Raw genomic sequence first — 288,358 nt, forward strand, 5'->3', positions numbered from 1 at the left:
TTTTACCTGGTACATTCACAGTCATTTTAACTAAGTTGTGCATAGTGTATCTCTGATTCAATATATTACCCCTAAAACAAGATTCCCTTTTGACAACCAGATCATTCAAATATTAATTTATCAGTATATAACACCCATCAATGTTTCACTGTCTCAATATCTCTATATTCTTTTGAAATAGGAATGGAAATTCAGTTAATAGTGTGCGTCCATTTTCTTCTTTCTTTGGTCTTCTCCTGCAAATCTAGTAGACGTCACTATTAGTCTGTTTTTCTTTTAATTTTTTTCTATGTCCCATGTTTACATTCCTTTCTTCCTCAGTTATCTCTTCCTTCCCTCTGATTCTTCTGCCTCCTACAGCCAAAGTAAAATAGTCCACAAATTCCCCAAACATAATGAGTTAGTTACATTTCCAGAGCCTTGTCTCAGCAATTTATTTATTTGTTTGTTTGTTTGTTTGTTTGTTTGTTTGTTTGTTTGTTTGTTTGTTTGTTTGTTTATTTAATACCCTGCCTATCTGGTCATTGTGACCACTCTAGGCGGCTTCCAGACATATAAAGAATAACATATACATATACCAAAATAAAAATTATAAAAGAACAAACAATAAACAGATGCTTCAAGATGGAAAGATAGCAAAAGATAAGTGAAGAAAAGAAGTTAAGTATTAACTGGAGGGAAGGCCTGCTTAAACATCCAAGTTTTTAGTTTGGTCTTAAAAATACCCAGTGACGTGGCCACGCGAATCGCTGGAGGGAGGTTATTCCAGAGGAGCCACCGCCAAGAAGGCCCGATTCCTTGTTTTTTTTCTTTCGGGCCTCCCTCGGCATCAGGTTCCTCAGCCTCACCTCCTAACTTGAACGAGTGACGCGGGTAGATCTTGGTGGGAGTAGGTGTTCCGTCAAATATCGAGGCCCTAAACTGTTTAGGGCTTATACGTAAGCATCAACACTTTGAAGTCAGTACGGAAGCAGATGGGCAGCCAATGCAGTGCAGCCAGAGTAGGAGAGATATGATGGTATTTTCTCACTCCACTAAGGAGTCTGGCCGCCACATTCTGCACCACTTGGAGTTTCCGCATCAACCTCAAAAGTAGCCCCACGTAGAGCGCTTTACAGTGGTCTAATCTTGAGATTATGAGCACATGAACTAAGATAGTGAGTGCCCCAACATCGAGATAGGGTCACAGCTGGGCTATCTGCCAAAGGTGAAAGAAGGGGGTATAGATCACCGACGCCACCTGGGTTTCCATAGTGAGCGTTGGGTCCAGATGTATCCCCAAGCTGAAAAACCCACTCTTGGCGGCAAGAGTCACCCCTCAAAGAGAGAGAGTTTCCCAAACCACTTACTGTGGGGGTGCCCACCCACAGAACCTCTGTCTTGTTCGGGTTCAGCCACAGCCTATTTTCCTGCATCCATTTTAATACAGCCTCTAGGCAGCACTGAAGGGACAGACTGGCATCTCCTGCAGTTGGTGCAAAGGAGATGTAGAGCTGGGTATCATCAGCATGCTGATGACACTATGCCCCACACCCCCTGATGACCCTGCCCAGTGGCCTCATATAGATGTTAAACAACATTGAGGAGATAATCGACCCCTGTGGAACCTCACAACTGAGACTCCATGGGGCCGAAACACTCTCCCCAAGCTGTACTCTCTGGGGTTGGTCCTCCAAGAAGGAACGGAGCCAGGCAAATGCCAAGCCACCAATTCCCAACTCAGAGAGCCTCCCTAGGAGGATACCGTGGTCAACGGAATCAAAGGCCACTGAGATGTCGAGGACCAACAGAGACACTTTGCCCCTGTCAGCCTTCCTCAGCAGGTCATTGTACAGGGCGACCAATGCCATTTCTGTACCATGGCACGGCCTGAAGCGTGACTGAAATTGATCCAGAAAATGTGTTTCATCCAAATGCGCCTGAAGCTGGTCACCCACCACCCTCTCAACCACTTTGCTAATGAAAGAAACATTGGCGATGGGCCTATAATTGCCAGTTTCATCCGCCGCCAAACTAGGTTTCTTCCTTATGGGCCTAATGAGTGTCTCCTTGTGGGCAGAAGGAACTCTGCCCTCAAGGAAACACCTATTAATTATTGCTGTGGCCCATTCCGTTGTTATAGGCCTGGCTGCTTTGATTAGCCAGGCTGGGCAAGGGTCAAGGGAGGAGGTGGTGGCACGACAGCCATCAAATGCCTTGTCCACAGTATCAGGCTGAAAGCAATTGAGAGTCACTGGGCAAGACAGAGCGCTGGACATCTCAGCTCGACTCACTGTATTTTAAAAAGGAGAGAGATCCCGGCGGATGGCTTCCACTTTAGATTTTAAAAATGCTGCAAATTGGTCCGGTGAAAAGCTAGGGGGAGGCCCATCACTCAGACCAATTCCAGATACGTCACGCACCATACTGTATAACTCTGCCTGCTGATTGGATGCTTCGCTTCTCTGGTTAGCGAAGTATGCATGACTGGCAGCCTTTACCTTAGCCAGGTAGAGGTTAGTCACGACCCTGACAGCTATCCAATTATAATCCATCGGGTTCTTCCTCCACATGTGCTCTAGCCTTCTCCTAAGCTGCTTCATTGCTCGTAGATCTGGTTAAGCCAGGGCGCAGGCCGAGCTCTGTGTTGGAGAGGGCTTTAGGTGCGATCATGTCTACAGCCCTGGTGGCAGCAGTAAACCAATGATCAAACAGAGCCTCAACAGGAGTGCCAGCCAGGTCAGCTGTGACACCTTCTCATGGCATTCTGGAATCCAGCTGGATCCAGTAGCCTTTGAGGGTGGACCATATAAATAGGCCCCTGCTCCCTGCGAGGGGGGAGAACCACTACGAGGTTACATTTTATTAGGTGGTGATCTGACCATGACAAGGGGACCGACACAAGGTCAGCCACCATCAGACCACACTCACTCCAATTGGTGGGGAAAAACAGGTCTAGCATGTGACTACCCATGTGGGGGGGGTGTTCACATGTTGGGACATGTTCAAGGAATCCATGGTTTGCAAGAACTCAAGAGCTGGCACAGAAATCTCTGCCCCCACATGCACGTTGAAATCACTCAAGACCAACAGCTTTGGGGATCTCAGCAATGCTGCGGAGACAAAGTCCATCAGGTCCGGTAGGGAAATGGCTGGGTCGCAAGAAGTGCGGTAACCCAGCAAAATCCCAATACCATCCCTGGCCCCAATTGATATGTGGAGAGCCTCCAGACCCAGCTTTACCATCACGGAGTGCCTAGTAACCTCCAATGTGTGTTTATATATAATGGCTACTCCCCTCACCCCTGGTGCTGGATAGCATAACCGGGCGGACAGGCAAGTGCTGGGGGAGGACCCCCTGTCGCCTATCCATGTTTTGGTTATGCATGCCAGGTCTGCATCCTCCTCCAGGATAAGGTTGTAAATCACCTCGGCCTTATTGGACACAGACCTGGCATTCAACAGCACCAGTTTTAGAGTGGAGAGCTGACTGGTCTGACTGCCTCGATACTGATGAATAATCACAGTCTCGGAACAATGATGGTTGCAACCCATCACTTGTGTCATGCCTCTTAATTCCATGACAATGTTGTTATGCCTGCTCTGCCAAATTCAGACTGGAAAACTATGTTCCAGTTTTATATCTCTACCTTTGATTTAAGTAAGGTGAGGAAAAGAGGCTGTATTGGACCAAAACCTCTACAGATATGTTGTACGCAGGTTTTCCAAAATATGTATGTTTCTTTGTATGTTTCCAAAATGTGTTTCTTTGCTCTTTGATAAAAAGGAAAAATAAGAGTTTGAAATGAAGAATGTCACTAGAAATCAAAGTCAAAATCATGCCTATCATGTGAAAGGAAGATAGTGAAGAAAGACAGGGACAAAAATTAAATCATTTGAAATGTGGTGTTGGTAGAGATTCTAAAGACAGCCAGAAAAACAGAAAAGTGGGTGCTCAACCAAGTTAAGTCTGAACTCTCACTCAAGCAAAAACGGGTAACCCGAGTCTATCGTACCATGCACATATAATAGAAATGTGAACATTCTAACTGATTGAAATATTTTTATAGCATAGAATAGCATTCTGACCAATCAGAATGTATCTGGAGTCATGATTTCTTCTTTAACCTATGAGCAGAAATTGACCTACAAGTGGACAGTGGTTTAGGAATCATCATAGTTAAAAATCATGTGGATCCATGAGGATCTGTACATCAGATCCATGTTTTGCACCATAGAAAAACCATGTGCTGAGGACCCATGTTTTCTGTGGTGCAGTCTGTGGGCACAGAGGGACTGTACAATGAGATAGTGGTTTGGGGATGATCCTATGTAAAAATCATGTGGATATAAGAACTGCTGGATACCTCTGTGGTTTAGGTCTCTGGTTGTCAAATCAGAGGTTGGAAATTCAATTTCCCATGGTGCCTTCTAGTCAGGGATTGGACTTGATGATCCATAGAGACTCTTTCAGTTCTGCAGTTCTAAGGTGGTTACTGCTATTGCTATTGTCCATAACTTGGATCAGTGTTTCTGCACCACTGCAAAGCCATGCTCTCAGGATTCCATGATTTCTGTGGGCAGAGATGGGATCTATGATTGGACCATAGTTTGGGGATGATCTTGTAGAAAACCATGTGGATCCATGACCATTTCTGATGGGTGTATTGCATGACTGCAAAGCCATGCCCTGAGGGACCCATAATTTCTGTGTTTTAGTGTGTGGGCAGAGATAGAATCTATGATTGGACAGTGGTTTGGGGATGATCCTACATCCAAATCATATGTGTTTGTGGGGATCCATGCATCAGATCCATGTTTTTGCACCAGTGCAAAGCCATTACTCATGATTTTTGTGGTGAAGTCTGTGGGTGCAAATAGGATCTATGATCTGACATTAGTTTTGGGAGGATAACATCTAAAATCAGATGAAATCATATGGATTCATAAACACATGAGTAAACTGGGTAGACTCCCTCCCACAGGAGGTAAGACTGGCTTTCTGCAAGCAGGCAAAGACCTTTCTCTTCAGCCTTCCCTAGGTAACTAGCTACCTCTGTGTGATTTTTAGATGAATTGTTATGCATTATTGCTTTGATGGCATTTCTAATATTACTTATGTTTTCCATTTTTCTGTTTCCCATTTCTCACTGTGGCACTGTTTTTTTTAATTGTATGCTCACTATTCTTAGCTTTAATATTGCCTGTTAATAATGTAAGATGCTTCATTCTTAGCTTTCAATATTGTCTTTTAATGATGTTAATCACTATTGTATTCTCATTGTTTTCTACTTTAAATATTGTGTTTCAGTGTTGTAATCTGTCTTGGGTCCTTTTCAAGGAGAAAAGTGGTGTAATTTTTTAACAAAATAAACAATAAATAAATAAACGTACTCATGAGTAACCTCGGTAAAATGTAATTTGAGATTATTCAAAGCCACAAAGGGGGAAAAATAGTATTTTCACAGCTTAAATGAGTATATTTTTATCTATATACTGCTGTATATTTTTATCTATTTTTCAAAATAGCTTTAAAACTATTTCCACAGTCAGAGCTAAGAATGTGTGGCCAGAAAGGACTTAAATGCTTTCTTTCATAGAGTTAGAAGTGACAGACACATACCCTATGACTGACTGGAGACACATTCTGATTGGCCAGAATGCTATGCTATAGAAATATGTCCTTAGGAATTCTCAAAAATTATATTAAAAAGTAGCTATTTCAGAAGATTTTTCTCCCCTACAGGTATATAAATTTTGTCTTATCTACATTTTAAATTTCTTTTATTTTAGCTGATTAAATGGTCGCTTGGTTCTGCATGGCTATTTTTTTTTTAAAAAAAACACAGCTCAAAATTCCTTTGCCCAGACATCCCCAAATCTGGCACAGAGCAAGAGCAGCCTTTCTGCTACATCCATGCCAAATATTTGCTTATCTGAGGATCAGTTTCATAGTTATAATTTTTTGTTTGTGACCCTAATTATTGTGCTTACACAAAATTGATGTTGCAGGGTTTTAAATTTTGGGTGAAAACCACTTGCAGAAATGCAGGTATGCATGAAAGATAATTAGCTTCACATCTCCCAGAACAGACCACCCCGTTGTTCCCATTAACTGGTACCAAGAGTTTCAAAAACTCACTCTGAGACATTGGCAGAGAAAGAACAAAAGGATTTCATTTACTCACAATTCTGAATAGATCAACAATAGCATACTGTAAAAAAAAGTTCACTCTGCCAGGCATGCTGCCATGATGACTCTTTGCCCACCTGGAGAATGGCCTCACAGAGTGATGATGCTGCTCTCAGGGAGGAGAGGAGGGGCAGAGCCTTTAAGAGGTGGTGTCCCTCTTGCCCAGCTTCTTCTTCCATCACCCGAGCAAGAGGAATGTGGAGCAGTTTCATTTTCCCCACACGTGGTGGCCTGGAGATCCTGCGGGTCTTGCTTGGGTGAAGGGAGAAGATTAGGTGAGCCCTCCTCTGGCATGGAAAATTAAATTAGAGCTTTTGGATTTTTTTTCCCCAAAAAAAGAAAAAAGAGGAAGAAAGGGTCTTGAACAGGAAGACAGAAGGGGTTGAATTTTATGAATATTATAATTAGGATTGGGTTTAGGGAGTTAACGAAGGGGAAGCAAAGTTAATGGTTGTTTAAAGGATAAATTGGAGGTGGAAGAGAATTTTTTTAAAAAGGGGGAGAAGACCTAAATAAATAAATAAATACAAATAAGAAAGAGATTAAATAAATAAGAACAACAGTGGATTTTTTTAAAAAAAGGAAGTAAGTAAGCATTCTGGGTTGGGTGCTACATACCGAATTAGGCTCAGCCTATTGGTTGTTGCCCAGCATATTATATATGTGTGTGTGTGTGTAAATAAATAAATAAATAAATAAATAAATAAATAAATAAATAAATAAATAAATAAATAAATAAATAAATAAATAAATAAGAAGAGGGGGGTATGAGTTTAAAAACCTATTGTATTTTTTTTTAAAAAAGTAGTCAGCATGGGGCCAAAAAAGGGAGAAGGTTCCAAAAAAGGCAAGCAGCCTGCAAAACATAAGGCCCCAGCCAGACCTCCTCCAGTAATTTGTTCATCTGAGGATGAGGAGTGGCCTAATTATAGATAGTGCCATACTGGCAAAGTTGAGTGAACTGGAAAGGAAGAGGACCATGGCTAAGAATGTGGCTAATATGGCCCCCAAGGTGGTCTCATAGAAAATCCAAGGTGCGCAGGATGTCTGAGTTGATGAAGTGCATTTGGGAGCTGATTCCAGGTCCAATCTGATGCTGCTGGGTCAACAGGATACGGCATTTATTTTAGGTGCCAATGGTGTGCCGGCCTATGGCCAATGGAGAGGCATAACTCCAAAGTCACCCGGGACCTTACATTCTTGGAGTTTTTTTCCCAATATTGGGAGCCCTATGGCTATGGGTTGACATTTGGGCCAATTCTGCCATCAGATTCTGGTATGACAACAGGGCTGTGGTCCATGTGGTGAATACTCTCACATCAAAATCTCAGAGGGTTATAGATATAAAATTGAGATATAAAATTGTGTTCCAAGCTTGCCATGTGCCTGGCATAAATAATGAGCTGGCTGACACCCCGTCCCGCCAACAGATTGACTGTTTCAGGATGTTGGCTTTGGGAGCTCAGGCTCAACCAGAAATATTGCCACAAGTGGTATGAAGAATTGGAGGAGTTGAAGCCAACAGGGCAATCAGTTTAGCAATCGCTCCCAGTACCAGGCACAGCTATGAAGCTGCTTGTAAGGAATTTTTTGGATTTTGCAGTGGAGAAGGCCTGGGTAGACCATGGCCTATAACAGTGGATCATTTACAGCAGTACGGAGTCTATCTCCATAGAAAAAGGTTTGGCTCACCGCACAATTCAGGGGATGATGTCAGCTCTGGCACTTTACAACAAGGCACAGGGCTGTTCTGATCTGGCAAGTGAGTTCTGGATTAAAAAAATGATTGACAGTTGGAACACTATTTTACTATATTGCTTTTATGCTATTTTTTATTGTTAGCTGCCCAGAGTAGACTTGGGTCTAAATGGGCGGGGTATAAATTTAATAAATAAATAAAATAAAATAAACAGGGAAAGAGGTCAGCAGGAAGGTAGGTGTACCTCTATGTCCCCCAAAATCCCATTTCAACGGGGTCAAGTTTCAGACAACATTTTCAATGACCATTACAAGGTCAAATTATTTAAAGCAGCAATGATTTGTGCAGTTTTGGGGGACGTTTAGAATTAGTGAGTTGGTAAGGGCATCAAAAGCAGACATTTCAAAGATGGTGTTACAGATGGACAACTTACTGGTCTCTGAAGACAGAGTTTTATTCTATCTTCACCAGTCTAAGACAGATCAATTAGGAAAAGGCCAAGTTATAAGTTTAGGGCATTGTTCAGTTGAAGAACTATGTCCAGTTAGGGTCATTTCTGACTATGCTGAGCTGAGAGGGATTTAAGCAGGGGATTTATTTTGCCATAAAGATGGCTGGCCCCTCACAAGATACCAGCTTTGGACAGTCACTTCCCATGGGTTTCAAGAAGCAGGCATAGTGGGGTGGAAATTTGTCACCCACTATTTTCGCATAGGTGCAGCATCCACAGCAGCAGCTTTAGGATATAGGAAGGAGCAGATAAAGAAAGTACGAAGATGGTCTTCGTACAGGTTTAGAACTTATGTACATTCTCTTCCACAATAGATGCTGGTGTTTGTTTTTCTCTTTCAGGCTTCGAGTTGGTTACCCCCCCCCCCAGTTGCCAGTTGTTTTGTATGGCCACAGTTATATACATTGGGCAGTGAAGTACACTTTGCAGACCAGTTGGGGCCATAATTTAGGCCTTGGGATGCAGGCCACATTGGAATGGAGGGGACAGAGAGGTATGCTCTGGGGTGATTTCTTCAAACTGGCATCCCAGAATACTCCAGATGCACCCATGGATATATTGGTTTTTCACCTGGGAGGAAATGACTTAGCTCAAAGAACATGCAAGTCATTGATATTACAGGTGATTGATGATTTGCAGACCATAAAGGCCAAGTTTCCTGCGGCAGAGTTATTATGGTCAAACATGATACCAGGAATGGTATGGAGGGCCGACTGCAACCCTAGATGCATTGACCATACACGGCGTGGTGTGAATCAGGAAGTAAGCAGAGCGATGAAGGCTGGACTAGGGTCAGTGATAAGACATCCTGACATAAGAGTTTGCCAGCAAGAATTGTACAGAAGTAATGGAGTTCACTTGTCTGATGCTGGCATGGGCCTTTTTTTGAGGGACCTACAATGGGGCCTTAGGGCTGGAATTTTTAGCTGTGATGGTGGGTTTGGGTCATATAAATAGCCTCATGCTGTGGTGGGTAGTGTGAGGGGAAGAGTTTGGGTGAATTTCTGGAAGATACATGGTTCAAAAAACATTCCACGAGATACAAACAGACATACAGTGTCAGATCACTAGTAAGCATAAATAATAATTTCCAACCCCTAAGCATATGGGGCTGCACGGTAAAAGAAGCAGAGGGAGGAGATAGGGAAGACTGACAGCTAGTGGGGGAAAGTTTGTGTGTACACATATGCATATTGTTGTACCACAAAGAAAAAGAAAAAAAAACCTCACAGGAAACACTAGAACCTTTAAAAGAGAAGCAGAGGATAAGTAAATGTACTAACTTTCCTCAATTATAGCTTGGTTGCCTGTCTGAGTAATTTTATGGATGGAATGGAGTTTTCACCATCTGTTTCCACTTGATCTGGATCTTCTTTCCCATATTCTTTTTCTTCCAGTGCTAATGAAACTAATACAAGGGTATGCCTGTCTTTTCTTATAACAATGATCTCTACTAATGGCTATTTTCTCATAGAGATATACACTAACAGTCTTCAGTTTGAAGCTTTACATATGGAATCTGCATGGAACTGGCTAAAATAGATTTTGATGTAAACTGACAACCCTCCCAGAAATCCATCATCTTCCCTTGGACATCTGCTGCCTCAACAACTTCACTTCCTCCCTCAAATCCTCCTCTTCTACTAGTCAACTCCTTCAGTTATATCAGAAACAATCCAATTGTGTTTCTGGAGTGGAAGGATTAGGCAACAGCTTGCTGTTGTAGCCTAGGGGATGCTCAAATGTGCTCACAGTCCTCATGTTCTTTGAGGAGGCTCCTTCTACCCATGACTAAGATCCAAGACGAAGTTCAATGGAAAGAAGCCAGAAAGTTAGTATAACTATTTGATTGATAAAGAACAGCAGTAAATCATATATATTTATATTCATAATAGTTAAATATAGACTCTTGTTTTCTTGCTTGCCATAGGTTAAAGAATCCACTGACACCAAAATGGCCCTTGCACCCTTCTATGGGCTTATAAAATCATGAGACTCTCAGGAATGACTAGAGGAGATAAAAGACCAAATTGTATGGAATTGCTCAGCCCCTGGTTCAGTAAGTCAGTAAGTCATTTCTAGTCTTTACCACAGAGTGACAGTTCTTTCTTTATAGTGCTGACATCTAGAAGTATGGAAATGACTGGATACATTTTCTTGCCTGAGTCAAAGCGCAGGAGCCCCACATGGCCCATAGACAGAAGTGAGCAAAGGTGTCAGCTGACATTTATTTGAATGTTGACAATGAACTGTGTCCTCCAGCAAGACAACAGGCTAGATTAAGGAGTACAGTTAAAGTTGTATGGTACACATAATTCTGTCATCATCCAACAGAGAAGAATGGTCTGGGGCTGCAGGAGATATCACCTAATGGTAATTCTTGCCCTATGGAAGTAGCTCATTTTGCCCTTCTCCTGACTGAATCATACAATACAGAGATGTAAGATTTTACTTCCCCAACCTTCTGCTTTATGGGAGATGCCCAGGACTGAGACTGAGATATGCATATCATTTGTTCGTTCGTTTAGTCGTTTAGTCGTGTCCGACTCTTCGTGACCCCATGGACCACAGCACGCCAGGCCCTCCTATCTCCCACTGCTTCCCGTAGTTGTGTCAATTTCATGTTGGTTGCTTCGCAGACACTGTCCAGCCATCTCATCCTCTGTCGACCCCTTCTCCTCTTGCCGTCACACTTTCCTAACATCAAAGTCTTTTCCAAGGAGTCTTTTCTTCTCATCAGATGGCCAAAGTGCTGGAGCCTCAGCTTCAGGATCTGTCCTTCCAGTGAGCACTCAGGGTTGATTTCCTTTAGAATTGATAGGTTTGTTCTCCTTGCAGTCCAGGGGACTCTCAAGAGCCTCCTCCAGCACCACAGTTCAAAGGCATCAATTCTTCGGTGGTCTGCTTTCTTTATGGTCCAGCTCTCACTACCATACATCACGACAGGAAAAACCATAGCTTTGACTGTTCGGACTTTTGTTGGCAAGGTGATGTCTCTGCTTTTTAAGATGCTGTCGAGGTTTGTCATCGCTTTCCTCCCAAGAAGCATGAGTCTTCTAATTTCGTGGCTGCTGTCTCCATCTGCAGTGATCATGGAGCTCAAGAAAGTAAAATCTGTCACTGTCTCCAGATCTGCCCCTTCAATTTCCCAGGAGGTGATGGGACCAGTGGCCATGATCTTAGTTTTTTTGATGTTGAGTTTCAGGCCATTTTTTGCACTCTCCTCCTTCACCCTCATTACAAGTTTCCTTAATTCCTCCTCACTTTCTGCCATCAGAGTAGTATCATCTGCATATCGGAGGTTGTTGATATTTCTTCCGGCAGTCTTAATTCCAGTTTGGGATTCCTCCAGTCCAGCCTTCCGCATGATGTATTCTGCATATAAGTTAAATAAGCCAGGGGACAATATACAGCCTTGTCATACTCCTTTCCCAATTTTGAACCAATCAGTTGTTCCATATCCAGTTCTAACTGTTGCTTCCTGTCCCACATATAGGTGTCTCAGGAGATAGACAAGGTGGTCAGGCACTCCCATTTCTTTAAGGACTTGCCCTAGTTGGTTGTGGTCCACCCAGCCAAAGGCTTTTGCTTAGTCAATGAAGCAGAAGTAGATGTTTTTCTGGAACTCTCTGGCTTTCTCTATAATCCAGTGCATGTTTGCAATTTGGTCTCTAGTTTCTCTGCCCCTTCGGAATCCAGCTTTCACTTCTGGGAGTTCTCGGTCCACATACTGCTGAAGCCTACCTTGTAGGATTTTGAGCATAACCTTGCTAGCATGTGAAATGAGTGCAATTGTACGGTAGTTGGAGCATTCTTTGGCACTGCCCTTCTTTGGGATTGGGATGTAGACTGATCTTTTCCAGTCCTCTGGCCACTGTTGAGTTTTCCAAACTTGCTGGCATATTGAATGTAGCACCGTAACAACATCATCTTTTAAGATTTTAAATAGTTCAACTGGAATGTCACCACCTCCACTGGCCTTCTTGTTAGCCAGGCTTTCTAAGGCCCACTTGACTTCACTCTCCAGGATGTCTGGCTCAAGGTCAGCAACTACATTGTCTGGGTTGTAGTTTATCCAAATCTTTCTGATATAATTCCTCTGTGTATTCTTGCCACCTCTTCTTGATGTCTTCTGCTTCTGTTAGGTCCCTCCCATTTTTGTCCTTTATCATGTTCATCTTTGCACAAAATGTTCCTCTAATATCTCCAATTTTCCTGAACAGATCTCTGGTTTTTCCTTTTGTGTTATTTTCCTTTATTTCTTTGCATTGTTCATTTAAGAAGATCCTCTTGTCTCTCCTTGCTATTCTTTGGAAGTCTGCGTTCAATTTTCTGTAGCTTTCCCTATCTCCCTTGCATTTAGCTTCCCTTCTCCTCTCTGCTATTTCTAAGGCCTCATTGGACAGCCACTTTGCTTTCTTGCATTTCCTTTTCTTTGGGATGGTTTTTGTTGCTGCCTCCTGGACAATGTTATGAGCCTCTATCCAAAGTTCTTTAGGCACTCTGTCCACCAAATCGAGTTCCTTAAATCTGTTCTTTACTTCCACTGTGTATTCATAAGGGATTTGGTTTAGATTATACCTGAGTAGCCCAGTGGTTTTTCCTACTCTCTTCAGTTTAAGCGTGAATTTTGCTATGAGAAGCTGATGATCAGAGTTGCAATCAGCTCCAGGTCTTGTTTTTGCTGACTGTATAGAGCTTCTCCATCTTTGGCTGCAGAGAATATAATCAATCTGATTTCGATATTGCCCATCTGGTGATTTCCATGTATAGAGTCGCCTCTTGTGTTGTTGGAAAAGAGTGTTTGTGATGACCAGCTTGTTCTCTTGACAAAACTCTATTAGCCTTTGCCCTGCTTTGTTCTGAACTCCAAGGCCAAACTCCCCTGTTGTTCCTTTTATCTCTTGGCTCCCTACTTTAGCATTCCAGTCCCCTAGAATGAGAAGAACATCTTTCTTTGGTGTCAGTTCTAGAAGGTGTTGTAAATCTTCATAAAACTGTTCAGTTTCAGTCTCCTCAGCAATGGTGGTTCGTGCATAAACTTGGATTATTGTGATGTTGAAAAGTCTGTCTTGGATTCATATTGACATCATTCTATCATTTTTTACATTGTATCCCATTACAGCTTTTCCCACTCTTTTGTTGACTATGAAGGCTACTCCATTCCTTCTACAGGATTCTTGCCCACAATAGTAGATATGATAATCATCTGAGCTGAATTTGCCCATTCCTGTCCATTTTAGTTCACTGATGCCCAGGATGTCGATGTTTATTCTTGCCATCTCCATTTTGACCACATCCAGCTTCCCGAGGTTCATAGATCTTACATTCCAGGTTCCTATGTAGTATTTTTCTTTGCAGCATTGGACTTTCCTTTCACTTCCAGGCACGTCCACAGCTGAGCGTCCTTTCGGCTTTGGCCCAACCACTTCATTAGCTCTAGAGCTACTTGTACTTCTCCTCCACTCTTCCTCAGTAACATGTTGGATGCCTTCCGACCTGAGGGGCCCATCTTCCAACGTCATGTCTTTTAGCCTTTTGTTTCTGATCATGGGGCATTCTTGGCAAAGATACTGGAGTGGCATTGCCATTTCCTACTCCAGGTGGATTGCGTTTAGTCGGAACTCTCCACTATGTCCTGTCTGTCTTGGGTGTCCCTGCACAGCATAGCCCATAGCTTCTCTGAGTTACTCAAACCCCTTCACCATGACAAGGCAGCAATCCATGAAGGGGCGATATGCATATCAGCTATCACAAAATCTAAATGCCATTCTGCACAATTGTACTCCTCTGCAAAATACCCAATTGTCCTTCACTCATATATTCAGATTATACCAGAGACACTGCCATGTATGTATTGTATTGTAAAAGAAGTCATTGGGATCTAGAAGACTGTAGTATCAGATTCAAAGTAGCTATAACAAGCACAGTAAGGTAAAAAAGAAAGGTGTTATTACAAGGACTCAGTATTGACATGCAAACATAAGAGATTTTCCTTGTTAATTCTAAACTTTCACAAAAGATGCAGTAAATGAATCGTACAAAGATCACTGTAAAGAGATGGATTGAGAAATGTTCCCATAAGGTAACACAGCATTTCCTGTCAAGAAGCCAATGTATCTTTTTCTTTCTATCTCCCCAGGTGCATTTCGTATGCGTAAGACTAAATGAAATTCTTTGCCTTGATCCATGTATGTTTAACCACAAGGCAAAATCAATCTTTCAGGAATTATTAACAGAACTGGTGTTTTCAGGAGTCCTATTATTTCTGGCTTTAAAGAGGATGTGTCACATTTTGATACATCTTGTCAAGTTTCATCAATCATATTGAAATCTGTCTCACATGATTCAATTTTGCATTATTAACATTAGTTGATCTGACAAACTGCCATGTAGGGTTGAAGGTCAAATTCAAAATGGAAACAAAAGAAGCAAAGTAGCAAAGTGTGCTGGATTCAGACAAATCACAAATTCTGAATCGAATGAGGCTTATTCGGACCAATTTGTATGAGGTAGAGACTGAAAGTGAGTAGTCAGATGTGGTTCTGAAGTGCAGCAAAGCAAATTTGCAAATCAGTCTGGATCACGCGAGAGGTGCCTAGTTCATACCCCCAAAGCTGAAGTTTGGCAGATCTAACCTCTTAGAGTCTATCACATGTCCATAAAAAACAAAGGCAACCTGCCCCCTCAAATATCCATTTTCATTTTATAATGTGTGGACATTATAAGTCAAATTATATGGGGCACAGATCATTCTATACTAAATCAGGATATATTCCAAAACCCCAAAATGACTTCAAAAATGTATCAAGGCTGTCAATTGAACTAAAGTGAGCTAAATTGAACTCTGCAATTTTATCTTCCATGGGACAAATTAACACAGGACATATTCTGCTAATGTGCTTGCATCCTTGAGTCAATATGGTAACTTCAGTTCAGAATTCTGTCATTGGGAATAAAAACACCTACAGGTGAATATGAATTTTAAAAGGATTTGTGACCATTATAAAGATCTGTGCCTTGTTTTATAATGTCATATGTAGAAATATGTTCTGATAAATTGCAAAAGGTCCAAGGAGGAAGTCTGCTCCTTTGAACTGTGTGCTCTTTAAGTAATGTTTCCACTGAAGAGTGAACAAAATTAAGACAGAAGCAAAGAGAAGTGAAAATATGAAGGCAGGCCAGATTCTGTCCCCCAACGCCTCCCAAAAGATCCTATCAAAGCTGTCTAGGAGCTCTTCACCAGTAGGAACATGAGTCTTACAAATATTCTCTTTTTTCTCCTTGCAGCATAATTTATCTGTGCGAGTATTCCTCCCCCTCCCTCCTCCACATAATAAATTTCACAAAAATTTTCAGAAGAGTTAAGGTGATTCCCTCTCCCCCAAAAAGTGGTACCAAGCTGCAGAGGATTGTTGCAATTCCTGTAAAAGTGGCAATTTTCCTTCCTCAGGATTGATGAGAAAGGGCAACTAAGCAAATTCAAGACAAGGTTTATCTGATTAACTGCCTTTTCCTATCTTAGAGGAGGAAAGAGTTACTTGTATATGCATTGGTGGCTTGTTGTGCAAAGGAGTCCAAAGGTTGAGATGCGGTCCCTCCTTGGGCTGGCATTTTCGGTTTGGCTGCATTTTTTTCTTTTGTTTACTCTGGGGGTAAGGGAGGATCTTGAAACTTGACAATATCTAAAATGCAGGTCCATTCCACATTCTTCTGAATACAGTATACTAGAAAGAGAAAAATAAATACAATCTTTCCCTGAAAATAAGACAGGGTCTTATATTAATTTTCCCTCCAAAAATACGCATTAAGGCTTATTTTGTGGGGATGTTTATTTTTTTCATGTACAACAATCTACAGTCATATCTTCTTCTGGTTGCTGCCCAATGGTGGAGGGCAGGATTTAACTGTGGCTTATTTTGAGGGTAGGGCTTATATTACGAGGATCCTGAAATATCATACTAGGGCTTGTTTTCAGGTTAGGTCTTATTTTTGGGGAAACAGTATAAAATGGAAACTATTAAAAGAATCAAGGAAAAAATAAATATGAATATGGAAACTATTTTTTTAAAAAAATCAAATGATTCCATTCATAAAATTAAGTTAACAAGGTGCCATGGACTTTAAGGCTTTAGGAGCTCACTCCAGGGACATTACTCATGGTCAAATGCTCTCATTATTTCACAGAAGCTGTGGGATATGGAGGAAGATGAATAATCAAACTTCCATATCCTGGATGGTACATCAATACATTCCTAAAAGTTCAATACAATAATGCTGATAACAATTTTTTAAAATTCCATGTTAATGATACATTGAACCATTGTTATGTGCAAGTCAACAGAGTGGTAATAATTATTGGCTGCATGGATAGCAGAATGTTTTGCAGTCACCACTTCCTAAATGCCAGTGTGTTCTTATGTGTAGGTGGTGTCTGCTGCCCTTCCTTCTGAGAATGTCTCTTTAATATTTGTGGCCCCATAAATTGATATTTGGGTGAACTTATGCCTACATTTTAGACAGATGATATCCACACAGCTTGACACTTCTCAAAACAGAAAACCCCATAGACTTATATTGATGTACTGATAAATAATATATATATATTTTAAATTGAAGAGATAAATGGGCCCTTGAGGATAAACAGAAAATAAACTGGCACTATGGTGTAGCCAGCCATAACAATTCAAATCAGAGGAAATAAATCACTGCCACTAAAAGTAGCATATCTAAAATCTTTACAATGTTTTGTGGGTATCCTTCTCCCAGAAGATCCTGAGGTCACAAACAAACAAATGCAGCATGAGAAAAACTAAACTAAAATAGTAGATTAAGGAGCCAAAATGGGAGCCAGTAGAAAGTCTAGCTCTTTCCTCTGACCCATCCCTGCAGCATATCTCCCCTGTCCACATTGTAGCACAGCTTAGATTTGGTTATGCCATTGAGGGATATGGCCAAACATTTTCACATGTCCAACTTTACTTCATATGTGTGTGGGTCACAGGACTGCATGGATTGATTCTCCCTGATGCAGACAGCCTTACCAGCCATCCACTCACTGGAAGCACATTCAGCATGTGTGTTTAGCAACATACAGAGTCCAATAAGGATTTCTGGATCAACTATGTTGAATGAACTGTTGTCCTGTATGCTTCTATTTATTTTATAATCTATGCAGAGTTTTGGCAGGTGATGCTGTTTTTTTTTCTGTGAGTTTCTATTGAAACATTACAGAGAAATTAGCACTTAAATTTTAACTGATGTTGCTGCTATATATTATCAAACTATTCAGCAACCTTTCTAACTTTCAACAGTATCTCTCTGGTGTTTCCTTTGTTATTGATATACCGTATTTTTGCTCCATAAGACGTACTTCCCCCCCAAAAAAATGTCTCATGGAGCAAAGCTGGCGATATCGCCCCCACTAGCCCTGTGGGGGGAACCTCGCAATGGTCTGAGTGAGCCTTCCAGGACCCTTGCGAGGCCCCCTCCACCCCCACGGGGCCAGCGGGGGTGAAAGTGCCAGCTTCTAGGACCTTTTCTGAGGCTTTAAAGTCTCAGAAAAGGTCCTGGAAGCTGGTGATTTTGCCCCCGCTGGCCCCGTGGGGGTGTGGGGGGAGCCTCACAAGGGTCCTGGAATAGACCCTAGGACCCTTTGGAGGCTCACCCTGCCCCCCCCTGTGGGGCCAGAGGAGGTGAAATCGCCACCTTCTGGGACTCTTTTGAGGCTTGGGAAGCTTCAGAAGAGTCCCTGAAGGTGGCAACTTCACCCCCTCTGGCCCCAGGAGGACAGGGTGAGCCTCCAAAGGGTCCTAGGGTGTGTTCCATAAGACGGACCTCTCCATAAGGCTCACCAAATTTTTAGGAAAAGAAAACAGATTATTTTCTTGTTTTCTTCTCCTAAAAATTTGGTGCATCTTATGGAGAGGTGTGTCTTATGGAGCAATAAATACGGTATAAGCTTTTCTGAACATTTTTCTAGCTGCAGAAAAATTATTTCTAGCATGAATAATTAAAAAAGAAGTCCCTTCTGCTTTGTATGTTGTGAGCCACTGCATGTCTTTTTCTTTTTTCTTTTTTGATAGAAAAGAAACAAACTATAGTCTAATCTATTTGAGTTCAAGCATTGTATAAGTCTAAAATGAGGATTATGATGACAGTGATGTAGAGTTGATAAAGATGATACATCTTTGTATAAAATAGACCTATTTTTGTATTAAATTGTCATGACGTCAGATGATATTCTTGCCTTTTCTGCCAATGATGTGAAGCTAACTAAACAGAACAGTGAATTCTATAAAGAGAAGGGGAATATTGTCCTATGAAGACACCTGGCACACAATGACTTGGGCTCCCGAGAAATTCACCTAGTTTCACTTGGCTTGCTGCTCTCTTGTCAACATTTATTAATTATTGATACTCTAGGGTGGTGAGCAGTGCACAAGTGAAATCCTGTGGCCATGTTAGATTTGTACTGTCTGAATCAATATACAAAAATGTTCAGTCATCTGAGAAAAGCTGTAAAATATTTCATAGAGACCATTGATTCGAGTTTGGCATTGCAACTGTGCATTGTGTCCAGTCAGAACTCATCCTTAGGGAACATGCCAGGCACTCATGGTGCAGCAGACCAATGTATATCTAAAATATAAACACAGCTATAGGTAAGGTTTGACAGTGACCTACAAAGAGCTCTCCACTGGTTGCCTTTTACTACAATAGGACCCTGAATAAATATTAGAATCTATAATTTTTTCCCCTAAAGTGTTGCAGAGTGACATTACAAGGGGATTGTGCAGCCAGCACTGGTCAGAGCACTAGCCAATGCAAAGCAATAGAGAAGTATGCCAGTGAATTTGGTTCAGGGTTTGAACAGTCACAACAAATTAGCAATACAAGAAGGGTTGCTGTTTTTTTTTTTTAAAAAAAAAACTAAACTAAACTATATTAAACTTATTTTAGTTTACCATTTTATTAAATTATGGGAGAAGCAAGAAGTGAGGATCTTGGCTGTCAAAAGATGGACTTTTGGGTGATTCCAGAGGCAGCCATCCTTCCTCTTTCATAAAATGCTAAAGACAGTCTACACTATAATATCATTGAGTTGAAACCTTCCTGTGTAAAAGTAGATTGTGAGACTATAACGGTGAGACCAGGCTGGAACGCCCCAACATCAAGGTAGGACCGCAGCTGGGCTATCCACCTGAGATGAAAAAAGGCAGTACGGACCACTATAAGCGCCAGGTCCAGATGGATCCCCAAGCTGCGGACCGCATCCTTGGTGGGCAGAGTCACCCCCCTGAAAGAGAGGGAGTTCCCCAAATCCCCAACTGTAGGGGTGCCCACCCTCAGTACCTCCCTCTTGTCCAGGTTCAGCCTTAACACATTCTCCTGCATCCACTCCAGTATGGTCCCCAGGCAGCACTGAAGGGACAGAATGGCATTTCCTGCAGTTGGTGAAAAGGAGATGTAGAGCTGAGTGTCATCAGCATACTGATGACACAAGGCTTCACACCCCCTGATGACCCTACCCAGCAGCCTCATATAAATGTTAAACAGCACTGGGGAGATAATCGACACCTGTGGAACCCCACAATTGAGACTCCACGGGCCTGAGACACTCTGCCCAAGCTGCACTCTCTAGGGACGGTCCTCCAAGAAGGAATGGAGTCAGGCCAATGCCAGGCCACCTATTCCCAACTCAGAGCCTCCTCAGGAGGATACCGTGGCCGCTGAGATGTTGAGGAGGACCAGCAGAGACACTTTGCCCCTGTTGATCTCCCTCAATAGGTCATCACACAGGGCGACCAATGGCGTTTCTGTGCCGTGGCGCGGCCTGAAGCCCGACTGAAATGGATCCAGGGCATCTGTTTCATCCAGGAGCGCCTGGAGCTGATCGGCCACCACCTTCTCGACTACCTTGCTTAAGAAAGAAACATTCGCGACGGGCCTATAGTTGCCAATTTCGTCCACCGCCAAACTGGGTTTCTTCCTAATGGGCCTAATGAGTGTGTCCTTGAGGGCAGATGGAAATCTGCCCTCAAGGAAAGACCCATTAATTATTACAGTGGCCCATTCCGTTGTTGAAGGCCTGGCTGCCTTGATTAGCCAGGCTGGGCAAGGGTCCAGGGAGGAGGTGGTGGCACGGCAGCGATCAAGCGCCCTGGCCACAGTATCAGGCGTGACAGGCTGAAAGGAGTCAAAAATCACTGGGCAAGACAGAGCGCTGGAAATCTCTGCTTGACTCACTGTATTCAAAAAAGGAGAGAGGTCCCGGTGGATGGCCTCCACTTTTGATTTTTAAAATGCTGCAAATTGGTCCAGTTAAAAAACTAGGGTGAAGCCCATCACTCTGACCAATTCCGGATAGGTCGCGTACTATACGGAATAGTTCCGCCTGCTCATTGGATGCTTCACTTATCCAGTTAGCGAGGTATGCTCAACTGGCAGCCTTTACCTTAGCCAGGTAAAGGTTAGTAGCGACCTTGACAGCTATACAATTAAAATCCGTTGGGTCCTTTCTCCATTTGCGCTCTAGCCGTCTCCTGACCTGCTTCAACGCCCGAAGATCCTGGTTAAACCAGGGTGCCAGGCAGTCTCTGCGACAGAGAGGGCGTTTAGGAGCGATCATGTCTACAGCCCTAGCCAGAGCATCGACAGGAGCACCAGCCAGGTCAGCCATAACCCCTCTCATGGCTTCCTGAAATCCAGCCGGATCCAATAGCATTCAAGGGCGGACCATGACAATAGGTCCCTGCTCCCTGCGAGGGGGGAGAGCCATTTTGAGGGTGCATTTTATTAGGTGGTGATCCGACCATGACAAGGGTACCGACTCGAGGTCAGTCACCATCGGACCACTCTCGCTCCCATTGGTGGAAAAAAACAGATCTAGTGTGTGGCCACCCACGTGTTTGGGGCCGTTGACATGTTGGGACATGTTCAAGAAGGCCATGGTCTCCAAGAACTCAAGAGCTGGCCCAGAAGTCTCTGCCCTCGCATGCACGTTGAAGTCCCCCAAAACCAATAGCTTCGGGGAACCCAACAGTGCCACGGAGACAAATTCCACCAGCTCCGGTAGGGAAATGGCTGGGTTGCGGGGAGCATGGTAACCCAGCAAGATCCCAATACCGTCCCTGGCCCCAATCAACACGTGGAGAGCCTCAAGACCCAGCTTTACCACCGAGGAGCACCTAGCAACCTCCAAGATGGATTTATAAACAATGGCTACTCCTCCTGACCCTCCAGTCTACCCTGGTGTTGGACAGCATAACCGGGTGGACAGATGAGTGCTGGGTGGGACCCCCCTCTCCGCCAATCCATGTTTCAGTTATGCATGCTGGGTCTGCATCCTCCTCCAGGATAAGGTCGTAGATTATCTGGTCCTTGTTGGATACAGACCTGGCATTTAACAACACCAGGAGTAGAGTGGAGGGTCGACTGGTCTGGCTACCTTGGTACTGGGGGTTGGTCACCATCTCAGTACAATGAACAGCCTTTAAGCATATGTCCATCATTCTTCTCACATGAGCAGGGACCGTGCCAACACCATATCTCCCCCTACCCGTGATCACAGAGATGTTTTGGGGCCCCTCGCTGTGAGGGCAGGCCTTCCATTCCATGATGAAAAGGGAGGGGGAGGAAAGAAAGGGAGGGAAGAGAGAAAGGAAAAGGGGGAAAGGAAAACAAATAACTTAATATAAACAAAGCAAATAACAAAGAAAAATATAATCAAATATACAATATGGCAAAGTAAAAATAAAATACATCAAGTGAGCAAACATAAAACAGGTACAGTGTTATAACAATAAAAAAAACTAATTACAAAGTCCCACAATAGCTATCCCCCACATATATTCCAAAGCTGACTTTCTCCACCCTGTAGCCTTGTCCTTAATGATGTCAATAGTAGCACTGATTTACAGTCTTCATTCAAGAGGTAGAACTCACAGTTCTCAATTATTAGCTCTGAGCTCACGATGTTATACACAAGTAGGATCAGAAACACCAAAAGCCAAGTTGGAAAAAGCTCAGTCTCTACCATTCTCGACCCTTGGGGGTTGGTTAGGGAAACGTCCTTGCTGGATGGTAGACAGCAAGCGGGGAAAAGGAGGACAGGAGAGAGAACCACCAACATGGCGCTGGCACGCTGGCACTCTGGCATTCCACCGATCTCACGGCTCCCTCTGGATCTTGCAGCAATGCTGTGCTTTCCTGGCTCTGGCTGGTTCCAATCCCGACTTTCCGTCCGCCCGTCTGGGGATCCCGCCAGCCTCCAGTCACCAGCCACCAAGTCCCCCACAAAGAAAACTACACCAAAAGTACCCCCAGGGCCAAGCAGGAACCTCCGAGCTGCAACGCACAGTCCGCTGCACAGTCCACAAGCAACCCCAGTGCCCCAAGCTCCGGCTCTGTACATCTCCGTCCACTCTGCCTGCTCCAACCCTGACTCTGCAGCTCGGGGTCAAGAGCTCTTTCTTTCCAGGCACACCCCAGTGCCAGCTTCCCGAAGGCAGCACGACAGGGCTTCCAAGCTCCCGGACCCCAGCGACAAGCCAGCTGTGATCTTCCGCGGCTCCGCGTTTTGAGCCGCCAGCAGCTCCGTGCCTCTGCACCTCGGCGTCGCAGCAGCTCCGCATTCCAAAGCCCTACCTGGCACAGCCCAGCACTCCATGTCTCGCCCAGTAAGTTGGGCACCAGGCAATCAGGGGAAGAAGGGAAAAAGAGAAAAAAAAGAAAGAGAGAAGAGAGAAAAAACCCAAGAGGCAGGCTGGAGCAGCAGAGAAAAATGCTACCTGCCCGGCACCAGCACCATCTGGCCGCCGCACTGACCCAGGTGACAAGGGCAATTAAAGGGAAAATGGGGGAGGGAATAAACCCAAAGGCACAATACTATGGCACTTGAAATGCTGGCACATTTGTTCCAGTGTGAGCATTTTAAATCAAAATCTGTTTCTTCAGGCACATGGAATAGTTATAAGTAGGTCCTTTGTAGTTACACATACCCTTATAAAGAGTTATGGTGAGGCCATGACTTTTGATGGGAACATATATAAATACAGACAATAGACAAAGTCACAATTCAGCACTGAAACAGGAATGGGACTGGGGAGTCCATCCAGGTCATGAATATTAATGGGCTATCTGCATGTACCAATGAGAATGCTGTAGAAGTGGAGTCACCAGAAATAAGAGTCTATGCAGGAGGGGGAAGAAAGGGAGGTTTAGTGAATTTGTAGTTTGGGAGTGGAGAGAGAGGGTTGGTGGTTGAGGGTGGATGAAGTAGGATGTTTTGTTAAGAGTTAGTGACATTGGTTGTACCTTCATAACCTGTAATAATAAAGAACTTCTATTTGGTTCTTTATAAAATGACACATTGCCTGGATCTCTATCATTAATAATACACACTGTTGATGTAATCAACTGGTGGTAACAATACGACATGTGGCTTGTGCCCTTTGCTTAGCGAAACAACCAAGGGACAGGCTGGAACATGACGGGGCTATCAAGAAAGTAATTACTTAAAGTTGCATGTGGTTGTAGATATCATAGAAATGCTAAAATATGGCTCTGGAGCAGAGTGTAAATGTGTGTAATGGTAGTGTGAATTAGCTCAGTGGTTTAGGTCTCTGGCTGTGGAGTCAGAGGTTGGGAGTTCAGTTCCATAACAGGCCTCCTTGACAGAGGCTGGATTCAATGATCTATAGGGTTCCTTGCTTGGCGCAGTATGTATGCTGTTCCTAATATTGCCAGTTTTTGGAGCTCTGATGGTGTGATTTCTGAGATTTGCAACTGCTTATAGTATTTTGTGAAATTTCTTGATATTGTTCCCAAAGCCCCAATGATTACGGGAACCACTGTGTTTCCTCTAGAAGTGAGATTTTTCAATTGCTAGGTCTCTTTAATTTGTTAGTTTTTTCAATTCTTTATTTTCAACTCTGGCAACTCCTAGAATTGCAATGTCAATTATCCGGACATTTCTTTGTTCTATTACTACTATGACTGATGTATTATATTCAAAGTATCTATCCGTTTGGATCTGGAAATCCCATACAATCTTGACTTCCTCATTTTCTGACACCTTCTCTACCTGATGTCCCCATGGGTTTTTGGAGTCCGGCAAGTTATATGTTTTTGCATAATGACCAGTGCACTAACCTTGCCACTCTAATTTGTCTAATTTTGTAATCAGTTTGTGCAGTCTTTGGACATTCACAGATGAGGTGTGACATAGTTTCAACTTTTTCTTGGCAGAGTTGACATTTGTTGTTAGCACTACTTCCTTGGATCTTAGCTTTCATCACATTGGTTTAGAGTCCTTGTTTTTGTGCAGCAAAAAATGAAGCCTTTGGCTTCTTTCTTAAGGGTGCCCAGTTTTAGCTATGTCCATGTTGAAATATGATCATCCTTTCCATCACTATTTCTCAAGTGTTGTCCATATAGTAATTTATTTTTCCAGTTGTTTAATTTATTTTCAAATTCTTGCTTCTAATATTGAGTCTTTGTTTCAATTGTTTTATAATTATTCTCCATTTTGACTGCTTTCATTAATTTTTCTCTGCGTTTACTGATATAATCATTTAGGATTCTTTTTCCTTCCTCTACTACCTCCTGTATTCGCAGTATTCCACGGCCGCTGACTTTTCGTGGTAAATAGAATATGTCCACATCACTTTTTGGATGTAATGTGTGATACATGTTCATTAGTTTTCATGTTTCTAGATCCAAATCTTCTAATTCGTTTTGAGTCCAATCTACTATTCCAGCTGGGTATCTAATTACTTGAATGGCCTATTTGTTTATTGCTTTGATTGTATTTCCTCCATTTAATTTTGATTTTAAGATTTTCCACAGTCTTCTGATATATTCCCTTTCTGTCAGTTCTTTAACTTTTTTGTGCAGGATGTTATCTGCTTCTAGTATTCCAAGGTATCTATAATTTTCATCATTTGCTAGTGATTTTATAATATTGCCATTTTTAATTCTATTCCATCTATTTTTTTGGATATTGCCACATTGTGTAGACAGAGCTGCAGATTTGTCAATTCCAAATTTCATTTGGATATATTCACTAAATATTTTCACTGTGTTTAGCAGTGATTCTATCTCCGTGGAACTTTTTGCATATAGTTTTAAGTCATCCATGTATAAAAGATTATTGATTTGTCCTGCTTGTTCTGAAATATGGCTGCCCAATCCAATTTTACTTAGTGAGATGCTAAACAGCAGCGATGACAAAGAATCCCCTTGAAATATTCCTCTTTTGATGCTAACTTGCCCAATTTCTTTGCCATGGCCATTAAGAGAGTTTCCCATTTTTCCATGTTTTTCTTGAGGAACTTCTGAATGTTTTTTACTAATTCCAAAAAAGTTAGGCAGCTGTTAATCCAGCTATGTGGCAATGAGTCAAATGCCTTTTTATAGTCTATCCAGGCCATGTTAAGGTTTGTTTTTTGTCTTTATGAATTCTTCAGGATTATTTTATCAATAAGCAGATAATCTTTTATGCCTCTTGACTTTTTAAAGTTCCCTTTCTGTTCAGTGGGATATAGGGAGTATTCAGTTAAGCAATTATTTATAGATCTTGCCAGTACTCCTGTGAGGAACTTGAACATTGTTGGAAGGTATCTAATTGGTCAATAATTACTGGGCTCATTGCCCTTTTGATGATCTTTTATTATCAGAAATGTGCAGCCTGTTGTCATCCAGTCTTCAGTTGTAGAATTCTGAAGTAAGTTATTAAATTGCACTGCTATACATCGATGGAGACTTGTTAGATGCTTTAACCAAAAGTCATGTAGCTCATCTGGACCAGGTGCACTCCATTTTTTACTGCCTTTACTTGCCTCTTAATTATTCCAGTTCTTATTATAATATCACCCATTTGTTTTCCTTGGGTTTCTTTACGAATGTCTTTAATCCATTAGGTGTTTTTGTTATATCCCAGTGGGCTTTTTCTCATTTCTTTCCAAAATTCTAGAGTATCATATTTATATGGGCCTAATTTCTTTTGCTCTGTATTTTCTCTTAGAGATATATAAAATAATCATTGATTATTTCAAATTACATGTTTTCTCTATATTGTTTCTAATGTCCATCATATATTTCAATTTTCTTTGCTGCACCTGACCTGCTGTTTCAATTCTTCCATAGTTTCAACAGTTGTTTTCCTTTCTAGGTTATATATTTGCATAGTCTGGCTTTTACTTTTTCATTTTTAAGTTTTGAATCTTTCAGGCATTTTAAATTGGGTAATTTTACAGCCAGTGATCACCTCCCATTAACTATGGCCATGATTCTGGGACCCAGCACAATAAATATATCCTCAGGCTCAAATAATGCTTCAGTTGCCACAATGAAAATAGCTTGGAACAATCTAGTACTTCATAAGTTCCAATATCTGCTATTAAGGGACAAGTGTAAGGACCTTCAGATATCCATCACAAAATCCATTGAACCACTTGATAAAATTAAAGCACTTGATAAATTAATGGAACATCTTCACTGTGAATTAGCACAAGCTCCTTCAGCCCAAAGGTGCAGCAATCCATCAAAGCAAAGAACTTGGTTTGACCCTGACTATAGGGATCTGAAAGTAAAAATCCGCTATTCATATAGGGAATATAGGAAGACTGACTCTGCCCAAGATCGGCACAACTATGTCTCTCTAAAAACTCAATGAAGGAATTGTATAAAAGAAAAAAAAAAGAGAGAAATTTATTCTGGAGCAATGAAGCAAGCTCCAACAGGCAGTGACCCAGAAAAATAATAAACTATTTTGGGCTATTGTGGCTGTCTCCTCCATGCTGGAAGTATAAGACCCTGCCATAATATCTCCACAAAGATGGGTCCAATATTTTTCAGACCTTCTTTTTGACAAAGATATACCTGTTAAATCGTCTACACTCTGCGCTTTGTGATCTTCCTATTTGGGAAGAGACCAAAGATCTAATTTCTCAATTAAAAGCTGGAAAAGCAGCTGGCCCCAATGCCATCCCACTGGACTTATTGAAATGTGATCCGGACTGGTGGGCTTCACTTTTTGCTTCCCTTTTCATAGCTATAGATAATACTAGGATCTTGCCAAAATTCAGGACCAATGCAATTCTTGCCCCCATTTATAAAAAAGGGGACCTCCACCTCCCAGAAAACTTTAGACCAAACAGTTTGTTATCAGTAATTGGTAAACTCTATGCAAAACATCTACTAATTAAACTTAATTCCTGGATTAATAATCAGGCATTGCTTGGCTCTTGAGCAGGCTTGTTTCAGGAAAGGAAAGGCCACAGTAGATAACTGCTTAATACTTTTGCATCTTATTAAAAAAATACTTAAGCATGAAAATTCTAAATTGTATGTGGCTTTCCTTGACTTAAAGGCAGCTTTCAATTCAGTACATAGAGAGTTTCTTTGGGAAAAACTTGAAAATGTGGGCATAGAAAAAAGATTCCTTTCCCTCATAAGAATTTTATACTCAGGCTCAACATGTCAAGTACGTGCGTCTTCGAAAGGTGAGTTAACTAATCAGTTTCCAACCAACAAGGGAGTGAAGCAAGGCTACATTCTTGCTTCCTCCCTATTCAACCTATGAATGACCTTGCCACCTTTCTAGTGAGTGTGGAGGGTCATCCACCAAAACTGGGATGCATCATGTCCCGTTATTGCTTTATGCGAATGATGCTGTTATTATCTCACACTCCTGTCCAGGTTTGAAATGTTTAATTAACAGAACTGTGGAATATCTGGACAAAAACAAAATGTAACTGAATTATAATAAATCCAAAATTTTGGTTTTCTCAAAGTCATGGAACCAACTTTAATGGAATCTGAACTGCAATGGAATCTGAATGGACTTCAATGGAATCTGAATGGATATAAAATTGAACAGGTTAAAGCAGGGATCAGGGAACTTTTTACCTTTTATCCCCCAAAAAAATTATATACGCCGACATTACCTCCTTGATTTGAAAGGAAGGAAATCATACATTATTTGAATTCAAAATATTATTGAATCTACACAGGCTGTGTACTGAACTAGCAGGATATATCATCAGTATCAATGGCTGCCACGCTATGTACCAAACTAGCAGAATGCACCAAATTTAATAAAGATGTGCATTATTTTTGCTGGAACACATTGCACTCCAGCCATGGGGTGGTATAGAAAGTCCAATGTGCCTAGCAAGTTCAATTAAATTTTTGCTAGCTCGCAGAGGATTCAGTCATCATCAATGGCTGCCAGAGTGGTGCTAGCAATGACATGCTTGCTAGAGACAGCCAATGCAGAGTTGTGTGGTGTGCAATGCAGAGTTGCACACCACACACCATTCTGTGTGTGGTGTGCAAAAAGGAACAAACCAGGCTAAAGGTCATGTCTGTGAGCAAAGCCAGTTTCCTGAGAAACTGTTCTGCTACAGGACAGATAGGATTCTGAGTGAATGACTCCTTAAACAGGCAAAACTGGGTCCAACAATTTTACCCTAGGGCAGCACCTTCGCTCATGCACCAAGTCTGACCCATTTTCTTTGAGAACCAAGATATACACATGAGTTCTAGGGAATCTAATTCTCCTAGTACTCAGGAATATTATGGACCCAAGGTAGCATTACTTTTCCGTGGCCTTGTAAAGAATAACCATTTAGGTAAACCAAATAACCAATTGTAGCACTTGTTCTATTCAAGAAGCCAAACTCCAGATCTTAAGCATATTTCGTTTTATTAGAAAAATAAAGTTCTGAAAGAATAAAGTTTATGCAAAGCAAGGCATCTATGTACATTTCCATCTCATCCAGTTAGACAAGAAACTGGACTCCTCTAAAAGAAACAAACATAACAAACTTACTAACTAATGAAATTGGGAAAGGCAAGCTCCCCCTCTATTTCAGTAAAAATCTACATCTTAAAATATTACTGTAAATCCCATTGTCCATAGTCCAATCAAGAACATACCAATCTTCTGGAAAATCCACAATCCATCAGTCCATTAGGAAAAATCATCGGCTAAAATCCATCAAACAGAAAATAAGTCCCTTCTGTGTCTTTCAACCGTCATCCATGTTCACTTTCTCTCTCCTTCTGCAACTTACTCCCGCCTTCTTCACAGCTAACAACCAATCAGGTGTAAGGTAAAAAGTAACTTGTCCCGCCCCATCTTCTCATGAGACTACAGATGTTCTTATTACAAGCTCCTAGAATGTTATGTCTTTGCTCTCTCTGTATTAGGCCACCGTTACTAGGTAATGAGATAACAGGTCAGCCTGACCAATTTCTGTGAAGCAAAGCTGCCTTTTGGAATTTTCCACTTTCAAGCACACAGAGACCAAAATGGATTCTTTTAGGCTAACTTCATAACCACATAATCCATCAATAAATCACTCTCTAGCTTTCATAACCAAATTCATCACATGCCACCACCAGGATTAACAAAATCCAGAATGATTAGCATTCTTATTTTGATAACTACTTAAAATAACTATTGGTTATGAAAGATAACTACTAATGTTTAACCTGAATACATGTAAAATTGCACTTGTCTAGCAAAGCATCATGGTATAAACATACTAATAACAGCAATTGAATACACTCTTATGGTTAAGCACATACTCTGTTGAAAATACAGAAAAGAAAACAAGTTAGTTAGTACCAAAACAGTAATTCAGAGTAACAATGCATTCTGACAGTGCTTCAATGGTCAGTTATATTTTGTTCAACCACTCTCACCAAATTGTGTGTGTGTGTGTGTGTGTGTGTGTGTGTGTGTGTGTGTGTGTGTGTGTGTGTGTGTGTGTAAGAGAGATAGGGAGACACAGAGTGATAGCCACAAGAAGGACTCGCTGATATACGAAAATTATTATGCTACTTTGATATTACATAGAGAAAGCTAACTAAGGGTAGAAAGAATTAATGGAGCCTTGAAATGTTCTTTCGTCAAGAATTTTGAATGTCTCACAAGATGTCATGCCTCATACTGGAATGAGAAAAAGGGCTGTTCCAGCCCCACATGTTTCTACTTTTCATCATTCTAATAAATAGAACATGCATGTCCACGTGCACGCACATATGCACACACAGAGTATCACTGAAGGACCAGCTGTTCGTTAACATTGATACTAAGTATCCACCTACTGTTTAAAATCTTCAATAGAATGGCAAAGTCATACCAGATTGGGCAAAGCACAGCTGCACCTAGTATATAGTTTTGTACCAAAAGGCAAATTTTTGTGTAAAAATCCATTCATTTTTTAAAAGAAAATTGTTCTCAATGACAAGAATATTAGGAAAATTTCTCCCATTTTTTCATTAAAAAGAACATAATACTTCATCCTCCTTTCTGAAAATGAGATAAACAATGGTTTGCACCCTCAAAATGAATGCACAGCCCACAGTTAGTACATTCATTTATGAGAGAGCACAGCAAATGGCTTAGTTCTTATTTGAATCAAGAAATTTGAACTGTTTCTAAAGTTGCAAAACATCCATGATAGTTCCACACAATCAGACATTTGCTACACAGACAGTGAAAGATACACTTGACATATCAGACAAAAGAACATTGAGACATCTAACCAGCCAAACACATTTCTGTGAATGCTATTTCACAAAGAAAAGAGTCTTTTTGATTATGCCCTCTAACTATGGAATGTATTCCTGATGATGTTGTGACTATTGCCAATACAGCAATTGTGCAAATTCTTTCGATATCCAAGCATTCTACATGCTTTGCTCTATATATTAGGGAACATTGTGTGTAAACACGATTGTATTATTGGGAGTTTTGTGCAAAATGCATGTGGAAATTAATGTTTGTGTGCAGTTGTTTTTAAATTTGAAACTGATAAGAAAAATCAGAGGGGATGAATTTATGACTAAGTACATTCAAAGCTAACATGGATCACCAGTCCTTAGTAGTTGAAATTCCAGTTATATGCCCCATATGATTTCATATAGGTACTGTATTAAACTGCATGCACCTCTCTCTGTGTGTGTTGGACACCAGAAACTGATGGACAAGAAGTTGGGTAGCAGTTCCACAAAACCTTCTTACTGAAATCTGTCAGGCAGCAAAACTAGATCCACCACAAAATGGTGTTATGTTATCCTTTCCCAATAAGGTAAATCAGAATGATGCTGTGGTCAATGGCATTGAGGACCATGGAGAGCTACAGTTGAAGCAGCAGAGACAAAGCCTGTCCAGTTCATGACTATCAGCATCCACCAAAGTAAACAAATAAAGTCTTCCTAAATCTACTGCTCATAAATTGCAGCAAATGAATCTTAACTGTCAGAGGAAAGGACAAACTTCATATGATTCATCAAGTGCTATTGTTAGTTATGCCACCTTCCATATAATTGAGTAGCAGGATGTAAGATGTCTTTTAGTAACACTCTGGTAAGCTTTTTTCTTCAGATTTTGAGAACTTTCTCAGAGAAGGAAAGATATCACTTGGAGAGATTTTGGTGAAGATCTTACAAATGTTGGCAGTGATGATATTCACAAACTGACCTTGCACGGTATCGATTTTACATCAAAAACACATCAACGTCCCTTCATTGCAGATTCCCTACATATATAGCAAAAAAAGAGTCCAATTGTTCCCCGTCTTTAATGTGTGTTCAAAAGCATTTGTATTGTGCCCTTCAAAATATGTAAGGAATTCAGCTAAAATGATAATTTTGACCATAGTCTGGCTATAACACAGTCACAATACAGTCTAAACAGAAGAAATAAAACATGAACATTTTAAATTGTCTTTAAAGCACAGTTCTGCGGTTCTTGCTATATCCTTGCTATTCCCTCAGCTACATTTGTGCCTTAGGATGTACACCAGACATCCTGTGAATAAGGAGCCCCATGGTGCTATCTATGTAGTACACAAGATTTGTCTCCAGGGAAAAAGTTCAGATATAAAATGCAAAATGAGTAAATGACAGCAAGTGCAGCTTTGTTAAATGTAAGCGGTAAAACATAAAGGTTGTCAAAGGCCATTGTTTTGAAGATTGAGTTTGGTTCCCTGCTATTCAGTCTAGGCCTCTGCTTATCAAGACAGTTTCTTTTTTTATTACCACACAATTCACCAAGCACAAGTAATTCCCACATAAATTCTTTTCTGCAATGGCAACATAAATACACACATTCTGAAGGAAAGGACTTGCCTCATTTTATTGACTGTTCATGCTTCTATAGTTAAAGTTGTGTCAGCAGTTCTATTAAACCCTTGTTTTTTCGAGTTTACAGCTGGCAGCAAGTAGTCAACAGAAGCCTACCAACATTTTGGAAAAGCATATATGGCCACAACACACATTAACCTTGAAGAAACTTAACCAATTGAGACAGAATATAATGTACATGTAATGGGGTATAGGGCTAGTGTGTACATAACTTTTACCCTACAATAGCCAGAAGAAATATAGAGAACTATCTTATCTCTAAATGATCAAAGTCCTGGTGAGGCAAATGTATGTAGAAAAGTCATATTTGCATCTATTCTTACTGCTGTACAATGATGAGAATTTTGAAATACATCCTTTCCCCTGGAGTGGTATGTTAGGACTTGACAAACAGTTTTATGTATTCATCCTCTATTACAGCTTCATTTTCTTCTTCTATAAATCATTCCCCTCAGCAAAAAAATTCTATCCGACATTGATTGTGATGACTTCTGTCATTGCTGTTACATATCACTTCCATGCCAAAGATCGGTGGGATTAAAGTAAAAATATACACTTGACATGCTGAAGCCTGCCATAAAGAAGACTTGCCTGAAAAATAGAACTATGGCTTTTTGTTCACTTATCACCTTGAAAGTATGTTCATGCTTGGGAATTTGAAATTATAATGACTTCCTCTTCTTCTTTTGTCCAGGTGTTGTTAGGTCAGTTAAACTGGCTGTTTGGTCAGTCCTTTCCAGTTCACCAGTGCTATGACTTTGTAGCTGAATTCCCATTGCCTACTCTTGTAGCAAACTATGGCAAGTCCTTAAAGAAATGGGAGTGCCTGACTGTTACATACAGCACTGATGTTACCTGTCTGTCATGGGTTTGGAGGGAAAGTTCCATCCTATGGGGAGTGGAAGGCGGGACATCAGGAGGAGGGGCTGTACTGTATATATATGTGAAGCCTGTGTGGTGAAGTTAAGAAGACGCTGGGATGTGAAGAAGCAGCAGCTGGGAAGAAGAAGCTGGTGTGGGAGTCTGTGTGTCAGACAGGGTACTACTGTGTGTCAGAGTACCAACCTGATAGGTTCAGGTGTCTGTTGGTTAGCCAGAACTGATAGGTTCAGGGTCTGTGCTTCAAGTTAAGGGTTCTGTGTGAACCAAACTGTATGCATGTATGAATGAGACTAAGCCACGTTACTATATCTTATTCACCTGATCATTTTATTTTCCCTGTGTGTTGTTTTAAATAAACCTTATTCTTTTATTTGTTGAAAATCCATCCCTGGTCTGTGTGACTTCTTATAGGGAATGGTTGGTGGCAGCTTAGTTAACGTGTGGCAGATCCCAGTAGGTCTGGGTTTGTCACATTGATTGGTGTCCAGCGGGTGGGATACGACTGGTCCAGTTGTCCAGTGGTCCAGCAAAGCCTTGGCAAGTGTGCCCAGAGCAAGGGGGGTCTAGTCAGGGAAAATCTGAGTGCGCGTAGGTAATCTTCTAGGCTTACCTCACGGGGAGGTACGCTAGTGGAAGAACGTGCCAACTCAGATTGGGGACTAGATTAGGGAGCTCTGAGGCAACCCGTTTTGGCGGGAAAGAGCTGAGGCAAAGCTGTGTGAAGTAACAGTGATCTAGCCTGTCTGCTGAGAGGCCTAGCAGAGGGGGGTGAATTCTGCCTGGCAACAGTTGCAAGTTGGTGCTGAAGGAACAGCAGCAATCTATAGAAGGCTGTTTCTGAGGCAAAAGGAAAAAAGTCGTCGCTTTATTTTGAGGCTTGACTTTTGAAGGCAGCCTGTTCTGGGGGGGGATTATGCCCTTGACTCGAAGCCAAATGGCAGAAATGGGTGAAGTGAGAGAACCACAGGTAGACCAAGGTTCTGAGGAGGAATTTGGCTCAGTGCAGGAGGAGAGCACGGGAGAACAGACCTTAGAACTCAGAAAAATGCTCCTAGCCCAACAGCATGAATTTAGAATGAGACAATTGGAAAGGGAGGCCAGAGAAAGAGCTGAAATCAGTCAGGCAGAGGCAGATGCCAAGAAAAGGGGAATGGCCATGAGGATAGAAGGGATGGAACTGAAACACAGAATTAGAATGGCACAATTAGAATTAACATTCCTAAATAAGAGAAATAACAATTTATCAGTTGAAGAAATTTCGGAAAGAGAAAAGTATGAGGCTCAGGCCAGACAAAGTGAGCAAGATCTTGAAAAATATAATCAGCAAAAAGACATTAAATTAAAAGAAATCAGAGATAAGACTGAAGAAAAAGTAAAAGAGATAAAAGCTAGGGCTGAGGAAGAAATTTTACAGATCAGGGCTGAGTTTGAGGCTAAGCAAAAGGAGCTGGATTTGAGAATAAAAGAGAAGAAATTGCAGCTAGAAAAGAAACCAAAAGAAGGCACACAGGTTAAGGCACAACATCAAAACCTGAATTATTCTGAAGAAAACATGAGGGAAACATGGGACCCTAAGTACTCCAAAGGGTTAGTTCAGAGCCCGCCAAAAATGGGCGGCCATTTTGTTGATAAAACTTCTGGGCAGAGCCAGTCCAGGAACCAGATTTTGGAGGGAAAACCAAAACCAGATGAGAAAGACTCCAAGTACAGCAGAAAATGTTATTTCTGTCAGGGAAAGGGCCATCTAATCTCAGAGTGTGAGAAATGGAAGCAGCTAAAGGGAAATTTGCCTCATGATTTGAGTGGAACCAAGCCAAAAGCTGTGTTCTGTGTCCAGAAAGAGCAAAGCTCCTTGCCACTGAGGGAGCCTGTTGCCATGGCAACTCACTCTGAACCAGTTACATCTGCTGATCAGGCTGGGGAAAATGGTCCTCTTGTGGAGGTCAAGCGCTGCTTACTAGTGAGGACAGATTCGCAATTGTTTGAGACCGCAGGGGTGGACGTAGGAATACTTGACCATCAGTATAGGGGGCTAAGGGATACTTGTTCCCAGGTGACCCTGTGCCATCCAGATATTATTCCCAGGGAGTATGTAATCCCAAATGAGAGCATGAAGGTGGCAGGGATTGAGGGACAGGTGATTTCGCTGCCAGTCGCGGAGGTACCTGTGAACTTTCAAGGCTGGAGGGGGGGGTTTGGCGGCTAGCGATTTCATCGACTCTGCCAGCAGCCGTGCTCGTGGGAAATGACCTGGCTGAACATGTGAAACGAGTGCTAGTGATTACACGTTCACAAGCCACCACGGGGACAGTTCAGGGGGGTAATGATGAGCCAGAGACGGAAGCAGAGGGGAGTTCAGAAGCTGTGGTGGAAACCTTAACCACAGACAGCCGATTTGGCCAGGAGCAAAAGGCAGACGCCACTCTCCAAAAGTGTTTTGAACAGGTGACTGACGCCCAGCTAACACCTGAAACCCCAGTGAGATTTCTAGAGAAAAAGGGGATTTTGTATAGAGAGACCCTGAGGAATATCTCAAAAGGGGGAGATGGGATCAGAAGTCAGCTAGTGGTACCTGAAAAGTATCGCCCCATGATCTTACAAAGGGGGCACTCTGACATGTTTGCTGCACACTTAGGGGTGAACAAAACACAGGAGAGAATCACACAGAATTTTTACTGGCCTGACATAGGGAAGCAGATCAGGGAGTTCTGTAAACAATGTGATGTGTGTCAAAGGCAGGGGAATAGCTGCGACAGGACCAAAGCAAAGTTGTGCCCTTTGCCTGTGATTGACACTCCGTTCAAATGCATAGGGGTGGATATTGTGGGACCTTTGCCCAAGGCCACAAAGAGGGGGAACAGGTTCATTCTCACCATTGTGGACCATGCCACGAGGTACCCTGAAGCCATACCCTTGACTAACATTGAAACTAACACAGTGGCAGATGCCTTGGTGGGGTATATGTCCAGGATGGGATTTGCCTCAGAAATAATCACAGATTTGGGCGCATCGTTCACATCAAAGCTCATGAAACGGTTATGGCAAATCTGTGGAATTAAGCACAAGGAAACCACTGCCTATCATCCTGAAAGTAATGGGTTAACTGAGAAGTTCAATGGGACTCTATTGCGCATGATTAGGGCTTACTTGGCAGAGAATCCAAACAATTGGGACCAGAAGCTGCAATCCCTTTTGTTTGCTTATCGATCAGTGCCACAAGCCAGTACCGGGTTCAGTCCATTTGAACTTTTATTTGGGAGGAGGGTGAAAGGGCCCCTTGATTTGATCAAACAAAATTGGGAGCAGATCACCCAGGATGACCCACAGGACGGTGTGACATATATAGACACCTTAAGGAGTGACCTAAAGAGAAACCTAGAGCTAGCAGCAGAGACCCTGCAAGCTCAAAAGGTCAGAAAGAAAGCTTGGGATGACCAGGAAGGCAGGGAGAGGCACTTAAACCCAGGGGAGGAAGTGCTTTGGCCTAGGCCTTGTAGAGGGAACAAACTGCAGCTGGGTAGCCCAGAAGTAAAGTGCTTGGGTCACATGGTAGGGGGAGGAATGATAAAACCCCTGGAGGCCAAAATAGAAGCAGTTCGTGATTGGCCCAGACCCAACACCAAGAAAAAAGTCAAATCATTTCTTGGGTTGGTGGGCTACTACAGAAAGTTCATCCCGAGGTTTAGCGAGATTGCGGCTCCGCTGACCGATCTGACGAGGAAGAAGGCTGATGACCGCATCCCGTGGACCAGCGACTGTGAGGAGGCGTTCCAGAGGTTGAAGCAGGCGCTAATCAACTATCCAGTGCTGCGTGCTCCAGACTTCGACCGGGAGTTCATCATCTACACCGATGCGTCTAACAGCGGGGTAGGAGCAGTTCTGTGCCAGGAGGATGAGAATGGTGACCAGCATCCAGTGTCCTACCTGAGTAGGAAACTTCAAAAAGGTGAGAGACATTTGGCAACCGTGGAGAAGGAGTGTTTGGCCATAGTCTACGCGATCCAGAAGGCCAAGCCTTACATCTGGGGAAGACATTTTGTTCTGTGCACTGACCATTCACCACTGCAGTGGTTAAAGACAATGAAAACCCACAATAGCAAACTTATGAGGTGGGCTTTAAACCTACAGGACTATGACTTTGAAGTGAAGGTGGTCAGAGGGTCAGTGAACTGTGTTGCTGACGCCTTGTCAAGAAGACCTGAAGAATGAAGACGGCGAAAGAAACATGGACTATGTATATATATTGATGACAAAAAGTTAAATGTACCTGTTTTTGGAACTTGGTTTGTATGAATAAAGGTAAAGTGATGTAATGTATATGGTAAATGTTTAAATGCCTAATTGCTATGGTTAACTTAGAATGTAAGTATAAGTAAGTATGATATGGTATGTATAACTGTTGTTGTGTGTTTTATCCAGGTTGTTTTTTTGGGAAAAAGCACCTTAGCTTTCCCCCTACAAAACAACTTATAAAGAGGGGAGGTGTTACATACAGCACTGATGTTACCTGTCTGTCATGGGTTTGGAGGGAAAGTTCCATCCTATGGGGAGTGGAAGGCGGGACATCAGGAGGAGGGGCTGTACTGTATATATATGTGAAGCCTGTGTGGTGAAGTTAAGAAGACGCTGGGATGTGAAGAAGCAGCAGCTGGGAAGAAGAAGCTGGTGTGGGAGTCTGTGTGTCAGACAGGGTACTACTGTGTGTCAGAGTACCAACCTGATAGGTTCAGGTGTCTGTTGGTTAGCCAGAACTGATAGGTTCAGGGTCTGTGCTTCAAGTTAAGGGTTCTGTGTGAACCAAACTGTATGCATGTATGAATGAGACTAAGCCACGTTACTATATCTTATTCACCTGATCATTTTATTTTCCCTGTGTGTTGTTTTAAATAAACCTTATTCTTTTATTTGTTGAAAATCCATCCCTGGTCTGTGTGACTTCTTATAGGGAATGGTTGGTGGCAGCTTAGTTAACGTGTGGCAGATCCCAGTAGGTCTGGGTTTGTCACACTGACCACCTTAGCAATCTCCTGAGAAACCTATATGTGGGACAGGAAGCAACAGTTAGAACTGGATATGGAACAACTGATTGGTTCAAAATTGGGAAAGGAGTACGACAAGGCTGTATATTGTCCCCCGGCTTATTTAACTTATATGAAGAATCCATCATGCGGAAGGCTGGACTGGAGGAATCCCAAGCCAGAATTAAGACTGCCGGAAGAAATATCAACAATCTCAGATATACAGATGATATCACTCTGATGGCAGAAAGTGAGGAGGAATTAAAGAACCTTGTAATGAGAGTGAAAGAGGAGAGTGCAAAAAACGTCCTGAAACTCAACATCAAAAAAACTAAGATCATGGCCACTGGTCCCATCACCTCATGGCAAATAGAAGGGGAAGATATGGAGGCAGTGACAGATTTTACTTTCTTGGGCTCCATGATCACTGCAGATGGAGACAGCAGCCACGAAATTAAAAGACGCCTGCTTCTGGGGAGGAAAGCGATGACAAACCTCGACAGCATCTTAAAAAGCAGAGACATCACCTTGCCAACAAAAGTCCGAATAGTCAAAGCTATGGTTTTTCCTGTCATGATGTATGGATGTGAGAGCTGGAGCATAAAGAAAGCAGACTGCCGAAGAATTGATGCCTTTGAATTGTGGTGCTGGAGGAGGCTCTTGAGAGTCCCCTGGACTGCAAGGAGAACAAACCGATCCATTCTAAAGGAAATCAACCCTGAGTGCTCACTGGAAGGACAGATGCTGAAGCTGAGGCTCCAGTACTTTGGCCATCTGATGAGAAGAAAAGACTCCTTGGAAAAGACCTTGATGTTAGGAAAGTGTGACGGCAAGAGGAGAAGGGGGCGACAGAGGATGAGATGGCTGGACAGTGTCTGCAAAGCAACCAACATGAAATTTACAGAACTCCGGGAGGGAGTCGTAGATAGGAGGGCCTGGCGTGCTCTGGTCTATGGGGTCACGAAGAGTCGGACACGACTAAATGATTAAACAACAATGACTGTTGTAAATCTCATTAGACCAGGCTCACTGAATCAGTAGGGATTGAGTTAAACCCTCCATAAGCTCAATAGATTCAATGGGCCTACTCTAATGTGAGTTACAATGCCAAGGAACAGGATTTCAGCCTCTGATTCTATGACTACAGTGTATTATTAAGATATTCTTACTATAATCCATTCCTCTGAAATTTTTATCTGTAACTGTAGGAGATATCAAAGAGCATAAGAACAATAACAAAGTAGTAACATTAGTAATAACCATAACATTAATAAAATTTTCAGAGAATTAGCCATGCTATCCTGTTTCAGCATGTATAACAAGAACAAAAGAAAAAGAAAAATATCGTAGACACCTTTAAAACCAACTAATGTATTTCATTGTGAGTTTTGTGAATTACAACACACTTCCTCAGACACAGGGGCAGAAACATTTAGGTCTAAATATAAACCTGTGGCATGAATATTATAAAATAGGGCTACTTGGATAAAGGACAAATTTTCTGTGACTCTGGAGAAATTCAATCACTGCAACATTTGAGTGCATGCATTTAATGTCCCAACATGTGTACAAAATAAGATCGAGAAAATGACTAAGATAACATTATTGTTGTAGTCTGCTTCTGGTAAAAATAGTCTAATTGTTTTAACATTTTAATTTGATTTAGTTTTACCTATATTTCATATATCCATACTTTTAAATTTTACAACAATCCGATACGAAGAAAGAAATAAAAGGGAGATGCTATATCCATTGTTGCAATACTCCGAAAGTTCCATGTTCCTCTAAAATTCCAGAGTTCCTCTGAAATTCAGAATGAATGAAACGTATTTCATTTTGGACAGCTTTGGAGGATTCCCACTTCACTTTGAACCAAAGCCAACTCTGTCTGAAGTACATGTGAACCCTACACTAACATTTCTGTAAAACACAGAACTGCTGGATAGCTCAGTGGTTTAGGTATCTGGCTGTGGAGCCAGAAGTTGGGTGTTTGATTCCCCCACTGAGCCTTCTTGACAGGGGATGGACTTAGTGATCATTGGGTCCCTTCCTTCTAAGGTGGCAATGATGACAATGATCTGTTTTCAGTAGAAAGGACTGGTTTATGTGGCCTGAACCATCATGTTAAAAAATTGATGTGAATTTTTGTTTATTTATGAAGTTGCCTAGGTTCTTCATTATTCTCCTGCATCTGTCATGCCAGTGTAGCAATGTTTGTCAAGTCTAATAGAAGCCATTGGGCCATTAACAAACTAAATGATGATTTCATTGTTATATCCTTTCTGCTTGGCTGGAGTCTTGCTTTCTTTTCTACAATACACATGTTTTGATCAAATTAATTTGTATATCCTTAGGATCTTTCCAATTCTCTAGTAGGAAAATGTGCTTTTCAATGACTCTGCTAGGCTCAGAAATATATGTAATTGCCCCAAAGCCACCACCATCAAAGTGTTAGAGTCAATTAGCTAGTTTTCTTGAACAATCAAACATTAAACAACTATTTATTTAAAGTGCATGTCTCCATAAACATTTCAGTGCCTAAAGCTCACATGAGAAAAAAATGCATCTGAATGTGTATAAAATCATAAAATATGGCTCAAGGGAAGGGATGATATACCAAATGAGACATACTGAGTGCATTTAATCTTTGCTTTTTATATTTATATGAACATTATGGGCCATATTTTCTTTTTTAAGAAACAACAAGAAAATATCCAAAGAGCAGTAGGAGACTGTTATTAGTGAGTACAATGTATTTGTGAATTATCTAGATTTTTACCTTCAAGTTCCAACTGTGTCTTCAGTGAATAGAGACAACATTTGTGGCCTTGGGCAAGCTGCACAGTCCCAGGGTGTGCCGAGAAGAAGGGAATGGAAAACCACTTCTGAGTCTTCTTTACCTAGAACACCCTGTAAGAGGATAACATAAATCAGAATTGACTTGAGAGCACAGAATTATCTATCTATCTATCTATCTATCTATCTATCTATCTATCTATCTATCTATCTATCTATCTATCTATCTATCTATCTATCTATCTATCTATCTATCTATCTATCTATCTATCTATCTATCTATCTGTCTGTCTGTCTGTCTGTCTGTCTGTCTGTCTGTCTGTCTGTCTGTCTATTGTGTCTCCCAGATGTGAGGACCCAAGATTAAAAAAGAGCACATTAAAACTTGTACAGCTGCGTTGCTCGATGCTTGACTTAACTGATTACTCCATTCTTCACAAAACCTCTGGAATATTGTGCTTCTGTACAATTCACAAAAGGGCCCAAAGTAAGGGATAATCCCAGAAGCTGACTCCTTTTTTTCACTAATTAACCATTTCTCACCCAAACACAAAGCAATAGTCACAGCTGTTTTTCAACAAGTGTGAATGGTAGTGAGCAGAAGAGGGTATCCTGTGGAGCATCTTGAGTGCTGCCATTGGTGTTGTCAACATTCAGCTTGTCCTTTGGTATGTAAAGCTTTGCATCCTTTTGCATCCTTTTTCCTTCTGGCAATATGGACATGATATTGTTTTGCAGTACTGGGCCATAGCCTGGCTTTTTGAATCTTGGGAATTTTTTTTAAGAATTGATTTTATAAAACAGAATTTTAAGTATACATATGCTACACTAGGAATGTGGTGGTGCTGCGGGTTAAACCACAGAAACTTCTGTGCTGCAAGGTCAGAAGACCAGCAGTTGTAAGACTGAATCCATGTGACTGAATGAGCTCCCACCCCTTGTCCCAGCTCCTGCCAACACAGCAGTTCAAAAGCATGTAAATGCGTGTCACATACAGCACTGATGGTACCTGTCTGTCATAGGGTTTGGAGGGAAAGTTCCATCCTATGGGGAGTGGAAGGCGGGACATCAGGGGGAGGAGCTGTACTGTATATATATTTGGAGCTTGTGTGAAGAGTGGGGAGTGGGAGTCTGTGTGTCAGACTGAGTACAACTGTGTGTCAGTTAGTACATACCTGATAGGTTCAGGTTTCTTTATAGGTAGCCAGAACTGATAGGTTCAGGGTCTGTGCTTTACTTTAAAGTGTTCTGTGTGAACCAAACTGTTGTATGTATGATTGAGACTAAGCCACGTTACAGTATCTTATTTACTTGATCTTTTTATTTGCCCTGTTTGTTATTTAAATAAACCTTGTTCTTTTGTTTGTTAAAAATCCATTCCTGGTCTGTGTGACTCCTTATAGGGAATGGTTGGTGGCAGCATATTTATAGTGTGGCATACTCCGGTAGGTCTGGGGTTGTCACAATGCGAGTAGATAAATAGGTACCACCTCGGTGGGGAGGTAACAGCATTCCATGTCTAGTCATGCTGGTGACGTGACCACGGAAACTGTCTATGGACAAACGCTGGTTCTACGGCTTGGAGAAGGGGTGAGCACCATGCCCTAGAGTTGCAGACAACTGAACTAAATGTCAAGGGGAACCTTTACCTTTACCTTTATGCTACACTACAAACATTCCAACAAATTTCCCTCATGTAGAATTACCTAGTGATAGGAGGATTATAGAAGATGAGCACATGATCTGTACTATGGTTCCTGGAAGAAGACAGAAACAAGAACAGCTGGGATATGGTCATAGTCCCTTCTGTGCCAAAATATTTTGAAGGCCTGTTTTGGACTTAATGGAATGGTGAAGCAAAGATGTGAATAAGTGCAGCACATAAAATGAAGAAACATACATACCTTTAAACATTTTGGGTAAACTAATTTTTCCAAATCCTTTTCTTGGGATAGACAACGTGACGAAGAAACACTATATTGAGCCAAAAGGTCTAAGTGCATGTTCTGTGTATGTGTTCCAAAAGCTGTTCCCTAACCTTATGAAACAATAATAATAAAAAGGAGAGCTTGGAGTTAGGAAAGATTGTCACTATAAACCAAAGTCAAAATCACTTTTTAGTGAAAGAAAGACAGGGACAAAAATCAACTCATATAAAATGTAGCATTTAAGGAGAGCTGTAGAGATACCACACACAGGCAAAAAGGCAAAAAAAGTGGGTGCTCAACCAAGTCAAGCCTGAACTCTTAGTAGAGCAAAAATGAATAAACTGAGGCTATCCTACTATGCACATGGAATGAAAATACAGAACTGACCAGAAAAGACACTGAGTAAGACCACCTCCAGAATCAAAGCAAAAAAGAGTAATTTCACAGCTTCAATGAATGAGCTTCTGAGATCTCTAGTTTTTTAAAATAACTTTTTACATATTTTTATAACCAGATACAGAATCAGCACCTGTGTCGGGAAGGAATTTAAAACCTCTCTTAGTAGGAATCAGCTAACTAGGTGCTGAATGACAGGATCAAAAAGTCAGATTGCCCCAGACCTTGAACTGATTTCAGGTTTGAAAACTTGTGTAATGATCTTAGTCTTAGAAATCCTGAGAAAATGTTCATTGAAAATGCAACTACTCCTTGCTTTTGTAGTGCAGAAATACTTTGACGATGGCTTACAAAATTGTATGCCAATTCTCTGGAGACACATGGCTAAACATCTCTTTCTGGAGCATTGTCATTTTATCAATTTCTTTATAGCAAGCCTGTTGCTTTTTGTCTCTTCAAAGAAAACCTGTCTTTTGACTGTTTCTGTGGTCTTCCATTGCCTTTCAAACATCTTCCTTCCTGGGTCATGAAGCTGCAACAGTGCATCTGTTTTGGAATGGTCTTGGGAGTAAGTCTGATTCATGCATGCTCAGTTTAGAAAAAAAAAGTCACTGTTTTATCCTTTTGAAAGGCCTTTTTTTATGATTAGTGTTTTAGCCCCTCTATCCTGGATTTGTTCCAAAAGAAAAGTGTGGGAAGGGCAATCATTTTCTTTCAAGATAAGCAAGAGTTGTCTTTTATATTTATTTGATCAGTTTTAAACCGGAGGACCCGTTACAAAGAATAGAACATTTGAAAGAAATATTAGAGGAGTATAGTCAATAAACAGGTTTAAAAATTAATTTCCAAAAATCTAAATTATTATGTTTAAATATCCCTATTAGGGAACAAAATGAAATTAGAAAAGCATCTCAATTAGAGTTATGTTATTCAAGTTTTAAATACTTAGGAATATGGGTAACGAAAAATCTTAATCAATTAATCTACAGAAATTATAAAAATCTATTTAAATTGGCAAAAGAAAAAATGACAAAATGGGTCAATTTGAACTTATCAATGCTGGGGAGAATTGCTCTGATTAAATCTTATATATTACCATAATTTCAATTTCTATTCCAAAATATCCCATTACAGCCAGATACAAAAAAAGTTAAACTATGGCAAGGAAAGCTAGAAAATTTTATTGCAGGAAAGGGAAAGAAAATAAGATTTATAAATAGCTTCAAATACAGACAGGGACAAAAGGGAGGATTAGGGATACCACAGCTCCAAAAATATTATGAAGCTTTGCAAATAAACCACATTATTAAATTTATACAAACTGACGAGACTTGTAAAAATTCTGACTGGGTCAAAATGGAAAGTGAAATGAAAACGGACATAGTAAACAAGTATATTTATACTACAAAAACAATTGGAAAAGGAGAACAAATACAGAACCCATTCATTTCTGAAACATTAAGGATATGGAGAAAACATAGTAAAACATTGCCCCCCCCCCCAGTATCCCCTTTATGTCCCCTTATGGATCACCCAGATTTTAAGTCTAAAGAAAAATATGCACAATTTAAGGAATGGAAGCAAATTGGAATATATAGAATTAATGACTTATTTGAGTCAGGGAAACCACTTACTATCAGGCAAATAGAAGAGAAAACAAAGCAAATAAAAAGCAATTGGCTACAAATAAAACAAATAAGAAGTTTCGCTACTCACTTACAACAAAAAACTGGCCTTCTAAGAACATTAACTGAATTCAAACAATATTGTTTACAAAAAGATAAAAATAAAAAGAGAGGATTAACCTCACTAATATATAAAAGCATTATTGAAAAAGAATATGGTAAAGGTGGAGGATCTAAAACAGTGTGGGAAACAAATTTAAATATTAATATACCTGAAGAAATTTGGACAGGAATCTGGAAAAAATACCCATATAAATCTATTTCAGCAAGTGCAAAAGAAACGGTTCTAAAGGTAGTGCACCATTGGCATCTATGCCCTACAAAACTACACAGAATTAATAAAGATATATCTGATAAATGTTGGAGGAACTGCGGACAAAAGGGAACTCTGGAACATATGTGGATCTCTTGCCCCAAAATAGAAACTTTTTGGCTGGAGGTAATTAAATGGATAGAAACACTGACTAATTAAAAAATAGAAATTAATGAAACATTATTGTTATTTTCATTATTCACAGAGGGAAATGAGAATCTACAATATAAAGAATTAATTGCAAATCTCATAGGTACCACAAGATCTGAAATAGCTAAAAATTGGAAAAAAGCCCAAGATCTCTCACTGCAAGCATTCACAAGTAAAATATGGCATACATTGTTGATGGAAAAAATGACGAATAAAGTTAGAGTACATAGAGGGGAAATAAGCCATAGTAAATTCACGGAAAACTGGAAGCCATTATTAAAATATGCCGATAAAATAGAGACATGTGGTTTGAAAAGAGACTTAGATTGTTGGTCAATTTTTCTTTAAAAGGTGATGAGGAAAGGTATATATGTGATTTGGAGAAATGTGGGGAATAGTTTTGTATTTAATATTTGTAAAATGGTCGATTGTCTCTTCATTCTTTAGAAATAATTTTTTTAAAAAAAAAATTGATCAGTTTTAAACCGGGGGACATTTACAGTTGTTAGCTTCAGCATGGGGTGTTAAAACAGTTTTATTTTATTTTTTTTAAAAATGTAATATGAACATTCTTTGCCCAAACCTCCCTATATTTGACACAGAGCAAGAGCAGACTGCATGCTAACAGTTTCAACTGTTATTCAGTTTCAATGTTATCATTTTTTTGTTTGGGCTGCCCCATTTTTAAAATTGCCTTATAGAATGATGGCCTCTTTGCCCTCCCCACCCGTAATAGCCATTCATGTCCCAGTGATTGGGGTGGGGGGGAAGGAGCACCTTATTTAACAAGCACTCCTCCCCTAGCTGGCCTCTTTTGAAGAATGAAACCCACATGCCCACCCCTCAGTGCTAGTGTGAGCTTTGCTGGTCGCCTCTGGGCTGGATAGGAATGTTTGACTCACTTTCTGATTGGCTGCTGAGTGCTGGGATTTTTCACCTATCCCACACTGATGAAGAGGTTCAGGGCCATTTTTACAGGGTGTGGTTGTTTTAGGTCACATAGCTAGGTAGTGCAGAATGAAGATGGATTGTGGAGCACAGGGGAGGTATTTCACATCCAAACCTTCAGAGCCATGGATAATGAGATTACGGTGTGTGGGGGGGAGGATATATTGGAGCCATCTCCGGCCAAAGACTGCCAATAGCAAAGGAGCTCGAGGCCCGGGGGTTGGTCAGACTATTGCCAGTCTTCAGGACTGTGTGACCTCAGGGCATTAGACTTGCTCATTGTCATGAAGAATGAGTCCTCTGAGACTTCCACTACCAGCACCATTCCACACTACAGCAGGCCCCTCTCTTATTCTGACTTGGGCTACAGGTTGAATAAGGTCAATGGTTAATAAAATGTAGCCCTGTTTCATCCCATCATCTGAGTCTTGCCTCTTTATTCCAGAGTAAGAAGGCAATGATGATTTGCTCTGCCAACACAATAATGGCGAGAGAACGACTATATAGTAGTATTAGTTCCTTTAGTTAGCCTTTACCTGTAACAGTTGATTGATGCCCATTATTCTTTCTTGATCTGTATTTTATACCTCTAGAATGACACCAGTATGTGGACATGAACAGAAATGCATAAAATCTTTCTGAGAAATGTAATTGTCCTTATTCTATAGCTGTGAAGATTCGTTGTTAATCTCTCATACCCCATGTCAGAGTAGGACTCAGGAAACCGTGGGCTTCAATCCTCACTTGGCAATGGAAACTCACTCAGTGTAGAATTGATAAAACTACTGAAATATCTCTCATATCTTAGAAACCTTGATAGTGTCACAATAATTCATAAATAACTTATTGGAACATAGAACTACACCCAAAGTCAAAAGTCAGTACTGAGTATCTGTTGTTGGGATCCATGCACATACACATATTAATAAAATATATTTAAATGCAGCTGTAGTCTTTTCCCCTCACAATCCCCCTCTTTCTCACACACACAAAAATGCATGTACATATATATGCACATGCAGCTGACACTGCCTTCCTGCAATGTTCATTGGAATGAGGGTACAGCAGAAAGAAAAAACTATGCATCCTCTCTCTATTTTCAATAATCTTCCCCAAATCACTCCATGCTGCAATAATTATTTAATAGCTTCAATTATCTCCTAGTTCTGCGGTTCGGCAATATGGGGAATGATACATATTCAGCCTTTAGACAATTACTTCCCCATGCATTTGTTCTTTAGTCATTTAGTTGTGTCTGACTCTTCGTGACCCCATGGATCAGATCACACCAGGCCCTCCCGGAGTTGGGTCAAATTCATGTTGGTAGCTTCAGTGACACTGTCCAACCATCTCATCCTCTGTCGTCTCCTTCTCCTCTTGCCTTCACACTTTGGGAGTCTTCTCTTTGCATGAGATGGCCAAAGTATTGGAGCCTCAGTTTCAGGATCTGTCATTCCAGTGAGCACTCAGGATTGATTTCCTTTAAAATGGATAGGTTTGTTCTCCTTGCAGTCCAGGGGACTCTTAAGAGCCTCCCCCAGCACTACAATTCAAAAGCATCAATTCTGCGATGGTCACTCTACTTTATGGTCCAGCTCTCACTTCCATACATCACTACAGGAAAAACCATAGCTTTGACTATGCGGACCTTTGTCGGCAAGGTGACGTCTTTGCTTTTTAAGATGCTGTCTAGGTTTGTCATCGCTTTCCTCCCAAAAAACAGGTGTCTTTTAATTTCGTGGCTGCTGTCACCATCTGCAGTGATCATGGAACCCAAGAAGGTAAACTCCGTCACTGCCTCCATAACTTCCCCTTCTGTTTGCCAAGAGGTGATGGGACCAGTGGCCATGATCTTAGTTTTTTGATGTGTAGCTTCAGACCATTTTTTGCACTCTCCTCTTTCTTACTCATGAGTAGACCCACACCAGGGATGGGCAGAGAATGCACCGGCTTCCTGCACCCGGCAGCAATCCAGAACTGCCCCTGCCTCTCCTTCCTCCTCTTGCCCCGCAGGAGTAAAAAAAAGTTCCCTGACCCCCTGCTCTAACTGTTGGGGTGAAAGGGCTACAAAGAAGAAGCCTCTTCACTACCAATGGTTTGAATTTCCTGCCTTTTTCCCTGCCTTTTTTTGTTCTTACCTCGAAGCTCCACTCACAAGTTGAAGCAAAATTTTGCAAGCAGATCTGTTCATAAGTTGTAATGTTTGTAGGTTGGGGCATTCATAAGTTGAGGTACCACTGTATATCCATACTTTTAGATAATTTCTCCATAAATTTATTTGATCATCAATAATAATAAAATATTCAAAAATCATTTCTAGTGTCTGAATCATAATACTTAAGAAGTGTCATGAATAAGAGTAGTCCTCCTTGCAGGAAATAGTTTTCTTTTTGTTTTGTTTCATTCTTATTTATCTTTGAGTGATATATGCAAATATTTGTAACTAGCTTTATCATTATATTTGTGAATTTCTAATGATAAAAGTGTGTCAGTTTTCCAACTTTCAACCAATATAGCTGTAATGAGGTGACAAACTACTGTCCTTTTCATTGTTCTTCTTCCCATGAAGATATTCAGAATCACATGTTACATTACCATCCATGCATATAATGAAAGGAAATAATTGTTGTATCCCAAAGGCTTTTACTGACGTTCTAACTATATTAGCAGTATCAGTCATGGAGTATGCTCTTTTATAGGTTTTCAGGACCATTGCCTACCATAGCTGCAAGTGTGGTTTGAAGATCAGAATTTGAGCTTTTATTTTGGTGAGAGTACAAATGTAACCCTCCTGTGTTAAAGTTGCCTGATCAACTTATCTTCTGTAGAGTTGTTCTGTATAGTTGTAGCATTGCCCCCCCCCACAATCCCTAATGGGAATTCAATTCCAGTTGAATTTTTCCACCACATGCTCAACATTTGATGACTAATAGTTTAATGTGAGACTGTTAAAGCAGTCTCATAGGAATGTTTTATCAATAATATTTTATTTCTGACAGTTCATTGTCACATATGGTTCACTGTTTTGCACTGGCTGTTGGTCACAGAACTGCTTAAACATACCTATAGAGCTGTTGGTCATACAATTATATCATAAAATGATGAACACTGATGATCCAGCTCTTAAAACGCTGTTCCATGAGCTCAAAGATTTCATAACACTCTCTGTCCATGTGACAAATTCATGAAACTAGAGCCTGGAGTTCAGATGTAACTAGGTACAAATAATTAGTTGCTTAATCCATTTTTCAGTATAAAGATTGTAAATTACAAGAGAAACTTTATTTCTTTTCATGTTGCAAATGTAATGCTTAGTTGATTATATTATACACGGAGGCATAAACTTATTCAAAGCTGGAAGAGAAATATTATAAGGTACACATACTGGTTCATGTTGCTGCTGCAAGCAGTATTATGATGAAACAGTGACAAGAAAAAAGTATGAAATCTGCCACAGGCCAGTGTATCATCCATTCAAAAATGTCTAAAAGATAACTATTTTAATTACTTCTGAGAAATGGGGGGATAATAGGGCTCCATTGCTACATTGTGGGGGCCTAGATGCAGCCCCAGTTTATGCTCAAAAAACTGTCCAAAATGTGGTCATTAAAAATAATCTTTATTTTTGAAGGAGTAAAATTTTGGAGCTGTTCATGTAAGTTCTGAAGTCGGTTGAAAGAATAAAAAAGAGAAAAGAGAATTTTAACTGTCTATTCAAAATGAAGGGTATACATAATAGAGTAGAAACAAAATGAAATATTAATGCCTGGTTGCCTTTTTTGTCAAAACAACATTAAGGGGATGTTATTTTTAAAGCATCAGCAATGAAAAGTTGTATTCTGTTGTTTTTAACTAAAACTTTTTCTATTAGAGAGCTGAGAAATGATTTCTGGTAGTCATTTAGCATTAATTTCCCTTCTGTAATTGTGTGAACTGATTAGGTTAATATTGTCATCTTAGTATATTTTTAAGATGCCAGAAATAATTCTGCAGTGCAAGGAAATCCTTGATCCAATGTATTTTTAAAAGTAACAGCAAATCTCTTGCAAATTGACATCGGATTTGTCACCTGAGAAGCTCAAATATGAAATCAGAGGGAACAGATGAAATATGCAATGAAAAATATTTCATGTACCTTAAGGGCATCTCACTTAAAAATATTTTGCAAATAATCCTCTTTGTTTACTTCATCCATAATATAGTGGTGCCTCGCATAACGAGTGCACCGCTTAATGACGAATTCGCATAGCGATCCGTTTTTTGGGATCACTAATGCGATCGCATACCGATGCCTAGATAGGCAAAAACTTGCTTTGCAACGATCGGTAAGCGTTTCGCTTACCGATCTTCGCATAGCTTTTTTTAAAAAATCAGCTGATCGGCAGTTCCAAAATGGCTACCGGAAGACCCAAAATGGCCACGCGCAGCGTTTTCGCGCCCTGCCCTCGCTTACCGAGGGTGTGAAAATGCCTGCGCTATGGAGGAACATCACAATCCGGTGAGTTTTGGGCCCATTTGCAATGGGCTTTTTTGTACCATATAGCGATGTTTCCCCATAGCGATGGTTAATCTGGAATGGATTAACCTTGCTATGCGGGGCACCACTGTATAGGCATAAGGATTTGGGGCTACATACAGTTCTCCAAGTACATGGTGTGATCCCCTTCACTCTTGAATATCCCTAGCCAACCCACACCTCCCAAAATTTAAAAATTAAAATTAAAAACATATATAAAATACTGCTGTAGTAATAGTCAATGATGGAATGACAGAACAGATTGCTAGAGGCCGAGGCACTAGACAATGTTGCCCTCTTTCTCCAGTTCTGTTTTGTTTGATTATTGAAATGTTAGCAAACGTAATAAGGAATGATGACACAATAAAAGGTATGAGTGAAAATAATAAAATAAAGATTAATCTATTTGCTGATGATTCCTTATTGACAGTGATAAACCCGTTAGAAAGTATAGATTGAATTAAAATTCATTTGGAAAAATTTGGAAAAATAACTGGATTATGTGTAAACTGGCAAAAATCTCAACTAATGTTTAATCATAATAAATTAGAACAAGAAAGGTTTGCTGAGAAATATGATCTTAGAATATGGAAACCAGTTAAATATTTGGGTATAGATTTACAAAAAACATACAAAATGAAGGAAAATATTTATAATAAATTAAAGGAAGTAATGAAAAAGAAATTACAGGAATATAATAATTTTAAATTTTCTTGGTTTGGAAGGATCACATTGATAAAAATGAAAATCTTACCAAAAATTAATTTTCTTTTTAGAATGTTACCAGTACAGTTAATAGAGGAAGATTTGAAATTTTGGCAAGATATGATTAAGAAATACTGTAATGAAGGGAAGAAAGGCAGAATAAATAAAAAGTATTGGTATAGAACAACAACAACAACAACAAAGGATGGCATAGGTTTACCAATTATAAAAAATAATATTTTTGGCTAATCAGTTGAGGTTTATTGGAGAAATTATATATAAACCAGAAAGGTTAATTGGGTGGAAAATGGAATCATCAGAAATACAGGGAGATATTGAAAAATATTTACTTGGTATGGTTAAGAAGTATAAAATAAGTGAAATTAAAAACCTGTTTTTAAAGACAATGTTAAACATATGCTATATATGAATTTTATGCTCATCTAACTCTCCATTTGGATTAGTGACAGAAATAGAGAATTTTCCTGTTAATATGAAAGTATATGTGGAATTATTTAGAGGAAAAAAGCGATTAGATTGAAAGATTGGTTGTACAAAATGAGATCAATAGAGCAAATGAAACAAATTCTTCAGAGTAAGAATATCTCATGGTTGAGCTATATACAGTTAGAAAGATGAACTAATGAATGGGTAAAGAAATATAACAAAAGTAGAGAATACATGAAGTACGAACAATTTCTATTATCATCTGAAAACATTCAGATGATTGATTCAGTAAAGGGCACAGTGAGTAAAACTTATGGATTCCTACTCAATTTAGAAGAAAGCAATAAAGAAGGGGTGAAGCTAGTGTGGGAACAAGACCTTGGAAAAAGGATAAACAAGGAAGAATGGAGGAAGATGTGGAATATGAGGGTTTTAAGATTTATGTCAGTGAGAATAAGGGAAAAAATTAAACTGTGTCTAAGATGGTATTTAACACCAACAAAATTAAATAAAATTAATGCTAGTTATCTGAATGTATGTTGGAAATGTGAGAAGGAAATTGGTACATTCATATATGGTGGGAATGTGGAAAAGTACAAAGATTTTGGAAACAAATTTTTAAAGAATTAAGTAATATATGTGGAAAAGACATAGAACTGAATCCTGAGATCACTTTGTTATCAATATTTGAGAATGTGGAATATGATAAGATGGTTAAAGAATTGATAACTAATTTATTAACTGCAGTGAGATTAATAATAGCTAGGCAATGGAAATCAAAATCTGAATTTCAAATGGATGAATGGTACAATGAAATATGGAATATAGCTATAAATGATAAATTAACTTGTAATCTAAAGGTTAAGAAAGGAGAATTGAAAAAGAATATTTTTTATGAAATATGGGGCAGATTCTTGGAATGTGTATTAACAAGAGGAAAGGGGGAAGCTCCAAATCAAGAATCAATGCAGTTCTGGAGAAGAGAATGTAGCGAACAGCCCTGCCCTCACCTGTCCGTCACTGAGCAGTGGAGAAGGAGCCAATGAGTGGACGGAAGGCGGTGCCAAGGGGGGGTTGGATATAAAGGCTGGTGTGTGGAGTATGAGAGAGTTCAGTGAGTGAGTGAGTGAGATTCTGTGAGTGAGAGAGATTCTGGTATTGAGAGACTGTGTGAAACTTAAGAGTGAACTAAGAGTGATTGGGAGATCTGTGAGAACGCTGAATGGTAGTACTGATTCAGATTCAAGTGATTATTAACCTGTGATTTACTTATCAAATATTAATCAGTTGTTAACCTTCCTGATCAAATAAATAACTTAAGTTTTACAATCACACGTGTCTCCTTGATTAAGTGGTATTAAAACAGTGATACCTGGTGGCAGCGAAGAAGGAAGAAGGCGAGAACCTTGTGAAGGCCTGGGGAATAGGGGCTTCAGAGGAGACCGCCACAGAGAACAATAAAAGAAGAGGAAGAATATAGATAGAGGAAGAAGATTATTGCAAGAAGTCCTGTCTACAGTGGTGGAGAACACAGTTAAATTGTATTTTGATTTGTGTATTTTATGTTTATGTTTTAGTTAATAAAAAATTTAAAATATTAAAAATATATTTTTGAATCAAGGAGTCTTTGTATGCCCTTTATGGGAACAATTTTGTATTCATTTGGGGGCCATCAACTTTTATAGGCTGAGGTAGGGACCATTTTTCAAGAGAAGTTACTTTGAATAGCTCAGGGATCATAATGCCACATAAATGCTGTATCTAGTGGATTGACGTTTTACATTATGACAATATTTTTAGACTGGGTTTTATTGGTTTTATTGGTTTTTAATGGTTTTAATGGTTTTAATGGTTTTAAGGTAATTAATGGCTTTAATGGTTTTAAGGTGATTACCTGCTTTATTTGGATTTTATATGCTACAGTAGAAACAATATTGTAAAGGTCTAGGGCCAGAAACAATAAAGTTTATATGTATGTATGTAAAATAAACAAACCTGCAACTATTCCTTTGCGGGTCTCCAGGCTCTCCGTGGATATGGGGACAACAAAGGGACACATACAGGAGAGCAACTGGTGCATATAATACAGTGGTGCCTCGCCTAACAAGTGCACTGTTTAACGACGAATCCGCATAGCGATGTCGCTTTTGCGATCGCAAAATTGATCACATTGCGATGTTTACATAGGCAAAAACTCGCATTGCGATGTTTTTTTAAACAGCTGATCGATGGTTCCAAAATGGCCGCCAGGTGCCCAAAATGGCCACTGCAAGTGTTTTCACGCCCTGCCCTCGCTTACCGAGGGTGTGAAAATGGCGGTGCTATGGAGGAACTTCGCTGAACGGTGAGTTTGGGCCCCATAGGAATGCATTAAACCAAGTTTAATGCGTTCCTATGTTTTTTTTCAATCTGTTTAGCGATGTTTCTGCATAGCAACGATTAATCTGGAACGGATTAACATCGTTATGCGGGGCACCACTGTATGATCTTTATTTTTGAGCTTCATACAGATGGCTTTCTGGCCTTCACTGAATTCTTCCCCTGTGTGCCTTCAACTTCCCCTGTTGTTCTCTGTTCTGGCAGGTGGTTTGGTTTCACTCCCAGTTGTTTCAGTCAAAATCCATGGGGCACTTGCCACCATCCCCAGTCTTTCAGATCCTTACCCCTTTCTGTTGTTCTTCTTTGGCATGGAGATCCCACTGTAGCTGTCACAGCCTTTGAATTATTCATGCTGTCAGCAATGTACTTGTGTTGGAGTGAAGTTGGCACAAGTGGGGTTAGGCTAAGCACTTCCAGAATGGGCCCAGTCTGCCCTACCATGGGTTCAGCCTTGAGAAATCTAGAAGGCCTTGCTCTCAGCCACAGCACATCTATAGGGCACTGGGTCCCAGAGAAGGACAGTCTTTGTTAAGGTCAATATGTCAGATTAGCTTAACTAACACATGACACACACCCCTCCTTACCAGGAGTCCTACAAGATTTCATAGACATCTGGGGAAAGATCAAAAACCTATATTCATCACAGTTAGCATTATCGCAATAAAAGGTTAATTCCAGAATGAAACCAAACAGAGACAATCATAATTTAAAAAATCATCTGAGTGTCAAAGTATGTCTCTCTATTATTACAATAATTTCAGACAATATCAGCTTGTTTAAATCTACAAACTTTATTTATCTACATTGCTTTTATATTCTGTATCTACAAAATTATTTCAGAGTTGTAAAAGTCTTAGAGCTATCAAGAGAACTCTAGAAATAAAGACTTAAAATCCTTCCTTGCAACTTGTAAAAAGTGCAATTTGCATCCTAATAACTTTACAACTATGAGAAACTGCAGGCATTCAAATACAAAACTTAAGTTTCAGAGTAAAAAAAAATCATGTTTGAATTTTGAATAGCTTAATAGCCTAAAAAGGTGCACGTGTGTGTACACACACACACACACACACCACAAACACACATCTCCAAAACACATCATTTAAAACTAAAAGGAGTTATAATTTTGGCCCTAAAGCATATTTAAAAATACCAAAGGCGTGACAATAAAAATATATTAAAGAAAATAGCTTTCTCAGTCTCTAAGCATATTTGGACACACACAGAAAAACTGTTAAATAATGTTCTCACCCAGCGAAAGTCAGTTAAAATCTATGCATGTTGTGATGAATGCCTTTGTTTGTGTGTATCTTATCTCTTCACATTGTAACTCTTAACAATTATTTGCTTTTTCTTCTTACTATAAACAATTTCTTACCTGCTTCATAGGAAACTACTTAGTGTGCTCCTATCATATAAAATCTCATAGACTTTGCATTCATTCAAATTCCTGGGCTAGGAATAAAGATTTTGGCATTCATCTATGTTTTGACTGTTCTTACTACCTTAGGAGGTTTTCTACCTGATGTTTTTGCTATGTTAGTCATCTATACTTCATGGATTTACATTTTTGAAAAGATAGTGCAATAAGTTTGACAGGTACATCTGTGATATGAGAGGACCTTCAGCCACCATGGGCTTTCAAACCACTCTAGGGCATCACTCTAGATGTTTTCTCTTCCTCACCACTCTCCTCCCTCTTTGCTACTGGCTCCTTTGCCTTTACACCTTTTCATCCCAAAGGTTTTTTTCACTTCTCTGCTTTTGGGCACTTCTGATTCCTATGCAGACATCAATAAGAAACCAAATGAGGATTTGGCATACCCTGGCTGGAGCTCTGATCAGGAATGTCATATATATCTTTCCTTTTGACAGGTGTTCTGAGGGTTGTAGAAGGTGCCAATCTCCATCCTTGCTCTGCGCCAATGTCTGCCATTTTGCATCCTTGCTCTGGATGTTTCCCACTCCTGGCATAAGAACTGAAGGCTAAAACAGATTGTACATTATTCATAGACAGAACAACTGCCTAACAATTTTGAAGTAATTATTAGTCATGAAGGAAGTACTAGTAGGGAGTGGGACTGTGCCATGCAGGGAATTGGGGGGGGGAACTTCAACATATGCTCTCTGACATGGTCTTCTGTGTTAACCCACCAATTCCTGTCATGGGACCATTGGAATCTTCAACCTCAAAGCAAGTAATAGCTGTCAGGGGATAAAACTCCTTTCCCTTGGCCATGGTTTTGATCTTGATTAAATATTCCACAGTTGCTATCAACTTTCTGTATGTCTTATACTGACTCATTTCATATCCACCCTTGAAATCTGAGAGTTCTTTTCTTCTTTATGTTGAGGCAAATTCCATATTTATTGCTGGCCTGCCAATTGGGAGCAATAGTTGATGGGAAAGTATATATAAAATCTAATCCAAACAAGATTAGATACAAGCTTGTAATTATGAATGACACATCCAAACTTTTAAACTTATTATCTGTATTTCTTCTAATGCCTCTTATATCACTGACAAAAGCACTCCTCAACTGATACTGAAAGCATGTAGGTGGCAAACCCTAAATCTTAGCAGCAGCATTCCAAAATCTTGAGATGTATAAAAATTAGTGCTCATAAAAATTAATGCCAACTAAGATTTCCCTTCAAATCCAGATCCCCTAGGAATGCATCTGTCATGGCTTCAAATGATACAAACTTTTAAGTTCTGTACAAAGTTCTCTCTATCTAATTTATTACAACCACCACTCTACTTCTCATATGTTAGTGAAGATTGCACTCATTTTCCCTCCTCCAAGCTGCATATCTGATGCATAGATCCACATAGATTCTCCCCCTGCATTCATATCTTAACATGATGAGGGGTTTTGAGTATCTCAGGGGACAAGAGAACAGGACCATGTACTATTGACCACTTCCAGTTTCATCCTTTGAGAGGAGAGGTTGGCTGACTGCCTAGGATCATTGAGAAATAAATTCCTTTTGAAACCACACTTTTGAAAATCATTCTCCACTTTAACACTGTCCTATGGTTCTAAGACCAGCAAGAACTGTTTGGTATTACACCACCATGCTTAAAACTGCTAAAAGCAGAGAAATTGGGGGCAGGGGAGCCCAATAGGTTAGGCAGTCCGCCAGAGAAAGGACTGTTTCCTATGATACGAGGGCCCAATGACTGTGTTTGGTCTTTGCATCACTGCAACAGAAACTGGGAATGGGGAGGAGAAAGCCAAAACTTATATTGCAATCATCCACAGTCACTTATACACCCAATCCTAATAGTGTGAAAATAAAATGTTGTTCAGTAAACTTTAATAGACTAGGTGGAGTTCCAGAATGCAGTCTGTTCAAATAGCAACACAAGTAAAATTATCCCAGATTTTCTGTTTCCCCTTCCTTCATTTTATCTTCATCGCTGTGGACAATCTTTTCCTTTTCCTCCACTTTAGACATGTATGTACTTGAAGGGGAGTTCCCACCAACCACCACACTGCTTTGCACAGGGGAGATTTGCTGGGAATGAGGGCTGGGGATAAACTCTTCCTGGAATAGGATGGCGCTACATGCTATGGATATGGAAGATAATGTCTAGTGCTCTTCATAAATCTTTTTGTTGTTGTTATTTAGTCATTAAGTCGTGTCCAACTCTTTGTGACCCCATGGACCAGAGCACACCAGGCCCTCCTGTCTTCCATTGCCTCCCAGAGTTAGGTCAAAGATACATCTTTTACCCAACCACAAAAGCAACAGAACTGCTGCTGCCCAAGCTGAGAGTGTTAGTCTGATTGCTGATCCCATCCTTCTCTGGTGCACTCAGCTGTTTGGCGAAAAAGTGCCTTCTTCACCATCTTTTTGGACCCTTGTCCTGGCTGCCACAGTTGGATTTTACAAAGACATAACTTGAACATGTCTGAGTTTTTTCCCCGATCAGCCCCACTTAAAACATAGGCCTAGCCTTCCCTCTCTGCCTATGGCCTGCCCGCTCTGCATATGGGCCCACGGAACAGCTGATTGGCAGGCCTATAAGCAGACAGGGCAGGATCCACTGCCCTAAAGGAACCTGCAACTGCTATCTTTGAAAAGATGACAGCAGCGGCAGTGACAGAGGCCACAGAGGAAGATGCCATGACAGTGCGAGTGGCAGCGGCATGTGTGATAGCAGCTGAGGTGGAGTCAGAAAAAGTAAGGAGGCCACTAGGACAGTGGGTAGGGGCAGAGGGCAAGCTGTGGGGGTGGTGGTAACTGAGTTAATTTGCCTTTGGTAGAGGTCTCATCTGTCTCTAGACTGATGACTGGGGATAGAAAATTAGATGGTGGTTCCAAATTAGATGGATCAGGAGATAAAAGATCTGTAATTACAGTCCGCAAATTGAGGTCCTCAGCTGCTGGGGGAAATAGGGGACACATGGTGCTTCAGTTGCTTACTCTGTAACTTTGGAGACTTTGCCCTCCCAGCCTGGAAATAACGAGGTGAGACACAGATTGCTGGGTTAAAAACTTGGGCCACAAGTTTATTAGCTATTGAAACTGCATCCCCCAAAATACAAGGGGGCTACCGTAGTGCGATATTCTTTAATGTCTGGATAATCCAAGGTCTACGGACACTTCCTTTAGCAGGGCAAGCTCCTATTACTGAATTGTGCTGCATGCTGAACAGCATGCCTTCAGTTGCTCTGTGAAATGGTACCCCCCCACCAGCTCTTCCCACTGAGCCTCATGACCCTAAATGGGCACTGGCAGGGAGGTCCTTCCATATAAGACACCTCTCATTTGATAGCCAATAGGCTTGACCTGCCAGGAAAATATCCTAATTTTGGCACCCCGTGCCAACCATGAACTCACACCTACTTTTTAAATTGCACTACCCAACAAGTGAACACTGTCACTCCTGTAAAGCCCAGGCCGGTGATGCCCAATCTTGGGATGTGAAATCACAGACCCCCAACCCTGACCTCATTGCTCAGCCAATTTCGCGATTTATACTGCGCCTTGACCTATCAATCTTATTAGGCTTGCAGCCAGCTTGCTATGCCTGATGTGGAATAATATTAGACCATGTCAGCTTCATTGAAGAAAACTTATCCTTCAGTACCTGGAGGTCCTGGATGACCTGTAATATCAATGACTTGCCAGTTCTCTTTGTCAGGTCATAACCACCCAAATGAATAGCAAAAATATCAGGGGGTGCAACCTTGATGGTTGGGACTGCAAGCTCCAAGAGCTCGTGCCACAGCATCCCCTTTTTTTTCTTTCTATTCAAGGGCAGCTGAAGCCCCCCAAACCTAAATTACACCCCCATCTGGTCAGCAAGGCATGTTTCACTGCCCAGTGAATATAGCTGTGACCATACACGGCCACTTGCAGCAGTGAAAAAGTAGCCCTGGGTTCTGCAAAAGAAAAAACAGAATCACATCTATTGAAGGGGGAACGAACGTATGTCTTTAACCTATGAGACGACCACCTCCCCAATGTCTTTATTTGATCCTCACCATATCCCAGAGCTGCTGCCGTGGATGCTGCTCCTATACTAAAGCAATGGGTACCAAATTTCCATCCCAAAATGCCAGCTTCCTGCAGCTCTCAGGAAGTTACAGTCCAAAACTGGTACCATGTAAAGGATGAACCATCTTTGCAGCAGAATAAATCTCCTCCTGCATCCCTCCTCAATTGAACAAATTTGGTAATAGCTTTAACGGGGCAGAACAAGGCCCTAAATCTATAACCTGCCGCCTCCCAAACTGATCTGTTTTAGATTGGCAGAAATGAAAGAAAATCCTGTCTTCGGAGACCAATAGGTCATCCATCTGCAATGCCATGAGGGAATTATCAAGTTTGGATGCTCTCACCAACTCACTAATATGAAAAGCCCCCCAAAATGGTCATAGGATAGCTGCCTTAAACAACTTAACCTCATACTGAACAATGCAAACAGCTTCCCAAACATGACCCGACTGAACCAAAAATGTGTATCCACTTGCTGACCACTTTTCCTTGCTCCACCCCTATATCATTTTTCTGACCTGGAAGTCACCGGCCAGATCAGGGCACCCATGGGCCTTAGCATAAAATGCCAGCACAGACGTTCTCCCTTGAATGGTGCGAGGGGCCACACCTTTAAAATGAAAATGAACTGCATGTTGCTGCAAATGGTCCACTGTTATAGTGAAGTGTATATTGCTGCAAATGGTCCACTGTCTGCCATTGCCTCCACATGTACAAAAAGTAAAAAATGCTTTGCATGCTGCTGCATAGCTGTGCCTGGTGCTCGGAGCAATTGCCAAACTTATCGCTCTGTTGGCTTTAATCCTCCAATGCTCCATACCTCTTGAGGCAATATCTGTGGATGACCTTGATCTTCTGGGGCCAACTCTCTGAACCTGCCAATGTGTTGACGGGACAGGGCATCAGCCAGCGTGTTCTTTACATCAGGAACATGACAAGCCTGGAACACAATATTGTGTTCCAAACAATGCAGTGAGATGACTCACATGAGTCTCATCACCCCCACAGATTTAGATGTGAGGTTATTCACTATGGGGACTAGCACCATATTGTCACACCAAAAAGTGACTGCTGAGTTGGCCCAAATGTCTGCCCAAAGCCATAAGGCCTCAAGAATTGGGAAAATATTCAAAAACATGAGGTCTCGGGTGACTTCGGAGTCAGACCAAGCCTCAGGCCATAGTCCCACACACCATCAGCTTCTGAAATATATACCATATCCAAATGACTCCACTGTGTCAGAGTGTACCTGGAACTCAGCTCTCAGATGCAGCTTGTCTCTCCAAAATTAAATGCCATTGAAACCTGTGATGAAGTATATTTTTCTAATTAGAGATGGGTTATGTAGTCATGTCTTAACCATAGAGAAATCCATTTTGAGTCTGACACAGGCTAAGTTCTGGAAAATTACTAGTAATTATTTTCAGCTTCATGTCGCCAACCTTATCGCTGCAGCTGGAGAGAAAAACACAGCAGAGTCAAAATATCTCTAACCTGAATTATAAACAATTCTTTGGTGTTGGTGGGAAAGTAGGGCGTACCCTATGCTAATTCTTTCCTTCGTGATTGGTCAAATATGTCAGGAAGGGGCAGGTTGGAGAAATTTACAGGAGGTTGGAAAAAGGAACTCTGAGAGGGAGAGAAGGGAAGAAGAGAGTTTTGGGTATCTGAAAACATGGCGTTGAATATCTTTGATCCAGACAAAGGAACCTGATTTAACAATATGGACTGCGTAAGAATATCGTTTGTTTTCCTTAGTTTATAGTTTAGATTTTGTTTTGTTCAATAGTTAATTTTTATAGAAGGTGCTGAAACGTTATGCTGTTGCTTAGAAATGAAACTGTAGAGAAATGTTTTCTTTGTTCACTTAAACTCATGTTGTTTAATAATTGGCCTTTCTAGTCCTTTGAACAGAACAGTTTCCCTATAGATAACGAATTTGGCCTTACGTTACCAAAATTGAGTCATTGAACAGTAAAGATACGGTATTAAGTGGTTTCTTTTTAGTAAAATTGAAACAGACTTAAATGCAGGTTTTCCAAGAGTTCATGTCCCGGAACTGTGTTTGACTCAAGCAGTTAACTTCAATCGGGAGTGAAGGAAGCCTGGATTTTCCTGTTTCGTGGTTTTTGCTCTCATTTATGAGACCAATAACTGACAAAACCATCCAGGAACTGCAACCAGGTACACAAATCACCTTTCATGCCTGTTGACATTTTTCTCCGATGATGTGGCTTCTTCCACTCATGGCTCTGCAAAGCCTTCTCAGAAAAGCTGTGTCGGGGGCAATGACTTTACATGCAAAATTGAGGTGACCCACCACCTCCCGGAGCTCTTTCACAGTAACACATTGCCGCTGCAACAGGCTCTGGATTTGGATCTGAAGATCAAAAAGTTTACTAACAGGTAACCTACTGGATTGCTGGATGGTATCCAATTCAGTCCCTAAAAAGGTAAGAGAAGTAGATGAGCCCTCAGATTTCTACTTTGCCAATGGAACATCTAGGTCCCTTGTGAGGAACTGAAACATTCTCATAATAAACCCGCATGTCCAGATCCAGGCATCCCACAAAATAAAAAAATCATCCAAATAATGGACGATTTCTTCAGAGTTGATAGGTTTGTTCTCCTTGCAGTCCAGGGGACTCTTTGCAGTCCCTTCTGCTTCCTCCTTCTGAATCTTTCTCCTAACTACATCTTTCATACCCTTAACAGATTTCAAATTGGATGTCAAAGTGGCACTCCTAACACCTTGAAATTGAATCTTAAAACCAACCTTGAAAACATTCAACAAATAGCCCACTGCCTCTTTGTTGGGTTATTGCAGCAACCGCTCAGCCAGTACCATCAATTTAATTTGACTTGGGGCCTTTCGCAGGGTTGACCACTTCCACTGCAGGTCTCTTTGGCCCACCATTATCTCTACTCCCACCAGGTCCCAGCCGACCTCAGAAGCATGATGTCTCACTATAGCCCCCACATAGGGAACACTGCATGGTTTACAGTTGCCGAAACATTTTGAATTGAATTGAATTCCCAGCAAACCAGGTGGGGTTGAACCCCCCTGGCCCACTGCAGTGTGGGAAGCAGTAACTGAATTGGCTTTTTGCATCACATGTCTACTATCCAAACACTCACCCAACAAGGGGCAAGATGGGGTCATGAGCTGCAGCCACTGCCTAGGATGATGAACATCCCAGCGCATCTGGGGCTTTATCACTGCCCTCATACATAACCCCTGGTCATAAAGCAACCATGAGGGGCCTGAAAAATCCACATAGGCCCTATAAATGAGTTCAATATATTGCAGTAATGTGAGGGCCCTTAGACGGGTAAGCCTTTACAACTGTACCCGCATAAATAAAAAAACCTGGTAACCAATTCACCCAACACTAATCTGCCGCCTTTGTCCTAAATTTATCCTTGTCTTTTTGTCTTCCTTACTACCCTTTTTCCATTTTTCTGTTCAGGAAGTCAAAAACGTCCACATATTTGCCACGTCAGATTTTTTTCAATCGTGGCCGGCAGCAAGTGGTCTCCCAATGGTAATGACTTATCGCCTGATGGGAGGGCACTGTGAGAAACCAAATTGTAGCCTGTGTTTGGAATTGCAGGGTAACCACTTGTCTGTCAACTCTCAGCAAAACTGGGCATCTGACTGGGAGATGATCACTGTGGCTACAGTGCCATCTATGGCTTTGAAGCTGAAAGAGGGCCAACCAGAGTGGACGGTTTAGGTCGTACACTAAGAGGCAGCACACTAGGATCAGGTGGGAAGATACTCAGAGGCATGACCTCACCCCAAGGCCAAACCCCTGCTGGGTGATGTGTATGTTGTGTAGATGCACACTCACCTTGCACAACAGCTGCCTGAACAGTCAGGATGGCAGAAGGCAGCGCAAACAGCTGCTGGCTGGTACCCAGAACAACCTCCTTGAGGCTCTGCTGCGTGTTGATCAGAACTCTCATTCCTGAGCCAGTAGCCTCACTTGTCAGTTGGCCCTGGGACGGGTCTGGTGTCATCACCCTAGCTTCCTGAAAACCTTCCTCCTGCATTCCAATGGCAATGTCTGAAGAGCCACCTGCTAAAGAAGTCACCTCCAATGACCCTGGAGTTGAAGAACATCCCTTTCTAAGAGAGTGATGCGGGACATCATTACATCACCTAATTGGTTGAACTCAGCCATCTTATGCACTTTAGATTCCCTGCTTGATCTCCTGGGTAGCAGCTCTAGAAGCCTCCCTGGCAAGTGCCCATTTCCTCTCAACCTTGCTCAACTTGGCCAAAACAGCGCTATAGTCAAGCCAGAAGAATTGGTAGGCGTCGCTCTGGCTGGAGACTTGTGTTTTGTAGGCTGCTTGCCTTTCTTCATGCCTTGTCCTTTTTTGGGTGCCATAATAGTCGGGTTGGCTATTGAATTGTAGAGAAATGAACTCCAAATGAATCAGCCTAAAAATATTTACCCCTTTCTTTCTTTCTTTCTTTCTTTCTTTCTTTCTTTCTTTCTTTCTTTCTTTCTTTCTTTCTTTCTTTCTTTCTTTCTTTCTTTCTTTCTTTCTTTCTTTCTTTCTTTCTTTCTTTCTTTCTTTCTTTCTTTCTTTCTTTCTTTCTTTCTTTCTTTCTTGTCAAATTAAGTCTATTTCAAGTGATGTATCCTTCTGCACTGTCCTGCTTTTCTATTTCTTCCTTTTTAACAAAATATAATTAATGCAGCATAATTCACAAATACTGACCCTTAGAAGCAATATAGCAAGAAGGAAGCAATACATAAAATAAACCAGCCCCAATATAAAAAGGAAGGGGAGGGGGATATGGTGGGATTTATTTGCTATCTCACCACCCCCTCTGTCAATAAATGCCCCAAATAAATAATAATGGATATTAAACACCCCTCCTATCTCACCAAAGTCCTATATATATTATATTCTTAATTCTTAATTATATTCTTAATTATTTTTAAATATTATTTTAAATAATACTCCAAGAAAAAACAACAAAAGGCACAAAGTAACAAATAATAAGAACACAATGCACAACCCCCCAAGCTGCAAAGCCAGTGGGGGGTAAAACAAAAATGCACCCCCCTGTTGCGTTCAAAAGCTAAGAAAACAATTGTGGGAAACTTCTCCTTAAAGGTTGTAGCTGCATTCTGTTCCAGTGACATGCATACACTCCTAGCAGGAAGTGGTAGCTGCTAGCAGGTGGGATAACCCCTTCTTCTGCCCTTTCGCTTAGAGGTAGAGCATAAGATCAAAGAGTTATTTCAGCCAATCCTAGTTGTGATTAGGTAACTAGTATCCTATCTGAATTCTAACAACATACTATGTAACTCATGCTAAGTCAATAAAAAGAGCTCTCAGGGAGTTGCCTGTAGGCTCCACTGGCTAGGACATCTGCTGTCGACTCCCTTGTTCTTTCTCTAAGGTAATTAGCCTTCCTTTGTTTTTAAATTTGTTGCTTAGTACCTGAAACATTCTGTAAGAGAATTTGTAATGTGTTTTCAAATAAAATATTTTTGTATCCCCCTTACATCGAGGCAGACTGAATTGAGGGAGGTCTTGGGTGTCAGCTGGGTGGTCTGAGGGTCCCTATATTCAAATGCAACCAGGCATTCCTCCTTTTGGGACACGTCTATTTCACTACTGAAGTCCTCTAACTGGCATTTATCTTAATCAAGAATCCTAGGGTCTACTGGTTAAATAAGCTGGTCTTTGACATAATACTTTAAGATTCACTAGTACGTGTTCCTATTCTGGAGCTGCAGGTCTTGATTTAGAAAAAAAGATGTTATGAGGCTGAGTTTTTAACAGGTGTTGCAGAAATGTGGGAGAAAGACACAGTTCTTTATAGTTTCTCCTTGTCTGCACTATTTCACCTCCTCTCTCTCTCTCTCTCTCTTTAAAGAAAAGCCCCAAACCAGCAGAAATATGATGCTGCGATGATACTACTAAACCAGCAGCTGTGGCATCTCACATCCACTCTCCTGCTTCTTATCTCATAAGCAGAGTCTATGCACTCTGTAGTCCTGAGTATGTCCTCAGTTCCTGCCTTAATCAGCTAGCCAGATCTTGTAAAAGTTACCTACAGCAGTGAAAATAAATTATTTATTCCAGTGTGGGAGCTACTCCTTTTCTTCTGCTTTTAACAGCTCTGATACAGCAAAGTCTCTGGTGAAGCAGGACAGCTCTATGTATCATCAGAGGATGAAGGAAAAGCATGGCAAAGCAGAGCAGAGATCCCATCATTGAATTTAAGTTGTTTGCACAGCCAATACAGCACAGCTGGCAAGCACTACAAGTGATGTCCAGAAAAGTCTTTTTGTATGAAATAAAACAGAGTTAAAATCTTGGGCTAATGCCTATCAAACAAGCATTCTGGGTTAAAATGATAAATTTGAAGATTTTGTGATAGAAAGCAGCAGCAAAAGCAACAGCAATGAAAATTCCAATGCCTCATGAGCAAACGAGGGGTTGACAACTTGAAAAGAAAAGTCCAGCATGCAAATAACTTTTTACTTTTCAGGTCGAGCAAGGAATAATCAGGGAGCAGTTCAATTTAGTCCAGAGTAGCAGGCAAAGGTGCAAAAAAAGAAAAAAAATAACTAGCAAGTTGTTCTGCTTTCATGTTTATCCACCCACCCCAAATCTTCTGTCTCAATCTGTAAAAGGCTGCTCTTGTTGGAGAAATTTGGTAAAACCTGACCAAGAAAACAAGAACACAAATACACATGCAGTCATCTCAAATATGCTTTGATCCTGCATATTTGAGATGACTGCATAAATTTTCCCCAAAGACTTCAGTTATTTCTAGAAAGGAGTCTTATTAAACAATGTCATAATACCCTTTTAAGTGTCAAGTCTGGGGGAAAGTGTCTACTCGACGCCCCGAGTAGACATTGTCTAGAGGGGCAGGGTAAAAATCTAATAAATAAAATAAAGTGACTGAAGGCAATAAGGTGATATGGAGACAATTCTCCAATCTTTCTACTATATTTAATACTGTTACTAAACATTAGAACAACTCTATACTTTTCCTGATGCTAGGAGCACTTTGTCTTCTAAAATACTTTAATAATGTATTATTTATAGACCTTTGGAAAGAGTAGTGAAATGGCTCTAGTTTTTCCTCTTGGATAGTGTGTCTTTCACAATTACAGCATGATCTCTTCCAATACTGAGAAGTTTTTATGCATCCCATTTCAAGCTGTCACTTCATATTTTTCCAAATAAATGTGTCGAGTGATTTAAAGCAACATGACACAACACAGAAGGTCAGAACAACAGAGCTCCCATCACCTTTTAAAATTTCTCTCCCTCTTTTTTCATTAAAACAAAGTGCACTCTGGGGTGATTAAATTTTATTAAATCTCTGCCACAATAACAAGGAAATTACATATATGGAGAATTTAGGCAAATTGAAAAAGAACATTTCCAGGAATACTTGCACATCAAAATATTCTACATAATCTTTAGCTATGCAAAACAATGGTGCAAAAATAGACGATGATTTATGGAAAAGAATAAGCAGCAATGTTACTGTCTGAGGTGAAAAAAAAATTATTTTTCAGTATGTAAAGGTCTTATTGTAAAGAATCCTTGGTATTTGGTGTCTATAAGCTGGCAAACGGGTCTCAGAGTTCAATGTCTAGAAATCTTCCAAGAAAACGAGAGAAACTGCAGCTAGCTGCCTGAGCATGGGGATACTTCCAAATATAGGTAGGTGGTCTGGTTTGAACTCTCACAGTACTTTAAAAAACAGTACTCTCTTTGAGTTCTTGTCTGCTCTCCCATGTACCCAGATATTATATAAGCCATCTTGAGTTGCCATTGTTTTCACCTACAAGACAAAGGATTTTGTAAAAAAGGCCATTAACTTCACTCGAGACACAGTAGTATCTCTCCCAAGGATAAGAACCATGAAACAATAACAGACAAGCTCACCTTGAAGATATACCAAACAAGGGATACGTTTTGCTGAAAAAATGGCATATCCCATCTCAGAGTAAAGATATATAATACTGGAAGCCACTCCAATTATTCTGGTAACTAAGACAGAAATTCTCAAAAGCACCTTCCTGCCAATGAAACACAAAACAATAAATTACATAGCTAATTATTTATTACCTTTTGATGAAACCCCAATTCAGTTGCCAAAGAAGGTCTTTACACTATGCCTTACGATGGGGCAGGCTATGCTGGTGCTATGGTGATCTTAGTTACTGAAGTCTACTTACATCTTCTTATTTCCCTCACTTGCCCTGTTCAACTCCAACCTTCTTCTGACTTTTTGCCTGCATGCTAGATGATGATGGACTATGCACAGGAACTGACTTTTCCATATATACATCATAATCATATAGGTGACTTGTCATTGGCTAGCAACAACCCTTGCTTGGCCCATAAGCACACATGGAAAATCATTAATGTGAGACATTACTCACTTTAATCCAGGAAAGGGAGAGAGAGAGAGAGAAGACATATGACCCAACTGTAGAAACAAAGTTCTCATCTGGGTAACACATTTTTTTGAAGACTGATTTCAGTTGACTTGAGGGCCAAATGTTTGTCCCAGATCTAACTGCAGTCCAAAAACAGCTGAAAATAGCCATTTTCCATTTTTAAAAAGGCATTTCCTTTTCTGTATTGGGTGTTTTTAGCAGGTAATGGAGTGCTGGGGGATTTTTTTTAAACAGGGAATGTTTAAACTTGGAGACTCTGCTCTGGCCTTGGGAGGCCTGAAAAACCCTGGGATCACTCTTGCTTTTTTAAATCACAAAAATAGTTATAAACAAGGCAGGCTTGTTTCAACTGAAACTCCTCTTCAGACAAATATGAAATCAGGTGTAGGGGAGACATAAAATAGACCAAAAAAAAAAAAAAAAAGACTTGATGGTATACCCATTTTTTTGCTGGCGAGGCAAGTTGGAACTTTGAGGTTTACACTCTCTTCCTTGCATGCAGACAAAGACTTGCCTTGGACCCACTGTGGATCTTTTCTTTTTTTTTTTGGAGAATGGGATATGTGCACAGTACTCTTTAATGAGACTGTGAGATAGTAATCCTTTATTCTTGACCCTAATGCTATGCTGAAATATGTCTTCAAGATTTTTTAAAAATATTCTCCCTCTTCCCTTCCTGCCCCCAGCCCAGGGCTTTTTTCCTGCCTCCTCAGTCTCCAAGCATTTTAAAGTGTATTTTTTTTTTAAAAAAAATCAATTGGCAGTGTTTCATATTGCAATTATCATCATGCAGTGATTGGGGTTGCTGTGTGTCTTTCCCCCCCCTTTTTTTTTATTACACACCTTCTCACTTCATTCTGCAGTTCTCTCAGTTACTCATTCACGCTGTCTCAAGACCTATGCATAAACAATACACATTTAAAAGCTGAGAATGAGCTGAGGTTAGCAAGAAATGCTAAAAGCAACAAGAAAACATTATTCAGGTACATGTATGGCAAGAGACAGTGGCTTAGTTACTCAATGTGGATGGGAAAATAAGAGATGACAAAGAAGAGGTGGATGTGCTCAATTCTTACTTCAGCTTGATCTTCTCCCAAAAAAGACAATCTATACTCCTTCAGGCAAATGTGAAATACAGGTGGAGGGGACAGGATAGCAGCTTGAGATTGATAAAACAAATTGGTAAGTAATACTTTATTACTTTGAATGAGTTCAAATCTCCAGGGCCCAATGAACTGCATACTGAAAGAACTGGATAAGGAACTCTCAGAACCACTGTTTATTATTTTCTTGAAACCATCAAAGATTGGTGAAGTGTTGATGATTGGAGGCAGACTAATGTTTTTCATATCTTCAAAAAAAGAGGAACCTGGAAACTACAGACCAATCAGCCTAACATCAATCTCATAGAAATTTTTGGAGCAGGTTATAAAGTGGTAATTTTTAAGCACCTTGAAAATGAGGCAGTAATAGGTAAAAAAAAGGTAAAGGTTCCCCCTAACAATTTGTCCAGTCATATCCGACTCTAGAGGGAGGTGCTCATCTCTGTTTCCAACCCATAGAGCTAGCGTTTGTCTGAAGACAATCTGCGGTCACATGGTCAGCGCAACTAGACACGGAACGCCATTACCTTCACACCGAGGTGGTACCTATTTATCTATTCGCATTTTGCATTTTGCATACTTTTGAACTGCTAGGTTGGCGGGAGCTGGGACAAGCAATGGGGGCTCACTCCAAAGCATGGATTCGATCTTATGACTGCAGGTCATCTGACCTTGCAGCACAGAGCCTTCTGCAGTTTAACCCACAGTGCCACCACATCCCATGAGACAGTAATAACCAGAAGTCAATAACAAATCTTGCCAGACTTATATCTCATTTTTTATCAGGTAATTGCCTTGGTGGATAGTAGAAATGCTGTAGTGGTAATATATTCTGACTTCAGCAAAGTGTTTGACAAAGACCCCTATGATACTCTGATTAGGGAGCTAACTAGGAGTGAGTTAGATAGAAGAACTGTCAGGTGGATAAACAGTTGGTGCAGGAAATGCTTATCAGATTGGTAGATGAAACAAAAATTGGGTGGAATAGCTAATATCCTGGAAGAAAGAAACAACATTCAAAAATATATTGATAGGTTTGAGCACTGTGGTGAAAACAACAGAATAACATTTAACAGGGATAAGTGCAAAGTAAACATGAGCATGGATCAGAAAAATGGAGATTTATTTTGATTCATGATTCATCAAGGTCAACAAATCATGAATTATGAATTTATTATTTTTTCTGATGAATCAATGAATCAATTTGTCAATTCATTTTTAAATTTGAAACCCTATAAAACACCCCCCCAAAGCACCTAGAGACACCAATATCACAGAGATTCCTCTGATGTTCCTCTACAAGCCCTGCACTTTTGTCGAAGTTTGAATTTTGGATTTCTGATTTATACACCCAAAAGAAGGCCACTCCATAAAAGTTCCCTCCAGGCACCTAAAGACACCAAAATCACAGAGAGGCTTCCTTTGGCTCTCCTCTACAGTCTCTCCAGGATTGATAACGATTTGGTTTCAGACATCCAAGTTATATACCCACAAAGTGCATCCCTACAGGAAAGTGCCCGTTAGCAGCTGGCTTGGGGAAACTCAATCTTCACCAAACTTGGAGAGATTGTAAAAGAGAGCCATGGGAAGCTACTCTGTGATTTTGGTGTCTCTAGGTGTCGAGGGGTGTGCTTTCTTGGAGGGCCTCCTTGTGGGTGTCTAACTCTAAATCTAAATTCCCAATATCACCAAACTTGCTGATGTTGTAGAGGAGAATCAGGGGACACCTTCCTGTGAAATCAGTGTCTCTGGGTGCTTTGGGGGCAATTTTATAGCCAAATGAATCAACAAATAAAAAAATCATTATAATTCATTGATTTGTGTTTGTCGAGAGCATTGATTCATACAAATATTAATCAGCAAATTAGTGATTTTTGAATGAATATGGTGATTCATTCTTTTATTTGTGTCCTTCTGTAGTGCAAAGTCCCATATCTGGGTAGAAAAAAACAAACACACATTGCTTCTCCTACCCTGGAATAATGATGAAAGAAAAGTATTATGGGATAAACATGGGCCACACTTTATTGAATATTCATTATAGCCCACCGTAAAAGGGGGGATCCTGCATTAGTGTGGAATCAGGTTTTGTATAGGGGTCTCACCTGACCCCTAACCGAACACATAGGTGAATCCCTTGCCCTGAGGTCTCATGGTCCTGAAGACAGCGAGAGCCTGGCCAGCCCAAATTTGACCACCCCAACCCTGAGCCACCTTCCCCTTGGTAATCATTGGTCCTGGTGTGGCCCCAGCTCATCTCCCCCCTCAAACACTGTAATCGAATGTTCCGGAGCAGTGAGAGGTCAGATGAGCTATACATTACCTGTGATTGCAAGGGGACTCACTAAAACCTGTTCCATCCACACTACCCACCATAGCATAGGGACTAGCAATACTAATGCCTGCCAACCATCCTATCCAGCTCCAGAAGCTGGCTCCCCTGGATGTCCTTAAGGAATATCCCCAAGCCTCTGAGAGGTGCACTCCATCACTCCAAAAGAGCTCAGGCCTATCTATGTGGATCTCTTGGTGACCGATCACTGATCCAAGGCCATTGCATACTGCCTGACACATTTCTGTGTTAACATTCCTCCCTGCTGTGTTAAGTTGCTGTGCTTGGCAGCCTGCTGTCCACAGAAGCCGAGGGATAATCATGGACTACACAATCCGCATCGCCGGGTATGCTGCCCTCAGCTATCTGGGGTCACGTGTTATGTCCAATATCAAGGCCTTGTCACCATACTTGGCCAGATCATTCCCTTCAAGATGTATTAGCAACACATCTGGAGGCCATGAGCCAAATGCAGTCGCCCTGCAAAATTGGCCCCGTATCATTCCTTGAAGCCCTTTCCATTTGAGCTGGGCTCTGGCTCCAAGGCCCAGATTGCTTCCCCAAGCTGAATTTGCAGCATAAAGCGCTGCCCAAAAATATAACTATGGCCAATTACTAGGATGTGCAGCCACCTCATTGCCACTGCCATGCCTGCAAGGAGAGAAAAGAACAAGGCACCTGCCTAGATGTGAGGAAGGGTTCGTACATATCTATGGTAAGTGTTTGATGACCATCATCTGGACCTCTTAATATCCTCAGGATGGTAGCCTAGGACAGTTGCCATTGAAGCCACACCTAAATGAATGTGTGTCGAACCTTAAGCCTTGTATTCCCACCTTTTGCAATGCCAGGCTTGTCAGTTTCCAGAACTGGCATTTTGTCAAGGGGGAACCATCCTTGTGCACAAAAAAGTAGCCTTCTCCCTGTCCCCTAACTCAGTGGTCCTCAACCTTGGGCCTCCAGATGTTCTTGGACTTCAACTCCCAGAAATCCTGGCCAGCAGAGGTGGTGGTGAAGGCTTCTGGGAGTTGTAGTCCAAGAACATCTGGAGGCCCAAGGTTGAGGACCATTGCCCTAACTCCCAAGTAGCTTTCAACTGCTTTTACTGGGCATAAATCCCCTGTTGAGCATGGGGTTAATGTGATGTCAACTCCTCTGCCACACTGATCGGCCTTGAAGCTGCGAATATGATTCTTAATTTTATTATCATCTAACTTAATATCATGCCTCTGTAAGGCTACCATAGACAGGTCACCTTTTCCCGTTGCCACCACTTTGCTTACCCCCAAAGCTCCAAAAAATGTCAGTAACAATGCTGTCCTAACTAATGTTACCTCATACTCATCCTTACAAAAAAAAAAAAACATGATAGTTGGCAATTTTTTTCCAGCAATGCTGGGGAGATGGGTCCCCTTGTGTCTTTAACCCGGCCCCTTTCTTTACTCCAACCCTCAATCATCTTCTGAATGTGGAAGTCAGAGGTATGATCCTGATATCCCTGAACATTGGCAAGAAAGGCTAACGTGGTCATCCTGCCCTGGATGGAGCCAGGTGACAGCCCTTTCCTGTGCAGATAAATTATGAACTGCTGCAGTTGTTCAACTGGAGCAAACCATGTGAGCTCCAAACCTACTAGGTTTCTAAGCTCCCAGAATTCTCTACTCACTGCTGCATATCCCCTCCACATCCTTGGGACCAAGGCCAAACCTATCACTCTTTCTGCATCATCCTGCCAATTTGCCAAACCTCTGGGGAAGTGTCTCTGGATATTCGTTGGCTCCCAGATCTAACTCCCTAAACCAATTTATCTGTTGGTGGGATAGGGTATCTGCTAAGCTGTTGTCAAGGCCAGGGATGTGCTTTGCTTGAATAGAACGTTGAATCTTAAAAATGTGCAATGTAAACATATGCACTAGTGTCATCACACATCCAGAATGCAAAGTGAGGTTGTTTATGATGTAGACCAGTGGTTCTTAACGTGGGCGATAATGCCCCCCAGGGGGCGATTTCATTTTTCAGGGGGGCGGTAGAACGAAAAGGGGTGGCGTAGGGGCGCTGGAGCAGAAGGGGGGCGGTAGGGGGACGCTGGAGCAAGCCAAACCTGTGAAGATGGCTGCAGCCTTTTTACAGTGTGCATGAATATATATTTTCCTCCAATTTTAATTTAGTTTCAGACTTTTTGTCTTGAAATTTTTAGTTCCTGCATTTGTTTTAATGCCCTTTTTATATTTCTTTTTGTGTCTTAAAATTCACTTGCAACTAAATCATTAAATGTTACTTTTTGGGGGGCATTTCATTTTCTTGGAATTTAATTGTGTTTTCAGGGGTCATTGGATTTAAGTGTCTTAAAAATAAAATAAAAATAAATAAATAAATAAATAAATAAATAAATAAATAAATAAATAAATAAATAAATAAATAAATAAATAAATAAGATATCATCACCGCGGGGAGGGGGGCGATGATAACTTCCTCAATGGCTCAAGGGGGCGTTTCTTTCAAAAAGGTTAAGAACCACTGATGTAGACCCCTGCCAGGTTGTCACAACAGAAGTGCACTACTGAGTTAGCCCATTTGTGCACCTACAACCACAATGCACTTACTATAGGGAAGAATTCCAGGAACGTTACATCCTGGGTGATCCCTTCCTGGTGCCATTCCTCTGGCCATACGTCTGTGCACCACCTACCCATAAAATAGATTCTAAAGCTCAATGAGCCTGTTGCATCAGTCTGGACCTGGACATTATCCCTGACATTCATCTCAGATCTCCAAAAGGAGACTCCATTAAATCCCTCCAATAACTGGGTCCAAACCTGCAAATCCTGCTTCGTGTCTAAAGTCAACCGAGTCTTTTTTTTTTGAGCCTTATACCAATATCTTTTATTTATTCTAGATTTTTTGCCTTGATTACAAAATAGATTAATTAATCCCTGCCAATACTTAAAATCCTCTTCTTCTATTTGTATTGGGAGCATCCTAAATAAAAAAGTAATCTTCGGTAATATTTTCATTTTAATTATAGCAATTCTCCCAAACCATGATAGTTTCAATTTGGCATACTCTTGCAATTTATCTTTAGTTTCATTTTTTTATTTATTAAAATTTTTCTCCTTTAAGTTTTGAGTTGTTCTAACTATGTTTATACCTAAATATTTGAGATGATTGCACATTTTAACACTATATTTATTCACAAACGTTTCTTGTTCCTGTATATTATAGTTAAACATCATCATTTGTGATTTTTGCCAATTAACCATTAAACCTGTTCTTTCCCCAAATTTTTCTAAATGGTTTTTGATGTTTTCCATACTCTCTAGTGGATTTTTAATAGTCAGTAAGGAATCATCAGCAAACAAATTAATTTTAATTATATCATTTTTACCTGTTCTTTTAATTGATTTATTATTTCTTATTGCATTAGCTAATAATTCTATAACTATGCAAAACAATATTGGTGAAAGTGGGCAGCCTTGTCTAGTACCTCGGCCTAGAAAGATCTTTTCCGTTAGACCATCATTAACTATTATTTCTGAAGTATTACAGTGGGGTCTCGACTTACGAACTTAATCCATATTGGAAGGCAGTTCTCAGGTCGAAAAGTTCGTAAGTCGAATCTTCATTTCCCATAGGAATGCATTGAAAACCATTTAATCCGTATCTGCTCTTTTCGTCCATAGAAACTAATGGGAAGCTACTATTCCGTCTTCTGCCACTAGAGGGGGATATTTTTCTTTTTTCCTTTTAACCTAAGATGACTTAGCTTTTAAAAAAAGGGAAAAAAAGAGTTCGTAACTCGAATCTAAGTTCGCAAGTCAAGTCCATATATTCCTATGAGAGCGGTTCGTAAGTCGAAACGTTCGTATGTCGAGCCGTTCGTAAGTTGAGACCCCACTGTATCTAAATATAATTGATCTATCACCCCTCTAAACTTTTTTTTAAGAAGGAGGCTTAGGTATGCCTAATGTTAAAAATTATTATATAGCAAATCAATTAAGAGTTATAGGAGATATTATATACAATAAAGAAAAATTAATTTGGTGGGAGATGGAATCTTCAGAAATAAATGGAAATGCTGAAGGATACTTGTTTAATATGGTAAAGAGAAGTTCAATAAATCAGATGAAAACCCCTTTTTTAAGAAACCTGTTAAATATTTGGAATAAATATAAAGAGAAGTTTTGTCCCTCAACTTCACCATTAAAATTAGTAACTGAGATAGAAAGTTTTCCTACAAATTTAAAGGATTTAGTAGAACTGTTTAAGAATAAAAGAGTTGCAACATTGAAGGACTGGATGTGTAAAATGAGATCAAAGGAGTTGATTATGTCTAAACTTCAAACTAATAAACTATCATGGTATAATCTTATTCGGTTAGACACCTGGACAAAGGATTGGTTGAAAATTAATGGCAAATGTAGAGAACATACTAAGTACGAACAATTTCTGTCATCACATGAAGATATGCAAGATACAATTTTGAAAGGAATAGTAAGTAAAATATATAATATAATTTTGGAACAAGAGGAAAAAGAATGGGAAATAGAAGGTTTGAAATTAATTTGGGAAAATGATTTAAAAATAGAAATTAAAATAGAGGATTGGACAAAAATGTGGAGGATGAGAGTCTTAAGATTAATGTCAGCAAGAATAAAGGGAAAAAATTAAAATCTGCTTAAGGTGGTATTTGACTCCTGTAAAATTAAATATAATAAATCCAGCATACCCCAAAGCATGTTGGAAATGTGATGAGGAAATTGGTACGTATTTTCATATGTGGTGGGAATGTAAAGTGGTAAAGAAATTTTGGGAATTGATTTTTAAGGAAATGTGTGATATATTTGGTAAAAATATTGATCTTAATGCTAAAATCGTTTTATTTTCAATTTTTGATAATGCAGATTTGCACTATTACTCAAAAGAATTAATCACCAATTTTATGACAAGTGTGAGAATATTAATAGCTAGATTTTGGAAAGACAAGAATGATATTAAAATAGAAGACTGGTATTGTGAAGTATGGGACATTGCATTAAAGGACAAATTGACTATGGAACTTAAAATAAAAAGAGGGGAAATAAGTTCTAACAATTTTTATGATATTTGCGGTAAATTTGTGGAATTTGTGTTAGTGAAAGGAAGGGGGAAAGCCTCTAAAGAATACTCAATACAATTTTGGAGAGGTAATCAGTAATAAAACATTATTAAATAGAGTCCCGTGGGTATGGGCCACACATCAGAATTTAGTTTATAATAAGCACTATTATTTGTATTTTTTCTGTATTTTTGTTGTTATGTATTTTTTTTTTGGTGTTTTTTATTATAAAATAAAAAAATTATTTAAAAAAATCACCTGAGTCCTGTGGAATGGGTGACAGAGCCCCCTCATGGCATCACATAATCTTCTCAAGAAAACATGGCCAGGCACTACTACCCTACATGCAAAGTTCAAGTGTCCTACAATTTCCTGCAACTCCTTGAGTGACAATTTTTTCTTCCCTAACAGATGACTGAGCCGAAACATGAGCTCGTTCAGTTTTTTGTCTGGTAATCTGGAAGCCTGCATATTTGTGTTGAGTTCTTTCCCCAGAAACGTGAGGGAAGTGGATGGACATTTGGCATTTTCCTCTGCTAAAGGGCACCCCAGCTCACCTGCCATTGATTGAAATTATCCTAATGTGAATATACATCGCCCAGTGCTGCTTTCTCCACAAATAATGGGCTGTGCTCTTCAGTCTTACCCTACATCTGAGTTTCAACTCAAAAAACAACCTGAAATGCTCAAAAGTGGTGCAGGAGATGGAACAACCCATAGGCAGGGCCCTATCTATGTAGGAAAAGCCTTGAAAATAAAAACCCAATAAATCAAAATCCTGTGGATGAACTGGAAGAATATGAAATGCCTATTTAATGTCACATTTTGCAAGCTCCACCCCTATGCCACACTTATGAACCATGCACACTGCCTCATCAAATGAGGTATAGTTCAACTGTGTCTAATTCATGGGGGATGACATCATTTACTGATTCACCCAAAGCCCTGGCTTACCGATGAAGCCTATTTTAGTTTTATTTTACAGCGAACCGATGAGAATTCTCTTAATATACTTGGCAAATTTTTGTTGGATATAATTAAAACTAATACAGCCCGAGATGCCAATTTAAAGTTTTAGTGTTTTAGGGGCTGTTTCCATAAGCTGTACTCTGTACCCTTTTGTATGCTTGTATGTATTTATTATGCCAATAAAGGTATCTATTATTATTACTGACTCACCCTCTAGATATGACAAATGGTGGATAAGCCTAAATTCACCTTGATTCTTTTTGGGTACCATTTCCAGTGGTGAAACCCACAAATTGTCCATCAGGGTGTGTGGAAAATGACCCAGCACTCAGTCCTCCATAACCTCCTTCTTAATTTTTTCTTTAACTATATCTTCCATCCCTCTTACTGACCTTAGCTTCTGGGCAAAGAATCCCTTATGCTCCCCAACAGCTGGGATCTTAAAGCTTCTGTGACGTTCACCTCCTTGAGGCGTCTACGTTTTGTGCCCTCACAAAGGTTCCAGTCGTTTTTCCTTTCACTGCCACCAGTGGATTACCTCCATCCACAAAATAAATGACGTTTGACCAGACACTTGTATGGTGAATGCAAACAAAACGTATTTATTAAAGTGAAGTCAATTTAATAATCATAGAAGTTATTCAGATGTACATACTATTCTCTTGCCATATAATTTCCACCTTCTCTATCTACTTATCTTGACCAGTATCTAACTCAATATCTATCTCTTCTGCCTCTGACTGACTAACTCACTGACTCTCTCTCCTGACTGACTCTCTTACTCTGACTAACTTACTCTCACTCTGCCTCCCTCCTTCTCTCAGGTACCACCTTTTAACCTCTCTCTTGGCTCCGCCTCTCCACCACATTTGCATAGTACATGAGCAATACATGACTTACACCTAACAAAGGGTGAACGCTACACCGTCTAACAGGTAAGCCACATCAGCTTGTATTGGATAATCCTGCCGCCATGCCTCCAGCACATGGATCTTAATTGGGCTGGGTCCCTTTAGGAGGGTGGCTGCCAACATCATTTGCCTTCCTGTTACCATTGGCCTCTTTGTTACCAGTACTCTGTGTCCTGGCTCTAAAACACATTATGCTGGGGTGCTGACCCCAGGCTGGGCCTTTACTATTTCCCCAAAACAAATTAGAAAGTCTGGGATGTCAGAATATAAAATTTACAGGCCTGAGCAGAAGAAATGTCCTAATGAGCAGCCATGATGTTCAGGTGTGTCAAAATGCTGAGTCACTGTGGCTGAGGTGGGGCTTTGTTGTGATGCTGCCAGTAGCTCCAGGGAAGAGCTCTCTGGAAAAACTGGAACTGTCTGGTCTGGGATCCCCCTTTTGAAATGGGGGATCGAAGGAGAGTCTAGGAAAATTCTCTCTGAAGCAGTTGGTGGCAGCAGAAGGAGAAGAATGTGATGCAAACCCGGACTTCTTCCCTCTGAAGAAACCACCAAGCACAGATCGGAGGCGGGGAGCCATATTGATGCTGAGCCATGAGTAACCCTTTACCAGAGGAGAGGAGGACAACCAATATAAGCTTAAAATATATAACAACTAAGTAAGCTGAAGCCTTTGATTTATGAAACAGCCCCATTAAGCTGAAAATAAGAATGAAAATATTTGGCTGAAAGAAGAAAAGAAGCAAAGAACCTATCTTATCAGTCTGCTTCAAAAGTGAAACTAACTCTTAATACAGCAGGCTGGTTTCAAAGCCAAGAAAGTGAGACAGAAAAATAAATCTTGTGTTTCTGGAAAAAAAATCCCAGATGGTAATACCACTAGACAGGATTCAAGAGACTTGAGTTCTGTGAATGCAGTTTGGCTTGGAGGTATTTTTCTTTTCCTTTTCCTGGACTCTGTGAACTTTTGATAATAGAATCTGGTGGTTTTCTGGAGAAGAAAGAAGGAGCTGACATGGTTGAGTGGACTGAGGAGTATCAACGGGTTAATGGAAAGATCATAAGACAGGCTTCAAGGACAACTACTGGAGAGTCTGACACTCTGATTATTCTTTGGTTTGTTGGACTGCATGTGATTCTGATCATAACAGCTTGCTAGATTTGGGAGAAGAAGAAATAACTGAGCCACAGTTCTATTTGAATTTGAATTTACTGGGCTAAAAGTTGATTTTTATATTATAATATTTGGATAAAGATTTGAGGGAGATCTAAGGGGAGGTTTATGATTATGGGTTTGGATTGTTGATAAAATTGTGGAAACTGATGGAGGATATTTATGGGGCAATCATTGTAGTTAAGGACATAGTATCATCTATACAAACCCCACTCATTGGAAAGCCTGAGATGGCCTCCAAAAATTTAAGACATCAAATGGAGACTTGGTCTGTTCAATCTCAAAGTTTTGGAATAGTTGTACAAGAAATATAAATGGAATGGCAGATTACTATGCAAAAGACAATAATAATAGGGTTTCAGCAAGTGTATGAAGGTCTTAGCAAAATAGATGATCTGATGAAAGAGGGGACATTATATGCCAAACAACAGTTAAATGAAGTTGCACAAACTCTAGAACCGTCTTTATTGGGCATGACACCAGGTAACATAGATGGGATAAAGAGTTATCCAGTGACCTATGCAGCTTACAGAATTAAAAAGCATTATGTTACAAATCTTAAGAAAGCAGAGATACTGAAACAAGAGAAACTTATTGTGAAAATATGGGAAGTGGCAAAAATGGATATCCTGTCAGATGGGCTGAAAGACTGTTCAATTCAAAAGGAAACTGAATGATGGGATTTATTGTATAAATGGCTGCAGTTACCAGATAGTGTTGGAGTAACATAGAATTAAACTAAAATTAAATTATAAGGTGAAAGCAGGAGGGTAATCAAACTGTGAAAAAGCAAAAAGTTGATTTGTTATTGTAATTTGAATTGATCAGATGATTGTATACTCCATGTTCTCCTATCCCCCTAATCCTTTTTCCTTTTCCCTATTCCCCCTTACTTCTTTTACACCCTACCCTGTCCTTAAATAAATACTATAAAAAAATAAAAAATATATAAAATAATACTGAGTCACTGTGACTCAGGAGGGCTGGCTCAAAGATGACGCAACATCTCTGCTGATTGTACACAGCCAGATGCATAAGTGTATATATGTGGACTGTGCAGAGAAGATGTATTCCTGCTATTCTGATGAATTCATGGTGTCATGCTGTTGCTCTGTATACTTGTAAATATCCTGTAAATACATGTCTAGTGGTGGAAGAAGCTGATTGTGTCTGTGTGAGTCATTTTACCACAAGGACCTTGAAGTTACTCTCCTAATTTTCTAGGTGTTCACATTCTAACAAGGGGTTATGGGCCCAGTGATGTGCCCTGTGAAAACCGCCTTGTGCAAAGAACATTGGTGAGTATCAGTGGGTGCTGCTACAGCAGATGGAGGAAGAGTTGGAGGTCCTGGAAGGTGGGAGTTCTGATGTTGAGAGCCCAGGAGGGGAAAGAAAACACAGGACAAAAAGCAGAGCCACCAGCATGCTGGCGTGTGGGGGAACTAGCTTGGTAGTTTTTCCCCTGACAAGATTAAATGAGAGAAATTACCAGACATGGTCCGTCAAAGCTGAAATGCTATTAAGGAGGGAGGATCTGTGGCAGATCGTTAACAATCCCCCAGCAAGGCTCAATGAAGAGCAAGAACGGCTTAATGAGAGAGCTCTGAGCACATTAATCCTTTGCTTAGAAGACAGCCAATTAGTGCATATGCGTGCCTTAACTTCGGCAAAAGCAAGTTGGGACATTTTAAGGAAAATTTATGTTAGGGACACGGCAAGAACCAAGGTGTCTCTAACTAGAAAGCTGTACAGATGTAGACTACAGCCCAGTGAAAGCATGTCTGAACATTTGTAGAAAATGAAAAACCTCTTTAATGAGCTAGAACGAAGAAATATGGAATTTCCAGAAAACCATAAAGTGTCTGTCATCCTGAGCAGGTTATCAGAAGACTATGATGTCTTATTTACCAGTTTGGAGTCAATGGACAAAGATGATCAGACGTTGGAGTACCTGACAGGCAGACTGATAGAGAAGGAGCAGTAAAGGAGTGAGAGGTTTGACAATAGAATGAAACATGACAGACTGCGATGAAAGAACCAGGACGACTGGAAACAGAAACCAGATAACAGCACACACCAGAGGGAAGCTGCTTCCAGGAGGGGAGAGCACAATACTCAAGCGATGACTATGAAACACTGTTTTTGCTGCGGATCAAACCAACATCTGCTGAAAGACTGCAGTAGAAGCGACAAAAGGAGAAAAGGGAGGATTTTTCTTGTTCCGGGCATCAAGAGATAAATCCAAGGTCGTCACAGAGGCCAGCTGGATAATTGACAGTGGGGCTGTTTCACATTTGACTAACAAGAAAGATTTATTTTCTTCCCTAGGTGCATCGGAACAGAATTGTGTGAGCCTGGCAAATGGAGAGAAATCAGCCATCACTGGAGAAGGGACTATTGTTTTACCAGGTCGGGAAAGGAACTTAAAAATGGACTGGACTTGAGTAATTCAGAGAAGCCCAAAGCTTCTCTAAATTACTCAAGCCCCTTCACCATGACGAGGCAGCAATCCATGAAGGGGCCTGTGCACAAGCATCCAAATGTACGTTTTCCAATATATATGTTTTAAAGGGGGTTTAAATGTAGTAGGTAATGTGCCAGTATCACAGTGCCAATTTTGTTCTTGGACTTAATTTAATTGTTTGTTCAACTATACTGGAAATTATAAAAACATTGGTATATTAATACTGAGTTACACAATTGCAATGTTGTAAACACAACCTTTTGGACACAAACGTTTTCTTTTGGGAATATCAGTTTAAAGTTTAAAGCTAAGGGAGATTGAGCTGATCCTCAAAATGACAGATTTGTCTTATGCAACAAAAGTGAATACTATTTGTAACCCTTCTTTGTGGTGAAGAAAATCTGCAGTGGAGATTTAACTGTGCTTTAGTGACTGCAGTGGCATTCCTTTTGTAGTCAGGAATCTTGATAAGGATGAAAGGATATTTAATCACAATTACTTAAGTCTGGCCTGCATACTCTACACCTCATCCTTTTTTGTGTGTCTGTGCAGGTGGTAGTGGTGGAATCTTGATATTTTGGAAGTGCAAAAACAATCTCTGCCCCATATTTTTAGAAAAAATAAGGCACCAACTATGGAGTGACTTTTTTCATAAGAGGTAAGGTAGTTTAAAATAGTTCACCCTATATCCTTCATCTCACTAATTATTTCAGCAATCTGTTGCATACTATTTTTCATCATTTCTTTTTTTATTTTTGCCTCGATGAAATGTAATGAGATCAGGAATGAAACTTTTCCATTATATTCGGTAGGTGTTGCACTAAAGATTAAAAATAAAAAGGCATTGAAATCTACTTTAAATGTCAGCTGTAAATAAAGCATGTCTATATTTTTCTCTCACCATCTACCAAACATGGAGCAGACACCTTCTTGAGTAAGCCTTTAAAGTGTTTTTTTCTTTCTCTCCCCAAATCAGAATGGGCTTGTTTATGGATTCATTGCAAAAGAACCTGCCACCATCTGCTGTAAATTATCCTCAGATTCCAACAATGTGTTAATGTTTCCATTTGTAGCTTAATTAATAGCTTATTTGTGGATAACAGACAGTATGATCAAACAGTGGTATCTTGCAGATTAACATCAGCTGCTTGGGTGATAAGAAGGATGGGTGAAAAAAGAAAGAAAACCATCTCTTGAATCTGTTATTTTACTCTTCTACAGGGGAAAAAGCAGTGCATGCTTTTGTCCATCCAAATGAAATGTATCACAAAACCAAGGACATCAAATGTTTGGCTAAATTTAGTATTTTGCTGCCCAAACACAATAAAACCCATGGAAAGGATCTGCAAGAGGCTTTTATCAACAATAAACATAGGCAGTGATGCAACACTAAAGGATATTGCCTTGTGATACGATTTTCATGATATATTGCCTCTAGTCTCAACAGCAGCATTTGTTCAATGTGGGAATTATTTTTGTACAATAAGGTTTTGGAGATGGATAATAAAGGAAAACAAAGCACACCTGCTGCTTCTCTCGTCCAGCTTAAAAGAGAGAAACATCAGGAGAGGAATATGGTATAAAAATAGCAAGAAATAAAGTGCAAGAACGAAAGCTCTAGCCCCCCAACCTAATATGGGCCATGGAAGTTCCTGCTCTGGCCTGCAGAGTCCTTGAAGAGTTCTTCTCTATCCCCCAAATGTAACTTATTCTGTCTGTCCTATTTTAATGGCCTTTCTCCTTGGGGCAAAAGAGGTAGCTGGGAGTGCTTGGCTTTTGTCTCCAATCACTGTTTAGTTATAATAGCAGAGAATACTCCTAATGTTTTGCTCGCCGCACAGACTGTCAGATGTAAGAATATACAGGGTTAGTGTAACACTTCAAGGGAGGGACTGTGTGTAGTACTGCTCCTGCACCATGTGCTCTGATTTCTGTGGAGAGTCTCTGTTATCAAGGTAAGGTTACCTGTAAGTTGAGTCATGGCAACTGGACTTTTTTCTTACTAGATTGAAACATTTTGCTACTCATCCAAGTAGCTTCTTCAGTCTGAGGACAGTTGATAGGAGCCCCCTGAGATATCCTCCACATTGGTTTCATGTCACCCTAGTTTGAATAGGCTTATTAGATGGAAAAAGGATGGGGAGGTGAGTGAAAATCTCACTCCTGCAGTCATTCTCTACCCATTGTCATGGGTCATTAACAGGCCTTAACAGAGGTCTTTCTCGTGGGTGTGGTCCTGATCTTTCTGGGGATGAATGAAAGGGCAGCATGATAAATAGGAGACATATTGTATCTCAGGCCTCCACTCCTGTTGAGTGAGGGATTTTTCTGTATGAACAGAAAAGAGAGGGGTCAGGGAGGCCATACATGTGCATATAGAAAATCCCTCATTCTACAGGGGTGGAGCTCTTAGATACAATCTGTCTCCTATTTGTCCTGCTGCCCTTTCATCAATTGCCATGTGTGTGAATGGTCTTATTGCAACATTTTTTGAACTACTGTTACTGCATGTACCGTATTTTTCCATTTACAAGACGATCCAGAGTATAAGACAAACCCCGTTTTTCTAACCCCAAATTTAAAAAAGCAGGGATCAAAGGGCTCCCTTTTTGCTAAGCCCCGTGCCTTGGCAAAAGGCAAAGAAAGAGGCTGTCAAAGTGACTGCAGCTTTTCCTTGCCTTTTGAGAAGTTTAGTTTCTCAAAAGGCGAGGGCACACTGGGTTTAGCAAAAAAGGAAGAGAAGCCTTTGCTCCCTTTCCTTTGCTAACGAGGCAGGAAGAGGAACCCCTCAGTCTCGCTGGAGGTGGTGGTTGGGTGGGTGGTTGGGTGTGTGGGAGGCATCAAGAGGCACTGGAGCGCATGTGAATGCTCCTTTGCTTCCGTCTCTGCCTCCTGCTGCTGCTGCTGCCTCAGCCACGGAGGGGACAAGTCGTGAGCTCTGAAAGAGGCAATTGGGTGACAGCAGCAGCAGCAAGAGGCATCCGAGCATGCATGTGTCACTGCTTCCTTACGTTTATAAGATGACCCTCAATTTTTCCTCCAATTTTTTAAAGGAAAAAGTATCATCTTGTAAATGGAAAAATATGGTACTCTTAAACAGTTTTCAATTTTCTTTATATTTTTCTGCAGCATTTGTGTTGGTTGACTTCTGTCAAACTGTGTCAACGAGGTCTAGGTGCTTATTGAATTGGAAGGAAATGATTTAGTAACCCAAAAGAGAATTCTGGAATAAATACCACCTAACAGCAAAGCATGACAGGAATGCTGTGAAAAGGGGAGGGGGACATTTTGATGGTGTGATAGCAGCCTCAGTCAGCCCCTTAAAACATTTCATTATACATATTTTTGCATCTTGGTGATTTAATCCCTTCTCCAATCTCCTAGCCATTTGTAGCACAAATTCCACGTATTAAAGTATTCTGAATCTCCTTTCTCTCCCAGTCTCAGTGTGAGTCTATCCATTTCGGCACAATCTAAAATCTTCTTAATTATCTGTTCTTCTGTTGGTATTTCTTTGTTTTTCCAAAGTTGTGCAAATACAATCCTAGGTGCTGTCACAATATGCAGTATTAGGTAAACCGATTGTTTATCAAAATCCTCTGGTAAAATACATAATAAAAACAGTTCTGGTTTAAAAAATATACCTTTTAAAAGCATTTTAATCAACCATGTATGTATTTTAGTCCATTTTTTTTTTTTTTTGCTTTTTCACATGTCCACCATACATGATAATAGGTACCTGTAACGTTTACCCTCATGGCCCCTGCTTATTATTCCCTCACAAAGGCGCACATCGCGTTCTCTTTACACTGCCACCAGTAGATTACTTCAATACTTTTATATTGTGATTAATCCACAATATAAAATGGCATAGGTCAGAACACTTGTCTTGTGAGCAGAAACAGAACTTATTTATTGAAGTGAAGCAGAATGAGTAATTACAGAAGTATGTCAGATATTCAGTATACATAAGCAATTCATCAACACTTCCCTCAGTACATAGTTATTTTTGCTTGCAATTTAATTACCACCCTCACTACCTATATCTGTAACTAGCTCTATATCTCTCTGACTAACCAGCCCTATCTGACTCCTTCTCCAGCCAAGCCTCATGTAGATGCTGACTCTGCCTCTCCAGCCGTTCATGCAAATCAGCCTATTAATATGAATGACATAAGTGATGTGGGTGGTAGCCATAGTACCTACTTTTTGTTCACATTTCCAACATTTACTAGACACATTTGCAATTCTGGCAGGTGGTAAGTGCGATCTATAAAACATTATAAAGATTTTCTTCATACAAAGTCACCATTGTTGTTTCACAATTTCTATTCCATAATTTCTGCCCTTTCTCCAATTAAATATTGTGCCCAAAATGTTTAGCCCATTGTACCATTGTTTCTTTCACCTGTTCATCTTCCATTTTCCAATTCAAAAGCAGTTTCTATAGTTACTTAATTAGTTTATTGTCTGAGGTTAACAATATTTGTTCAAGTGGTATTTGTTCTTTATAAAAGCCATCTTTAACATCTTTATTGTATCTAGATTCAGTTTCCATTAATGACAAGCTTAATCTCTGAGCAATAAGATCTTGTTTGGGTTTTAATTTCCCTTCTGTATCTAGTATATCTTTATAGTATAAAATTTCCTCAAAGTTCCTGAGATTTGGGTGCACAAAGCTTCCATAGGTAAAAACCACATAGGCATTTGAATGTACATTTTCTTCTTTATCTTTTCCCATATTATCAGTAGTGAGTTTCTAATATAATGATTTTGAAATTATCTGTAGATTTTGGCTTTCTCATACCATAAAAAGGCATGCCAGCCCAACTGTAGATCATGTCCTTCTAGATAGAGCAATCCTCAAAATGATCCATTCTTTAAGCCAGATTAAATACATTCTTGGTATTATCGGTCCCAGTCTGGTAGTCCGAATCCTCCTTTTTCTTTAGATTCTTGTAGCATTTTCAGTTGAATTCTTGCCTTCTTCCCTTGCCAAATAAACTTTAAAATCCTCTTGTTTAAATCCTCAAAGTCTTTATTTTCTATTTTAATTGGTACTCTTTGGAACAAAAAAAGTAGTCTTGATAAGATACACATTTTAAATTTTGCTATCCTTCCTAACAGTGATAAATGTAAGTTCTTCCATTTTTTCAAGTCTGTTTTTATTTGTTTAAGTAATTTTATGTAGTTGTCTTCTTTGATGGTTGCACATCTTGTTGTTAGATATACAGTATTTGCAAATATTTAACCTTTTAAACTATTTGTAACTTCGACATTTCTGGCAGTTGGGTTTTGTTTTGTTTTGTTTTTGCTTTTCTGATAGATTTTTTGTGATAATTTTTTTTTTGATTTTCAGTCCTGATACTTCTCCATATTCCTCAATCTTTTCTATTAATTTTGGTGCTGATTCCAGTGGATCTTCTAAAATAAATACCAAATTGCCTGCAAATGCTTGTAGCTTTCACCTTATTTTTGCTCCTTTAATTTACGGATCCTGTCTCACATTTCTATTGAGCACTTCCAGGGTCAATATAAACATCAGAGGGGAGAGAGGGCATCCTTGTTTAGTGCCTTTTTTAATCTTAATGTATACAGTCCATTCACCGTTAATGATTATTTTCACATTTGATTCTTATATATTGTCTTAACTACATTTATAAACTTCTCTCCCAGGTCCATTATGTTCAACTGCTGTATCATAAACTACCAGCTGACATTATTGAATGCTTTTTGAGCATCAAGGAATAGCAATGCCATTTCTTTCCCTGGTATCATTTCATGATATTCCAGTATATCCAAAATTATCATTAGATTATGTCTTAACTGTCTTTTTGGTAGGAATCCATTTTGATCTTGGTGTGTACATTTCATTAGGAATTTTTTGAGTCTCTCTGCCATAATTGCTGTGAAATTATGCTGTAATCCACATTTAAGAGCGATATTGGTCTGTAGTTTATTATCTGTGTTAAATCCACATCTTCTTTTGGTATTAGAGTAATGTTTGGCTCTAGCCATGTTTTTGTATTTTGGCTTCTGTTAAGACTTCATTGAAAATTTCTTTCATGCATAAGGATAGTATGTCCTGAAAAGATTTGTAAAATTCTGCTGTAATCCATCTCATCCTGGAGTTTTATCAGTTTTTTTATTTGTTTTTTGATAGCTTCAGTCAATTCCATCATTGTTATTTCCATATTTAGTAGATTTTATTGTCTTGTGATACTTTTGGTAAATTTGCTTTTTCAATATATTGTGTAATTTTTTTCTGGAGAATTTTTTGTGTATCATATAATTTCTCATAAAATTCTTTAATTATTCCCTCAATTTTCTCATTGTGGAATTGTAAATCTCCTTTCTCATCCTGCAATTTATTTATTGCTTTTTATTTGTTTCTTTTTTCTCAGTCTTTCTGCTAGCCATCTTCCTGGTTTGTTGGCATTTGCAAAAAAAATTGTTTGGCTCTCTTAATTTGTTGCGCTAGGTCTTCTGTCTCTACTGTGTTTCCCCAAAAATAAGACAGGGTCTTATAGTAATTTTTGCTCCAAAAATGCATTAGGGCTTATTTTCACGGGATGCTTTTTTTTCATGTACAATCTAAATTTATTCAAATACAGTCATGCCATCTTCTTCTGGCTGCTGCACAATGGTGGAAGGTGGGCTTGACTTAACTAGGGCTTATTTTGGGGGTAGGGCTTATATTACAAGCATCCTAAAAAAATCATACCAGGGCTTATTTTCAGGTTATGTCTTATTTTCAGGGAAACAGGTTATTAGATTTTATGCTTTAATAACTCCATTTGTTTTATAAATATTCCCTTCTGCTGATCTTTTTGTAGTTCCAATTCCCATTTCTTATATTCTCCCTTTAGTTTTGTATATTGTTGTCTCTTTTCTTTATTTTCCTTGGCCATATATGTTGTGGCTATTCCCTGAAAGACATCCTTGGCTGTGTCCGGGGTAGTTTGGAGAGAGATCTCTTCTTTTCTATTTTCTCTTTAAAAAATATTGAATTTCTTTCATGGCTCTTTCTATAAATTCTTTGTCTTTCCATATAGTTTTATTTAGAGTCAATATTAAAATTTTATTTTCTCCTTTCCAATGTATCTTCATTGGATTATGGTCTGCCCATATACTTGTTTCTATTTCCACCTCTGGAATTCCTGCCCTCAATTAAGGGGAAATTGAAATCACATCAATTCTGGACCGCAATTTATATCTGTTGGAGTAAAAAATATATTACAATTTTTTAATGTTTCTTTCTCTCCATATGTCCTGTTATGTTCCTAATTTTTCTGAACTTGCTATCAACCAATTTCACTGAATGGCCCCTATTCCATCGTAAAAGTGGGGGACAGTAACCTCTTTCTCTCTGAACATTAATTATTCACCATTATACACACCCAAAGTTTCCATATTCTTTTCTCAATAGCACTGTCCTGTACATATTTATACATCTATTTATTTACTTTAGTTGCATCAATTCTTTCCACCATGGCAGGATCCAACAAGCAAATCCAACAGCTAAAAAGAAACTTTCAGATCCATGATGCTGCTGCCTGAGGCTGCTGGAAGGGAGAATGGTCATTACCTCCATCGCAAAGGAGATGGGACCTACTAGTGACATTGGCATCATTGGGCTGCCTGTGTTAGTGGACTTGATAGGAATTTTGAGCAAAAATTTATTGACTTATATATCTGAAGAAAGGAGTCCTGGGAAATTTGTGCTAATCTCATGCTGATTGCTCATGGGCCATAGGGACAAATTAGAGGGTAGTTGTTGAATTTAAATATGTCATATTTTGGTTACTCTTGCACAGAAATTGTGTGGTAGTAGTGAGTTTCAGGGGACACCATTAGATGATTGGGGCCCTCATCTGGCCTCTACATACTATTTGATTCAAGCCCACTTTGAGGTCATCTTGAATCATGATGACTAAGTTTGGGTCCTGTAAGATCTCCCAAAATCAACTGGCCAGGGAGGGCAAGGCTGTAAGCATAGCCCCAGGGCCCAGGCTCACCTGAGATATTAAGAAAAGCAAGCCAGGAAACACATCTGCTCTTTGACCCAGTTTTTGCAATATTAGGGGCCCCCATTGTTAACTATTTAGTTGTGTATCTCTTTGCCTTGTCTCTTGTTTCTCACCTTTGTGTTTCCAGATTGAAGAGGGAAGTGTTATAATTTTAAAATGGAATCAAGTATATTATCCTGATAAAAACAAGAAAATGCACATATTTACATATTTCATTGTTAATAAAAGTTCTCTCCCCACTGGCTGATACTACAAAAGATTTATGCATGAAAACAATTAAAAACCATTTGAAAGAAAAAACAAAACACATGCAATACTCACTGTTAAAATATATTTTCACAATGATCAGTTAACTGCCTGTTCCATGTCTGAGGTAGACAGTTTATGCTTGCAGAAGAGAAGGCAAGAAGTAATCCAATCTCCCTTGCCATCAAGTTTCAAAGGAAGCACTGAAAATATCTTCTCTCCTGGTGAGTGTGGTGGAGCCAAAAGACAAAGATCTCACGATCCAGACAGACTCATATGACCTGGACCTAAGTTGCATAGGGCTTCGTAAGTTATAAGTAGCATTAGCCTCACTGAACTATGAGTTCAGCATAAGCTGTAAACAGGGATATAATGAATACTTGATAAATTCCACTTTCTCTTTAATTTGGGCTCTCTCCAAGGATTTGCTGTGTGAGTTTCCTCACCTATAGGTGCAAGTAAGACAAGGAGTGCTTTCCATTATGTCAAGGTCCTTACTAAAGAGAGGCACAAACTGATCCGTGAACCAGAAAAACTGATGAACTGAGCTGGTTTGTGGTTCAGTTCATGACCTGGTTCAGGGATCCCATTTTGCTGAAGAAAAATGAAATGCTGAACTCCCCACCCTTGGTGCTTTGTTTTGCTTCAGAAAAATAGGATGGCCACCTACTCACTTCCTGCTGCTTCCATTACCTCTCTACCTTCTTCTGCCATGCTGCCACCACTACTGTCTCCACCACTGCCATCCTCAAAGGCAGCAGACCCTGCCAGGAGTTGGACCTGTTGCCTCTGAGCATGCACTTACCCATTAGCTGGGCAGAGGAAGTAGTGGCAGAAGCAGGTAGGGAGGTGACAGGGGCAGTAGGAAGGGGGTGGGAAGACACCAGAGGAGATGGAAAGCAGGCAGAGGGCAAGAGCATGTAGCCCCTCCCCCAGCATGAAACAGAATAATGAACCATGAACCAGTTTATTTTTCCAGGGAATCATGGTTAGACATGAACCACTGTCACATACAGCACTGATGGTACCTGTCTGTCATGGGTTTGGAGGGAAAGTTCCATCCTATGGGGAGTGGAAGGTGGGACATCAGGGGGGAGGAGCTGTACTGTATATATTTGGGGAAGTCCTTCATAAGGGAGCTGACGTGGAGAAGTGGAGTTGGAGTCTGTGGGTCAGACTGGGTCCAACTGTTCGTCAGACAGTACATACCTGATAGGTTCAGGTTTCTATCTAGGTAGCCAGAACTGATAGGTTCAGGGTCTGTGCGTTACCTTAAAGTGTTCCGTGAGAACCAATCTGTTGTATGTGTATGATTGGGACTATACCAAGTTCCAGTATCCTATTTACCTGATCCTTTTATTTACCCTGTTTGTTGTTTCAATAAACCTTGTTTTCTTGTTTATTAAAATCCATTCCTGGTCTGGGTGACTTGGTAGAGCGAATAGTTGGTGGCAGCCTAACTACAGGGTGGGATACTCCAGTAGGTCTGGGGTCGCTACATTTATTGGTGTCCAGCGGGTGGGATCCGACTGGTCCAGTTGCCCAGTGGTCCAGCAAAGCCTTGGCTAGTGTGCCCAGAGCAAGGGGGGTCTAGTCGGGGAAAATCTGAGGTCGCGTAGGTAATCTTCTAGGCTTACCTCACGGGGAGGTAGGCTAGTGGAAGAACGTGCAAACTCAGATTGGGGGACTAGATTAGGGAGCTCTGAGGCAACCCGTTTTGGTGGGAAAGGGCTGATGCAAAGCTGCGTGAAGTAACAGTGATCTAGCCTGTCTGCTGAGAGGCCTAGCAGAGGGGGTGAATTCTGTCTGGCAACAGTTGCAAGTGGGTGCTGGAGGGACAGCAGCAGTCTATAGAAGGCTGTTTCTGAGGCAAAAGGAAAAAAGTCGTCATTTTATTTTGAGGCGTGACTTTTGAAGGCAGCCTGGTCTGGGGGAATTATGCCCTTGACTCGAAGCCAAATGGCAGAAATGGGGGAAGTGAGAGAACCACAGGGAGACCAAGGTTCTGAGGAGGAATTTGGCTCAGTGCAGGATGAGAGCACGGGAGAACTGACCTCAGAACTCAGAAAAATGCTCCTAGCCCAACAGCATGAACTGAGGGTGAGGAAAATGGAGGAAAGGGAAAGGGAGAAACAAAGACAATTTGAAATGGAAAGGGAAGAGAAACAGAGACAGTTGGAGTTAGAAAGAATGGCGTTTGAGCTGAAGAAGCTGGAAATAATGAGTAGAAATAGGAATAACAATAATAATGAGGGGAACCCAGGGAATGGGGAAGGCAGCCTGTCTAAAACTGACTTGAAGAAATTCCCTGTGTACAACAAGGGAGATTGCCCTGAGGTGTTCTTTTCCCTCGTGGAAATAGCGTTTGTGGACTTCTCAGTAAGGGAAACTGAGAAGATGACCATTATGCGATCTTTAATCAGTGGCAGCCTGGCAGAAGTCTATGCAGAGATGCCAGTGGAACTGCTGAAAGACTTCGCTGAGTTTAAAAAACTGGTGTTTGCCCGGCATGGGATAAATGCTGAACAGCTGAGGCAAAAATTCAGGTCACTCACAAAAAAACCAGAGCAGACTTTTACCCAGGTGGGGGCCCAACTGGTGAGGTTGCTAGAGAAATGGCTGTCTCAGGAGGGGACAGAGACCTTCCAGCAGCTCAAAGACCTGATAGCGCTGGAGCAATTTTATTCAGTCCTGCATGGGGAACTAAAGTTCCATATGAGAGAGAGGAAACCGAAAACTGTGACAGAAGCGGCGGAGATCGCAGATTTTATTTCCCAAATAAGGAAGCCCTTAGGTGCTGAGGGGAAAACTGTGGGTAAGCCCAAAGAAACCTACAGCAGGTACTCTCAGGGACCAGGGAAAAACCAGCAAGGGGGAGGGGCCCATGTTGAACGGAAGCCCTCTGACATGAAACCACCAAGACCTCAGATTTTGGAGGGAAAACCAAAAACAGATGAGAAAGACTCCAAGTACAGCAGAAAATGTTATTTCTGTCAAGGAAAGGGCCATCTAATCTCAGAGTGTGAGAAATTAAAGCAGCTAAAGGGAAATTTGCCTCATGATTTGAGTGGAACCAAGCCAAAAGCTGTGTTCTGTGTCCAGGCAGAGCAAAGCTCCTTGCCACTGAGCCTGTTGCCATGGCGACTCACTCTGGACCAGTTACATCTGCTGATCAGGCTGGGGAAAATGGTCCTCTTGTGGAGGTCAAGCGCTGCTTACTAGTTAGGACAGATTCGCAATTGTTTGAGGCCGCTGGGGTGGACGTAGGAATACTTGACCATCAGTATAGGGGGCTAAGGGATACTTGTTCCCAGGTGACCCTGTGCCATCCAGACATTATTCCTAGGAAGCATATAATCCCAAATGAGAGCCTGAAGGTGGCAGGGATTGAGGGGCAGGTGATCTCACTGCCAGTAGCTGAGGTACCTGTGAGCTTTCAAGGCTGGAGGGGAGTTTGGCGTCTAGCGATTTCATCGACTCTGCCAGCAGCCGTGCTCGTGGGAAATGACCTGGCTGAACATGTGAAACGGGTGCTAGTGATTACACGCTCACAAGCTACCACGGGGACAGTTCAGGGGGGTACTGAAGAGCCCGAGGCTGAAGCAGATGAGGGTAGTCCCGAAGCTATGGCAGAAACCTTAACCACAGACAGCAAATTTGGCCAAGAGCAAAAGGCAGATGCCACTCTCCGAAAGTGTTTTGAAAAGGTGACAGACACCCAGATAACACCTGAAACCCCAGCGAGATTTCACGAGAAAAAGGGAATTTTATATAGAGAGACCCTGATGAATGTCTCAAAAGGGGGAGATGGGATCAGAAGTCAGCTAGTGGTACCTGAAAAGTATCGCCCCATGATCTTACAAAGGGGGCACTCTGACATGTTTGCTGCGCACTTGGGGGTGAACAAAACCCATCAGAGAATCACACAAAATTTTTACTGGCCTGAAATAGGGAAGCAGATCAAGGAGTTCTGTAAACAATGTGATGTGTGTCAGAGGCAGGGGAATAACCGTGACAGGACCAAAGCGAAGTTGTGCCCTTTGCCTGTGATTGACACCCCGTTCAAATGTATAGGAGTGGATATTGTGGGACCTTTGCCCAAGGCCACAAAGAGGGGGAACCGGTTCATTCTCACCATTGTGGACCATGCCACGAGGTACCCCGAAGCCATTCCCTTGACTAACATCGAAACTAACACAGTGGCAGATGCCTTGGTGGGGTATATGTCCAGGATGGGATTTGCCTCAGAAATAATCACAGATTTGGGCACATCGTTTACATCAAAGCTCATGAAACGGTTATGGCAAATCTGTGGAATTAAACACAAGGAAACCACTGCCTATCACCCCGAAAGTAATGGGTTAATGGAGAAGTTCAATGGGACTCTGATGCGCATGATTAGGGCTTACTTGGCAGAGAATCCAAACAATTGGGACCAGAAGCTGCAATCCCTTTTGTTTGCTTACCGATCAGTGCCACAAGCCAGTACCGGGTTCAGTCCGTTTGAACTTTTGTTTGGGAGAAAAGTAAAAGGTCCACTTGATTTAATCAAACAGAATTGGGAGCAGATCACCCAGGGTGACCCACAAGATGTTGTGACGTATATAGACACTTTAATGAATGACCTGAAGAGAAACCTAGAGCTAGCAGCAGAAAACCTGCAAGCTCAGAAGGTCAGACAGAAAACCTGGTATGACCAGAAAGCCAGGGAGAGGCACTTTAACCCAGGGGAGGAAGTGCTTTGGCTTAGGCCCTGCAAAGAGAACAAACTGCAGCTCAAATGGGCAGGACCACACAGGGTCATTTCCAAGATGTCGGACCTGAACTACCTTATAGAACAGGAGGAACACCAAGCACGGAGGGTGGTACATGTGAATGCCCTGAAACCCTACTACAGAGGGGAACAGAGGGTTTTATTTGCCATAAAAGCAGCTGAGAGTGAGGAAGCTGAATTGCCCTTCTGGGAGGGTAGAGGGGAAGTGAAATACAACCCAGATGAGGTGAAGATCAGTCCTGCACTCACCCAAGACCAGCAGCAAGAACTAAAAGTGCTGCTCACTAAATATCATAAGGTTTTCAAATAAGCCGGGGATAGTGAAGGGAGTGATGCATCGGATCCACACAGGGGATGCACCCCCGCAAGCAGTATCCCCGTACCTAGTGACGGGACCCTATAGGGACAAGGTGCGGAAGGAGCTGGACGAGATGCTTAGGGAGAACATAATCGTCCCCTCTTCTAGTCCTTGGTCCTCTCCGATAGTCCTGGTGGACAAGCCTGATGGGAGCATTAGATTTTGTGTAGATTACCGTAAATTAAACCGCGTAACCACTCCTGATGCCTACCCAATGCCCAGGCTAGACAACCTGATTGAAACCATAGGGGGTTGTCGGTTCATTTCATCGTTGGACCTAGTAAAGGGTTACTGGCAATTAAGGATTGATCCCAGGGATCAGGAAAAGACCGCATTTTGCAGCCCTTTCGGTCTATATGAGTTTAGAGTCCTTAGTTTTGGTCTCAGAAATGCACCAGCCACATTCCAAAGGCTGATGGACCAGACCTTAGCAGGGCTCAGTGACTTTACTGTGGCCTACATTGACGATATAGGGATCTTCAGCAATACCTGGGAAGATCACCTGAAACACCTGGAGATAGTGCTGCAGAGGTTAAGTGCAGCAGGGCTAACAGTAAAGGCAAGCAAGTGTCAGCTGGGTAGCCCAGAAATAAAATACTTGGGTCACATAGTAGGGGGAGGAGTGATCAAACCCCTAGAGGCCAAGATAGAAGCCGTTCGTGATTGGCCCAGACCCAACACCAAGAAAAAAGTCAAATCATTTCTTGGGTTGGTGGGCTACTACAGAAAGTTCATCCCGAGGTTTAGCGAGATGGCGACTCCGCTGACCGATCTGACGCGGAAGAAGACTGATGACCGCATCCCGTGGACCAGCGACTGTGAGGAGGCGTTCCAGAGGTTGAAGCAGGCGCTCATCAACTATCCAGTGCTGTGTGCTCCAGACTTCGACCGGGAGTTCATCATCTACACCGATGCGTCTAACAGCGGGGTAGGAGCAGTTCTTTGCCAGGAGGATGAAAATGGTGACCAGCATCCAGTGTCCTACCTGAGTAGGAAACTCCGGAAAGGTGAGAGACATTTGGCAACCGTGGAAAAGGAGTGCCTGGCCATAGTATACGCGATTCAGAAGGCCAAACCTTACATCTGGGGAAGACATTTTGTTCTGTGCACTGACCACTCACCACTGCAGTGGTTAAAGACAATGAAAACACATAATAGTAAACTTATGAGGTGGGCTTTAAACCTGCAAGATTTTGACTTTGAAGTGAAGGTGGTCAGAGGGACAATGAACTGTGTTGCTGACGCCTTGTCAAGAAGACCCGACGAGTGAAGACGGCGAAGAAACCATGGACTGTGTATATTGGTGACCAAAAGTTAAATGTACCTGTTTATTGAACAGGCTTGGTTGTATTAATAAAGGTAACTTAATGTATTGCAAATATTAATGTATAAATGCATAAGTGATATGTTTGACCTAGAGTGAGTAAGTATGGGTTATGGGATTGTATTAGAATGTATAACTGTTTATGTGTTTTGATCCTGGTTGTTTTTTTGGAGAAAAGCACTTTAGCTTTTCCCCCGCAAAACAACTTATAAAGGGGGAGGTGTCACATACAGCACTGATGGTACCTGTCTGTCATGGGTTTGGAGGGAAAGTTCCATCCTATGGGGAGTGGAAGGCGGGACATCAGGGGGGAGGAGCTGTACTGTATATATTTGGGGGAAGTCCTTCGTAAGGGAGCTGACGTGGAGAAGTGGAGTTGGAGTCTGTGGGTCAGACTGGGTCCAACTGTTCGTCAGACAGTACATACCTGATAGGTTCAGGTTTCTATCTAGGTAGCCAGAACTGATAGGTTCAGGGTCTGTGCGTTACCTTAAAGTGTTCTGTGAGAACCAATCTGTTGTATGTGTATGATTGGGACTATACCAAGTTCCAGTATCCTATTTACCTGATCCTTTTATTTACCCTGTTTGTTGTTTCAATAAACCTTGTTTTCTTGTTTATTAAAATCCATTCCTGGTCTGGGTGACTTGGTAGAGCGAATGGTTGGTGGCAGCCTAACTACAGGGTGGGATACTCCAGTAGGTCTGGGGTCGCTACAACCACAAACCATCACAAATTAATGGTTTTCCAGTTCGTACTCATCTGTAGTCCTTACCAAATGTACCCGTGCAAACTAATTGCAAAATTGATGTCGTTTTCCTTTAAGAAGCAAAGTACATCTTCAACAGGTAAAAAGCAGAAAGCAAGCCCTTCTGGGTTTATGATCCTTTAAAGGCTTTACAACAAAGCAAAAGTGATAATCATTTTTCACAATTTACTTAACTATAATTTGTTAAGATTTTTCATTATTAAACTGTCATTAAAAATACAATAAAAGTATTATCTACATACCTTTCCTTAATCCACGTAAGAAAACAATTCCCATGTACTTCTTTTGTTGAGGACACCACAAAATTATTTCTCAGGCGCTAGGGAGAATGATTCTATGGATCCTTTTCCTTGCATGCAAAGGTGAAGCATGCAGAGATTTATATTCCTAATTGATCTCTCCCACACCTCCCAAGAAAAACTCAAAGTTGGTAATCCCCATCTACATAAATTTTTATTCCCAAGGAATATAACATGGTTGATCTGTTTATAGCTGATGTTTAGGAACACTGTAAAAGACTTTGCTTCCATTGTCCCTCTTTCCATATTCATCAATGCTTTGGAAGGGCTACTTGCAGAGCTGCCACAAAAAAAAAATGTTTCATTGGTCTTTTTTTATTATATATATTTATGATTTTCATTTTGTAGGAAACCATACTGTTTGTAAGTTCATGTGCCCATCCATTTTTGCAGTGGAAGTAAGTTGGTACAAAGGATTTAGAAATGATGTGAGTACCGGTCCTACAAATGAATTTTTCTTCCAAGAAATATTATTTCACTAAAAATTCACTCTTAATTGACATGAGGTTCAACTAGATCTTTAATTTTGTACCAGCAATCAATTATGGGCATAATTATGCAAGTGCAATCAATTGCAAGCACAAATCATCTTTTTCTTCCCGATTCGTTCCACAATTGATTGCACCTGTTAATTTTAGAATGCAGATTCTCACATAAATAATATTTAACAGAGAAGCAACAACCAATTTCTTTAAAAAAGTAAATTTAAGATGGCTGCTAACATTTCTCAGTTGTTGAGACAATCTGTAGGAGGGTAAATTAAAGTCTTTCTTTACTACATCTCTCTCTTGAAACAAACAGCTTATGAACAAAAAAGGGAGAATGCAGTCAAAGAACAGTAGGGTTACCCAAGGTTGGGAACCGTTGCTCTCTAGAGCAATGTTCTCGGACTAAAACTCCAAGAAGTATTCACTACATGCTGTGCTGGCCAGGATTCCTAGGGGTTGTAGTCTAAGAATACCTGGGTTACCCAGGGTTGGGAACCACTGCTCTAAAGTGAACGTATTTTCCCCACATTCCATCCATGACTGGTCCTTAGTAGATTTGTGCACTTTAGTGCATTGGCAAGTAAAGCCTTCAGGTGAGTCTCATCTACACCTTGACAAATTACTCATGTCCCAAGGAACAGCCACTGGGAGAAAGTCCCTCTTGCCTGGCCTCTTCTTTGATTGACCGAGCAAGAGGGAAGCCACTGGCAGGGGAGCCTGTGATTTTCGGATCACGCAACAGTGTGGCCCATGGGTTGAAGCTCCTCACTTGCCAGGGGAAGGGGGAAGACAAGGGGATTCCTTCCATGGCACAAGATAGTTAATTGGCTTGAAAGAAAGAAAGAAAGAAAGAAAGAAAGAAAGAAAGAAAGAAAGAAAGAAAGAAAGAAAGAAAGAAAGAAAGAAAGAAAGAAAGAAAGAAAGAAAGAAAGAAAGAAAGAAAGAAAGAAAGACATTTGGAAAAGAAAGGGTTGTGAGGGAATTTAAATATATTAAATGCTGCCCTTACGTTCCTTCCTTTAACCTCAATATTAGATTGAGGTTAAAGGAAGGAACGTAAGGGCAGCATTTAACAGGCAGTTGCCATAGGGGGTGAGTTTAAAATTGGATGAGCGTATGGTGAGGGGAAGTAGTGAGATAGAGAAAGAGAAGGAAGGTGAGAGGAAAAGAGTGAATTAATTAAATAAAAATAAATAAAAATTTTAATATATATATTGGGTGCTGTGGTGTGTCCCATAGGACACCCGGACCACTATTTGTGAAGAGCAGGGTTCGTTTTCCCCCATGTATATTTTTCTCCAAATCAATGAGGATAAAATATGTTGTTTGTTACCTGCTTCTTATATAATTTATTGTCTTCATATTTATTGCTTCTTTATTACCTGCAATTATACTACTTGTGATCAATGAATTGCAAGCATTAGGCCCCCTTGTAGATGGGGGATTTAGTTAAATAGTTAATAAAGTTGTGGCCCATGTTTTAACCCAACAAACTGTGTCGTCTCTTTATTTCCGGGCTGAGTGGGAAAGATTCTAAGTCATGGGTTTTTAAATGTAAATCTCACTTACCTTGAAAGCCCTCTTAGGTTCATTGTAAGTCTGTTCGACTTGATGGCACATAAGAAGAACCATACTAATTTGTATGTAGTGAAGACTGATTGAAATAATAATCTAACTACTGAAGTACTATTTCATGCTTTTGCAGTTTGTGGACTTTTCCTGAGTCAATAATTAAAGATTCAAATCACCACATTTCAACTTTTTTTTCTTTTGAATTTCATCCCAACTTGGAATCTTCCTTCTAACTTTTTCCCAGATTACAGAATGCCTTCACTTTTTCAAGGCTATGTAGAATAGATGACAATTTTAAAAGGAGTTAATAGAAGCATGCTACTTAATATACTGAAAATTAAACTGCAATTTTAGCTTCTGTTGAGGAAAGAGGAACAGGTGTTGAGACAACAGGTAATGTGTTCCTTGAAAGAGATCAGGAGAGAAACGAGGAGGTATTAAGAACTAGGCAGAGGTGGAATTTTTCATTACATGCTTCAAATTCAAATATCTCTTCCTTTGTAGAAAAAAAAAAGCTAGACAGGTTCTTTTCCTATCAGGATCCTTCAATGAAACGGTAGCCCTGTATACATTTAATATTTAAGTCAACATATTGGCTGCAGTCCTGTTGCTTAGTATAGTAAGCTGCACTAGAGTAGACCTACTAATCATTGGAGATTTGGTAAGTTAGCTTCTCTATAATTTCCATGGACTCACATGGGCCTACTCTAGTTGTGACTTACAATGCTAAAGCAAGTTACAAGTAGAATATGCCCATTTGAATCAGTGGAAGTAATTGAGAAGTCCACTCACTAAGTCCCCATGGCAGGCTTACTCCAACAGAATTTACTATGCTATGCAAGAGGATTTCTGCTATAGTCTGGTAATGAATAACTGAGATTACAGTGCCTCAAAAACCTGGGATTTTTGTAGCAATTGTAGACTGTTCCTAAATCTGACCTCTTGGCAGAAGAGGGGAGAGTGAGAACTATGTCATAAGCCATGAGCCCATACTCAAAAATAACAATGAGGAATTGAGGTTGTTGCTGTTGGTCTGACATCCTCTAAGCATCTCCTCTTAACAGCTTTCCAGTCCAGATGCACAGAAGGGAGATTTAAGAAATTTTTGTCAGTTGTTTTGACTCTGTGACCTCTACTTCTTCCTGCGCCTATTGTTAAACTGATATCTTTAGGGCCCCTCTATCAGTCTTCCTCACTTCAATTTCCTTTCATGTTTCTGTAAGGAGCAAATATGCTGTCTCTCCTATGTCATCTGCTCTTTCTAGTCTACCTAGTTAGTAATAGGATTTAGGCTTTTCTGTCTTGAATGCAACTTTCTCAATAAAAGTTTAGTTATTTGATTTAAACTTATTCTCCTGCCTTTATTGTGCCTCTTTAGTAAACCTACACTGCTACAGAGAAAGAAACTAATATTTTCCCCTCTTTCAGGTTGTGAACACACACAACAGAACATATTTACAACAGTTGTGAAGATTTGAATTTCAGTCCTGTAGTGAAATACCTGAAGAATAGGACAAATTTAATTTAATTTGTATATAGATGGAGTTTGTGTGGAACAGGTGGTTGAATGTAAGTTTCTTGGGACTATCATAACAAATGACCTGACTTGGAGTGCAAACACTGCTGCGTTAATCAGGAAGGCACAACAACGGTTGTATTTTCTAAGGATTCTTAGAAAGCAACAATTGACTGAGAGTTTGTTAATCACCTTCTATCGGAGTTCGATTGAGAGCATATTATCCTACTGTCTCTGTGTATGGTTCACGAGCTGCACAGTGGCAGAGAAAAAGGCAATTCAAGGGGTGATCAAGATGGCCCAAAACATCATTGGCTGTTCACTCCCCTCTTTGGAAGAATTGTATAAGAACAGATGTAAGAGGAAGATATCTAACATACTGAAAGACTCCTCTCATCTGGGATATCAGCTCTTTAAACTATTACCATCAGGAAGGAGATTCAGGGTATTGAAAGCAAGGACAAGCAGATTCAAGAACAGTTTTTACCCAAGTGCAGTATTGCGTTTAAATGCGGGGCCATAGGTTTTTGGTGGAATTTTAATTGCTGAGAGAAAACGGGGTATCTATATTTGGATGGTGAAAGTTGTGTATATTTTAACTTTTTTTTGTAGTGTTGTCCAGTTTTACCTTGGGGAAGAGCACCTCATTTCGTTGCACCCACTTGTGAGCGCAATGACAAATAAATTTCTTATGTCTTATGTCTTATGTCTTAATTTCCTCTGAAGTATTTCTGTTAAAATGAAATGGAGGGGGAACCAGGTTGTGCTGAGCAGTCCTGCCACTAAAAGGCTGCAAGGAGCTTGAGAGTGTAAACTTCCAAGATGGTTGGGTGACCACACATTGAGGCCTGACAGACAGAGAAGGACCTCCTGGAAGATTTTTAAAAGCAGACAGAGCTGGGTGCCATCAGCTCATTGTTAGTACCAGACCATAAAATTCTGGACAGCCTCTTTCAGGTTTTTCATGCATAGGTGAAATAGTCTGGGGAATCATGAAACCCTGAGGCACTCCACAGGCTAATGGTTAAGGGGTTGAACAGGAGTTCCCCAACAACACTACCATTTACAAAGTGACACCTGTGACAAACCCAGACCTACTGGGATCTGCCACACGTTAACTAAGCTGCCACCAACCATTCCCTATAAGAAGTCACACAGACCAGGGATGGATTTTCAACCAATAAAAGAATAAGGTTTATTTAAAACAACACACAGGCAAAATAAAATGATCAGGTGAATAAGATATAGTAACGTGGCTTAGTTTCACTCATACATACACACAGTTTGGTTCACACAGAACCCTTAACTTGAAGCACAGACCCTGAACCTATCAGTTCTGGCTAACCAACAGACACCTGAACCTATCAGGTTGGTACTCTGACACACAGTAGTACCCTGTCTGACACACAGACTCCCACACCAGCTTCTTCTTCCCAGCTGCTGCTTCTTCACATCCCAGCGTCTCCTAAACTTCACCACACAGGCTTCACATATATATACAGTACAACCCCTCCTCCTGATGTCCCGCCTTCCACTCCCCATAGGATGGAACTTTCCCTCCAAACCCATGACAGACAGGTAACATCAGTGCTGTATGTAACACCTCCCCTCTTTATAAGTTGTTTTGTAGGGGGAAAGCTAACGTGCTTTTCTCCAAAAAACAACCTGGTTAAAACACACAACAACAGTTATACATACCATATCATACTTACTTATACTTACATTCTAAGTTAACCATAGCAATTAGGCATTTAAACATTTACCATATACATTACATCAATTTACCTTTATTCATACAAACCAAGTTCAAAAAACAGGTACATTTAACTTTTTGTCATCAATATATATACATAGTCCATGTTTCTTTCGCCGTCTTCATTCTTCAGGTCTTCTTGACAAGGCGTCAGCAACACAGTTCACTGACCCTCTGACCACCTTCACTTCAAAGTCATAGTCCTGTAGGTTTAAAGCCCACCTCATAAGTTTGCTATTGTGGGTTTTCATTGTCTTTAACCATTGCAGTGGTGAATGGTCAGTGCACAGAGTAAAATGTCTTCCCCAGATGTAACGCTTGGCCTTCTGGATCGCGTAGACTATGGCCAGGCACTCCTTTTCCACGGTTGCCAAATGTCTCTCACCTTTCTGGAGTTTCCTACTCAGGTAGGACACTGGATGCTGGTCACCATTCTCATCCTCCTGGCAAAGAACTGCTCCTACCCCGCTGTTAGACGCATCGGTGTAGATGATGAACTCCCGGTCGAAGTCTGGAGCACACAGCACTGGATAGTTGATGAGCGCCTGCTTCAACCTCTGGAACGCCTCCTCACAGTCGCTGGCCCACGGGATGCGGTCATCAGCCTTCTTTCTCGTCAGATCGGTCAGCGGAGCTGCAATCTCACTAAACCTCGGGATGAACTTTCTGTAGTAGCCCACCAACCCAAGAACTGATTTGACTTTTTTCTTGGTGTTGGGTCTAGGCCAGTCACGAACGGCTTCTATTTTGGCCTCTAGGGGTTTTATCACTCCTCCCCCTACCATGTGACCCAAGCACTTTACTTCTGGGCTACCCAGCTGCAGTTTGTTCCCTTTGCAGGGCCCAGGCCACAGCACTTCCTCCCCTGGGTCAAAGTGCCTCTCCCTGGCTTCCTGGTCATCCCAAGCTTTCTTTCTGACCTTTTGAGCTTGCAGGGTCTCTGCTGCTAGCTCTAGGTTTCTCTTTAGGTCCTTCTTTAAAGAGTCTATATATGTCACAACGTCTTGTGGGTCATCCTGGGTGATCTGCTCCCAATTTTGTTTGATCAAATCAAGTGGGCCCTTTCACCCTTCTCCCAAATAAAAGTTCAAACGGACTGAACCCGGTACTGGCTTGTGGTACTGATCGATAAGCAAACAAAAGGGATTGCAGCTTCTGGTCCCAATTGTTTGGATTCTCTGCCAAGTAAGCCCTAATCATGCGCATTAGAGTCCCATTGAACTTCTCAGTTAACCCATTACTTTCAGGATGATAGGCAGTGGTTTCCTTGTGCTTAATTCCACAGATTTGCCATAAGCGTTTCATGAGCTTCGATGTGAACGATGCTCCCAAATCTGTGATTATTTCTGAGGCAAATCCCATCCTGGACATATACCCCACCAAGGCATCTGCCACTGTGTTAGTTTCAATGTTAGTCAAGGGTATGGCTTCAGGGTACCTCGTGGCATGGTCCACAATGGTGAGAATGAACCTGTTCCCCCTCTTTGTGGCCTTGGGCAAAGGTCCCACAATATCCACCCCTATGCATTTGAACGGAGTGTCAATCACAGGCAAAGGGCACAACTTTGCTTTGGTCCTATCGCGGCTATTCCCCTGCCTTTGACACACATCACATTGTTTACAGAACTCCCTGATCTGCTTCCCTATGTCAGGCCAGTAGAAATTCTGTGTGATTCTCTGCTGTGTTTTGTTCACCCCTAAGTGTGCAGCAAACATGTCAGAGTGCCCCCTTTGTAAGATCATGGGGCGATACTTTTCAGGTACCACCAGCTGACTTCTGATCCCATCTCCCCCTTTTGAGACATTCCTCAGGGTCTCTCTATACAAAATCCCCTTTTTCTCTAGAAATCTCACTGGGGTTTCAGGTGTTAGCTGGGCGTCAGTCACCTGTTCAAAACACTTTTGGAGAGTGGCGTCCGCCTTCTGCTCCTGACCAAATCGGCTGTCTGTGGTTAAGGTTTCCACCACAGCTTCTGAACTCCCCTCTGCTTCCGTCTCTGGCTCATCATTACCCCCCTGAACTGTCCCCGTGGTGGCTTGTGAACGTGTAATCACTAGCACCCGTTTCACATGTTCAGCCAGGTCATTTCCCACGAGCACGGCTGCTGGCAGAGTCGATGAAATCGCTAGCCGCCAAACTCCCCTCCAGCCTTGAAAGTTCACAGGTACCTCCGCGACTGGCAGAGAGATCACCTGCCCCTCAATCCCTGCCACCTTCATGCTCTCATTTGGGATTACATATTCCCTAGGAATAATATCTGGGTGGCACAGGGTCACCTGAGAACAAGTGTCCCGCAGCCCCCGATACTGATGGCCAAGTATTCCTACGTCCACCCCTGCTGTCTCAAACAACTGAGAATCTGTTCTCACCAGCAGGCAGCGCCTGACCTCTACAAGAGGACCATTTTCCTCAGCCTGATCAGCAGATGTAGCTGTTCCAGATTGAGTAGCCATGGCAACAGGCTCCCTCAGTGACAATGAGCCTTGCTCTTTCTGGACACAGAACACAGCTTTTGGCTTGGTTCCACTTGAATCCTGAGGCACCATTCCTTTTAGCTGCTTTAATTTCTCACTGACCCTCTGACCACCTTCACTTCAAAGTCATAGTCCTGTAGGTTTAAAGCCCACCTCATAAGTTTGCTATTGTGGGTTTTCATTGTCTTTAACCATTGCAGTGGTGAATGGTCAGTGCACAGAACAAAATGTCTTCCCTAGATGTAAGGCTTGGCCTTCTGGATCGCGTAGACTATGGCCAAACACTCCTTCTCCACGGTTGCCAAATGTCTCTCACCTTTTTGAAGTTTCCTACTCAGGTAGGACACTGGATGCTGGTCACCATTCTCATCCTCCTGGCAAAGAATTGCTCCTACCCCGCTGTTAGACGCATCGGTGTAGATGATGAACTCCCGGTCGAAGTCTGGAGCACGTAGCACTGGATAGTTGATGAGCGCCTCCTTCAACCTCCGGAACGCCTCCTCACAGTCGCTGGTCCACGGGATGCGGTCATCAGCCTTCTTCCTCGTCAGATCGGTCAGCGGAGCCGCAATCTCGCTAAACCTCGGGATGAACTTTCTGTAGTAGCCCACCAACCCAAGAAATGATTTGACCTTTTTCTTGGTGTTGGGTCTAGGCCAATCACGAACTGCTTCTATCTTGGCCTCTAGGGGTTTGATCACTCCTCCCCCTACTATGTGACCCAAGTATTTTATTTCTGGGCTACCCAGCTGCAGTTTGTTTTCTTTGCAGGGCCTAGGCCAAAGCACTTCCTCCCCTGGGTTAAAGTGCCTCTCCCTGCCTTCCTGGTCATCCCAAGCTTTCTTTCTGACCTTTTGAACTTGCAGGGTCTCTGCTGCTAGCTCTAGGTTTCTCTTTAGGTCATTCCTTAAAGAGTCTATATATGTCACAACGTCTTGTGGGTCATCCTGGGTGATCTGCTCCCAATTTTGTTTGATTAAATCGAGTGGCCCTTTCACCCTTCTCCCAAACAAAAGTTCAAACGGACTGAACCCGGTACTGGCTTGTGGCACTGATCGATAAGCAAACAAAAGGGATTGCAGCTTCTGGTCCCAATGGTTTGGATTCTCTGCCAAGTAAGCCCTAATCATGCGCATTAGAGTCCCATTGAACTTCTCAGTTAACCCATTACTTTCAGGATGATAGGCAGTGGTTTCCTTGTGCTTAATTCCACAGATTTGCCATAAGCGTTTCATGAGCTTCGATGTGAACGATGCTCCCAAATCTGTGATTATTTCTGAGGCAAATCCCATCCTGGACATATACCCCACCAAGGCATCTGCCACTGTGTTAGTTTCAATGTTAGTCAAGGGTATGGCTTCAGGGTACCTCGTGGCATGGTCCACAATGGTGAGAATGAACCTGTTCCCCCTCTTTGTGGCCTTGGGCAAAGGTCCCACAATATCCACCCCTATGCATTTGAACGGAGTGTCAATCACAGGCAAAGGGCACAACTTTGCTTTGGTCCTGTCGCGGTTATTCCCCTGCCTTTGACACACATCACATTGTTTACAGAACTCCCTGATCTGCTTCCCTATGTCAGGCCAGTAGAAATTCTGTGTGATTCTCTGCTGTGTTTTGTTCACCCCTAAGTGTGCAGCAAACATGTCAGAGTGCCCCCTTTGTAAGATCATGGGGCGATACTTTTCAGGCACCACTAGCTGACTTCTGATCCCATCTCCCCCTTTTGAGGTATTCCTCAGGGTCTCTCTATATAAAATCCCCTTTTTCTCCAGAAATCTCACTGGGGTTTCAGGTGTTAGCTGGGCGTCAGTCACTTGTTCAAAACACTTTTGGAGAGTGGCGTCTGCCTTTTGCTCTTGTCCAAATCTGCTGTCTGTGGTTAAGGTTTCCACCACAGCTTCTGAACTCCCCTCTGCTTCCGTCTCTGGCTCATCATTACCCCCCTGAACTGTCCCCGTGGTGGCTTGTGAACGTGTAATCACTAGCACCCTTTTCACATGTTCAGCCAGGTCATTTCCCACGAGCACGGCTGCTGGCAGAGTCGATGAAATTGCTAGCCGCCAAACTCCCCTCCAGCCTTGAAAGTTCACAGGTACCTCCGCTACTGGCAGTGAAATTATCTGCCCCTCAATCCCTGCCACCTTCATGCTCTCATTTGGGATTACATACTCCCTAGGAATAATATCTGGATGGCACAGGGTCACCTGAGAACAAGTGTCCCGCAGCCCCCGATACTGCTTACCAATCATGAAACCCTGAGGCACTCCACAGGCTAATGGTTAAGGGGTTGAACAGGAGTTCCCCAACAACACTACCATTTACAAAGTGACACCAAGCAAGGGGAAATCCCAGAAGCTGACTTCTTTTTTTCATCAGTTATCCACTTCTCACCCAAACACAAAGCAATTGTCAGGGCTATTTTTTAATAAGTCTGAATGGTAGTGAGAAGAAAAGGGTATCCTGTAGATCATCTTGACTTCTGCCATTGGTGTTGCGAACATTCAGGCTGCCCTTTGCTATGTAAAGCTTGGCACCCTTTTTCCTACTAGCAACAGAGGTGTGATCTTGTGCAGAAATACTGGGCCATTTCCTGGCTTTTTGAATTGTGAGTGCAAAAGCACAATATCCCACATTCATAAGTTGTAGCATTTTTGAAGAATTGAATGTGAACCTTGGTACTGAGACTGCAAAAGAGGAGGGCATCAATTGTGACCAGCTGTATTTGGCTTTAGGGGCCACCAGATTGCATGCCTTCTCCCATTTCTTATACCAAAACTCACTTGACTGCCAATTAAATCATACTTCAATATTGGTGATGGGATCCCATTTTCTACCACACCTAAGAGCAGCAGGCCACTTTAGGAGATTGGGGAGGCCATGAGGCACATAGCCACATAGATGCCCTATGACAGAGGGAAATAGCTAAGACACATGGGAGAAGTGGCTAGGGGACTCATTTTCCTAGCACAACATCCTGAGGCAAAAGCTTTACTCTGCCTAATACTCTATCTGGCTTAGATGCTGTAAGAAGATGGTTGGCACTGATATAACATTTCAGTGCAAGTACTGTAGGTGACAACATTCATAGAGGCTAACAGAAGTTCTCTGTTCTGTTCTTTTACCAGACCTGCTGTGTTCTCTGATCCACTTGTATTGAATTGTGGTTTAACAATCCAGTGTTATTAAATGTGGCTCAGGTGAACTCATGAGAAACAGGAATGTGCTAACCCAGTCACCTCTTCTGCCATGCCATCACCTTTTGCATGGGAAAGACAGTGTCTGATACTAATGGTACTTGGCCATATGAGTCATAAGCTGGAACCTACATGAGATGGAAATGTAGGAAAACAAGATTCCTCAACTTTAGAAGGAACTAAACAGTTGCATTTACATGGCAAAACAAGTGATATCATCCTATTTATTCCTTACTAGAGAAGGACATAAACTGGGAAAACAGTGGTTTGTGATGGTTTGTGGTTTATTGCTACTCATGAACCATGAACATTCATTCACAAATCTTCTGATGAAATTAATCATTTAATGGTTCATGTGATTTGAGACTTCTGGGATTGATAGAACAGCCCATCCAAGTTTGGCAAATATTGGATTTGAGATATCTGAATTATAGCTGCCTCCCCCCAAACAAATCCACCCTCAAAAGTGCTCTTTAGCAGCTTGGAGTGGGTGGAGAGAAGAGTGAGATGAAAACTTGCTGAGAGTTTGGCATCTCTAACTTGGGGGGGGGGGCATTCTACCACTCCTGGCAATTCTGAATCACACTAACCAGAATGTTAGTGTGAATCACTAACACCAATTGTTCTAGGCAGACATGTTTCCCTGATGCACCCTGAAACAATCATGAAATGTCTTGATTCGAGGTTTGTTTGTTTTACTTTTTGGTTCATTTCATGTCCATCTCTATTACTTTATTGCAAGAAGGCAGTAATGATAAGTAATACATTGTTCCTAAGTTTTTTTTCAAATTGGCAATCTGTACAGCTGCTATGCATGAAGCCTCTTCAGGTGATTTGGGAGCCTAAAAAAAAAAAAAATCAACATTCCTGATCATATGGTAGAGAAATTCCTTTTCATACTGGCCCTCTCCTTGTGAAACAGCAGGCCCAGAACTGACCAGTGCTTTCTACTGCAAGATGTAGTGCAATATAAACCTCCTCCCCATCACTCATTTTTTGTGGCTTTTGTAGACTTTAAAGCAGCCTTTGACTCCATATCGCAACCTCTGGAGCAAATTAGACTCCTTGACTATAGATTGTAGGTTGCTTAGGGGAATCTAAGGGCTATTTGAGAACACTACCCTACAAATAAAAGTAACCTCTGATGGTGATCTTCCAGACCCAATTCCTGTAAATAAGGGTGTGTGCCAGGGATGTTTTTTAGCTTCCCTTCTATTTAATTTATATTTAAATAATATAGTATTCTCTTTATCCAGCCTCAGGTTTTCCCCACCCCATCTAAAGGACAGGAATATTTCAGTACTTTTATATACAGATGATGCTATTATTGCTTAACTCAGGTGGGGATGCAAAAACTATGAGACGCATTAGGTGTTTATTGTGCTAAGGAACACCTTAAGGTAAATGGCACTAAAACCAACTTTTTTATTTTTGGGAAAAGGAGAAAGAAATGCAGATGGCAGCTGAACAGAAATTGCTCAAACAGATCCATTCATAGAAATACCTTGGAATAACATTTACAAGTTCAGGAACATGGTCAGGTCAGTTTGAATCTGTAGTTCTTCCAGCAGATGCATCCACCAGCACTATTTACTGTTTCCTTTTTGGACAAGGCAAAAAAAAATGGTAGCATAACTAATACAACTCCATAAAGTTAAACTGCTTCATCCTTTTGATTCCTGACTCTGGGCAGAGCACAGCTGACAAATAAAGTTCAAGGCAGACCCAGGGAGCTCATGAACAGAGCTCAAAAACAGGAGAGAAACATGGAGTTTGCCATGGGGGAGACACCAAGGAGACAAAGACAGAGATGTAAGTGGATTTTCTCCAGAGTAGCACCAGGAAAGGGCCTGAAGTGTGTCCTTAATAGGAAGAGCCATGTGCTTGGCCGTGTGCTCAGCAGAACAGGGTGGGTTGTGTCCTTAACAGGAAGAGCTGTGTGATTGGCCTAACAGAAAGGAGAGTGGCCTGATTACTGCTAAGAGCTATAAGTAGCAGCTGTACGTTCTGGGAGGGCTTATTGATTCCTGAATCTGGGCAGAGCACAGCTGACAAATAAAGCTCAAGGCAGAGCCAGGGAGCTTGCATCCAGAGCTTATGAACAGGAGAGCAAACAGGGAGTGTACCAGGGGAGGCCCCTAACAATTTTTTGTGTGTGATTACTTTGGGTATACATACAACTACATTTAAATTAACAAAACAAGAGGGACAGGTATCCTAAACAAACAGTTGAAAGTAAAAGAGCTAGAAAGGATTATGGAAGGTGGAGACAACTCAGTTGTGGATACCTTCAAAATTTGTGCTATGTTTGTATTTCTTCCTGAGTGCAAAACACTGTACATGTGTCACAAGTTGTAAACTTGTGACACTGTTAGAAGAGAAAGTCAGAAACGTGGAGCAGTGAGTAGCCACACTCAAGGCTATAAGGGAAGATGAAGCCTACATTGATAGAAGTCTTGAGCAGCACCAGCTGTCAGAGTGGGCACTGCTGAAGGAAGAACACCAAAACATTGCAGTGGAGGAAAATGCTGTAGAGGCTACAAACATAGTGGAGGAACTACCATGGAAAAGAATCACAGTTAAGAGCAAAAGAAGGAGAGGACACTCTTTCCTGGTGGAACCAGAAAACCGTTTTCAGATGCTTGAAGATGAGTCTGTTGGACAGCATGCAAAGGAGACCCCACAGGAGGAGATGAGTAGGGCTGAAGTACAGCAGAATACAATTTCTGAACCTACACCCTACAAAAAGAAGAGGAGGAGAGAAATTGTAGTAGGAACTCCCTATTATGTGGAATTGAGACCAAAATATGCCGGAAGGATCCATGGACTCGCCTGGTATGCTGTCTTCCTGGAGGATGGATAAGGGATGTGATGGAAGGCTTGCCATCACTCATAAAACCTACAGATACATACCCCTTTCTTCTTGTCCATGTGGGAACAAACAACACAGCCAAGAGGAGCTACTGAGAAATCAAGCGTGACTTTGAAGCTCTGGGAAGGAAACTCAAGGACTTTGGGGCCCAGATAGTTTTTTCATCCATCATATTGGTGCTTGGAAGAGTAATCGAAAGAGAAAGGAAGATCCTCTGGGTAAATAACTGGCTATGAATGTGGTGTTGGCAAGAGGGATTTGATTTTTGGGAGCATGGGCTAAGCTTCCTGGAAGAAGAATTGCTAGCAAGAGATGGCTGACATTTAACAAGAGCTGGGAAGAATGTGTTTGCCTATAGCATGAAGAACTTCATCAGGAGGGCTTTAAACTTAATTGGAAGGGGGAGGGAGACACAAGCACAGAGTTAAGGGTAGATGAAGCCTTACGCAAAATAAGAGGAATGGACCAAACTGATCAAAAGGGCAGCAATAATAACATTAGGAACAATAATCACAATAATAATCATAGCAATAATAATCATAATAATCATATTTATATTTATAAAAATGTACGAAGACAAACAGGACACAAATCACACACACTTCAGTGTCTGTGTATGAATGCCAGGCATATGGGAAACAAACAAGAAGAACTGGAAATTTCAATTCAGGAGGATAAGTATGACTTGATAGGAATAACTGAAACTTGGTGGGATGACTCCAATAACTGGAATACAGCGATTGAGGGATATAAACTGATAAAAAAGAACAGAGAGAATAAAAAAAGGAGGTGGAGTGGCAGTATACAGTATATCACAGAAGTGAGTACACCCCCTCACATTTCATAAATATTTTAGTATTTTTTTTATGTGACAATACTGAAGAAATGACACTTGGCTATAATGTAAAGTAGTGAGTATACAGCTTGTAGAACAGTGTAAATGTGCTGGCCCCTCAAAATAACACAACACACAGCCATGGTGGGAGTGTCATGGTCTGGGGCTGCATGAGTGCTGCCGGCACTGAGGAGCTACAGTTAATTAAGGGAACCATGAATGCCAATATGTACTGTGACATACTGAAGCAGAGCATGATTCCCTCCCTTCAGAGACTGGACCACAGGGCAGTATTCCAACATGATAACAACTTCAAACACCTCCAAAACGACCACTGCCTTGATAAAAAAGCTGAGGGTAAAGGTGATGGACTGGCCAAGTATGTCTCCAAACCTAAATCCTATTTAGTATCTGTGGGGCATCCTGAAATGGAAGGTGGAGGTGTGCAAACATCTCTAACATCCACCAACTCTGTGATGTTGTTATAGAGGAATGGAAGAGGACTCCAGTGGCAGCCTGTGAAACTTTGGTGAACACTATGCCCAAGAGGGTTAAGGCTATGCTGGAAAATAATGGTGGCCACACAGAATATTGACACTTTGTCCCCAATTTCAACATTGTTACTTAAGGGTGTACTCACTTTTGTTTAGACATTAATGGCTGTGTGTTGCGTTATTTTGAGGGGCTAGCACATTTACACTGTTACACAAGCTGTATAAGTGAGTACACTGCTTTACATTGTAGTCAAGTGTCATCTCTGTTGATCAGAATCAAGTTAAGGATATCAAATCCTCTCATTTCTTTCTCCACTTTTTGTAGGAGAAAAATATCAGCCACACAAGCCCGGAATTTCTTGGAAGGGCTATACTTAGCAGAATTTGCCTTCCAACATATATCTGGATAATTGAAATTTCCCATCACTACTACGTCTTGTCTCTTTGAAGCCTTTGCCAGGGCCCAGACAGACCAGCATGCCTGCCGTTGGTGGAATCATCTGTAACATCTGCCGTCCCTCAGGCACTGGGTGAGAAACAGTGTCTGGGGGGATTTTTTGGCCTGGAGTCTCTTGGCCTGCAGGATTGAGACCCTGTTGCTGCTTCGGGTTACCCCAGCCCTTCTTCAACACCAGCCACCTGGATTGGAGGGGAGGGAGGCTGTAAAAGCCAGAAGCCTTTGCCAGGGCCCAGCTAGACCAGCATGCCTGCCGTCGGGGGAGTCGCCTGTGACATCTGCCGTCCCTCAGGCACTGGGTGAGAGACAGTGTCTGGGGGGATTTTTTGGCCTGGACTCTCTTGACCTGCAGGATTGGGACCCTGTTGCTGTTTCGGGCTATCCAACCCCTTCTTCAACACCAGCCACCTGGCTTGGAGGGGAGGGAGGCTGTAAAAGCCAGAAGCTTTTGCCGGGGCCCAGCTAGACCAGCGTGCCTGCCGTCCCTCAGGCACTGGGTGAGAGGCAGTGTCTGGGGGATTTTTTGGCCTGGACTCTCTTGACCTGCAGGATTGGGACCCTGCTGCTGCTTCTGGCTACCCCACCCATTCTTTAACACCAGCCTCCTGGCTGGGAGGGGAGAAGGGGCATTAGAAGGGTGTGTGTGTTTGTTTTTGTTTGTTTTTAACTGTTTTTACTATTAATTGCCATAGGATTGCACAGAGACCCACAGTCGACCTGATGGAACAGGAAGGGGGCAGGGCATTGGAGGGGGCAGCCATTGAGGTGGTGCTGGGTAGGGGAAGGAATGGCGGTGGGGGTAGAACATGCCCGCGTAGGAGAAGAGAGGTTAGATACCTTGCATCTATCCCCTGTTCTAGTCCTGCCCCCAACCAGATGGTATCAGGTGACCATGTCAGCAAACCCTCGAGCCACACAGTGCTGTTGATGAATGCCAGGTCAGTACAAAATAAGACTGCCCTCATCCATGATGTAATTCTGGATGAGGGTGCTGACCTGGCGTGCATTACTGAGACATGGGTGGGAGAGGAAGGTGGTGTCCCCCTCTCCCAGCTGTGTCCGCCTGGGTACTCAGTCCAGCACCAAGGTCGCTCGGAGGGTCGGGGAGGGGGAGTTGCTATAATCTATAGGAGTTCTATCTCCTTGATCACGCTTCCTATCCTTTTGAGAGGAGGTCTTGAGGGCCTGTACTGTGTGTTGGGCTTGCGAGACAGATTAGGGATTCTGTTGGTGTACCGCCCACCCTGCTGCGTACCAACAGTCTCCCTACCTGAGCTGACAGAGGTAGTCTCGGACCTGGTGTTGAGGACTCCCAGGTTGTTGGTGCTGGGGGACCTCAACATCCATGCCGAGGCTGCCTTGACTGGGGTGGCTCAGGACTTCATAGCCACCATGAGAACCATGGGGCTGTCTCAATATGTCATCGGCCCGATACATGAGAAGGGCCACACCTTAGACCTGGTTTTCACAACGGGACTGGAAGGTGGTTGTTTGGATGTGGAGGGGCTGGTCATGACCCCATTGTCATGGTCAGACCACTTTCTGGTCAAGTTTAGTCTATTAGCTTCTTCTTCCCTCTGCAAGGGTGGGGGATCTATTAAGATGATCCGCCCCCGGAGACTAATGGATGTGGATGGTTTCCTGAATGCTCTGGGGGATTATCCATCTGATATGGTCAGTGCTCCTGTCGAAGCTCAGGTCACCCTATGGAATAGGGAGATGACCCAGGTGGTTGACACAATTGCGCCTAAGCGCCCTCTCCCTGCTTGCCGAGCCCAGACATCTCCTTGGTATACTCCTGAACAACGGGCGATGAAGCGAGAGGGGAGACAGCTGGAGCGCAGGTGGAGGAAGTCCCGATGGGAGTCTGATCGAACATGACTTAGAGCCCATTATCGGGCCTATTTCGTGGCAATACGGCTGGCGAACCGGCAATATTTCTCCAGCCATATTGCTTCCTCAGGATGTCGTCCAGCAGAGCTGTTTAGGGTGGTCCGGGATCTTCTTCAACCGGGAAATCCGGTGGAGGTCCTGGACTGCTCATCAGCTCGCTGTGATGAGTTTGCTATTCATTTTGAGGAAAAAATTGCTCAGATTCGCACTGGGCTGGATTCCACTGTTACTTCAAAATCGAAAGATGTGTCCAGTGTGCAGTGTTTAGGTCAAACATGAATGGATGAGTTTTAATTGTTGAGACCCGAGGATGTGGACAGGGTGCTTGGATCTGTCCGTTCTACCACCACTACACTCGATCCTTGCCCATCCTGGCTGATTGGAAGATCTGCCAGGGGGGTTCGCACTTGGGTTCAGGAGGCCGTGAACACCTCTTTGAGAGAGGGAGTGGTCCCTACCGCCTTGAAAGAGGTGGTAATTTGACCACTCCTTAAAAAGCCTAACCTGGACCCAAGGCTGGTGGTTAACTACCGACCAGTGGCGAACCTCCCTTATTTGGGCAATGTGTTGGAGCGGGTTGTGGCCGGGCAACTCCAGGCGCTGCTGGATGAAACGTATTTTCTGGATCCATTTCAATCAGGTTTCAGGCCAGGTTTTGGTACAGAGACTGCCTTGGTCGCCCTGTACAATGACCTGTGCCGGGAGAGAGACGGGGAGTGTGACCCTGTTGATACTCCTGGACCTCTCAGCGGCTTTCGACACCATCGACCATGGTGTCCTTCTGGATAGGCTGGCTGGGTTGGGAGTTGGGGGCACTGTTTTGCAGTGGTTCCACTCCTTCCTAGCTGACTGTGTCCAGAGGGTGGTGCTGGGGGACAGTTGCTCTGCCCCATGGCATTTATGTCATGGGGTTCCTCAGGGCTTGATACTGTCCCCCATGCTGTTTAACATCTACATGAAACCGCTGGGAGAGGTCATCAGGAGGTTTGGGCTGAGGAGTCAGCAATATGCTGATGACACTCAGCTCTACCTCTCGTTTTCCAGCAATCCAGGTGAGGCAGTTTCTGTGCTGAACTTGTGTCTGGAGCTGATAATGGACTGGATGAGGGTTAATAAATTGAAACTCAATCCAGACAAGACGGAAGTGCTGTTAGTGGGTGCTTCGCCGTACAGGTTGGAGGGCCATTTCCCTGCCCTGAATGGGGTTACACTCCCCCTAAGGGACAGGGTCTGCAGCCTGGGGGTGCTCCTGGTCCTCAGTCTAACTTTGGAAGCCCAGGTGGACTCGGTGGCCAGAGGCACCTTCCTTCAGCTGCGGAAATTATACCAGCTACGGCCCTACCTGGACGAGCGGAGTCTCATGACAGTTACACACGCACTGGTAACATCTCGTATAGATTATTGCAATGCGCTCTACGTGGGGCTGCCTTTGAAGACAGTCCAGCGACTGCAACTGGTCCAGAATCGAGCTGCGCGGCTGGTGAGTGGTGCAGCCACTAGAGATCACATCAAGCCGATTCTGTATAAGTTACATTGGCTACCAGTTGCTGCCCGGGCCCAATTCAAAGTACTTGTTTTGACATATAATGCCCTAAACAACTTGGGCCCTGGATACTTGAAGGACCGCCTCCTTTCATATGAGCCTACCTGGCAGTTAAGATCTAGCCAGGGGGCCCTTTTGAAAGAGTCATCCCTCAAGGAGGTAAGAGTGATGGGTTGCAGACAAAGGGCCTTTTTGGCAGCTGCCCCCAGACTATGGAACGACCTCCCAACTGAAATTTGTCTGGCGCCGACGTTGATGACATTTCGGCGCCAGGTCAAAACCTTCCTGTTCCAGAAGGCTTTTCATTGAAATAACATCAACTGTGGGTCCTGATGATGGCAATTTTAATTGTATTTTAATCGTATTTTAATCATTTTATTTTTATTGTATTAAATTTTAATTATTGTAAGCCACCCAGAGACCTCTGGGTAGAGTGGGCGGCAAATAAATAAATAAATAAATAAATAAATAAATAAATAAATAAATAAATAAATAAATAAATAAATAAAAGCCTGCAATTTGTTTTACAAAAGTTTAATCCACTTCCTCTCTTTGATTGTGTGGTCCTTAGGAGACTCCAGCTACCAAGTTCCTTCTGTTTTTTGCCCCGACTAGATTGATCCAGATGCTCTCAATGGGACAGCCACTCTTCTCCTCCTGTATTTCTGTGCAGGAATGCATATTTTTGAGATACAGTGCATCACAGAACTGAGTACACCCCCTCACATTTCATAAATATTTTAGTACAGTGGTGCCTCGCTTAAGGAGGGCTCCATTTAATGATGAATCTGCATAGCGATTGACTTTTTGCAATCGTTTTTGCGATCGCATAACGATGTTTCTAATGGGGGAAATTTGCTTTGCGATATCGTGGGGAAGCACTTACCCACGATCATCCCAAAGGCCCCGCCAATCAGCTGTGTTGCGAGGGGTGGAGAGAGAGAGTCTCGAAGCACAGCTGATCGGTGGGGGTTTGTGAAGATCATGGGAAGCCAGCTTGGCAAACCCCCGCCGATCAGCTGTGCTTCAGTGCTCTCTCTCTTTCTCTCTCTCTCTCCCCTCACAGCTCCAGCCTGGGCAGGGAGACTGAGGCACCACGCTGCCACCCTGGCCGTGGTGGCGTGGTGCCTCAGTCTCCCTGGCCAGGTTGGAGCTGCAAGGGGTGGAGAGAGAGCGCGCGCACACCGAAGCACAGCTGATCGGTGGGGGTTTGCGAAGCTGGCTTCCCCGCAATCTTTGCAAACCCCCGCCGATCATCTGTGCTTCGGTGCTGGCTCTCTCTCCCCTCACAGCTCCAGCCGGCAGCCCAGGCTGGAGCTGCGAGGGGAGACAGAGCCAGCACTGAAGCACAGATGATCGGCGGGGGTTTGCAAAGATCGTGGGGAAGCCAGATTCACAACCCCCTGCCTCGGCGCTCTAACTGGGAGCAGGTGACAAGTGGGGTACCCCAAGGCTCAGTCCATGCTCTTCAATATTTTTATTAATTGCTTGGATGAGGGAGTGCAGGAAATGCTTGTCAATTTTGCAGTTGATACCAAATTGGGCGGAATAGCTAATACACTAGAAAACAGAAACAAAATTCAAAATGACCTTGGTAGGATGGAGTACTGGGCCAAAAGCAACAGAATGAAATTGAACAGGGATAAGTGCAAAGTCCTGCACCTTGGGGGGGAAACCGAATTGTAGTTACAAGATGGGGGATACCTGGCTCAGTGAGAAAACTATGTGTGAGAGGATCTTGGAATTGTCGTAGATTACAAGCTAAATATTAGTCAACAGTATGATGTGGCTACAAAAAAGGCAAGTGGTATTTTAGGCTGCATTAATAAAAGTATAGTTTACAAACCTCATGAGGTGCTAGTCCCCCTCTATTCAGCATTGGTTAGGCCTCGCCTTGAGTATTGTGTCCAGTTCTGTATGCCATACTTCAAGAATGATGTTGACAAATTGGAACAAGTTCAGAGGAGGGCAACAAGGGTGATCAGGGGCTGGAAACCAAGCCTTATGAAGAAAGGCTGAAACAATTGGGCTTGTTTAGCCTTGAGAAAAGAAGGTTGAGGGGTGATATGACAGCACTTTTCAAATATTTGAAAGGCTGTTATACAGAGAACGTACAAGATCTATTCTCGATCATCCCAGAGTGCATGTCATGCAACAATGGGTTCAAGTTAAAGGAAGTCAGATTTTGGTTGAATATCAGGAAATCTTCCTAACTGTTAGAGCAAAATGACAGTGGAACAAATTACCTCAGGAGTGGGTGAGTGCTCCAACTCTAGAGACATTCAAGAAAAACTTGGATAATCACCTGGAAGATATGCTTTGATTGTATTCCTGAGTTGAGCAGAGGGTTCGACTTGATGGCCTTGTAGGCCCCTTCCAACTTCACTTTTCAATGATTCTATCATCAGATGTTCTATGGAGCACAAGTATGGGCTTTTTCAAATATCACCATACTGGAATTTGTGCAACATGAATTTTTAACCAAACACTAGAGGTACCAAGGCCTGCTACCATGACCACAGTCCATGCTGATGCATTGTGCTAATTTATGAATATGCTTCTTAGGAAAGCAGCTGGGTTACTCCCCAGCCTACCTCCACAGGAGGGGATATGAGGCAGCCCAAGAATATATCATTAAAATATTGCATGATATTGATGTCCAGACTGCCATGGCATCTGTAGTTAGCTCCTGGTCCAATAGAATATGCAAAGGCTTTTTCTTGTGTTTTGGGAAACTGTCCCCATATTAACTCACATTAGTGAACTGTTAACTAAATGAAAATTGAACTCATTACAGTTGAAAGAGATTCAGGGATGTTATAGAGACCAACATGGTACAGGCATATATTGCCCAGCAGGGTGCTCTAAGATGGAGGACGTGGAACATTTTCTAACAGAATACTTTTGTATGCAGATTTGAGGGATGAATATCTTAAATCCTTAACTGGGATCAAGAACAATTCTCTACAGTTTTATTTTTGCTCGCTAACACAGATTATCACATATCCTATAGGAACACTAAATTTGTTAAGCAATGGGAAGATGTAACTCTGCCTGCTTCACAAGTTCTTCAAGTTAATTTCATAACTTGATACCTGTTTGATAATGCTCATTTTATTATTTTATGTTTTTCTGACTGTTTATATGTAATTAGATGCCAAATACTGTACTATTTTTAAAGAGTGGTTTAATTTCTGTTTATGTATATCGCCTGGTTGGCTATAAAGCAATAAATTATCCATATCTGTATGGATATTTGTATTTGATATATCACTTATATTTTGGAAACATCACCAGATAATTCAACATCTGAAAAGAAATCCGGGCAAACAAAACTTTCAAATGACTGTTACCTACAAGAAGGTCTCCCCTCCCCCTGCAAGTTAGAACACATTAAAGAGTTCTTAGGCTACTAAGAAATACCAGTGTTGACAAATGTTTGGTATACACAGTTTGTACCCTCCTGCCAGCAGAATTCAAAAGGCAGTTATGCATAGCATTTTTATTAACTTTTTAAATAATTCAGAAATAAATCAAGAGGAATTGATTTATTCAGATGAGTAGCTTCACAGCTTTTGGCTTATGCTGTTTTGAGCCCAGAACTGGTGGCAATCCAATATAACACACCTGGTCTCTGTCTGACCTTGCCAGAGCTTTCATTTGTGCTCTGTACTTGCAACTGTCTGCAAAATTCAACTTTCATTGTCAAGACATATTCTTGAATTGTATGATGATGCGTTTGGGCTGTTTGTGATTGGGCTCCACTAGGAAAGGTCTTCCCCCTTCCCTTTGATGTTGCCTTTTGATGGTAGGCATATATATTCTGTTCCAAAGCCAAGTGGCTTTTGTATTAAATTTTGTTTTAAGTGATATCACTTATGTAACAGCTGAAGCAGATTCTAATACAGTTCCCACACTACTGTCTTTTGTGGAGCAATTGGACTGCATATGAAACAGAACAACTTTGTTACCATTGGCAATTTTGCAGGAATCAAAAAGTTGTTAGTGCCCCAGAAAATGGTACAGCAGGGCTAGTCTAAACCAACAACTGTTGGTTTATTATGATCAGCTTGTCATGACAAAGAGAATAGCATTTGAGCCATAGATAATTAGTTTTTTGCATTAGACAAGCAAACTAGTGTGGACTCATGACTTTACTTTGCAATTAGGCAAAGGCTTTTCCATTAATTTTCACACTAATGGGTCACACACTTCCCAGGCAGTTGTTAGAATCTCTTTGGCACTTTTTAACAACTTATACCTAGCAAACACTGCTTAGTGCCACTGTGATAAATGCGCACACCCTTGTTACTTAACAGAGTAACCAAGCAACCATGAATTCAAGCAGCTCTCCTTTATTAAAAAGCATTTTTGCAAAAGTGGGTGTCCTAACTAGGTAGGCCCACTGATCAATATGGATAGCTAAATATTTACTCCCTATTCCTGACCACATGGTCCCTCCCTTATTTTCCCATTGACTGTTACTCCAAGGTGTCCAAATTATCCAGTATGCCTATTTCCATCTGTGGTGGATTGCCCAGCTGCATCCCTATCTTGATATTGGGATGCTCACCACTCTGGTCCATGCACTTGTAATCTCAAGATTACAGTAACACGCTCTACATGGGGCTACCATTGAGATTGATGGGGAAGCTTCAAATGATGCAGAATGTGGCAGCCAGACTTCTCACTTGGGTGAGAAAATATCAGCATATTTCTCCCACTCGGGCTGCCTTGTGTTGGCTGCCTGTTCATTTCCGCATTGATTTCGAAGTCTTAATGATGACATATAAAGCCCTAAATAGTTTAGGATTTTGATATCTAGTGGAACGCCTCCTCCCACCTAGATCCACCCAAATCACTCATTCTAGCCAGGAAGGGTGGCTGAGGGGCTTAACACCGAGAACAAGAAACTGGGCCTTCTTGGCAGTGGCCCCTCGCCTTTGGAACAGACTGCCCTCAGAGATTTGTCTGGCTCCCTCGCTGGGTGTTTTTAAGGGCAAACTTAAGACCCGTCTCTATAGGCAGGCTTTCCCTCCTGTCATCACCTGATTATTTTTCCCATCTTGAACTATTTTATTAATATTGCTTTTTATTTTATTATATTGGATTTATTTTATCTATTATTGTTAGCTGCCCAGAGTAGACTTCGGTCTAGATGGGCGAGGTATACATTGAATAAATAAATAAATAAATAAAATAAGGCTACAAGAATAACCAGCCTCAAAAACCTCAACAATGTATTTTCAGTGTGCCTCTTCTATTGTGCCCAAGCCTGAGCCTCCTTGCCCCTATGTGTATTGAAAGAGGTGGGTTTTTTTTCTTTAGTTAATTCAATTCTTCAACAGATCTCTGGTTTATGAATGTGGGATATTGTGCTTCTGCACCTACAATTCAAAAATTCAGGAAATGGCCCAATACTGTTGCCAAATATTGTACCTGCATTTCCAGCAGGAAAAAGGAGGCCAAGCTTTACATAGCTAAGGGCAGCCTGAATGTTGACAACCCTGATGGCAGCAGTCAAGATGGTCTAAATGATATTTTCTGCTGCTCATACCATTCACAAAGTGACACCAAGGAAGGGAGCATTCCAGAAGCTGACTCCTTTTTTCATCAGTTTACCACTTCTCATCCAAACAGAAGGCAATTGTCCAGGTTGTTTTTCAATGTGTGATAATGAGCTATGATAATGATGGTATCCTGTAGACCAGTGTTCCCCAACCTTGGGCCTCCAGATGTTGTTGGACTACACCTCCCAGAAGCCTTCACCACCACTTCTGCTGGCCAGGATTTCTGGGAATTGAAGTCCAACAACATCTGGAGGATGGGGAACACTGCTGTAGACCATATTTGCTGCTGCCATTGGTGTTGTAGGATCACTCTCTTTTGCTTCTCAGTGCTTATGTTTGCTGAGAACAAACAAAAAGCCTTGCTCTTTTGATTTTCCAATATCATGAAGTGGCTTTATAAGAGTTACTTCAGGATATTGGCTAATTAAACATTTCATCTGCTCCTTGATGGAGGGGCAAAGGATAAAAAAACCCTCTATTATTGCAGAGAAAATATACTGCCTCACTTAACAAAAATATTAAAATAAGTTTTCTTTGCCTTGTCTTAAAGGGCCAGTTGAAAAACTGCCCACTGCTGTCCAACTCAACTACAAGCAGGCTCTTGATTGTAATTATAAGAGAAAAGTTTATTAAGTAGAGGTATTAGGCTGTGTTTTAGATTGTGGACACACACTCTGTTGAATCTTTAAGAGAAGTGCATTAGGTATACAAATACCTAATACACATACCTAACTTGTAATACATATACCTACTACACTTTTTTGAAAATAATTTCTTTGGACTCTCCACTGAGCCAAGGAAGTGTTTAATTTGCCAATATCCAGGAATGCCTCTCTTTTAAGTCACCATGATACTAGCAAATTAACAGTGGGTCGGTGCAGACTAAATAGGGCCACTCGAGGATCACACTAAAGGGCATGCCAGATCTCCTAGGGACCCAACTTAGCCCACTGCATCCCATCCTTTTAGACAAAACTCGAAATCCCATTCACTGTGGGAATATCATGGACCACTTCAAATTTCTTCTTCTTTATGCTTTCTCTGTTCCAGGTTAGATAATTCTTTATCCTTCAGAGGTATACGTGGAACCATTTTATACTGAATGAAGCCACTGAATGAAGCCTAGCCTGAAGGGATTAGGGACTGAACTTTGATGTATTGCATGTAAAGCACATGCTCTAGCACTAGCTACCGCACTTGCACCACATCTGTTACAGAGAAATTTCTAGAATACAAAAGTTCTGTCATATAGGACGACTGTGAACAATGTAAGCCAATCAATTATGGCATTTAAGGATAAAAAATATATGTGAAGATATTTATTATGAACAAATGCAACACTGCCATAAAGCTTGGAATAGAATCTTCATTTATTCTGCCAAATCAAGTATTTCTAATAAGTCTTTCTGAAGCCTACAGCAGCGCTAATTGCTTGGAAGTTGCTTGCTCTAAGTAATGAATATTTGTGTAGGTTTTTACCTTCCAGGAAAAAAACCCAAGACCTTCATGATGAAAAAGAATTTTAGTCCTGTGTAGATAATTTAGTTAAATATGGGGGGTAGCAGACATTATTTAAAAAAAATTATGTAAGTGTGATTATTAATTTCTATCTCTAACAGTAGAAGGGAATTGAACTTGGTTGCTTATGTGTAATGACAGCTTAGCTTTCCTTTGAAATGCATTGTCAAGATGTACTCTATAGTTTGCTTTAGAATGATATCATCCTACTTGGCATTTGAATTGCAAATAATAGATTACCTAATCACTTTAAGGAAACTGAAATTCAAGCTTTACATTACTCAAGGACAGAATGAATTTTGGGGGATCCATGAGTTGCCCTCTTCCAGTTGGCAATACAGTGACAAGAGGGATAGGTAATAACCAAATAATTTCCTGGTAGCCTAAATTAGAGATGGAGGGAAAAGTGGGCCATTGCACTCCTCCTTCAAAATGGCTTTTCAATCAAACTGGTTGTTCTTGGCATTCTGTGTATGAATACAAACCAAATTGGACTCTGCAACATAGGGATTTGCTTATCTCCTTCCTTTTTTTTGTCTCTTTCCATTTTTATTTTGGGGCCATGCATAAATATTAAAAATTGCCATGTAATCTCACTGAGGAAGTGGACTTGATACACAAAACCTCATATTAAAATATATCAATTCATCTTTAAGGTGCCACAAAATTTTTGTCATCTTTAATTTTTATTTCTCTTTTGTTTCTGGCCTGATATGCTAGGAGAGATTAACAAGGCCACTTCTAAAACGTTCAAGAGGTATTTCTGCTGCCTATGTATATATGGAAGATTTTTGGTACTTAGGCAATTTGCTTCGTGATGAAAATGATGTAACTGTACTCCCTCCAGCAAAGTAGACTGTAAGAAATTGAGTCACATCAGCAGAGGTTGGAAAAGTTACTTTTTTTTTATTCACACAGAAATGCAGACACAGCAAATAGAGACAAGAAAACAAAGAAAGAGGGGAAAAAGGAAAAAAGACTAACCCCTAAAACTAACCCCACCCCCCTTTGGAGTCCGAGACTCCAGCTTCGTAAACCTATCTGCTCCCCCGATTTCATTTCCAGTATGTGCTAAGTAGATATACATACATCATAAACTTTGCCCTACACTCCTATCTTCTTCTGGGCCCAAGAATATATTAGTTCCCAGCTTTGTTTTACATAGTGTCTTGGTTGTTCCCATAGTGCTTCTGATAGGGTGTCCAGTTCTGCTATGTCCCATAACTTCTTTAATAGCTCTTCTATCAATGGAACCTCTTCGGTTTTCCATTTTTGGGCCCAGAGTAATCTAGCTGCTGTATATATAATACAATGCTTCAATTTATTATCATTAATGCCGGATATGACATTCAATAATGCCATTTCAGGTTTTATATCTAATTTCTGCTGGGTAATTTCTTTTGCTACATCCCATACCTGTGTCCAGTAATTTTTGACCTTTTCGCATGTCCACCACATATGATAATAAGTTCCTACATTCTTTTTACACTTCCAGCATATATTGCTGCTGCCCTCTGATATTTTTGTTAATCTTACAGGTGTGTAATGCCATCTATAAAACATTTTAAGGATATTTTCTCTAAGATTTGCTGGTTTCAGCATCTTATAGCTTTCTTTCAACATCTTAGTCCAGTCATCAAGATCCACACTGTATCCAAATTTTTTTGCCCATTTTACCATTGCCTCTTTCACCCTCTCATCCTCTAAATCATATTCTACTAAGTATGTATACATTTTTTGATTATTCTTTCATCCGTATATATCCACAGTCTATCCACTTGTACTTCACCCACAAAGAAACCCACCATCCTATCTTTTTTATATCTTGATTCTAATTTTACCATTGACCACCAATCAACAGCTATACCCATTTTTTCAAGCTCTTTTTTGTCCTCTATCTTCTGCTCATTAGTTAACAGGTTTTCAAATGTAGTTAGCATTCATTTCTGGTTCAGGGTTTTTAATGTGAATGCTTCCATGGGTGCCACCCACAATGGGATTTTCTCATAAGTTTGTGCTTGAAATTTTTGCCATACCATCCCTAGGGCCTTCCTAATAATGTGTTCTCCAAACTGTGAGTGTTCCCTATATTTCCCATACCATACATATGCATGCCATCCCATCTTTAAATCGTGTCCCTCTAGTTTCATAAGTCTTTGATTTTCTAAAGTTATCAATTCTTTAATCCAGGTCATCGCGCAGGCCTTATAATATAGTAACAAGTTCGGCAAGCCCACTCCCCCCCTTTCTTTCAAATCTTGTAACAGTTTAAGTTTTATTCTTGGCTTCTTAGATTTCCATAAAAAAATTGATGTTAATCTGTCCAAATCCTTGAAGTATTTAAAATTCAATAGTATTGGGAGATTTTGAAACAGGAATAGGAGTTTAGGTAAGATCATTTTTATTGCTGATATTCTTCCCGTAAATGTGAGTTGTAGTTTGCTCCAATCCTCCAGATTTTTCTGAATTTCTTTCTGCATTGCTAAGTAGTTCTCTTTCATTAAATTGCTTGATTTTTTGGTAATAATCACTCCTAAATATTTAATTTTTTTCACTGCCTCAAAATTTGAGTTCCGTGCTAATTTTCAAACATCTTCTTTCTTTATGTTTTTTGTCATGAATTTGGTTTTTTGATAGTTTACTTTAAATCCGGCCACCTGTCCAAAATCTTCTATAACTTCCAATAAACCTTCAAGATTTTCCAAAGGGTTTTCTAGTATTATCGCTAAGTCATCTGCATACGCTTGTAGCTTAAATACTTCTCCTCTAATCTTGAGTCCTTTAATTGCTTCGTTGTCTCTGATCTGCTTGTTAAGTATTTCCAGTACTAAAATAAATAGTAGGGGGGATAGTGGGCAGCCCTGTCTTGTTCCTTATTCAATCTGTATATTCCCAGTTAGGCTTCCGTTAACTTTTATCTTGGCTACTTGCTTAGGATATATTGCCTTAATTGCTTTTAAATATGTTCCTTGGAAGCCCATTCTCTTCAGTAATGATAGCATAAACTCACAGTTTACATTGTCAAAGGCTTTTTCTGCATCAAGGAAGATTAGCATCATCTGCTTTTCAGGATGCATTTCGTAGTATTCCAGTGTATCTATTATTGTCCTTATATTGGATGATAGTTTCCTTTTAGATAAGAAGCCTGTTTGGTCTTTGTGTATTATTATTTCAAGCACCTCCTTTAGTCTTGTGGCTAGGATGGTTGTATAGATCTTATAATCAACATTTAGAAGAGAGATCGGTCTGTAATTCTTGGTTAGCCTTTTATCCGTGCCTTCTTTACGTATTAACGAGATGTATGCTTTTTTCCAGGAATTAGGGATTTCCCCTTTATTTTGTATATCTTCAATTAGTTTCTTGAATTGTGGTCTTAAGATTTCTTCAAATATCTTGTAGTATTCTGCTGGTAGTCCATATGGACCAGGGGATTTACCGCTTTTTTGTTTCTTCCATGCTTCTCCGATCTCTTCGATTGTGATTGGTTTGTTCAGTTTCTCCAGTTGTTGATGATTCAATCTCCATTCAGGAATATTGTCCCAATAGTTTTTTTGTTTTTCTTCTTCTCCTTCTCTTTTCTTATATAGTTCAGTGAAAAATTCATGGATCCCCTTTTCAATCTCCTTTTGTTTATAAACTTCCTTCCCTTGCTTATCGAATATTGCCGTGATCCTCATTTTCTCTCTCTCCCTTTTTAGTCTATATGCTAACCATCTCCCTGGTTTGTTTGCATTTTCAAAGAATTTTTGCCTTGCAAATTTGATTTTCTTCTCCATCTCTTCCTGTTCTAGTAAATTGATTTTATGCTGTAGAATATTTATTTTGTTAAGCAATCCCTTTTTTGCTGATGCCTTTTTAAGCTCTGATTCCTCTTTCTTTAGAGATGTTATTAGGGTTTGGTATTGTTTCTTTCTTTCTTTTTTCCTTTGTGCATTGAATTCTATTGTGTATCCTCGAAAGTATGCTTTGGCTGCATCCCATATCATTGTCATTCCTGTGTCCTGAGGTTTGTTAGTTTGGGAAAAAAAGTTCAACTCATTTTTTATTTTATTTACTAAAGTCTCTACTCTCAGCAGTTGCGTGTTAAGTCTCCAAAATCCACTCCTTATTCTCTCTCCTAAGGTTAGCAATACTGGGTTGTGGTCTGCATATGTATTTGGTAGAATTTCAATATCCTCCGCTTGGTGTATAGCTTCCGCTGATATCCAGCAATTGTCTATTCTTGACCATGATTTGTGTCTGTTGGAATACAATGTATAGTTTCTTCTGTTTGGGTTTTTAAGTCTCCATAGATAGATTAAGTTTAATTCTTCTGCCATTTCAAGGAACACCTTGGGTATCATATTCCTCGACTTTTCCCTCCCATGCCGAGTTTCTTTGGATGTGTCCTTCTCTTCATCAATTATTGCGTTAAAATCTCCCATAATACATATTTTCTGTTCTGGCCTTTGAAATAGCTGGTTCTTCAGTTGTGACTAAAATTTGACTTGTTCTTCGTTCGGTGCATATATGTTGACCAACAGGATTTTTTCTCCTTCCTTAGAGATTTCTACCATTAATAGTCTCCCATCTTCATCGGTAAGCACTAATTCTGGCTCTAGCTCTTTTTTGATGTACAGGGCCACTCCTTTTTTGTTTTGTTTGCTTGAAGCTATAAAGACTTTGCCCAATTTTGGATTTTCTAACAGTTTTTTATCTTTTTCTCTAATATGGGTCTCCTGAATGAATATAATGTCCATCTTAGCTTTAAGAAGTTTGGTGAATATTTTTCTTCTTTTTTGGGGTGAGTTGAGTCCTTTAACATTTATGGAGAGGAGCTTGATCTGTTTAAACATCTTGCTGGTCTTTATTACCTTTTTTATCTTTTGTTTCTTCCCCTTTATTTCCCTTCCTGGAGATGATAACCTTTGACTTCCATCCCCCATTGCTTCTTGTCCCTCCTCTTCCTCTTCTTCCTCCTCTGATTCTTCACTCAAAAGTTTTAGGTCCTCTTCTGATAGGTTCAGTTCATGCTTCATTTCCCTCATGAAATTCCCGGGTTTCATCTTACTGTTAAGGTTGAATCTCCTGGATTGGAAGTTCAGAAGCAGCCCTTCCAGGATCCTCCATTGGAACTGTATTTTCCTGTCTAATAATATCTTAGTTAGGAAGGAGTACTCTTGTCTCTTCTTTCTCACAATCCAAGGCACTTGTTTGAGTATATTGATTTTGATTCCTTTTATTGTGAGCTCTTTTTCTCTGTTTACTTTAAGGAGTTTTTCTTTACTGTTCTCCATAGAAATTTTATGTGGACCTCTTTTGGTAAGCTATAGCGCCTGGTAAAAGCGTTGCCGACTCGAAAAATTTTTATCACAGCTTGGGAGAATTCCTGTTGATCTATTCCTGTTTGCTCAGATAACTCTTCAGATATTAATGTCATCAAATCTTCTTCTGTTTCTCCCTCTTGTTGGACCACATTCTGAATTCGTAGGCGATAAGAGGCTTTTTCCATTTCTAATGTTACAAGACGTGCTTGCATTTCATCTCTTTCTGCTTTCATCTCTTGTATCTCCTTTTCCATCTTTGTCAATTTGTGTTCTGTCCTCTGGACTGTTTCACAGAAAGCGTCAAACTTCTTATTAGTGCTTTCTGAACTTGCTTTGGTTTCCTTCCTGAATTCCTGCATCTGTTCTGATAGCTGTTTAACAATGTTAGTTTGAATATCTTGCAATGCAGATTTAAAAGATTCCTGATTAAGTAATTTATGTAAGTTTGTACTTTGACTAGGGGAATCCTCCTTTTTGGAGGAAGTGCTCATGGTATTCATATTGATGTTTCAGTTACTTCCCTATCACACAGACCTAAAATAGTGGAGGATTTTTGTCCAACTTGGTTCAAAACCAAATAGGGACTACCCACCTAATCACACAAACTTAATACTCCCCCCCAAAATATTTCCAGTTTATAGTTCCCCTTTATTCCGCATAAACAGATATCCAGTTGCTCACAGGTTAACAGGACCTGATTTGACTACAGTAAAAAATAAGAGTTCTGGACATATGTTCCAGGATCAACCACTAGATGTCCGCAGTATCTTAAACTGGGCTTAAGTTTCTCCTCTGTTGCTCCTTTACCAATCAAAAGCTGTTGAGAACGTCAGTCCTGAAGATATTCCGCTAAATATCCTGTGTGTCTTGCCCAGCTCACATGTTGATAGGAGTGATCCTATTCTGTGATGAAAAGATGAGGAAGTAAAGAGAAGGGAGAAGAGAACATAACCCAATCTTCACCCAAAAATGACTGGCAAATTCGTTCGTTCGTTTAGTCATGTCCGACTCTTCATGACCCCATGGACCAGAGCACTACAGGCCCTCCTATCTTCCACCGCCTCCCAGAGTTGGGTCAGATTCATGTTGGTTGCTTCGGTGACACTGTCCAACCATCTCATCCTCTGTCGTCCCCTTCTCCTCTTGCCTTCACACTTTCCCAACATTAAGGTCTTTTCCAGGGAGTCTTCTCTTCTCATGAGATGGCCAAAGTATTGGAGCCTCAGCTTCAGGATCTGTCCTTCCAGTGAGCACTCAGGGTTGATTTCCTTTAGAATTGATAGGTTTGTTCTCCTTGCAGTCCAGGAGACTCTCAAGAGCCTCCTTCAGCACCGCATTTCAAAGGCATGAATTCTTCGGCGGTCAGCTTTCTTTATAGTCCAGCTCTCACTTCCCTACATCACGACAGGAAAAACCATAGCTTTGACTATTCGGACTTTTGTTGGCAAGGTGATATCTCTGCATTTTAAGATGCTGTCAAGGTTTGTCATTGCTTTCCTCCCAAGAAGCAGGTGTCTTTTAATTTTGTGGCTGCTGTCTCCATCTGCAGTGATCATGGAGCCCAAGAAATTAAACTCTGTCACTGCCTCCATATCTTCCCCTTCTATTTCCCAGGAGGTGATTGGACCAGTGTCCATGATCTTAGTTTTTTTGATGTTGAGTTTAAGAGCATTTTTTGCACTCTCCTCTTTCCCCCTCATTACAAGGTTCTTTAGTTCCTCCTCACTTTCCACCATCAGAGTGGTATCATCTGCATATTGGAGGTTGTTGATATTTCTTCCTGCAATCTTAATTCCGGCTTGGAATTCCTCCAGTCCAGCCTTCCGCATGATGTATTCTGCATATAAATTAAATAAGCCGGGGGACAATATACAGCCTTGTCGTACTCCTTTCCCAATTTTGAACCAATCAGTTGTTCCATATCCAGTTCTAACTGTTGCTTCCTGTCCCACATATAGGTTTCTCAGGAGATGGATAAGGTGGTCAGGCACGCCCATTTCTCTTAGGACTTGCCATAGTTTGCTGTGGTCCACACAGTCAAAGGCTTTTGCATAATCAATGAAGCAGAAGTAGATGTTTTTCTGGAACTCTCTGGCTTTCTCCATAATCCAGCGCATGTTAGCAAATTGGTCTTGAGTCCCTCTGCCCCTTCGGAATCCCGCTTGCACTTCTGGGAGTTCTTGGTCCACATATTGCTGAAGCCTACCTTGTAGGATTTTGAGCATAACCTTGCTAGCGTGTGAAATGAGTGCAATTGTGCGGTAGTTGGAGCATTCTTTGGCACTTCCCTTCTTTGGGATTGGGATGTAAACTGATCTTTTCCAGTCCTCTGGCCACTGTTGAGTTTTCCAAACTTTCTGGCATATGGAATGTAGCACTTTAACAGCGTCATCTTCTAAGATTTTAAATAGTTCAACTGGAATGCCATCACCTCCACTGGCCTTGTTGTTAGCCAAGCTTTCTAAGGCCCACTTGAATTCACTCTTCAAGATGTCTGGCTCAAGGTCAGCAACCACACTATCTGTGTTGTCCAGGATATCCAAATCATTCTGGTATAATTCTGTGTATTCTTGCCACCTCTTCTTGATATCTTCTGCTTCTGTTAGATCCCTCCCACTTTTGTCCTTTATCATGTTCATCTTTGCACAAAATGTTCCTCTAATATCTCCAATTATTCTGAACAATCTCTGGTTTTTCCTTTTCTGTTATTTTCCTCTATTTCTTTGCATTGTTCATTTAAGAAGGCCCTCTTGTCTCTCCTTGCTATTCTTTGGAAGTCTGCATTCAATTTTCTGTAACTTTCCCTATCTCCCCTGCATTTTGTTTCCCTTCTCCTCTCTGCTATTTGTAAGGCTTCCTTGGACATCCACTTTGCTTTCTTGCATTTCCTTTTCTTTGGGATGGTTTTTGTTGCTGCCTCCTGTACAATGTTACGAGCCTCTATCCAAAGTTCTTCAGGCACTGTTGAGTTCCTTAAATCTGTTCTTCCTTTCCACTGTGTATTCATAAGGGATATGGTTTAGATTAACTTGACTAGCCCAGCGGTTTTTCCTATTTTCATCAGTTTAAGCTTGAGTTTTTCTATAAGAAGCTGATGAATCAGCTCCAGGTCTTGTTTTTGCTGATTGTATAGAGCTTCCCAAACCGGAATTAAGATTGCCAGAAGAAATATCAACAACCTCCAATATGCAGATGATACCACTCTGATGGCAGAAAGTGAGGAGGAATTAAAGAACCTTGTAATGAGGGTGAACGAGGAGAGTGCAAAAAACAGTCTGAAACTCAACATCAAAAAAACTAAGATCATGGCCACTAGTCCCATCACCTCCTGGGAAATAGAAGGGAAAGACATGGAGGCAGTGACAGATTTTATTTTCCTGGGCTCCATGATCACTGCAGATGGAGACACCACACACAAAATTAAAAGACACCTGCTTTTTGGGATAAAAGTAATGACAAATCTTGACAGCATCTTAAAAAGCAGAGACATCACCTTGCCAACAAAAGTCCGAATAATCAAAGCTATGGTTTTTCCTGTTGTGATGTATGGAAGTGAGAGCTGGACCATAAAGAAAGCAGACCACCGAAGAATTGATGCCTTTGAATTGTGGTGCTTGAGGAGGATTTTGAGAGTCCCCTGGACTGCAAGGAGAACAAACCTTTCAATTCTAAAGGAAATCAACCCTGAGTGCTCACTGGAAGGACAGATCCTGAAGCTGAGGCTCCAGTACTTTGGCCATCTGATGAGAAGAAAATTCTCCTTCGAAAAAACCTTGATGTTAAGAAAGTGTGATGGCAAGAGGAGAAGGGGACGACTGAGGATGAGATGGCTGGACAGTGTCGGCGAAGCAACCATCGTGGATTTGACACAACTCTGGGAGGCAGTAGAAGACAGGACGGCCTAGCATGCTCTGGTCCATGGGGTCACGAAGAGTCGGACATGACTAAATGACTAAACGACGATAGAGCTTCTCCATCTTTGGCTGGTTTCGTTATTGTCAATCTGGTGATGTCCATGTGTAGAGTCACCTCTTGTGTTGTTGGAAAAGAGTGTTTGTGATGACCAGCTTGTTCTCTTGACAAAACTCTATGAGCCTCTGCCCTGCTTCGTTTTGAGCTCCAAGGCCAAACTTACCTGTTCCTTTTATCTCTTGACTCCCTACTTTAGCATTCCAATCCCCTATAATGAGAAGAACATCTTTCTTTGGTGTCAGTTCTAGAAGGCTTTGTAAGTCTTCATAAAATTGGTCAATTTCAGTCTCCCCAGCATTTGTGGTTGGTGCACAAACTTGGAATATTGTGATGTTGAAAGGTCTGCTTTGGATTTGTATTGAAATCATTCTATCATTTTTGAGATTATATCCCATTACATCTTTTCCCAACCAGGCTAAGATTTAGTAAGGTAAAATTAAAGGTTCCCCTTGACATTTACTCCAGTTGTGTCATACTCTAGGGTTTGGTGCTAATCCCCATTTCCAAGCCATAGAGCCGGCGTTTGTCCGAAGACAATTTCTGTGGTCACATGGCCAGTACAGCTAGACACAGAACATTGTTACCTTCCCACTGAGCTGGTATCTATTTATCTACTCACATTTTTACATGCTTTCGAAATGCTAGGTTGGCAGAAGCTGGGACAGATGACAGGAGCTCACTCCATCATGTGGATTCGATCTTACAACTGCTGGTCTTCCCACATGGCAGGACAGAGGCTTCTACGGTTTAACCCACAGCACCACCACGTCCCTTATATTTAGTAGAGAAGATTTAGTAGAGAAAGAATAATGAGGGCACTTCTGATATGAAGTTTTAACTTTGGTAGAATACTATATTCCTTAATCACTAGAATTTTCTTGAATAGAATCTCAGCCCAATGGCTCTCTCAGTATATTATGTGTTTTACATTTTATCAGTTACATTCTGGCATGTTGAATGTGTTTTCTTCTGAGGTTTATGAAGACTGAGAAGGATCTGTATGGTAGCAGGAGAGTCAATCTATTGTGTGGGGTGTTTATTTTTAATTTTATGATTAACTAATTATGTGACCTGAGGAGAAAATTGCTTTGTCCATGTGGAAAGCACTAGGCTTGAACTGGAGATACTATCATAAAGGTAGAATTTTCCACATAGGACAGAACCTTGGAAAACACTCTCAATGAAGGCAGATCTACTGTTGGTTGATAACTGGTACTCCAATATCAGGATAATGTGGTCTGACCCCCTTGAGAGGCTGGCCTGAAGAGGAGCAATGACTGCAGGAAAATAGATATCACTTGGCAGAAAATGACTTGATGCCATCTTGGGTGGCACTTGGATCAAACATCTGGACAATCCTTATAAAAATGATGCTTTACTTCAGATGGAGTACATCTTTCAGATTGGGGACAAGATGTCTGACTATGAGATGTTTGGGCAACCATGGTGGATTGTTTGCAGTCATAGTTCTCTGGCAAGATCTGAATCTTGCATAGCTCTAATGATGGTTTGGAGGGCTCCAGGGGGGTGGAGGGCAGCAAGCAGGGACCTGCCTGTTTTGATTGTTGTCAAATTCATTTAAGGGGTCCAGGGGCAGGGTCATGGACTCCCCTAGTCTTGGCCTTTGGTGGCAGGGACCCATGGAGTGGCATGGGTCTGTGCCATCTCCAAGGGTCTGCCATTCCAAGTTGTCTCCCAAAAGGTCTTGGGAGGACAGTGACTCACATCAGGAGGCATTTGGGTCTCCTGATGAATTGGAAGCCGCTCAGAGTGGTCTACTCGACCAGATGGGTGGTATATAAATCAAATAAATGAATGAATAAATAAATAAATATCTAGTCCCAGTGCTGGGCTAGGTAAACTGCTGCTGTAATGTGGCATGTTTATTCCAGTACAAGGCCTGCTCAGCAGTAGGCCAACAAGATGTCTTTCTTTTAGACTCAGTATTTTGCATTGCTTGACATAGAGAAAAATGGTCTTGATTCTCATCCTCACGTGGGAGAACAAGAAAAGCAAAACTTCACTTACTAAAACTTAATTAATGGGGGTGGAAGTTCATGTTGGGGCAGCGCTGAGTTAGGGCTGAATTGTATGAGGAAGTAGCATACTTTCCTTTCATCTAAGCAGAAGGATTTGACTGCACCTGCTACCCAGAGATGCTGGTGGTAGACAAATCTACTTCACTTTCTATCACATTCAAATATTGTGAATTTTGACAAATACTGATTAATAAAAAAAATGAAACAAATCTATCAGCACTCATAGCAAAAGGGCAAACATTTCAGTTTTGTTTTATCCTCTATTTAAATTTTGTGATTTTTTAAAAATTCTGATAAAGGAAAAATTGAAACAAAGTTCTGACCCATCCCTAAAACTGTTTTCATCTTTGGGAGAGGCATAAATGTAGCAGGTCTGTTTTATGGGGTCAGTACAAAATTTTCCCACCATTAACGTTAATCTGTACGCTAAAAGTGCGAAGAATTTTGGAGATCAGGTTCTAAAACTCAGATTACATATGTATTTTTAAAACTGCCTGAATTCCATAGTGTTTGAATTTAGTGTATGGTTACTTTATAGGTATCTCAATTAGATATTGTTATGTATCTGGTGACATAAATTGGATCCTACCTTTGCCCCTCTCCTGCTCTTCTTCCTCATAAAGCACAACAGCTGGTGCTACTGATAGACAGGTGCTGCAGATGCCAAGATCTGGAATGAATATTAAAACAGCAGCATCTGTGTCTGTGAAAACAACCTTTTACTAATTTCTTGGTGACTGGCTACAGCTGGGGATCCTGTACTGTCTTTGCTAATGGGTTCATAAATGCCTATGGGGTTCCCCTGGGGCAAGTGGCTACTGAGAGGCTTGATGAACTGTCTTGCCCCTTGATTATATGTTTGTTTTGACTGACCTGTAACTGAAGGAGTTTGCTCCTTATTAGAGTGGCAGACCCTGTACACATCCTCAGAAATGTTGTTTACATGGTCAATCAAGGATGCTAAAAGACTATTTCCCAGGGCAGTGCAACTGTGGAAGTTCTCAAACCTAAACCGGGTTTTTTTCCAGTCCCATAACTAACAATTTGCCATAAACTTGGTGTGGCAAAGTTATTTTCCCCGTATTCTTCCTCTTCCTCTTACTCCTCCTCTTCTCTTATATGGCAATTCATTTTTGAAGCATGGTTGTGCAGGCTATGCTGCCTACAATTTAGTAGATACAATATAAAAAGAAAAAAGTATCTGGAATAGAGTATAATTATTTCTGTGAGAGTGAGAATGTCCATTTCCTGAAGTTGTAGCTTCTCTGGCACCAAACAGATTTCCCTCATACAGTTTTGAATATAAGATAGCAATTAAGGATATGCATACACACGGGTGTGCACGCACACACCCTTGAGAAACTTAGTGTTACTGAAAGCATTGTTTGCTTCCACCCATACCACTCTCTCGTCTTGAAAAAATAATCCAAATTTGCCTTGAAAATCAGTGGCCATTATTCCAGTAATAGATGATATTGAAGAGATACTTAAATGCTCTCTGGTTCGCAGCCGAAAAGCTAGTGATAGACTCATATGGGTTAATACTCACACAACCTTATGACACAATAAATGTATCAGTCTTTACCACACAACACAACCATTTTTTAAAATAGTAAATTATAAGGGTTACACGGAGCTGCATTAATGTTTTCTGTGAGTCTAAGAAATAAGTTTGTGGAGTATTCTCAGAAATTGCAAAGGTAAGGAAAGAGAGACACAAAAGAAAAAAAATCTTTATCAGGCCAGCAGACCTTTACGAGAATACAATCTGGGAATAAAAATTAAGAATGAGAAGTGCAAGTCATTTCATCTCATCACCAGTAGGTGGCAGTCATAGTGCCTATTTTCTGGCTCTTTCATCAACAACTGAAAAGAGCTAAAAAAAAGAATGAAAGACGATGGGGGAAAAACATCAAACAGGAACTGTTTTATTTTCTAATTCTGGATTTATACAAAGCATAGATTGCAAGAACCTAATAAAAGTTTCAAGCAGAGTAGATTAAACTGATCTCTTTGCCTACCCAGGCCCGAAGTGATGAGACAAGACACAGGAGATGGGTTAAATAAATAAATAAATAAATAAATAAATAAATAAATAAATAAATAAATAAATAAATAAATAAATAAATCCCCTTTCTAAAGGGGGCCTAAAGTAGGGTGGAGTCATGCTGGCCTTGCCCCAGACGCAGGCCTTCACTGGCTGATTTCTGGTAAAATATGGAAGCCCTCTGAGGATGGAGTCTGAATGAGACTCGGGACTCAAGACAATCCATGTCCCAGGGATGGGGCACCACCTCCTCCCCATCCTAGTGCCAAAACAAGAGGGCATTCAATGCTGTGAGGTGGGACAGCTCACACCCCTACTAGGTGCCTGCTTGATAAAGGTAAAGGTAAAGGTTCCCCTTGAGAATTTTTGTCCAGTTGCTAGATAGCTGGTGCCCACTTGAACTCACCTTCAAATTCATGCCCCCATGGCATAGGGGCTACTAAGTATGTTCCATGCCCCCCACCATTGTCAACTTTTCAGACTTAAGATCCCCTTAATTGCCAGGCCCATTGGATAAATGGACACCATTGCTCTGATATAGCTCAGGATACTGCATATGAATGTCCGGATATACCACCATGGACCCAAGGCCAGCTGTCTAGCAACCTCACAGTTGACCCCATGCCACACTCTGTCAAAGGGCCTTGGATCACAATCAACCCTCCAAACTCTCCATAACATGCATTTGCGAAGGCTTTCACGGCCGGGATCTAATGATTGTTGTGGGTTTTTCGGGTTTCTTGGCCATGTTCTGAAGGTGGTTTTTCCTAACATTTCGCCAGTCTCTGTGGCCGGCATCTTCAGAGGACAGCAAACTGTGCTCTTGTTTGCTGTCCTCTGAAGATGCTGGCCACAGAGACTGGCGAAACGTTAGGAAAAACCACCTTCAGAACACGGCCAAGAAGCCTGAAAAACCCACAACAACCATCTCCATGACATCATTGCCACATAATATGCAATGTAGTGAGCTTGACCACCAAGGCCTGCAGATCTGTGATCACCCGTAATATAAGAGAATTGTCTTTCCACTTAGCCAAATCGTTTCCACCTAGGTGCACAACCTATCAAAAGGCAGCTCTATGAACCCTTGAGTGACCAGGTCCATAAAACCATCCCACTCCAACACTGCCCAGGCACCAAGGCCCAGATTCTGCCCCCAACTGGAATGGTGTGCAAACCTGGCCGCTCAAAACACAAAAAAATGGCCAACCACTACTTACTTTACTTAAACCTTTATAGGCATTTAAAAAGAGAGGGAACATACAGCAATAACAGTTTGTGCCATAATATTACAGACCAGGGGGAACAATCATGGAGGTTTGAACTAGAAAGGTGATGCAGTAGGAGGTTGGGGAAGGGGTTTTGACTTAGAGACCGCTAGTAGAAAATCCGCTACCAAGCTGGAGATGGTTGCCGAATAATCACTTAAAAGGATAGGAACAGGGTCGACAAAGGAAACAAAAAGAGAAGACAGAAGGGGTTCAAGGATATTGTTTCATAGGTATTGTTGAGCCGGGCAACGAAGTAATATGTGTTCTAGAGTGTCTGGCTCAGATGAGCAAGAAGGACAAAGCCTGTTGTTGCGTGGTATGTTTGCAAATCTGCCAAAATGAACAGCAGATGGAAAGATGTTTAATCTTGCTAGCATAAATGCTCTCCTTTTACTGGGATTAATTAATTTACTAAAATAATTTGAGGGTCTACCAAGTGAGGGAGAGAGGCCGAAGAAGTGAGGGGAACAAGTAGGGTTTACATTAGGGAGTAATAGATTGAGTTCCTATTGCCAGAGTTTGGATTTGATGATTCGGTGGGCTCTGTGAAGGTTGGTGTCTGAAAGAGATTCGGGCGAGAGGTCCAGAGATGCAAGCTTAGCATAGAGAAGTTTAAACCATTTGGATGAGAGGGGATCTTTTAATAGGTCATTGAGTAAGGAGTCAGGGTGGATATTGAGGTGGAGTCTAAGCCAAAACTTGAAGGTTAGGGACCAAGCGGTGGTAGAGGGGAGACGGATGCCTAATTCAAGTATCAGTGTGGATAATCTAATTAGGTTAGGGACCCCAAGAATCCTTCTGAGGAAGGAGGCAGCTACTTTGTCAAGGTCTTGATTTGCAGCCTCAATCCAGATTGGGGCTCCGTATAGCAGCTGGGAAAGGATTTTGATTTGGAATATGTGGAGAGCAGCAGGGATGTACTGGTTGCCACTGTTAAAGTGAAAGCGGGCAATTGCATTTAAATGTGGTAAGGCTGAGGAAATGGCAGATTTGCGGTGGTGGATCCAGCTATGTCAAAAGTGGAAAGTGATCCCCAAGTATTTAAAGGTCTGGACTTGCTGGAATGATAAATTACCAATCTTCCAGACAGACGGGGCGCAAGATTTCAAGAAAACCAAAATTTTTGTTTTCTCGGAATTAATTGATAATTCATTGGCGAGGCAGTAATCTTGGAAAGAAGATAGCAGAAGTCTAAGGCCAGGTTTAGTGACTGACAGCAGCACCGCGTCATCTGCATAAAGAAGAATGGGTACGGGGACACCGTTAAGGGAGGGAGGGGAGTTTCCAGAACTAGAAAGAAATGAAGGCAGATCTGCAAGATATAAGTTAAAAAGAGAAGGAGCAAGTATACAACCTTGACGGACTCCTTTGTTGATGGAAATTTCATCAGTCATGGAGCCTGTGCCATCAAGGCGAATCCGGCACGAATTGGAAGAGTGAAGACGTTGAATCAGAAAAAGGAGGCGGGGGTCAATCCCCCAGTTGGCCAATTTCTTCCACAGGATGTCCCTGTTGGTTGAATCGAACGCTCCTCTAAGATCAATAAAGGCCGTATACAATTTGACTCCGTGGTGATCAGAGTATTTTTCAGCCAGAAAAGATAGTGTGAAGGCATGGTCAACTGTAGAGGCACCTGGGCAGAAACCTATTTGTTCTCTGCCCGGGAGAGCTTTTGAAAGTGCCACGATGTGAGTCTATTAAGTAGATATTTGGAATAGAGCTTCCCAATGAACGAAAGAAGGCTTATTGGCCTGTAGTTGTTCGGGATAGCAGGATCACCCTTTTTGTAAATGGGTACAATAATTGAAGATAGCCAGGAGTGGGGGAGAAGACCTGAGTGGTTAATTAATGTGAATAGATTAGATAAGGGCTCCGACCACCATGAGGGGTTGCTTGTAAGAATTTCAGTTGGAATATCATCTGGACCTGGTGCTTTCCCAGGTTTCAAGGTGTTGATAAGCTCTTCCACCTCATCCGGGGTTACTGGTGCCCATTCCGGTAGGTCTAGGGGATGCAGGGGAGGGTCTTTATGAGTAACTGGGGCTGTGAAGATTCTGGAAAAGTGAGTAACCCAAGTAGGGGCGGGGATGGGGGAGGGAACAGTAAGAGGAAGGGGGGAGTTTGTGTGAGAAACAAGGGTCCAGAAAGATTTGTGGTTGTTGGAATGAATTGCATCGTGGAGTAATTGCCAGTTATGTAGGGCAAATGATTGCTTCTTTTCTTCTAGAAGGGAACGGCATGCTTTCCTCAGATGGAAATATGATTTTAGAAGGGCCGGGGAGGGGTCGCGGCGGACTGAGAGGAAAAACTGTCTGACACACTTCTTGGCATTCCAGCATTCTGTATCAAACCAAGAAGGAGGATGTGTGTAGGAGTTATTAGAAGAAAATGCTCTAAGAAACTGAACTAGAGCCTTTGAGAGGGACTCGTAAGTCTCGATGGCAGTAGAGGGTGAGTTAGTCTCAGTCAGTTTCAGATTTAGATTGATAGAGTCTTTCGTTCTGGACCAGGCATTGAAAGCTTCCTCAATCTTAGGGGACCATTTAAGGCGAGGTCTAGGTTGTGGTCGGGGGTACTTTGATATCATGTTGGGGGATGGAAGACTTAGAGCAAGGTGGATGGGCAAATGATCGCTATCAGAACGAGAATCGATAGCGAAGTCTGTGAGGAAGGGCAGGACAACTGAAGAGGCAAGTGCGTAATCTAAAACGCTAGTCCCCCTGGAGGAGAAGTGGGTTAATCTGCCTGGGATGTCGTTAGCGGTAGAGCCATCGAGTATGTTTAAATTGAATTCAAGACATAAGTCTACCATTTGTGAAGTATGGTTATTGAATGCGGAGTCTAGAGAGAGTCTTGGGCCTTGGAACTCAGGTGGGATCAGTTCTTCTGAGTCCCAATTCATATGTTGGGATAGGGCTAAATTGTTAGGGCCCAGTCTGGCGTTGAAGTCGCCCAAGAATAAAAGGGGGGCAGATGGTTTGGACACCAGGTATTCTGTTGTGAAAAGCTTCACCTCATCCCAGGGGGAGGGAGTAACTGTATAGGAAGCGGGAATGTATATATTAAAAACTAATATCTTGGAGTCTTTGCATGAGAGCAAGAAAGCTTGGAAGAACCTGGATTGGGAGGCAAGGGGAGTTAGAGAATACCCAGAAGAGGGTCTGGACAAACAGCAGAGACCAGCACAAGGGCGGCCCATTTGTTTAGATTTAAACGCTGGGAGATGGTGGGAAGTAAACCCTGGTATGTATGGAGGGGTTAGGGACCAGGTTTCTTGAAGAAGGATGATATCGAAAGATGATAGATAATTAATGAAATCGGGATCCGTAGATTTTTTCCCCCATCCCGCAATATTCCAGGAGACTAACTTAAGGCAGGATACTGGGTTTGAAGAGGTCTGAGAGGATGCAGGTAGTCAACAGGGAAGGTTGGAATTATTTGAGCAGGAAAGGGTATCAGTATTGGTTGAGTAGCTGGACGCCCCATAGAAAGCTTTATTGTTGGCTAAAGAGGATGCTCTCATAGATGTTCCATCTAGTTGGTGGGGGAGAGGTTTGGCTACTATGGCCAGCGCGGAACAGGAAGGGGTTAGCGATGGGGGCTCTGCTACCCTTTTAGCTTTTTTTCTTGTACCCTCTAAGCCTCGAACTGATTACTACTTTCGTGAGCTTATCACAACCCTAACTGAACAACGCTCGAGCTTGTGGAAACTTGTTGCGTCTAGCTTGCTCGTCCCTCAAGACAAACAAGAACCTTATCAGGACCAGCTGGCCGGCTCCTACCAGACGCCATTCCTCCTGAACTGTGAGTGAGTTTCCCTAGCAAATTTCTTTAGCTCTCTCCCCTGGCCCAATGGGGAAAAAAAGAGCTTTATCTCCTGGGGACTCAGAAGCTGATGTGACTCCCAACTTTAAACAGACAAAACTGGAGGCTTTTTTCCTTCTGTCCCAACCTCTAGCGTCTGATGACCTATTGCCGAGCCTTCCCTCCCCCTCCGCTCAACTAGCCTACTTGGAATCTGTTACTCCCCCCAGCAGCCTCTGTGGGAATAAACAAAATCTTCCCATGTCCGACAAGGAAACATCTCTGGACCAGGAGCCTGATAATTTGCTAATGAAATACTCCCTTTTGACTGCCCAGACGTAGACCAGATATTTACCCAACTAACCACGGCAGTCGAACTCTTAAAAGGACTTTACCGGATAATCCCTACGATGCAATCAATCAACTCTAACCCTCATGCAGGCTCTAATCCCTGTCTACCCCAGAAGGCTGTTGCCAATCCCTCATGTAGTATGAATTCCCCTACTCTCACCTATGCTCCTAAAACTGCTCAACTAATCTATGATCCCAACTGTGCAGCAATCTCAGTATCTCTGGGCAGAGGAAAATACTCTGATTGGTCCAGAATAAAGCATGCCAAAATCCATTTGGCTACACTACTAAAAGTCGCCTCCTCCACCATTGATCTGCTCAAAATTGAGAAATTGCCCTCCTCTCACTCTACGGACCGTTTCTTGTTGTTCTTCACCTCCAATCGCATCCCGGGACTGCTGTTTTCACGTGCAGGAATTCTGAGAAGAACTGGCATCTTCCCCCAAAGACATTTTAGGAATACCACCATCGTGAGCCTTCTACCGCTCAAGCCTAACCTGCGAGACTCCAAGACGATGGCTCCTGCACCAGAATCTCCTCCCAATACGGGCCAGAGCTCTAATATTTCTCCCGCCCCTAGGGACTGCCTTTTGGATTTGCCACCTCCAACAGACCTCCCTTCCCCTCTGATTGATGCTGATGTGAACTCCGATTGCCAGAAAAAGTTACAGATGAACCCTGTTGTTCGACCGACTGGAACTACTTCCAACCACTACCCCCTCATTTTGGAATCCGCCCCAGATCCCAGGGTCCCCAATTGCCCCCCAAGAATCCTCCCGGACTGTGAAAACCCAACCCTTTCTCTGTGCCCTGACAATAGTAGTTTTCCCACTTCTCTTTTCCCCACTTGCATTGTGGATAGACATTCCCCTGATGGCTCCTTTCTCTTAGTGGATGCTTCAACACAACTTGTTCCCCCCCTTAACTTTAACTTCACAAACCCCGACACCAAGGGGGATAACCCGGTCTGTACCATGGCCAACCACTAAAACTGGCATCTGGCCCAATGGGACCTCCAGATCTGAAAAACATGAATAGAAAAAAACAAGCCAGCACCTAGCATTGCAGCAGGGGGTGAACATATGTGTGATATCTGTGAGAAGCCCACCCCCACCCTCTTAATCACCCTCTTAATCATCGTAACCCATTGCAGCAGCTGTTCACGCTGCCCCTATTCGAATAAAGTGGGTCCCAAACTTCCATCCCATAATCGCGGCCTTCTGTTGCAACTTGAAAATTACCCTCCAAAACTGATATTTTGTCAAAGGTCCCCTCTCTATGGCAAAACAACTCACTCTCACTCACAACCCTCTGAGCTAGGAGCTCCTGCATGATGTGCACAGAGCACAATTCTGCTATGGAACACTTTCCCAGCCTAATGATATGGCCTTTCCCCTGCTGGCCCATTTTTGATCTTCTCAGATGAATAACAGTTCGGTCTTCAGAGACCACCACGTCAGGCCTCTGCAAGGCTCTGTGGGAACCATCAGCCCATGATGCTGCAACTACCTCACTTATCCTATTGTCCTCTTACCCTGGAATAAATACGTGAGACCAAGAATATGGGTTAAACACGGGCCACACTTATTCAGATATTATCATTGTTGCCAATCATTTGGCAAAGGGGGGGGTCCTGCTGTAGTGTGGAGTCTGGTTTCAAACCTGGGCCTAAAATGACCCTTCTAAACAACCAATGTGCTAAACCCTGGCCTCAATTCTCCCAGTCGTGAAGACAGTGGGAAAATCTGCTGGCCCAAATTTGACCACCACGGACCTCATGCCAATCTCTCTGTTCTGACTGATGGTCCAGGTGTGTCCCTATCACATCTTTTCCCCCAAGCACTGTAATCGCATGATCCACAGTGCTGGAAGTTCAGATGAGCTATAATTACCTGCTATTACAATTTGACTTCCCTCTTCAAATGCCTGTTTAATCTGCACTAACCGCCACAGCATTTGGACTAGCCAAGCTAAGTCCCATGCCCACCATCAAGCTGATCAATCTCCAAAAGCACCCCCCTTGATGTCTTTGAGGAAGACATCCAAACTGACTGGAAAAATTCTGGCCTATCCAAACGAATCTGTAATGAGCGATCACTGATTCTAGGCCTCTGCAAACAGCTATGCAGACTTCCCTGTTAACACTCTGATGGGCAGTGTATACGGGTAAAAATTGTCTCCCATCCCTCCAAAACAGGCGAGGGTTGATCATCGACTAAACCAGTGGTCCCCTCTGCTGGCCAGGATTTCTGGGAGTTGAAGTCCAAGAACATCTGGAGGCCCAAGGTTGAGGACCACTGGGCTAAATGATATGCATGCCAGGGTAGGTGCCCCTCAACCAGGTGAGTTCATGGATAATATCAAGGATCAGTGCCTTTCCAGGGTACCATGCCAAATCGTTGCTGCCTAGGTATATCACCAACACTTCTGGTGGGTGTCGTCCAAAGGCAACCGCATGACAGAGCTGATCTATCTGCCCACGTGTCAAAGCCAAGATTGCTTCCCCATGGGGATGCAGCGGCATATCTCACTGCCTGAAAAACATAATTGTGGCCCACCATCACGATCTCTGCCTGGCTATCAATGGGCACCTGCAAGACATAAACACAATAGGTCTCTGCCTACACATTAGGGAGTGCCCTAACATACCACTTATAAGAGGGCGATGCCCATTGTCCTAGCTGTCTATTATCCTCCGGGAGGTAGCCAAGTGCTGCCACCATGGAGGCCGCACCAATTCTGAACAAGTGTGTACTAAATTTTAGACCTTGTACTCTCTCCTTTTGAAGTGCCAGATCTGTTAACTTCCAGAACTGGTACTTCATCAAGGGGGATCCATCCCTGTGTATGAAAAGGTAACCTGGGTCTGTACCCCTGATTTCTAAATACGCTTCCATAGCCTTGACTGGGCAAATGACAATGAGCCAGTTTTACCACTGCTCCTTAACACCATTGATCGGCCTTAGAACAATGTATGTGGAGCTGCACTCTCTCATCCTTTATCTTAACACTGGCAAATTGTAGGGCTACCCTAGATTTGTCCCCTTTCCCTGAAGCTACTACTTCACTAATCTGCAAGAATGATAATAGGAATGCTGTCCAAAATAAACAGACCTCTAACTCATCCCTGCAAATAACCTCCCATTGTCTGCAGATACCCTTCAAAAGGGATCACCCATCTACAGAAAAAAGACAAAAGCCAACTACACCAGAGCACAGAGTGCTGTCCTCTGAAGATGCCGGCCACAGAGACTGGCAAAACATTAGGAAGAACAACCTTCAGAACATGGCCAAAGAGCCTGAAAAACCCACAATAACCACCCTTCAAAAGCTTGTGTGATATAAGAGCTCCTATATCCTTTATTCTGCCTCTTTCCTTAGACTAGCCTTCAATCATCTTCCATATGTGGAAATCTGATGAATAGTCTGGAAAGCCCCTAATTTTCACATAAAAGGGCAATGCAGATAGCTTGCCTTGAATAGTTCCTGGTGCCAAACCTTGTCTATTCAATGACACTATAAACTGTTGCAGATGGTCAACTGAAGCTGGCCAGGTATGGCCCAAGCCCACCAATTCTCTAAATCTTTGGAACTCTCTATTCACTGCAGAGTAGCCTTTCCTTGGCCTTGGTGCAAGGACCATATCTATCGCCCTCTCTGCGTCCTCATGTCAATTAACCAGACCTCCGGGGGAAGAATCTCTGGGAACTCGCTGGCCCCTGAATCTAGTTCCCTGAACCATTGACTCTGTTGTCATGATAAGGCATCTGATAAGCTGTTGTCCACACCAGGTACATGCTGGAGTTGTATTAATATCTTAAACTTCAATGCCCTCAGTGTAAATGCCCTAACTAAAGCCATGACTCTCTCTGAATGGGATTTAAGACTATTAATAATGTGGACCACTGCCTGGTTATTGCACTAGAAGCATACCACTGAATTAGCCCATTCGTCTGCCCAGAGCCACAATGCTCCCACTATAGGAAAAATCTTTAAAAAGTCAAATCCCTTGTGCTACCTGCCTGATGCCATTCATTTGGCCAGGTGCCCACACACCATCAGCTTCTATGATAAATTCCATAACCAGCAGATCCTGCAGCATCCGATTGGACCTGGAAGTCTGCTTTAAGCAGCCTGTGGCTTCTCCCAAAGGATATGCCATTGTACTGCTCCAAAAACTCTCTCCATGTTTCAACATCCTCCTTAATACCAACTGTGACCCTTGCTCTATGGAATGAACGATGCAACCCTCGCATAGCACCACAAAGCCAACGCAAAAAGGCTCAGCTCGGTGTGACCACTCTGCATGCAAATTTTAGGTGACCCATTAGCTCTTGCAGCTCGCATAAGGTCAATTTTCTCCTATGTCACAGTAAAGTTACCTTACTCTTGAGATCATCTAATTTTTCCTGGGGCAACTTGGATGTCTGATGGATTGTATCGAATTCAATACCCAAAAACATCAGGGTCGAGGCTGGCCCTTCAGTTTTTTTCTCAGCTAATGGGAGGCCTAACTCATCAGCCATCACCCAGAAAGTATCTAGTATAAATTTGCACCTTCCAGTTTTTCGTTCCCCACAAAAAAATAATCATCAAGATAATGGGCTGTACTATTGCAACCAACTCTAGTCCTGAGCTTCCATTCCATGAAGGAACTAAAACACTCAAAAGCTGCACAAGAGATAGAATAGTCCATGGGTAATGCCCTATCTATATAAAATGACCCCTGAAACTGGAATCCTAACAAGTCAACATCTAATGGGTTAACTGGTAACATCCTAAATGCAGACTTAATGTCGCATTTAACCATTTCTGCTCCCACTCTGCATTGGCAGACCATACTGTTTTGACAAAGGACGTATAACAGACTGTACATAATTTCTGAGTAATGGCATTGTTAACCAAGCCCCCTTCTGGAAATGACAAGTTCTGGATTAACTTGTACTAACCTGGTGCTTTCTTTGGAACGATTCCTAAGTGTGATACCCTCAGTGTATCTAATGGAGGCATTGTAAATGGCCTCAACACTCTCCCTTCATGCACCTCCTTATCAATCTTTTCCTGCACCACCCTTTCCATATCGTGTATGGATTGAAGGTTTTGTGCAAAGAATGATTTCCATTTGCCTACTGCTGGTATTCTAAAACCTTCCCTGAAATCAGCTAGTAAGTACTTGGCATCTTCCCTCCTGGGGTAGTCCCTCAGCCATGCTTCAAGGACTGCCACTTTAATTGGGCTGGGCCCCTTTACCCAGATTCCCACCTCCACTGTTGGGTTTCTTCCTGCTACTTGGACCTCTTGCCTGCCTTGATGTGCCTGCTCTAAAGCATGTAGTGCTGGGGTGCAACCCCACACACACGGTGCATTCATGCTTGAATCTACACTGGGTTTTGGTGCATATTCCCTTTGACTTTTACTCCCAACACACCAGGTGGGGGTGAACCACCTGCCCTGTGTTACCAAGGGGAGGCACATTCACAGCTTTTTTCCTAATTAAGTGACCACTATCAGTCCTATCACTCAAATTGGGCCTAGCCAGAGCAATGAGCTGCAACCAAAGACCAGCCAATGGCTCATCTCATCTCAAGTTAGGGTGGATGGCACTTCTCATATGAAAAGCTTCATCATAAGAAAGTCATGCTTGCCCCGCAAAATCGACATTGGCCCCATAAATCAGATCCAAGTACTGGAAAAGAGCCGCTGCCCTCCAAGGCTAAGCTTTTACTACCACTCCTATGTAGATTAAGAAACCAGGTAGCCATTTGACCCATGTTCTGTCCGGCCTCTTATGCTTATGCCTCTCCTTTTCTTTCTCGTCCTCCTTATCTAGGTCTTTCTTTTCCATCTTTCTATTCAATAACTTGAAGAAGTCTACATACTTTTCTTTCTATATCTTTTCCTTTTTCGCTGGTGTCAAATGATCGTCAAGGGGCATCACACATTCACCAAAAGGCAGAAACTATAAAGGCACAGTATTGTATCCCGTGTCCGGAACAGATGGGTAAGGCCAAACCCCCACACCAGCAGCCAGAGTTACCAGGGCTGGAACTGGGGGTTGCATGAATTGAGCACGCTAACCACCTAACTGGGCACTCAAATAAGGCCATGATGTGCTAAACATCTCACACATTTGTGTATTACCTGCCAGGTAGGGCTGTACATTAAATTCCCTGCTACTGGGCCAGGGCCACCCCCATAAAGCTGATGATGGCCTGGGAGTAGTTGGTAAACTACCGCCTGCCCATGGCCATGCTAAATTTGGGGTAGGTGTACCCTGAGCCTGTGTCTGCCCCATGCTCAGCCATGGCCAAGCAAGGAATTGTGCTGCAGTATTGTGGGTGGATGGTAACTCACCTGGCGGAGGTAAGGCAACAGGCTTTTCCCTGCCTTCTGTCTCGTCCTGACAAACTTTGCCTGGTGTCACTTGCCTACCCATTGCCGTTGAATCAGATGCTACTGAAATTGGAGCGCCACTTCTTCAGAATCTGTCGATGCTGCCTGTCCCAATGCACCCTCAGCATCTGCTCTGTCTCTGGTTTCTGTGCACTGCCTGGCTTCTAAAACAGCAAAACTGTTCATTAAGTTGTCAGCAAGTGCCCTATGATGACCCCTAGAGTCACTTGCAGACTTACATGTCTGCACCTCAGCTGATTGATGGGTTGGCTCAGCTGCCTTGGTGGCCTCCAGGGCAATCTTTTCTTGTAGCTGCTCCCAAATAGGCCATGACTCCTCACCCGAGGATGACTGAGGCGGCGAAACCTGGGGTGGTGGTTGTTTTTTTTTAATTTGGTTGCTTTCCCTTCCTGTTGCCTTGGCCCTTTCTTGATATCATTGTACAATCTAAGTTGAGCCCTGACCAATGAATGCCCAAGTTCTAAATCCCAGCTCCTTTGACACAGACAAGCTGCCCCTTTAAACAGCAAATATAAATTCAAGCTAGTTATTAATTAACAAATCTTCCTCAACTTCCCGTAATTTTGGTGCAAAGTTATATATCCCTTTATTTGTTTATTAATTAATTAATTAATTGTAATTTAATTGTTTATTTATTTAATTAGTTTATTTTCTTTTATTTATCTATTTATTTATTTACTTATTATTATTATTATTACTTTTCTATATTTTTATATAATTCAACAAAATCACATCTAATGAATTAATTCACTGGATTTTCCCACCCTTTATTTGTTTGTTCAGTCGTTTAGTCGTGTCCGACTCTTCATGACCCCATGGACCAGAGCACACCAGGCCCTCCTATCTTCCACCGCCTCCCGGAGTTGTGTCAAATTCATGTTGGTTGCTTCGATGACACTGTCCAACCATCTCATCCTCGGTCGTCCCCTTCTCCTCTTGCCTTCACACTTTCCCAACATCAAAGTCTTTTCCAAGGAGTCTTCTCTTCTCATGAGATGGCCAAAGTACTGGAGCCTCAGCTTCAGGATCTGTCCTTCCAATGAGCACTCGGGGTTGATTTCCTTTAGAATTGATAGGTTTGTTCTCCTTGCAGTCCAGGGAACTCTCAAGAGTCTCCTCCAGCACCACAATTCAAAGGCATCAATTCTTCGGCGGTCAGCTTTCTTTATGGTCCAGCTCTCACTTCCATACAACACAACAGGAAAAACCATAGCTTTGACTATTCGGACTTTTGTTGGCAAGGTGATGTCTCTGCTTTTTAAGATGCTGTTGAGGTTTGTCATTGCTTTCCTCCCAAGAAGCAGGCGTCTTTTAATTTCGGGGCTGCTGTCTCCATCTGCAGTGATCATGGAGCCCAAGAAAGTAAAATCTGTCACTGCCTCCATATCTTCCCCTTCTATTTCCCAGGAGGTGATGGGACTGTGACAAACCCAGACCTACTGGGATCTGCCACACGTTAACTAAGCTGCCACCAACCATTCCCTATAAGAAGTCACACAGACCAGGGATGGATTTTTAACCAATAAAAGGATAAGGTTTATTTAAAACAACACACATGGAAAATAAAATGATCAGGTGAATAAGATTTAGTAACGTGGCTTAGTTTCACTCATACATACACACAGTTTGGTTCACACAGAACCCTTAACTTGAAGCACAGACCCTGAACCTATCAGTTCTGGCTAACCAACAGACACCTGAACCTATCAGGTTGGTACTCTGACACACAGTAGTACCCTGTCTGACACACAGACTCCCACACCAGCTTCTTCTTCCCAGCTGCTGCTTCTTCACATCCCAGCGTCTCCAACTTCTCCACACACGCTTCACATATATATACAGTACAGCCCCTCCTCCTGATGTCCCGCCTTCCACTCCCCATAGGATGGAACTTTCCCTCCAAACCCATGACAGACAGGTAACATCAGTGCTGTATGTAACACCTCCCCTCTTTATAAGTTGTTTTGTAGGGGGAAAGCTAAGGTGCTTTTTCCCAAAAAACAACCTGGATAAAATACACAAAACAGTTATACATACAATATCATACTTACTTATACTTACATTCTAAGTTAACCATAGCAATTAGGCATTTAAACATTTACCATATACATTACATCAATTTACCTTTATTCATACAAACCAAGTTCAAAAAAAACAGGTACATTTAACCTTTTTGTCATCAATATATATACATAGTCCATGTTTCTTTCGCCGTCTTCATTCTTCAGGTCTTCTTGACAAGGCGTCAGCAACACAGTTCACTGACCCTCTGACCACCTTCACTTCAAAGTCATAGTCCTGTAGATTTAAAGCCCACCTCATAAGTTTGCTATTGTGGGTTTTCATTGTCTTTAACCATTGCAGTGGTGAATGGTCAGTGCACAGAACAAAATGTCTTCCCCAGATGTAAGGCTTGGCCTTCTGGATCGCGTAGACTATGGCCAAACACTCCTTCTCCACGGTTGCCAAATGTCTCTCACCTTTTTGAAGTTTCCTACTCAGGTAGGACACTGGATGCTGGTCACCATTCTCATCCTCCTGGCACAGAACTGCTCCTACCCCGCTGTTAGACGCATCGGTGTAGACGATGAACTCCCGGTCGAAGTCTGGAGCACGCAGCACTGGATAGTTGATGAGCGCCTGCTTCAACCTCTGGAACGCCTCCTCACAGTCGCTGGTCCACGGGATGCAGTCATCAGCCTTCTTTCTCGTCAGATCGGTCAGCGGAGCCGCAATCTCGCTAAACCTCGGGATGAACTTTCTGTAGTAGCCCACCAACCCAAGAAATGATTTGACTTTTTTCTTGGTGTTGGGTCTAGGCCAATCACGAACTGCTTCTATTTTGGCCTCTAGGGGTTTTATCACTCCTCCCCCTACCATGTGACCCAAGTATTTTATTTCTGGGCTACCCAGCTGCAGTTTATTCTCTTTACAGGGCCTAGGCCAAAGCACTTCCTCCCCTGGGTCAAAGTGCCTCTCCCTGGTGTCCTGGTCATCCCCAGCTTTCTTTCTGACCTTTTGAGCTTCCAGGGTCTCTGCTGCTAGCTCTAGGTTTCTCTTTAGGTCCTTCCTTAAAGAGTCTATATATGTCACAACGTCTTGTGGGTCATCCTGGGTGATCTGCTCCCAATTTTGCTTGATCAAATCAAGGGGCCCTTTCACCCTTCTCCCAAATAAAAGTTCAAATGGACTGAACCCGGTACTGGCTTGTGGCACTGATCGATAAGCAAACAAAAGGGATTGCAGCTTCTGGTCCCAATTGTTTGGATTCTCTGCCAAGTAAGCCCTAATCATGCGCATTAGAGTCCCATTGAACTTCTCAGTTAACCCATTACTTTCAGGATGATAGGCAGTGGTTTCCTTGTGCTTAATTCCACAGATTTGCCATAAGCGTTTCATGAGCTTCGATGTGAACGATGCTCCCAAATCTGTGATTATTTCTGAGGCAAATCCCATCCTGGACATATACCCCACCAAGGCATCTGCCACTGTGTCAGTTTCAATGTTAGTCAAGGGTATGGCTTCAGGGTACCTCGTAGCATGGTCCACAATGGTGAGAATGAACCTGTTCCCCCTCTTTGTGGCCTTGGGCAAAGGTCCCACAATATCCACCCCTATGCATTTGAACGGAGTGTCAATCACAGGCAAAGGGCACAACTTTGCTTTGGTCCTGTCGCGGCTATTCCCCTGCCTTTGACACACATCACATTGTTTACAGAACTCCCTGATCTGCTTCCCTATGTCAGGCCAGTAAAAATTCTGTGTGATTCTCTGCTGTGTTTTGTTCACCCCTAAGTGCGCAGCAAACATGTCAGAGTGCCCCCTTTGTAAGATCATGGGGCGATACTTTTCAGGTACCACTAGCTGACTTCTGATCCCATCTCCCCCTTTTGAGATATTCCTCAGGGTCTCTCTATACAAAATCCCCTTTTTCTCTAGAAATCTCACTGGGGTTTCAGGTGTTAGCTGGGCGTCAGTCACCTGTTCAAAACACTTTTGGAGAGTGGCGTCTGCCTTTTGCTTTTGTCCAAATCTGCTGTCTGTGGTTAAGGTTTCCACCACAGCTTCTGAACTCCCCTCTGCTTCCGTCTCTGGCTCATCATTACCCCCCTGAACTGTCCCCGTGGTGGCTTGTGAACGTGTAATCACTAGCACCCGTTTCACATGTTCAGCCAGGTCATTTCCCACGAGCACGGCTGCTGGCAGAGTCGATGAAATTGCTAGCCGCCAAACTCCCCTCCAGCCTTGAAAGTTGACAGGTACCTCCGCGACTGGCAGTGAGATTACCTGCCCCTCAATCCCTGCCACCTTCATGCTCTCATTTGGGATCACATATTCCCTAGGAATAATATCTGGATGGCACAGGGTCACCTGAGAACAAGTGTCCCGCAGCCCCCTATACTGATGGTCAAGTATTCCTACGTCCACCCCTGCTGTCTCAAACAACTGAGAATCTGTTCTCACCAGCAGGCAGCGCCTGACCTCTACAAGAGGACCATTTTCCTCAGCCTGATCAGCAGATGTAGCTGTTCCAGATTGAGTAGCCATGGCTACAGGCTCCCTCAGTGACAATGAGCCTTGCTCTTTCTGGACACAGAACACAGCTTTTGGCTTGGTTCCACTCGAATCCTGAGGCACAATTCCTTTTAGCTGCTTTAATTTCTCACACTCTGAGATTAGATGGCCCTTTCCCTGACAGAAATAACATTTTCTGGTGTATTTTGAGTCTTTCTCATCTTGTTTTGGTTTTCCCTCCAAAATCTGAGGTCTTGGTTTCATGTCTGAGGGCTTCCCTTCACCATGGGCCCCTCCCCCTTGCTGGCTTTTCCCTGGTCCCTGAGAGTACTTGCTGTAGGTTTCTTTGGGTTTTCCTACAGATTTCTCCTCAGCACCTAAGGGTTTTCTTATTTGATAAATAAAATCTGCGATCTCGGCTGCTTCTGCCACAGATTTTGGTTTCCTTTCCCTCACCTGGAATTTCAGTTCCCCATGCAGGACTGAATAGAACTGTTCCAGCGCTATCAAGTCTTTGAGCTGCTGAAAGGTCTCTGTCCCCTCCTGAGATAGCCATTTCTCTAGCAGCCTCACCAATTGAGCCCCCACTTGGGTAAAAGTCTGCTCTGGTTTCTTTGTGAGGGACCTGAATCTTTGCCTCAGCTGTTCCGCATTTATCCCATGTCTTGCAAACACCAGTTTTTTAAACTCTGCAAAATCTCTCATCAGTTCCTGTGGCATCTCTGAATAAACCTCAGCCAGGCTACCACTGATTAAAGATCGCATGATGGTCATCTTCTCAGTTTCCCTCACTGAGAAGTCCACAAACGCTCTTTCCACTAAGGAAAAGAACACCTCAGGACAATCTCCCTTGTGGTACACAGGGAATTTCTTCAGGTCAGCTTTAGACAATTGGCCTCCCTCAGAATCCCTATTGTTATTATTGTTCTGGTTCATCAGTTCCAGTCTTCTTAACTCAAACGCCATTCTTTCTTTTTCCAGAGCAATTTTCTCTCTCTCCCTCTCCATTTCCATTCTCTCTCTCTCTACTTCAAATTGCCGTTGTTTCTCTCTTTCCCTTTCCTCCATTTCCCTCACCCTCAGTTCATGCTGTTGGGCTAGGAGTATCTTTCTGAGTTCTGGGTTCTGCTCTCCTGTGCTGTCACCCTGCACTGAGCCAAATTCATCCTCAGAACCTTGGTCTACCTGGGGGTCTTTCACTTCACCCATTTCTGCCATTTGGCTTCGAGTCAAGGGCATAATTCCCCCCCCCCAGAACAGGCTGCTTTAAAAAGTCAAGCCTCAAAATAAAACCACTTTTTTTTTTCTTTTGCCTCAGAACCAGCTTTCCCTATAGATTGCTGCTGTCCTTCAGCACTACTTGCAACTGTAGCGAGTTAGAGTCTACCCCCCTCTGCTGGGCCTCTCAGCAGGCAGGCTAAATCACTGTTACTATACAGTTTTGCCTCAGCTTTTTTCCCGCCAAAAACAGGCTGCCTCAGAGCTCCCTAATCTAGTCCCCAATCTGAGGTTACACGTTCTTCTACTAGTGCACCCCCCCCGTGAGGTACACCTAGAAGATTACCTACGTGCTCTCAGATTGTCCCTGACTAGACCCCCCTTGCTCTGGGCACACTTGCCAAGGCTTTGCTGTACCACTGGACAACTGGACCAGTCGTATCCCACACGCTGGACACCAATCAATGTGACAAACCCAGACCTACTGGGATCTGCCACACGTTAACTAAGCTGCCACCAACCATTCCCTATAAGAAGTCACACAGACCAGGGATGGATTTTTAACCAATAAAAGGATAAGGTTTATTTAAAACAACACACATGGAAAATAAAATGATCAGGTGAATAAGATTTAGTAACGTGGCTTAGTTTCACTCATACATACACACAGTTTGGTTCACACAGAACCCTTAACTTGAAGCACAGACCCTGAACCTATCAGTTCTGGCTAACCAACAGACACCTGAACCTATCAGGTTGGTACTCTGACACACAGTAGTACCCTGTCTGACACACAGACTCCCACACCAGCTTCTTCTTCCCAGCTGCTGCTTCTTCACATCCCAGCGTCTCCAACTTCTCCACACAGGCTTCACATATATATACAGTACAGCCCCTCCTCCTGATGTCCCGCCTTCCACTCCCCATAGGATGGAACTTTCCCTCCAAACCCATGACAGACAGGTAACATCAGTGCTGTATGTAACAGGGACCAGTGGCCATGATCTTAGTTTTTTTGATGTTGAGTTTCAGACCGTTTTTTGCACTCTCGTCTTTCCCCCTCATTACAAGGTTCTTTAGTTCCTCCTCACTTTCCGCCATCAGAGTGGTATCATCTGCATATCGGAGGTTGTTGATATTTCTTCCTGCAATCTTACGGTAATTCCAGCTTGGGATTCCTCCAGTCCAGCCTTCCGCATGATGTATTCTGCATATAAGTTAAATAAGCAGGGTGACAGTATACAGCCTTTTCGTACTCCTTTCCCAATTTTGAACCAATCCGTTGTTCCACATCCAGTTCTAACTGTTGCTTCCTGTCCCACATATAGGTTTCTCAGGAGATGGATAAGGTGGTCAGGCACGCCCATTTCTTTTAGGACTTGCCATAGTTTGCTGTGGTCCACACAGTCAAAGGCTTTTGCATAATCAATGAAGCAGAAGTAGATGTTTTTCTGGAACTCTCTGGCTTTCTCCATAATCCAGCGCATGTTGGCAATTTGGTCTCGAGTTCCTCTGCCCCTTCGGAATCCCGCTTGTACTTCTGGGAGTTCTCGGTCCACATAGTGCTGAAGCCTACCTTGGAGGATTTTGAGCATAACCTTGCTGGCGTGTGAGATGAGTGCAATTGTCCGGTAGTTGGAGCATTCTTTGGCACTGCCCTTCTTTGGTATTGGGATGTAGACTGATCTTTTCCAGTCCTCTGGCCACTGTTGAGTTTTCCATACTTGTTGGCATATTGAATGTAGCACCTTAACAGCATCATCCTTTAAGATTTTAAATAGTTCAACTGGAATGCCATCACCTCCACTGGCCTTGTTGTTAGCCAGGCTTTCTAAGGCCCACTTGACCTCACTCTCCAGGACGTCTGGCTCTAGGTCAGCAACTATATTGTCTGGGTTGTCCGGGATATCCAAAACTTTCTGATATAATTCCTCTGTGTATTCTTGCCACCTCTTCTTGATGTCTTCTGCTTCTGTGAGGTCCCTTCCATTTTTGTCTTTTATCATGTCCATCTTTGCACAAAATTTTCCTCTAATATCTCCAATTTTCCTGAACAGATCTCTGGTTTTTCCTTTTCTGTTATTTTCCTCTATTTTTTTTTTTTTTTTGCATTGTTCATTTAAGAAACCCTCTTGTCTTTCCTTGCTATTCTTTGGAAGTCTGCATTCAATTTTCTGTAACTTTCCCTATCTCCCTTGCATTTTGTTTCCCTTCTCTTTTCTGCTATTTGTAAGGCCTCGTTGGGCAGCCACTTTGCTTTCTTGCATTTCCTTTTCTTTGGGATGGTTTTTGTTGCTGCCTCCTGTACAATGTTACGAGCCTCTATCCAAAGTTCTTCAGGCACTCTGTCCACCAAATCTAGTTCCTTAATCTGTTCTTCACTTCTACTGTGTATTCGTAAGGGATTTGGTTTAGATTATACCTGAATGGCCCAGTGGTTTTTCCTACTCTCTTCAGTCTAAGCTTGAATTTTATAGCCTTGATCAAATACACAACTAATCCTATGAATATTCAGCCTTGCACTGTAATTGATTAATGAATGCTCCACAAACTCAATTAATCATATAGCAGTCTATCACAACAATGCCTGAATATTTCCCCAACCAACTATGAATTTAATAAAGGAAGTCTAAATACTTAAAATGTCCACCAGATGTTTTTATTGACTCACTTGTGCTCCAGCATTTCCCTTAAAATGAAGTACAACCAATTGTTGCTCTTAATTCAAATTATCAACCTATTGCTGCTTACCACTAGTGTGAGGAACTAGGGAGGAGAGGGGGGAGAGGGGGAAAAGAGGAATGGGGTAGGCAAGAAGGACGCACTGTCACCAAGAAGATTAATGGTCAATTGTATGCTCCCCAATGCAAATCGTGAAGAAAACTGGCACCCAAACCTGATCTCCTTTGTCCCCTAAAAGCTGGTTCCACTACTTCTATTTCCTTTCGCCGTTCTCATCTCTCCCTCTTCTTCTTTTTTTTCCAAAATTTAATCAGCCAGACCATGAGGTGGCAAGACCACTCACCGTCCTGACAGTCCTGGCAGCTTTAATAAAATAATTCGCTCCTCTGCTCCTCTGCTCCTATCATGGTTTACTTTGGCTTTTCCTCTGTCATTAACAATTTTAAGAGTTTAATTTCTTTTCTTTTGGTTACAAAAGTTGTCTTTTTATATTCTTCCCTGACAATATTTCTGGTTTCAACCAACAATCAGTCTGAGCTGGACAATTGAGTTTAGTAATATAAATCTATTCTTTACATGAACCTTAAGCTTTCCAAATGCAATTTAAATTATATTTTGTCATTACATTTTTCAAATTGGATTGTTGTGCTATGTTGCTTTTAAATGTATTTTTAGTACTGGTTATATTTACAGTTTTTAATTATTTTTAAATATTTGTATACTTCCTATTTGTTTTGCTTTGCTTTTAAATGTTCTCCTTTTAATGATGTAAGCCACCTTGTGTCCTTTTAAGGAGAAAGGTGGGATAAAAATATTTTAAATAAATAAATAAATGTCAGCACTATGATCATTTTGGTGTCTTGATTTTTTACGTAGATCTGAAACTTTTAAGATGCTATTTATGCTATATTTTGTCATTACATTTCAGCACTATGCTTATTTTGGTGTTTAAACAGTCCTCTTCGATTTTATTCTAATCATATAAATATTAGTGGGTGGGAAGTGTTGGGGGATTTTTTTAGTGGGTGGGGAGTGTTTGGGGAATTTTATGTGTGTGCATGTGTCTGGTCTCTGGGTGTCTGTGAATTTCATTGTATGGGTATACTGTGTATATACTTACAATGACAATAAATTATTATGATGATGATCAGAATAGGAATTGGAATATTAAAACACCAAAATAATCATAGTGTTGAAATGTAATGACAAAATATACTATATCATGGATATATGTATGGTTCATGGTCTGCACCATAAGCTGCACCTGGTCTTTCATTTTCTTTGAAAATAGAATATTTCTTTCTAATTTCAATTATATAGTATATTTGATTTTAAATTAGTCATGCTTTTTTTAAAAGTAATTTTTGCTGAATGAAGTGCTTTTGCTGATATTTAAAAACACCCAATTTCTGTGACCATATTTGCAAATATTTATTTTGTTGTCTGAACACCAGAGCCTTCACAAATGCATGGACCTGGCTGCATTATGGTGAAAATTAGCATTCAGTAACAATGAATTTTGTACATTCACTGTGGCTGATCACGGAACAAAAGGAAAGCAATTAGCCTTTAGAGAACGTGCAAAGAAATCAACAAGCAGATGTCTGAGCCAACAGAGCCTGAGACAACACCTTGAGAACTCATTTTATTAACTTAGCACGATTACATAGAATGTTGTGAGAATTCAGATAGGATACTAGTTCCCTAATCACCACTAGGATTGGCCGGAGAAACCCTTTGATATAATGCTCTAACTCTAAGCAAAAGGGCAGAATGAGGAGTCACCCTGCCTGTAGTGAACAGCCCCATCCTCACCTGTCCATCACAGCTGAACAGGGGAGAAGGAGCTAATGAGAGGATGGAAGGTGGAGCCAAAGGGGGAGGGGGCTGGATATAAAGGCTGGTGTATGGAGTATGAGGAGAGATTCTGGTAGTGAGAGACAGTGTGAAACTTAAAAGTGAACTTAGAGTGAGTTAAAGATCTGTAAGAATGTTGAATGGAACAGAGAGTTGATAGAGTTTTAAAGTTAGAATTGACTTAGATACAAGTGATTTGCAACCTGTGATTTACCTATTGAGTAATAATCCTATTTGACCTTCCCTGATCTAATAAATAACTTAAGTTTTATAAACAGACATGTCTCCTTGATCAAATGGTATTAAAGTAGTAATACCTGATGGCAGTGAAGAAAGAAGAAGGGTGAGAACCTCGTGAAGGCCTGGGGTGACAGGGGCTTCAGAAGAAATAGCCACAAAGTGGTGACCAGAGAGTGGGATATGATTTAATCCAGTAATGGCTAGAAACAGAAAGTTTCCCAGAGCAGAAGAATATATTTTAGTCAGGAATCTGAGTGGAAGGAGTGGGTAACTTTCTAGAGCTTTTTCAGGGGAAAAAAAGCTTAGTGGGAAGGCTCCTAAGCTCAGATCAGGGGACTAAGATAGGGACAGGCTCAGAGGAAACCATTTCTGGAAGGAATATACCTCAAGCAGAAACTGGCACCAGTTGGCTAGCTTGTCCTGAGCTCAAAGGACAGAGTTCTGAGGGGACAAAGTGGAGACCAAGGGCAGAGAAGCTGAGGTGGCTCAAATCAGCAAAAACTGGAAAAAGCTGATTTTCTGTTTATTTGGTGCCTAGAGGCAGGGCGAGACACTTTGTCTCAGGAAAAAGGCCTGGCTGGGAGCCAGAGGTCTAAATACAGTATCTTAACAGTGTATGATCGCTGGGGGGAAGCAACTTTATTAAAGACTCTAACTTACAAAAAAAAAGAGAGGAAAAAAGTGTACCTTTTAAATTTGAGGCTTGTAAATTGAAGCAGAAGCCTACATAACTAAACATGCCTTCCACGTGGGGGAAAAAGGTAGCAGAGATGCTTCCTGAGGGTCCAGATAACTCAGATCAGGAGAAGGAAGGAAATCTGGGAGGAATTACCTCAGAGGGTGAAATGGAGACCTCAAGGGGGAAAGATCTCCTAGCATTTCAAACGTTCCTAAAATGGAAGTTAAAAAATGGAATTGAAATTGGAAGCAATGGTGATCTATGATGGGCAGGAGGCCAGTCAACTGTCCTTTGAGCAGAACGAAAGGCAATCAGAGTTGGAAAAGTGGAAAGCGGAACAGAAATCCCAGATAAGACAAATGGAGCTAGATTTTAAGGAGACATTGGAAATAGGGGTTGGGGCTGAGGAAAAAACTTTACAGCTCAAAGCTGAGGTGGAAAAGTGTAATAATTCTGAAGGAAAGATAAAGCCCAAAAATGTTCAGGAACCATGAGAAAGTGTCAATATTATTTCACACATTCGAAACTCACATTTTTCTGAGGTAAAAGTAGGGAGGAAAACCTCAGAGGACAGCAAGAAGGAGCCCAAGGTTTACTTCAAGAACCAACAGGCAGGTGGTGGCCATTTTGTAGGCAACTCCACAGAACAGGGCCAGCCAAAATACAAGCACTGGGAAGGGAAGGAAGATGAGACCCTTAACCCAGAACAGAGAAACTTCAGATCTTGCTTTGAAGGCGGAGAGCAAGGCCATTTAATTTCACAATGTGCTAAAGCTAGAGAAGGGGGTCAAAAGGCTAATTTACCCAAGCCTAAGTCAGTATATTCTGTGCAGCAAAACAAAGTTACCTCAGAGAATGGTGAAACAGTGACTCATAATACAAATACAGCTAGGGGAGAGAGACATGAACAGCAAGCAGGACAGCTGCCTGTAGCTGAAATTGTCCATTGCTATCTTATAGAAACCAACCAGGAACTTTTTAAAAGTTCTGGGGATAGCATTTCCATAAATGAGACAAAATGTATGGCTCTGAAAGACTCTTGCTCTCAAGTCACTTTGTGCCATCCAGACATAATCCCTCCAGAGAAAATATTGAAAGGTGAAAGCTTGACAGTTAAAGGAATAGGTGCAGAACTGATTACTATGCCAGTGGCTGAGGTACCTATTAGCTATTGAGGGTGGAAAGGATTATGGAGAATAGGCATAGTTGAGAGATTGCCTGTGCCTTGTTTAATTGAGATTGATCTCATGGGCCATGTCAAAAGTATTTTAGTACAGACTCATGCCCAGCATGAAGAAATAGGCAATGGAGAGGAGGAGGGCGAATTTCATATAGAGCTGGTGAGGGAAGAGGAGCCTACAGCTGAATTAATACCGGTTAAGTTTCCCCTAGAAAGTACATTTAAAAGGGAACAGAAAGCAGATCCCATGTTGGATCATTGTTTTAAGAAAGTTGGTGAAGGTCAGTTAACCCATGAGAGTCCTGAAAGGTTCTCCCTAGAAAAAGACAGTTTGTACAAGGGAGGCCTTTGTGAATCCCAGTGGGGGAGGGGAGACTCACCTCAAGCAAATGATTGTTCCTCTCATAGATCAAGTGGGGATAGAGGAGCAGGGGTACACAGGTCCCATTGCAGCTCATATGGACATGACAAATACTAACCAAGAATTGGCTCAAAATTTTACTTCCTTGAAATGGAGGAGCAGTTAAAAGAATTTGGCCAGAAGTGTGAAGGAAGTGAGAGGCAAGCGGTTTGCAGTGACCAAACTGACACCAAGCTGTGTCCTTTACCTGTCATTTTGAACTCAGTCCATCGCATTAATTTGGACATAGTTGGACCATTGCCCAGAGTTACCCTGAGGAGAAACAGAATCATTTGGATTATCACTGAATGTGCAACACGTTATCCCGAAGCAGTTCCCCTGAGGAATATTGAGACTCAGAACATTGTAGACACCCTGCTGAAGCAAATGGGTAGCATGAGGTTTGCTTCTGAGTTCTTCACATGTTTAAGGACCTCTTTCCTGTCCAAGATGGTGAAAATAACCTCCCAAGTGAATAAGGGAGATTACTTTGAACCATTAAAGGGAAAGAGGCAGGATAGTGGACTGGGTGAAAATGATCGTGCCCTACTGTAGAAAGGAAAAGGTTGTCTCACCGCTGCCACCAATCAATGTGACAAACCCAGACCTACTGGGATCTGCCACACAGTCGCTGGTCCACGGGATGCGGTCATCAGCCCTCTTCCTCGTCAAATCGGTCAGCGGAGCCGCAATCTCGCTAAACCTCGGGATGAACTTTCTGTAGTAGCCCACCAACCCAAGAAATGATTTGACTTTTTTCTTGGTGTTGGGTCTAGGCCAATCACTAACAGCTTCTATTTTGGCCTCCAGGGGTTTTATCATTCCTCCCCCTACCATGTGACCCAAGTATTTTATTTCTGGGCTACCCAGCTGACACTTGCTGGCCTTTACTGTTAGCCCTGCTGCACTTAACCTCTGCAGCACTAACTCCAGGTGTATCAGGTGATCTTCCCAGGTATTACTGAAGATCCCTATGTCGTCAATGTAGGCCACTGTAAAGTCACTGAGCCCTGCCAAGGTCTGGTCCATCAGCCTTTGGAATGTGGCTGGTGCATTTCTGAGACCAAAGCTCAGGACTCGAAACTCATAGAGACCAAAAGGGCTGCAAAAGGCAGTTTTTTCTTGATCCCTGGGATCAATTCTTAATTGCCAATATCCCTTTACCAGGTCCAATGATGAGATGAACCGACAACCCCCTATGGTTTCAATCAGGTTGTCTAGCCTGGGCATTGGGTAGGCATCAGGAGTGGTTACACGGTTTAATTTCCTGTAATCGACACAAAACCTAATGCTCCCATCAGGCTTGTCCACCAGGACTATCGGAGAGGACCAAGGACTAGAAGAGGGGACGATTATGTTCTCCCTCAGCATCTCGTCCAGCTCCTTCCGCACCTTGTCCCTATAGGGTCCCGTTACTCGGTATGGGGATACTGCCTGCGGGGGTGCATCCCCTGTGTGGATCCGATGCATCACTCCCTTCACTATCCCCGGCTTGTTGGAAAACACCTGTTGATATTTACTAAGCAGCATTTTTAGTTCTTGCTGCTGGTCTTGGGTGAGTGCAGGACTGATCTTTACCTCCTCTGGGTTGTATTTTACTTCCCCTCTACCCTCCCAGAAGGGTAATTCCGCTTCCTCACTCTCAGCTGCTTTTATCGCGAATAAAACCCTCTGTTCCCCTCTGTAGTAGGGTTTTAGGGCATTCACATGAACCACCCTCCTTGCTTGGTTCTCCTCCTGCTCTATTAGGTAGTTCAGGTCTGACATCTTGGAAATGACCCTATATGGTCCTGCCCATTTGAGCTGCAGTTTATTCTCTCTGCAGGGCCTAAGCCAAAGCACTTCCTCCCCTGGGTCAAAGTGCCTCTCCCCGGCTCTCTGGTCATCCCAAGCTTTCTTTCTGACCTTTTGAGCTTGCAGGGTCTCTGCTGCTAGCTCTAGGTTTCTCTTTAGGTCCTTCCTCAAAGAGTCTATGTATGTCACAACGTCTTGTGGGTCATCCTGGGTGATCTGCTCCCAATTTTGTTTGATCAAATCAAGGGGCCCTTTCACCCTTCTCCCAAATAAAAGTTCAAATGGACTGAACCCGGTACTGGCTTGTGGCACTGATCGATAAGCAAACAAAAGGGATTGCAACTTCTGGTCCCAATTGTTTGGATTCTCCGCCAAGTAAGCCCTAATCATGCGCATTAGTGTCCCATTGAACTTCTCAGTTAACCCATTACTTTCCGGATGATAGGCAGTGGTTTCCTTATGCTTAATTCCACAGATCTGCCATAAGCGTTTCATGAGCTTTGATGTGAACGATGCGCCCAAATCTGTGATTATCTCTGAGGCAAATCCCATCCTGGACATGTACCCCACCAAAGCATCGGCCACTGTGTTAGTTTCAATGTTAGTCAAGGGTATGGCTTCAGGATACCTTGTGGCATGGTCCACAATGGTTAGAATGAACCTGTTCCCCCTCTTTGTGGCCTTGGGCAAAGGTCCCACAATATCCACCCCTATGCATTTGAACGGAGTGTCAATCACAGGCAAAGGGCACAACTTTGCTTTGGTCCTGTCGCGGTTATTCCCCTGCCTTTGACACACATCACATTGTTTACAGAACTCCCTGATCTGCTTCCCTATGTCAGGCCAGTAGAAATTCTGTGTGATTCTCTGCTGTGTTTTGTTCACTCCCAAGTGTGCAGCAAACATGTCAGAGTGACCTCTCTGTAAGATCATGGGGCGATACTTTTCAGGTACCACCAGCTGACTTCTGATCCCATCTCCCCCTTTTGAGATATTCCTCAGGGTTTCTCTATATAAAATCCCCTTTTTCTCCAGAAATCTCACTGGGGTCTCAGGTGTTAGCTGGGCGTCAGTCACCTGTTCAAAACACTTTTGGAGAGTGGCGTCTGCCTTTTGCTCCTGTCCAAATCTGCTGTCTGTGGTTAAGGTTTCCACCACAGCTTCTGAACTCCCCTCTGCCTCCCTCTCTGGCTCATCATTACCCCCCTGAACTGTCCCTGTGGTGGCTTGTGAGCGTGTAATCACTAGCACCCGTTTCACATGTTCAGCCAGGTCATTTCCCACGAGCACGGCTGCTGGCAGAGTCGATGAAATCGCTATCCGCCAATCTCCCCTCCAGCCTTGAAAGTTGACAGGTACCTCTGCTACTGGCAGAGAGATTACTGTGACAAACCCAGACCTACTGGTATCTGTCACACAGTTACACTAAGCTGCCACCAACCATTCCCTGTAAGAAGTCACACAGACCAGGGATGGATTTTTAAACAATAAAAAGAATAAGGTTTATTTACATACAAACAGGGTAAATAAAACAATCAGGTGAATAGGATAAAGTAACGTGGCTTATTCTCACTCATACAAGCATACAGTTTGGTTCACACAGAACCTTAACTTAAAGCACAGACCCTGAACCTATCAGTTCTGGCTAACCAACAGACACCTGAACCTATCAGGTTGGTACTCTGACACACAGAAGTACCCTGTCTGACACACAGACTCCCACAACAGCTTCTTCTTCCCAGCTGCTGCTTCGTCACCTCCCAGTGTCTCACAGTGTCTCCTTAGCATCTCATCTCTCACCACACAGGTTTCACATTTATATACAGTACAGCCCCTCCTCCTGATGTCCCGCCTTCCACTCTCCATAGGATGGAACTTTCCCTCCAAACCCATGACAGACAGGTAACATCAGTGCTGTTATGTAACACCTCCCCTCTTTATAAGTTGTTTTGTAGGGGGAAAGCTAAGGTGCTTTTCACCAAAAAACAACCTGAATAAAATACACAACAACAGTTATACATACCATATTATACTTACTTATACTTACATTCTAAGTTAAACCATAGCAAATAGGCATTTAAACATTTTATCATATACAATACATCCATTTTACCTTTATTCATACAAACCAAATTCAGAAAAACAGGTACATTTAACCTTTTGTCATCATTATATACGCATAGTCCATGTTTCTTTCGCCGTCTTCATTCTTCAGGTCTTCTTGATAAGGCGTCAGCAACACAGTTCACTGACCCTCTGACCACCTTCACTTCAAAGTCATAGTCCTGTAGGTTTAAAGCCCACCTCATAAGTTTGCTATTGTGGGTTTTCATTGTCTTTAACCATTGCAATGGTGAATGGTCAGTACACAGAATAAAATGTCTTCCCCAGATGTAAGGCTTGGCCTTCTGGATCGCGTAGACTATGGCCAAACACTCCTTCTCCACGGTTGCCAAATGTCTCTCACCTTTTTGAAGTTTCCTACTCAGGTAGGACACTGGATGCTGGTCACCATTCTCATCCTCCTGGCACAGAACTGCTCCTACCCCGCTGTTAGACGCATCGGTGTAGATGATGAACTCCCGGTCGAAGTCTGGAGCACGCAGGACAGGATAGTTGATTAACGCCTCCTTCAACCTCTGGAACGCCGCCTCACAGTCGCTGGTCCACGGGATGCGGTCATCAGCCGTCTTCCTCGTCAGATCGGTCAGCGGAGCCGCAATCTCGCTAAACCTCGGGATGAACTTTCTGTAGTAGCCCACCAACCCAAGAAATGATTTGACTTTTTTCTTGGTGTTGGGTCTAGGCCAATCACTAACAGCTTCTATTTTGGCCTCCAGGGGTTTTATCATTCCTCCCCCTACCATGTGACCCAAGTATTTTATTTCTGGGCTACCCAGCTGACACTTGCTGGCCTTTACCGTTAGCCCTGCTGCACTTAACCTCTGCAGCACTAACTCCAGGTGTATCAGGTGATCTTCCCAGGTATTACTGAAGATCCCTATGTCGTCAATGTAGGCCACTGTAAAGTCACTGAGCCCTGCCAAGGTCTGGTCCATCAGCCTTTGGAATGTGGCTGGTGCATTTCTGAGACCAAAGCTCAGGACTCGAAACTCATAGAGACCAAAAGGGCTGCAAAAGGCAGTCTTTTCTTGATCCCTGGGATCAATTCTTAATTGCCAATATCCCTTTACCAGGTCCAATGATGAGATGAACCGACAACCCCCTATGGTTTCAATCAGGTTGTCTAGCCTGGGCATTGGGTAGGCATCAGGAGTGGTTACACGGTTTAATTTCCTGTAATCAACACAAAACCTAATGCTCCCATCAGGCTTGTCCACAAGGACTATCGGAGAGGACCAAGGACTAGAAGAGGGGACGATTATGTTTTCCCTCAGCATTTCGTCCAGCTCCTTCCGCACCTTGTCCCTATAGGGTCCCGTTACTCGGTATGGGGATACTGCCTGCGGGGGTGCATCCCCGGTGTGGATCCGATGCATCACTCCCTTCACTATCCCCGGCTTGTTGGAAAACACCTGTTGATATTTACTAAGCAGCATTTTTAGTTCTTGCTGCTGGTCTTGGGTGAGTGCAGGACTGATCTTTACCTCCTCTGGGTTGTATTTTACTTCCCCTCTACCCTCCCAGAAGGGCAATTCCACTTCCTCACTCTCAGCTGCTTTTATCGCGAATAAAACCCTCTGTTCCCCTCTGTAGTAGGGTTTTAGGGCATTCACATGAACCACCCTCCTTGCTTGGTTCTCCTCCTGCTCTATTAGGTAGTTCAGGTCTGACATCTTGGAAATGACCCTATATGGTCCTGCCCATTTGAGCTGCAGTTTATTCTCTCTGCAGGGCCTAAGCCAAAGCACTTCCTCCCCTGGGTCAAAGTGCCTCTCTCTAGCTTTGTGGTCATACCATGTTTTCTGTCTGACCTTCTGAGCTTGCAGGTTTTCTGCTGCCAGCTCTAGATTTCTCCTTAGGTCATTCATCAAGGTGTCTATGTAAGTCACAACGTCTTGTGGGTCATCCTGGGTGATCTGCTCCCAATCTTGCTTGATCAAATCAAGGGGCCCTTTCACCCCTAAGTGTGCAGCAAACATGTCAGAGTGACCCCTTTGTAAGATCATGGGGCGATACTTTTCAGGTACCACCAGCTGACTTCTGATCCCATCTCCCCCTTTTGAGATATTCCTCAGGGTTTCTCTATATAAAACCCCCTTTTCCTCCAGAAATCTCACTGGGGTTTCAGGTGTTAGCTGGGCGTCAGTCACCTGTTCAAAACACTTTTTGAGAGTGGCGTCTGCCTTTTGCTCCTGTCCAAATCTGCTGTCTGTGGTCAAGGTTTCCACCACAGCTTCTGAACTCCCCTCTGCTTCCGTCTCTGGCTCATCATTACCCCCCTGAACTGTCCCCGTGGTGGCTTGTGAGCGTGTAATCACTAGCACCCGTTTCACATGTTCAGCCAGGTCATTTCCCACGAGCACGGCTGCTGGCAGAGTCGATGAAATCCCTAGCCGCCAATCTCCCCTCCAGCCTTGAAAGTTGACAGGTACCTCTGCTACTGGCAGAGAGATTACCTGCCCCTCAATCCCTGCCACCTTTATGCTCTCATTTGGGATTATAAACTCCCTAGGAATAATATCTGGATGGCACAGGGTTACCTGGGAACAAGTGTCCCGCAGCCCCCTATACTGACGGTCAAGTATTCCTACGTCCACCCCAGCTGTCTCAAACAACTGAGAATCTGTTTTCACCAGCAAGCAGCGCTTTACCTCCACCAGAGGACCATTTTCCTCAGCCTGATCAGCAGCGGTAGCTGTTCCAGACTGAGTAGCCATGGCAACAGGCTCCCTCAGTGACACTGAGCTTTGCCCTTTCTGGACACAGAACACAGCTTTTGGCTTGGTCCCACTAGAATTCTGAGGCACCATTCCTTTTAGCTGCTTTAATTTCTCACACTCTGAGATTAGATGACCCTTTCCCTGACAGAAATAACATTTTCTGGTGTATTTTGATTCTCTCTCATCTTGTTTTGGTTTTCCCTCCAAAATCTGAGGTCTTGGTTTCATGTCTGAGGGCTTCCCTTCACCATGGGCCCCTCCCCCTTGCTGGCTTTTCCCTGGTCCCTGAGAGTACTTGCTGTAGGTTTCTTTGGGTTTACCTACAGATTTCCCCTCACCCAAGGGCTTTCTTATTTGGGAGATAAAATCTGCGATCTCTGCGGCGGCTGCCACAGATTTCGGTTTCCTTTCCCTCACCTGGAATTTCAATTCCCCCTGCAGGACTGAATAGAACTGTTCCAGTGCTATCAAATCTTTAAGCTGCTCATAGGTCTCTGTTCCCTCCTGCGATAGCCATTTCTCAAGCAGCCTCACCAATTGGGCCCCCACTTGGGTAAAAGTCTGTTCTGTTTTTTTGGTGAGGGACCTGAATCTTTGTCTCAGCTGCTCTGCATTTATCCCATGTCTGGCAAACACCAGTTTTTTAAACTCTGCAAAATCTTTCATCAGTTCCTCAGGCATCTCGGCATAGACCTCAGCCAGGCTACCACTGATTAAAGATCGCATGATGGTCATCTTCTCAGTTTCCCTCACTGAGAAGTCCACAAACGCTCTTTCCACTAAGGAAAAGAATACCTCAGGACAATCTCCCTTGTGGTACACAGGGAATTTCTTCAGGTCAGCTTTAGACAGTTGGCCTCCCTCAGAATCCCTATTGTTATTATTGTTCTGGTTCATCATTTCCAGTTTTCTTAATTCAAACGCCATCCTTTCTTTTTCCAGAGCAATTTTCTCTCTCTCTCTCTCTAGTTCAAATGCCATTTTCTCTCTCTCTAATCTTTCCTCCATTTCCCTCACCCTCAGTTCATGCTGTTGGGCTAGGAGTATTTTTCTGAGTTCTGGGTTCTGCTCTCCTGTGCTGTCACCTTGCACTGAGCCAAATTCATCCTCAGAACCTTGGTCAATCTGGGGGTCTTTCACTTCACTCATGTCTGCTACTTGGCTTCGAGTCAAGGGCATAATCCCCCCTCAGAACAGGCTGCTTTAAAAAAGTCAAGCCTCAAAATAAAACGACCACTTTTTTCCTTCTTGCCTCAGAACCAGCTCTCCCTAGAGATTGCTGCTGTTCTTCAGCACTAAACTTGCAACAGTATCGAGTCAGAGCCTACCCCCCTCTGCTGGGCCTCTCAGCTGGCAAGCTAGCTCACTGTTACTATGCAGTTTTGCCTCAGCTTTTTCCCGCCAAAACTAGGCTGCCTCAGAGCACCTTAATCTAAGTCTCCCCAGTTGGCACGTTCTTCTACTAGCGCACCTCCCCGTGAGGTACACCTAGAAGATTACCTACGCGCCTCAGACTGTCCCTGACTAGACCCCCCTTGCTCTGGGCACACTTGCCAAGGCTTTGCTGGACCACTGGACAACTGGACCAGTCGTATCCCACATGCTGGACACCAATCAATGTGACAAACCCAGACCTACTGGTATCTGTCACACAGTTACACTAAGCTGCCACCAACCATTCCCTGTAAGAAGTCACACAGACCAGGGATGGATTTTTAAACAATAAAAAGAATAAGGTTTATTTACATACAAACAGGGTAAATAAAACAATCAGGTGAATAGGATAAAGTAACGTGGCTTATTCTCACTCATACAAGCATACAGTTTGGTTCACACAGAACCTTAACTTAAAGCACAGACCCTGAACCTATCAGTTCTGGCTAACCAACAGACACCTGAACCTATCAGGTTGGTACTCTGACACACAGAAGTACCCTGTCTGACACACAGACTCCCACAACAGCTTCTTCTTCCCAGCTGCTGCTTCGTCACCTCCCAGTGTCTCACAGTGTCTCCTTAGCATCTCATCTCTCACCACACAGGTTTCACATTTATATACAGTACAGCCCCTCCTCCTGATGTCCCGCCTTCCACTCTCCATAGGATGGAACTTTCCCTCCAAACCCATGACAGACAGGTAACATCAGTGCTGTTATGTAACAATTACCTGCCCCTCAATCCCTGCCACCTTCATGCTCTCATTTGGGATTATAAACTCCCGAGGAATAATATCTGGATGGCACAGGGTTACCTGGGAACAAGTGTCCCGCAGCCCCCTATACTGACGGTCAAGTATTCCTACGTCCACCCCTGCTGTCTCAAACAACTGAGAATCTGTTTTTACCAGCAAGCAGCGCTTTACCTCTATAAGAGGACCACTTTCCTCAGCCTGATCAGCAGAGGTAGCTGTTCCAGACTGAGTAGCCATTGCAACAGGCTCCCTCAGTGACACTGAGCTTTGCTCTTTCTGGACACAGAACACAGCTTTTGGCTTGGTCCCACTAGACTTCTGAGGCACCATTCCTTTTAGCTGCTTCAATTTCTCACACTCTGAGATTAGATGACCCTTTCCCTGACAGAAATAGCATTTTCTGGTGTATTTTGATTCTCTCTCATCTTGTTTTGGTTTTCCCTCCAAAATCTGAGGTCTTAGTTTCATGTCTGAGGGCTTCCCTTCACCATGGGCCCCTCCCCCTTGCTGGCTTTTCCCTGGTCCCTGAGAGTACTTGCTGTAGGTTTCTTTGGGTTTACCTACAGATTTCCCCTCACCCAAGGGCTTTCTTATTTGGGAAATAAAATCTGCGACCTCCGCGGCTTCTGCCACAGATTTCGGTTTCCTTTCCCTCACCTGGAATTTCAATTCCCCATGCAGGACTGAATAGAACTGTTCCAGGGCTATCAAATCTTTAAGCTGCTCATAGGTCTCTGTTCCCTCCTGAGATAGCCATTTCTCAAGCAGCCTCACCAATTGGGCCCCCACTTGGGTAAAAGTCTGTTCTGGTTTCTTGGTGAGGGACCTGAATCTTTGTCTCAGCTGCTCTGCATTTATCCCATGTCTGGCAAACACCAGTTTTTTAAACTCTGCAAAATCTTTCATCAGTTCCTCAGGCATCTCGGCATAGACCTCAGCCAGGCTACCACTGATTAAAGATCGCATGATGGTCATCTTCTCAGTTTCCCTCACTGAGAAGTCCACAAACGCTCTTTCCACTAGGGAAAAGAACACCTCAGGACAATCTCCCTTGTGGTACACAGGGAATTTCTTCAGATCAGCTTTAGACAGTTGGCCTCCCTCAGAATCCCTATTATTATTATTGTTCTGGTTCATCAGTTCCAGTTTTTTCAATTCAAACGCCATTTTCTCTCTCTCCAATGCCAATTCAAATTGTCTCTGTTTCTCTCTTTCCCTTTCCTCCATTTCAATTTGCCTTTCCCTTTCCTCCCTTCTTTCTCTCTCTAATCTTTCCTCCACTTCAAATTGCCTCATCCTCAGTTCATGCTGTTGGGCTAGGATCAATTTTCTGAGTTCTGGGTTCTGCTCTCCTGTGCTGTCACCTTGCACTGAGCCAAATTCATCCTCAGAACCTTGGTCAATCTGGGGGTCTTTCACTTCACTCATGTCTGCTATCTGGCTTCGAGTCAAGGGCATAATCCCCCCTCAGAACAGGCTGCTTTAAAAAGTCAAGCCTCAAAATAAAACGACCACTTTTTTTCCTTTTTGCCTCAGAACCAGCTCTCCCTAGAGATTGCTGCTGTTCTTCAGCACTACTTGCAACAGTATCGAGTCAGAGCCTACCCCCCTCTGCTGGGCCTCTCAGCTGGCAAGCTAGCTCACTGTTGCTACGCAGTTTTGCCTCAGCTTTTTCCCGCCAAAACTAGGCTGCCTCAGAGCACCTTAATCTAAGTCTCCCCAGTTGGCACGTTCTTCTACTAGCGCACCTCCCCGTGAGGTACACCTAGAAGATTACCTACGCGCCTCAGACTGTCCCTGACTAGACCCCCCTTGCTCTGGGCACACTTGCCAAGGCTTTGCTGGACCACTGGACAACTGGACCAGTCGTATCCCACACGCTGGACACCAATCAATGTGACAAACCCAGACCTACTGGGATCTGTCACACAGTTACACTAAGCTGCCACCAACCATTCCCTTTAAGAAGTCACACAGACCAGGGATGGATTTTTAAACAATAAACAGAATAAGGTTTATTTTAAATACACACAGGGAAAATAAAACAATCAGGTGAATAGATAAAGTAACGTGGCTTAGATTCACTCAGACATACACACAGTTTGGTTCACCCAGAACCTTTAACTTAAAGCACAGACCCTGAACCTATCAGTTCTGGCTAACCAACAGACACCTGAACCTATCAGGTTGGTACTCTGACACACAGTAGTACCCTGTCTGACACACAGACTCCCACAACAGCTTCTTCTTCCCAGCTGCTGCTTCGTCACCTCCCCGTGTCTCTCCGCATCTCTTAGTGTGTTCTCTCACCACACAGGCATCACATATTTATACAGTACAGCCCCTCCTCCTGATGTCCCGCCTTCCACTCCCCATAGGATGGAACTTTCCCTCCAAACCCATGATAGACAGGTAACATCAGTGCTGTATGTAACAGTGGCATTGAAAGGAGCTGACAGGGAAAGCCTTGAGTTATCTTATGGGGAAAGGAGGGGCAGACCCAAATACAACCCAGAGGAGGTCCAAATCAGTCACTCTCTTCCCCCAGAACAACAAAAAGAAGCCAGAGCTGTGCTTCGGAGGGATAAGCAGGTTGTCTCCAACAAGCCCGAAGTAGCCAAGAGTGTAGTGCACTGTTTTGACACTGGATATGAATGCCCATATGTGGTTACACCTTATAGAGGACAATCCTATCTATCCAAACTTTGGGGCCAGAAACAGGATAAAGGAAAAGCTAAGAAGAAACCAACAAAGAACAGGCAAATTGACAAGGTATAGTGCGGGGCAGGTCAAGATTATTCCAGGTCAGAGTACTGTCTCAACACCTTAAGCCACTTTGACTAATCAGTGCTCCCTCTTTATATCTCACACCAAACTAGCAAGATAGGAATAATGAAAATATCCACAGAATACACAGGTACCCAGTAGATCACCAAGGTAAGGTCCAGCTTTAATACCAGCAACCCTCTTTTTATTCAAAATAGCCAAACAGGATAAAATTTTATATTTTATTAAAGGTGGTGGAAAAAAGTCAAAAAGAACCAAGTTTGCAAGCAGTGAAAAAGTTACAGAAACAGTGAAAAAGTTCAAATGCAAGAGTAGGCAATGCAGTTTCAAAGAAAGGCCAAATAGGAAGATATGTGTGTGTGCATGGTCTGTGCCTCTTTGTTTGAAGAATTGGGGTGTCATGTCCAATCCATAGCTGCCTCAGATGTAACTTTAAGACAGCAGCTTTAATACTGTCTGCATATTTCCTGACTTCCATCTAAGAAAGATGTGCCTGGCGAAATCTGTCTTGCCAAGAACATTGGGATTTTACATCGAAGAGTAACTTTCCCAACAAAATCCATCTTACCAGGAACTTTTGATCTTTAGATTCTTCACACTGATACATACCTGATGAAGTGGATGGTTCTGATCCATAAAAGCTGGTATTATGATTTTTAAGTGGTCTGTAAAGGTATTACAAAAGGGACGTGGTGGCACTGTGGGCTAAACCACAGAATCCTGTGCTTCAGGGTCGGAAGACCAGCAGTCGTAAGATTGAATCCACGCAACGGAGTGAGCTCCCGTTGCTTTGTCCCAGCTCCTCGCCAACCTAGCAGTTCGAAAGCATGTAAATGCGAGTAGATAAATAGGTACCATCTCGGTGGGAAGGTAAAAAAGGCGTTCCCTAGTCATGCTGGCCACATGACAACGGAAACTGTCTTTGGACAGGGGCTGGCTCTATGATTTGAAAAGCAAGATGAGCGCTGCCCCCTAGAGTCAGACACGACTGGACTAAAAATGTCAAGGGGAACCTTTATCTTTACCTAAAGGTATTACCTACTTTTGCATTTTTGTAATGATCTTTATAAAAATGAAATACAAGGCTTCCTTATATTTCAGTGAAAAATCATGGAGCGAGCCAACATTCATTTTTTTAATGGCAATAGCAATTCTAGAAGAATCCCACAAAAAAACCAGATAGCTATCTTAAGTTAATATCACATTCTGGCAGGACTTCAGCATAGTTCCAGAGCATGGAATTATGCTGAAGTACAAGTCAGGCAGCTGGGCAGTTCAGAACACAGCAAAGCAAAGGCAACCAACAATTAACAAGTAGATTCAAGATATAGGCACAGGAGCTATAAATAAGGGCAGCCATTCCTTGTAGGCTTCTCTACCTTTTCCATTTGCCTTTGACAGAAGCTGCTGGACCTGGTTATACCTGGGCATTGTCCAAAAGGGATATGATTCAGCAAAGCTAAGCAGGTTTGATTATGAGCAATATACAAGTGTGGTAAATTATGTGAGGCTCAATACATAGATCCTCCTGAATATCAAGGAAAAGGGGAGATACAATGAAATGCATCAGTAATTGAAGGGTGAATGGATATGTATTTCATGTGGGCAAACCTCAAGCTAACATCAGCTATCAATCTTTTGCTTATTTAGAAAATAAGTTGGAGCATAACCTGTTGTAAAAGCCAAGTTTCCTAAGAAACTGCTTTACCATGGGACAGAGAGGGTCTGGAATGATCAGCTCCTTTACTAGGCAAAACCGGGTCCATTAATTTTACCCTAGGGCAGCTGAGCACTCTTTCTCCCAAGTCTGACCCGATTTAAGAAAGAACAAAGGCACTTACAGGAGTTCCAGGGAATCTAATCTTCCTAGCACTCTTTAATATGTAGGACCCAAATGGTAGCATTAAGTAAACGTGGCCGTCTTGAGCACATCAATCTAAAGAAGCCAATTAACTATTTTAGCTTATGGTCTATCCAAGAAGCCAACTTCCAGACATTTAGCATTTTTATAATTTTATTAGAAAAATATAAAGATTAGAAAGAAATTTGTTTAAGCAAACAAAACAAGACATATTTCCATAATCAATTATTTCCAACCCCAGCCATCACCAAAAGACAGAATTCCTCTACAAAAAACAAAAATAACAAACCACTAACTATTATAATTAGAAGAAGGCTGACCTTCTCTACAATTCCAGTAAAACTACATTTTCAAACAAAACTGTAGATTCTATTAGGTAGAAGTCAGTCTTACTGTCCATTCCAAAAATAAAGTTCATCTGACGTCCATCTTCTAACTCTCTCCGTGCTGGAAAGCCTTCTCCCTTCTCATGCTGGAATTCTTCTCTGTTCTTCGTCCCATAAGTCTTAAATAAAAAGTTATGTCCTTGCTCTTTCTGGGCTAAGATAGTTGCTTGGTTACAAGATAAAGGTCACCTTGAGCTGCACAGAGCTTGCAAACTGCAAAAGAAACCGTCCTTGGAAATTTTACCTCTCTAACTCACACACAGAAATCAAAAGGATTTTTCCAGACTAACTTTGTACCTTTAAAGTAAATCACTATTTAACTTTCATAAACAAGTTCATCACATAATCTGCTTTGCTTTGTTGAATTCAGTCCTTTGGGCCATGCACTTGGAACCAATACCCACATTCAGCAGCTTCTCTCAAAAGACTGGAAAAACTTGTCATTATGGAAAATTCTCACTTGATTCATACACATGAGATCAAGGCCCTGCAGAATTGTACACTTTATCCTACAATTAGGGGTCAGTCTTTCCTGTTTAAATGAAAGCCAAAAACATTAAAGATGCTCTTTTTTGTGAGCGTTTTTTTCTTTTTGTTGTTGCTTCCTGGAAGAGAGACTCTTAAACACAGATGATTCATAGGAATAAAAGATGGAGAAAAAAATGAAAGAAATATTGTGCTTTTCATATTTCCTTATTATATGTAACCTTTCATTTACCCTTTGTGTACCAAATAACCTGAGATATTGTTCATCAAATATCATTCTGACAGCTGTCAGCAGCCAATCAGAATGTCTGGAGGTGAGTGGGAATTCAGAATCTGTAAAAAGGCATAGAACACAATAAGGAATCCTCATTGCTTAGTTGTTCCTTCTTCCAGGATTAGAGTGTGATTTCTTGGTGCCTTCCTCCATCTTGGACTGCTGACTGAGGCCTGTTGTGTCTCCATCTTGGATCCTTTAATCTTTTTTTTGTTTTTTTTTTGTTTTTTTTTTTTGTTTTTTTGGGGGGGAGGGATTCTCCCACCTCCTTTCTTTTCATCATTTTTGCTTCTGCCTTTAAGAAAGTGAGGCATTTTGTGTCACTCTCAGCAAGATAAGAAAAGAGAGTACAAATGCTTTTTTGGACAAATTTACTAAAATTGCACAAAAACATTTTAGCACAAATAACACAAACTGTGCAAAATGATGATGGCTGCTGCTTTGATTTTTAAGGATTAGAAGCACCTGAAAGGTTTGGTCTTTATTTTTCAACTTTCAGTTCTGTGCTTGCTCTATATGTATGCTTTATTTCTCACAGGAAAGACACTTGTTTTACCGAAACTAGGGAGACCCTGATGAGCCCAAAAGGAAAATAAAACATACCTTGACAAACTCTTGCCCAGGCATCCTCAAGGGGTTTGAAATGTCCCCAAAGAGGTATCTTATCAAGTGGAGACAATCTAAGCTGATTAAAGGAAAAAGTTGTGAGTATTCTTTACATCCCTAATTGATACACTAGAAATAAAAGTTGGACACCCAATAAAAGTCGGGATGTTTGGACAATGACCCCTGGATTTTCTGATGACCTGCAGGAAATACTGTAGATCATGTGCACAGGACAGCTGTCATCAACATGAAATTGAGTAAGCTGCAGATGGACATAGTTGCCCTGCAAGAGATGAGATTGCCAGACTCAGGATCTGTCAAAGAAAAAAAAATCTCATTCTTCTGGCAGGGAAAACCATTGAATGAGACCAGGGAATATGGTGTTGGCTTTGCAGTCAGAAATACTCTGCTGAGATCCATTGTTCCACCTACTGTGGGGAGTGAAAGAATCCTGTCTCTGCAGCTCCACTCATCAGTGGGACCATTCACACTCTTTAGTGCATATGTACCAACACTGTCATCTACAACAGAAGTAAAAGACAAATTCTACAACGATCTGGCAGCTGCTATAAAAAATCCCAGAGAAAGAACTGCTCATTCTTGGAGACATTGACGCTAGAGTTGGTGCTGATCATAGTTCTTGGCCAACTTGTCTAGGCTGCTTTGGCATGGGGAAGATGAACGAAAATAGCCAATGCTTGCTGGAGTTATGGTCTTTGTGTCAGCAACACGTTCTTTAATAAAAAGCTTTGATACAAAGTCTCTTGGAGACATCTAAGATCAAAGCATTGGCATCAGCTTGATTTGATCCTCACAAGACTCTTTAGCCTTCCTAATATTACGATCACACACAGTTATCAGAGTGCTGATTGCAACACTGATCACTCCCTGGTGTGTAGCAGAGTCAAACTGCGAATAAAGAGATTGTATCACATGAAAAAGGAAGAAAGACCATGTATTGAAATCAGCAAGACTCACAATCAGAGAAGAGTGGAGGAATTTGCCTAAGGGCTTGAGGAAACCCTTCCAGGCCTGCCTAGTGCAATTGCAAGTGAACAATGGGAACATTTCAAGAACACTGTTTATAATTCTGCCATGTCCACATTTGGCAAGAAGACCAAAAAGATGATGGAATGGTTTGAAGCCCATTCCGAGGAGCTGATGCCAGCCATTGAGGATAAGAGGAGAGCTCTAGCAGCATACAAAGCCTGTCCTAGTGAGTACAACTTGCAAGGTCTTTGAGCTGCTCATAGCAAAGTCAAACAGACTGCCAAGAGATGTTCTAACAATTATTGGCTTCAGCTCTGCTCTCAGATACAGATAACAGCAGATGGAAGTAACATCAAGGGAATGTATGGATGATATCAAGCAGGCTTTAGGTCCAATACAGAAGAAATCTGCTCCTTTGAAGACTGCTACAGGCATGATCATCCAGGACTGAGCACAGCAGATGGAATGCTGGGTGCAGCACTACTCTCAGCTATATTCTAGAGAGAATGTAGTAACCAAAGAGGCATTAAGTAACATCAAGTGCCTGCCTGTCTTGGAAGAGTTGGACAACAAACCAACTTTAGCAGAAATAAAAGTGGCCTTGGATTCCCTTGCCTCTGGCAAGGCACCTAGGAAAGATAACATCACTGTCAAAGTGCTGAAGTGCTGCAAAGAGACCATCACCATTGAGCTGTATGAAAAATTTTGTCTTTGCTGGAGGGAAGTGGAGTACCACAGGACATGAAGGATGCAAGCATTGTCACATTGTACTAGAACTAAGGCAACAGGGGCAAGTTCAATAACTACCGTGCCTTCTCTCTTCTCAGTGTTGTAGAGAAGCTGCTCACCCGTGTTATGCTGAAAAGGCTCCACAGTGTGGATTTCAAGCTAATAGAATCACCATTGACAAGGTATTTTCCCTTAGACAGCTGCAGGAGAAATGTAGGGAATAATGACAACCACTCTTTGTGGCTTTCATAGATCTGGGATGGCCTTTTTAAAATACTTCCCAAGATTGGATGTCTACCTCAGCTCCTTAGCATCATCAGGTCCTTCCATGAGGAAATTCAGGGCACTGTAGTTTTTAATAGCTGAACATCAGATCCCTTTGACATCCAAAGTGGAGTGAAACAGTGCTGTGTACTAGCACCAACTCTTTTTGGCATCTTTTTTGCTGCCATTCTGAAGCACACTTTTGGAACTGCAACAGAAGGCGTCTATCTCTGGACTAGATCAAATGGAAAGCTCTTTAATCTCTCTAGATTGAGATTGAAGACCAAAGTCCAGATGAAATGAATGCAGGACGTCCTCTTCGTCAATGATATAGCTGCAAGGCCTGCAAAGGTTTTGGAACCATGATCAGCTCATGGGCCAGGGTGTGGACTCATCTCCCTCTATTACCATCCCTACACAAGAATTGTAGTTTGTTCATGATTTCTTGTAGCTTGGCTTAACGATCTCTGACACAATCTCTCTGGATGTCGAGCTGGATAAATGCATTGGCAAAGTAGCTACCATGTTCTCTACACTCACAAAGAGAGTACATCTTAATAAGAAGCTGACAGCATATACCAAGATCCAGGTTTATAGAGCATGTGTTCTGAGTACACTCCTGTACTGCAGTGAATCCTGGACCCTTTGTGTATGGCAGGAGAGGAAGCTGAACACGTTCCATATGTGTTGTCTCCAACACATTTTTTGCATCACCTGGTAAGACAAAATTCCAAATAGTGTTTTCCTGGAACATGCTGGAATTGTTAGCATGTATACATTACTGAAACAGCGACGTCTACGTTGGCTTGGCCATGTCATGAGAATGGCTGAAGTTGGATTCCAAAAGATCTCCTGCATGGAGAATTAGTGCAGGGAACGTGCCCCAGAGGGAGACCACAGCTGCAATACAAGGATATTTGCAAGCAGGATTTGAAGGCCTTAGGAATGGACCTCAACAGATGGGAAATCTTGACATCTGAGTGTTCAGCCTGGAGGCAGGCAGTGCAGCATGGCCTCTCCCAATTTGAAGAGACCCTTGTTCAGCAGGTTGAGGCAAAGAGGCAGTCCTGAAACCAGCAAAATCAAGGAGCGGGACAGGGGACAGATTGTATTTGTCTTCAGTGTGTCACTCTTGTATTGGCCTTCTCAGCCACACTAAATGCTGTTCCAAGACCTCTATTCAGAGCAAGTTACCATAGTCTCTTGAGACTGAAGGATACCTACAAAAGTAATAAACATGGTATTAATAGCACTCCCCAGTCTCATGGGGAGAATGCAGTGAGTAGTAAACAGGTTTGGCAATGTATCATGATTTGAGAGGAAGAGGAGACATTCAGCCTTTTCTGTGACAACACTAAAAACACAAAGACCAGCATTATGCATCCATACACCGATGATCTAACAGCATTCTTCATACAGGATAACATCAATGACCAATACAAAATGATGCTCCTTATTTTCATCTCCTTCCTCAATGAGTGTATGTGTGTCCTGAGTTAGTGATGAGAAAGAAGTTAGGAAGAGAGTGTGTTATGTGGAAGCTGTAGAAAGTTACTCTTAAAGTCTGATGCTAGGAGAGTCATTTATAAGAAAGTGTGTATAAACACTATGGCCCAAATCTCATTGCTTAGTGAAGTAAATTGCACTAGAATAAACCCATTAAATCAATGGGGGTTTTGTGAGTTAACTCCTTCATAAGTTCCATTGATCCAAATGAGGCTTCTTTAGCAGTGTTTACCAGCATACAACACTTGTCTCTTTGGAGGGAAGACCGTGACCAAGTGATCTATGTTCCTGCTCAAACTTCTGATGAGCTGCTCATTGGCAAATTCAAGGCCCTTGTTATAGTTCTTTAGTTTTACACTTAGACTGAACAGCTCATCAAACAGAGGATGCCTCAAAATAAAAGCCTGGTGCCAGATAGCCCTTAATATAGAAGAGCATTTTCAGCAAATTGTAACACTCTTATCATATATATGGAGGGAGAGAATAGGCAAATGGATTTTGTAAAGAAACTACTATCTCAAGTAAAGAATGGATGTTTAAATTCTTATAGTTAAATCCTTCATATGGCAATGGAACATGAGGTGAAAAGTGTATCTGATTACACCTTAGACCTCTGCAAAAGTTCCCATTCAAAGGTCTTCTGGCTGCTATGGTTACAGTTGCTAAGCAGGGCAGTAACTTTGTCAGTTAAGCCTGAAAGGGAATGCTCATTCCTAGTGTCTGTATTGGTCAGACACATTTGAAAGAGCTAAACTGATGGGTATTCTGATCCATAAGAATTTCTATTATCCTTTGACTAAAGACTCAACAGAAAGGCTTCTGCAAGATGGCCACATGTTATTGTTAAAAGAGCGCTGTTGGGACAGTTGATGCTATGGGTATCCAGGAGAGAGACTGGAAGAAGGGGAAAGATGGCTGAAGAAGGAAGGAAGCACAGCCAAGAAGAGGGAATAAGGCACAAGGCCTAGAGTCGGAGTGAAGAGCAGAAATGGAACATAAAATCATATTTCCATAGTTACAGCATGTCAGATGATGTCAAAGGATATTTCCTAAGAGCAATGTCATCCAATATTTGGGCTAGAAAGCAGATTTCACTCCATTTCTTTGGCACTTATTTCACTGGCAATAGGAACAGCTGGTGAATTGGGTTTCACATAATTAGAAATGATCTAAAATAAAGTGACTACATGACATAAAGAGAAGCACAGATTGGCTTGCCCAGGAATTGTGGCTATTATTATTATTATTATTATTATTATTATTATTATTATTATTATTATTATTATTATTATTATTATTATTATTATTATTATTATTATTATTATTATTATTATTATTATTATTATTATTAAATACAAAGAATGGTATTTTACTGTGCTGGCAGAAGGTTGTTTATTTTAGCATGGATGTAAAATGAAGCATTTTGGCACTATGAATGCCTCTGTCAATGTAAATTGCCTTGTGATTGCTGCCTCCCACAGCCACTCCTACTCCTGCTGGGGGGGACAACACTACCAAACTGACAAGAGGGGAAGCAGAGAAAGAAAGGTCTTCACAAAAGCTTGTGAAAGAGGAGGAGAAGGGAATGTTTCCCTGGCCTGTCTCAGCCTGTGCCTTCCTTCACCTTTGTTTCCCTTCGGGGAAGCAAACTTTCTGGTCAGTTTCAGCTCCTGCCTCCCTTCTTCAGGGCTGTTTGTGTATGTATGTATGTGTGTATGTGCATGCACATTTTGTTTCCCTTCTTCACAAGCAATGCCTCTGCTCAGTTTCAGCATGTGCCTCTGTGACTGGTGTGGTGGTCTGAGAATATCTACACCAGTGTACTATCCATCCCCAGGGAAAAAGGGGTCTGGAATGAGATGAAAGAAACAGCAACTGAAGAAAGAAGTGGGAGACAGGAGATCCCTAGAGAAGAGGAGAAAACTGAGGGATGGGAGAAGGACAAAGACAGTTGCAAGAGATGGGAAAAGAGACAATGATTAGTGGAGAAAAACAAGTCGGAGAAGAGTGAAGGGAGGTAGAAAAAGACGACAAAGAGGGAGAAAGGAGGCAGAAGCCAGGGCAGCTTAAGGAAAGAGGGAGAAGACCCCCAGGATGGGGATAGATCTGGGTTGAGAACCCATGGAACCTTCTGTCTACAATAACTTAATTTATACATATACCTAAAGACAACAACACAATCATTAAAAGAAAAATAACAAAAACATAACCTAAACAAACTCTGAACAATCACCTGTCTCTTCTTTCCTACCACACAATTTACACTTGGGGTGGAGAGAAATATATGAGAAAACATATGGTGCTTCCAAAGCAAGAAGAGTAGCAATTATTATAGCTGAAAGTTTTGAAATTAATGTCAAAGAGGTAAGAAAAGATGGATTAGGAGGTATCTTACAAGACAAGGTTCAACGAGAGGACAAAAATAGCATTGGTAAATACTTATGCAGCTAAATATAATCAGAGAGAGTTTTTTCAAAAATATTTAGGGAAATGGACAACATAAGAAAAGGCTATGTGATAATGGGAGGAGATTGCAATATGGTGATGAATAAAGAAAATGATAAATCTTGTCCAACAAAAGTTGATATTAAGAATAATATTACATATTTAAACAAAATTATAGAAGGAATGGGTTTTAATGATGTATAGAGGGAATTTCATAACAAAGAGAGGAGGGATACATTTTACATTTAATAGATTTAAAAGTAAGTCCAGGATAGATCACATATTTGTCTCAATGGACTTATTATCTAAAGTAGTAAAATCAGATGTAAAAATCATTGAAATTTCAGATCATGCAATGGTAACTATGGAAATTGGTATGGAGTGTGACTATAAAGAGGCACAGAGATAGAGAGTGGACCTGAATATATTTAAAAATAAAATGTTTCTAGAAAAAATTGAAATGAAATTAAAGGAAATATGGCAGATTAAGGAAAAGGGAGGTAGTAATACAAATATAGTTTGGGATACAATAAAATTTTAGAGAGAGGATTAAACAAAACATTTATATAATATGAAAAAACAGAAAGAACAATATTTGGTGAAAATAGAGGAAGAAATTAAGGATCTCAAAAAAGATATATAAAGAATAGAGTGATAAATATTTTTATGGAAATTTTGGGTAAAAAGAAAGAGTTGCAAATACTGGAGATAGGAAAAAATACAAAGAAATTTTATATATCTTAAAAAGAGAATCTTTTGAACATAGGGACAAGAATTCAAAAAATGTTGGCTAGGACCACTGAAACTAAAAAAGGAAAAAATATAATTGATGCAATAAGGAATGAGAAGGGTGAACTGTGCAATATGATGAAAGGAAAATTAATGTTTTTTCAGAATACTTTAAAAAAATTATATACTGGGAAAATATATCATTAGATGACTACCATATTTGCCGGCATACAAGGCGACTGGCCGTATAAGACAACCCCCCAACATTTCCTATAGAGTGGACGGCTCTGCTGCGGTGCCGGCGCCGGCTGCCTGGGGCTCTGCCTGGGCCCGCCCTGGAAGTTCATGGCTGGCGGGGAGGAGGGTGAGGAAGAGGGGAAGAGGCTGGGTGGGTGGCAGCAGGAGGAGGAGGAAGAGGGGAAGCGGGTGTGTGACAGGCATGCACACGAGCAGCTGGGTCAAGCAGCGAGAGGGCGAGGAAGAGGGGAAGAGGCTGGGTGGGCGGTGGGAGGAGGAGGAGCAGGAGGAGGAAGAGGGGAAGCAGGCAGGTGGCAGGCAAGCGAGTGCACAGCTGGCTCAGCGGTGCGGGGCAGCGGGCAGCCCGGTGGTGGGCTCTGGCCGCTCAGGCATGGCTGGCTCTGCTTCCCTCCATCCATCCTGACTGACTGACTGACTGCCCGCCTGCCTTCCTCCCCAGCGGCAGCATACAAGACGACCCCCCACTTGGAGGCATGTTTTTTGGGCCAAAAAAGTTGTCTTGTACGCCGGCAAATACAGTATATAAAAATATATAAGTGACAAAATCAAACAGGAGGATAGAGATAGGATGGAATTACAAATAAAAGAACATGAAATCCTAGAGGTAATAAATATATTGAAAATGAGCAAAGCTCCAGGAATAGATGGATTGAGCGCCGAGTGTTATAAAAATTTTAAATACATACTGGTTCCAAAAATGAAAATATGATTCAACCAAATATTAGATGGAGAAGAAATGCCACCTTAATAGAAAGAATCTATGATAATTTTAATATTGAAGCTAAATAAAAACTGCAGATCCTGGCTCATATACACCAATATCACTGATGAACCAAGATACAAAAATATTTACAACAATCATGGCACTTAAAATGAGTAAATGTTTACCTAATATATGAAAAATGATCAGTGTGGTTTCATAGGAGGAAGGCAAAATGTCAAATTTGGTTTGGAGAGCTTTAAACAAACTATTATACAGTGATGCCTCGCAAGGTGAAGGCCTCATGCAACAAAAAACTCACAAGATGAAAGTGTTTTGCAATTTTTTGGTGACTCGCAAGACAAATTTTTCTATGGACGTGTTTCACAAGACGAATAGGAACTCATTAATTAAATTCCAATGCATTCCTATGGGAAACTGTCTTTGCAAGACAAAATTTTCACAATATGAAATGACGTGCAAAATGAATTTTTTTTGTCTTGCAAGGCATCACTGTATAAATAAAAATAAATTAAAAGCAGGTGTATTAGCATTAGATATTTGCAAAGCTTTTGATTGCATAGAATGGCCAATGCTGAAGATATTAATAGATAAAATGGGATTTGGAACAAGATTTAAAAATGTAATTCATCACTTATATTCAGGAAATAAAGTAACAGCGGTAGATGGTGGTGCCATGGAGGTAATTAACCTAAGCTGAGGAACAAGACAAGGATGCCCTCTATTCCCAAGATTGTTTGCTTTAATAATGGAGGATCTGGCCAATGCCAGATGACACTTTGTTGACAGTAGAAAATCTAGGAGAAGCTATAGATAGAATCTATACACATTTAAAGGAATTTTGGGGATTAAGTGGATTATTAATAAATATGAAGAATTCTGAAATAATGTTCTGCAATTATTCCTGAGAGGAAATAGAAAAGATGAAAGACAAGTTTAAATTAAGAGTCACTGAAAGTATTAGATATTTACAAAATATCTACAAAATGTCTTACAAAGTATCTTACAAAAATATACAAGAAAACAAATGTTGAAAGAATAAAGAAAGAGGTAAAAGACAAGTTAGAGAACTACAAAAGATTGAAATTATCCTAGTTTGGCTGGATTGCATGTTGCAAAATGAAAATATTAACAAATATTTTGTTTCTTTGTTTTGGATTATCCCTCTTAAGTGTTCAGAAAAGGAATTAAAAGGAATACAACAGATAATAAATGAACTATGTATGCGACAGACGATAGCTAGGATAAATAAAAAGATTTGGGATCTATTACAAAAAGGGGGGATAGGATTACTGAATATTAGTAATTATTGTATTCTTGAAGGCTTTCATGGCCTGAAAAAGGTCAACAAACTTTACCCAGCCAAAAGGACCAGTGATCAGTGCACACAAAAGACCAGATAATGACACCCATCATTCACAGAGACAGATAAACTCTCCCCCTTATCACAACAATACACCCACAACAAAGAACATGCTGATCACCATAATCACCCAATCTCCTGGAAAAGACAAAAGCTGATCCCACAGCTATAAATACTCAACAATCCCAAAAAATGCACCAGAGCACAGACAGAGCTCTGACTCCTGTCCTCTGAAGATGCCGGCCACAGAGACTGGCAAAACATTAGGAAGAAAAACCTTAAGAACACGGCCAAACAGCCAGGAAAACCCGCAACAACCGTTAGCAATTATTATTTAGCAAATCAAATGAGAATCATCCTGGATATTAGAATTTAAAGTGATGAATTAATATGGAGTGAGATCAAATTACATGAATTATACAAATTGGGAGACCCACAAGAGACATATTGGTATAAAAAGAATATTAAACGAACCATTAAAATATTCAGAATCCTTTTATAGAGAATGTACTTGGGATTTTGAATAAATGGAGACAGGTTTTATGTCCTTAAATATCTTCTTTAATGCTGGTGGTAGAGTTAGAAATTTTTCCAAGATATGGGATAAAGAGTTAATTAACAAATTAAAAAGAATAAAAGTGGGAGAATTGGAAGGATAAAATTAAAAAATAAGCATGAATTAAGAGGTAGTTTTGCAGAAGAAATCTTAATTTCGATACAACTGGAACAATGGTTGAAAGTAGGAAAAAAAATTAAATTAAAGGATAGACAAATGACAAAGTTTGAAGATATCAAAAAGAATATGGAGAATGAGGTGAATTGGAAAAGAGGAAAGGGAGAATTGGTAATATTTATAGAACAGAAGAAGCAGTTCTGTTAGAAGGGTTAAAATTATATGACAGATTTAGGAAAAATAGATAAGGAGGAATGGAAACACATGTAATAGAAGGCTTTTAAAAAACAAGTAAATTAGAACAAAAGAGAATGGTTATAAAACAATATGGAGATGGTATTTGATAAAATAAAACAAAATAGATTCAACACATTCCAAGATGTGCTAGAGATGCAATAATTAGGTACATATCTGCACTTATCTGTGAAGTAATCCAAAGGGTTTGGAGGGACATGTTTAAAGAAATAAGAGAAATATTGGAAGTCAATATTGAAGCATCATCAAGAACAGCATTATTATTGTTAATAGATAATTATAATGTAATTAACTCAAAGAAAGAGCTGATTATAAATATAAGAGCTGCTCTATTACTTTTAGCAAGAAATTGGAAGAACTGGATTTTTCAACCACATGAATAAACATATTTTTAAAAAGAAGCCATTCACCTACAAATGGGTAAAATTGATGGTCCCATGAGAAGAGGTTGACAGGAGGTAGAGAGAGAGGGTACCCCAAAAGCCATTGTATTGGGGATAGGAAAAGGCATTAGAGTGGGGAGGAAAGTTTAGAGGCTAAGACAGGGACAGAAAAGAGGAAAAGGGAGAGAGGGATGAACAGACCTGGGTTAGCAAGATCTACATCCCCAGGAACCTGGGAAAATCCATAGCTGGGAGATAAGCACATACACACCCAGACCCTCTGGGAGAACAATTGTCCTTGCTGTTATCATCAGATCTGGCATTGATGAACTTAGAGACAGAGGATGTAGGAAGAATTTGGGACTCCACCTTCAAGAATCCCTTTCTAGTTCACGAGAAAAACACGTTTGTTACCCCATTGTGTTCTGAAGAATTGCTGGATTTTAAAGTTATTTACATGAGGGTTTTTTTTGAGATTTCTGAAAGAAAAAAGCATACAAGAGTCTCTGTGTCTACTCTGCCACTGCCACAAAGGATGGATCAGCCCATCTTAAAGGAAGAACTCTCACACCTCCCTTCAACCTGGGTATGTGTGTAGATTGCTACCAGAGCTGCTCAAGGTAGAATTTTCAAAAGCTGAGACATCCATCCTCTTCAGGAATTAATGATTGTCTCAACAGAATAAAGTTGACACTTACAGTGGTGATTGAGATGTAGAAACTCCTGAAGGGCAACTGTTATGCAGCAGCAGTGGTGGGAGGTGGCACTGGCAGCAAATTTTTCACAGAGAACAGCAGTGATTCTCAAGCTATTTTATTACTGCACAGAAGTCAATAGTAAACCACTTCTGGACATATCCTATGTTCGATGACACTGTCCAACCATCTCATCCTCTGTCGTCTCCTTCTCCTCTTGCCCTCACACTTACCTTACATCAAGGTCTTTTCCAAGGAGTCTTTTCTTCTCATGAGATGGCCAAAGTACTGGAGCCTCCGCTTCAGCATCTGTCCTTCCAGTGAGCACTCTGGGTTGATTTCCTTTAGAATTGATAGGTTTGTTCTCCTTGCAGTCCAGGGGACTCTCAAGAGCCTCCTTCAGCACCACAATTCAAAAGCATCAATTCTTTGGCAGTCAGCTTTCTTTCTGGTCCAGCTCTCACTTCCATACACCACTACAGGGAAAACCATAGCTTTGACTATTCAGACTTTTGTTGGCAAGGTGATGTCTCTGCTTTTTAAGATGCTGTCTAGGTTTGTCATCGCTTTCCTCCCAAGAAGCAGGCGTCTTTTAATTTCTTGGCTGCTATCTCCATCTGCAGTGATCATGGAGCCCAAGAAAGTAAAATCTGTCACTGCCTCCATATTTTCCCCTTCTATTTCCCAGGAGGTGATGGGACCAGTGGCCATGATCTTGGTTTTTTTTTTTTTTTGATGTTCAGCTTCAAACTGTTTTTTGCACTCTCCTCTTTCACCCTCAGTAAGAGGTTCCTTAATTCCTCCTCACTTTCTGCCATCAGAGCGGTATCATCTGCATATTGGAGGTTGTTGATATTTCTTCCAGCTATCTTAATTCTGGCTAGGGATTCCTCCAGTCCAGCCTTTCGCACGATGTATTCTGTATATAAGTTGAATAAGCCGGGGGACAATATCGTACTCCTTTCCCAATTTTGAACCAATCAGTTGTTCCACATCCAGTTCTAACTGTTGCTTCCTGCCCCACGTATAGGTTTCTCAAGAGATAGATAAGGTGGTGAGGCACACCCATTTGTTTAAGGACTTGCCATAATTTGCTGTGGTCCACACAGTCAAAGGCTTTTGCATAGTCAATGAAGCAGAAGTAGATGTTTTTCTGGAACTCTCTACTTTCTCTATAATCCAGCACATGTTTGCAATTTGGTCTTGAGTTCCTCTGCCCCTTTGGAATCCAGCTTGTACTTCTGGGAGTTCTCGGTCCACATACTGCTGAAGCCTACCTTGCAGGATTTTGAGCATAACCTTGCTAGCGTGTGAAATGAGTGCAATTGTGCGGTAGTTGGAGCATTCTTTGGCACTGCCTTTCTTTGGGATTGGGATGTAGACTGATCTTTTCCAATCCTCTGGCCACTGTTGGGTTTTCCAAACGTGCTGGCATATTGAATATAGCACCGTAACAGCATCATCTTTTAAGATTTTAAATAGTTCAACTGGAATGTCATCACCTCCACTGGCCTTGCTTTTAGCCAAGCTTTCTAAGGCCCACTTGACTTCACTCTCCAGGTTGTCTGGCTCAAGGTCAGCAACCACATTATCTGGGTTGTCCGGGATATCCAAATCAAAACATCTAATCCTCCAAACTTTGAAATTCTATCTAGATTAATACCATGTTCTGTAATATTAGAAACCATCTAGTGGTTCAAGAGAATGAATACAGTCAGACTCACTCTCTCTTTTTTTTTTCCAATGAAAGTGTCTGATTGTCTTCACCCTCTTGGACCACTAAATGGTTTCAACATTCCACAAGGTGGCTAATGCAATTTCTGTTCAGAAATCACACCTGAGGTCTAATTGAAATTGATCTAGACAAACTAAGCCTGGCTACCAACATCTGCTCTTGTATTTAACTAGGAAGTAGATGTTTGAAAGAAAGATTTATCTAATCAATGTCTAAAGGTCTACAGAACTTTAAATTGTGTAAAATGGCTGAATCTGCTCCCTGTATATTGGAGGAACATATAACCTTTCAATCCAGCTAGACATCCTGTCCCAACTGCATGCAATAAGACACGTCAAGAAAGGTACCAATAAAATGGTGGCTGTTAAATTTGCCCATGTGCCTTGTCCACATATTGGAGCTCAGTAATTTAATGATCACTTATCCATCCATTTACTTATCAACTGTTTTAAATAATGTTCATGTGGTCATTATATGAAGATGTTGCACTATGAAAAAATATGTGAAAAGAATGGCTTTTAATATTAGAAGACGTTGCCTTGGCTCTGAATTTCCTATGCACCACAAAGCCAAATTTGTAAAGTATTAAATATAAACTGTGCTTGATCCCTCTGCCATATATAGCTAATGTGGATAATATGTCATTTAAAATATGAGCTTTTGTAGTCACATTTTAATAATTTGGATGGAATCACAGGTCCCAGATGCCGCCATTTGGAAACTGTTCTTCCAAAAGCAGCATCTGGCACCTTGGCACATTTCATTGTTTAACTTCGCAATGCCCCAGGCTTGGTGGCACACTTGGATGATTCTGAGCATTCATCTTCAGCCCCTTGAAAATCAAGAGATATAGAATATTTATGAATACTTTATTATAGCCAATTAGTCTGTACACAAGAACATAAATTAAACAAGCCTTAAAAATAGCATTTGGCATCTAATGTTAAGAACATATAAACAAGAATAAAAATATAGAATAATATTTATTTATTTATTTATTTATTTATTTATTTATTTATTTATTTATTTATTTATTTATTTATTTATTTATTTAATACTCCACCCTTCTAGACCGAAGTCTACTCTGGGCAGCTAATAACAATCCATAAAATAATAATATAATTTTTTTAAAAAATTAAATAATTTAAGACAGCAAGAAATAGATTAGGTAATGACGGGAGGGAAGGCCTGCCTAAAGAGCCAGGTTTTAAGTTTGCTCTTAAAAGCACCCAGCGAGGGAGCCAGACAAATTACTCAAGGCAGAGTGTTCCAGATGTGAGGGGCCACTGCAGAGAAGGCCTAGTTTCTTGTTCTTTCTCTCCAGGCCTCCCTTAGCATTAGGCCCCTCAGGAGTCCATCCTGACTAGAAGAAGTGATTTGGGTAGATCTAGGTGGGAGAAGGCATTCTGTTAGATATTGAGGCCCTAAACCATTTAGGGCTTTACATGTCATCATTAATAATTTGAAATCAATGTGGAAATGAACAGGCAGCCAATGCAGGGTAGCCAGAAAAAATAAAATAATAAATAAATAATAATAAAATAAGCATTCTCAAAAAAGTATCAAGATTGGAGATTAACTTGAAGAATTTGTGAAGCAGACAATAAGTTCAGGTTTTCCATGGCTTGTTTAACAAATTTAGCAGTCATATAGGTTGTACAGTAGTCTGTGCCAGCTAGCAGAAATAAAAGTGTACATAAAGGGGAATTGTTCTTCATCTCACTTGTTAAGATACTGGTCCTTCAGATCTACATACAGGGGACATTCTGTTAGAAAATGTAACATGTCCTCCATTTTAGAGCATCCTACTGCGCAATGTCTGCCTGTACCATGTTGGTTCATATAATGTATCTGAATCTCTTTCAGCTGTAAAGGCTTCAATTTAGTTAACAGTTGTCTTAGCTCATGTGAGCTAATAAGGAAAAAAAATATAGGGACAGCTTTCCAAAAGGCAAGGAAAAGCCTTTGTATATCTTATTGCAGTGACAAAAACTACAGATGTCATGGTAGTCTGGATATCAATATTATATAATCTTTTAATGACATCTTCTCAGGCAACCTCATATCTCATCTTGTAGAGGTAGGCTGGGTGGTAACCCAGCTTTAATATAATTGTGGATATCTCAGCTGCCAAATTATTAAATTTATACAAACTGACGAGACTTGTAAAAATTCTGACTGGGTCAAAATGGAAAGTGAAATGAAAACGGACATAGTAAACAAGTATATTTATACTACCAAAAAATTGGAAAAGGAGAACAAATACAGAACCCATTCATTTCTGAAACATTAAGGATATGGAGAAAACATAGTAAAACATTGCCCCCCCCAGTATCCCCTTTATGTCCCCTCATGGATCAACCAGATTTTAAGTCTAAAGAGAAATATGTACAATTTAAGGAATGGAAGCAAATTGGAATATATAGAATTAATGACTTATTCGAATCAGGGGAACCACTAACTATCAGGCAAAGAGAAGAGAAAACAAAGCAAATAAAAAGCAATTGGCTACAAATAAAACAAATAAGAAGTTTCGCTACTCATTTACAACAAAAAACTGGCCTTCTAAGAACATTAACTGAATTTGAACAATATTGTATACAACAAGATAAAAATAAAAAGAGAGGACTAACTTCACTAATATATAAAAGCATTATTGAGAAAGAATATGGAAAAGGTGGAGGATCTAAAAGTCTGGGAAACAAATTTAAATATTAATATACCTGAAGAAATTTGGACAGGAATCTGGAAAAAATATCCATATAAATCTATTTCAGCAAGTGCAAAAGAAATGGTTCTAAAGGTAGTGCATCGATGGCATTTATGCCCTACAAAACTACATAGAATTAATAAAGACATATCTGATAAATGTTGGAGGAACTGCGGACAAAAGGGAACTCTGGAACATATGTGGATCTCTTGCCCCAAAATAAAAACTTTTTGGCTGGAGGTAATTAAATGGATAGAAACATTGACTAATCAAAAAATAGAGATTAATGAAACATTATTGTTATTTTCACTATTCACAGGGGGAAATGAGAAACTACAATATAAAGAATTAGTTGCAAATCTCATAGGCACTGCAAGATCCAAAATAGCTAAAAATTGGAAAAAAGCCCAAGATCTCTCACTGCAAGCATTCACAAGTAGAATATGGCATACATTGCTGATAGAAAAAATGACTAATAAAGTTAGAGTACATAGAGGAGAAATAAGCCATAGTAAATTCACGGAAAATTGGAAGCCATTATTAAAATATGCCGATAAAAGAGACTTGAATTGTTGGTCAATATTTCTTTAAAAGGTGATGGGAAAGGTATATATGTGATTTGGAGAAATGTGGGGAATAGTTTTGTATTTAATATGTGTAATATGGTCAATTGTCTTTTCATTCTTTGGAAATAATTTTTTTTAAAAAAAAGTGGAAAAAAAAGAAGTGGGAGGAGCTGAGTTATATAAGGTGTGTGTGAGGAGTTTGGAGGGAAGAGAGTTTGAGAGATGAGTGATTAGAGTGATTGATAGAGTGAGAAAGAGCCTGTCAGTGAGGGAAAAGTCTGTGTGAGCTAGTGTCTGAGAAACAGTGATTGTCAACTTAATTTTATAACAGTGATTCACCCTTTTTGTTTTGTGTAATCAATAAACAACTTATTTGTTTGAAAGAAACACTTGTCCTTTTTGAGTATTAAGGATAGGTTGGTGGCAGCAGTTTGAAGAAGAGTAGTGAGCACTCTGGGAGGCCTGAGTTGACAGAGGCTTCAGAGTGGCCCGCTACGCTTAGAAATATAAATATCTTTGGAATACTATATAATTTTAGATAGCTGTATATTACTTATTTACCCTTTATATTATTATTTAGAATTATGCTGATAGCCTATTTAAGGTTAACTTAAACATTGCTTTCTGGTGATCTTTCTGACTTTCTTTGTCTTTCTCCTATTTAGGACATATTTCTGATTCTATGACAGCAAAACCTAAAATTAGATAAAATAAATAATTCATCTATAGTATTATCCAGTTGATGCATGAAGATTGCAATCCTTAGCTCACACATTTTGAAGTAAGCTGCATTGAATGTAATAGGGTGCACATTTGAGTAGACATGCATAGGGCTGCACTTGTACAGAGCAATCCTCTACCATTCTACTCAGAAGAAAGTCCCATTGATAAGACTTGATAAGACTTACTCACAAGTAACAGAGTGCAGATTGTAGTGTTAATGAAATAGCAAATACTGCACATAGGAAAAAGAAACCAAAAACGTAGTTTCAAGATGGGAGATACCTGACTCAGCAATATTATAAGTGAGAAGGATCATAGATCACAATCTAAATATGAGCCAACAGTATGGTGTGGCTACAAAAAAGGCAAATGCTATTTTAGGCTGCATTAACAGTAGTATAAGGGACGTGGTGGCACAAGGGATGTGGTGGTGCTGTGTGTTAAACCAGTGGTCCCCAACCTTGGGCCTCCAGATGTTCTTGGACTACAACTCCCAGAAGCCTTCACAACCACCTCTGCTGACTAGGATGTATGGGAGTTGAAGTCCAAGAACATCTGGAGGCCCAAGGTTGAGGACCACTGAGTTAAACTACAGAAACCTCTGGGCTGCAAGATCGGAAGACCAGCAGTCGTAAAATTAAATCCACACAACTGAGTGAGCTCCCATCACTTCTCCCAGCTCCTGCCAACCTAGCAGTTCGAAAGCATGCAAAATGTGAGTAGATGAATAGGTACCACCATGGTGGGAAAGCAACAGCACTCCATGTCTAGTCGCACTGGCTATGTGACCATGGAAACTATCTTCAGACAAATGCTGGCTCTACAGCTTGGAAATGGGACGTGGTGGCGCTGCAGGCTAAACTGCAGAAACCTCTGTGCTGCAGGGTCAGAAGACCAGCAGTCGTAAGATCAAATCCACGCGACGGAGTGAGCTCACATCACTTTGTCCCAGCTCCTCGCCAACCTAGCAGTTCGAAAGCATGCAAATGCGAGTAGATAAATAGGTATCATCTCGGTGGGAAGATAACACGGCGTTCCCTAGTCATGCTGGCCACGTGACAACGGAAACTGTCTTTGGACAAGCGCTGGCTCTATGGCTTGAAAACAGGATGAGCACCGCCCCCTAGGGTCGGACACGACTAAACTAAGAATGTCAAGGGGAACCTTTACCTTTACCTTACAGCTTGGAAACGGAGATGAGCACTGCACCCTAGAGTCGGAAATGACTGGAGAAATTGTCAAGGGGAATCTTTACCTTTACTTAACAGAAGTATAGTCTCCAAATCCCACAAGGTACTATCCCTACTCTATTCAGCACTGGTTATGCCTCATCTTGAGTACTGTGTCTAGTTCTGGACACCACACCTCACAAAGGATGCTGACAAATTGAAATAAGTTCAGAGAAGGGCAATAGGGATGATCAGGGGGCTGGAAACTAAGCCCTAGGAGGAAAGATTGAAATAATTGGACATGTTTAGCCTTCAGAAAAGGAGACTGAAGGGAGAAATGATAGCACTTTTCAAATACTTGAAAGGCTGACATACAGAGGTGGGGCAGGACCTGTTCTTGATCAACCCAGAGTGCAGGATATGCAACAATGGACTCAAGTTAGAAGAAGTCAGATTTTGTTTGAGTATCAGAAAAATCTTTCTAACTGTTAGAGCAGTATGGCAATGGAATTAATTACCTCAAGAGGTGGTGAGTGCTCCAACACTGGAGACATTCAATAGACATTTAGACAACCACCTGGCTGATATCCTTTGGTTTGTATTTGTGCACTGAACAAGGGGTTGGACTCGATGGCCTTGCAGGCCCTTTCCAACTTCATTATTCTATTATGATTCTGACATGGTCCATAAATTAGAGTCCATTTGTATGCCTAGTGTAGGAATGAACCATTTTAGAATGAAAGGAGAAAAAAGAGGCTGGTACAGGTTGTGCAGAGCTCAGCATGCTACTTCTTAAAAGGAACTTATGCTGTCATTCATTACTTCTCTGTTGCCAGGTCGCTGTTACCATTGGACCAATCATGCAAGTAATTCATTGTTCTGTGCTTTGTTAATATATTGCACTATCATTAGCGCAGCCCAGGAAAATGTGGGAAATATCTGGTGACCAATTCTGATATCTCACCTTGGAAATATTTCTAAAAACAAGAAAAACCAAAACCAAAAAATACTTCCTTTGCTATTTATGACTGAAAAGATTCCTGAATTTTTTCTATCCAAATTTTTTTATCTGAAATATTTCTGTCTAAAATCTCTTACGACATAATTTTTAAAGTAAGATGCTCATTACATCTAAGTAATGTAGGTGTCTTACATCTGAAATGTAAATTTGCAGTTGTTAGTTACATTGTTACATAAGAGGTAACTCTTTGCAGATACTTGTATTCTAATAATTAGTTACTGCCAAGCTTTAAACTAGTGGCTTGTGTGTTCATGGAAGAGCCAATATTTGAACCAATATTTGGAGAAATAAATTTTTGGACTAGTACTCTCAGAATTGCACCCCTGGGGCATGGGGGAAATCTGGGAGTTGTACTCCAAGAAAATAAGTTTCCTAAAATAACTTGAATGTCACATTTGCAGTCCAAGGGTTTGACTAGATAGGCAAATTGACTAAATAATGTGGCTTAAGATTGCATAAAGGTGTGGTTTGCCATTTGGTATGATCCTTGCATGCAAGAATCAGGTGGTTTCCAGTCAGATCAAGCAACCCTATTTGGACCCTCGTCCTTTAAAGGTAAGGAAGGAAGGAAGATTCCCCTCCTCCTCCTTCTAGAAGAACACTTCTAATTTTTAAACCATTTATTTTCTAAAAGGCATAGCACATCTGCACTACTCTACAGGTTTTTAAAAACCACACACTGTTGTTTCCTGTCTCTTGCGCCTTCCATGGAGGAGCAGGAAGAAACTTTCAATTTTCCTATATCATCCCCATCTGCTTTGGTTCTATCCAAACAATCACACATACTGGAACCAAATCAAAGTGGAGTTCGACCTTCACCCAAAGCATCAGTAGCCTCTGACAGGGAGCAAAAAAGGTGCAGATCAACATGAATCAGGGATGGGCTGGTTCATGTTGGTTGCCAAGAAAAGGAGTGAGCCAATCCACCCCCAGAGCAGACCAAACAGTAGGACTAGCTGAACCCCACGAAACACAACACTTCAGGGAACAGAAGTGATAAATAAATTAAGCAAATTTGGGACAGAAACCTCTTTGTCACTCCAAGGGTCCTTATGGAATGCTGGATATTATTTCTACTTTTTTTTTAGGGTAATGAGAACATCTTTGGCTAAGGTAGCAAAGTGTAGTGTTTTCTTTATTCTGTATCTAACTTGAGTTTAATAACCCTATGTGGGCAGACTGAATAAAAAGGCAAGTCCTCATGTCGGTACAGATATCAGGCATGCTAACGGTGTAATTCAGATGATGCATATACAGTGGTGCCCCGCATAGCGACGTTAATCGGTTCCGGATTAATCGTCGCTATCCAGAAACATCGCAATGCGGGGGGGAACCCCATAGAAACGCATTAAACTTTGTTTAATGCATTACTATGGGGCGAAAACTCACCGTTATGCGAAGATCCTCCATAGTGCTGCCATTTTTGCTGCCTCGGTAAGCGAGGAAATCGCGCAAAAATGGTTGTGGTGGCCATTTTGGGCACCTGGCGGCCATTTTGGAACCGCCGATCAGCTGTTCTGCAAACATCGCAATGCGATGTTTAGGCTATTAAAACCTCACAATGCGATCACATTCGCGATCCCAAAAAAATAGATCGCTATGCGGATTTGTTGTTAAACGGTGCGCTCGTTATGCGAGGCACCACTGTACATTTAAATCAATGGACAAAAATCAAGCTCATATTGGAAACAGTCAAATGATTTGTTTCAAGTAAAAGAAATAAAGTGTGCTGCTTAAAGCACTTTCTGAGTTGTTTACAATTTAATTATGCAGGCTACACATTGCCCCCACCCACCTAGCAAGATGGGTATTCAATTTACCAATTGCAGAAAGATGGAAGGCTGAGTCACCCTGGAGGTGGCTAACTGGGACTGAACCCCAGGTCATGAGCAGAGTTTTGGCAGCAGTACTGCAGTTTCAGTACTGTGCCGCAAGGCTGTGAAAGTATTAGTCAAGCTGCACTTTCAAGTACATCATTTTGATCCATGCCATCACATGTATAATAATTCTACAGCATTGTTTAGTGTACAATACCCCAGCATGAGAGCAGGTCAGACCTTTGGACAACAATTTGATACACAGATCTGGAGAACATGGAATAGGGCTTAGCAAATTAGTGCAAAGGCTGGAGAAATAATTGATTCCATTGATTTTTCTTTAGCGGCTGCATAGAATTGTACACCCATAAGCATGCTCAGATTTTAGGGCATCTGGGACAAGTAATTGTCCTTCAGTCAATGGGTCAGTATCATGTACATTAAATAGAATGAGAGATACTTCCATTAATTATCCTTATTCAAATTCTCCCTGTACTGGGGCTCTGAATATCTTGGTCTTCTTTCTAAAGTGGCATTAATGCACTTTGGTTTATATTATTCCAATGCCATTCACTCCCCCCACCCCGTTGCTTTTAAATGACAGCAGTATACCATCAGAATCAGCATAGCTTTAATTTCCTAAAGCTTGCAGATTTTTAAAGTACATTCATGGCTTTCTCCCCCATTTATTAAATCAAGGGTGACTGTTGATAAACTCCTCAAAACTATTTTGTTATGATTGATATTCTTTTAGTTTTCTGTGTTTTGCACAAGGCACTTATAGTTGCAAGGGAATGTTCTAATTTTCTTTTCTTTTCTATGGAAAATAAGCCAAAAAACTTACATACAATGAGGATGACTACTCTTTAAATGCATGACAGTGAAACACTGTTGAGCCTTGCATGGTTTCTTGGCCTCTTTTATGACGATCCTACTTTGTTTTGCTTCTCTAAAGGAAAGACACTGGGGCTACGGAGCCAGAGGTTGGGAGTTTGTTTCCCCACTGTGCCTCCTGAGAGTACAGCCATGCTTGTTTGGCCTTGGGCAAACTGCAGAGTCACAGAAAGTTCCCAGAAGAAGGGAATGGTAAACCACCTCTGGGTATTCTGTACTTGGAAAACCCTGAAAAGGGTTGCCACAATTTTTATTTATTTATTTAATTATTTATTTAATTTTTACCCCACCCCTCTAGACCATGTCTACAATAAGTTATAATTGGTTCATGAGATCCACAAGGGGAAGCAGCAGTTGTCTTATTTTCTGCCAAAGGTGAGGTATCTCACTTCTTGTCAATGTGCCTGAGTCAAGACAGCCTAAACGTATCAGGATGAGAAATATAGTGAGCATTCTTCACACCCCTAGTACATACTACAAAATCGTTGCTAAAGACAATGTGCATATTGAATAAACTTTGCATAGCATTGAAACAATTGTCTGAGCACTGTTTGCACATTCATATTTTACCCACATAGAATATTCATATATTGGGAAAGAAATATAGAAATATAATATTGATCCAATCTCACGTACCACCACATTAAGACACTTTTTTGAGGTGCTTTATCAAGTTCCTGATGTGAGGTGTGAGTTAGAAAGTTTGTAACTGAACACAGATAAATGAAAATGGAGTCTAAGATCATAGGGTGGGAAAACAGAAAAACGTCTTAGAAAAGACTGGTTTTATATATGCCTAATTTTCCTTTGGAGATCACAGACAAGTGTCTGTTTATGGTGCCTCCCAGGAATCTGTGCAGAAGTCCTGTTTCAGATGGTGACCACGCTAGCCCCCAAAAATCTTACAAGGCCAGAAACAAATCCAGTACTTTCTGATACAATTCATCAACTGACATAGAAAACATTTTGCAGTATATTTCATTTATCTTTCTCTTTCACTTCACCCTCAAGCTCTTGCAGACAAATTAATGTCATTGTTCCTTCTCTATTTGGATTAGTCATTCTGTCCACACCAAGAACAGCCTGAGAGAGATGGCCCTCTGTACACACTTTGTTTTGAAGATACTTAAAGTCACCTTGGTCAGAAATAGTTTTAACAACATTTCTGCTGTTCCAAATATGTAAATGTTGTCAGATCAGCTCTTCTAAATGAAGAGGAACCCACTGGCTATCTGTGAAGAATAGTGTTTGAAATGAAGATCCATGCATCATTATATCGTCCAATTTATTCATTTAAAGTAATTATAGTCAACACCAATCCAGGCAGAATTTTCTTGCTTTTACAATCAAATGACATATCATGTTTAAACGTCAAAAAGTGTACTGATGAATTAAATTATAAGTTTTGATCTAAAACAGTATCTTCTCTTCATATTGCTGAAAAAGTTCCTAAGCACTCATGAGTTCAGATGGCAGTGGTACACATGTACTATCTCTGACTTCTTTTTTTGAAGGAGGTTTCCTCAACAGTGGGATCCATTCTCATCATATAGAACACCAAATACTATAGAGTGGTGAGGGTTTCTAGCCTAGATATCTCACCTGTTATCTGATTTGGAAAAATACTAAACAAACGGCAAACCTCCACTTGCAATTTGAGGTGACACAACCCTTACACAGCTTGACAATTAACCCTTGGCCTGTACTGATATGACCCCTATTTTACAGGAAGATTTTTCTTATTTAATTTTAGGTTTACATCATAAAACACTTACCTTGCTTATCTTCACAAAAACTCCTCAAAACATATTATCAATATTTACAATTCCTCGACCACTCCACTCAGTGAATAGTTGAGAGAGGTACACTCAGAGATACACTGGTTAAGTCATTCCTATTCTGATGCATCTCTTGGCTATATTTCTAGTGTGCACTGTTACTGCAGTATCCTTACTGAAGCTTCATTGAAGCTCACTTGGGGCAATTGAGAAGTACTTTTCATCAGTGAAAAGGTCGAACAGGAAATAGGACTTCAGCCTGTTTTGAATGGGACTGCAGTCTTCTAAAAGACCCCTTAACAAACAAACGGGCAAGTCCCTGGCCCCATGTTTTCATGGTTGGTAAGACAGCAAGAACCTGACTGGCCCAAATTTGACCACCCCCAACCTCAAGCCACCTTCTCCTTGTTGACTGGGTGCGGCCCCAGCGCATCTTTTCCCCCAAGCACTGTAATCACACGATCCACAGCGCTGGGAGGTCTGATGGGCTGTTAGCTTACCTGATTTTGCAGTGGGACTCACCAGAAAATACCTGTTTTTTTCCACACTACCCGCCACAGCATAGGGACCAGCATAGCTAATTCCCATGCCCGCCATCAAGCCACTCAAGCTCAACAAGCAGGGCCCCTTTGATGTCTTCCAAGAAGACATCCAAACCCAAATCGGACAGATGGACGACATCATTCCAAAAAAAATGTCAAGCCTATCCAATCAGATCCTCTGGTGACCAATCACTAATCCAAGCCCACTGCAGACTGCTCTGCAGACCTCTCTGTTAACAACCCTGAGTGCTGTGCTAACACTGAGGAAAAATCTGCTGTTTCTCCATGCCAATTGAGGAATGTTGATGAACCACACAATCCACATAGCAGGGTACCTTGCCTTCAACCATTTCAGGTTGCATATAATGTCCAGGATCAATGCCTTACCAGGATGCCTGGCCAAATCGTTACCGCCACGGTGTACCACCAACACATCCAGTGGAGACTGGCCAAAAGCTGCCAACCTGCATAGCTGGCTCCACAGCATGCCTTGCAGCCCTTTCTATGTGACGTGTGCTCTGGCTTCAAGACCCAGGTTGCTCCCCCATGGGGATGCAGCAGCATAACACTCTGCCCAGTGTACATAACTGTGGCTGATAATCACAATGTGCCCTTGTCTCACCAATCCAAAAGGACCTGTAAAGACAGAACAAGACCAGGCCCCTGCCTATATGTTAGGTAATGTTCTTATATATCTGTGGTAACTGGATGATGACCACCAGTCTAAATGCTTGATCTCTTCCGAGCTATAACCCAGGGCTGCTGCAGTGGAAGCTGCACCAATTCTGAATGAATGTGTGCCAAACCTCATGCCTTGGACACCTACTCTGTCTAATGCTAGGTCGGTTAATTTCCAGAACTGATATTTTGTCAAAGGTGACTTATCAGTATGCTGAAAGAAATAACTGGGGTCCTGTCCTCTAACCTTCAAATATGCCTGTGAGGATTTCACAGGGCAGATGCTGCTTATGCTACAGTGCCCTAAGTTGATTTGTTTACCCTTGCCTTGGATCACCAAATAAGAATTTGTACCTTCCCTTCTTCAACCTTAACATCCTGACATTGCAGGGCTAGCCTAGACCTATCATATTTTCCAGATGCAACAGCTTCGCTAATTCTAAGGGCCCCAAAGAATGCCATTAATGGTGCTGCTTTGAAAAGGACCTTTTCGTATTAGTCCGTACATAGTAGCGCCCATTGCTTACAAATGTGCTCTAATAATGGAGGTGATATAGGGGCCCTGTTATCTTGTTCTCTACCCCTCTCTTTGGACCATCCTTCTATCATTTTTCTTAAACGATAATCCCCTGAGTGATCACTATAGCCATTAAGTTTTGCGTAAAATGCCAGTGCTGACAACCTTCCCTGAATAGTTCCGGGTGCCAGTCCCTTCTTATTTAAATGGTTGATAAATTGTTGTAAATGTTCAACGGGTGCCAGCGAAGTCAGCTCCAGGTTGACCATTTTCCTAAATTCCTGGAACTCCATACTCACAATTGAATAACCCTTCCTCGGTGCCAGGGCCAAACCTATCGCTCTCGATGCATCTTCGCACTAATTTGCCAGACCTCTGGAGGCAGAACTTCTGGGAACTCCTTGGCTCCAGGGTACTATGAAAGAAAGAAAGAAAGAAAGAAAGAAAGAAAGAAAGAAAGAAAGAAAGAAAGAAAGAAAGAAAGAAAGAAAGAAAGAAAGAAAGAAAGAAAGAAAGAAAGAAAGAAAGAAAGAAAGAAAGAAAGAAAGAAAGAGAAAGAGTCACATTGAAAATGCCAGGTCTGTGTTTGAGTTTACGTTCACTGTTGCAGTTCAGGTACTAGTATTTTGCTTCCAGAAAAATGTGATAGTTTCCTGTAACATGAAGAAGAAACACTCTCCACCTCTCCCTGCATTGTTGTATATAAAATAGGAGCTGTATGTATGAGAGAAAGACAAAGGAGACTATTATGCCCGTCTCACTCTAGGCTTCATTGCAACTTTAATCTAGGTAGTTGTAGACAGTAAATAACTCATTTGTTAATATATTTATGTGGGCTAGCAGCACTTTGGGGTCAATTTTGAAATACTTTTTATGGCTGTAAACTAAATGCATTCATGACTTCAAGTCAGCTAGTAGATTCTCCTGTATAAATGTGCACTGGTTTGAATATCTGAAAAAAAACCCTTCCATTTTGCCCTACCACCATCACAAGCACATTTAACAGAAATGCAAGAGAGGATCTTATTGATGGCCTCTCTCATATTCAAGAACTTCCTGTTAAGGAAGACCAGGCTAGTTCCATTGCAGAGTTTTGAAATTCTGGTAAAATTCCTTTTGCTAAGCAGTAGAAGTACAAAAATCTACAGTAGAGAATAACTCCTAAGTTCCACAGAGTCCATTCTTTTCTCATTAATTGGCACTTAAAGTTTTAATAACTCACTCTGAGACATTTGTAAGGTAAAGGTTCCCCTTGACAATTTTTGTCCAGTCGTGTCCGACCCTAGGGGGCGGCGCTCATCCCGCTCTTCAAGCCATAGAGCCAGCGTTTTGTCCGAAGACAATCTTTCCGTGGTCACATGGCCAGTGTGATTTAGACACGGAACACTGTTTACCTTCCCACCGAGGTGGTCCCTATTTATCTACTCGCATTTGCATGCTTTCGAACCGCTAGGTTGGTGGGAGCTGGGACAAGCGACAGGAGCTCACTCCGTTGCGTGGATTCGATCTTACGACTGCCGGATCTTCTGACCCTGCAGCACAGGCTTCTGCGGTTTAGCCCACAGCGCCACCACGTCCCCTGAGACATTTGTAGGAGACAATAAATAAAAACATTACTTACTATTGCTTGAAACTAAGTGCATGCTGCTTTCTTTACTGCACATGTACTTACCAACCAACTGAACACAGCAACAGCAAACAAAACAACTGTCATCCAATGCAGGAAAAAGAGAAAAAAGAAGCACTCAGAAGAGAGGCAGAGCATTCTTTGAAATAAAAGGCTGGAAGGAATGATTGGTTAGTGATGGATAAAAGTCCTTCCCAGTCACAAAAACGGCAGACAGCATGTGGGATTGCACACAAAACTCCAACAAGTTCCTTCTCTGTTGTTCCACTGGCAAGTAAACCGATTTTTTATTCAATAAGGTTTTGGTTTCTAAGCTTGCTCCAGGAGGCTTTCAATGGTGAGAAGACTTTAACTCATGATTTAATTTTTGCCACTGTGACAGGATTTACTTTCATGATGATGAAGAGGGTTGAGAAAAGGATGAAGAGGACTGCATAAAAGACAAAAGATGAGGAAGCCGAGGAAGACAAAGGCAGCATGGTGTGGGTCTGAGCCTGGAAGATGACCTCGGGAGAAGTGGCCAGGTGGGCACCCTAGAGTAGAGTCAAGGTGGCCTCCACCACCAAAGAGCTGTGTGGAAAGCGAAGCTTGCAACCCTCACCCAATTTTTTAGCTCAGTCACTGGGGTTGTATAAGCATATATACCTAGGCTGAGTACATATATTTATATGCCTTTCCAAAAAGAACTGAAATAGTCAGGGGGCTCAGCCATCCTGATACCATTTTGTTGGGTGGATCCAGTGCCCACTGTGCAGATAAGGTGCTGGGGGCTTGGAGAGGATCTCACACTTATGCTGGTGTATATAGGCAAATATCCGCAGGCAGGGAATCAAAAGCTTATATAGACAGTAATAAAGGGGGAGATTCAATAAACTGATGGTAGTGCCAGGATGGCTACTGCTGCACCATCAAGGGAATATGTTGTTGTTCTTGTTATACACTGTCAAGTTGCCTCCAAATTATGGCTATCTTATAAATGAGCCCATCTCCAAAATGTTCTGTCCCCAACAGCCTGGCTCAGCTAGTAAACTCAAGCCTGTGGTTTCCTTGATGTATCAGTTCATCTCATATTTGGTCTTCCTGTTTTCCTGTTGTATTCAAGTTCATCTGATGTATCAGTTCATCTCATATTTGGTCTTCCTGTTTTCCTGTTGTATTCAACCTTTCCAGAGAATTTGCCCTCTCATGGTGTGCTCAATGTATGAGCACATTTCATCATTTTTTTTCTCCAGAGATAGTTCGGGCTTGATATGATCTAGAATCCAGTAGTTCATCTTTCTCACAGTCCAGAGTATCCACAAAGCTCTCCTCCAGCACTGTATTTCAAACTAATCCATTATTTTTCTCTTGGCTATCTTCTCTGTCAACCTTTCACATCTATACATAGTGATCAGGAATATGAAAGTGTGGATGATCTTGGTCTCCAGTGGCACGTACTTATACCTGACAATCTTCTCTAACTCTTTCATTACTGCCTTTCTGAGTCCCCATGTTATTTTGATTTCTTGGCTGCAGTCTCCATTTGGACTGATGATGGAACCAAGGTATACAAAATATATATTTCAGTTTCTTCATTGTCAAAGCTAAAGTTGTATAGTTCTTCTGTGGCCATGATTTTAGTCTTCTTATTTTATTTTATTTTCTATTAAAACTAAAAAAAAATTCAATAATAACTACATACAATAAACATTGGACTATCCCCACCCATGCCACCTTTACCATTAGAACTAGGTGACCAGAAGAATCAATTTATATCCAGTGGTGGGATTCAAATAAATTAACAACAGGTTCTATGTCCTAATGATAAATAAATAAATAAATAAATAAATAGATAGATAGATAGATAGATAGATAGATAGATAGATAGATAGATAGATAGATAGATAGATAGATAGATAGATAGATAGATAGATAGATAGATAGATAGATAGATAGATAGATAGATAGATAGATAGATAAATAAATAAATAAATAAATAAATAAATAAATAAATGCCCAGGACATTTAAAAAAAAGGTACCACATAAGCAACAGTCTTATGTGGTACCTTTACCTTGAAAAAAATCATAGTAAAATGAGGACGGTTGGGTGTTTGACTGAAGCGGTCTCACCCCAAAACTTTTTCCCTCTGTGTCCTGCCCTCATGCTTTGTCATTCACCCCCCCCTCTCTGCCTCGAGGCCATGAGCTTTCCTCCAGTGACATCAAGGACTCAACCCCCCCCTTTCCCCCATTGATGCCTCTGCTCTTTCCAGGGCTTTATCTCTCTCACCCACACCCCACCTCAGATGGCTCAGTGTGGCGCAGGAAGGGAGGCAGCTAATTGCGCCCCCTCCCCCCGCTCGTTGCTGGTCACCTGGCCCCTCCTCCTTCATTCATCTCAGGCCAGCAAACGGTTCTCAGAACCAATAGTACATTTAGGAATCGGTTCTATAGAATAGGTGCGAACCTGCTGAATCCCACCTCTGTTTATATCCCTTTTTACCCCATATGATTTATCTGTGGATCCTTCATAGTCTTGTTTAGGTGGCCCAGGCCTGCTGAGCTTTAGGACAACAAATAAAACTTGTTTGTCTTTAAAGTGCCACAGAACTTCCTTTTCTGCTATAAACTAACATAATTTCCCCTGGAAATTATATTTCTTTGCAACCACTGTAGTACACACACACACACACACACACACACACACACACAAACACACACAAACACACACAAACACACACAAACACACACACACACGGAATGCAGCTGAACTCCGTAGATTTCTAGCTGTGAGCTCCAAACACAAATTTATATGAATTCTGTAACTCACCAAGTTCTATTCCCCTTTCCCTTTCTTTTCCAGCTTCCTGCTTGTACTTTAGATTTTTCAGCTCCGACAGCTTTTAGACAAATATGATATTGTCAAGTTTCTGTACTTCTGTTATTCTTTTCAAAAGTCCTGCTGTAAAAAAAAAAACTACAGTTTTTCTTGTGGTAAGAAGGACCACATTCCTGTCACTATGTTCAACCTTACTGCTTTTGAATAGTTCCTGGGGAATTCCTTCACTGGTGAAAATGACAACTGGAGCTATTGCAGTCTACTTTCGGACTACTCTTCACTTTATCCTCCTGACCTTGATATTTCTATTTCTTTACCTGGCATTTTACCTCTTTCTTTTTTTTTTTTTTGACCGTTTGTAGATATCCATTCTTTTGTGTGTGTGTGTGTGTGTGTGTGTGTGTGTGTGTGTGTGTGTGTGTGTGTGTGTGTGTGTGTGTGTGTGTGTGTGTGTGTGTGTGAGAGAGAGAGAGAGAGAGAGAGAGAGAGAGAATGTGTATGTATTTGAGGATTCTTTCTATATTCTAATGTGCCAGGGAACCCCAGAATAACTCCTGTGGATCCCCAAAGTAGTGTGAATGACTGTGTGGACACATTGGGTTTCCTACTATGCCTCCATGGAGCCACTAAATATTAGTGAATGCTGTGCTGCCATTCGATGAAAACCAAAGTGACAGCAAAGCTGAGGTGCATTTTTAGAGCTGAGGAAAATTTTCCCATAGCACATTTTCATCCTCTTACAGTGCTCACAATGGCAACAACCAATCCTTAGGGCAAAAAATTAAAATAAAATAATTCTGTATGCTGTGCTACTGCAAGTGCTAATTATGAGCTCCATTTTTGGGCAGAAGAGGGAAACATCTGTTGGAAAAATTATCCTTAATATGAATACTATGGAGAAAATTACAAGGCTATTTGTACACCATCCTAGGATTTATGAGAAAACATGAAAGCCTAAATCAAGTTGCTAGTTGCTGCTAGAATGGACATACTGGTTGAAATCCTATTGCTTAGTGTAGTAATTTACAGTAGAGTAGGACCATAGATTTGTTGAGTCAAATCCTCCAACAGCTCTATTGATTCAAATGTCTTACTGTTACTTCAACTTACTTTAGTGCAGCAAGTTACAACTAGAATAGGCCCATTTGAATCAGTGGAACTTATGGAGGAGTTGACTCACCAAGTCCCTAGTGATTAAATGGGCCTACTTTAGTATAACATACTGCACTAAGCAACAGGATTTCAAGTCAGTCCTTAAAATTCCTTTGATTCAATGAGTTTAAGTCTAGTTGGGAATAGAAACTGGATTTGGCCCACATTGTCTTCTCCCACAAAAATCTTTCAATTTCTCTGCCAGGAACCATTGCTCCTCCAACCTGGACAGAATGCAAATCGAGCCTTGTCAAAAATACTCATAATATATTTAAAACCACCTTTCAGAATGTTAATACAGTATCTTACATTAAAGATTATTTCAATTTATGAAACAAATTGAGCTAATTCAGAGAGATTCTGGAAACAGATGAATTTAAGTGAGAATGCTCCAAACTAAACCCAACCAAATCCAAGCAATCCAGAAGATTCCTCAACAGTTTTGAATCAGAGGGACACAAGGTCTCCAAAAAGTGTACATTTCTCATCAAGCTCTCCATATAAGAATATGAGGTGGGTTTTTCAATGGGCATGAAGTGGAAAATCAGTGATTTGTGATGGTTTGTGGTATGTGGCTAACCACAAACCACTATGAACCCCTGGAAAATGAACCAATTTATGGTTCATGCCTGGAGGAGCTCTACCTGTTCCTGCTGTTTCTACCTCCACCTCTGCTGTGAGCACATGCTCAGAGGCAGTGACAGGCTCCTAGAAGGGAAATTGGGCACTGCTTCTGAAAAGACACCTACCTATCATCTGGGTAGCTCATGCATACTCAGAAGCAGCATCCTGGCTTCCTGGAGCCAGGCACTGCCTGTGAGCATGTGCCTGCTGCCTAGCTGATAGATGGGCACAGGCTCAGAGGCAGTGGCTGGCTCCTGCCAGGGAAGCTGGGCCCATTACCTCTGAGGATGGCACCCTTGGCAGTGGAGGCAGAGCCTGCAGTGGCAGCAGCAGCAGGTAGGTGGAGGCAACAGAGGCAGTGGGAAGGAGATGGGCAGGCATCACCTTTTGCCAAAGCAAATGAAACACCAAAGGGTAAAGAAGTTCAGAGTTTTGTTTTGCTTCAGCAAATCCCTAAACTGTGTCATGAAATAAACTACGAATCAGCCTGGTTTGTCATTTTTTTTTTTGGTTTGTGGCTCATTTTGTAGCAATGTCTAATTGTGGCTAACAATTTGTTTCTAATCACAGTCAATGATTCAACCAGAGATCTTGAGAACCACATCTTGGGAGAAGAATTCTTTAAATAACGTGCACCAGGACTGATCCATTGTTCCATTCTCCACTCAGTTTTCCACCACCCAGGAATTTGCTTTATAGAATCTGTGGGACAAGAGAAACTATACAAAAAAGTCCTTATTTAATAATTCTGGTTATTTTAGCCCTTCTACCTCTGCTGCTATATGCTCCATTTCCTTAATTCACCCTGGCCCTTTTGAGCTTCTGTGACTTTGATGTGAACTGGACAGAGAGAAAAAAAACAAACCTTAATTTGTTTTTCATTCATCATATCTCCCTAGAACCTTTGTTACTTTTCTGGAATTTTTCAGATTTCATGCTTAGTGAGAAACATGATATAAACATGACATAATATGTTTTCATATACAGTGGTGCCTCGCATAACGAGCGCACCGTATAACGACGAATCCGCATAGCGATCCCTTCTCCGGGATCGCTAATGCGGAGGCATAGTGTCCCTCCCTATGAAAAAAACTCGCTTACCGAAGACGGCCGAAGACGGGTGTCAGGAAGGAGCCTCCGCCGCCGCCGCCACCGCCGCAAGAGTGATGTGGGGCCGCGCTGGCCGGGAAGAGGAAGGCAGGCTGTGAGGCAGGCAGGCAAAGGGAGGGAAGCGGCGCGCTCGTGCGTCCTCTCCCCCACTTTCCCTCTTCCTCCTCGTCCTTCTCCTGACGCCCCCAGGGACGAAGGCAGGTGGCGAAGCAGGCAGGCGAAGGGAGGGAAGCCGCGCGCTCGCACGTCCTCCCCCCACTTTCCCTCTTCTCCTCCTCTTGCTGCCGACCCCCCAAGCCTTCCACAGAGTCGGGCAATCAGCTGTTTGGCGGTTCTAAAATGGCCGCCGGACGCCCGAAATGGCCGCACGCAGCGTTTTCGCGCTCTCCCCTCGCTTACCGAGGGCGCGAAAATGGCTGCCACTATGGAGGAAACTTCATTGAACGGTAAGTTTAGGGCCAATTGGAATGCATTAAACGACGTTTAATGCGTTCCAATGGGCTTTTACGTTCCGTTTAGCAACGATTTCACATAGCGAGGGTTAATCCGGAACGGATTAACCTCGCTATGCGGGGCACCACTGTATAGTCCACCTCACAAAATAGAGTAGGGGGGAATGAAAAACCATTAATTGATTTAGAACTAAATCAGGCTGTTTACTGAATCTCTGAATCAGGGTCCAAACTGAATCTTGTTGATGTACAATCCTGCTATAATGATGTACATGTGGCATCTACTGTATACAGCCACATGTACAGATGACATATCACTTGCCTAGCTATCAACATCCTCTCTGAGGATTTTGAGTGACTAAAATTAATAAGTTATATTCATTAGCATAGGCATCCTTCAGTCTCGAAAGACTATGGTAACATGCTCTGAATTGAGGAGTGTCCCCTCCAGAGCATGAAGCCTGGGTAAAGTAATATGAAGGATAGGCTGTTACCCAAGCAGCAGATCCCCCCTCTCCACGTTGCTGAAATGGTCCAATGGAAAGGCAAGAGCCAATACTACTGGTTCCAGCAACGTCGCAGGAGTTGGCAGAACGACAAGAACTGCCTTCGGGACTCCAGCTCCGGATTTTGCCTCTAGGTTAACTTCTGAAGCCTTTTCCATGAATGGATATAGCCACAAGGCACTGGAGGTTTGAAATTGGAGTTTTCCTTCTCCTAGATGGGCTGCCTTCCATGGCTGATGAGCCCCACCTACCCGGCCTGGTCTTTAATAGTGCAGAAGTATGATCCAACCTTTACAACTTTCCTGCCTCCCAGGTGTATGCAAATCTAATTGGCTTTCCTATTTACCATATTAGGGCCTGAGATACAGTCAGAGAATTTGAGAACTTCACGCGCCGTTAGGCGCACGGTCCTGGGACACACTTTTTTAAAGCAGAAAGTCCCACCCCCTAGGCCCCACCCCCAGGCCATGCGGTGGGATAGACAAAAAGAAAACTCAGGAAAAAAAACTCAGCAAATTCTCCATGCAGACATACCTGGCCTTCAGCCTCAGCCCAGCTTCCTAGAGAAAAAGGCCCAGGGTCCTGGGACACACTCTTTTAAAGCAGAAAGTCCCACCCCCTGGGCCCCACCCCCAGGCCATGCGGTGGGATAGACAAAAAGAAAACTCAGGAAAAAAACTCAGCAAATTCTCCATGCAGACATACCTGGCCTTCAGCCTCAGCCCAGCTTCCTAGAGAAAAAGGCCCAGGGTCCTGGGACACACTCTTTTAAAGCAGAAAGTCTCACCCCCTAGGCCCCACCCCCAGGCCATGCGGTGGGGTAGACAAAAAGAAAACCCAGGAAAAAAACTCGGCAAATTCTCCATTTATATTCATTAAGGGACTAGAAAAATCAACAATTACACATTAACCTCTTGGGACAATAGAAGAAAAGAAACAGAGAAAGTTACTCCATTCATCTATCCATTTGACCGTTACCTAGTTGTTAAGTCTGACAGCCAAGTATTGGTATAAAGGGTCTGAAGTCAAGCATCCTACACTTCATATCTAGTTCATAAAAGTATATCAAAAGGAGGTATTTCCATTTCCTTTGATGTGCATAAAACCAGAATTTGCTGGGAGTCCTTTTTAACATTTCTGCATTTCAACTGAAAACTCTAATATTTTCAAGCTAACAGAACATGCTATTTAACATATTTTTCCTACTTTAAAAAAATTGTCTATTTAATTGTCTTGCACTCTGTCACCCACATTTTCATTTTTATAACAGGATATGTTCTTTTTATATGGCAGTAAAATAATAGTTTTCAGGAAATAATCCTTGTGAGACAGTAGGCTGCTGCATTCTAGTGTTTACAGCCTAGGCTGTATGCTTAGTATCTCAGTTCATCAGTGGGTGAGTGCAAGGCTACATTGGGGATAATATGAAATATGGAATATATCTGTGAAAATTGTCAGTCATCCAGGTGTAGTTATCTGGAAGTTGAGTCATAGCAACTGGACTTCTTTCTTATTAGGTTGAAACATTTTGCTACTCATCCAAGTAGTTTCTTCAGTCTCAGGAGGGTTGGTAGGAGACTCCTGATATATCCACATTGGTTTCGCTTCCCCCTGGTCTGAATAGGCTCATTAGATGGACAAAGGACAGAGGTTGAGTGAAAATCCCATTTCTTCAGTTCTTCTCCACACATTGTGTGTCATTAACCATTGTTAACAATGGTTTTTCTGGTGGGAGACCACTGAGCAAAGACCCAACATCACATTGGCTCATCTCCCCCTCTGGTCAGGCTTGGATCTATATATGTGCAGATAAACTGCACCAATATGTTATGCTGCTGCAAGGCCACCTACAACATATATTCCCTGCTCATCGCTACTGCCTTGCTCATGCTTAAGGCTCAAAAGAAGGTTAACAATGTTGCCACTCTAAATAAGGCCTCTTCATAGCTGTCTTTGCAAATGCTCCCTCGCTGCTTATTGATTTTTATCAAAATAGCAAGGGAAATAGGTGCCAGCTCATCCAGAAGCCTAACCCTTTCCTTACTCCTACCCTTAACTATCTTCTGTATGTGAAAGTCTGAGGTGATGTCCTGGTAACCATGCACCTTGGCATGAAATGCCAAGGCTGACATCCATTCCTGAATTGATTCCAGGGATAACCCTTTCCTGTGCAGATAAACTACATACTGTTGCAAGTGCTCCATGGATGCTGGCCAAATTGGATCCAGTCCTATCATACTTCTAAATTCCTGGAATTGTGTACTCATGACCGCATAGCTCCTGTGTGTTCGTGGGGGCAGTGCCAACCCTATTGTTGAGCCAATTTGCCAAACCCCTGATGATAGAATCTCAGGGTACTTGCTGGCTCCTGGAGCTAAATACCTCAACCATTCAATCCGTTGATGGGATAGGGCATCAGCTAAGCTATCATCTAGCCCCAGGATGTGCCTCACATGCACCATAATATTAAACTGCAAGGCTCTCAAGGTAAAGTTCTATACCAAGTGCATCACACGCTCAAAGCATGACTTAAGTTTATTAATTATGTGTACTACTGCTAAGTTGTCACACTAGAAACACATGACTGAGTTAGCCCAGTCATGCGACCATAGCCAAAGTACACCCAGGATAGGGAAAAATCCAGAAATGTCATGTCCCTAGTGATGCTTGATCTATGCCAAGCTTTTGACCAAGATCCAGTGCACCACCTCCCTTTGAAATAGAATCCATACTCTAATGAACCAGAAGCATCCACCTGCACCTGAAAGTGTGCCCCTAAGTTCAATTCTACTCTCCAGAAGGAAATTCCATTGAATCCTTCCAGAAACTGTAGCCAGACCTGCAGATCTTGTTGCATGTCTGCCATAACTCAAGTCCTGTGAAAAGACTTTCACAGACCACTCATGGTATCACACAGCCTTCTAATCAAGGCCCGGCCAGGAACAACCACAAGGCATGTGAAATTTAGGTCCCCACTATCTCCTTTAACTCCTTGAGGGAAAAAAAATTTCTGCCCTGCCATGTTGTTCAGCTGTTATTTTAGCTCTCTCAGTTTGGTATCAGGCAATCTGCAAGCTTACAGCTTTGTATCTAGCTCTATTCTTAAGAAAGTGGAGGGACCTTCAGTCTTCTCCTCAGCCAACAGCAGCCCAAGTTCCCCCACCATTGTTTGGAAAGCTTCTAGAATAAATTTACATCTTCCTGACACACTTTTTCCATTGAAAAGAAAATTGTCTGAATAAGGGGCCATGCTCCTTAGTCCCACCCTGAGCCTGAGGTTTAACTCAAAAATGATCTGAAATGCTCAAAAAAATCACAAGATATGGAGCAGCCCATTGAAAGAGCCCTATCAATGTAAAATGCTCCTTAAAAGTGGAAACCCAGCAAATCAAAATCATTGGGTTGGTGAAACAGGAGACAGAAGGCTGACTTTGTATCACACTTAGCAAGCTCCACACTGGTACTACACACCCTAAACATGTGGACTGCCACATCAAAAGATGTGTAATGCATAGAACATAACTCCAGTGGAATGGCGTCATTTACTGAGTCTCCTACTGGGTAAGATAGATGATGTATCAGCTTGAACTCAGCTTAAGTTTTTTTGGGCACCCCCCCAATGGGGACACCTTGTGATGCAGTACCAGGGGGTGGCCAAACGGGCCCAGAACTCTATCCTCCTTGACATCCTTGTCAATTTTTTCCCTAACTGTACATCCTCCATACTTCTAACCAACTTTTGATTCCCAGCAAAGGACCCCTTATGCTTGCCTTCAGCTGATATCCTAAAACCTACTTGAAACCCATTAAGCAAGTAAACTGCATCTTCTTTTTGGTAAGACTTCAGCCATTCTCAAAATATGTCTAATCTAATTGGGCTGAACCCCTTTGGTAGTGGCCCCTGTGCCACCTTCTGATCTCCTGCTCCCACAGGCATCCTTTCCCCCACCTCTCTATGGATAGACTAGAAAACAATTGGTGCTGGCGTCCACATACTGAACACTCATGTTTGCATTTACAAGCCTTCCTTGAACACAATCCTCAGGAATTAAATTCCCAACAGAGCAGGTGGAACTCAACCACCTGCCCTGAGGCTACACAGGGGGTAAAAATCTGCCCTGCCTTGCATATAAGATGTCCACTTTCAAAGCTCTCACCCAAATTATGTTGGTGTAAGTTAGCAGAGTTTTATTCTAGTCCAGTCAGTCCAGTTGAATCACACAAAGACAGCTTCTTCCTTCACCAAGTGTATTTAATATACAGAAGTTCAGCAGTACAAACCAGTAGCATGACATTCATAGAAGAGCTCCATACATCTTCTCCACATGTCCACACAGTTATACACATACATATTTGCATACAGCCAATCAGTGTGGACATTGCATCATCCTAGGCTCCATGACTCAGCATTTTGCGCACCTGTAAAGTATGGCTGCTGATTACCATAGGCCTTATTCTGCCTCAGTGTGAAATTATCCTTGACAAATTAGGTCTAGCTGGGGTCATATACTGTAGCCAGAGGTCGGGTTGTGGCTCATCCCAATGCATGTTTGGGTGGATTGTCACTCTCATACAAAATTATTTATCATAGAGAAGCCATGCATGCCCCAGATAGTCCACATATGCCCCGTAAATCAAGTCCAGGTATTGAAACAATGATTGGGCCCTCCATGACTGTACCTTTACTATCACCCCAAAGTAAATCAGAAAGCCGGGCAACCAACTGGCCCATGAGCATTCAGGTTTCCGCCTCATATGCTTTTGTTCTTCCTTTTTGTCCTCCTTCTCCAACTCCTTGCTGTCTATTTACCTATTCAGTAGTTCAAAAACATCTATGCAATCTCTCCTCCATATCTTTTATTTAGTTGCCAGGATCAAATGATAACCCTGAGGCATTGCATAATTGCCAAAAGGCAAGGCCTCCAGGGGAATGGAAGGGTGGGGCCACATACATACACCTGGTGTAAGGCCTAGAGGGGCAGGCAATGATATCTATGGGTAGGGGGTGATCCAGTTCCCTGGTGTCAACCCTATAATGGCTAACTGGCTGGATTGCAGCCCTGCTGAATCCTACTGTGCTGGAACCACAGGCCGGCTTGCCTGTCTTCTGCCAGGCCAAGGCCAGTGACCATTGGTTTGCAGGTGTCCAGTGCAACTGCTAGTATACCTGTGGCCAGGACCTGTACTGGATGCAGGGCTGCTCCATCCACCTCCCTCTCAGTAGTATCACATACATACATATAAACTTTATTGTTTCTGGCCATAGACCTTTACAATATTGTTTCTACTGTAGCATATAAAATCCAAATAAAGCAGGTAATCACCTTAAAATCATTAAAACCATTAATTACCTTAAAACCATTAAAACCATTAAAACCATTAAAACCATTAAAAACCAATAAAACCAATAAAACCCAGTCTAAAAATATTGTCATAATGTAAAACGTCAATCCACTAGATACAGCATTTATGTGGCATTATGATCCCTGACAAATCGAAGCCTCAGCTTCTTAGCTGCTAGTGCAAATTGTGCTACAGCATATGTAATGTACAACTGTGCATCAGCAAGCAAACCTACTACTGTTTCAGTGGTATTACAGTTAAAATACTTCTGAATGATGGGTGACAGAAATCTTTCTCTAGGATTTTTATAGAGAGGACAGAACAGTAGGTAATGAATTAGATCCTCAATTTGGTTGCAGCCGAAGACACATTTCCGTTCCTCGACTGGGATTCCTTTATATCTCCCTTCGAGGTATGCTGAGACCATCTGTCCAAATCTAAGTTCCGTGAAAGCTCTGCGAATCTGGGGAAAAGTCAATGATTCAAAATATTTTGGCTTTACATGATTCACCTGAAGTTGAGGATACCAGGTGAAAAAACGGGACCCAACAATAGCTGCCCTATCCTGGCTAGCATCAAGATCAAAGATCCAGTTCCTAAGATCGCGAGAGCTTAAACTAAGGAACTTTTCCATCAAAAGGTTATAGACCTTTAATTTTTGGTGACATTGTTGTGCCCATCCACCAGACTTTAGTTGTTCTAACCAACAGCACTTTGTCAGGGAGGAGTCCTCCAAACTGTTCAGTCTATGCCAATATCTAAGATAAGCCAGATCAATTCTGGTGGCAATTGAGGGTAGACCTAACTCAGCTCTGAGGTGAGCTGAGGGAGTTCCTGGGGGGAGACTCAGTATCAGCCTCATAAATTTGTTCTGTAAGATTTCTAGTTTGGGCTTGGCTGCCTCTCCCCATAGTTCTGTCCCGTAGAGCATCTGTGCTATAATTTTAACAACGAACACCTTGAGAACGGGATTTACCAACTGGCCTCCTCTGCTGTAGAAAAACCTTTTTAATTGCCCTATTGATCTGGTACTCAGTAAGATTGTAGCATTTAAATGCTGTCTCCAGGAGAGTTTCTCAGAAAATTGAATGCCCAAGTATTTAAATGAGTGTACCTGCTCTACAGTATGCCCATCCAGAGACCAGTTATGCTTAGGGGCTCTCTTCCCACAGACCATAATTTTTGTTTTGGTATAATTGATTGTTAACCGTTCCTCTTTACAGAGCTGCCCAAATTTGGCCAGCATTCTTTTAAGACCAATTTTATTCAAAGATAGCAGAACCAGGTCATCAGCGTAAAGCAGTATTGAAATCTTCCTACAGCCAATGGCTGGAGGGAAGAATGTGGGGGAAGCCATTTGAGGGATAAGGCTGTTTATATAAAAGTTGAAAAGAAAAGGTGCTAAAATACAACCTTGTTTCACCCCTCGTGTAATGCTGACCTGTTGTGACAGAGTTCCCTGTAAGCCTATACGCACTTGTATCGTATTTTCTTTATGTAGTAGCTGTATGAGCCACAGGAGTCTCTTATCAATGTTTGTTTTTTCCAGTTTATACCAAAGGCGTTCTCTATCTATCAGGTCAAAAGCTGATGAAAAATCCACAAAGGCAGCGTAAAGATATTTGTTTGGAGGTTTGGTGTATTTACTAATTACATGTTGTAGAACAAAGGCTTGGTCTATTGTGCTTCTGCCTTTTCTGAAGCCTGCCTGTTCTTCGAAGATGATAGAATGTTTGTTGTCCCAATCTAGGAGCCTATTCAAGAGGTATCTGGCATAAAGTTTAGAGGCCACATTGAGGAGACTGATGGGTCTAAAGTTACAAGGGTCTAAAGGATCTCCTTTCTTAAAAATTGGCACAACAATGCTAGTTTGCCAACCTGCAGGAAGGTTGCCTGTACTATTGATGTAGGTGAATAAACTGGCTAGAATGGGAGACCACCACTGAATGTCAATAGCAAAGACCTCAGCGGGGATCATATCTTCACCAGGCGCCTTGCCATTCCGGAGAGTCTGAATCAGGTCCCCAACTTCTTTGGGGGAAACAGGTGGCCATTCAGGGGAATTAGAGAGGGTCTCATGAGTAATATTTCTATGAATACTACCCCCAAAAATGCCACTGAAGTGGGAGACCCATACCTCTCGCGTGATGGAGTTGGCAATCTCAAAGGCTTTCTGTGAGAAGCCTCTTTCTATCTGCTTCCAGAATTTGGGGTCATTACCCTCAATGAGGGCCTGGCCCAAAGATTTCCAATTCTCTAAATAGAAAGCCTTCTTTTTTCCTCTAAGCAGAGATTTATATTCTTTCCGTAGATGTAGCAGGGAAGCTGTAGCTTCGTCAGTGCCAATATGTCTCGCCTGTCTTGTTGCTCTGCTCAGCTCTTTTTTCTTGGTCTTACATTCCCTGTCGAACCAGGACCACTGAGCTTCAGACATTCTTTCTGGGTGTGTAACGGTTAGGTGTGGTTTAAGTGCGAGAATTATGTCCTGGTAGACCTTGCAAATATTCTGGGTCCCCAGAAGAGCATGTTGTCGTAGCTCTTGGAGTTTACTGGTGCTCAGCATCTGCCTTATACTGTCATCAGTTTTAATAGACCATTTAAGCCTTTTGTCACCTAGAACGTGGCCTGGCATTTTATGGTCTGTTAATACCCCTGACTGGTTTTGTTGGAATCTTAAGGACACTCTGAGAGGGAGATGGTCACTTTCTGGCCTGTCGTCGATTGCTAGAGAATATACATAAGGGAGGACAGCAGGAGATCCTATAACATAGTCTACCACACTAGCACCCTTATGTGTTAGAAAAGTGTAGTAGCCATTTGAGGTGTCCAGGTAAGAGCCATTTAGGCATGCAAGATGGAGTTTGTAGATCAATTGAAAGAGGAATTTGCCATAGTTGTTGATTACCTAGTAGTCTCTGTTGCCGCATCGCATCACAACCCTGGGGCAATTGCCACCATACCTGCCACTTGTGATGTTGAAGCACCACTATCTGCCTCTGAAGCTTGGCACCAAGACCTTCTTGACTGCATCAATGATGCCACTGTCCCTGGAGCCTTCTGGTGACTCACCTCTAGTATGGCAAAATGAGACATCAGGTTATCAGTGAAAGCTTTGTGTTTTGTCCACTTGTGACTCTTTCACTCCCTAGTCGAGTGACACACCTGAGACCCACTCACCACTACTCCTCCATGTGAAGTGTGCTCGGCCTCTAGAGCAGCAATCTTTGCCCTAAGCAGCTGTCAGATTGGCCAGTTCTTCTCATCAGAATATGATTGTGATGGTGCAGCTGGAGGTACTGGGTGCCTTTTCACAGGCTGCTTGCCTTTTCCCTTGCCCCTTCTTTGGACCCATGTTCACCAACCTAGGGTATTTATCCTGCCTTAAGGCAGGCAATCCTAATTTATACCACTTGCCACCCTCTGCTAACATTAGCAACCTTTAAAAAAAAATGGTGAAGGCAGAGAGTGAAGTTCCCAATACAGCGGTCCAGCAGAGGGGTGCAATGGTAGCCATTACAGGTCTAACGCGATGGGGGATTGGAGGACTGGTTAAGTATTTCTCTGTTAAAACCGCCCCTAGGGGGGAAAAACCAAGCATTTAAACATTGCAGTGCAGGGGCAGTTGTTTTTTCTAAACTAAAAACTCAGCATTCAGGTTTAATTACAGTGTTGGCACTTTGAAACAAATAAGTCAGTTTTGTGTTGCAGTTTGGGCACCCAGGGTCAAAAAGTTTCACCATCACTGCTATCATGTGTGATGTTTCACATATGCAGAGTACACCTGGCCTGTGGAGGGGATTTTAATGAAACACTTTATCATGCTTCTTTATAAAATATTTTAATGATCTATCATATCATTCTAAAACTTCAATTATTCATTAATTCAATATTCTTTTTTATACCTTTGGAAATTTTACATAGCAAATAAGATGTATACTGAATATGAAGGAAATAAATATCTATAATATGCAATGTTAAATAAAAGTTTGCATATTTACAATATTCTCCGAAGTATATTAGACATAGGAATTGTGTTAGACTATTTTGAGATAGGAGGGTATATTTCCACTCCCTACCTAACCAATAGCCAGGTATTCTATCAGACTCCATCCTAGTTAATTTATAAACTGAAATTAATATGCAGTCCCCTCCAACAGTGCTTAAGAATGCCTTGGAACCTTAAAACAACTCTCCTTGACCTCTCCCTGATTTCTGCATTCTCAGTCAGTAACAGTTTCCTAAAATATCAACCAACTAATGCTACACTAGATTTCCTTCTTCCCAAAGGCTGCCACAGGAGTTCTTCCCTCTTCCTTTGAAGATCATCTCCATTTTTGCCTTTGGAGAGGTTGTTGCCACCATTGATTTCCCTTCCAGCTATCTTGAATATTTCATCTTCCTTCTATCTTCCCTCACCAAAGTTCTTCCTCTTTCTGGCTGCAGCCAGTTATAATAAGAACCTCAGCCAAACCATTAACTATCAAATTCAAAGTATTCACGATTCTATTGTACCATATTTCTATTGTACAATGCATTCTGCACAACTCAGCTAAAAAATGTGGGTACACCAAACAAAAAATTGTAGCTTTGAAAATGCTATATGATTATTTAGTCTCCCACTTTAAATAACCAGGAAATTCAGTTCTTCCAAAACCAAAAGCCACCACTCCTCTGGTTTATGAATTTTCGATATTCTATTTCTATACCCACAATTCAAAAAGCCAGGAAGTGGCCCAATATTGCCACACAGCACCATGTCTACATTAGCCGGAAAAAAGGATGCCAAGTTTTACATAGCAAAGGACAGCCTCAATGGCATCAGTCAAGATGTTGAAAAATAGCCCTGGCAATTGCTTTGTGTTTGGGTGAGAAGTGGTTAACTGCTCAAAAAGGTGTCATCTTTTAGTATTTTCCCTTGTATAGTGTCACTTTATGTATGATAGTGAGCCAACAAGGGTATCCTGCGTACACCATCTTGACAGCTGCCATTGGTGTTGTCAACACTCAGACTGACCTTTGCTATATAAAGCTTGGCATTCTTTTTTCCTGCTGGCAACATGGACATGATATTGTGCAGCAAGGAACTCCTGGATAGTTCAGTGGTTTAGGTGGAGGTTAGTAGCTCAATTCTCCACTGTGCTTCCTTGACAGGAGCTGGACTTGATGATCCGGAGGGTCCTTATCAAATCTGCACTACTAACATGATGGTGATGATGGTAAATATTAAACCATTCTCTGGTTGTTGTTGTTGTTGTTGTTGTTGTTTTTGGATCATGGGTACAGAAGCTCAATATCCCATATTTGTAAATCTGAGCTTACTAGTTGCATGAAACACAGGGTTGCCATTTCTGTGTAATGACAACAGTGTTTCTGATAAGAATTTGCACACTGCATTTGTCAAAGGCATTTCACATAACTCTGCATATGTCCTGCTGTTCTAAGTTAACAATATAGGGTCACTTTGAAAACCAAACAAAACCAAACAAAAAACAAAAAGAGGCAGAATATTTTTATTAGATATTTATTAGAAAGGGATCAAAGTAGAAGACAGGAAAATGTACTTAAACAGTACAAGAAAATCCAAGCCAAGCAATTCTACCTCATACTGTATGCAGAGCATAAATCACATGATTTAGTTCTTGTGGATAATTGTTCCGAGTTTTTGTTGTTTCACTTCTAAACTTACAGCAGATGTGTTCTTGAAAAATTATGCCTGTCACAGAAAATTTGGAAAGAGTCCTAGAATGCCCAATTATGCGAGAGTTATAGCTTGTGTGAGGGACACCTACTGTTTTAAAGGGGAAAGTGGGATTTATAAATTTTCCACATAGGAAGTTATGTCGGAAAGATTTAATGGACGAGGGATTGGAACAAAAGATATCCACTATGGTTATTTTTGTTTTCCTGACACCAGTTTTGGCAACACCAATTAATTATTAACTGCCACAGTGGCTTGGAGACATACCATAAACACTCTTCCACTCTTATTGTGCTGTATTTTGCTTTAAGAAGAAGCAAACAGTATACACGACAGATTGTTGTCTCTTGTGTCCTACCTGGGAGTTTAAAACACACACAAAGTGTGCTGCTCTCTCAGAGAGACAAAAACACACATCAGATTACTTTTAAAGGAAAAAGTTTTTAAAATGCTCATCATACATAGTAGCTGTCTTCTGTAAAACCCATAGAGCCTGATTCAATGTATGGATCAGGAAACGGCTACTGAAGGAGCTGCTGTGCAGAGAAATATCTGTGTTGGATATTTATCAAGGTTTCTAGGGGACTTTTGTGAGTGCTGCTCTGATCAAATTGCAATCAATCATATTGTGCCAATCATTGGTTCGAGATAGGCAAAGAATAATAGAAGCAAGAATTTAATGTTTCCATGACCTTGAAAATAGATAATTCACCAGGAATAACCTATATGGAGCCTATGTTCCCAACTGGGCCCCCCTCTCAGCCAGGGGAGGGCAAATGTATGCATCATTCCAAATTGCATATGCCTTTGAATCGGAGAAAGAAGAATTCATGTAAATATGTACAAATGGATTGCTGAAATCAATTTACAGTTCAAAAATCAGCAGCATTTGTTTCAGGAACTATTAGCTAGTGAATTGCTTTTCCTAGTCCACCTGCCAATGTACATATAATTTGGTAGAACTATATGTTACAATAATTCAATTCTTCAAAAAAATCTGGTTCATGGATGTGGGATATTGTGCTTCTGTACTCATGATTCAAAAAGGCAGGAAATGCTGCACAATATTGTGCCCATGTTGCCAACAAGAAAAAGGATGCCAAGGTTTACATAGCAAAGGGCAGCCTGAATGTCTATAAATGAAGAATTAAACAAATCAAGAAAATAGTTTCATTTGAAATACGGTGCTGGAGGAGAGCTTTGTGGATGCCCTGGACTTCCAGGAAGATGAACAAGTGGCTCCCACAGCAAATGATCCCTGAACCTACTCTGGAGGCAAAAATGATGAAACTGAGGCAATCATACTTTAGGAACATTGTGAGAAGGCAAGATTCACTGGAAAAAAATGATAATGTTAGGAAAAATTGTGGCAATAGGGGAAAAAGAAGACCAAATATGAGATGGATTGACTCCATAAAGCAAGTGAAAAGCTTGAGTTCACAAGAGTTGGAGATCTCTCATTCATAGGGTTGCCATAAGTCAGAGGTGACTTGATGGCATATATAAAAATATCTAAAACAAAATACAGTGGTGCTTCAACTTACGACTATTTTGAGTTATGAACAGCTCTGGTTGCAGAATTTTGCTTCGACTTGCAACCGGAGCTTCGACTTACGACTGGAAAAAATGTGGGGAAGGCAGGGAAAGAAGGAAATTTGAACTGCTTTCAGTTAACCATTGGTCAGCGAAGAGGCTGCTTCTCTGTACCTCATTCACCCCAGCAGTTAGAGAGTGTGAGTACAGAGAGAGACTTCAGACTGAGTGGTACTGCATGGTACTGCCTGGTACTATACTGTACTGTAGGTTTTTGGCTTTTTTAGAAAATTCCTTTTTGGATTTTTTAACTTTTTTTAAAAAACAGAGAGACTGCCTGTTATGGGTGAGTACTGTATGTACTGTACAGGGTTTTTGCAGCGTGGGTTTGGGCTAGGTGGGGGTTATGTTTCTGTGCTCTGATGAGTCTTGCAATGTGGGTTTAAAATGTGAAAATTAGACTGTAATATTAAATTAAAATTAAATGTGAACATTAGACTGTAACCTTAATATGTAAAATTAGACTGAGAGGTCTGTTTGCTGGAATAATGGTTGCTGGATTTATTTATTTATTTAGTTTTGTATTCTGTGGTTTGTGTACAGTAGTAACTGAAATATATTTCAGTGAACTGTAGCATCTTCCTTGCACTTTCTAGAATTATAGTAATCCTGCCCCTGTTGCTCACTAATACACAAGACCGCTATTCATATGCTGTAAGAGATCGCTGTCTATTTGAATTAGATGTTTAACTGAGGAAAAAAGTAAATATGATTTTAAAAAATTGTTTCTATTGAGTTTATATTGTATGGAGCCACAGTTTTAAGTTCCTATCATCAGTTTATATTTAAATGGAATAAAATATTTGAAGACATCAGCTAGTGCTCTTCATAGGAGAGATCAAAACTTTGGGACCAAAGTAAGTTAGTGGCTTTCAAAGGACCAAGTAGAAAAATGCTAATTTCCTTTCTTCCTTGTCCCTTGCTACATTCTTCAAAATGCAGATTCCTGTCCCATTTAGCATACTTTACTCAATGAATGGTATTAAGATAAGAAAAGAGAAAAAAGAAAACATGAAATTAAATAACGTTTACTTTTTGTTTCATGTAATATTCCACTTTTCTTCAAAGTTGTATAAAGGTCTTCACAACAACACTGCAAGGTAGGCTATGAGAGGAGAACCCCTATTTACATTTTTTGAAGCAAAGTCATCTAGTTCTACTCGAGGACCAAGAAGACAAATGCTAAGCTGAAGACCAGCCAGTGAATTAACTGCAGAATTGTAGTGCCACCTTTGTTGATAAGAGTGTTCCATTTTCACCTGAGCCATAAGGCATGGCTCACACTACAGATTGCACTCAAGCCCTCACCCTAGGCACCCTTCTGCTCCTCTGGACCACTCAATTGGACACTGCTAGGTGACAGGGCAGTTTGTTCTACAGACAGCGGGTAGGATGGCCAGTCTGCCACTACTTTTCTCTCTGTTTTGGCCAATGATTTCAAATACTTTTATGATATGCAAATTAGCGAGTAGTTGAGGAAAGGCAAATGCAGTTTCAAGTTAATGTGTTCAAATTTCTATCTTTCTTTGGAGAAAATGCATGGCTCCCCATTACCAGAATTTATTTAATTTCATAACTTGAACTAGAAGGCTTTCTTCAAACTTACCCTTCCCTGTGTTATTGTCATTCTCTCACATTTGAGAGAGCCAGCAAAAAAATATGGAATCATTAGTTCTAACATGTTAAAATGTCCTTGAAAATTACACAGTCCAGAAGCATGTGCTCATGAGGGGGAGGGCATGAGATGGGGGGAGAGGGAGGGACATTTTAAAAAGAAATGATGGGTTTTTTAAAAGTGAAAAGTCAGCCAGATGAAACAGGAGGAAAAGTCAGCCTTCCTGTTGGGTAAAGCAAGAGCTGCTCTGGTTGAATTTCTGCCTGCAAAATCGCCAAAGCCCAGGTTTCTGTTGCCCTCCTCATTCAATATAGAAAGTAAGGGAAGGCAACAGCTTTTTAAATTTTTTGGCAATGTTTTAATGAGAATGCTCAACAGTTATGAAATGGCTGTTCTTCCTGTTTGAAGGAGCCATTTTAGGTTATCCGCTCAAGTAGCTTTTTCTACAACTACTGGATGGATTTGCTTTAAACAAACAGGGTTTAAAATGTTAGGTGTTTGTAATGCACTTAGCAATTTCTTAGTAAAGGTAAATGTTTCCCTTGACATTTTTAGTCCAGTCATATCTGACTCTAGGGGGCGGTGCTCATCCCGTTTTCAAGCCATAGAGCCAGCGCTTGTCTGAAGACAGTTTCCATGGCCACGTGGCCATTGTGACTAGGGAACGCCATTTGGGCCCCTGAAGAGAAGTGCCACACCCATGGCCCTGTAGGCCAATGGGGAGAGGTTGGAGGGGTTTGGCTAGAAAAGTGGTAGCCAAGGCATGCCCTTAGGCCTCCTGAGCTGGAAATTCCACACCGTTGGCTGAAATGCCACAGCAGTGGTTTTGGAGAGTTCTGTGCACGCTGATCGTTCTTTTGCAGAGGCTGTGTTGCTTTGGAGATGATGGCAGACAAGGAAACCAGTGCTCAGGCACCCAGTCATACCCAAAGGTGGAAGGGCAAAAGGATCTGGACTCCAAAACCATTGCCAACCTCAGAAAGCGCTACATGAGTACAGAATCTGACAGTGAGAATATGCCGCCATTAGCATTACAACGTCTTGAAGACCCTGACAGACCCTGGCATCAGGTAGAAGCATCATTTTATACCGAGAAAGCTTCTGAAGTGCAGGTAGGTAATCCTTTGTGGGAGGATGATGGTAGAGGTTTGCTATATATGATTACTCTGTGTGTTAAAACCCCTCTGATTTTTCATGAGCCAGCCCACTTACAAGTAAGTGGCAATTCTCTAAAAAAAAGGCAAAGCCATGTGGTCCATTGTAAGGTCCTGTCTTTTTGGAATTCTGAAGAACTGTCTGTCTGATCATCTGGTTCACGCCTGCCCAGGATGCAAGCAGGTACTTTGTGGACCAGAAGGTCACCCATGTTTGTACTGGGGCAAATATGACTTTTCGAGGATGTTGCACATGTTATGTGGGAAAATATGCTTTAAAAAACCCTTTATATTATTACCATGGTCACTTGCAGAAATAGAAAGCAAAAAGTGTGCTGCTTATATACCGCCCCATAGCGCTTCAAGCACTCTCTGGGCGGTTTACAATTTAATTTTGCAGGCTACACATTGCCCCCCCCCCAGCAAGCTGGGTACTCATTTTACTGACCTTGGAAGGATAGAAGGCTGAGTCAACCTTGAGCCAGCTACCTGGAATTTGAACCCCAGGTCGTGAGCACAGTTTTAGCTGCAGTACAGCAGTTTAACCACTGTGCCACGAGGTCCTTTGTCTCACAAACAGAGCCTTGATGTACATAGACAAGCTTATTAAAGGCTTAGCATCCTCTGAAAAAGCCTATGTTATTTTAAAAAAGACTATTGAAGCCAACTGATCATAAATTTCTACAGGACAGGATGTCTTATTAACCATACAGCATATACAGTATAAAAGTTTTTACTGTGTCTCAAGACTGTAAGTTTGGATAAAAACATAACTTTGGACTACAGAGCCCATCCTATCCTTGCAGGGGGGGTGTATACCTAACAACATTTTTTCTTTTAGAAAATTGTTTTAAACCCTGAGAATCAGGGAGTAAAGCCTGAATAAAAACACTGTTAACTTTGGACTAGTATGAATTTTTGGTAATCAAACTTGTTTTAGACCTATGTAATGTATTCCAGGAGGTAAATTTCCTTCACTGGGTTGTGAACACTAGGGAAAAAGGCTGGTTTTGAGGTCAACTTAGGGAAATATAAATTTGTTTTAATTGAAGAAATAGTCCTTATGGAGATCTAATTTTAAAATCCAGCCTTTTGTTCCTACTGTTCACAACCCAGCAAAGGAAATTTACCTCCCGGATAACTTTTACATTACATAGGTCTAAAACAAGTTTGATTACCAAAAATTCATACTTCTGCCTTCTTAGAAAACTTTACAGTAGTGAATCAAAATAAAAAAAAGAATTATGCCTCTATTAAAGGCTGGCAAGCATCAGAAATAAAAGGCTGCTACCTATTTTTGTTGGAGCAAAAGCTATGACTAGAATCTATTGGGGGGCAAGCAGGCCACCTTTGAAACAAACATTTGTTTCCCCAGCATATCCATTTTCTAAAAGGAAATATGTTGTTAGGTATATACCCTCCTGCAAGGCTAAGATGGATTCTGTAGTCCAAAGTTGCAGTGTTTTTTTATTCAGACTTTACTCCCTGATTCTCAGGATATAAAACAATTTTCTAAAAGGAAAAATGTTGTTAGGTATACACCCCCCTGCTAGGATAAGATGGGCTCTGTAGTCTAAAGTTACAGTGTTTGTATTCAAATTTTTCTCCCTGATTCTCATGGTTTAAACCAATTTTCTAGAAAGAAAAATGTTGTTAGGTATACACCTCCTGCAAGAATAAGATGGGCTCTGTAGTCCAAAGCCCTTCTGCCTTTTGGTATGACTGGGTGCCTGGGCACTGGTTTTCCTTATCTGCCATCATCTCCAAAGCAACATGACCTCTGCAAAAGAACAGTCATCGTAAACAGAACTCTCCAAAACCATTGCTGTGGCATTACAGCAAACGCTATGGAATTTCCAACCCAGGAGGCCTACCCCTTTTCTAGCCAAACCCCTCCAACCTCTCCCCATTGGCCTACAGGGCCACAGGGGCGGCACTTCCATTTGGGGGGGCAATCCTCATGCCTCCCTCTGCTCACGTGGGACCCTGGACTCTAGGAAAACCCCTATAGGACCACGGTGACCTCCACAACCCATTATGTCACCCCTAGACCTGTCCCCTCTGCCGGAAAGGGCCAGGGTCGATTCCTGACCAGAATTCCCACCTTAAAGGGGGTGGGGAACCTGTCAAATTTGAGTTTGATGAATGCTAGTCCCTTATACTACTTTTGTGTGTGTGTGTGTGTGTGTGTGTGTGTGTGTGTGTGTGTGTGTGTGTGTGTGTGTGTGTGTGTGTGTGTGTGTGTGTGTGTGGTGTTTGTGTGTGTGTAGTAATATATGTGTATATATATTCATTAAAAAGCAACTTTATATCTTTATATCTATATAAAGGTACTTTTTAATGAAGGATGATAAGGTTCTGCAATGTGTGAAGGGCCAAAGTTCCTCATCCCACTCTTCACTTAGTGAAAGCATCACACTCTTCATTGCTTTGCCCATGGCAACAATCTGCCTGACCATGTAGCCTTTAGAAAAGGCAACAAGAAAATCCTGTTGATTATGTCCTTTCATACTCTGTAGAACTTCTTTTTTTTTCTTGAGATCACATATTTAATTTAACCAGAGGTCAGTCACTTCAGGTCAAGAATAAAGACAGATTCAAGTGGGACAGTGTTCTATAAAAAGCAAATTGCCACTGCCATACTGTACAGAACTTCTGATTCACACTAGCCCATGAACTTTGTATCTCTTTGCACTCCATGAGGTCATACCTCTGGGACCGCCAGACTAGCCCATACACACCAATGTTTCATTATTCCCCTTTTAAACTGTAGTGCATATGTTTGCATAGATTTACTTAAATCTGTTTTATTTTAGGAGAGACAACAGAATGCAATGGCTTTGTTTTTCTTTACCAGTTTCTGCCTCTATAGAGGCACCACCAATTTAATAATGGAATGACAGTTTTAAAAACCACTAATTTATATTATTTTCATTTTACAGGAAAAGGTAATTCATCAGCCACAGAAGTGAGATAAAGCCTTGACATTTTAACCATCCTTTTAATGAATATTTAAAATGGAGAACAAGGAACATTTGGAAGAGATCAAGGAAGGCAAAAAGAGAAATGGAAAGATAAGTTTACGTACTAAAAAATCCAAGAATCATATGATGTGTTGCTTTTCAAAATACACATGTTCCTCGGCATTGTATGTGTTTTTAGCAGGAATCTGTTTCTGTTCATTAAGCATGAATCCTCTTCCCTCTATAGATGGCCTTGTCCGTGCCATAGCACAATCCCTCCTGACTAACATGCAAAGGGACTCCAGATTTTAATTAGACCATATACAGCAGGGCATACCTTGCCATTGGGCAGAGTGACATAGCTGTCTCATGCAGCAAATCACAGAAAGGCAATAAATTGCTATCTACTTTCTTACTGGGGGGAGGTCCTTGTGAGATTTTCTGTCTTCCATTCCAGAATAACATAGATGGCTTGGAATATTGAGCATATTGATTGGCAATTCTGTATATGGGGGGGGAGAGGATTTGTCATGCCTCGGGCAGCAAAATGTATTGAGTTGATCTGCTATACAGAAATAAAATGATCACTTAGAGGCAGTTGCAAAACTGCCACAGATTTGTGGACACTGCAGAATCAATGGTGTAGGGATGTGACTCTCACAGCTTCTTGATCTTGGGAAGAAACTGACAGGAGAAAATGCCCCCCCTCCACAGCATAGTTCTGTGTTCCTCTTTTTCTGAGGGATTTTGTGGGAAACCTTATGAGATTTCTCTGTGTGTTCCATTGTCTTTTTTTTCCTAGAAGAAACACCAACTTGCGGTTTGAAACCTAAATGCAAATACAGAGATTAAATGTTGGCTTTTCTGTTTTCAGAGGGAGAGGAGCAATTGTTCTTTCTTACATAATGCTTCCACACAATCTGAGTACCTCAATTTCCATTATGGCTGTGTTTGTAGTAGTAAACTTAGCTTCTACTGTGCCCTATGGTAGAAATATCATTGATTGATTGATTGATTGATTGATTGATTGATTGATTGATTGATTGATTGATTGATTGATTGATTGATTGATTGATTGATTGATTGATTGTGAACCTTGAATAAAAATTCTATGCAATTTAAAAGCTCACTTTTATTTGTGAATCTTGTCTGCTTAGTTTCTGGTATCTGTTTGAATTTTCCCCTTCTAAAAAACCTAAATGGCAAATATCAGATTTTGGCACTTCCATTTCTTTTCATGTCCTAATCTGGCCTCCATGTTATGAACTGATGTAACAGTCAAGGAGCACTAGAATCCAATTCCTACATACGACACTTGTTCCTCTTTTCATCTGTATGTCAGTGCAGTTTGGCATATGTTTTGGTTATGCAGCATAACTTAGCATTTCATGCCAATATAACATCAGAGTGGCAGTACTTAACAACTCTTGTTTCAGACCAGCTGCAACTTTACACTGAAGAGTGTACTTAGCATGCAAGTGTGTCCCACCAGTGAAATGCTGAGTACATTTTGCTGCTCTGTGAAAGAGTAATTGGCAACTGGAGTCCTTAGTGTATCAGTTAAACTGCTGAACATCACTCAAGAGGGATCCTGACAAATACAGAAGGATCACTGCTGGAATCTAAGAGTGGGGAGCTGATTTTGAACATCTTCTCAAACTAATGATTTTTAAATAATTAATTTAGAGCAAGATAAAGTATGAGATATTCACTGAATATGCACTAAACATAAAATGCTAAGTCCTACAAAGTATTTTACAGAGTTTATTGTGTGTAAAATACAGCTAGCCTACTCCAGATGAAGTACATCCTAATTGCTATTCATTCAAATGCAAATGTTATAGGAATCTCTTGGTATAGTGGTTAAACTGTTATACTGCAGCCAAAACTGTGCTCACGACCTCAAGATTGACTCAGGCTTCTATCTTTCTGATTTCAGTAAAATGAGTACCCAGCTCGCTGGAGGGGTGATGTATAGCCTACATAATTCACTTGTAAACTGCCCAGAGAGTGCTTTAAGTGCTATGGGGTGGTATATAAGCAGCATATATATAAACACACTTTTGTTTTTTTATACATTTTGACTTAAGGAAGAAAGTTTGCTATAGATGGTTTGTACAAAATTTTCTTACACAGCATTGAGTCATGCTCACTTTCAGGTAAGACTGACCCTTTCTTACAGAAAGGATGTATTTTAAAACCTTAAGGTGAGGCACAGAAAATATTTTCCAATTTAAAATCTCCTACAAAACTTTATCTCATAATATTTTTCCTGATTCCACAATTTAATAGTATTCATCCCTCTTCCAAATGAAGAATGAACAGAATATTCCATGAAGTTTACCACAACAAGAACAGAAAGATAAGAGTTGTGATATCTCTCCAGTTTACATCACAAGTAGGACTGAATAATAAGCTTTTGTTGGTGTTTTTTCTTAAATCAATACATTCTGAAAAAAAAACATTATAACTGTCAACCTATTTAACCAAATGTTGCCAAATATACTACAGAGCAACACCAATCTGTTTACTCCCATTGTGCTAAATTTGGTGCTGATCTGAAACCTTCTTTAAAAGTTATTTTTTTGTTTGTTTGATTGTTTGTTTGGGGTGCCACCATTTTTAGAATTGTCTTGTAGAACACTGTTTCACCTGTCCTGGCCATAACAAGAAATGCAAGAAGCCACTTCTCAAGAGGTTGCCTCACTATGGCTCACAGTCTTGTCATAACAATTTCAGTTTAAATTTGTGCTACATTTAACTCAGGTCACCAAAGGAAAAATGACTTTCAGTTCCCCTTTATGTTTTTAAAAAGGAATTCATCTTGGAATATGTTGTCCCCCCCCTCCCTGAAAGGCAAGCAGTCAATAGGCTGTTGTTATGCTCCCTTCAATTACTTGACCAATCTGAGATAATCGGGTCTTTCTTCTTCCATCATTCCCCAACACCCCCTTTTTTCTCTTTTACCCTTTCCACTTTTCCTGAAGTGGCTTGATGCTATCTGTTCGTATTCAGTTAGCAATAGTGAAAGGAACAGCTCACAGATAAGATGATTGGAACAAGCATAAGCAGGAGTGCATTTAAATTACTGAGGAAAGGGTATAAGTCAGTGGTGGGATAAGATTTATCACTCCTGCTGTGAAGCAGATGACACTGAATCTACAAAAATGAAGCAGACAGGCTAAGAGTCAAATTTCATTAAGCTGTCTGCTGGATGGGTGAGGAATGCAAGCCTGAAGATGAGACGTAAAAATAGCTGATTTACAAGAAATTTGATTTTACAGCATTGGTTGCTAGTATTGACATGATTTATGAAAGCTTAAAAAAACCATTTTGCTATTTATTTGTCTCTCTATCATGATAGTGGTCCACCTGATGCTCTTTGTAGCACAGACAGCAAATCTGATTTTAGGACATATTCATGAAATCCTAATTCAGCCTGCACAGATTGTGACTTGCTGAGCTGGACACAACCCACCATCCACCATTATTTGAAATCTGCCTGATACCTGAGAGCCACCCTGTCACATTCACTGGAAGAAGATCTTTTGCCAGCAAAGAGATGACAATGTAATCCCTACTTTCTGTTTGTAACCAGATAGGGAGTCAATTTGAAAAAAAGCCCTCTAGCAAAAGTTGAAGTCCTGGTTCTAGGTGGATATGATTTGTCAGCTACACTTTCTCCCACACTCATCATTTAATGGAAAACTGTTCTCTTCTAAATATGATGACTTTATTCTTGTCAAAATTAGAAATGAAATTTTCACCCCCTCACTTGTATTATTTTTCTCCTGTCGTCCTTCCAAAGCTGACCTATCGCTGACTAACCTTTAATCTAAACAGTGATTTCATTCCCTTGACAGTGACCGAAATCCTCTTGTTTTATGTAGTGAGTTACAGTACAGTACACTCATTGAATCTGGGAATTTGGTGAGTCAATTCCACCAAACACACCTGTGAAGGTGCCGGGATCAAGAGAAAGGCTTTTCCTGCTGATCTTAATTTTCAATAGGCAGCCACACATAAAGAGCATAATAGTAATCCAGCTGGGAGGTAACTAAGGCATGTGTCACTATGGCCAGATCAGATCCCTCCAGGAATGGGTACAGCTAGTGCACTAGTTTTAAGTGTCCATGTGCATTCCTGGCCATTGCCTAAACCTGGGTATTCAGGCTCAAATATTAATTCAGGAACACCCCCAAGCTACACAACTATTTTATTCAGTGGGAGTGTAACTCCTTCCAGCACAGATTGTACCCATATTTCCACATATGCCTTCCAATTTATCAGGAGGACCTCTGTTTTGTCTGGGTTAAGTTTCAGTTTATTTGCCCTCATCCAGGCCATTACTAACATTTAATTGTATTTTAATTGTTTCATCTGTTTATTGTATTTTAATAGTATTTTAATTGTTGTAAGCCACCCAGGGTCCTTTGGGTACAGTGGGCGGCATATAGGTTAAACAAACAAACAAAAACAAACAAACAAACAAACAAATAGCATCAGACATTGACCTACAGCCAAAATGGCCTCCTCAGATTTAGATGGCAAGGAGAGATAGTATCATCCACATACTAGTGACACCAACCCTCAGACCTCTCCCAGCAGTTTCATGTAGATGTTAAATAACACAAGAGACAAAACAGAACCCTGGGGGACCCCACAGGCCAATGGCCAGGGTGTCAGACAGGATTCTCCCTGTTCTCTTCTCCAGAAAGGACTGGGGCCACTATCGAACACTGCCTCCAACTCCCATCACAGAGAGATACTCCCACAGTATCTGTCCCTGAAGGATATCATGACTGAAGATATTGAAAGCTGCTGAGAGGTCCAGCAGAACCAACAGGGACACACTCCCCCTTTCCAGTTCCCAGTGTAGGTCATCCACTAAGGTGACCAAAACAGTCTCCATCACATAACCAGTCCTGAAACCAGATATAAATAAATCTAGATAATTCATTTTATTCAGGCACCCTTGAAGCTGAGAAGTCACAACTCTCTCTAGAACCTCGCCCAAGAATGGAATACTAGAGACTGATAAATAATTATTGAGTATTGTGGGATCAAAGGAGGGCTTTTCCAACAACAATATTACTATTGCATCCTTAGAGCATGCTGATTGCAGGGAGACATGCACCACTCACACTTGAATGCAAAGTAACTCACAGTCTTTCTCTGTGAAGTTACACTGGGGCATTTGGTTCTCTTCAATTTAAGAGGCCACACAGGCAGATGTTTTAATGGGCAAAATCTGCTTTACGACAATCGGTTCCCTGCTTTGGGAACTGATTCTTCGCATTACGACAATCAAAACAGCTGAAAGTCAGGTTTTCAAAATGGCCGCTGGATGTTCAAAATGGTTCCCTGCTGTGTTCAGGACGGATTTTTCACTGCACAGGCATCGGAAAATGGCCACGCTATGGAGGATCTTTAATGGACGATGAGGTATTTTGCCCATTGGAACGCATTGAACTGGTTTTCAGTGCATTTCAATGGGCTTTTTTTATTTCACTTGATGAGGATTTGGCTCTACAGCGATTTTGCTGGAACGGATTATCCTCGTCAAGCGAGGCACCACTGTATATGTGGAGAATACTTCTGCAGTAATTGTTAAAGATGGGATGACAGAACAGATAGCTATAGGCTGAGGCATCAGGGAAGGTTGCCCTCTTTCTCCAGTCCTGTTTGATTATTGAAATGCTAGCAAATGTAATAAGGAATAATAATAATTTATTGTCATTGTAAGTATATACACATACAACGAAATTCACAATGTTTGTGAATGGCATTTTAATTGAAGGTATGGGTGAAAATAATAAAATAAAGATTAATTTATTTGATGATGATTCCCTATTGACAGTAAAAAACCCATTGGAAAGTATAAACAGAATTAAAATTCATTTGGAAAAAAAATGGAAAAAACCTGTAAATTGGAAAAATCTGAAATTATGCTGTTCAATCATAATAAACTAGAACAAGAAAGGTTTGCTGATAAATATGATTTTAGGATATCTAAATCAGTTAAATATTTAGGTAGAGATTTAGTAAAAGATACTCAAAAATAAAGGAAAATAATTATAATAAATTAAAAGAAGATATTTTGAAGACATTACAGGAATATACTAATTTAACATGTTCTTGGTTTGGAAGAATTGCACTGATAAAAATGAAAATTTTACCAAAAATTAATATTTTTAATGTCACCAGTACAGCTAGCAGAGGATGATTTTAAATTTTGGCAAGAAATGATTAATAAATATTGTAATGAGGGGAAGAGAGCCAGAATAAATAAAAATATTAGTATAAGACAACAAAAAAGTTGGTATAGGTATACCAAATATAAAAGAAATATTATTTAGCTAATCATTTGAGGTTTATTAGGGAAATTATATATAACCCAGAAAGGTTAATTTGGTGGAAAATGGAATTATCAGAATTACAGATAGATATTGAAAAATATCTATTTCCTATGATTAAGAAATACAAAATAAGTGAAATTAATAACCCGTTTTTAAAGATAATGTTACACATCTGGTATAAGTATAGAAATAATTTATATCCATTTAATTCTCCATTAGGACTAGTGACTGAAATAGAGAATTTTCCTGTCAATATGAAAGTTTATGCAGAATTATTTAAAGAAAAAAGTGATTAGATTAAAATATTGGTTGTATAAAATGAGATTGAAAGATCAAATGAAACAAATCTTCCAAAATAAGAATATTGCATGGTTGAATTACATGCAATTAGAAAGATGGGCTAATGAATGGGTAAAGAAATATAATAGAAGTAGAGAATATACGAAGTATAAACAATTTCTATTATCATATGAAGATATTCAGATGACTGATTCAGTAAAAGGAGCAGTGAGCAAAATTTACAGATTCCTGCTTGGCTTAGAAGAAGAAAGTGAGAAAGAAGGATTGAAGTTAGTGTGGGAACAAGACTTAGGAAAAAGAATAAATGATGAATATTGGAGGAAGATGTGGAAAATGAGGGTTCCAACGTGTCAGTGGGAATAAGAGAATTTTTTTTCAAATTGGGTTTAAGATGGTATTTAACACCAACAAAATTGAATAAAATTAAGGCTTGTTATCTGAATGTCTGTTGGAAATGTGAGAAGGAAATTGGTACATACTTTCATATGTGGTGGGAATGTGAAAAAGTACAAAGATTTTGGAAACTAATCTTTAAAGAACTAAATGACATATGTGAAAAAGATATAGAATTTAATCCTGAGATTGCTCTGTTATCAATATTTGAGAATGTGGAATATGATAAGATTACTAAAGAACTGACTACCAATTTATTAACAGCAGCTAAATTAATAAAAGCTAGGCATTGGAAATCAAAATCTGAATTTTGAATGGAAGAATTGTATAATGAAATATGGAATACAGCTATAAATGATAAGTTAACTTGTAACTTAAAAGTTAAGAAAGGAGAGATGAAAAAAGTAATTTTTATGACATATGGGGCAGATTTTTGGAATATGTGTTAGCAAGAAGAAAGGGGAAAGCTCCAAATCAAGAATCAATGCAGTTCTGGAGAAGAGGACAATAAAAGAAGAAGAAGAATATAGAAGGAGGAAGAAGAGGAGTATTTCAAGAGGTCCCATCTATGGTGGTGTGGAACACAGTTAATTTATATTTTGGTTTATGTGTTTTGATGTTTATGTTATAGTTAAAATTAAAATAATATAAATAATAAAAAAGCAATATTGGTATAGCACAAATAGCTACAGCATGGAATGTGTTACATCCCTGAACAACTGGGTCACATCTAGGGGTCACCAGTTGGTGCCCCTCATTGTGGTAAAAGGAAACACAGGATCCTGGTTGGAACAAGGCTGGAAGATATTGAGGCTTGCTACTAGTTTGGACAGGAATTGAGCATAGGCTTATAATAGCCTCGTGCAACCATCAGGAAGGGAACACAATGCCTAAGAAACGGCCAGTTCCTCAAGTGTCACCACCTCAGTCTTAGTCAGATGAATGATCTTGGCCCATATAGGCAACAACTGCAGGAAAAAAATTCTGCACTGAAAACTAAAAAAGAGGCGAGACAGACCCCTCAGCTTTGTGGGGCACTGCCGCACCACTCAGCTAGCGAGGCTAAGAGTCATCACAGGGCTAAACTTAGGGCTATAATTGATGATCTAATGCCTAGGTTTACCATCCTAGAAGCAGAGCAACAGTTGAGGGGATGTCCAGACTGGAAGCAGATGGGGCAGCAGTAACACCATGGTGGCAGTGCGCTCAAGGAGGAGTGACCCTGACTCCAGCAGCAATTGGGGCACCACCAGCGGCTCTGGGCAGGCAAAATCATATATCATCGGTGCTATTAGAAAGCATTTGTAAGTAGTGGGATGTTCTTTATAGAGATGACTATGAAATTGTTTTATTTAAGGCAGTGTCATTGTTAATATATTTTGGCACCCTCAGTATTAGCAAAGTGGCTGCTGCCGGAAAGGAAGACACAACCAAAGTAGCTCTACAATGGTAGGATGTTAGGGTAGTGGATGGGAGGGTTCAGATTCACATCTGCCGATCCAAGGCCAGTCAGTGAGGTAGGGAAGTCCACCTTACATTAGCACATTGCCATGTGGAAGATCTTTGCCTGGTGAAAGTTATAGATGAATATCTGAAGATTAGGGGATTAGAGCAAGAATATTTCTTTATACATAGGGACAGTTACCCATTAACAAAGTACCACTTTTGGAAGCTGACTGACTTGGCACTGCATAAAGTTGGAGCTCAGGGATTGAAATTCGGTACACACTCTTTTAGAATTGGTGCAGCATTTACTGCAGTGGCCCTAGGTTACCATACAGAGGATATTAAATGGATAGGGCGATGGTCTTCTTCTACTTATCGTACATATATCAGGACACTCTTTAATGTCTAGACAGGGGCCTGGTTTTGTTTTATTGTTGCAGGTTCCATGGTGATGGTGAAGAGGAGGCACATCATGATTGTTGGCCACAGTTATGCTTTTTGGGCGGCATGATATGCTGCCACATCCCCATGGAACAGTCTGGATCTCAGAGCTAGAGCCCATATTGAATGGAGAGGGCTTCATGGAATGCTGTGGGGCCAGCTGTGCAGAGCAGCTGCTTTTGGTCGGCATCCCCCAGACATGTTGGTAATACACTTGGGCAGTAATGATCTGGCCAGGCACTGCAGAAAGGCCTTGATTCTTGATGCAACACATGGTCTCACATGGATGAGGGCCACAAACCCTGCTATGAGCATTGTTTGGTTGACAATCATCCCTTGGCTGGCATGGAGGGATGCAAGGAATTCTTTGCCCATTAACACTGCACCCAGGAGTCTGCAGAGCTATCTGCAGTGGCCTTGGATTGGTGATTGGTTACCAGAGGATCCGTATGGATAGGCCTGAGCTTTTTCGATCAGATGGTGTTCATTTATCCAATGGAGACATCAAGAGGGTCTGCTTGCTAAGCTCAATAAGCTTGAAGGCAGGCATGGGACTTAGCATGGCTAATGCCTATGCTGTGGCAGGTATTGCAGATAAACCAGGTTTTTGGTGAGTCCCATAGCAAACTCAGGTAAGGTGTAGCTCACCTGACCTCCCAGTGCTGCGGACCATGCAATTACAGTGCTTGGGGGGAAAGATGCGCTGGGGCCACACCCAGTCAACAAGGAGAAGGTGGCTTGAGGTTGGGGGTGGTCAAATTTGGGCCGGTCAGGTTCTTGCTGTCTTACAACCATGAAAACATGGGGCCAGGGACTTGCCCATCTGTTTGTTAAGGGGTCTATTGAGACCTCTGTGCTTAAACCTGGAAAAGGTGTGTTGGCAAGTATAGAAGTGAAAATTCAGTTACACAGATGGATAGTGTGGATAAACCAGGTTTTTCATGAGTCCCATAGCAATCTCAGGTAAGGTATAGCTCGTCTGACCTCGAAGTGTTGCAGATCAAGTAATTACAGTGCTGGGGGGGGGGAGATGAACTGGGGCCACACCCAGACCAAAAGTCAACAAGGAGAAGGTAGCTTGAGGTCAGGGTGGTCAAATTTAGGCCAGCTGGATTCTCACTGTCTTAATGACTATGAAAACTTGGGACCAGAGACTTGCCCATTTGTTTGTTAAGGGGTCTGTTAAGACCTCTGTGCTTAAACCTGATTCCACACTATGGCAGGACTCCCCATGCCAAAGGATGGCAACAATGATTATTAAATAAAGTGTGGCCAGTGTTTAATCCATAATTCTGTTCTTGTGTCTTTATTCCGGGGTAAGGGGGCAATAAGCAATGTTTTCTGCTATATTGGGCTAACATCATCATTTGTGAGTTTTCAATGTGATTAGAAGTAGACAGAGGCAGTCCTCTCATGAGGCAAGTGAAATGGTCACTCCAGGCAGAAATTGCTGGATATTATGAAGGAGGTTAACATTATGTGTTTCAGGCAGCTTGCTCTTCAACCACTGAACTAACCTGCTTTCTTAAGTGCTGCCCAATACCAGTGCTAAACCAAGTGTAACTCCTGGTCCAGTTGGCTTCTGTAAGTGGAATTGGATGGGTTGGGTGGTGGTATCATGCCCATCACTTGAGGAAGATTATCTTAACCTGGCTTCAGACTGGAAAATAAAGTAGATATGAGATTGCTTCCAAAAGCAGCAACCCCCACAATTTCTTCTCCTTTACTGACTAAAGACAATCAGATATTCCTTTCCAGCGTAAGAACTTGAGTTATATTGAACCTTTTTCACACCTATAATAAGCAGTGCCAGTAGAGCTAAGCAGGAGCAAGGAAACCCATGCTATAATTATATAATACACAATGTATCCTACATCTTGAAGAGAAGAGAAGAAAAGAAAAGAGAGAAGAGAAGAGAAGAGAAAGGGCTTCTGATCTTGTTGACAGTTGTATCTTTGTCATAGTTGTTCTAATTCCAGGAAAAATGTTTATCTAGATCTGGTAGATCATCAGATGTTTTAGCCTTTATATTAATTGTAAGGAAATGGAAGGAAACTGAAAATTTTAGTCATATAAAAATGGAGGCTGTTAGGTTTTGTGTAAGATGAATTTAAAAGAGATGTTCTCAAGAGGTTGTTGTGCACAGTTGTTTACCAGGCACACAGATAAGGAAGTAAGGCCGGACAGTCCAGAAGAGGCCCCAAAAGAGACGGAAACAACAGACTGCTAAACTGAAGGAGATAAGACACCTGGAGCCTGGTTCATGAGAATTTTGGGCGGTGATTAGAGTGTTCTGAATTACACTTACTGAGTCGTAGGAGAGCAGAGATCTCCTGGGGGAATAGAAGGCAACAACTCCTCAGGTCATCCTTTCTCCAGACAGAGGATTCCTCCAACGCCATTTTCTAATGTCGTCTTAGCTGTGAAGGTCCGCTGGCAGGAGGGAAGCATGAAGATTTACGAATGACTGCATGAACAGGGACTAATTGATCTCAACATTGCTTCAGTAAGTACAAAATAAACTTAAGTGGCTGATTTTAAAGAAGATAGTGTAATCTTGGAAGCGGCAAACAAGCTGTAAACCCAGACATATCGGTAATTTATTACTACGTCATGCCTGAAATAAAAACTGGAAACTGATAAAGACACAGACACAGATACAGACAGAGACTTTTTCCTCTTATCCCCTGTCCTCGGATGGATGGAATAACTTTTATAATTGAAAATAAGATGTTTAAGGAGCCAAGATGCTGCAAGAGGTGGATTTTAACCTAATGGAAGTTTTATTATGACTGAATCTACAATTGAAGCTATCTGGTGAAAGTTGAAGTCTGGGCTAGCATAATAAATCATCAGATCTACTGAGGATCTGACTTTTATTACTTAAGTACTTTATGGATCTCGGCTGGAAGAAGTAAAGAAGCTGTTTTGGTGGCTATTCTTTTCACGATAGGGGATGTTTCTTTATGTGAGACGTATATTTTGAAATCAGAAAGCATCTTTTGCCCATCAACTTTTCAACGAAGATGGATTTAACAGAAGACTTAATAGATGCTTTACAGAATATGCAAATTAATATTTTGAACTATCTTGCAACCCAGTTCTCTGAACTTCAGACATTGCTTTCAGACATGAAGAGAAAGGTAGAGCATTTGGAGACGCCAGACCAGCGCATCGAAATGGAAGCTGCACCAGAGAGAGAGAGACTTTATTTGTTTCTAGAAAGGAGGGTGAAACCCTCAAAAAGGGGGTCAGAAAAATTAATTTGCATTGTGAGAGAGAGGAGCAGGTGGATGAAAAAGAGATGTGTTCTAATCTGATGGGTGAATATTTAAAACAGGGAAGTGGAAAGGTGAGGCTGAAAGGGAAACAAAATACTGATTACAGACCAGACATTGATTGGCTTCAAAGGCAGAACATGACTGATGGAAAAAATCCACCAAACCAGAGAGAAAATAGTCTAAAAGAGTTCTACAGATGGCATTTTAAAACTAGTAAAAAGAATGCAATTTAACTTTAGGTTTATAATGTTATAAGAGATTTGGAATCCCTGGCCCGTGCATAGAGTTAAGATTTATACACTAAAAAAAAGGGGGGGGATATTACTTGATGAGTATAACAATAGAAATTATGGAATTGAGAATTTTTAAACTATATAATCTGAAATGTCTATGATGAATACAGCATTAGAAGCTGTTGACTGTAAAGCTTTTACTTAGAGAAACATAATATGAATTATATGAATGTAACTTTAGGCTTATAATGTGATAAGTGCTTTGGAATTCCTGGCCCGTGCAATGGAGTTAAGATTTATAAAATATAAAAGGGAGAATATTATTTGATGAATATAACAACAAAAATTATAGATTGAGGGGCACAAATGTATACATAAAATTGATGTGATTTATATACTGCAAGTAATTTCAACTATGTTTGGAGTTAAATGGCAATTAAGAATTTCCAACTATGCAATCTGAAATGTTTATGATGAATATAATACTGTATTAGAAACTGTTGATTCTAAGGCACATATTTAGAGAAACAAAATATATATGAATTGTAACATGATTAAATATATAAGGTGATATATATATATATATATATAATATCCCCATTTGCTGAAATACTAATGGCATGTGAAATACTGATATAAAATACATGTATGTATAGATGTATACTATAGTTAACATAGTACTGGAGATTATTCAATTATAAGGCACTTACATAGAGATATTAAGCACATATGAATTATAATATGATCAAGTAGCAATGTTAGATAAATATATCTTGTGTTATGGGTTTTTTTGTTTTTTTTGTTTTTGTTTTTGCTGAAATGCGGATTTCTCATGATGGTAAAGCATTGATATTCTGATATATGATTGGTTAGCCAAGGATGTAAGAGAAATAATTAAAAAAAATCAATCACTAGAATTACTATAACCTTAGAACAGTTTATATTTGAATTAAATTTTTAAGAGTAATAAGGTTGATGCAGTCAGATTTATATAATGGATAATACTGTATGGAAATGCCTCCACCCTGCCTGTGGGGTTCTGTTTTGTTTTTGTTTTTTATTTTATTTTTATTGCTTTTGCTTGTTTTGTGTGTTCTTTGTTAGTTTTGTATGTTTATATGTGTGACAAAATAAAAAAGAAAAAGAAAAAAAGAAAGTATAATGAAGAAGGTGGTCCTAAAGAGATGTAAAATGAGAGGGTTTGTGTATGTGAAAAGGATGGTCTGTGAATGCTGTGGAATGTGAGACACCGTGGTTTGTTCTTCTTTTAGAAAGAAGGAGGGGAGAATTGACCAGCCTCTAGATGCTACTATATAGAAATCAAGATGGTTACCTCAACTTAGTTGTTTATTATTTTACTTAGAAACTGTAAGTTTATTTAAACATTATAACTGGCTGAAGATGCCTAAGGCTTATGCTTTAAAGCTACAACTGTAATCTAATGGATCTACTTTATTTTCTTAATAAAACAAATATAAAACTTCAACAGAGGACTAGTCTCTTGAAACAACAGGACTATAACTAAATCTAGTGTGGATGAAAGGTTAATAGTGGCTATTGTAAGTAGGGGTCCTAGTGTCCTACTTTACAAGGCTGGTGTGTATTCTAAGGAAACACATAGTCTATGGTTTATAGCTTTGGAAGCAATCAAGGTTACTTTTAAGATTCAGGCTTGATTACAGTGCCTAGTACGTACTTCTGAGGCCTAAAGGACCTATCTCAGGAAATAAAGGTGGTAGTTTTGCACCCAGAAGGACTCCCTGATTGTGATCATAGTCTCTTTAAGGAGATGGGATTGTTACATTAATTATTATTTATCTTGTGTTGATACAGGTATATCCAGCCAGAGGTCTTCAGACATATGAAGCTTTTTTCCTCTTTAAAAAATACAAACAGAAAATAAAAAGTAGATAATATTTCAAGTGATTACAATTTTACTACCATGCAAGTGACACTGATTGATTAATATTGATTTTTCAGGTACATATCTTCTATGCCATTTCCTTTTATGTTTCTTACCAAGTTGCTTAAAAATAAAATCAGTGAATTATGAATTTGGAGCTGCCACACATTTTGATATGTTGTTACCATTCTGACACCCTGATGTCATATTTCATAAATAGCAATTTGCATTTAAAAGAAAATTCTGTGCTTATGAAGAGCTGAGATAGGGGCCTTAAATGTCTGCAGAGCTCGGCCTTTTGAAATACACACATCTCTTCCTTTAATTAATTATAGTGATTGTGTTGACATTCTTAATGTTTATGAAATTATAGTAGCTCTGACCAGAAGCAGCAGCTATTTTGGAATTAGTAGTCTACAATAGAATAAATAGCACAATCCTATCATTAACACTTGGTTAAAAGGCAACAGAGATTGTCAATTATTTTCAGAGTTTCTGGAGTGGAAAGGGGGGGACTTTTTTTCTTGATGAAAATGTCCAAGGCCAATGATTTCCCATTTCAACAAGATGAACTAATGAGTCAGTGTCTTACTTGCTTTCTTATGAAGGTTTTGCATGCTAATTGTATTTAACATCCCCAAAAGATACAGTCCTTTCAGAAGTTTATTTTTTTCTAATTTTTTTATCAATGAAAAATTATTCTTAGCAAATTTATACTTCAGGAAGCTAGGTGAATAAGCTAGGGTTTTTGATTTTTTTGCAGAGTTGGCTCATGACTAGTGTGTGGTGTGCCCCACCCCAGCATTATGGAGTGAGTCCCCTTGATTCATGAGCTGCCTCTTGTATGTTTTGTTGCTTCAAAAAGATACAACTTGAGGTCCTCCTCAAAATACCTTCAGTGTTTCAAAAATCAAAATATAGGCACCTCAAATCAATAACAAGAAATTGGAACGTACATACCTCTCTAATACAATTTGCAACCAGAAAAGAGAGAGGACCACTACTGATGAGATATTGATTTGTGTTGTGTTTCACCCATTCTGTAACAAAGGTGGGAAAAGGCACAAATCCTAAATATAAGATGTCATGATTTTCATGGAAGGGTGTGGTGGGATGAAGTTTTATTCTTCCCTATCATTTTTCATGAGGAGATCTAGAATTGAGCATGCTTTAAAATCTGTAAGAATATCATTAAGGAAGAAATAATACTCACTAACTTTTTGTTTGTTTTACCTCTGCACAGAATTTTAAGGCTCGATAAAAGTTTCTCATCTCTGGCCCAGAGTTAAACAAGAGGCCTTTTTCCTCTTCTCAACGTCTGTATAATTTATGCAAAGTACACAGACACACTCACACTCATGTACACATACACAGCACAGAAGAACTGACTGATTGTTAAGAGAGACATAAGAAACCAATCTGGTGATTCAAATTCTGAAACTACCCTAGTTTTCAGCAAATTGCACAGTTGCTTACTTCTGCATACACAAGAAAGTGTGCTGTATAAAAAAGGGCTCACCTCAAGGTGGTAGGGTGGGGCAGTGCTCATCTACTCCATTGGGGATCAGGGGGGTAGTTGGCCATAGGCTGCAGGGAGGGTGAGAAGTATTACAGCCAGCAGCAGCCTGTGGCATTGCAAACAGTGCTGTGGTAATTTAATCACCTACCCCCATCCCACCCCCTTTTCTGGGTTAAGTGCCAGATTGCATAGCAGGCTACAATTGGTAGCTTGTTTTATGAGAGTATAGTTATCAGAGAAGATGTTTTTGGACAAGTATCATGGGGCCCAGGAAAGGGCAAGGCAACAGCACAGAGCGATAGGTTTGACAGTGATCACCCTATTAGGAAAGCTGGCCAAGCTAATCTACCTGTTTCAGTCGGGCTTCAGGCCATGCCACGGTACAGAGACGGCATTGGTCGCCCTGTACGATGACCTGCTGAGGGAGGCCGACAGGGGCAAAATGTCTCTGCTGGTCCTCCTCGACATCTCGGTGGCCTTTGATACCTTTCACCACGGTATCCTTCTGGGGAGGCTCTCCGAGTTGGGAATTGGTGGCTTGGCACTCGCCTGGCTCCGTTCCTTCTTGGGGGACCGTCCCCAGAGAGTACAGCTTGGGGAGAGTGTCTCGGCCCCATGGAGTCTCAATTGTGGGGTTCCACAGGGGTCGATCATCTCCCCAATGCTGTTTAACATCTATATGAGGCCGCTGGGTGGGGTCATCAGGGGATGTGGGGCTTCATGTCATCAATATGCCGATGACACCCAGCTCTATATCTCCTTTTCACCAACTGCAGGTGATGCTGTCCTGTCCCTTCAGCACTGCCTGGGGGCAGTACTGCAATGGATGCAGGAGAACGGCCTGAGGCTGAACCCGGAGAAGATGGAAGTTCTGAGGGTGGGTGCCCCCATGGTAGGTGGCTTAGGTGACTCTCTCACGTTTGGGGGGTGACCCTGGCCACAAAGAATGTTTTTCACAGCCTGGGCATATATTTGGACCCGATGCTCATCATGGAAACGCAGGTGGCGTCGGTAGTCCGCACCGCCTTTTTCCATCTTTGGCGGATTACCCGGCTGCGACCCTACCTCGACATGGGGGTGCTCACTACCTTGGTGCATGCTCTTGTAATCTCAAGATTAGACCACTGTAACACGCTCTACATGGGGCTGCCTTTAAGGCTGAAGCGGAAACTTTAGGTGGTGCAGAATGCAGCGGCCAGACTCCTCACTGGAGTGAGAAAATGCCAACATATTTCTCCAATGCTGGCCGCATTGCATTGGCTGCCCATTCGTTTCCGCATCGACTTCAAAGTTTTAATGCTTACTTACCAGGCCCTAAACGGTTTAGGACCTCGATATTTGGCGGAACGCCTGCTTCCACCAAGGTCTACCCGGATCACCCGCGCGAGTCAGGAGGTGAGGCTGAGGAGCCTGATGCCGAGAGAGGCCCAGAAGGAGAAGACACGAAACCGGGCCTTCTCGGTAGTGGCTCCTCGCCTCTGGAACAGTCTCCCTCCAGAGATTCGCATGGCCTCTACGCTGGGCATCTTTAAAACCCAATTAAAAACATGGTTGTTCATTCAGGCCTTCCCTCCAGCCAACTCTTCATTTTTTTCTTTTCTTTCTCTTACTTTCCTATTTTTTAAATTTTATTGTAGCTGTTACTGAACCAGCATGTATTTATCTGTGTTTTATTGTCTGTTTTTGTATGGAAGCCGCCTAGAGTGGACTAGTAGCCCAGATAGGCGGGGTATCAATCAATCAATCAATCAATCAATCAATCAATCAATCAAATAAATAAAAGCAAGCAAGCAAGCAAGCAAGCAAGCAAACAAACAAACAAACAAACAAAATACCCATTTCAGTGGTGGGACAGGTGGGTCAACCTCACTGTGCTCTGCTGGTAATTTAATTCATGTGGATCTTGCTCCAGGAAAGTGTGCCGTTACAGGCATGAATGCTCCATCTGTGGGGAATACCATGCAAGCTCAAAATGCTTCAAAGGGCACCCCCCCCAGAAAGGGGGGTAACAGTTAGGCTCCTAGCAGCAGGAAGCCTGATAGCACCACCACTGCTTCAAAGGGGGCCTAGTCCTATTAGAGTGGCTGTACCGGCCAAATGATTGTTTGGGTATCCAAGGAGAGAGGATGCAGAATACTTTTTAGATGGTTTTCAGTTGGTTTTTTTTTTTTAATTCCAGTGTTAGATGACTATAGAGCTGCTTTTGCGAAGAATTTGAAGTCCATGAAAGGCATGGAAGATATAGTTACAGCAAAGATCAAAAAGGAAGTGAAAGAAGGAAGAGTGTTAGGCCCCTTTAAAGAGCCACTAGTGTGTCACCTAAGGGTTTCTCTTTTAGATCTGGTGCCTAAAAAAGCCCTGGGTGAGTTTAGACTTATCCACCATCTTTCATACCCAGAAGGTGACTGACAGTATTCCTCAGGAACTTTGCTCAATGTGATACACCTCATTCAACGAGGCAGTCAGCATGGTGCGCGCTTGTGGCATTGGGGCAGAGATGGCAAAATATGATGTTAAATCTGCATTTTGCCTTCTCACGGTGCACCCGGATGATTTTGATTTATTGGGCTTCACATTTGACTGAGCTTTTTGCTCAGTATTTTGTGCCATGTTAGAATGTTTTAGCTCCTTTTTGGAGTGGGAACTGTAGTGCAGGGTGGGGTTTAAGTCAATAGCCTATTATTTAGATGATTTTCTTTTCTGTGGGGAGAGCCAGTCCAGGCACTGCTGGCAGTTGATGGAATCTTTTCAAACATGGCCCATGAGCTGGGGCTACCATTGGCAGAGGAAAAACCTGAAGGACCAGCCTCTACCCTGACCTTCTTAGGTATAGAATTAGACACTATACACCAGTTTTACAGGCTCCTGGCAGCCAAGTGAGAGGACTTGAGGGCAAGATTGAGGTACATACAAGCACAAAAAAAAAGTTACTTTCCGGGAGTTACAGGAAGTGGTAGGTCTGCACATACTGTTTCATAGGACGAGGGTCGTGGGAGTTATGTGTCAGGACTTGTTAGTTTAGCAACAGTTTTCAGATAGTTTTAATGGTATTTCATTTTGGAGATCTGATATACAACTTGGGACCGAACTGCAGGTTCTAACTGATGCATCAGAATCAATGGACTTTGTCATCTAGCTCAGAGGAAGATGGTACACGGACACGTGGCCCGATGATTGGCAGGAAGCATGTCTAACAAGAGACCTAACATTTCTAGAATTCTTTCCCATCCTAGGGCCCCTATGGCTATGGGCAGAGGAATTGACAAATTCAGTCGTGCGATTCTGGTATGACAACCTGGCAGTAGTATATGTCATTAAAAGCTCAACCTCCAAATTGCTGTGGGTGATGCAGCTAGTTAGGGCATTTGTGTTACATGCCGTGCAATATAACATTGTCATTCATGCTCGACATATTCCTGGCCTTGACAATAGCATAGCTGATGCCCTGTCCCATCAAAAGATTGAGAATTTCAGGGCTTTGGCTCTAGGAGCTTGCAAATGGCCCGAGGTTCTTCCAGCAGAGGTATGGTAGACTGGAAATGGGAAGCAGAGTGAGCAATAGGGTCGGCTCTGCCCCCCATACTTGCTAGAGTTACACTGCTGTGATTCAGGAATTTGGGGTCTTCCGGAAAGATGAGGGTCTCCATCAGGCATGACCGGTGCCAGTAGAGAACCTCAGCAATTGGGAGTATGTCTGTTTTGGAATGGACTGGCACCAAATTCTATTCAGGGAAAAATGTCAGCTTTGGCTTTTCAGGCCAGACTGTCTCTCTTTTGATGAGAGAGTCAATTTTAGGTTATGTGAGATGATTGAAGGTGGAGTAAGGAGAGGGTTAGGACACCAGACAATAGGACCCCAATGACTGCCATTTTGGTTCAGTTTAGTAAAATGAGGGGAGGCATATGTAAGGACAGTTATGAAGCCTCCCTTTTTCAAGCAGCCACTTTCCTAGCATTTTATGGGTCACTGAGGGTCCGCAACATAGTGGCTGCAGGCAAGGGTGATACATCCCAAGTGGCATCACAGTTCGCAGAAGTACTAATAGTGGCAAATAAGATACAGCTGCATATATGGCGATCCAAGGCTGATCAAGAGGGTAGAGGGTGGACATCATATTAGGCCATGCTTCATCCAAGAAATATGTCCAGTTCTGGCCCAAGAGGATTATCTTAGATATCGAGGCCAAGCACAAGGTTATCTGTTTTGTCACAGAGATGGTTTGCTGCTGACTAAATATCAATTTTGGAAAAGTATGGGGATCGTTTTGGGTTTAGTAGGTTTGAAAGGATGTCACTTTAGTAGGTTTGAAAGGATGTCACTTTGGGACCCATTCATTTTGTATTGGAGCGGCATCAACAGTGGCTAGCCTGAGTTACAGCCTCGAAGACATCCAAGGGGTGAGGAGATGGTCTTCCAAGAGATTTAAACTCTATGTGCATGATATGCTGCAGTTGTAGGTTGGCTCCTGGCTCTGTCTGTTTGGTTTACAGATTTGGAAAGCTCAGGGCAGCATTTTTGGATCCTGTTGTTGGGTCACAGCTTTATTTACTGAGCATCAAAATATGCAGCCAGGGACTTCTGGCTTGACATTGTGACGAGACAGCAGCAGAAGGGCAGAGCTCTGTCCCCTGGGCTGAATTCTGACCCGTTTTGGGACACTGTAGGGTGTCGGAACTGGGGGAGAAAGCCTGTTGATCACGGGGGGGGCGGCGGCCACCCCAGTTCGATCCAGAAAACTCCCTAATCAGCCAACGGGCAGAAATAAGCAGCTTCGGCGAGCTTCCAAGTCGCTGGCAGCCGGCTGAGAGAAGCAAGGAACAGCACCTGGCATCGCTGTTTTTCCATCGGGTGAGAATCTTTTTACAACTAATTGCCTACGTACCCCTACATATGGAAAAAAAAGAATTGCTATCTTATCTCAGTAACTTTTTAAAGCGGCAGAAAATCTGGTGAGAGGGATAGCTGAAGAAAGTAACTTTTTAAAATTATACTTTAAGAATATTTACAACCTGGTGTTATAAGCTTAAGAGACCTTCCTGCAAATTAAGTGCGGACATTGTTTTGACTATCCAGAGCATTTGGAATGATTCCCAGAAGATGTGACCTTGAATATACTGTTGTTGCTTAAGTCTGAAAAACTGTTTATTTCCTCGTGAGCTTCTGGCTGGAATTAACCCTAAAGTGGACTTTTCAAAAACTGTTCCTTGGGTCGAATTTGGTTCAACTTTACATAGCCAAAGCGGAACTTCTGAAATGACTCTGGAAATTTGGAATATCTGTTTATAAGCATCTAGGCAGCAGAAACAGAATGGCACAACAAAGACAATTTTGGAATGAAGTAAAATCTATGCTTCAAAAAATATTAACGACCGTGAGATCTCATTATCAAGAGGCAAAATTATCAACATCAGAAGGACTATAGTCCACAAGCAACAGGAAACAACAAGGAAGGAAATGGGAGTATCACAGATGATGTATGACAAACCAAGCAGCAGCTTGAGAAACTTAACCTAGGAGAAACATCAGTCTTGGACCAGAGGAGAGTACCAGGGGAAGACAAAGGGGAAAAACAGCAAAATTAACCAAAAAAAGCCTGGAAGACTCATTGAAGATAGACCAAGTACAAAAGGAGTCAGTGGACATAAATCAGAACTACAAAATGGTTTCAGAGGACATGAAAGATGACAGAATGTTTAGAGATATAGCAGGGAATGAAAAAAGAGGAATCAGAGAGGGAATTACCTAGAAAGATGAAAAAAGGGAAAACAAGGAAGGGCCCCTTAATATTGGAAATATGTTTATATTTATCATCTGGATCTGTAAAAGGGTATATTTTGTATATTAAAAGGAGAACTAAATTGAAATAAGGGAGCCCGAATCAGGGTAAAGATGTAATATGGAGATTTTTTATTTTAGGCAAACTAAACTAGATATAAAGCTGGGTCATGGATCTGGAACCATTTTCAATAAGAATGTTATTAGAAGATCCTGAGAACTTTATATAATATGAGAGTAATATTATGATAGTAGTTATATTATATACTAAAATCTGTATATGAATGGTTTGAAAGATGGTTGGAATGTGGGGGGATAATCGGGAAGACACTGAGATGTAAAAAACAAATAATTTCAAGCAAGTATGTAACACGATGTTTGACAAGCACAAACAATGTAGATAGATTGGAAAATTAATAAAAAATGTTTTTTAAAAAATATGCAGCCAGAATGGCTTGGGGTTGTGATTTAGGACAAGGAGTATTTGCATGGTTGGAGTGGAGAGGTTGGAGAGGCATGCTTGGAATGAGTTCACTGACGTTGCAGCTGTTGGAGTTTCTGGTTCACCTCCATATGTTTTGTTGATCCATTTGGGTGGCAAGTCACTTGTTCTGCATATACTGAGGGATCTCCGTGAACTGAAGGCTTTATGCCCAATGACAAGAATGGTTTGGTCCACAATTATCCCATGGCGGGTGTGGAGGGCGGACTGTGATCCATGCTGCATAAATAGGGCCTGCTATAAGGCTAACAAGAAAATTTGCAGGGGAATGGCTACAGAATTGAGTTCTGTGATACGACACTCAAGAATTAGAATGGACCATACAGAACTTTACAGAGGGGATGGGGTTCATTTGTTAGAGTTTGACATGGAGCTATTGTTGAGTGATTTGCAGAGCGGCCTGCATGCTGAGATTTTTGACTTGATGGGGGTTTGGGGCATAGTTAGACTAGCCCCATCCCATGGTGAGTAGTGCAGAAAGAACAAGGATTGCTGAGTGCCCTGGAGTACAATGGAGGTTATAACTTGTCCAACCTCACTGTGCTGCAGATCGTGAGGTTACAGTGTCATGGGGGAGAACAGGTAGGATGCTCTACCTGGGATGAGGGCCACCAAAGATAAGGGGCTTACAGACTTGAGGGGGCTCTATCTTTCATCCACCGGAGTTGTGCTGTCTTAAGGACTGCACAGCATCAGAGCATGGGACTCACCTGTATAAGGTTGGGGAGTGGGTCTAGTGAGACCCTCGGCCCCAGACCTGATCCTGCACTGCTGCAGGCCCCTATTTTCTGGTTTATGAAGATAACAAATAAGCTGTCAAATAAAGTGTGGCCCTTTGGTTAACCCATCACCTGTGTTTCACCTATTTATTCCTGGGGGGGGGGGCAAAGTGTGTGTGTGTCTGTGCATGTGTGTGCATACACATGAACATGCACTTGTGTGAGTGTGTGATGTTTAGCATACTGCATAAATAACTTGACATTCTTTCCATGCTGTAGGCCTGATCTCTCCCTCAGCATCCTGGACTATTGGCCACACAGCCTGTTCACCAGGTCTACTAATGCTTTTTCCTGTAACAGTATACTGGGCTGCTTGGCCAGTGTTGGAATTCTGGAGGAAACAATGCACTTCTGTACTTTATATTGGGGGGCGGTTCTAAGTCCCAGTTGCCCTACTTTAGCTACATACAACGTTCCCTCTAAGCTGCACTCCACCGCGCACATGCAACCAAGTGAGTGTATCCACCCATTTGTTTCCGTTTGCAGCTGGAACTCTGTGTGCAGGGGGCAGAGCTCTAGAGAATTAGAGGGAATGTTCGCTGCATCCCTGCCTTGTCCTCACGTGCAAATAAAACATGTGGGGATTTACATTCATAGTCATCACTGCTCTTTCACCATCCTAGAAGATTTCAAGATAGCCTGGCAATTAATCATCTTAGGCTTTCACGTAATATGTATATGCACACTCACATCTCTCTCTCCATGTGGCACTCAAAGGATTAAAACTGCCTGTCAAGATTGAGAATGGTCTGAGTTCTTTGCCCTACTTCAGTGCTTCTTATTTCATATTCAATTGGTTTTTGTGGTTTCTTGTGTTTTAATTTAGGAACTCTTACAATTACGGTTTTCAAAATCTCTTAACCTTGATTTCATTTATTTTATCCAAATCACACTTTCATATCATGTTGTAAGACACTGCATTTTGTTCTCACATGGAAATTTTTATATATCACAGTATGTACTTTTCCTAATATAAGCACTTTCCTATGTGTTTTTCTTAACGTAACTCTTTGGTTTTCATTTCTCCCATTGAATTAACCATATTTATGTATATTTTCAAGCATATAAACTTTGAATTGTCCATATTTGTATAAATATCACCGTTAGGTGATTCATCCATTATGGCAATCTTTTCCATGGTTTCATAGAGTACTGAGAAGTTGTTTTCCATACCTTTCCTCTGGGATCACATTGGAATTATACGGCTTGCCCAGGGCTACACACGCAGGCTCTTCTGCAAATTACAGCATGGAATTAGGCCCTCGTCCAGCAAGGTACCAAACTCATTGAGCTATCCAGACAGCATTGCACGTTTACTTGTCTATATTTAGAAAGGGGGAAAGAACGGAAGAGAATCTGCTGCTTGCAATTTCTTCCTGATGAAGAGAAAATGAGAGATGTGTGCATGTTTTTAATAGTCCTGCAAACCATAAAAGCACTTGTACACACAAAAGATTGTGTTAATATGATTTTGCTTTTACTTTTCCAGTTATCTGTGTTGGAGCGATTTGGACTTTCATTATTCTCTTTTTAAATGCAGAGAAGAGCATTGGGAGATCTGCCCAGTCTCACCTCCTGCCTTGGAAAAAAAAAAAAAAAGATCAGTCTGCATGTTTTTGGTTAAAGGAAACAAATACAATGTTTACATATAGTATATGCTTTTTTTCCTTTTTATATAATGTGAAGTTGTATCTCCATTCATCTAAGCTTCAGAAAACAAACATGGAAGTGAGAGGAAAAGATATCTAGCAAAGGAACAACAGGAAGAAAGGGGTGGTCGCAGGGACTCTGAGGTGAGCGGAAAACTAAGGGTGTGACTAGATGTAAGAAGGTTCGTCTTTTCCCTCAGGCGGCCCCTCCATCTCGGCGGGAAACAATAAAGGCTGAGTCTTAATAACTTTAACAGCAGAAACTTTATTTTCCCCAACTTCCTCCAGCACATTCTTAAACAATTCTAACAGTTTCAAATTGGGCAACAAGCCTGAGTCAACATTGTTTAAACTTTGATTAAAGTCCCAGGGTGTTAACGGCGCTGGACCCCATAAGGTCCCTTGAACTCCGGACGAGGGGGTGAGAGGCTCCTCATCGCACAAATTGTCCCACAACATTTGTGCTTAATCCACCCCCTCTCATCAGGACCTTCGTCAAATGGAGCTGTCATCCACTCACGCTCCCGTTGCAACTCGGTCTTCCTCGATGCCACGATCACATTCCACTCTTTCACAGCGACATGGGGAGAAGTCTCTTTGACAGTTGGAGGACTGGGCAGAAGGCTGCCCACTTTTAGGTGTGGAAAATCCTTAATAAGCCCTTGGGTGCGAACCTTCTCAAAAGCCCTTCGTCTTTCCTCCCGCTTCTTCCTTTCGTACGCCTCTACCACCGAACTGAACCACACCACCCCCTCCTTGTCCTTATATTCCTCCTCAACTGTCACCTTTGACTCCTCCCACTCCCCTTCAGCTAAGCATACCTCCAACTTCCCCTCCCCCTCTCTCGCTGTCAATTCCTTTCCCTTTTCTTCTCCACTTTCACTGCTATGCAGTTGATCCTTCTCTCCGGCATTGTTTTCCACTTTCATTTCTGCGGACGGCACACTTCTATCCTCTATACCTTCACACTAGACAGCAGAGTTACCCCAGGCTGAACAGTCACTTGGAAGTCAGACAGACAAGTTTATTTGTGTGTAACCATAGGCAATGCAAAAGAAATTCAAATAATGCACAATAATTAAATGCTGTAAGCCGCCCAGAGACCTTCGGGTAGTGTGGGAAGCATATAAGTTAAATAAATAAATAAATAAATAAATAAATAAATAAATAAATAAATGACTCAACAAAAACCATCTAAAATCAAGATTCTCGTGAAACTGTGGTCTGAGGTTTAGAACAATCGTTGCTTCCACACACAAAGGTCATGTGGTTTGGTGACAAGAAACCACACCATACCTCAAAGTGCACCTTGTCCCTCACTTTCGGAATCCATACCCCCCCCCCCGATCCTACTCCTGTCTCCTGCTCTGCAGGGAGTTGCTATAGACCAAATAAAATGAACAGTATTGCTAGTCCTAAGTAAAGTAAGTTCTATGTTTTTCAATGTTCTAGCTGGGATCAACATTGAATTTAGCTGTAAACTTGTAATTTATTCCTGAAGAAAAAGTATGCAGAAATTCAGTAAGGGCTTGCTTGCTTGTTCAGCATGTTGCATTTGGGATGCCGAGAGGAGACAGTAAGATGGCGACCATAGCAGACGCCCACGCTATCAGCTCCGGCTTTTAAATCTCTATTTTCCATCTACTGGCTTCAAATTATGTTTTTTTCTGACTGCTTCTTGGGTTGAGCTGAGCTGCGGCGATGTTTCTCTGCAAGCTTTGCTAAAAAGACACTTCACCGGACATTTACACTTACAACAAAGCAAAGGAAAGTTCATCTGATACTGTGCTTCCTTATCTGGCTGGCCTGACTCCAACCTCCCTGCCTTCCTCCAACGCAAACATGCATTCAGCTAAAGCGAAGAAAAGGCAGCGATCCAGCCCCAACAAGGGGGAGCCCAGTGTTGTAAAGAAGAAAAAGAAAGGAGGAAAAAAACAACAGCCTTCTCACCCACAGATAACCCCCTACCTTTCTACGGCCTCGCCGAACGCTAAAGATGCCAAGGATGTAAGTGCCAAGCTCCCCCCTTCTCCACCATCCCATGCTGTAGCTGAACCTGGCCGCTTCCCCCCGGACTCTGAAACCCGGGAGGAACTGGGAAGGGAAGGGAGACCTACCGACTCTATTTTGGAATTTGACTCAGAGCGGGAGCAGCCCTGGTTGGAAGCAAGCTCTCCTCAGAAGACTCTTACTCAGCAGATGAGAGACACCTGTATGATATCTGCTCGTACCCTGATCCTGATCCTTGAAAGGCTGGGTGAGATCGGAAGTCAGGTACAAGCAGTATCTCAAAACATCTCCCAACTTGCTAATTGGTGTAAAAAGCAAGCTGCTACTGAGAAGTTCGCCACCCCCCCTCATGCTGTGGACAACAAAGTGGGTAATAATTTACTCTCAGCAGACAAACCTGAGAAATTCCAGCTGTCATTATCTCCTTCAAATATTGTGCTTCACTTCCCTTGCCGGGATGCCTCATTATGGTCCAGCAAGCGAAGAGTTAATAACTCTCTAGAACAGCTGCTGGGCCTTGCCTTAAGCCCCAAGGCCCTAAAAAAAATTTTTTTCTTCCAACTTGGGCCCAACGTAAAAGAATTTTTCTGTCATTTAGCTCTGACCAAATACCCAACAGGTTACTAAAACTCAGAGCTCATCTAGGACTTTACGATATTTCCATTCAAAGAGTTTTCAAGCAAGCAGCCCCTATAAGGATATTTAAAACAAAATCTTCCAGAGCCAATAACAAGGGCCCACAGCCACTCACTTGCTCCCCCTTTTCCTTGGGTCATTAACCTAATAATCAATCAAACAAAGCGAAGCCCACCCTGTTCTGCAGTGAAACTAGTGCTCTGGATAAAGTGGGAGAACACTTAGAACCTAACCAGAGACCTTCCAACGATTTACTTACTAACCTTGATACGGACTGTTCTTACCCAGGTCTAGAAGGTTCTTCACCCCCTCCAAAGTGCTTCTCACTTGTGAAAACACTGAACTCTCCATCAGCATCACATAAGACCCCTTGCCCTAAGGCCAGTGCCACAGATACTGCCGAAACATTCCCGCCTGCCCTTAGCAGCAAGTTACTGGAAGCAAACCTGCTACACAATTCTGAGGAAAATTCAGTGAGACCGCTGTCTCCTAGGCTGCTCCAACAGACAGATACGTACCACCGGATCTCTGACTCTGGCCTCTGGCCTGATTCTCCTGCACCCAACCCAAAAGCTTTAAGACCAGGGTCTATTTTTTGCCATGACCCACATTTTGATAGTCTTACCAACTTGTTATTCCCGACTACTCTGGCCAAGAACGAACTAGAGGCAGGGTCCTCGACAGTAAATGCCAACCCGGACACTAAGGCGACCCATCCACGCCGTGATCCGGTGTATAACTTAAACCCAGAAATAGTCCTTTCCCCCCCATCCCCAACAGAATCTATCTCCACTCTACCTCCAACTGTATCGGTCCCTTTATGACCCCCTATGGAAGTACTAAATATCATCTCCTGGAATATAGCAGGATGGACCTCAAAACCTTTGGATTCTGACTTCATCAAATTTTGCTCTAGTTTTGATGTCATCCTCTTCCAAGAGACATGGTCAATCAAACCCACACTCCCTTCTCTCCCTGGCTACACCTCTTTCACTAACCCAGCTACTAAAGTCTCAGCAAACGGACGTGCCAGGGGGGGCCTGGCTACTTTGATCTCAAACAATAAATTCCACAAATACGAGGTCTTAGATATCTCCAACAGTTCAAATCTTATGGTTTTATGTGTAACACACACATCTTCCTTTAAATTTCTCCTGCTTAATATATACTGTCCTCCTTTGGATCCTCTTCGTCTAGGATCGCCAATGTTCCTGGAATTAAATCAAGCCCTGTCAATTTTGTATGAGAAATACCCGGACACTAGAATACTGATTGCCGGCGATATGAATGCCAGATTGGGACCAAACAACACCAATATCGGAAACTCTCTGGGCCTATCCTCTGAAGATCTTCTATTCCTCCCTAATAGAGTCTCTCCTGATTTGGTTGTGAATTCTGCGGGTAGAGCCCTTTTCAGCCTGATTTTTAAATTTCATTTATTTATTTGTAATGGATCAACCACTGACTTGGATGCCTCCTCATTTACATTCTACGGTCCAAGGGGCAACAGTGTGATAGATTTCATGCTTCTTTCTTTCCCCCTCTCAACCTATTTTCGATCTTTTAAAGTCCTATGCAGACCCGAAAGCGACCACATGCCAATTTCTTTGACTCTTTGCTTACCTCCAGGCCACAACCCAACACCTAATAAACAATGTGCTCCCACCCCACCCTACTGCCTAAGAAGGCTTCCATGGAATGAGAAAATTCAAAACCAGGTTTTACTTCTACTTGACTCTCCTAATATGCTCGCCTTAAGAGATTCTGTTTCCGATACTTTAAACCCCTTGGATACCTTTAATGAAATCACAGCAGCAATTAAGCCTCTCCTTGTCTCTTCTAAACCCCCTCAATATGACTCTTCTATAGCAGCCGGCTGGTTTGACAAAGACTGTCTAATCCAGAAGCGCGTACTTTTAACAGCCCTCAGAAGACTCCGCAAGTGGGGTTCTACTGCCAACTATTATGCCTTCACTCGATTGAGGAGGGACTACAAAAACCTGCTCAGAAGGAAGAAAGACGAACACACTAAAAAGTCATGGCAGGCCTTATCCTCGGCCGCCTTACACAAGGAAGCTGCCAAATTCTGGGCCCTGGTCAACAGAGGTATGAAGTCTTCATTTGAGCCCTTGGACCATCAGATTTCTTCTTCCCAATGGCACCAGCACTTTTCCGCCATCTATCGGGAAAAGGATTATACCAATTCGCTCACTCACTTACTCGAGCTGAATGTTCCCTCACTTCACTTGCTACCTGAATGGGACCCAGTTTCTAAGGAAGAATTAAACGAACTTATTACCGCCATTGCTAACAACAAAGCCCCTGGACCTGACATGCTGCCAGGTGAACTTTTCAAATGTAACCCAGACTGGTGGTCTGATGTTTTATCCAAAGTGTTCTCCTTTATTAACCACTCAGGTGAATTTCCCCCGGTGTGGTTAGACAGTATCGTCTCCCCCATTCACAAAAAAGGATCCAAATTGGACCCAAAAAACTACCGTCCCATAAGTCTTCTTTGTGTGGTCTCCAAACTATACACGAAGTTCCTGCTCCTTAAGCTGGAGAAATGGGCATCAGAGAACTCTATTATCGCTAAAGAACAGGCTGGCTTTCAAAAAGGGAAATCAACGCTGGATCATTCCTTTGTTATCCACCATTTGGTCCGTAAATACACCCAGGTGGGGAGGAAAAAATTGTACGCTGCCTTTGTCGACCTATCCTCGGCCTTTGATACAATAAATAGATCCCGTCTATGGCGGAAACTTGCAGAAACCAACATTGACAAAAGACTCCTCCTTCTTCTTATAAAGCTCCACACAAACACCAATCTCAGAGTCAGACTCGGCCCACATGGTATGCTTTCAGAAGAAATTACTACCGAAAAGGGGGTCCGCCAAGGTTGCTTGCTGGCTCCGTTTCTTTTCAACTTTTACATAAACAACATTGTATCTGAGCTCCAAGGCCTTGATTTCTTTCCGCCGACAATTGGGGACATAAAACTTCCAATATTATTATATGCCGATGACATTGCCCTTTTTTCACTCACCCCGGTTGGGCTACGTAGACTACTGGCCAAATTAAGTACTTACTGCAGCCATGAAAAACTAACAATAAATCACGCAAAAACCAAAGTGATGACCTTTGGGAACCACCGCAGAAAACATACCTGGAGGCTTGGGGACTTCCCAATCGAGCAAGTGTCAGCCTTTCGTTACTTGGGTATTATTTTTGGCCCTCATCTTTCCTGGTCAAAACACCTGGACTCAGCAAGGCTTAAAGCCGCCCATGCCATCCAAGCCCTCCTACACTTTACAAGGTCTAAAGGAGGCAACTTGGTTCCCCCCGCTACTGAAATTTTTCCCAAGAAACTGATTCCCCAAATGACCTTTGGGGCCGAAATCTGGGGATACACAAACATTTCGACCCTAGACGCCGCACAGAACACCTTCATTCGCTCCATCTTGTGTGTCCCGCGGAGTACTCCAGCCTCCTTACTTAGGGCAGAAGTAGGCCTTATGTCTGTAGCTGCCACCTGCCATTCAGCACTAGTCCGGTACTGGCATAAACTGTCCCAAATGAATGATACCAGTTTACCTAAGATCTGCCTTAGAGAACAACTGGCCAACCCCTCTCTTAAATCCTGGGTGAGTGCTGTGAAACAAATAACTGACTCCTATGGCATCGACTTAGATTCTTTAACCGCTCTTCCGCCCAAATGCGTGAAAGCTAGTCTCAAGGATACAATTCGCCTTTTTCATATCAGAAGTGACCTTTGCATCATCTCTAGCTCACCCTATTCCTCTTCACTCCCACTCTATAAGTCAACTTTTGTCATGGAAAACTATTTGACCTGGATAACTACATTTGCCCTTCGCAAGGCCTTTACCGCTCTACGTTTTCAATGTATGCCTTCAAGAGTGTTAGAGGGCAGACACGAGAATCTGCCCTATCACCTAAGAATCTGTCCTTGCCACCTTGGAGAAGTCGAAGACATCACTCACTACCTTTTGAGATGTCCATATTACCACTCCCCTAGATCAAGGTTTTTGGCAAGTTCTCTGACTTCCATCCAAGACAGACCTAATCTCGCCCAGGTCTGTTGGCTCCTGGCTGACATTAACGCCAATACCACCTTAAACGTGGCAAACTTTGCCTTGTGTCACCCAGAAATGTATCATGGCAAAAGCAATAAGGAGACAGCAGCAAGAGGACTCTGTAGAAAAATACTCTTCTTAAAGCTGACTATACAGAGAGCATAAAAATTCACTATTGGAGAAAAGGGAGAGATGCAAGGAAATCTTGGTTTGATCTAGGCTTGGCAGCTGAGGAGAGAGAGATGCAGCTAAAGTTTGGTTATTAGTGTCAGGGGGAATGAAGGGTTATTCTGGCAGTAGACAACCAAATAACTTCAGCAAAATGGCAAGCTCATTTTTCAATATCTTTTAAGATAAACGCTGGGATTAAACCAGAACTACATTATAGCTTGGAATCTTTTCCTTTCTCATCTTGTTCTGAATGGGACACAATCACTCCTAATGAAATAAACAATCTGATTGTCTTTTTGACTATTAACAAGTGTTGAAGAGGATATGCTCCCAGGAGAACCATTTAAATAAAATGTTTATTTAAATCAACAGAATGTTTATTGAAATCATATGCAGTGTTAGCTATATTGTTCAGCTATATAAGCCAGCATGGGAAAATACCTCAGGACTGGGGATTTATTTTCCTTATTCACAAAAGAGGCTCAAGAGCTGCTCCAAATCATTTCATGCCTACCAGTCTCCTCAATGTAGTATCCAAATTGTAATTTAGGTATCTGCTGAGTAAATCAGTGTTGGGCTGCTGAAAACTCAACAACAGCAGAATAACATGCAGAGCTCAAAAAAGGGAGATCTACAATAAATCAATGTTGTGTGCTTCAATAGTAGATAACACAAGTATTCCAAATCTAGTAAAAAAGCTTTGTGTCACATTTGTGGATTTCAGTTCATCTTTTGGCCTTATAGATAGGGACTGCCTATGGTGAAATCTTTCTGTCATTGATAGTAATTACATGCCCTCAAGTCAATTCTGACTTGTGGCAATCCTTTTCAGGGTGTTCTTTTTGGTTTTTTTTTGCTTTGCAGGTTAGGAGCCTTGTGATGCAATAGTTTCTTCAGGGTTGGGTCTTTTGGCTGCAGTACTTTAGCCAAGATTCTGCTCACAACCTGAATTTGGGGTTGTGGTAGGGATTCAGGTAGCCAGCTCAGGGTTGACTTTCATCCTTCCAAGGTCCATAAATTGAATGCCCAGCTTACAGGGCGGGGGGGGGTAGCTTGCATAATTAAATTGTAAACTGCCCAGAGAGTGATTTAAGTGCTAAGGTGTGGCATAGAAGCAGCACACTTTGCTTTGCTTTGCTTTGCTTCTAGGTAGAGAGTACTTATAAGCAATCTATATTATCTTCTTCTGGTGGCATACTGAGGTTGTGCATGCCCAAGGCTACACAGGCTGGCTCTTCTGGGATGTACAGCGAGGAACTGAACTCTAATCTCTGGCTTCACAGCCAAACACCTAACTCACTGAACTATCTAGACAGCCTGGCATCAATATTGATAGGACACTGTTATTTTTAATTCAGATTTTATCCAAATGGCAATTTTATGGTAAGATTCAAGGCAAATGAGCTCATGTCAGAGAAAATACTGACAGAGGAGTTTGGTCAAGGATGCCTATTGGCCTACTTCATTTTCAATTTATGTATTAATAACATCGTAAAATAATTGAGTGGCCTAGAATTCTTCCCACCTTCCATCTGGAATGCCAAGTTTTTAGTCCTTCAATGTGCAAACAATATTGTAATAATTCCCACTACACTAATTGGCATGTGGAGAGAATATCTGGTTCAAAAAACAAAGTAGAAGTCTGTGGTAAGAAAAAAAAAATCACACATGGAAACTTGATGATAAACCTATTAAGCTGTTATGAAATGTTGGCCTGCGCTTTACTGCCCTACATTCATGGAGGCAACTTATGAGTGCAACTCACCTGAAATTGTTAAACTCTGCTCAGTTTCTTCTGAGGTTTAACAGAGTCTGGGGTGGGAGGACTTTTGTTGCCCCTGCAGTTGAGCTATTTGCCCAGAAAATAGTCCACAAATAACATATGGAATGGAGCTATACAACAGCCCCTTTACAAGAATTGGTCCAGCACTCCTTTATAAGATCTCTTCTAACTATCCTCTCTGGAACATCTGCTGCACTTTTAAGGTCTGGAGTGGGATTAATTCCAATTGAAAGGCATTCTCACATTGCACGTGCTATACACTGGCTGGAAATGGTCAGTATGAGTGATTCTCAACTTCCAAAAGTGTGTTTTAAAAACCAACTTCAGAGTCTATCCTGAGAATCTTGGGTAACCTAAGTCAGACCCATTTTATGCAGCCATGGGGTTGATACAGAGTCTTTGGACCCATTTTTATCTAATGATGTTAAGAAGCGGGTAAAAAACCCAAAAACAAACAAACAAAAATACCTGTTTTTATTCTAAATGGGAGGATCCTTGTATCATTTCACAAATGTCCTATTCTTATGCACAATACAAACCATTGTCTGGTTTGGAGAATTATTTTGTAAATTCTAATCCCGCCCCCTTTAAGAAAATCATTCACAGCTCTGGACTTTCAGTATATGCTATTAGCCATTTTCAAAGTGAGATATGATAGCATCCCATTCCTTCAAAGACTATCTGTGTCAGTATTGGGGTGTGTGTGTTTGAAGATATTTTTCATTATTTATTAAGTTGCCCTTCATATAGACACCCCAAAAGGTTTTCTTTTTCTTTTTCTGTAATTCTCATATCTTTGTGTGATAGAATCCCACCTTGGCTCAGTTATGTAGGCTGCTTGTGAATAGTGTAAATTCTACCTATCAAATAGCAAAATATCTTTGGCAGCAAAGAAGGTGAAAGCCAAGTAGAGATGGGTATGGACCAAAAAATGAACCTAGAAGTTCATAAAAAAATCACTACATTGCTTCAGATCAGTTCGGGTTCATCAAAATCAATCAACTGAAATGGACCAAACCAGCAGACTTTTAAAGCAATTTTTTGATAGGGCATTCAATATTTTGTCCATTTTCTCCCCGCTTGCCCCCACAGCCTTTCCCCCACCCCCAGTTACAAGCCCTTTCCCATTACTGCCCCAACCCCTATCTGTTTCTGCCTCTTCCTCCATTGTCAACCCAGTGGTGACAGTGCAGCCTTCCAGGAGCCCAGGCGCTGCCTTCTGCACATTCACCGGGATCTCAGCTAATCTCCTTGATCAACTGGGACACTGGTACATGCGTAGAGTGTGCACATATGGAGAGAGAGTGGGCCCACTTCATGGAAGACAGGCCACTGCCTATGTAGATGGCAGTTGCAGAGGCAACATTCCTTCTAAGCTGCCCAACTGCCTATTTGTTTTCAGTCACAGCCAGAACCCAATACATATGGGGCAGGGCTCCACACAGTGCTCCAGAAAATTAGAGGGAATGTTGGACAGATGAGGAAGAGGAGGCAGCAGCAGCATAAGGTAGGGAAACAACAGCGGTAGTGAGGGGGACAGGAGGATGGCAGAGAAGGTGTGGGTTAGTTTCCCCTTCCCCCCCAGGCATGAACTTAAAAAGAAAAACAGTTCATGGGGGGAGGGTTAAGTTTGGAAAGTTCATGGTTTGTGGGTAGCCATGAATCACAAATCACCACAAACTGTCATTTTTCTGGTTTGTGCCCATCTCTCATGTCAAGCATAAAAAGACTTTAGGAAGGAAGCAGGATCTATCATTTTATACACCCTTGCCATGTTTATATTTATGATAAATATGCAGTGTCAGTGCTTTATTTAATTGTTGATTTTGTGGTTGTTGTTTGTTATATGATATCTCGGCTCATTTTATGTTGCCCAGGGAGTGCCCGTTCACTATGGGGCACTATAAAAATGTACCAAATAAATATATGTTTTGTTAATATATTGTAATGACATGAGTTTCAAATAATAAATCTTTGCTTATACTCAAATAGGAGGAACTTTCTCATGCTGTGGTTAAATTGCAGTATTGCATCTAAGATTCTGCTCATGACCTGTGTTCAGTTCCAGCAGATTTAGGTAACCAGCTCAAGGTTGACTCAACTTTCCATCCTTCTGACAATAGTAAACTGAGTACGCAGCTTGCTGGCTCTGGGGAGCAATGTATAGCCTGCATAATTAAATTGTAAACTGCTCAAAGAGCTTTAAACACTACGAGATGGTATATAAGCAGCATACCATAGGATCCATATTCCTAATTTTAAGGCTTCAGATTGGAAAGGATGTGAATTTTACCATGCCTCAGGGAGATTTCTTGGTACAATTTTTGAAATGAATTATCATAATTTTGCCTTTTTTTGTTGTTGTTTGCACAAGGAGATAACATGAATAGAATTTCCATGCTTTTACTTACATTCCCTGATGCTGTTTTGCAGAAAATAGTTTGATCCAGGAGCTGAAGTCCTACAGGACTCCTCATGCTTTCCTAGAGCCAGAGAGGGTAAGATGGGAGACCTGGAACATGTCCAGAGGAGGGCAACTAAAATAATTAAATGTCTGGAAGCCATGTCCTATGAAGAGCGGCTAAGGTAATTGGGAGTGTTTAGCCTTACAAAAAGAAGGTTGAGAGGGGACATGATAGCCATGTTTAAATATTTGAGAGGATGTCATGTTGAAGAGGGGACAGGTTTGGTTTCCAGGGCTCCAAAGACTAAGCCACAGCGCAATGATTTCAAACTACAGTAAAAGAGATTCTATCTGAACATTAGGAAGAATTTCCTGATGGTCAGAGCTGTCTGGCAGTGGAATAGGCTGCCTTGAAGGGTGGTGGAGTCTCCTTCTTTGGAGGTTTCTAAGCAGAGGCTGGATGGCCAACTGTTGGGAGTACTTTGGTGGATGTTCCTGCATGGTAGCGGGTTGAACTGGATGGCCTCAGTGGTCTCTTCCAACTCTATGACTCTATGAACTTGGTAACCTCATCAGGAGCATGGAAAAATATGGAAACAGGAAGCGGCAGAACTTAAAATGATGCAGATCCAGTCTGGACTGAGAGCTGGGTTTAGATGAACCCATTCCAAATTAAACCTGAATAATTTTGCCCATCACTATTGATAAGGGTAGCATCCACCTGTGATCTATGTATGCAAATGAGCCATCTAGGAACACACATCATATACAGAACTTTCATTTCACCTCATTTCACTGCAGTCACAACACCATCCAATGGGGTGATTTCATATTTTTCATTGAGCACCATTAAGTTGTCAATGATGATACAGTGAAAAATCAGGTGACATGCATTATCCTTGCCAAAAAAATGCTATTTCTCCAATGAAAAGTTGGGAGAAATGACAAGAAAGTTGGTGTTAACTAGTTTTCTCCTATCCTCCCCTTACTTGTATGCAGGGGTTTATTTTCAATAGATGCTGTGAAATGAAAGAGGGAGTATATGCATCACAGGATATAGAACAATTCTATTTTCATTCACTTTCTGATTATTTCATTTATTTTTTTCTAGTTGAGAAACAATTGCATGGGGGCTGTGAGACACCATGAAACTATTATCCATCTGGTATGTTCAGAATATAGAATTGAGGGAAGCCAGTTTGCTTCAACTTTTGAGAACTATGAAGGCATAAAACTATACAATTTCATGGTACATTAATCTTTTGAGGGAATTCCTGGCAATCCTTGATATTATAGCATCAGGAGAATCCTTCCATCACTTGATAGGTGAATTTGGGGAACTGTAGGAGAACAAAGTCAGACCGAATAGTCTTCTGTTTTTAAAAGCTAATATAGTTTTAAAGTGTTATAGGTAAAAACAAAATAAAAATAATATAAAAATAAAAGAACAAAAAAAATACAAAAATGTGGTGGCATCTTAAAGACTGTTATATTTTAATGTGAGCTTTCATGGACATAAAAAGAGAAGGAGATAACATGGCAAATATTTATACATGGTATCAAAATACAGAGATCTTGGTAGGTTGGTTGGTTGATTGGTATGAAAATCAATAGCTATTAAATAGTGGGGTGATTGCCTCTTTGCAGGCGTATTCCATTGAAGCTTGTGCTACAAAGGATGCAAGAACCTCTGTCATGAATACCAATGGTAGAATAACATGAATGTCAATTATACTGAGGATACTAGTATTTTACAATTGTTAATGATCTTTTCTTTATAGGATATTCTCTTGGGTAATGCACACATCACACTGATGTGTAAACTACCCTGGGCAATGAATGACCACAAGAGCAACACAGCAATGAGTTTTTGAATGAGTTTTGAAGTTTTTAGGTGCACTTATTGAGGGGAAAAGTATTTCTCGGAGATATTGTACAGTACAATTATTGTAGTGTTCATATTTTGTAGTGTCATAAAACCCTTGCCTTATACTCGTCCTGTAGTTTCTTTTCCCAGAATGGCCACTGTTAGTTCATTTGTTGAATGTCCTGGTAAATTAAAATGATGTGAATTGGGTTTCTGTGTGTTGCCGTCCCTGATGTCTGATTTGTATCCATTATTATTTTTCTGTAGACATTGTCCCATTTGTCCTATATAGAGTGCAGATGGGCTTTCTTGGAAAAAGATGACATTAAATAAGAGGTAAAATACCTTGATATTGTATGTGACATTGCTAGGTCCAGTAATTGTGTTGCAAGAATGAATGTAACAATTAGGCCCAATTCAGATGGCTGAGTTCAGTGCTGAGAAACTGAGCTTCACAGTTTGGATTTGCACGATCTATCAGTGTTTTGATTATGCCTTTTTTTTTTGCTGTGGGTGGTGGTTGGAGTTTTTGTGTACGTACCGGTCTATGTGGGTGGGTTTTCTGTAGACCTCGTGTCCCAACAGGAGATCAGTTTTGCATAAGACCATGACATCTAAGAATGGGAGTTGGCCCTCTATTTCTTTTTCCATGGTGAATTGTATATTTGGGTGTATGCTGTTGAGATGGTTTAGAAATTCTTCCAATTTTTCTTCACCATGGTTCCAAATGGCGAAGATGTTATCTACATATCAGAATCGGACTGTGGGTGTGAAGGGTGCCAAAGCCAGGGCCAGTTTTTCGAAATGCTCCATGGTCTCTGATCTCACTAAGGTACCGATAAAGGACAGCCTGACACTGATCCAGCAGATCTTTCCAGAAGACATCAAGGCCCTTTCCCAACACTGCCTAACGACCAGCTATTTTCAGTGGGATAATGAATTCTACGAACAGACAGATGAAGTGGCCATGGGGAGCCCCCTCAGCACGGTTATAGCAAACTTCTACACGGTACCTATACAAAAATTCCAACCACCACCCACAGCAAAAAAGAGGCATAATCAAAACACTGGTAGACCATGCAAATCGGAACTGTGAAGCTCAATTTCTCAGCACGGAACTCAACCGTCTGAATTGGTCCCTACAGGCAAATGGCTACTCCAAAAATGAAATCACAAGAGCCATCAAACCAAGAAAACAACACCAAACTGAAGAAGAAAAACAGCCACACACAAATAAAGTATTTCTGCCACACATCAAAGGGGTCATGGACCGCATGGAGAAACATTTGAAAAAACACAACCTACAAAGAGTGTTCAAGCCCACCATAAAAATACAACAAATGTTACGGTCAGCAAAGTACAGAAGGGACCCCCTCATCACTGCTGGAGTATACCGGATACCTTGCAGTTGTGGCCAGGTATATATTGGAACCACAAAATGAAGCATCCACACCAGAATCAAAGAGCATGAGAGACACTGCAGACTAAAACAACCAGAAAAATCGGCAGTAGCTGAACATGCCCTAAAACAAGCTGGACATGAAATTCTATTTCAAAATACCAAAAGACTGGACAACACCAGCAATCATTATCTTAGACTGCACAGGGAAGCCATTGAAATCCACAAACATCAGGAGAACTTCAAAAAAAAGAAGAAAGTTTCAAACTCAACAAAACTTGGCTCCCAGCACTGAAAAATACAGCTTGCAAAAGGTCAACCAACTCTACCCAGCTATAAGGACCTGTGATCACTCCACACAAAAGACCAGCTAACAACACCCATCAATCACAGTGACAGATAATCTCTTCTCTTTATCACAACAATACACCAACAACAAAAACACACTGATCACCATAATCACCCATCTCCTGAAAAGGACACAAGTTGATCTCACAGCCATAAATACTCTACTCCCAAACAAACTGCACCAGAGCACAGAGTGCCACTCCTGTCCTCTGAAAATGCCGGCCACAGAGACTGGAGAAATGTTAGGAAGAACAACCTTCAGAACACAGCCAAAGAGCCTGAAAAACCCACAACAATCATTATTCTGTTTATGTTTGTCTTTGGGTGCCATCTTGTGCTCTATGTGAGCCACTTTTTTAATTCTACTGTGATGTGGGAGGGGATGATTTTTTGTTGTTGTTTTTATATCCTTTTGTTGGAAACCAGAGATGGGGACAAATCAGAAAAATGGTCATTCATTTTGATTCATGACTCATCATGGTTGATGAATCGTGAATTATGAATTTACGAAATTTTGTTGATGAATCAATTTGTCAATGCATTCTTTACTTTAAAGCCCTATAAAACAGCCCATCAAGCACCTAGAGACACCAAATTGCAGGAAAGCTTCCCTTTACTCTTGTCTACAATCCCTGAAAGATTGGTGAAGTTTGAGCTTTGAACATCTGAGTTATACATCCCCAAGGAGGCCCCCAGGAATGCCCCCCCCCGGTACCTAGAGACACCAAGATTACAGAGAAGTTTTTCCTGACTCCCTTCTCTACAAGCCTCCAAGTTTGGGTTTTGGATGTCCATGTTATAAACCCACAAAGTTGTTCCCCCCAGGAATGTGCCCTTAGCAGCTGGCTTTGGGAAACCCAATCTTCACCAACCTTGGAGGGATTATAGAGGAGAGTTGGAGGAAGCTTCTCTGTTATTTTGGTGTCTCTAGATGCCCGGGGGAAACCAATGGTGTCAGTGCTGTTAAAGAGATTTTGACAATACAAAAAATCCTGAGGTAGAATTCTTTTGCACTAAACCGGAAAGTGAAGAAGGGGCCATGGATCACAGGTGTATACATAGGTTTCAGTACAAAGGAGTCTATTAATAGAAAATATGTAGTTCCATGAACATTAATGCTGCCTACTATGGAAGGGTGGCAGCCCAGCTCAGGTGGCATGGGGCTGTCACAGGTCTAAACTAGTCTGAAGGCCATGCCAGATCCATGCCAGTGGAAGCCCATGTGTGATTTTTGCAGGCAAGAAGAAATTATATTTCTTCATGAAATATAATAGAACTAGATTTGATCTATTGTAGAGCAAGGGTGGACAAAGTGCAAACCTGTAGCTGTGACTCCCATCTGTTGCAGCAAGCATTACCAATTGTGTTGAAAGTCTGGGAGTTGTAGACATCTAGAAGGCTGTACTTGCCTTATCCCTGTCCTAGATGAACCATAGTTATCATATCATACTTCTCACCCAACCTTATCATTTGCAAAATGCTGCAACACACTGCTCATTAAAAAATAAGTACAAAATACATTTTAAAGGCATATGTTGAGACACAGCTTTGCGGCTTTTAAAAAATTGTGTGGATTAATGCAGAACAGAACAGAAGGGAGTACTAAGTGAATACATGCAAGGCAACACTTATTGGAAAAATAGTAATTTGTCTTTTCTCAGGTTATTTATTTATTTATTTATTTATTTATTTATTTATTTATTTATTTATTTATTTATTTATTTATTTATTTATTTATTTATTTATTGCATTTATATGCCGCCCATCTAGACATAGTCTACTCTGGGCGGCTCACAGGTTAGAACAGAGACAGATCATATCACGTCTTTATAAATTCAAAAGTAAAAACCCACTATGTGTTAGCCTGTATGTATTATTTTCTGTTCAACTTTTCAAAAGGCTTCCTTCCTTTTCCCATATCTGAAACCATTGGTGATCTTACTAATCAGTGCCTTCCTGCTGATGTCTAATTACTAGTTATAAATAGCTATGTACAATTTACTCCCCTTGAACACCCCCCAGGTAATCATTAATGTGCTGCATCTCACCAAGTGAATTCTATAAACATACTGGTTTTGATTCTGTGTTCTGTTATGGGTGAATAATTTCTTTCCTGTTCAGTGCTAGTAGGCTTCTGGTGGGAAGCAGAGCACACAAGGAATCTATACAAGGAATTCTGATTAAAACATTTGAATCATTTCTGCTCCAACACCCTCTATAACTAGTTTCAAGCCATAGCCACTGTCTTGGATATGTTCCCAGCAGGTTATTAACAATTAATTAGCAATAGTACACCAATGCTATCAGCAATACTACACTAATTGCATGGCACTGGTATGTCTCTACACTTTATAAACAGACAGCAATCCAGACTACTTTTAAGGCAAGGAAGTGTACTGCTTATTTTCAATCTTTGCCTTTGCAATTCTCCTCTATTGGAAGAATTACATCTGTGTGGTGGGGGTGGGTTGGGTTTTTTCATGTTCTTCCAAGTAAATTTCAGGGCCACTTTAGGAGGACAATTCTTTGTGAGTAATACTGGAAACTGTTGCATCCTCCAACATCTGCTTGTTTCCAGATGTATTGGTTTACATCAATAAAAAGCCAACAGAATCACAGACTGCTAGTGCTAAAGTAGCACGAATAGTTCTGATATTCTGAACTGTTGCTCAGGCCATGTCCAGAAGACACCTAGGTGTTAGGAACAGGGGATTCAAAAGGGGAAAAAGCCAGAAAAGGGGGCAAGAAGATGGCTCAGATGTAAGCATATCTCCCATATGGGGCAGAAGAGTCTAATTGCCTGGAAAATGAGATGGTGGGGACAACTTTTATGTCTTATAAAACAACAGGCCAGTATGGAGATAGATACTATATACAGTAGGCCACTGGAAAATTGTTACCCCATGAGCCTGGGATGTTCTTTATTCAAAGACATGGTGCCTAGGTTTATGCCAATTCCTAAAAACAATAGAGAACCGACTCCACAGGTTTTGGCCTCACCATTTTTTTTTCTTTTTACCAGCAAAGAATCATCTTGTAGTTGGTTACTGGAGAAAAAGGAACCAGGACCAATCCAAAAGCAAGAAAATTGTGGGTGTCAATGGAACAAAAATCTACTTCACTCTGAGAAAATAAAATTTTCTCCCCTCAATCTTTCCCCTAAAATCACAGTTCCTGATCCTTTTCCCTTCCAAAGGGAGAAGGGCTTTCCATGCTCTTCCCCATCCTTCTCTCCACTACCCTTCCTACTGGGTCTTTCTTGGATCTGGGATCTAGGTTTCAGTTCTTTGCATCTCTGTATTGGATTGGGTATATATAAGATTTTGTTTCGGTTTTACTCGTATTTTGATTTCTAAGCTTTGCTACCATATAGCTGAGAACATATAGGCCTGCTTCTAATACTGATAGGAGTTTAGTTGGTACTAGATAACATTTTAAGTGTCTGCTAATTTTAAAGGTCTTGATTTTGCACACCATTGAGATTTCACTTAAAGTGTTAATTTAGTTCATTCAGGATTGTATCTATTTGAATGGGTTTACTGAAAGTGAACTCATCGCCTACTTTGCATAGGAAAAATTCTGTATGTAACAATTGGTTTGATTTTGGTGAATATTATCATTTTCTTCATGGAGTGTTGCTGTTCTGAATTCTATCTGAAAATGTTTCATCCCCTTTTAAACTAACAAAAGGCATTCACAATTTCCCTGTTATTTGTGCCAAAACTGAACTAAATCTTCCATTCAATTGCACCTGTGAGTTACCTTGTGTCATTTCTCATCATGTCTTCCCACCCACTGGGGTAAAAAGGATAAAATTTTAATTAAAATGCCTCTCAAAAGCTCCTTACGTCACAAAATTACTTTTCCCTGTAGATCTTTTGCTTTGCCAGAATGTTTGTTAGCAAATTCCAATACAAGCAGACCTGATGTGCACCTCCTGCTCATATGACTATGTGGATTCCAAACTAGATTCTGCACTGCCTTCTGTGTTTGCCATATAGTTTCAAATCAGGTTTTTCACTGCCTTGCATGCTTGTCACATAGTTTGTGGCACAGTGGTTAAACTGCAGTAGTTCAGTGAAGACTTTGCTTATGACTGAGTTCAATCCTGGGCTTAGGTTGCTGGCTTAAAGTTGACTCAGCTTTCCCAACTCACTAGCAATGGGGACAAGCAATGTGTAGCCTGCATAATTAAATTATGAACTGCCCATAGAAAGTTTTAAGCACTTTGGGGTGGTACGCAAGCAGTACATTTTGCTTTTTATTTTGCTTAAGCAACAATATAAATATCAACATATATTTACCTGAGATAAAATAATTTGAGAGGAATTTATCTTCAACGTCCACTTTAAATGTGAATTTATCTTCAAATGTTCAGTTTATTCAGTGTTTTGTCAAAAGGAATTGTACATCAATAGTGAAAGAGGTCAAGCTGGACATATATGTGAACATGGCTTGGAAATCAACTGTTTTATCCATCTCTAGCAGCAAGGTTCTGGCTGAAGGAAGGACGTTTCAACGTCCTTGAACTGCAGGACCGGGTTTGCCTGGAGGCAAGCTCCGGTCACATGGAAAAGAAGGAGGGGCGAGCGATTATTTAAAGGAACGTGACCCCCCAATGCGTCCTTTGTTCGGGTGGCGTGGAGTGGAGGCTTCAAACAGATCGAGACTTGCAGTGGCGATTTTCACAAGGAGCTCTTTGCGGTTTGAGGGAGGCTAGCCTTGAGCTCCTTCCCAGGCTTATTTGTTTTTCTCTTATTTAATTTATTAAAGGCAATTGGATACAGGAAGCTTAAATTCCCCCCTTTTTGTTGATTAATTATACAACACATGAGGAGTGGAAGGTCGGAGAAGGGAGTGAACAGCGGGAGGCTCGCCTCACCGCAGTGGGAACCTTTTTTGGCATTGTTAGCATGCCCTGCCCCCCTTTTTTTGGTTTGGAGTTTAGGTTGCAAGAGGCAGGGATAGCGAATTTCTTATAATGACTGCCCCCGTTGTTTCTCTCATAAAAATTAGCAGTTACCTGGAGTTGGTGGAACATCATCTCTGCCTTTCAAAAAAAATTTTTCCTGTGTTGTTTGGGGTGGGTTCATTCAGCCGGGGTAATTGTGGGGTTTGCTAAGAGGGCCCTTCTGATTGCCTCCAGAACAACAGATGAACGGGGCTAGGGCTTTTTTCCTCAGCGGGTGCCATTTTGTTCTCCTTAGTTTCCCACCTTTTGCATCCCCTCCGCCATTTTGTGTGACCTCTTTCTGCCTTTACGAATAAATAAGGGGAAGGATATAATTAGTGATAAATAACTCAAACATCCACACTGGTTGATACTAAAAAAAAAAAGAGGGAAAATTTATAGTATACAATTACATTTCTGCTTGATTATATTAGAAGAAGTTGATCTAGTATTGGCATATAAGGGGATTATAAATTCATTGACTGGGTGCAAATTTATCATCAAGGGGGTATAATTTAATTCACAGGGCTTAATTAAAGGAAGGGGAACAGTTCCATATTTTAAAAAGAGAGAGAGATAATAACAAAAAAATAAAACAAAATTAAATTACAATAAACGAATACATTTTAAAAAACCGATAAGACAATATACAAAAGGATTACAATTCACAGGTCATTAAGGACAATACAATTGATTTATAATTAATAATTACTATAACTTACAGAAAGTGAGGAGGAATTAAAGAACCTTGTAATGAGAGTGAAAGAGGAGAGTGCAAAAAAATGGCCTGAAACTCAACATAAAAAAAACTAAGATCATGGCCACTGGTCCCATCACCTCCTGGGAAATAGAAGGGGAAGATATGGAGGCAGTGACAGATTTTACTTTCTTGGGCTTGGTGATCACTGAAGATGGAGACAGCAGCCACCAAATTAAAAGACGCCTGCTTCTTGGGAGGAAAGCGATGGCAAACCTTGACAGCATCTTAAAGAGCAGAGACATCACCTTGGCAGCAAAAGTCTGAATAGTCAAAGCTATGGTTTTTCCTGTCGTGACGTATGGAAGTGAGAGCTGGACCATAAAGAAAGCAGACCGCCGAAGAATTGATGCCTTTGAATTATGGTGCTGGAGGAGGCACTTGAGAGTCCCCTGGACTGCAAGTAGAACAAACCTATCAATTCTAAAGGAAATCAACCCTGAGTGCTCACTGGAAGGACAGATCCTGAAGCTGAGGCTCCAGTACTTTGGCCATCTCATGAGAAGAGAAGACTCCTTGGAAAAGACCTTGATGTTAGGAAAGTGTGAGGGCAAGAGGAGAAGGGGACAACAGAGGATGAGATGGCTGGACAGTGTCTGCAAAGCAACCAACATGAATTAGACACAACTACGGGAGGCAGTGGAAGATAGGAGGGCCTGGTGTGCTCTGGTTCATGGGGTCACGAAGAGTCGGACACGACTAAACGACGACGACTGACGATAACTTACAAAAAAAGAAGTGGATGAAAACAGAATAAAATTCAGAACAGGGCCATAAGGCGCCATTTACTGGGCAAAGAGCCCAGGTGGACTGATTCTGCATAAGCCCTTTGTCAGGCGTTGCTGGCTAATTTGAGTAAACAGGATCAGACTGCCAGACAGATCTAGCTAAAAAGCTGCCCCAAAAAGGAGGCGGAGTCAAGAAAGGTAAAACACCAGCGAAAAAGAAAGCCGTGCCTCAACAGTCCTCCTCAGATGAGGAGTCATGGTTAATTCTGAAGGACCTGCAGGATAAAATGTCAGCCTTGCAGGCGCAAAAGTTAGCTAAACAGGCCCCTCCTCAATGCGAGGCTACCCCTTGTAGATCAGTTTGGGATACGAAGGGCCACCACAAGGCTGAATTAAAGGCTTTAACACAGGATCTCATGGATTGTTTTACTGCTCTAGAATCCAAACAGGGCCATGAAAGGGAGGATCCAGCCATGGAAGAAGGATGCAGGATGACAGAAGCAGCCAAGAGCCAAGATACAGTGGATGGAGCATCAGCCAGGCATGATCTCTCTGAGGAGCCCAGTACAAGCTCACACAGGGCTTCGGAGGTCCCAGGAACATCGGCTGCTTCATATGGTGAGTGCACAGCCATACACAACACACAATGTTCTCATGACACCTGGCCATGGGCTGGTGGCATGCAACACTCTCATGGTACACCTAATCACTGTGCAACACCACCCATGGGATGCCCCAGTTGTTTCTTGCCTCCAGTAAGTCCACACTGGTATGGTTGGGACACGTCCTGTTTGACCCCTCCCACAGCCAGGACATCCAGCGAAGGTAAGCATGCAGGAACATGGCAGCACCCTTCAGTACCCAACATGGGGTACAACACGGTCCCGCTAGCAGCACTGTCCTATGCGGATTACAATTCATTTGGGAGGCAATGATCTGCCCGGATCGTCTGGTAAGGCAGCAATACTTGACATTCTAAGAGACCTTAAGAGGCGGAATGAGAAGTATCCTGCCAGGTGGATCGTGTAGTCCACGATCATCCTGTGTCTGGCTGAGCGAGTGCCCAGAACATTGCCAATGTTAACAGGTCCCGCCAACGGGTCAATAGGGAAGTATGTAGAGGTGTCTGCAGCGGCGGCTTCGGATCTGTAGTCAATCACCACAGGATCCAAACTTCCAATACAGAGCTTTTTCACAGCGATGGCGTCCACCTGTCTGATACAGGTTTGGGCATTTTTCTTGAAGATATCAAAGGGGGCCTGCTCTCTGAGCTTGGTTGGCTCAATGGTGGGCATGGGACTTAGCCAGGTCTAGTCCCTATGCTGTGGCGGGTAGTGCGGGGAAAAACTGATTGTCTCGCTATGTCCCTTTGATAATTATGGTAAGCCAACAGCGCATCCGACCTCCTGGCTCTGCGAATTGTGTGATTACAGGGCCGCCAGCGGGAAGATGCGCTGGGCCACTTTTGGACCAACAGTCATCAAGGAATATTTTTCAATTCATTACTTTTCAAGCACTTTTGCTATGTACCTTAAATGTTCTAGAACCATGCAACTCAGACTATGAATTGATGATATTGATCAGCAGCAGACTTAATTTGTTTATTCTTTCAATTAATTATGTATTATCTGCATATATTTCAGATAGATAATCATGGAGTCATCTGATACATTGAAGTCTGTTCTGGCATATGCCAGGACTAAAGTGTGTTATTATTCTTCATTGGCACAAATGAACACAAGGAACAATAGGATAAACAATGGACCAAAATGGAAATGAAATGATGGTAACCTTCGATATATTGCCCCAAAATGTAATTTAAAGTCTATGGAGTTTCATCATCATAAAAATGCTTTGCTCTCAAAGCATCTCACCGGTTTAATTTTGACAATGAGAAAGACAGGGGACAATATGTGAAGATGTTAAAACAAATCCATAATTTGGCCTGTAATCAGTAAGCACAAAAGCACTGACTCACTGAACATTAATATGTTGGAAGTCTATTCACTACCTCCAAACTGATAGAATTATGAAGAGGCAATAGATGGCAAAGAAAAATAATGCCATTTATTTTGAGATAGCAAATGAACATTTCTGGCTTCTTGCAATAGACACCTTATAAATTGCAATTGGAAATAATTAGAGATAATTCGGAACCATCCAATGTGAAACTGCTTTTACAGCAATAGGTCATTATAGCTATTTTTGAGATACTTCAAAGTTATAAATGAAGGAAGCAGTCCTTCTGTATAATGAGTGCTTTCCTTTGAATCAAATTCCTATCTTGTTTGCTTCAGGGAAAACGATTATGTCATCTAGCAAAGTCATGCTCAAAGCACAGTTCTAGTGCTCTATGTACTTATTGAATAAATTTTGAAGAGCTGAAAAGGGAGAATAATGTGTGTGAGGCAATATTCAAAGTAATATTCAAGTCTTGTGAGCCCTATTGGCCCTGACTGGGTTGATGGGGACTTCCTACTCCATTTCTTGATCCATGGCATGGATCAATGGCAATGACATGGCAGGTTGAATCAAAATGGGATTTATTACAACAGAGTGCACTGCCTGAGCAGCTGGGGAAAAATTCACCAAGTATGAATCCTCCTTCTTCCCAGGGTGTCTAGTCCAGTTTCCTTCAACAGGAATGATGCCAGTAAGCTAAGTTGGATGGGCAGCAAGCAGCAAGGACAGACAATATGTTCACATGGAAGACAGTGGGATTGGTTCCTTCAGTCACTTTGCACTCATTCCTGAGCCTGGCATGCTCTTTGCTGCCACCTTTTCCATTGTCTCTGCTGAGTGGTTGTCAGTTCCTGGGGATGGGGGCTTAGTTGAGTGTCTCCTCTCCCTACAATCCCCCCCAAGTATGAAGGGCAAGAAGTCAAGCAAGGGTTAAGGTGGCAGTCAACTTCCTCTCAAAGTTGAGCTGTATCATGGCCTCCTGTCCAGCAATTCTCTTTATTTATATACTCCCAATCCCGAGGTGACTCAGGTTCCTGTGGGAGTTCCAGCTCTGCTTAGTAACATTTGCTAGTATCTGTCAGAATGTCCTTCCAAGACCTTTCATCAATCTCCTCCTCTTCTTCCAATTGTCATGTCAGGAAGGTGGTGTCCAGTTTGTATTCCATACTCTCCAGTCTCATTTGTCCTCCCTAGTCTTGATTGCCCCCATCCCTTCCAGGGCTCTCCTTATCACAGATGCAGTGCCTCTTTTCTCCTCTAGGGGTCACTTCTATGGGCTTAAGGCTGCCTTTGCTAAAAGAGACTCCATCAGAGTGTTGTCCTCCTGCCATCCAGATTCAGGCTGTTCCTCTTTGGGTTCCTTAGTTTTGGCTCAGTGGGTTCTGCCTCTCCCAGGTCCACAGGATAACTCACAGTATGAAACTCTGCAGTCCCAGAGTGGAGGCAAGGCAGGCGACAGATAGAGGTGCCTGCACCCCTGCACCCTCCCTCACAAATGTGTTTTGGAACCTGCTTTGTATTGAACATTTGGAAAGAATATCAGCTTGAGCTAATTTCCGATCTCTAGTAATAAATGTGGATATGAGATTCAGTCTGAATTTGAACTCTATTGTGATTCAGAAAATTGCCCAATTTGCTACCAACCAGTTTAGAGACTTCCCTATTCAACTTTGGTCTAAACCTAAATCAAAATTTGGAAATGCATATCTTTGTGCCCCTCATAGAAAGGATACAAATAGTTGTAATAACTTTCCTTCTCTGTCAAAATTGGATGGAAATTAGCAGGCACTGTAAGCCATTACAAGGGAACTGTAAATGTCAATGTGCAGACCAGCAGGGACAGGAAAATGTGCTGCTATATGTACTTATATGCAGGGATAGTTTTTTAAAAAGGGAACTACCCATTTCTAAACGAGTCCTAACTATTGCAGGTACAGCTGTTCTGTCTGAGGGGCCAAGCTTCCCAGATTTCAGAAAAATAGAATACAAGGTGTTTTGTGCAAAACAGCAACAACAAAACAAAACCCAGCAACAACAAACCACCTTTACAGTGATTTTCCTGAAAAAGACATACTTACCCACCTAAGATTCAGGGGAGGGGTTTGACAATTTTTATAGAAGAGACATGATCACCTTTTTAAAAATGAGAATAATTTGTGTACAGCTTTTAAAAATTCCAACAGCTAAACTATCCCAACAAATTGATTGCATTTTGTCATTGAGATAATTTTTGCTCCAGCTAATTAATGTACATTTCAAGGGAAGCTCTTGAATGAAACTTTCAGATTGGCTTTGAGTGTGATAATAGCACTTGTGAATATAAAGACACTGATCTACCTGAACAAAATCAGTTCAGAACCTGCAGACCCTACCTGAATATCTACTGCATAAAAATGTAACCAGGAAATAGCCTCTGGAAGTGCCTTGGGGTAGATGTTGAACACAAGAAACCCATGACCATGTTTGTGCAAGAGGCAGATGATATAAAGGTAGAATTACTACAAGCACGCATCTAATGTTTAGGAAGAACCAAGTAAAAATGGTGTCATGAGAGGCTGGGAAGGAAAAACTTGGGTTAGACATCTGAAGACAGTTCATCATGGAACACACAGAGACATAATTCAGAACACCCACGCACAAAAAAAGAGATGCAAATAAAGAAATTTGTTAGGAACATTTGGAATATTCCTCAAAGTAAGCATTGCCCCCCCCAGCCCAGAAATAATGAGGAGAGACACAGGTTGTTGGATTAAAACTTGGGTCACAACTTTATTAACTATTTAAACTATATCCACCAAAATTACAAGGAGCCCTACCATAGAGCAATGTCCAGATAATCCTAGATCTCCAGATGCTTCATAAAGCAGGGCAAGCTTCTATTTCTGAATTGTGCTTGTGATGATTTGTGTTTTTATGTGTTCCGATAATGGGATATGTAGTCCTAAGATTGTCCCAATAGCATCCATCTTGATTTAATGTCTGTCTGTGGTAGGAAAATTTTACATGCTGTGTCAGAGAAGCTTCGTTCTCTGGTTATCTGGTTGCTAAGGAGAGCCAGAGAGTTACATTCGTGGTAGTCATAATAATTCTGCTACAAACCATGATAACAACTCAAGCTGCCATGAGAAAGTTAGGTGGGACAACAAGACCCAGGAGGGGGTGTTCCTTATGAGGCATCCTGGGAAGAAGAAGGAAGTTGGTGGAGAAGTTGGAAAAAGATGGAGTTTGACTGAGAAAGGACAGACATGTGCTTTTCCCCAAAATGGATTATAACTGTTGAATGGAGCCTTTTTGCCAACATGGACTAATGGATTACAACTGGATTTTACCTTACCTGTTGGACTATGGACTGTGAAGTCTCAGGATACGTAAGAATGACTACGCTTATGCATATCCTAGTTTAGAATGCATTTCTTGTTTTATTTTTATAGCTGGAGTAGTGGGGGTGATCTGTCAGCCTTGATATGAAAATGTTTCTAACTGAAATGCTTTACTATAATCTGAATTCTTTTCTGAACCATATGTCTTAATAAAGCAGTGATGTTTTGGAATTGCATGCATTGGTTTCTTGAACAGACTAACCTATCTAATTGGCCATGTGTATTTGCTACCATATAGAGCCCAGATTTGCATGAGTGTAAACCCATGGATTGTCTGTGTTTCTTGTTTTTACTTAACAAAGGGGCTGGACTTGAGGAAGGAAAATTAGTGCAGGGCCTGGCTGAGATCTAGGGCTCGTCTTAGCACATAAGGACTGACTAATTTTCTGGAATCTCTCCTCCAGATTCCCCTTAATCTCCTTGGAGATGGGGGATTGCTTACATGGTGGCAGGGGTGGGATCTTAATCACACGCCGTGCTTACATGGTTGGACGGAACATGGGCTGTGGTTTATTTCGTTTACTTGTGGAATGCAGCAGTGCATCTCGATGCATGTGCTTTCACAACTGGGCAATTCCAAGCTTCGGCAGAGGAATTCCCATACTGTTTTACTTTGAAGAGCTATAAATCAGAGCTAAATTGCTTTTTTCTTTTCAGCTAAGGGTCTTAAGAAAAGACTTAGCTTTAGGGCGAAGTCTGTTAAGAGACCAATCCTGTATGTGTTTTTGGTTATGTTATGTTCTGAGAATAAAGATGCATTTTCATACAAGTCAGCGGACACTTCTGTAAGCTCCAGTGTAGGTCTGCTTTTTGTCAGAATGGATTCATGCTTTTATGGCTTCTCCCTGCTCTAATGCTTCGGCTGCGGCAGCAGGAGAGTTGAAAGGCGTTTGGAGAGAAAGGATTTTTCTTTTGGTGACTAGCTTCTGAGTTAGACGCAGTCTGCATGGAGGATCAGTCTGAGGACCAGGATTTCTTGGAATTGCCTGGAAAGCAGTTTGTGACTCAGAGAACAGTTAGAATTCGTGGATTACAAACAGGCGGTGTAACATACAAGCTCACAGCAGAGGATATCCAGGAACTACTGGAATCTGACCCAGACATAACTTGGTCTAAATTGAGGCAGATGGATCAGTCAGAGGACAGGGCAGGCACTAGCACTCCAGTCCAGGAGGGAGTGCCAGCCAGGGACATTCCTGATGAGACAGCAGGAGTGGCGGCAGCAGCAGCTGGTGCTGAGGGGCCTGATACTAACAAGAGTCTATTACCAGTGGATAAGTTAACAATGATGTTTGCAGATTTTGTTGTGTGTCACATTCAATCTATTCATAATCAAAACATTTCTGAACGTTTATTGAAGGAGTACAGAGAGAGGAAGGTGGAGCATTTGGTTTATGAGATGAAGGAAAAAGAAAAGTTTAAGAACTCAATAGCCAGTGTTGATAGAAGCAATCTACCTTACTACCATGATGGCGATGATATCTTATTTTCTTTATCTAACTATGAGAAAGCGTGTAGAGATCTTAAGATACCTAAGGCCTGGTACGTTAAATTAATGCATACGCAGTGCTCTGGGCAGCTTGCCAACATAGTAGCCAAATTGTCTGATGAAGAAACGGACTGGGATGGTTTTAAAGTCATGGTACAGAAAAAAATTGGTTTTACTTCGGAAATACTGAGGCAGAACTTTAGAAAACTGAAAAAACAGCCTAATGAGTGTTATTCTGCACTAGCTGACAAGATAGAACATCTAGGTGACCAGTGGTTGAGCTCCTTGGGCATTAGTACCTTTGAGGATTTGAGAACTGTGTTGTACATGGAGCATTTTCTTAATTTAGTGCCATCAGAAATAAGTACTTTGTTGGAGAGAGAATACAAAGACTTGCAAACTCTTGCTTTAAAAACTGATGAGATTCTCTCCTTTAAAAGGCCTGAACCAGCTGTTAGGGCAAAGACTGCACCAGTAGTGCCTAAGAGACAGAGCCAGTCTGATTTTAGAAAGCCTTTTTCTCAAGAGCCCAGGCAAACTTCATTTGAGCAATGCAGGAGCCTAGCTCCTAGCCAGACTAAAACGCCTCTTAAATGTTTTGAATGTGGTGGCTCTCATCAACGACGAGATTGTCAAAGGTTAAATGTGCCTGCTAGCCAAGTTAAGGAGCCAGCTAGAAAAACTCCTGTCCCAGCCCCACGTAGATCCAAGCCAGGCACTCCTAAGATGGCGTACGTAAGTTCTGTGCCAGTGGGAATTCAGCAAGTGCCAGCTGCCAGCAATGCGGTTTCTGTGCCTAACCAGTCAAGCATTGTGCCTACACAGAGTCAAGAAGGAGTTAACTGTAACCCCTTCACAAGCCAGTGGAATGCAGGCAACAGTAAACCAATATGTGCCTAGAGTTTTGGACTTACAAATTGCTACAATTTCATCAGAAATTGTGAAAGAGTCAGAATCAGGAGAGAGATTTTCCATTATGGACCCTGATTGCATAGTGCCAACTACACAAAGGGACTGGGCAACCAGAACTTTTTCTGAGGTTGTTTTTCTTCACACACCAGGAGGTGATGTTGCTTTAAGTGCTTTTCGCGATTAGGGAGCTGATATTTCTTCGATAAGTAAACAATTTCTAGACCCCACCTTGATCCTGAACAACCTGAGGTGTCCAGCAAAACTTATGGGTCTAAAGAGGCTGAGCAGAAGTATGGTCCTTTGGCATATGTAAAAGTAACTTACAAGAATTGGTCCGAGGCCAAGCATATTTTAACTCATGAGGTAAAACCTGATTTTCTGCTTGGAAATGATCTTGCTTTTTTGGATCACATGCAAAGTCATAATGCAGCTTCGGTGCAGGTAGTCACTCGTTCTCAAAGAAGGGAGATGCATGATCCTGAAATGGAGCAGGAATCCACTGAGAATAGCTCAGATGGAAATCTTATGCAACAGCAGCCTCTTGTGGCCAAACCTGATAATACAGCTAATACAGAGACTAAAATGGAGGATGTGGCCCCAACGGGATCAGCTGACTTTAGACTGAAACAACTTAATGATCCCACTCTAGCTTCTTTGAGGTCACAAGCAGACAACTATGCTGAACATCCTGTGCATCAGCAAGTTAGTTTCCTGTGGGGAGAAAATGGACTTTTGTACAGAGGATATTTCCCCAAATCCAACTTGGATGCCCAACCTATTCAACAGTTAGTCGTGCCTACTGAATATAGACTGAGAATACTAGAAATGGCTCATGACCATCCGAGTAGTGGGCACCAGGGAATACAAAAAACCCTAAAGAGAATTTCTCAACATTTTTACTGGCCTGGTATTTCAAAAACTGTAAAGGACTATGTCAGTTCATGTGACTATTGCCAACGCACAGACCATCAAACTGACAAGGTAAAGGCCGAAATGGAGATTATGGAGATTCCTGACCAAGTGTTCCAGTGTTTGCAAATGGATGTGCTAGGACCTTTTGTTCCTACTAAATCTAAGAAGAAATACATCATTTCTTTCATCTGTTCAGCCAGTAGGTGGATTGAAGCCTATGCTATTAGCAACCTTACAGCTACCACCATAGCTAGAATCATCGTGGACTTGTGCTCACGTATTGGAGTACCATCCAAAATAATCTGTGATCAAGCAGGAGCTTTTACAAGTGAACTTATGCATAAGATCTGTGAGATAAGTGGAATAACCATCAGTTTTAGCACGGCCCATCATCCTCAATCCCATGGTATGGTGGAAAGAGGTCAACAAACTTTGCTTAGGATGATTAAAACCTTGACCCAAGAATATGGAAACACTTGGGATGAACTTTTGCCTTTTGCTTTGTTTGCTTACCGTAGCTCAGCTCATTCTTCACTAGGTGGCTTTTCTCCAAGTGAGGTGGTATTTGGGAGAAATCTACAAGGACCAATGGACTTCCTGAAATCTGATTGGGAAGGTGTGATTAAAAGTAGTACTGTGCCAGTTGCTGATTTTGTCAGAAAACTTCAAGAGAAACTCTTGGCTGTCCAGGAGTTGGCCAGAGACAATTTGTTGGACGCTCAAGCAAGTCAGAAGTTCTTCCACAACAAGAGATCCAGACACAGGGAATTTTCTGTGGGTGATTTGGTACTTGTTCTGAACCCATTCAGACCTTCTAAGCTAGAAGTTGTCTGGGAAGGTCCAGGTGAAATTGTTCAAAAATTGGGAAATGTCAATTATCTTGTCAAAATGTTGAATTCTAATAAGAAACCTGTTCTTTACCATGTCAATAGTTTGAAACTGTACAAAGATAGAACTGCAATGGTATTTCAATGTCATGCTGAATATTTTCATGCTGCAATTGAACCTACTGATATGTCGTCTGAATTGCAAGATGCAGGTACATGGTCTGATAATCTTGTTTTAACAGGTACCGTTGATCAGAAAGAAAGGTTGTTTCAAATTTTAGAACAATACCAAGATGTGTTTTCAGATAAACCAGGTTACACCAATTTGATCAGTCACGTGATAACTACTGAGAACAACGCCCAGCCCATACGGTCTAGCCCATATAGAGCAATTGGTAATCATGTTATCCAGATTGACCAAGAGATACAAAAGATGTTATCTTTGGGGGTGATTGAACCGTCATTCTCCCCTTGGGCTTCTCCGGTGGTACTGGTGCCAAAACGTAACGCTATGGGTGAAATTCTCGAGGAAGTAAGATTTTGTGTTGACTACAGAAAGTTAAACAGTGTTAAATGTTCCAGATCCATACCCATTACCTAGAATGGATGATTTAATTGAACATCTTTCAAAGGCTAAGTTTATCAGCATTCTCGATCTAAAGAATGCTTATTAGCAGCTTGATTTGGCCGAAGATTCACGGGATAAGACCGCTTTCATTACGCACGTGGGAACTTTTCATTTCCGACATTTGCCATTTGGTTTGAAGAATGCTGGTGCTGCATTTCAAAGGATGATAGACAAACTTTTACAAGGTTTACCTTTTGCAAGTGCTTATCTTGTTAATGTTGCTATTTTCAGTTCTGATTTTGATTCTCACGTCTCACATTGAAACTGTTTTGTCCAGACTTCAGCAAGCAGGACTGACAGTCAAAGCCAGCAAATGTCAATGGATGCAAGGGAAAGTCATGTACTTAGGTCATTTGTTTGGGCAAGGAGAAATTCAGACTCTGCAAGCCAAAGTACAAGCTATTAATGATTGGCCTATTCCAAAAACTAAGAAACAGGTACGTTCGTTTTTGGGCCTAGCTGGTTACTACAGAAAGTTCATACCTGATTTCAGTCATTTGGCTTCACCTCTGACAGAGCTCGCTAAAAAGAGATAGCCTGTCAAGGTAAATTGGACACCAGAGTGTCAAGGTGCCTTGGATGCTTTAAAAGCTAAGATTATGGATGCACCTATATTGAAATCCCCTGATTTCGACAAACCATTCATTTTACAGACAGATGCCTCTGAATTGGGCCTTGGTGCCGTATTGTTACAGCAAGGAGAGGATGGGAACCTTTATCCTATCTCATACTTCTCTAGAAAACTCTTGGAAAGAGAGAGAAATTACACACCTGAAAAAGAGGCACTTTCTATATTTTGGTCATTAAATTTCTTTAGACCTTACCTATGGGGGCGTAAGTTTACCCTCCAAACAGATCACAGAGCGTTAGTTCGGTTGCAGAAGATGAAATCTCACAACCAAAAATTGTTGAGATAGAGTCTAGCATTGCAAGATTTTAATTTTGAAGTTCAACACATTCCTGGAAAATTGAATGTTGTGGGAGACGGCCTTTCTAGAATTTACTGTGAAGATTCTTATGAACCTGAACGTTGAAACAATGTATTCAACAGTGTGCTATGTTTCAGTATTGTTATAATTAATCTGTAATTGAATTTTGATGTATAACCAGTTAATTACTTTGAATTAATTTTTAGTTACTTTTGCTTGATTTCTTAAAATTGGATCAGAATAACTGCTCTGAATTTTAACGATTATCAGGGGTGTCATGTGATGATTTGTGTTTTTATGTGTTATGATAATGGGATATGTAGTCCTAAGATTGTCCCAATAGCATCCATCTTGATTTAATGTCTGTGTCTCTGGTAGGAAAGTTTTTCATGCTGTGTCAGAGAAGCTTCGTTCTCTGGTTATCTGGTTGCTGAGGAGAGCCAGAGAGTCACATTCGTGGTAGTCATAATAATTCTGCTACAAACCATGATAACAACTCAAGCTGCCATGAGAAAGTTAGGTGGGACAACAAGACCCAGGAGGGGGTGTTCCTTATGAGGCATCCTGGGAAGAAGAAGGAAGTTGGTGGAGAAGTTGGAAAAAGATGGAGTTTGACTGAGAAAGGACAGACATGTGCTTTTCCCCAAAATGGATTATAACTGTTGAATGGAGCCTTTTTGCCAACATGGACTAATGGATTACAACTGGATTTTACCTTACCTGTTGGACTATGGACTGTGAAGTCTCAGGATACGTAAGAATGACTACGCTTATGCATATCCTAGTTTAGAATGCATTTCTTGTTTTATTTTTATAGCTGGAGTAGTGGGGGTGATCTGTCAGCCTTGATATGAAAATGTTTCTAACTGAAATGCTTTACTATAATCTGAATTCTTTTCTGAACCATATGTCTTAATAAAGCAGTGATGTTTTGGAATTGCATGCATTGGTTTCTTGAACAGACTAACCTATCTAATTGGCCATGTGTATTTGCTACCATATAGAGCCCAGATTTGCATGAGTGTAAACCCATGGATTGTCTGTGTTTCTTGTTTTTACTTAACAAAGGGGATGGACTTGAGGAAGGAAAATTAGTGCAGGGCCTGGCTGAGATCTAGGGCTCGTCTTAGCACATAAGGACTGATTAATTTTCTGGAATCTCTCCTTCTCCGGATTCCCCTTAATCTCCTTGGAGATGGGGGATTGCTTACAGTGCTGTCCATTGTACAGCATGCATTCAGGTGCTATGTAAAAAGGTACCTCCCCTTTGACTCAGTCCACTGAGCCTCATAACCCTAAATGGGCTGCTGGCTGGGAGGTCCTCCCATGTAAAACCACCTATCATCTGATAGTCTATTGGCTCAACCTGACAGAGAGTTGTCATAATTTTTGCACCACGTATCAACCATGAATTCACCCCAACTTTTTTCATCACACTACATGACATGGCCTGGGCCTATTTATATGCCCCAATCCTGCCACCTAAGCTGAAAATTTCAGCTCTAAGGCCCCCTTGTAGGTCCCTCAAAAAGAGGCCCATACCCAACTCAGACCAGTGAACACCACACTGTATAGCTCAGGCTGGTGATTCCTTATGTCAAGATGCTGAATCACTGATCCAAGCCCCAACCTCATTGCTCGACCATTTACACCATGCCTCAGGCGATCAATCTGACTAGGATCACAGTCTCCAGACCAGCCTTAGAACAATATTAGACCACAACAACTTCATTGAAGGAAACTTATCCTTCTATGTCTGCAAGTCCTGGATCATTTGCAGAATCAATGACTTGCCTTTTCTCCTTGTCAGGTCATTTCCCCCCAAATGAATGACAACTATATCAGGGGGCACATGCTT

The 288,358-nt window shown here is 41.5% G+C and overlaps 1 long non-coding RNA gene across 3 annotated transcripts; it reads left to right on the top strand.

Moving 5' to 3' along the window:
• Window positions 1–65,557: 65,557 nt before the first annotated feature.
• LOC140705821 (uncharacterized) lies at window positions 65,558–232,620 on the top strand. Of its 3 annotated transcripts, XR_012085353.2 has the most exons (3): window positions 65,578–65,646; window positions 221,861–221,925; window positions 226,479–232,620. It is a non-coding gene; the product is annotated as an uncharacterized LOC140705821 (long non-coding RNA). The 3 variants fall into 3 exon arrangements; XR_013543768.1 differs by lacking the exons at window positions 221,861–221,925; window positions 226,479–232,620 and adding an exon at window positions 66,371–84,655 and having other exon boundaries at window positions 65,558–65,646; XR_013543767.1 differs by lacking the exons at window positions 221,861–221,925; window positions 226,479–232,620 and adding an exon at window positions 66,127–84,655 and having other exon boundaries at window positions 65,596–65,646.
• The last annotated feature ends 55,738 nt before the right edge of the window (window positions 232,621–288,358 follow it).

This window comes from Pogona vitticeps, chromosome 3 (genome assembly GCF_051106095.1).
Source record: "Pogona vitticeps strain Pit_001003342236 chromosome 3, PviZW2.1, whole genome shotgun sequence".
Taxonomy (NCBI): Eukaryota; Metazoa; Chordata; class Lepidosauria; order Squamata; family Agamidae; genus Pogona; species Pogona vitticeps.